The sequence below is a fragment of the Megalobrama amblycephala genome, linkage group LG3 (genome assembly GCF_018812025.1).
Source record: "Megalobrama amblycephala isolate DHTTF-2021 linkage group LG3, ASM1881202v1, whole genome shotgun sequence".
Lineage (NCBI taxonomy): Eukaryota > Metazoa > Chordata > Actinopteri > Cypriniformes > Xenocyprididae > Megalobrama > Megalobrama amblycephala.
The window spans coordinates 53,325,377-53,575,766 of record NC_063046.1 but is presented as its reverse complement, the minus strand read 5'-3'; the positions used below and the strand labels follow the sequence as shown (position 1 = coordinate 53,575,766).

General features: G+C 37.0%; 5 protein-coding genes and 1 long non-coding RNA gene across 6 annotated transcripts; 1 reads left to right on the top strand and 5 right to left on the bottom strand.

Moving 5' to 3' along the window:
• Positions 1–24,067: 24,067 nt before the first annotated feature.
• crispld2 (cysteine-rich secretory protein LCCL domain containing 2) lies at positions 24,068–43,395 on the bottom strand. Its single transcript, XM_048186068.1, has 15 exons — positions 43,248–43,395; positions 40,474–40,820; positions 36,604–36,722; positions 35,902–36,034; positions 33,561–33,676; positions 33,091–33,191; positions 32,174–32,341; positions 31,917–31,977; positions 31,760–31,826; positions 31,538–31,668; positions 31,370–31,413; positions 30,550–30,622; positions 30,367–30,442; positions 27,156–27,286; positions 24,068–25,846 (listed from the first exon to the last, which is right to left on the bottom strand). Exons 2-15 carry the CDS (start codon positions 40,726–40,728, stop codon positions 25,795–25,797), a joined length of 1,527 nt encoding a protein of 508 aa, XP_048042025.1. The 5' UTR covers positions 40,729–40,820; positions 43,248–43,395; the 3' UTR covers positions 24,068–25,794.
• A 14,866-nt stretch (positions 43,396–58,261) lies between these two features.
• On the bottom strand, positions 58,262–99,952 carry usp10 (ubiquitin specific peptidase 10). Its single transcript, XM_048186067.1, is given in 17 exon segments — positions 58,262–60,221; positions 63,530–63,595; positions 64,283–64,427; positions 66,034–66,199; positions 68,558–68,735; positions 68,873–68,972; positions 70,179–70,282; positions 70,443–70,501; positions 71,374–71,483; positions 71,596–71,687; positions 78,378–79,366; positions 79,368–79,543; positions 79,546–79,574; positions 81,990–82,049; positions 82,419–82,464; positions 83,176–83,244; positions 99,650–99,952. Coding segments are annotated over 17 exon segments (2,598 nt in total). The 5' UTR covers positions 99,671–99,952; the 3' UTR covers positions 58,262–60,033.
• On the bottom strand, positions 87,945–93,956 carry LOC125265696. Its single transcript, XR_007184334.1, has 3 exons — positions 93,713–93,956; positions 93,345–93,572; positions 87,945–89,827 (listed from the first exon to the last, which is right to left on the bottom strand). It is a non-coding gene; the product is annotated as an uncharacterized LOC125265696 (long non-coding RNA).
• Positions 99,953–110,256: 10,304 nt separating the features above from the next.
• Positions 110,257–114,815, top strand: marveld3 (MARVEL domain containing 3). Its single transcript, XM_048186066.1, is given in 5 exon segments — positions 110,257–110,411; positions 111,175–111,404; positions 111,524–111,624; positions 113,495–114,012; positions 114,014–114,815. Coding segments are annotated over 4 exon segments (936 nt in total). The 5' UTR covers positions 110,257–110,411; positions 111,175–111,177; the 3' UTR covers positions 114,104–114,815.
• A 132-nt stretch (positions 114,816–114,947) lies between these two features.
• phlpp2 (PH domain and leucine rich repeat protein phosphatase 2) lies at positions 114,948–208,288 on the bottom strand. The gene is given in 20 exon segments (XM_048186065.1): positions 114,948–122,426; positions 122,554–122,785; positions 123,059–123,253; positions 125,137–125,250; positions 125,389–125,519; positions 127,716–127,878; positions 127,983–128,183; positions 130,834–130,989; positions 132,619–132,714; positions 136,251–136,311; positions 136,400–136,478; positions 136,480–136,603; positions 138,863–139,093; positions 142,119–142,265; positions 148,097–148,251; positions 155,129–155,254; positions 158,494–158,684; positions 186,924–187,057; positions 200,361–200,638; positions 207,595–208,288. Coding segments are annotated over 20 exon segments (4,272 nt in total). The 5' UTR covers positions 207,781–208,288; the 3' UTR covers positions 114,948–121,154.
• Positions 208,289–215,379: 7,091 nt separating this feature from the next.
• On the bottom strand, positions 215,380–237,322 carry ap1g1 (adaptor related protein complex 1 subunit gamma 1). The gene is given in 23 exon segments (XM_048186064.1): positions 215,380–220,068; positions 221,230–221,328; positions 223,906–224,066; positions 224,147–224,248; positions 225,228–225,354; positions 227,076–227,217; positions 227,337–227,441; positions 227,557–227,681; positions 227,769–227,858; positions 228,770–228,892; positions 229,889–229,943; positions 230,406–230,546; positions 230,633–230,746; positions 230,968–231,023; positions 231,116–231,214; positions 231,304–231,384; positions 233,688–233,783; positions 234,777–234,853; positions 235,663–235,759; positions 235,860–236,001; positions 236,899–237,023; positions 237,120–237,199; positions 237,202–237,322. Coding segments are annotated over 23 exon segments (2,457 nt in total). The 5' UTR covers positions 237,320–237,322; the 3' UTR covers positions 215,380–219,966.
• Positions 237,323–250,390: the final 13,068 nt, after the last annotated feature.

Genomic DNA, 250,390 nt, shown 5'->3' with positions numbered 1-250,390 from the left:
TCTGTCAATATGGGGTGCTGTGTGTACATTAATGAAGAAAAAATAATAATTTTAACAAATGGCTGCAATATAACAAAGAGTGAAAAATTTAAGGGGGTCTGAATACTTTCCGTACCCACAGTATAAGCATATAATGTAGCCTAGGTCTAAAGAGGCATTTCAGGCCTATACAAAAAAAAAGAAAAAAAAAAAGTGGGTTGCAGTAGGCAAAAGGTTGAGAAACCCTGTTCTAGTATATATTCTCCCTATGTCTTTCAGTTATTTGTCCGATCTTGTCAATACGTGTTATTGAGTTTAAGTTTCCTGTTATTCCTCGTCTTCTGAGCTTCATCTATACGTAACATGACAAATACGTCAATGTTGTACATTTTTGTGTAAAAATGTAAGTAAATGTAAAAATACACAGATACAGTATTCTCATGAGATCACGTTGTAGCAAAAATAGATAAATAATGATTGAGCCCAAATGTATTGAACTAAGGAACCAAATTAGTGCTAATTACTAATGCTGTTTACTCTGATGTGTTTGCAGATTAATGGTGCATTCAGTAGATTTTTAGCAAGCGTTAGCAACTTGGGCTGTGGTACCGCCAATACTGTCCTTGCATGCATAGTCGTTTTTGTGACTTCGTATGAATGGAAATCATTTTGACAAGATTGTTGTCTGTACAAAAAAAAAACACAAATGACAAGATTTTTAGTGCATTGTCCATTTTTTGTCCATTTTTAGTGCATTGTTGTTGTGTAAACATACCCTAAGACAACACATCATAATTAGTATACTTCTTTAAGGCACAAATAAAGATTATCAAAATATAATGATTTAAACTGTGCTCTAAAGTAACCCACATCATATTTAAAATGTTTTTTATGGTATATTATGAGAACAATCTTCATCTCATGTCAGTAAACACCATTCAGATGATTCTTCACAAAAACAGTTAATTTCTTGCGTAAAACTTTTTAAATTGGCACCAAACTACTGAATGCACCTTTGAATTGGTGATAAAAACCAGACAAAGCAGATTCATTAAAGCTTGTGTTTAAGACCTTCGGGTTTAAACAAAGCCCATTTTCTATTTGCAGTCTTTATAATAAAACGTAGAACAGCACAGAACAACAGTTTGCTAAGCCAGCGATTAGTCATAAAAACAGCGTCTGACATCTTGATGTACTTTAGGCTTCTCAGTAGTGTTTCAACAGTCAAGTCTTAATAGAACGCAGGGCTTTGTATAATAATGAATCTATTGTTAACCGAATATGGTTATGACATATGAATCAGAGAGTGAAAGTCTGTGTGATTAACTTATGCATAATGACTTTCAAGTGGTGGTCACAGTTTATCATCTTAATTAAATCCCTTGTCATGCCATTCCTTTAATGTACATCACACGTCATTATCAGTTCTTGTAGACACAAGTGGCTTTATCTAATTATATAGGTGCGATATGCTTAGGCCTACTTTATTTTTTGCCTTCCATCCAGACTATGAATCACAATCTTAAAAATAAAGATCCTTTATTGGCATCTGTAGTCCTAAGAATCTTTAAAGGGATGAAAAAGGTATGCAAAGTTACAAAGCACAAAGTCACTCCAAAGGGAGTTATTCTCTATATCAGTAAACACTGTTTCTTAACTCCCTGAAATGCCTTGACTCTACTCGAGTTTTCTTCCAGGAAAAAACATGTCACAATATTCCTCAATTAAATAATTCCTGCCCAAGGCATAGCAAAAGAAAGAGGCGAGGCCTGATTGAATTGCGTTAGTAGTGTGTTTAAACTTATGGTTCTGGTAAGGGGGCATAACATTTCCCAAACGCTCAAAGCGGTAGACCAAACACAACACACTCGTCCAGCTAACTAATCAGAGGATACTGCACTTTTCGGAAGGAGGGGCTTCACAGAGATCAGAACTTTTTGTGCAATGAAAAGGTGCTGTGAATATTAAAGTTTCTTCAATCACTAATGCCAATAAAGAACCTTTATTTTTATGAGTGTAATGGATTAAGTGCTTTATAAATCTTTAGATTATAAAATATTCTTCACACTAAGGTTGCTTTCACAGCTGAGCTTTTGTTTTGGAACCTGGTGCGTTTTCTCCCTTGGTTCGGTTCATTTAGGCATATGTGAACACAGCAATCGCTCTCTGATCCGCACCAAAGAGTATAGAACCCAAGAGGCGACACTCTGATACTTTTTGGGTAACAGCTACTAGATGGCGCTCTGGTGGCGCAGCCGCCATTATGGGGTGAAAATACTAACTGGACCATAGAATCCTTCACATCTTACGCACCCAAAATCTGCGAATTTCACTGCCAAATCAGAAGCGCAATAGAACAGTTTTTTAAATTGTCACCAGTAAATTGTATGGCTCCTACAGTAAATGTTGTATTGTCTCATATATGTTTTATTTTACCAGTTGTTGAATCCAACCATTCAACCATCTGAGGAAGCATAGTTAGCCTACTGTATTGAGTATTTCCATTTTATGCAACTTTACACATTTATTCATAGTAAATTAATAATTAATAAATTTAAGATCATCATGTTTGCAGCGAACAATATATTTCAGACCTAGTGGAGTAATAGTAATAATATCTAGGTCTGAATTGAAATAGGCTATATTGTACATTTTAATGAATCACGCCTCAAACATAATGATCTTATAATACATGATGCAATGCTGTGTCCGTTATCACATAATTCACACATTTGGACACTTTTGCTTTAACGGACATTAGACAACACTGCAAAATCAAGCTGTTATATTCATATATTTATTGTCCAACATTCCCAATTTTTCTGATGCATGTCCTTAATTTAATTTCATATGTTGGTATTAATTCAGTGTTTATAATGCTAATACTTGAACTTCAAAGAATTTTAACCCAAACTGACTGGGTTTCTAGAGAGCAGAAAAAAGTGGAAGACTTAAACACAAAGTCTGTAAAATAAACTGTTAAAAGGATTTGATGATCACTAGTGATAGTATTTTATTCTGTGTTGTCATCATTCAGGTTGGATTTCAGCTTTAATGTATGTTTTTTTTTTTTTTTTTTTTTTTTTTTTTTACAAAGCAGCTGATATTGCCGTAGAAACTAGTGGACTGACGACTCGCTTTCACCCCAAAATGCGGCAGGGCGGCTGCTGGGTGCCGGTGTTGCAATGGAACGTTCTATTGAGTTAGTGTATATTCTTTGTCCGCACCAAAACAATCACTCTGAGATCACCTGAATGAGGTGGTCTCGGCCCGATTGCAAACGATCTCTGGGGCGGTTCACCTGAGATCTGACCCAACGGACCAATGAACCAAACGGTATCATAATTCATGACGGGAAATGTGTTACATAGTGTTAATTTCGTCACCTATTTTTAATTTAGTCTTAGTCTTAGTCTTGTGCCAAATGTCCTTGTTAGTTTTAGTCATTCACTTTTCACTATTCATCTTTTTTTGTTAGTCAAGTTTTAGTCGACTAAACGTCTCGTCATTTTAGTCTAGTTTTAGTCAAAAGAAAACTCAAGGTATCTTAGTCAAGTCTTAGTCGACTAAAAGTCTTTTAATTTTAATTTTAGTCTAGTTTTAGTCAAAAAATTGTAGTCTTTTTTTTTTTTTAAATAACACATTATTACTGAGATTATTACTGATAAACATTTCAGTAAAAAAAAAGTGTTTCACATATCTCAAACATTGGTTAAATGTCATAATTACCTGACAAAATACACTTGTTGAAAGATTTTTGTTGATGTTAAACATGTCTGGTTTTCAATTTTTGATTTAGGAGACACACACAAATGATTAACCTGTTCTGAAGAGTATTTTATTTTAACCAACACAATTCAAAAGCTAGCATGTCGTCGTCGCTCGTCACTCGTGTTCGCTTTGGGTGTTGTGTGTTCAGCAGTTTCGTGTTGCAGCCACAGGCGTATGAGACCTGTAAAGCCTCGTTTACACTGCACGCGTGTGCGGCTCGTTACAGCTACGACGTGGCTACCGGAGCTGATACACAGCAACTCTAGTCAATGCTTGTGTTTACACCAGCCGCGCTAGCCTGGTAATACCAGACTCTGCTACTTCACTTTGCTTCGTAGACAGAGTCTGGAATGGCGTAATAGAGAAGTGTTTTCGCTCTCGCTAGGGGACGCTTGTCTGAAGTTTAAAATCATTGGTTACCCGTAAGCCAATCAGATACGTTTAGTTATGACGTATGTTATCCGCCTGTACAGCCGCATTGAAGCACAGACATCATGCATCGAACTCAAATCTATGATTGAACTTCCACTGTAAACCTGTTGTAAACACATGATGATGTGAGCGAAATACCAGAGTGAACATGGCTGTAAACGACTTTTGCAGATTATGCGAAGTTAATGCATCCCGAAGTTTGCATCCCGTGTCTCGTTTCCCATTTCCGCGGTCGTTTCAGTTTTCGATTTCTCTAACCTACAATGTAAAACTCGGCGCTTAGCATCTACGTCACGGCTCTCAGCCCGCCCTCTGTTCGTTGATTGGCCCGGCTGTTTCCAGACCGGTGGCAAACACAAAGCTCTGACGCTGTATCAGACTGAGTACAGAAGCGAAATGAAATTGAGCGGAAGTAGGAAGTCTGACGTAGTCAGGCTACAGCCGCGCCGCGGTGCGTTTGAGAAGCGTCCCAGAAGCAGCTCGACGCGCCGCTTCGCTAAAGATAGGCACCTTGCCTCCAAGACGCAAAGCTCAAATACAAAACAAAGTCAAAATAATCACCCTGTGTAAACTCCCGCTCATATTTTACATCACTAGAAACTGACGACAAGAGATTCGAAGTTGAAAAACTTGAAATTTCTTTGTTTGAGTTGACATCGCGCAGAGGACGGAACAACACCTTGCCGGAGCCGCACACGCATGCAGTGTAAACAAGGCTTCAACGAGGCTTAACTTGAGCAACAGCGTGAAGCCGCGAACTCGTTCTGAATATTTTAAAGGCGTAACCGCTGATGAAAAAGCAGAGACGATTGTAGACGAAAATGAAGAGAGATTTTATCTTAGTTTTTATTTTATACAAAACATTTTCGTCTCGTCTTTTTTCGTCAACAATAATGCATGTTAATTTAGTCTTAGTCAGCATTTTTGGACAGTGGTGCAGTCTTGTCATCGTCTCGTCTTAGTCATGAAAAAAAAGGTCGTTGACGAACATATTTCGTCTCGTCTCGTCTGACGAAATTAACACTAGTGTTATATAAAATGTAGCAGTGTTTGAGTGAGCACATTATGCCGAGTTCAGACTGCACGATTTTAGCCCCGATTTTGGCTCGCCGACAGGTTTTGAGAAATCGCTGACAAATGCCCGAGATCACAGGCAAATCGGTGCTCGTTCACGCGAGTGACAATCACGCAGTGTGAATGAGCAAAGACGCGATCTGAGAGAATCGCCGACGAGTCGCCGACGCCTGTGAGATATTTGGCATGCTAAATATCTGGACCTGTCGGCGATTCAAAATCCTGCTGTGTGAAAAGTGTTCTGACTGAAAACTACATCGGCGATGACTGACAGCCAATGAGAGAGCAAGATACAGAGCAGCGGGGAGTTCGGGGAGGAGTTATAGACCACAACATCAGCAAGCATGGCTTCATTCACATAAACATTACAATTCTATCAAATGGAAACAAAACACAAACATTTGCTTGACCATCCGCAACAGCAGCACATTGAAAAGTTATGTATTTACCTCCAACTCTCGTTGCAGAACACACAATCACAGTCTCCCCAACCATTTCCTCCTCCATATTCTTCTTTTCTTTTTCTTGTTTTCGCTGCAAATCAGCGCACAGGCAACTCGTATTGCAAGCTTCTTGCGGGCTACCGTTTTTAATAATAATAATAATAACTCCGGTCCTGCACGCCTGATATCGCATTGTTTCCTTGTCACATCTCGCGTGTGTTTGGTTGTGAAACGTAGTTTGCGTGCCAGACAGAGTTGTCGGCGATTCTTCCTATTGTAAAGTCATGCAGTGTGAAACCCTCTGTCGCCGATCCATCGTGCAGTTTGAACACAGCAGCGACTGAATGCTGGCCAAGGTAGTCATGCAGTGTGAAAAGAACAGTGACCCGACTACTTTGAAAATCGTGCAGTCTGAACTCAGCTTTAGTTACTACAGTTGAAAACCAAAGAGCGCCTCTTCATTTTAAAATGTTGTGTAATCGCGCTTGCCCTTGCGAGAAAGTTGTCCCGACGAAACATTGATTCCCGCCATGCTGCATTATAACATTAAAGGTCCCGTTCTTCATGATCCCATGTTTCAAACTTTAGTTAGTGTGTAATGTTGTTGTTAGAGTATAAATAAAATCTGTAAAATGTTAAAGCTCAAAGTTCAATGCCAAGCGAGATATTTTATTTAACAGAAGTCGCCTACATCGAACGGCCAGTTTGGACTACATCCCTCTACTTCCTTCTTTAATGACGTCACTAAAACAGTTTTTTGACTAACCTCCGCCCACAGGAATACACAAGAGTTGCGTTTGTAGAGTGTGTTTGTCGCCATGTCGTCGAAACGCTGTTATTTTCATCCCGCAGTCCAATCACCGGGTCTGATTCCGGCTCAAATTGGAAAGGTAAAATTAAAGACATGTTTATAATAACACTGAGCGCGTGCATCTCCACGTTATGGTAAGAGGCGTGACCTTTCCGGGCAAGTTGCGCCAGAGCCATATAGAGAGATATACCGTGTGTCTCAATCAGCTCCCTAGTTCAGTAGTCAGGGCACTGATCAGGGAATCAGCCACATTCACTTGCATGATATACTGATTCACGACCTAGGGAACTAGGGAGCTGATTGAGACGCAGGGATAGAGTCTCTCTATGGCTCTGAGTTGCGCTAAACTGCTGTCGAATCACAACACAGGAACCGCTGGCACAATCAGAACTCGTTACGTATTTCTGAAGGAGGAACTTCATAGAACAAGGAAGTCATCAGCCCGTTTTTATGACAGTGGAAACAGCGGTATACAGATAAGTAAATTATGTGAAAAATACGGTGTTTTTTTACACGCGAAACATGAACACATGTTGTATTGCACACTATAAACACAATCAAAGCTTCAAAAAACCACGAAAAACAGGACCTTTAATATTGCAGTGTTGCCGTTTTCCCAAGGAGTTGGGATACTGTTGTTGCAGGGTTGGTTTTCATGTGCGAGCCCAAATAACATGATATTTACCCCCTGGAATGCGAATTTTACCAGAGGAACCCCTTCAAAAATGCGAATTATACCCCCCAGAACACGATTTTTACTGGGGGACCCCTGCTGAAACATGATTGGGCTAGTTTTGAGTAGTACTTGGGCTGGTTTTATTGTGAAAACCTGGCAACCCTGATATAGTGTTTGCATGCATCTTGATACAGTTAGCCTAGGCTGCTAGACAGTGCTGGGAGATCCAGAGAGAGTGCACTTAAATTTACCGCAGTATTTATACAAATGTAGTATTTAATTATTTACCAGCTGGAATGGACTCAATTTACCAGGTGGAGTTTTTATGTTTGTCTCGGTAAGTCTTTTCAGAAAGAAAAAAATTGTTCTTTTAAGAACTGTTTGCTGAAAGGTTCTTTGGTGTACCCGAAATGGTTCTTCTGTGACATCACTGCGAAAAACCCTTTTAGAGCAGTGTTTTTGTACAACGAAACTGGCAATACAGGCATTATAGCACGTAACTCCAAATTTCACACTGTGTGGGCAACTATCACAGCCTCCTCAGAATGCCTCGAGTTGTCATTGTCAACGCTGTTTTACAGGAAAACCTCTTTGGACTTCCCTTTCGACTATGTTTATGGATGGCTCCCTGAATTAGTAGAATGTCTTTCTGCTGATGTTTGTCCAAAGGAAATCTAGGATCTGGGGCACTATAAATTACAAAAACAGAGCAGGGTTATTTAGGGCATATGGGCAGCTGTGTTTGATTTGACAGGGCCAGAATGTGTGTCCAGCCTTGTCTTTATTGTCTGGCCAGATCATTCACAATACCAATATTTGCATGGCATGAATCTCTCTTATAATGAATGATGGAGCATCCAATGCCAAATCCATGTGGCTTTCTCCCAAGCTTATTGTACAATTCGGACACTATCAGTGAAGAAAATCTGATGATGAAAAAACTCCCTGCAACCTCCAGCTCACCCTGAACCGCACACTCACACATGGAGCCTGGCTCTTGAGGCTGAGATGTGATTGAAAATAAGGAGCAAACGGGCAAGCCTTGGCAGTCCTTGTACTTTGGCTTGAATTGAGGCCTTTAGTGCACCTGATTACATACAGAGCGACCCCAGAGGGAGAAATGTGCACAAGAAATGAGGCCGCAGGCAGGAGAGTATTTTTCCACTCATCTGATATAACCGTGTCTGCTCGATTCTGAAAGACCACTTACACATTTATAATATTAAGCAATAACATTACATAATGTAGAATAATCCAGTAAAATACAGAAGCTTTTCTCTCTCAAATAGTATTCGCTGAGTACATAAATCCCGTCATTTCTTTTCCTTGTCACATTTGTATTGCTGCCTCTGGCCAGCAGTTCCTTTGCTTGGTGCATGCTTGTTTTAGAGCTCAAACAGAATTGAATTGTAAGCCAGTTTGGAAGGGTTACATTTTATATGTATTTTAGTACAGAATTACCTGTTATATATATAAATAATCTAACCTAACCTAATGCAGTTGATTACTATGTAACTGCATTAAGATGTGATTAGTTTTCATTATTTTGACATTATTCAGAACTGAAAAAAAATCTGATTTGTCTTCATATTTTTTAAGTCTTATTTAACTTTAATATTAACAATCTTAGTAAATGTTCTAAAATTGTTGCTCATTGTTATGTAAGTCTTAACTGACAATACACCAATGAGCCAAAACACTATGACATAACATGTTGTTGGTCCGCCACGTGCTGCCAAAATAGCGCTGACCCGCAGAGGCATGGACTCCACAGGACCCCTTAAGGTGGTATCTGGCACCAAGATATTAGCACCAGATCCTTCAAGTCCTGTATGTTGCGAAGTGGAGCCACTGTGTATTGAACTTGTTTGTCCAGCACATCACACAAATGCTCAATTGGATTGAGATCTGGGGAATTTGGTGGAACGGCAACACCTTGAACTCTTCATCATGTTCCTCAAACCATTCCTGAACAATGTGTTCAGTGTGGCAGGGTGCATTATCCTACTGAAAGAGGCCATTTCCACCAGGATACATCATTGTTATGAAGGGGTGTACCCGGTCTGCAACAATGTTTAGGTAAGGTGGCACGTGTCAAATTTACATCCACATGAATGGCCAGACCCAGTGTTTCCCACCAGAACATTGCCCAGAGCATCACACTCCCTTCACCGGCTTGTCGTCATCCCACAGTGCATCCTGGTTTCATCACTTCACCTGGTAAACGGCGCACACGTACACAGCCGTCCATGTGATGCAAAAGTGAACAGGACTCATCGGACCAGGCGACCTTCTTCCACTGCTCCAAGGTCCAGATCCAAGTGCTCACTTGCCCATTGTAGGCGTTTTGACACACTCCTACCATTTCCATCATTCAGTGGGCAGGGGTCATCACTCTGATTGGTCTGCGGCTACACAGCCCCATACGCAGCAGTGTGTGATGCATTATGTGTTATGACACACTCCTACAATTTCTATCATTCAAATTTTGTGACTTGTGCCACAGCAGACCTTCTGTTGGCTCAGACCATACAGAATAGCCTTCATTGTCCTCGTACATCGATGAGCCTTGGCTCCGTAACAGAGACAGAAGATGGCGCCAGATGTGTTTAAGAAACGAGAGTCTGTGGTGTGTGATCTGAAAGTAGCGCCAGTTCAGTTACCCGGATTTATATATGAAATTATTAACCAATAAGAATCAAGTATTTCAGAGAAGAACATATAGTTCTACCAGAAAGACTCGGGAGGCAAAATAACATAATGATGAAATTTATTATCAACCAGAAAGCTATACAATAAGATAAAGTTCTTTGGCGTAGGCCCTGTCCGTAGCACGCATCCGAAGGGTTGTAGGCTCAGCATATCCTGCCCGAAATAAAGGCAGGGGCGTAGCCAACCCCCCATAGGGTTATGGACAGGGACCATCCTGGTGGTGGTGGGGAGGATGGAGGTGGAGATTGGCGTCAGCATCTGCGAACTCAGATAAGTGTAAATACCGATGCTTTATACCTGAGTGTTCGATAATGATTGGTTAGATCTGATCTAATGAATGACGTAACATTAGAGTCTTCCCTGCAGAACTTACGCTAGAGCTTTCATTTCTTGAAACTACTGTAATCACAAAATGAATCATGATTAACTCATTTAATATATAAACACTCCTGGTTACTGTTAATAAAAAGTTTTGAAACAAACAACAACAGCAGAAACACAAGAGCAAATACCTTACATCATTATAGATTGATTTCAAATATTGTGTTGTACAGTGGTGGGTCTTCAAGACATAAAAGTTGAGAACCACTTGTTTAGAGGAAGAAAAGCTCCAGTGTATCCTTGTAGTTAAAGCTCAATTTGTATGTTTCTATCTAAAGTGCAGGTAATGGAAAGGAACCAATTTGTACTTTATAAATACCCAGCGCCTACCTGAGTTTTGTAACTTCATGCACCTGAGTAGGTTGTACTCAAGGTTCAGAAAAATACTTGCTGTTGTTGAGCAAGAAGAAAAATCTCAGCACATTCTGAGACTAAACAAGAGTGACATCATCTGTCATCTAGCACAGCAGATCTGTGTGTAGCTGTCAATCTGAGTACAGAAGCTGTCAACCGATGATCGCCGAATGCTACAACTCACAGCAGCCTACATTCATTTATGTCTTCAATACGCCGTGGTGTATATATAAGCCAGTAGCTAAAGTGACTATGAGTCACAGAGTGGGGCTTTCAGTAGCAATATGCTAGCCATGTGGTTCATTGTGTTTCATTTAGCTATTGCAAATGTTTGGCAGCATTTATTGAAGAATGATTTTGATTTAAAAGTGGAAGAACACATCTTGTCTCTCCAAAAGTGAGTTTCTCCCTTAGAGAAAACTGTTTAAAACAGAACCTTGCCAGATGAGTCTGTACACACTGTTGTGAAACCCAAGGTCCCAAAGTTTTGTGTACAGGAACTGGCTGTACAGTATGTATAATATGTACAATATGTGAAAAGTATTTTACGTCTCTATTGAAAAAAAAACAGCATATGCTGGTAAGGTATGTTTTGAAGCATGGCAGCTGGTTTGAGCTGGTTTATGCTGGTCCTTTGTTGGTCCTGAGCTGGTTTAAACTGGTCCTGAGCTAGAGCTAGTTGCTTAGGATCAGCACTTGACCAGCTTAAAGCCAGCTCATGACCAGCTAAGGACCGTCTAAGGACCAACTTAAACCAGCTCAAACCAGCTGCCATTCTTCAAAACTTACCTAACCAGCATATGCTGCTTTTTTCAGCAGGGGTGTACTTGTGAAAAGTATCTCTTTTGCTTTTGTCAGACCACGCAATACAGTTTTTAAATCCAAACATTCAAAATGCCATTGAAAATGTGTAGGAGAAATTTACTCAAAGACATTTAAATTATAAACAAAACTGAAGCTCAGTACAACAGTAAGAGTGACAACAGTAAGAGTATCAGGATGCTATAAAATGCTCTGTACAAGAGCCAGGAAAGAGGCAGGATTCTTCAGAGTAACAGCCTCTCTTAAGAGGACCAGGGGAGATAACCATGACTTAACTGTTGTGGAAAAACAAGGCAGTCTGGAGAAACATGTGTAAATCAAAATAACTAGGTGATACAGGGAAAAAATGTTTCCATTTACTGTAGGCAGGGCCATCGTTAGTGGGACGAAAGGTGGTGATGTTTCAAGGGGCCCCTGGGCTCAGGGCCCTGTGATTTCAACCGAGGGGGCCTCCCCCCGGAAACGCAATTTCTACCAAGGGGGAAACCACCCACCCCCTTGCAGAACATTTTGTTGCCCAGCTTGGGTTCATTTTCATCAAAATGAATGTCAACACATAAATAGTGCTGCAAAACTAGAATAGAATAGAATAGAATAGAATAGAATAGAATAGAATAGAATAGAATAGAATAGAAGCTTTTTTTGGTCAAAAAGCAACAATATGTGATATGACACTCATAGACTGACTCATAATGTAGATGGCAGCATCCAATATTTACATTTTGGGTCACAAATACCAAAGAAAACTCAGAGAAAAGTGACATCTATTGGAATGGATGCTGTGTCTGAACGAGTTAGAGAGACGTGAGGGATGTCAGACTTCTGGAGAACTGTTTCTCTGTGAGTGGCTTCTTTTGCAGCTGAAAATGCTAGTTCCAAGAACGGGGGTTTTGGCTGGAGCTGCTGCCCCCTCCTCTTCTCAGCATACGTCAGTGGCCAGCCTCAATGACACGCTGCCCATGTCAGACTGGTGTTTTTCCTCCTGGGAAATAAAAATATGAATCAACAAAGTTGGGGCACTTGAACTCTTTAAAGAGTCAGACCCTGCGACGACCAACATGCGCACACAGACGTCACAACAAACCAACTATATAGTTAACTTATAGTTCAGTGGAACAACAAACAGCTCAAGTTTTACCTCTTATAGTCATCTCTTTCTTGTAGTTTTCTAACTATATGCTGTTGAACAAATAAATGCCATTCACATCCTACATGGTTAGAAAAAGTAAATTACAGCTTAAGGGAATATAAAACCCTTTGAGTGAATTTGATTAAAAACATTCCACATATGGAGCTGAGTTGAAATGACATCGGGAGACAACTTCTTGTTATAGTCTTGTAAAAGCGGAGACATTTTAGTCTCACTTGGGGGAAAGCAAAGTGGAAACAAACGGGTATCATGTCCTGGGCTTGTCTTTGTTCCTTAATGCCAGAACAGAAAGCCTAGAGAGACTGAGCCTCTTGTGGTGCGAGTAAACTCTTGTCCTTTCAGTCTGGGAGAGAAACCTTTCCCAGAACCTTTCCGATCAGACTCAGAGGACACTGTATTACGCATGTTGTACAACTCAACTGTACACTGCAAGCTTATCAAAAATATAAAAGGGACTCATTACCTAAAAAAACTGACTGGCATTTCTGTTGGCTAGATCGGCCACCCTACAAAGACTACGTCACAACTGAACAGTCAGTGATATGAGAAAGTTTTCCCTATGGTTTTGATTATGACGATCATAATCATTCTTGGAATACAGTCCCTCTGATGATAAGAGGGTATTTCCAATGAGTCACATATCGACGTGTACATAGAAGTGTTGTTGTAATGTCATAAATTAAGGGTGAGAAATATTACATAGTAGACATATTGTGGTTTCTGTGTCTGGGTTATGTATTAGTCAAGTGTCCTATCACTTTTTTAATTAAGAAAATGTTTTTTTATTTTTTTATTTGCTGTGATAATGAGAGGTTTAATCCTTGGGAGGCTATGAAATAGGTAAATACTATAATTGTTGTTAGCTGCCAGCTGCCAGCTGCCAGCTGCTTGTGTTTTGTATATCCTATACCTGACATGACTTAGGGTAAGGTAAATACTGTAAATACTACAAAGACTTAAATAATCATATTCAAAATATGGTGGCAAACATGTGCCTTGACATTTCAATAAACACTCCAAAAAAAGACTCAAGTTTAAAGCATCAGTGCAAGTGTGCAATCAATCAACCAACCAATCAACCATCCGACCAACCAAACAATCAATTAATGAACCAATCAACCAACCAACCAACCAATCAACCTATCAATCAATCGATAAATCAATCAATCAATCAATTGACCAACCAACAGACCAAACAAACAAACAACCAATCAACCAACCAATCAATCAACCAACCAACCAACCAACCAATCCACCAATCAACCAACCAACCAATCAATCAATCAATCATTGAACCAATTGACCAAACAATCAATAAATCAATCAATCAGTTGATCAATCAATCAATTGACCAACCAACCAATCAATCAATCAAACAAACCAATCAATAAATCAAGCAACCATTTAATCAATCAATTAATCAACCAATAAACCAACCAATCAGCAAACCAATTGACCAACCATCAATCAATCATCAAACCAATCGACCAATCAATCAATCAATCAATCAATCAATAAACTGACCAATCAACCAGTCAATCAATCGATCAATCAATCAGTAAATGAATGAATCGATCAATTACTATGATTTAACAATAAAAATAAAATAATAAAAATAATGTTTATCCCTTTATTTCATGAATTATTTTAACAAAAAGTAGTATTTTGAAAGTACAAAATGTATTGTGGAAAAATGCTTCCAAGCTCAAAGTTCAGAGAAAGAAGAAGCTGTTAAAATGTGCACTGGTGATTTTCCCACCAGTTTTTTTTTTTTTTTTTTTTTACTTTAAATTTATATTTATGTGTCAATTGTGTTAAAATGTTTAATGTTCGTGCAAAGATTTTTATGAAGACAGTTATTTGGTATAATTACATGGTACTGTATAATGCATAGGATTTTAAAAAATAAATTTAGTGGTGTTTGATGCTAATAATACCATTTTAGAAAATGTCGTTTTAGAAAATGTATCTTTTATGAGATTAGTAGTATTGCAGCAAATGAGACATTTGGCTCAAACCATGCATAAACGTAACAAAACACAAAGTTAAAATGTGCCCTGTTGTTACTGAGAAGCATCTCCATCAAACAGTTCAGTGTTAACCCATCACAAGATCTTTCTGCAGAGTCATTCTGAGTTATGCAATATCCATTAAATGAAATTTGTAAGGATGTGATGTTCTCTGGAAGGACATTTATATGGTTTTCTCTGTTTGAACTTTAATGGATGTACTTCATTTTATACACTGACAGCAACATTCCTACAAACGCTGCAGTGGGCCTGAAAAGAGGCCATGCACTGGAACGAAGAGGTGGTATCATAACTGTTTAGGGCCCATCCTGCAGACGCCAACATAATCTTCTGAGAATCTCATGAGCATATGGTGGCAATAAAAGACTTGACATCCATCAAACAGCACCTCAGAATAAGCCACCACACCATCAATGGTCCAAAACATTGCTGAGATTCAGCTTGTTGTTTTAAAAATCTCAGCAGTACTGTGGGACTCTGTGCATTAGCAATGTGGTAAAATGCTATGCAGGAATAGAAATCATAAACTATAACATATGTCGTGTCTTCCCACCACGGAAGTGTGTCATTTTGGGAAAAATGAGTCCATTAAACGGTAAACCAAAAAACAGCCTTGTGGAATTGGGCGTGAACCATGATTTGACTCATACTCCATATTCATCAGTCTTTGCATGATAAACAGTAAATTCAGCATTAAATTCAACATCAAATGCATTTATTTACACATGAGGAATTTGATATCACCATATTTCTACACCACAATTATCTTAATAGATACATTCTTAATTATCTTTTGATATTATACATCTGAGAATAGGGAAAAGAAACATTTTGTGCATTTAATAGTTAATCTGAAGACAATATTTGCATAGTTTGGGGAAATTAACATGAAATGAGTTAAAAACATAACTGTTGTGTTCATTAAAGTGTCATTAAAGCTATTACAATAGGTTTACATCCATCCAAGATAAAAAAAAAAAAATTAAAAAAACACTTTAATTTTCTCATAATACACATCGCAGCATTACTTCTTTTCTCACAGTGTCTGAAATGGTTTGATAAAGGATTCAGTCTCTCTAAACCCCTTCTTTCTGAAAGCCTACTCTACTCTGCTCTAGTCAGATGGCCCAGTCTGTTATGATTGGTCGATCGCTTACAGCACATGTCGGAAACGAAACACCCATTACAGTATCTGAATTTCGGCTCTAGAGGCTTCCTCAGCACTTGTATACACAGTGTAACAATGGCGTCTGTTTTCCCATATCAATTCGAGCCTGAGTCCTCACTCTCTTGAAGTGCATGCAAAGTGTCATTGCTTTTGTAGCTCAGAAAACAGCATTTTCTCGACATGTTGACAACACGAACCAAACTCTTCCAGGCCTCAGTTACAACTGCAGTGTTTGTGGGAGGGTCAAAGTAAACGTTGTTTGCGAGCAGCCAATGAAGACCATAGGCTGGCATTATGCAAATCTGTTATAAACCTATGTATGTTTGAGCAGGAAGTAAGACTAAAATACTGACAACTCATTTCAGGCCATTCAGAATCGCTTCTTTCTTTTGGGAGACAATAACTCCATTTATCGTGATGTGCTCTTTGAAACTTTGCAGACCTTTTACATTCACAAACAGCCATATTACACACTACATGAAAGGTAAGATATTAAAAAATAATAATGGGGCACTTTAAGAGGTCTGGTCTACTTGCCCACAAAATGCAGACATGTTTATATACTGATTATGTAATGTATCTAAGATATGTGGGCACATTTTAACAGTGTGAACAAATATGTGTATATTAGTGATGGTGTTCCCAGATCTCAGGTGATTTACTGCAGCTGTTCTACACCCCAGACACACACCATTTCCTTTACTTCTGTTATTTGAGGGCCCTTTGTGTCTCTAAGGCCCCTCACCTTTGACCGCTGGTATAGCATGATCCTTAAACAGATGTCGGTATGACATGCAGGAAGACAAGGATGTACCTTAACCTTACTGTACTTTAGAAATGGCATCTGGATATCATGATGGTTCAAAGGCTAATGTTAATGACCACCAGGCCTGAGTAGTTTTTCTGCATCTTCTTTTGGGGGGAAAATCAGTGGAATTCTGTGGTAAAATGTGTTGAGATGAAGGTACCACACATTTCCCTGTGGAAATCTGCAAGGCAGAGACAAAGAACTGTGTATGACATTAAAACATTTTATAATATTTCCTGAGGTGCACTTATTTTACATTTTACATAAAATTTTACATCAAAAAATGCAGTTTTCCTTATCAAGAATTAGCCTGTGGTTCACTGTTTTTTCTAGGCTTGATTGTGTTTATGGGGCGCAGTTTAACATGTTTTAATGCTTCGTTTAAAAAAAAAAAAAGCCATATTTTTCATTTTTCTACGCTGCTGTCTCCATTGTCATTTGAACAGCCGGTTTGACTTCCTGGTTCTATGATACCACTCCCTTCGAAATACGCAATGGGCTCAGACTGGTTAGCTGGCCCAGTGTATTGTGATTCGCTGAAGCATCTAGCGCACATCATACGGAAAGGCCACGCTTCTTACCATTAAGAGCAATAGTTGCATGCTTTCAGTGGAAATGTAAATAATGGCATCAATATTGCCGTATCAATTTGAGCCCGAATCAGACCCAGCTAGCAGTACTGAAGAGGGTCAAGCAGAATCTCTGCAAGCACGGCTTTTAAAGGACGTTTCTGAATGGTAAGTATTTCCTTTTGTACTTGCGTCAAAGTGTTTAGATATGCTGTCACTTGTAAATGTTACTGCTGTTTATGTTAGCTGTCAATATACGGTTTTATCCTGATTAAAGCTTTACTGTAGCTGAATACATGACTGAGTAGTAGAACAACTGTTTGTCTATGAACATAGAAGATTTGATGGTGTTTGTTGGCGTTTGTTGGAGAAGTATGCACTAGAATTTAGCTAACTGGCTAGCGAAGCCAAACCGCATTGGTCTTTGTTTACGTCCTTGATGCAACCAAAAAATAGCAACAGAACTATACATTTAAAAGACATGTACAAACAATAAAACATACTTACAGGTTAGGGCCCATTAACAGCAGCTTCTGCTTTTAAAGTGGGAACTGCTTCATCTTTCAGTAATAGCCTTTGTGCAAATCCAGTATTGAACTCCTGTAGATTCTGGAAGCTGTCTTCCACGCTGCATCCAATGTAGACAATATCACTGATTATAATGGGTTCTATTATCTTCCATAATGCCATAATGCCGACATAGCCTTGCCCAATTTGTTGTGTGTTCCCGGGGGCAGGGTTTATGTCAATTGCAGGGTTTATGATGTCACCAACCCGGGAAGAATCTCATTGTAGTTCAAACTGGTCATAATTGTAGGCATTAAACTGCCATAACTTTAAAAGACAATATCTCAGATTGCATTGAACTTTCAGCGCTGTAACTTTGCAGGTACTATTTATGTTCATTAAACACTAACTAAAGTTAAAAAAGTTAAAGTCTACCAAAAAAGTGGTAGACTTTAATGTAAATGCCCATTGCTATGATTGGGTAACATCTTTGCATGTGAAAAAAGTGTTAAATGTTGAACTCTTTTGAAAACATTTAAGTTTTTACTATTACAGCCAAGATTAACTAATCGTGAAAACTGCTGATTAGCCTATAGCATTATATTTTGATCCACTCCCATTGCATAAATGTAGGGGTGTAATGATTCCACTCCCTCCGAAATACGCAATGGGCTCAGACTGGTTAGCTGGCCCAGTGTATTGTGATTCGCTGAAGCATCTAGTATGGAATCGTACGGAAACGCCACCCTCCTTACCATTAAGAGCAATAGTTGCATGCTTTCAGTGGAAATGTAAATAATGGCATCAATATTGCAGTATTGCAATATTACAGATAGCAGTAATGAAGAGGGTCAAGCAAAAAAATGGGAGTGCAAAAAAAGCACTCCCATTGCATAAATGCAGAGGTGTAATGATTCACTCGTTTTCTTGATGCATTGATTACAATTGCATTGCAACTATAGTGTTATGGTCTCAATGTATATATCAGTGTTCATTGTCAGGCTGATTTTTTTACTTTCTTTATATAGACCTTGAGGGAACTAAATTTATCAGGTAATATTTGGATTAGTTTACTAACTCAGTGTTCCCACGGTCATGGAAAACCTGGAAATAAATAAAATCTTTTGGTAGCACTTTATTTTGTTCCCTATGTACATACTATGTATTTATTATAGTAATTACAATTAGAAGCTAAAGTTCATAAACAAACTTTGATGTTGGCTTGAGAAAGCCTTATTGGGCAGCCTGAGTCAAAAGAGCCAAAGCACATGTCTGTTCAGTGTTCTGGAGCTGGCCCCGCCACAATAAATAAATGAATAAATAATTTCTTGTAATAACTGAGTACTAACCATGAACCTACCCCTAAACCTAACCTTTTCCCATGTAGTTACCTTATATTATCAGTACTTTTTAAGTAAGTACATGCAAGTGCACGTACTGTAAAATAAAGTTCAACCAATCTTTTTTTTTTTTTAAAGAATGGAATATGGAATATTTTCCTTGGTGTGCTCAGCTCTAAAATATTTTATCAGCACATTGTATTTTTTTGTTATAGTCCAAGTAGCCTGTATGTAATTATATTTACTTTCAAGTTACTTGGTGCAATAAACAGTACACTGTAAAAAAAATCCCAGTAAAATTTACGGTAAAAAACCGACAGCTGTGGTTGCCAGAACTTTACCGTAAAAAATACAGTAGCAACGTAAAAAAAAATCTGTTAAATTTATGGTAAAATAACGTATTTCATTAACTGATATAATGTTAATTTACCAACCTAATAAATACTAATATCTGTTTTGTACTTTTATAATACACTGACAGTCACCAAACACAGTGGTGATAAGAGTCACATGAATCAAAGTTGATCACAAGCACCTTTTCCACAAGCTGAGGAGGACAATACTAATAAGGTGCACACAGTGTCATTCACACACACACTAAACACCATCGTGGTAACATGCATGAAATTTTAAAAATGCAATAAACATTAATTTAACAACATTAGATGTAACATAAAACCCTAATGTACATAACTGATTAGAAAAAAATGAGAAAAACTAAGAAGAAACAGAGTTATTTCAACGAAAATATATCAAATGTGAAGTGTCACGCAGGGAATTGTGGGAATGTCAATGTACGGTTTTTCACTGTAAATTTTACAATGAATTGTTATTTTTCACTTCCAAAAACTGTGAATTTAATGGTATTTTACCGTAAAATTACATTAAATGTACCGTTAGATCTATTACAGTTATTCACCGTATATAGTACGGAAACTTTCTGTAAACCAATTGACAGTTTTTCACCGCAGCATTTTTACAGTCTTTTACTGTTAAAATCACGGTCATTTTTTGTCCTTTTCTTTTTCTTACCTATGACACTTAAGGAAAAGCATTTACATAATCCTATGAATGCACTTTTAAAAATCAGAATTAATCAAAATCGAATTGAAATGAATCAAATTGAATCAGATTGAATCCAATCAATCTGAATTTTCAAAAATCACTCCTGAATCGAATTTAAAAACCTATGATTCATTCATTGTGCAGTGTAGACAGCATCAAATACTTGATTTCTTGTGCCTTTCTGAATAGCGTATTCAGCTTCAAGCACTAATGTCATCCCACATGCATAGCCTAATTTTTACTAGGAAGAATGATTCAGAAAGGAGGAAAGATTCTCCACAAACACTCCTCCATTTCTCCAGCATCACCAGACCTTCTCCCCTCCTTTTCCTCCTTCTCCAGAGTTCATTGTGTTCATAGAACTCATCATTTCTGTTCTGTTCTACTTAATTCTTGCGTCCTCCTCCATGACAGTCCTGGTCTATCTCACTTCTGCCAAATCATCAATCCATCATATAATCAGTTCTGAAATTTACACAGACTAAAACAAAGACCAGACTTCTGGGATAAATGAAAATGGAAAACATAGTACTGCAGTTCCCCTCATAGTTTTGAAAGTGTGCATTGGCTTTGCTCATCTAATTTTCCCTTTCCAAGAATCCTCACAAATACCAATGCAAATCCTGCAATAACTCAATCTCTCTTGCACGAGAACAACAAACTTCCCTGGAGCTTTTGGGCTGTATATTCTCTTCATGTCAAATGTCTATCCTGAAATTAGTAACCCTGTGATCTTATAGTTACTGCAGCTAAAATGTTAGAAGTTGGTTTTGTTCGATGATTCAGTCTGCCGTTTATACAGAAGATTGCTGACTGCCGCCTTTGGCTAGATTGTTTCCATTATGCACAGCAGTGGGTTTATAACCAAAACATGTGAATTAATGTCTCTGAGTCATCCCAAATGACATTTTCCAGTGCTGAAGTGTCAAAAACTCAAGTCACAAACTCAATCAAACAATCATATAAGTAGGGCATTGCAGCTGCAGTAAAACATTTGGAAAAATAAAGTGGGACTTTAATATATAATTTGATAATCTAACATAATCTCATGACCCTATAAGTTTGCATTCACCATTAAAGATGATGTGCATCACATGAATCACCGTTTTTGCATTTTTCCATTATTTTTGTAGAAACAATACATTTCAGCTACATATCAAAATCTGTCCCGTTTCAAATGACACGCTACCCCGGACCCGACTCATATAATCACCAAATGTAATGCCCTAGATATGTCTTCCGGCCTTAAAACACATGTTGATGAGGAAGCACAAGCAACTGTGAAATGCCAGGGTAAGAGCAGCTCTCTTTAATCACAGCTGAAAGATTTATATGTTGACTAAAGTGAAACATTTATATTCAGCTGACGGATTTCAGACACCGATATGACATGTAATCATTAAAGTCATTCAAAACTACAATACATACCCCTTAATCCACAAGACATTGAAATGCTGTTTGACATTACAGTAGATCAGCCCTGTAGACTCTGGCAGAGCTTCACTGGGTGTTATAGGACAAAGCTTTCCCGTTAATGTCTTCCAGTGTATTAAATCCTCGCACATAAAATCATCACCACAGCAGATACAAGGCTTCTACCTCCAACCCATGTTCTTGTGCTTCTCGGATATGTTCAGGAAAGTATCTTACTGTTTAAACAGCCAGTACTTAACTTTCCACAACAGCTGTTCAATAAACACAGGTCTGAAGTGTCAGCAAGTTTAAAACATTCAGAGATGCCATTATGGTAAACCTGGCAAATTCCTTCTTGATTCCATCATGAGGAAGACCAGATTAAAGAGCTGAACAGAAGTGCAGGATACAAACATATTCAACATCATGTCGTAACTAATGAAAATCCCGTGTACCATAAATGCTTCAGTACATTCAGCAGTAAACTTATCTGTATTTCAAAAACAATAGAAGTATTATAAAATTACATTTAAAGATATACTTAAAGAGCTACTTAAGATATACTTAAGTCCTACTGTATGTTTAGGTTAAGTAATTTTACTTTAATGGTAATTAATAGGTCCTTTTCATTGCCATTGAAGTGAAATAACTGAACATAAATATACAAGCTTGATAAAAATGCTTATTTTAGGATATAATTTTAGATGCCACTTAGAGGCTTTTGCATCTGAAGTCTTCATGTAGTTAATAATAGTACTCAGTACTTATTTGAGTAATTACAATGTAACAACGGCATTGTAAAATAAAGTGTAACCTTATATTTAGATCGTGGCATGAAAGGTTGCAGTGATGAACATTGTAGCCGATCACAGTCTCAAATTTCTGCGAACACAAACTCAATTTCTGCACACTAACAAATGCTTTCATCATAACTAATAGTGCAAACACGGTGTAACTAAGAGATTCGTTGAATAAAACACGAGTTTTAGCACGAGTCCAGAACTTGCGCTGTTTGATTAACAGCTCCAGCGATTGTAAAGGGAGCGTTCTTTGATCACTTTCTATATACAGTTGTTTAAATAACAGATCATTTTCATCAAGAGAAACAACAAACCAGTGGCTAAACAGTCAACTTCACAATTTATTGACATCTGAACATCTGACTGTACATGAATCATTACATATCAGATCAGGCATTAGAATGAACTCAGTTACTTACATGTTGTTGCATTACTGTCGAGTCCATAACGTAAAAGTCTGTTTGCAAAGTCTGCGCCAAAATGTGATTGATTTACCAAAGAATCCACAGTGAAATGTACCAAATGCAAATAAATAAAGCTCAACTGAGACATTCACATCGTTGAAAATAAATAACTATAATCCCAGCATTAGGATCCTTTGAAAGGTAATGTTAATTTTAGTCCTGTATCACTCTTCTCTTATCATCTCACTAACACATCTCGCATCTAACGTTGCAATGATGACGCAGGTGTTGATTTCTTATGCGGAGGCGGCGTTTCATCTATCTATGACATAGATAAGCACATTCCAGGACGATTCGTTCACTGGGCCAATAAAAGCCTTTACTGGATTAACAAGGGAGTTTTCGGTTCTGAAACTTACAGGATATTCTTATAGCACGATAAAGCTCAAAGAATAATTGATTTCTCAATTCATGACCCCACGCTGAAGTGTCCTTCTTTTTCATAATGGTATGCATGATTATATGTTAAGTTGCCGTTTAATACATTAAGCAACGTTTTTGCCTGCTGTGACTCTATCATCACACATCCTGATTTTGCAGTTAGACATATTTTGTTGATCCTGGAACAACATTCCTGTCTGAAAATTTTATCCTAACCCTAGCTCAACCCCTAAACTTAACCCTACCCATAACTTATCCTTAAAATCAGATGGAAATGATAGGTGAATAAAACTGATGTAGAAGGACCTAAGCCTAAACTTGACATTAACTGTAAACTTGTTCCTCTAATCTGATTGGTTGATTGGAATGTTGTTTCAAGGTCAATAAAGATGTTGCTCCAGGAACATGTTGTACTTGGTGAAATCAGAAGAGACCTGCACTGGGCCAGAGTGTGACATAAAACATGCATCACAATGTGCTTAGACAACCCGTTTTATAAACCGTTCAGTAAGAATGTGCTCTGGCAAAGAACCTAACAGCCATTCTCACTGAGAACTGTTTGTCTCAGATTTTGGACAGGGCTCGTTTAGTGTATCTCTCTCTTCCAACAAAGCACTTGCTTTCAGGTATTCGTATCAAGAATTTGTTTTATAATGTCATGCATCCACTGATGACCCTGACTGAAGTATAAATCATTTATATCGAAATATCGGCGATCTCTATACACCCACTGTTCTTTGTACACTAAAAAAGAGACAGCGTGAAGTGTCAATGGTGTGTGAAGAGTTGACCAGTGCTTGTGTGGTCTAGGGGAGTTTTTGCTATGATTCTCAACATATCCTGTTTATTGGACAGTATGAAAAAAAAGTTCAGTGACCTAAATACATTTTTTTCTGAAGTGAAAGACAGACACCATCTTAGTATCATAGATTTTTATAACCTTATTTTCAATTTGTGCAAAAAACAATTATCTTCTGGCTTTAAAAAGAAACCGAGGACATACACTTTCATCCTTTACAATACTGACTTGAAAACAAAGCACAAATATGAATATTTACACAAACCATTTTTAAAGACTGTACAAACATCATACCCAAATATATTGCTCCACTGAGGTAACCAATTCAAGAAAGTGAAAAAAATAAGAAAATAAAAGTAGATGAAAAGTAAAAAGCAGCAAAACGGAAGCCTTCAAAGGGATTATTGTGCTCCACGGTCCTTATTCCATATAAGATCATCTATATTTAGTCGAAATCCTGAACTCTGAACCCTATCCAACTAAGAAATATGCATTGAGATAAGACGTCTCTTTCCTCTTAGAGGCATGGCTTTACATGCTTTCAGCGTAAGTACCTTTTTATTATGTTGCAGTATAAAAGTGGTTTAAACAAATCAATGTTCAGCCTCCACTGTGCACTTGGGTTCCTTTCCGTACGAAATAAAAAATTAAAAGTTAAACTTCTGATGAAATTGCTTTTGGCAGCGATGTCGGACTCTGGTTTGTATATAGCATTTAACCAAACGGGTTACACATTGACAGACATTTGATTCTCAAGCGAGCACATCATAAATATTTGGTTCTGTTCCACAGAATTTGCAGTTCTGAGCAGGGGTTGAAGGAGGCATAATAATAAAAAACAAAAACGAACGTGCCATAATGAAAGATGAGCCTAAACATGCACTCAGTGACGCTGAATTCTCCTAGGACTGCACATTGTTTCAATGTTTTTGCACCTTTACCATAATGACTGAGTAGTGTTGACTCTGGACGGCTCACACACATTATGAAGGGAAGGTCTCTTTTGCTTGGAGGTCTGCCTCCTTTTCTTTCCCATTTCTCTGCATAGCATCCGTTTGCCCAATCCGGGTCCAACAGATCCCCACTACTCTACTGTACACGCTTAACTACTATTGCTATAGAGCGCAACAGTCGGGTTACGGAAGTAAAGATCCTATTCGTTGTCTTCACAGGGAAATTGATTTTAACAATAAGCCTTTGGGTTAGACGTACCATGATCTTTTATATTTGTAATGTTGTGATTCATCTTGGAAATGGTTGCTTTGGTTTATGACTAAGAATTTTTTCCCCTAAGGATAAATTGAATATGAAAAATAATTCTCGAAGCAAATCCGCAAAAAACGTGGGTGGTGACTGTTGCACTCTATTCCTGCTCTGGCTTCCAAAAAAAAGAAGAAAGATTTGAAATCCAGCAAAAAAAAAAAAAAAAAAATAGAAACAGACAACAAGACTGACAAATCATTAAAAAAAAACTGTACAGATTAAATACAGTGTAATCAATATGAATTTTGTATGGAAATTAGAGATTTTACATGTAATCAAAACTAATAGAATATAATCCAAAAAATAAACAGACTTGTTTGATTAAAAACAACAACGATTAAAACCAGCATCGCTGTTCAAATACCATTTCAACCGCACTGCATTTTGTTATGAGCTGCATGTGTGGTCAAAATATTATTCACAATTGTATATAAAACCTTTGGAAGCCCATCGATTGACCTAGCAGTAAGTTGGAGAAGACTTTGGTCTTCTTTAAATGTCTCTTTCCTCCAAAAGTCAGAAAAAGATGGAAGGGGTTGCAAGAGCAGATTCAGAGACCTTTTGTGTCCCGACAGTGGCGACTCACTCTCTAACAGCGAAGACACGGAATGAACCTCCTTCTGTGTTGGTTTTACTGCAAGACAGAGATTGAAAAAAAAAAAAAATTAACAAACTATTTAAAAAACACACACAATACTTGTCACTTTATGAGCAGGCCCTTGTGAAACATTAAGTGTAAACTGAATGGACACTTACTTTCATGTTAATTGCTATTAAATGAAAAGTGTAGCTTAAGTTTATATTACTGTCAATGCAGTTAGTTGAACTTTAGAGGGCTTTTTTGATCCCTGAATGTAGGACTTAAGTAGATCTTTATATGTAAACCCATAGTTAATTCTATTATCTCGCAATTTAGTCGCAATTTAGTACAATTAAAAATCTTTACTTTAAATGTAATGTCTAATAACACTATACTAAATGTCTAATCAACATTATTAAAACTTAAGTGACCTTTTATATCATTAATATTATTTGCAAGTACAGATTTGAAGTACACTACAAGTGCGCATTCAATGAAATTAAGCACACTTATTTTTCACAAAGGAGGACAGTCGGAAAGGAAATGATAGGGATTCAGCTTTGGGTTGGTTCGGTCTGATTATCTCCTTAACTCTTGTAGCTGTTCAGTTCAAGAGTGTCAATGCCCTCTAATCGACTACAATGCTAGCTCTGGAAACCATGACATTAACACCGGCTCAGTGCTTGTCTCGTGCTGTGCTTCCATTCAGTTTTCTTCCAGAGGCCATTATTGACTACTGTTCTTGGCCTGGCCTTGCCATTTTCATTTATTCATAAATGGATTAGCCTTCAGGTGCTGGTGTATTGGACATGTTGCTTCGTTGGCATCAAATGTGCTGTAATTATCCTTGACCGGGACCACTGAGTCAGACACCAACAACTTTTCCATCCAATGGTAATATGGAGAGCATGTGAATACTTCCCTGTTAATAAAGTTCTCACGACTGGCTGCCCCCCATTTCCCCTAGATTGCATCATATGAATAGCATGCGGTGAGGAGAAAATCTATCCAAGCTGTCAGTGAATGGCTTTACTATGCTCAGTCTATAGGCCGGTCAAGGCCGGCAACAGTTTAAGAGGCGAGGATCGATTCCTTCGATGATGGTGTTTGATTCAGGTGTTAGATTTCATTACACTGGAGCCAATTCTGTCGATTTAAGCACTTTGCGCGCAGCACTGGAGAATAAGCGAAGAGCCCCTGTGTGGTCCATCCTCGATGAGAAACCACACCATTACTCTTCAACCACTAACGTGCCACAGGCAGATTTGGCCCATCTTGGCGTTTTGACCGCTGAATTGAGTTACTGAGAGAAAGCAAAGGGAGAAAACGAGAGCAGAGGTGAAGAAAGATACAGGACGTGTACCTTTCAGACTGGATGCCATTCTTCATGGTCCCGGTGTAACTTTTCCTCTTATCCAGAGCCAGGAGGTCCACGTATCCCCCGTCAGCTTTGATCAGTCCAGCGTGGATAGCTGCTCGGCAGATACTGGAGCCCTGGACATGAAGAAAACAAAAGAGTATTCTTTTAGTCGGCATGCTTTCCAGTGCCATTCTCTCATAGAGAGGCTTCATAAGTAGCTCCGTTGACCTTCATGCTGGAAGGTTGATATCATGCTTCCTCAAAGCATACACTTCACATGTTATATACTGTATAGTACCAGTCAAAGTTTTTTTAATGTTTTTGAAAGACCAACAATACCCTCTTTCACACAGCAATCCAAGTAAATTACCGTAAAATTACCAGAATGACTACACAAATACGCTGTTCACACAAGCAACGGTGTTCTGGCTTTTTACCGTTAACTCTTTCGCCACCACTGATGGAAATTTCCGTCAATTGTGAGAAAACGCTTTCCCACCACTGACGGAAATTTCTGGCTTTCCATGTTTCTACCGTTATACGGTAGGGGGTGCTATTACGCATCTTCTGAAAGAGTACAGAATCTCCGGATCAAAACACAGGCGAAGAAGAAGCAGAAACAAGTGATAGCATACGTGAGCAGACGCATATGTAAAATAACACGATCATCAATATTAAACAGCATATAAATCAAATGTTACTGAATGAAATGTCGACCCAGGATGAACTATAGGACTGTGCGAGCTTTTGGGGTGTTGATGGACTTGAGCTACTCCATCTATGTTTTGATTATCATTCTGAATCCGATCCAGATGTAGTCTTAGCTTTTTGCTCAAAATTGCTTTTTTTATGAAACTTGCCCATATTCATGTGTAAAGGAATGCATGAAACTAGAATAAAAGTGTTTATTTATTTATTTGTTTATTTTATATTTATACAACAAAATATTCTGGAGGCCATGATACTTTTGTGAATATTGTCAAAAATCCTGGCGGTGGCTGGCAACTTTTTTCAGAAACGCTGATGGGGAAAGAGTCTTTAAACGCCGCACCGTTGTCTTCAATTGCCCGCATGAGGAGAAGTGTTTCAATTTAATAAAATTTTTGTGACAGCCATAAGGGGATGATCAAACAGAACGCATTTTTGCTCTTAAAAACACGAGGCATACATAATAGTATCCAACTGCAGAGACGGCACAACGGTCAAAGATGTCCATCTAGCTCATATTATTTACATAGAAAAACTATTAAAAAGCAGCAGAGCTTACTGTTAACAGTAATCATGTCATCTCCACAAGAACTTTATGATAGGCCCAAAGCAGACTTCTTACATCAGCATGTTCTGACTTTGTGCATACTCAAGTAATCTTCATTCTTTGTTCACACACAGTATCATACTGGTAATTTACTGGTAATGTTACAACTTCCCTTACTGGTAAATTGCCAGAACCAATTTATCAGTATTTTTGAGAAGGTCCTGTTCACCAGTGTTGGGGAAAGTTACATTACTTTTGCATTACATTACTTTTGCGTTACTTTTTCTCATCTGGGCTATTTGTTTGTTTTTATAACAATAAAAAAGTTCTCTGCACTTACTCCTGATTTCTCTTAACATGGAGACAGAGCAGGTGTCAGTCAATAAATGGGAAAACAAAGTAACTTGCAAGTAACTCAGATATTTAAAGTAATGTGTTACTTTACTAGTTACTTTAAAAAAGTAATCTGATTACATAACTCACGTTACTTGCAATGCGTTACCCCCAACACTGCTGTTCACACATGATCTCTTACCAGTAATTTGAAGCTAAAATCAGAGTCTGTGCCCATCATACACTACGCAACTTTTGTTAAATCCGTCAACACAAATTGCCAAGATTGCTCTTACTTTCGCTAATAATCTCAATACGTCTGTAAATCAAAGCAAAAAACTGGACCAGAGTTGTAAGTATGAGCAACAGTAATAGTGATACTTGCCATAACACTATGCAACTATGTTTTCCACGGTTAATTCCACAGTCCTTGAGATGTAAACAGTCTAAAAGGAGCCTAGACAAATGACATCACTTCGATGTCTACAGTACGCATAACTGCAAGGCCAGAGCTCAAGAGCTCCAGAAAAGGCAAGTTGGCCAGACGCCTGGCAGCTTCAGTGTGTGCATGAACTCTCTGGAACTTCATGTACCTACAGTTTTTATTCTTTTAACCTGGAAAGGAGGTTCAATTCTGTCTGCTTCTGCTTACCAAACAAATCAGTATGACCCTCACTTGCAGGCCCACACGTCACCCCGGCCTAAATTAATGAATAAGCACAGCTCTGGTTGGTATTATCTTATAATACTCATCCAATTGCTCATGCACTACAAGTGAGTATAAGTGCACTTTAAATCAAAGGCTACCTTTACAAATGACCAAGTCCAAACCACTGTATAATGAAGGTTAATTAGTGCTTGCTGGAGAGCATGCTCTGATCTGAGGCCAGCTCTACAGACACTCAGCTTTTACAGAGGAATGTGGCCGCAACAAGCCAAAAAGGCCAAAAGGCAACAAGTTCATTCGAGTTCACACACCACTGAACAGCCAGGCCATTCCACACTAGGTCTCTTCTCCAGTGAGAAAAAGACACTTGAGAGAAGCTAATTATCCTGATCGCAGAGAATCTTAAGTTTTAGTAATAAATTGTTGATGCCTGACCATTGAATTTTCATTAATATATTATCTGCAAGTACAATTTAAAAAAAAAAAAACTTTGAAGTTTTTTAAGTTTACTACAAGTGCACATTCAAAACAATTAAGCTTTTTCACAGGGGCTATCAAACGAATTTGTGCCATAATGTTGTGCCATAATGAGTTAATAAAGAACCTACAGGATAAACTTACACTGTCTAAGCTGTTCCCTAAACAGTTAAGTGGTCCATAAGGCCAAGACCTGACCTCAGGCATGCATGAGTCAGTGTAAGAGAGCTGCTCTCCAGCTCCACTCACACAGCTGCTGCTCTGTGGTCAGTCTACACTCTGGGAGAGAAATTAGTGGCGACAATGGCCACCTCCACCAACAACTCCCTTAAGACTCACACAGACAATTCCCGTGGTCGACCCTCACCACAAGAGTAGCACGCTCACTTTAGCACTCATAAGTGCTTGACTACGAATGCCTGTTCACCCTCATTTCCCATCTCTCAGCCCTGTAATGCTCGCGGACAGGAGCAGGTACTCACATCAGCGTAGATGTTGCTGCCGACCACTGGAGCCCAATACGAAGGTTCGTTTATGCAGTTAGCTGGGCAGAACACTCTGATGAGATAGAGGTGAAACTGGTAAGGTGCATTAGAAAGTACTTCCAGATGACCTATTATAGAGTGGAATCTATGTGGTGAGTGTTACAATACTTTGAACTGTACCTTGGACAATGAGAGGTGGACGTCTTGAAGGGACAAATCTCTGCCACTGTTGTGTAGCAGTCTATTGTTTGCTCTAAAAAGGGAAAAACAAAACATTATTGGTCATCCAGACCTACTGTCAAAGATAACAAAATGTTATTATTAAAATAATATTAATATATTATTTACAATATATTCGGTATGTTATAAATATAAAAATACATTAATATAATATAGTAATAATACTATTAATATTTAATTAATAAATAGGCTGATTGCACTCTCGAAAAATATGAGATCAATAAGAATATTTGCATTCACATAATAATACACTTTAGCATGCTTTTTTTTTTTTAAAAAAGAATACTTTTAGCAGAAATAAATATAAAACTTAAGTGTGAACTTAATGTAATGTTTACTGACACTTAATGGCATGTTAATTGCAATTAAATGAAAATGTATTATTGTTTAAATTTATATTAAATGCACTTAGTTGAACTTAAAGAGTGTTTTTGACCTTTATATGGAATTTCAGAATTACTTCTATTGTCTTCTATTACTTCTATTAAAGTGTACTGCTGACAAGCATTTACGGTAAACTAAAATATACTTTAATGTCATTTCTATTGAAATTTGTATGTCATGTATTTAAATATATTAGTAATTAATTAGTAAGTAATTTTGTAGTGATGCGCTTTAGTACGTTTAAAATGTAACTTGAAATGCAATATACAGTAACACACAACTTCTGATTGCATGCTGAAACAATTATAAGGCCAATAGATGAGAATATTTGCATTTACATGAGAATTATTAAGATAAAAACAGCAAAAATACTCACCTTCCACTTTTGACACCATAAATGCATTGCCAGGCTTGTATTTACTACAACAATAACACAAAAAAACCAAACACAGAACACAGATTAGATTGAATAACTATCAATGTGGAAAGTTAATTGTGGACAAACTTAATTAAAATGACTATATCATCATAACATTCAGACTACCTGAATGACTCGACACCATTCTTGGTTGCCTTTACAAAGAACGGGAAGCTGTCTTTTCTTGTGATGTCAACAAGGCCTCCATTGTTGTCAATTATTCCATAGTGGATAGCAGCACGGCAAATACTTGATTGCTACAATAACAGGGGAAAAAAATTGAATTAATAAATAAATCTAACATCATCTAATTAAACAGGACTGTGGAAATCTCAAAGAAGCACTTACAACATCATAGTACAGCGTTCCCCACACTTTCCCCTTCTTATTTAGGCAGTTGGCTGGGCAGTTGAACCTATGAAAGAAAAAAAAGATCACCAGTAAATTTTCTGAACTTATCATCTATTAAAATCTTCAAAGCAGCATCTACTTCATTCAGACTGACCTATTGCAGGTTGCTCCTTTACATTTGTCCCTCATTTTTGTCTCACATTTAATATTTTGGGCTGAAAGGCAAAAGAAAAAAACAGTAGAAATTTAAAACATATTTTAACATGAATACTTTAAATAAATGTACATTATTACTGTTATAATATTTTAATAGTTTTAAAATATAAATGCTAAAAATGTATAAATGATTAGCATTAATTATTTAATAATTATTCAGTTGTTGTTGTTTCAAGTAATATTATTCACACTAACCTAGATAGGTTGTGCTTGTAGTCTTGGGCAAGGAAGGTTTGGCATTTGCAGGTTTCTTAGGGGAGTAGGGCTTGGACTGAGGCTTAGTTGGAGTAGTTTGAGGCTGTACAGGCTCCTGAGGCTTCTCCACCTCATTCATATCTGGAGACTCATGACGTTCAGGGTCTCCTAAAAACAAAAAACTCAGAAATTAGATTTCAACTAGAGATGCACCGATATAGACTATACAGGGAACCTTCTCATTTGGTTGAAACACAGATTGGGTGATTACATGAGACATGATACAGATTTCGGCAAGTTGTACTGTATCTTTCAGCATACCTTCAAATGATCACTCATGTTTTTCAAGATACAACTTGTATTAAAGTGGAAGAAGACTTGCGCTCCGCACTGCCACTTGAACTGAGGCGCTGATCTGTCGCGTAACATTTAAGAGCATCAAATTTATTGTTTTAATTTTGTGATGAAATGGACAGAGAAGAGAAACAGAAGAAAGATGAGACTTTGTTTTCTTATCAGATGTAACAAAGCACTAAGCTCTTTGCAATTATTTGAAGACGTGCTACAAATAATGTTTGGTCTATGGAAAAACCTTGAACCTGGCAACCCTGGCTTGAACTACGCGTATTTCATAAGGTCAAATAGAGCCTTCTTTTCGGTAGCTATTTTTAACTGTTAAAGCATTATTGTCGCTTTAACTTGCCCTAAATTTAACACAAGAGATATTTTCCTCACACATAGTACGAGTTGCAGTCTAACACATTTTTCTGCATTCTTTTGACTGGATTGGCAAGTCATATTCATCCCTCATCGGCTGTTTTTAAACACTGGATAGTGAAAATAGCAGCTTTTATCGTCCGATACCGATTATTGGCCGATACAGTGGTGCATCTTCTAATTTCTCTATCAGTCCTCACCTTTGTAACAGAGGTTGTTTCTGCAGCCTCCTCCGTAGCTTGGTGGACACTGGGAGCAGGGGCGGCCATGTTGGTACGGGGCTTCCCCAATCCAGTTTCCCCTAAAAGAGGGCACAGGTTCAGCATGAGTTTGGAAATTACTGCAAAATCTGCACATTTGACTGAGCATTCAAAGCACATTATCACACACTCTCATGGATCTCAGGACTGATTTAGGAAAATAATCCCCAGCTGCCAAATTAAATCATTAGCTTGGAAAAGAATAGCATATTCTGTCAATGTTTTCCTTTCCTAAAATCCTTCATTTACTTTTCCATTTTTCCTAAGGATGAAACTTTGTTTTTAGCCTCTATGTTTTGAAGGATGGAATCTTTGCTTTAAAAAAGTTTTGTTCCATAGGATAATCATCAGGAATAGTAATTAGCCATCTGCTGTTAAGTGAATAAACATAGCACAGTTACTGGTCTTACTTTGGTGAGTAGTTGCAGACGAGATAGACAGCGTTCTCCCAGACCTCTCCCCACACGTTCATACTTGGACACGTGTGTACAGCACAGCCAACACGATTGGTTGTGGCCCAGACCAGCTGCAAACAAAGAAAAATACATTATTTTTAGTGGCGTTTGCTAATGTGTTTGCTCATACTCAGGGTTAGGGGTTTGTTCATAAATATTGAACTTTTACATTTAATTTGATGACCTCAAATCATCACTTATTATGCACTCAGTACTTATCTTTAAAAATACCTGCATGTAATTACATCTGTAATTAATTTTTGTAGTAATTAAAGTAAAAGGGGTAGTTGAGCCTACCCCTGCCCATTAACCCACCCTTAAACCTACCTATACCACCAAACTGGTCCCTAACCTTACCGATATCCCACCTCAATAGCAGCAAATGTGTTTTGCAATACAACAAGAACACAATAAGTACATTGTACCTAACAATTATTATTATTATTGATGTGATTACATAGTAGGTAAAGACATCTAATATAAATGGGGCCAACATTTTTTTTCTTTTAGCATGCACGAAAGATGCAGATCTCTTTGCTGTTGTTGAAAGTATAAAAAAGACATCCATATCAGCTCCCCCCGGAGGAGGAAGTGTTCCCCAGCAGGAAGTGTTCTCCACAACAACAGTAGATTGATGGGGCCATAGGGGCCGTGAATAGAGACTGCCCTCTTTCATTCTGCCCTGAAGCGCGGAAGGAGAGCACCTCAAGTGTGACCGGGCCAGTTTCCTGAAAAACGTGTGTGATCCTTCCCTTCATCCACTCTTATCCACACAAACAAAGTAATGCCTGCGTGCAGCCCATTGAGTTGTGGTCAAGGCCCTCACTGATTCACTTAAACACAATAGGGTTCACCGGGTTCAGCCCTGCAGCACGAGCCAAACCATTTGGCTGTGAAATGAAAGAGAAGTGCTTACTCAGGCCTTTTTTCGTACATACAGTTAAACCATAGTGGGTTTGCATCCAGCCCCATAGAGGGAACACGTCTCAATACTCCCTTGAGGATGCACTTCCTGTGCAGAGGCAAAAAAAGAGGCCACAGGCAGTGTCGGCCATGGGATAATGATACAGCAAACTAATCAGTCTCAAAAAACACAAACTCAGGTTTATCCCTGATGGATTGTTTGGCACAGAGAAGATTGTGGGGCCCTCGCACAGCATGTGAGAGAGGAGCAGAAAACAAGGAGAATTGCTGCATGGATTTGGCGTGGTTCCCTTACGACTTTGCATCTTCAAAAGTATTCGGGTCAAAGAGGAAAATGATTCAGGAGTAAAGCAACTCTTTCCAGATGCTTGTGACCTGCTTTTAGAGGGCCAGCGAGCTGCGAGAATGTGGGACAAACTCATCCCAGTGATAAAGTAAAGTCTGAGACATGATGCCATTTCCCAACCCTTCTCTCTTTCTTGTTTTTTTTTTTTTTTTTTTTTCTTCTTCTTTTTTTCTGTTTGTCTCACTCAGACTTTGGTTTGTCTTGCTTTTCTACTTTTCTTTCTTTGTGCATTGCATCTGGCATGTTCAATATGTTTCGACAGTATCAACACTTTTTCAAATACTACCAATTTTAAAAATTGAGAAAAGGAGCTGTTAGTTTAGAATGAAACAGAATGAGTGCTGCAGCAAACCACTAGTTACTTATAAATACCTACAGAGAATGTAAATATTATTTGGACACTAAAAGGGGTAATTCATCAAAAAAAGTACAATACTTTAAAAAGTACAATAAGAAATCGTAAAAGTATTCAATATAAATTAAGCGGTTTAATCTAAGTCATCTGAAGAGATGCAATCACTTCATATGATGAACAGATTTAATTCACATGTAAGCAATGGTCAACGTACATAGAGCATCAGAATCTCATACAAAGCATGAGAACAAATCTCAATGGACTGTCAATAGATGGACACATTTTAATGAAAGGTATTGTAGCACAAAAAAACGAATTACCAATTGGTTTGATATTTTGTGATGCAAAGACATTCACATATTTTTAGGACTAGCTTAGGTGTCCAAAAACATTTTGGGGCCATTATATATTACATGTGTGTTGCATGTTCTGTGGGAGGTTATTGAACACCAGTGGTCAAGGCTGCACTCCATATGTTGCCTTTAAAGGCACTTCTATTTTAATGCAGGTCACACATGCTACTTATTAAACACCGCCGGTGAGGAGAAAATCCAGGCTGGCATGTGCACACCTTCGCACGCAAGTTTTAAAATTATAAACAAGGTCATGTTGTTTAGTCTCACTGGGATAATTGTTTGCAAACTGTTAGTAAACTGATCTTTCTCACTCACTTGTGTGTAGTGGGTGCACATGGGTCCAGAGCAGCGCTCAGGGCACCACGGGTTACACTCATGCTGGTAAGGGTAGGTGTAATCCTTCACCTCATCGTACCAGGCCTGCACATGGTAGGCAGGAGAACGGTACCTATCAGGAAAGAGACACAATTATTTAATATGATTATGAGTTTCTTTGTATAACTCTTTACACAAAGCAACTTACTGTAAAGCACATTCACAGTAAATGTTTTGCAGCATGAGTCAAATCCATGACATTTACATTCAGATTTCCTACATCAATGCATTTCCATGACTTTCTCAAGTTCATTATTAATAGATAAGGATTAAAAAATAATACAAAATTCATAGAGATCACTCAGGAGGATTTAAATTTCTATGTTAGACCATGGATGTAATAAGGAAAGTGAAAGTCTTAAGGCGCTTTGGATAAATACATAAAAGTACATGTTAAATAAGACAAAAATCAAACAAAAGTCAAAAATACAACAAAAAATGTCCCCAGATTTGAATGAACAACTTTGCTTGCCTTCAGTTAAAAAAAAAAATATCTAGAGATTTTTTCAGGCCTGAAATCACAGCCTGAAATCACAGTTTTAAAACTGTAATATTCTAATATATCCATGATTTCTGTGACTGTGGACATTGTTGTACAGGAACAGACTAATATGGTCTTTGTAAATATGTGTGTACTCATACCTTCCCCAGTGCACTGCAAGGTTCTGCCCAATGGACATCAGTAGGTCTTGAGGCCCATGTTCCCACTGGCATTGTTCCGCCCAATGGGTTGCTGACTTCTCCAGTTCATCGTCCCAAACCTGGTCATACACACACAAGCTAAATCAAACTCCTAGCAGAACACACCAGATTTATAATTCTCATTTATTTACACTGAGACTTTATCAAAATGAGTTTTATTCCCAGATAATTCCCTTTGCCTTTCTCTCACTCTTCATCTTCACTATAGGACTGGGAATCAGGCCCAATACAACTAAAATATTGGCTACATGCACGCACATCAGAGCTTGGCTCACATCCATTGTAAATCCCCAGCAATCATGGTTAAATGAGACAAATTTCCCTAGCTTATTTCTCCACCTGTAGGGAGAGAGGACTCACTTCACTCCAAAGAACAGGGTTCTTCACCTCTGAGGAACTCTCAGTAAATTTCCAACTGCATGATGGGTACAAACAGTCACACATTCTGTAACCTCAGTTCTGAAGGTGCTGTTTGGGACTAAGCCACATTTCTGAAACCCTTACTTGTTCGCTGAGGCCTGGCAGCGGTTCTGAAACCCCTGCTTGTGGTAGACTCCTGTCTTTCTCAAAGGCATCAACCCAACTACATTAACCATAAGGCTTTGCTCTTTGTATCTTTCCCTCAAAAAACTCACTACATCAACATTACATTTACTTTCAATGTACCATACGCAAAGGTACACAGGGAACAGAAATAAAGCAAGGCTGTGCTCTCAGTAGGTCCCCAGTGCACCTAGAATTAAAGTCTTTCCTACAAAAAAGTTTTTAAAACTCAATTTCCCACAATGCCTTGCAATGGCCTACAATTTTATGCTGCCTTCATGTGCTATTGGAATTATCGTAAATACGAGTTTCCTAGTTAAAAATTGGGCATGAACGGCCTCTCAAGTCGTATTTACCACTGGGAAGCTCAGGGATAATTTTGATTCCCAAGTTTCTGATTTGGACGGGCCATAACCTTGGTGAACGATTGCTGTTTTGACTGTTATTCTTTATTCGTTTTTCCCACAACAGCTACATCGCCTTGTCTTGTCGTTAAAGTAGCACATATTTAATATATGAATAATCATTTGAAGTACATTGTATGTTTTATACACAGCAAAAATAGCATGTATTTGACCGAAATTCCAGAATCGTCTGCAAGTTCGCTATTAAAATAGAGTGGTGAATCTTTATATGGTTGTCAATGAATGGGACGCTAAATATCATTTTGGCTTTAATAAGATTTTCCAAATAAATGAGCAAGAATAAACCTGGTGTCTTCCACGATTCTTGTTCTTTCTGACAACAAAGCACTTGAATGCGACAAGCTAGTAATCACAACTTTAGAACCGGGAAGTAGGAAATTTCCGATAGTATGTGAAGACAGAGTAAGGCCTTCAAACTGAGTCAGTAATTGTCAGTATACAGCTAATGTAAAGATAATGACTCACCTTTGCAATTTGCAATCTTTTGGGTGAACTATAACTTCTGAAAAAGAAGTGCACTTAAATGTATTGAATGTGCACTTGTAACCTACTTAATATCTTAAAAGTGTATTTAAAAAACTATATACTTGTAGATAATTTAATATTAAATTAAAGGTTGCTTAAGTGTACTTATAGTATATTTTCTTGACTATGCTTAACACACTTAAATACATTAAACATGACTTAAATACATACAAGAAGAGCACTTTGTAATAATGTCAAATTAATACATTCAAGTAAATGACATTCAAATATATTTTAGTTTACCATAAATTCCTGTCAGTACATTTAGAAGTACACTTTAACCATATTTCAAAGACAATATAAGTAATTATGAAATTGCATTTAATGCTGTACTTAAGTGGGTCAAAAAACACTCTTAAGTTCAACTAACTGCATTTAATATAAATTAAAAATATAATACATTTTCAAAACATGACAATGTCCAAAACATTACATTCAGTTCGCTAGTAAGTATATTATTTCCGCAATATGTACTCTTTTTAACTTCTTTTTTGCAAGAGAATCCCTTTAACACATGCAATTCGAAGGCAGCAAACAGTACCTGTCATTTCTGTCACATGACTGAAGCCTCATATCTGGTCCAGTAATGTCACTAATCTTTGGCATTGTTTCTACCTGTGTCATGACTCCTGTGTCAGCAGGCAGCTAAGCTGCAGCACAATTGTCTCCACAGTAAAAAGGCACCTCACCACGCTGGCTGCTCTGCCTCCCAGTGAGTTCATGTTTTCCAAACAAGATTACACTTGTAAAATCAATGTCTCTTCCCATGAAGCCTGTATTTGGCACCTACACAAACCTAAAAATATTTACTGCACCAGAAAAAAAAAAAAAGATGAAAAGATGACTGATGCTAACACAATATGCAATTAGTATAAATCTGGGTCATTAATGCAGAACCGAGTGTTGGTTTTGTACAGCTCTCAACATGTGTGGTCGACATAAAAAATGCCTTTGCTGCAGACTAAACTCATAGCATCTCCATTCTAAAACCAAGTGAACCACGTCTTGCTGTCTACATTAACAGTTACATTCTAAAGCAGCATACTAACTGAAATAGAACCTCATAAGTGACTCATTTGATACACCCTTCACAGGCATAGACAGCAAACTAGACAAACTAATAGGATCTAATGTTAGCATGTTGCTAAGCTAACCCTACTGAAAAATCCAGCATTGCTGGTCACCAGCATAAAGTGTGTTTTGCATGCTGAAACCAGCATGAGATGCCGGTTACTGGTTTGCTGGTCACCAGCATGGGAAGCAGCTACACCAGCTCAATTTTGCTTGAGAATAGCATGAACCATAAACCAGCCTGGACCAACATGGAATTCATGCTGGTTTATGCTGGATTTTTCAGCAGGGAACAGAGTATTAAAAGTGCGCTTAATTGTGCTTTTAAAAAGCGTGCTAAAGTGTACTTCATTTTCACAAGTTAATACATAGCACACAAATAAATGTTGGGTAAAGTAACACATTTTTAAATAGACTGAACTATTTTTATCATTCCTTTTTATTAATGAAAGAATATCACGTAATCATCTGCCATCATGGGTAAAAATGTTCACCTTGTCACAATCTGAGTTTGTATTCCCAGTGTCTCTTTAGCCAAAATAAGGTACTTAGATGTCAGCATAATGTTATTGCCTACCTTTTGAAACAATCTTACACACTTATGATGGCTTAAAGGGATAATTCACCCAAAAATGATAATTCAGTCATTTTCAGAAATTTTAAATTTCTCGCTCTCATGTCATTCCAAACCCGTAAGACTTTTGTTTATCCTTGGAACACAAATGAAGATCTTTTTAATTAAATCTGGGAGCTTTCTGTCCCTCCATTGACAGCCTACGAAAATACCACTTTCAAGCCCCAGAAAGGTCGTAATGACATCATTAAAGTAATCCATGTGATTCCAATGGTTTAACCTCAATTTTACGAAGCAATGCGGATGCTTTGTTTGCACCAAAACAAACAACATACAAAAAATCATCTCCCGTGTGTGTTAGTTGCATAGGTTGTCAATGAAGGGACAGAAAGCTCTCAGATTTCATCAAAAATATCTTAATTTGTGTTCCGAAGATGAACAAAAGTCTTACCAGTTTGGAAAGACATGAGGGTGAATAATAAATGACAAGAATTTTCATTTTTGGGTGAACTAACCCTTTAAAATGCTTTCTAGATAAGCAACTCCCAAGGTTTTGGAAGAGAACCTTCTGAGTTTTCAGATTATTTTAGTGTCTCTGTACAGACCCTGGATATTACATTAAATAAAGTTGGATGTGAGTGTAAAATGACTTGAACTATGTTCCTTTCTCACCATGTACTCCATGTTGGAGGCAGTTGGGTACACCTCTCCTCTCAGCTTGTTGTGGAGTTGCAGGATCTCCTCCCTGTCCGTCCACCTGATGGCTCTGCGAGTGCGTAAAGGCGCATCAGCTTTTGTGCTGTTGAGCTCCAGCTCATCCTGGTAGCGTTGCATTAACTGCCTCAGCTCCAGGGAGTCGGGAAGGAAGAGGGAAGCAGACAAACTGGCTCCCAGGAATAGCAGGGCAATGGAAACAAGCCTGTTCATGGCAGCGACGAGAGCAGCGTTGATGCTTTCAGAGTCGGACTACAGTAGGCTGCCTTGTGTGAGCGTGTCTTCAGTGCTCTGTTCTGAAAAATCTGGAAGGAAATATGGTTTCCATGAGGATAAGTGTTGGGAAAGTTGTTGGAGAAAACGATGGATAGTAAACACATGTCCATGTGTTTACTAAAAAGAGGAATAAGTGCTTCAAAGAGGAATTTGCAAAACTGGTTTCATTAGTCACTCTTATTGCATCCTGACTAAACATACACCACAAACAGATGAATCCAATAACAACAACAATTATAGTGAAAAATCTGAGAGTTGCTATTCTGGAACTGCATAAGATTTATGCATCCATGTTGTACAGTAACTGCTCCTTTGTTTAAACTCTGCTTGTCTATTAGTTAAACAAAAACATGTACAGGTTACATTTCACCCCAGAATCAGTAAATAAGTAATTTTGCATAAAGCAAGCACAATTTTAAGACAAATAAGATTCACTGTGATATTACTTTTATGACAGCTGAACACATTCACCCCAAATTCGTATTACCATAATGTATTCATTTTTCTCGGTGGTGAATTTCTTTACTGTCAGCCCAATAATGTTAACTATATCACTATTAAAATTAAAAAAAATATTGACATTTTTATTTTAATCAGCATAAATTGAACTGGTGATTATTATCTTTACTGTAATATCTAAAAAATAAAAATGTCATGAGGTTACGGTAAAAATATTGAAATATTTTATTTATTTAAATCAGCATGAATTAAATTGGTGATCATCTTTACTGTAATACCTAAAAATGTATCTGTATCACTATATTACAGTAAAAATGTTGAAATGCAATGTTTTAAAAGTGTGATTCTCTTTACTCTAATTCCAAATAATGTTTAAAAAAAATATAAAAAATTAAAATAAAAAAGGTAAAAAATATTAAAAATTACTGAAATAATGTTTTTATCTTCATAAAATCTTCATACAAGTACAACAAATACTATGACTATAATGTATAAATACTTAATTTAGATATTAATAATAAATAATATAAATAATATTAATTATAAAATAAAAATACATAATATTAATTAATAGTATTAATATTTTTGTAATTAAAGTAATATGAATTGTGCTTGTTTGTCATAAAAATTCAAATAATGTAAAAATGAAAAACATCTCAATGGTCTTAAAAGAGGCAATTCCTTGTTTGTTTCATGGGTATTTATTATGAAATTTGCCATCTATCCTCACTAGAGCAGATGAAATGGCCCACACTGATCCACATCAAATGAATAGTTTGTGCTCCAATTAGAAGAATGTATATTGTTTGTCATAGTAAGTTCGCCTCAGCTTGGACAAGCCAAAGCCCTCATCATTACAGTGAAATCTATCAAAGCCCCTCATAACAAAAACCCATTGTACTCTTCCATACTACTCAAAAGATCAAACTACTAAGCCTGATCTCCTTCGATTAGATTTGTTAGTTTGATGGACCAGCAGGTCTGTTTGATCTCTGCATGTTCAGAATCCATCCATATGCTGAATTTTGTTTGTCAAACTCATTAATATCCTGAGGTGACAGTGGGACAAAGGATAATTCATTAGCAATAAGGAGAGAGCGGAATAAATCCACAATCAGCAGCTGTTTCATTCACACATTTATCAAAGCAGACTCTTTTCTGTCCTAGACTGACTTTCTCTGGGAATGGAATTGTCCAGGATTAGACAGCGACTGGAGGAGGTGAGAGAATGAGAGTGAAGAGCAAGTGAATTTGGGATATTTAGTGGGGGAAGGAGATGGAAGAGAAAAGTGGCCACCTCCAGACACATCTAAATGCAGATGAGCCAAACACGTGAAACGTCAAGCCCCAGAATTGTCATGCTTATCAGGATCTATAGAACAATCCAAATCCCTCTCATGGCTCCCTAATTTACTTCTCACACTCTCTCTCTCTCTGCAGAGCCTTGACATCCAACGCCAAGTCTGAGTAAACACAGGCACTGCTTCAGTTCCAGCTGCCCCTCTCTTTCTTTCTTTAGTTCACATTCAGTGCCGTCTCATCCCTCTCCTGAATTTTATACTACCATGACAGACAGAGCAGCCAGGAAAATTCCAACCGCTCACCTGGTCCACGTAAGCATGAGCCAAAACATTGGCAGGTGGTCCATCTGCACTTTAAGGCAAAATGCTTTTTGGTTTGTGCACATTGTGCTTTGCACAAACAGTAAAGTTTAAAATGACAAGAGATAGTTATGACAGTCGAACTACATGTACATTTTCCAGTTTGACAATGAGCATGGTCAAGTTCATCACCTGAGCTCTCAAATCTACATGCTGATATTAAACACTGACTATCAATGATTCATTGCCAAAAAAGGAGAGAAAGCTCCTCTCTTGATACTGAACTTTAATGGACTAAATGCATCAAAATGCAATGAATCAAGAATGTCTATGTGAAAAACCTAACTTTCTTGGTAAACTATCTTCTATACAAAAAAAGCCAGAAACACAGTTTACCTAGTCTGAATCTTCTCCACGAGCAATTCCAGAGGTTGCTGTAGCTCAGTGTCTTGCGGCTGGAGTATTTTCCTTGAAAGTCAAACAAGTGTGAGTAGTTGAGGCCGTTTGGCAGCTGTGGACTGGGACTGACTCTGTGGAAGCAGCTCAGAGCCTTTTATAGAGAAGGAGAGGCGCGTGAAGTAGAGGAGGGGGAGGCTGAAGAAGGCTGTGTTCTTGGCTAAACTCCGGTGCTCTGACGAACGATGTCAAGATGAAAGACGCAAAGAACGTAAATCATCTTAAACCACCTCCAGAGGCGCATCCAGAGGATTACTCAACAGCACACGACAGCAGGATGTTTGTCGATGAGTTATTTTGTAAGATGTCATTAGGTCTGTCAATACATTAAGGGTTATAAGACACTTCTTGTATAATAATATATATGGAGAGCGGGGCTAGTTATAACACATTTTGCTTCAGCTTTTAAATTATACATAAAAAAATGATGTATGATAATCTGCGGTTATTTTAAATCCCCGGAGAAGGACAAGGAGATGGTGAAGGGATGGTGATAGGAGGACGAAAACCTGGCGGCGATGATGGTATATGACCGCTGACGAAGACCCAGCGCATGGCAGTGACGACAGCTCACCGTGGAGTCAATGAAGTTTCAGCAATGACCAGAACTAGAGTCCCAGAGGACTGAGGTGGAGCCAGAGGCAAGGAGGAACCTGCTTTTAGCCTTAGGGGTGGAGCGACTGAGCACAGCGGAAGGCTCGTGAGTCCGTGCGAAAGTAGAGTGACGACTGACCGAGGTGGAGCCACTAGGACGAGGGAACCCGGTGGAGAGGAAAGGTCAAGGGTCTCTGGTGTAGACGAGGGTGGGAGGAGCCAAGGCGGAGCCAACAGGTAGAGTGAAGGGATCAGAGGCTGGGAGCGGAGCCATATGATCCTCTCGCTTGGGCAAGGCTGGTGATTGCTGAAGCCTCAAGCCTGAGGCTTCACGTTGCTGCAAGGCGTTCCCAGAGAAAGCGAAGGGCTGCAGGCATCCAGCTGAGGTTAAGCTTGATGGGATCAATGACAGTAATTCAAAGTAGTTCAAACAGGTCAACACAACAAACAGATAGTTCAGGGTGGGATAGGGCGAGAGGCAGTACCTCTGTTTCCAAATCCATTAGCCAGTCAATAGTGTCCAATTCCACCAGTATTCTCTCTGCCACTGATGTCGCTGGCTCACACCCCTGGTCAGACTCACTCTGGGGCTTCAGGGCTCCGGTCGGCACTGTCCCTTCCTCTTCAGACTCTGGCTCACTCGGTGGGCAGTCGCTCTCCATCAGCGGGGGGTTCTAGCGAAGTCTCCGCGGTCGAGGTTGGTAGTGGGCTGGCTGTGTCCTGGATTGGGGACAGACGCTCTCCAGAAACCTCATGATGGCCTCCCTCCAGTCAAGTCCTGAGGTGTCTGGGAGGTCTACAGGGTGGTAGTTGGCCCTGATCCAGAGCAGCGATTTGAAGGTCTCGTTGTTGTAGAGGCAGGTGACGGTAAGACAACAGAATTGTTCTGTGAAGTTTAAAAGGTTGTGGCTACTCTGGGCCAGTGCTTAAAAAACTTTTTTTTTTTTTTTTCTTTTTAAAGTGCCAACTCCAATAGTGTATATAATATACATTTTGGTAAAACCTGAGTTCCTCTTTTGAGGAAAAGGAATACAATTGTGGACAGAAATATGTACTAAAGATGTTTTACCAATTTGTAGAAGTAAAACAACCAAACAGTTTGTTTAAAGGTGACATTTCCAAATTTTTATAATATCAGGGGTTATATAAAGAGCCCCACACATGACATGCGTGAAAAAAAAAAATCATATGCACGATTTACTAAATCTAAATGGTTCAGGCTGATAGGTCCTTAAAGGGATAGTTCACCCAAAAATTAAAATTCTGTCATCGTTTACTCGCCCTCAAGTAGTTCCAAAAATGTATGAATTTCTTTGTTCTGCTGAACATAAAGGAAGATATTTAGAAGAATGTCAGTAAACAGATCTCAAATTCATACAGGTTTGGAACTACTTGAGAGTGAGTAAATGATGACAATTTACATTTTTGGGTGAACTATCCCTTTAACTAAATCTGCTTGCAATCACATCATTCTCTATAGGGCCAGCTGATTGGTTCGTGTTGTATCAGTAGCCAATGAGCTCACTGCTCAACCTTCAAATACTGTCATCATTTGCTGTAGCAGTTGCAGCATGCTTTCAAAAAGCCTCCACCTTTCCCAGTTCCACCTGTATAGATCTGCGACAGATAATTTATGTGTGCCAACTTACACAGCAGCAGCATGTCTTACTTGCTTACAGCAGCATGTCCATATTTGCTCTGCAGCAACAGCAGCAATAACCAACAGCAGCAGCAGATCTATTCTCCCAAGACCAAACATATCAAAATTGTCATATCCATTACCATGCCAAACACTGCGAGAGTTGTCAGAACTTTACTAATTCCTTCTGGACAAATAATTGAGCCATTGAATGCATGAACCATTACTGACTAATAAATTACAGTGTGGCTAATGATGAAAACAAACCTGTGCCGTTGCTCTTATTGGGTCTTTAGAAATTGTGCATAAGGGAAAAAAACAGAGTATGTGATTTCACATGATCAGACAATAGCGTTTCATATTTTATATGTTATATAACTTAAGAGATAGTGGGGCAACAGATCACAATGTTTCATTCTGCTATTACATGTTACAGATCTGTCATTATATTTGCAACTCATTCTGCAACAATCCCCTAAAGCAACAATTGTGCATTAAAGACTGTTCACTGGCTCTTCAACATCTATATTCTTGACTTTACTTGTAAAAACTTGCTCTAGTTTGACATAAACATGTCAATAAAGGATATGATTGTGAAATGATAGTACTCTGAAATGCTTTTGTAACAGAAGTCGACTACAAAATAGATGTGGCTATAAGCAAAGAAACAGGGTGTGTTTGAAAAAGCTGAGTCAGATGGATTTGCTTGATGTGTTCCCACCACCAAATATTTCACATCCTCGAATCAGGCGATATAGGGTTTAGATATTTGGCACAAGGGTGTGCAACTTTGGATCATATAAACCAGAATAGGATTAGTAACTGGCTGACAGCTTCTAAATCCAAAGCATCATGTTGTTTGAAGAAATTTTAACCCTACTGTATCATATTTGATGCATAACTTTTTAAGGCCTCCAAACTATCAGCATGATCAAAACTTTTCTGAAAAAACCTGTTGTACACAATCTACCTTCTATCATCAGATTGATAGTTTATACTTTTTAGCAAGGAAAAAAGGCCTTTTAGTATCATTCTAAAACTGTCCACCTTCAAGTTGTAGTTCAGGTGTCTTTTAGATGTGAAATCTTTACTGGTTTTTATAAAGTAAACATAAAAATAACTTTTTATTGTTAGTAATATTTCAAGAGGAACACTTATGAACTTAGGTTTAATTGATTATCCACACTTTTTTTTTTTTTTTTTTTTTAAGAAAAAAAAAAAAGCCTGATGTAACAAATGATACATCAGGCTTTTGAGGAATGTTTATTTGTTCGTCTCTCATTATATTACACTGCATTAAATGTTTTCAAACTACAGAACTTTTAAATATCATCTTACTAAGACATATTATTGGGAAATATCGAGTGACAATCGATATTTATATGCATTTTAGCAAGTAATCAGATATATTGTTATAAAGATTGATTTACATTACAAGCTATCAGAACTTCATCTTAATTTTTGGACATAAAATATCAGTAACTGCACCAAATTGCATATTTTTGTTCAGTTTTTCCCCCCCTCCATATTCTCACTATATCATACTTAAAGAGCCACCATACCCTAATGTATCAAATATGATATTATTATGATATTCACATTTCCCTTTTTTGTCTAAATGTTCAATTAAAAATGTGTCAGACTTTACAGGGTTAAGATGTTCTTTTCATGTAGTTGCCATAATAAAAATATAATATACAAGAAGTGTTGATGAATTGGTATAATAAAATGGAAAGCATTTTACTGACATTGACATACTTGCATAGCGAAAGAACCTCATATCAGTACAGCAGAGTCAATAACTGCATTTGGTCCATCAATGTCTTGTTAATATGAAACGTTAGGTCTGGCTCTAAGCACCAGTGATTGGTATAGTAATGCTGACCTAGCAGCCGCATACTACCTTTTTCCAAACCAGACTCATTCTCTACTTTGTGTATCCAAATTACTTTTTCTTTTATGAGAAAACTGAGCTGTGACACTCTGAAGTCCAAGCACAACAGTCTCGGAGCACAGTGGTGAGAGAGGAAGCCATAATCTCAGGTTTATATAGCAGAGTTTGAGGCTGAGCCATTGACCTATTAAAGATGATGTTTTTAATGAGGGGGGAAATACGGGGACCAGCGCATCCCTATTTGCGTCACCAGAGAAACCTTCAGTAAAAGTCGACCGTTCAAACACATTGACTGTTATTTTTTGGCACTCAAATGGCAAAGGCTGTCCTTGGTGGTTCCTTTTCATTGTGTTTGTACTGGCTCCTTTGGATCAAGCTGTGATTCATGGACAGCCACACATGGCAGCATCACAATTGTGCATATAAAGATGTTTTATTGGCTTTCAGGAGCATAAAAACAATAACTGCGTATGATTGGTTTCAATTACATCGACGTTTATTCAGCAGTTTATATATTCAGGCAGGATTTCAACGGCTCTCCTTGTGAACGTGGTTGAGAATTAGGGTACATGTACACAACAACGATGTACTAAAAACCTTTCCTTCGCATTTTTCGTAAACACAACAATGTCAAAACGATCCCCGTTCACACGGATCAGCAAAAATAATTAAAAATGCTGTATCATGCTGCCAGGCCAGTAGATGGCGATGGCGATGTCACTTTAAAGAAAAATCTGTGTTTTTGTAGTTTACTTGGAGACAATAACAGTATTGTTTTCAAAAACTTGGAAATAGTTTTCAAAAGTTAACTTTTTCAGGTCCCCAAAATGCTGTTGTCATGTAAATGAATGGCCAAATCACATAATTTTTAAGATTTTAGTTGAAAACTGTGTTGTGTAAATGGCCCCTTAGTTTGAATTAGGACCATGGCTGCTTTTAGAATAGCATGCTAGCATACTCTTACCTTTTATTTCTGCATTGCATTATACTGTATAGCATATATATGACGCATGTACAGAATAATGTATATGTATGCAATTTTTTTATGCATAGAATAGTTGCATGACCTAATACATTTGGCAGATTACTAGCACATTACAGTACTTTTCTGAGATTAACATACAATGTAGCATATTACTGCTTGAAACATTTTAAGATGATTTTTTAATTTTGTTATAACATGCCTTGTGGAAAAAGAACTTTAGCATACATCACATCAAAATAAGTATACTTCTTTAGAGCTTTAAATGTACTTCCTGTGTAAGTGTACTTACTTTAAAACTTTAAAGTAAAATGACATTATTATAAAGTGCACTTCTTATAGTGTACTTAAAGGGATAGTTCACCCAAAAATGAAAATTTGATGTTTATCTGCTTACCCCCAGCGCATCCAAGGTGTAGGTGACTTTGTTTCTTCAGTAGAACACAAATGATGATTTTTAACTTGTGCAAGAAACCAAACAGTATTTATATCATTTTTTACCTTCTAATACACCACTATGTCCAACTCGGTCCAACTGCATTCATCACTCGATTCATCACTCGATTCGTTTGGTCTGATCGCGCTCTGACAGCGGCAGTGATGTCTCGCGCATATACTTCAAAGAGAGCGAGACATCACTGCCGCTGTCAGAGCGCGATCAGACCTTACTAAGGAGTGCTGCACGCGGTTGGACATACTGGTGTATTAGAGTTAAAAAATGATATAAATACTGTTCGGTTTATCGCACAAACCGATCGTTTCGTGTCTTAGGACATCAATGTGTCGTCACGAGCCGCAGGGTTTAATTTGGACTTGTCTATGCAAGTTTTATTTACTCTTATAGTAGAAGTTCCCATCCACTAGCATTATTTGACTGACAGACGGCAGCGGTTGGAGTTGAACAAAGTCACCTACAGCTTGGATGCCCTGGGGGTAAGCAGATAAACATCAAATTTTCATTTTTGGGTGAACTATCCCTTTAAAGGTACAATATGTAAGAATTCTGTCCGCTAGAGGTCACTAGAGGCCTATTCAAAACAAAGGTGTAGCTTGATGACGCCAAGTTTGAGCGCGGGATCTTGGGACATGTGGTCTTCACCTCAATGGACGGTGCAAAAGAAAAGGGATAGGACTCGGGAAGGAATCATGTTCATGGATGTGATTATTAACGTTACTGTAGTATGAAGCAGAGCAGGGGCGAGTGTTGTGGAGCTGAACGAGGCCGCTGGAGCGATTGAGCAACACACGCCTCACAAGCAGCGGGACTTTTATTATGACACAGTCGCCGGCGCCGCTTCCGCTTTTCCGGTCATGAGTATGAGGTAACGCAGCTGTGTGTGTATCATATTAGAGACATTTGAGAGTGTTGAAAATGATGTTATAACATTACTCTGTGTGTTCACTCGGTGGCTGCTGTGAGACACTGTTGCACGCTGCAGTAAGATGATTTTAGAATATCATTAAATGCTGGATGGATTGATAAATAGCATGCAATTAATTTTAAAACGTATTGTATGATGGAGAAATTTCTGTATTACTGTTACTAAAAATAAAGTTGCATCTGATTATGCTATGTTAGCTACTTGACAAAATAGTGTTTTTCTCTGAGGCATGGTGAAGCATGGTACTCGAAAAAAAATCAAGAAAATTGATTTAAACAATAAGACTAAACGTGTTGAGCTATATAACAACAATTAGTTTTCTTTCTATAAACGTAACCAAACAGTTGTTCCCTTGTCTATTAAAACGTGTAATATATTAAAGCGTCTTTGGTGTTTCCATGGTTTTTACAAAATAAAACCGGAAACCGAGGGTAACGCGGATATTCACAGGCGACTCCTCACCTCATACGTCCCGGAGCCTTGGTTAAAATTGCAATTTTCTCACGATTTACAAATAGTTGGAAACATTTGGGATATTGTAAGTACTCAAGTGAACAAAATATATAACACTGGCCTAGTGGTTTTTGGATATTTCACTGCAAAAATATTACATATTGCACCTTCAAGTGTGTTAAATAATCATTTAAGTATACTCTCTATACACTTTAAGTGACCTTTCATTTCATGAATTATAAGTAGTTTTTTTTTAAAGTTTTTTTTTTTTAATTCAATATTAAGTGCTTATTTCAGTAGGCAGTATGTTAGCAGTTAATTCTGAACATATTTCCACTCTAGAGTATTTATTTTCTCATGTAACCACTAGAGGGAGCTAACCTTGATTTCCACACAAGACCTTAGTTTATTTGCAGGTCATGGTGACTTAAAATCCTCCTTTGAATGTCCCATGTTGACTCAGTTCTTAAGACCAATAATCCTTAATCCATATCTGCACACAAACACTAAACAGAAAAACTGCATTATAAACATCCTCAGTCAGTTGTGCTGCAGGGCTGCATTTTATCATGCAATCAGTGATGGTCTGAACGCCAGTGTTTCCTCCTGCAAAGATCATGGATTGCAACCGTGACCTTGACTGAGTGAAGCTTAAATCCAGATGGTGACCGGGAGTGTATGGAGGTCACACTTACCTCAGCCTTGTGGTTGTTTATTATATATCAGTTGTTTATTTGGTGAGAGCTGCAGATCCTCTAGGCATTGCCTTACAATGTTTATTAGCTTCCCTTAGGGATCTAGCGGTGCTGTTTGGAGACTCTCTCAGCAATGAGTGAGTGAACCTGCATGATGTGAGAACACATGGAGACAGATAAACAAGACCTAGGCACCTATGAGGGCAGGGAATACCAAAATAGGAAGAACTACTACAGATGCATAGCACTAGTGTGTCTAAACCTTTTTGACTTCAAAGCCACCACCAACTACTAAGAAATATCTTGATTGTTAGTTGTTTTAGCATATTTTAATGCTTGTTTTGTCTTATTTTAAATAATTTTAAGTTATCTTGAGGCCCTCCAAGTAGAAAACCACTGCACTAGATAGCAAAGTGGATAAAACAGAGAAGGAATGGGTGGCTATAACCAAGGGCTGCCACATTGATCACATGGTCTGGCTGGTTGCCTTGTCCAGTTAACCCCTGTTGGGTAGATGCAATAACTACACCATTTTCATGTACACACAAAATTTACCATGTATTCTTTTAAAATATTTTTTTGCAAGCAACAAATAATATGAAATATTTCATTCTGTTTTAATAAATCTTTATCTCTGGCTGCTGATTTTTTCAGGGCTCTTAAAGGGATAGTCCAGCCCAAAATGGTCACTATACAGTTAAAAAAATACAAATGGAAGTCAATGGGAACCGAAACTGTTTATCATCAACATTCTTCAAAACATTTTTTATGATCAGCAGAAGAAAAGCATACAGGTTTGGAATGACATGAGGGTGAGTAAATTACATTTTATTTTGGGTGAACTATGGCTTTAAAAGCATGAAATTGGCTTCCTTTTTTTCCCCCCTATGCTGTCTTTGATGATCAGGTGATTGGCTCAGCAAAATCTGTATCTGGAACTTGTAATTAACTACAACCATTAAAAAATTTAACCATTAATTAATTGAAATAAAGCTGAAATAAAATATAATTATTAGGTGAAAAACTAAGTGCTGCTAAAATAACTTGAACTGAAATATACATATATGGGTCACTGACAAGGTTTTTAAAAGTGTAATTAATTTTGACAATTAATTTTGAAGTTTTATTCTTAACAATAAGATTATGTGGTTTTTATAATCAATTAACACTACTTTTGTCACTTTTTTTACAAGATGGACAAAATTTCTCACCAAAATTTTGGTTTTACCGAATGACACTTTTGGTTATACCAAATGACGATATTTTCAAACGATGCTAACAGGCTGATATCTAGCTAGCTAGCTTGCTAACAAGCTAGCAAAAGGACAATCAAAAATGTTATATTTAATACAATTTTTTTTAAATATTACAACATTTTCCATGTTTAATAGTGGTTGTACCGAATGACCTGATGTTTCGTGACATGAGCAAGTGAAAACATGAATTTTTCAAATAGTTAAAAGAGTTAGTTACTTTGCTTTATGACCATGTGATCCTTTGCAGGCATCTGAATGATGTCACATGATAATGACCGCATGACTTCATCCAAAATGGTCCCTTTATATTGGTTGCTCCAAATGACATTAATGAAATTCATTTTTCTAGACATTCTTTCTCATAAAGCAATGACTTCTACACAATTTTAATACAATTTTGTACTCTTGATATATGATGTTATAAAATCCTGCTAGAATAAAAAATACATACATTTATTACATTAAGATATTTTAATCACAAATAAAATGGCTGTATTGGCCTTTGGACAGTTAAACCAAATGAACTTTTGACACTTCAAAATACCTTTATATGTAGCAAAATATAATTAAAGCCTTTTGGATTCAATAAAAGAGATCTAGTTGTACTACCTTACATACTTTAGATGTCATATATTTGTTTTTTTTTTAATTATTATAAAGGCCTTTGACTCAAATATATATAAAAATTCAAATGAAAACTGAAACATAAAACTAAAAGCTAATTGAAAATATTAATAAATACTATAATAGTTCATAAATAAGAAAATAACTGCATGAAACAAAATCCTCTCAGTATTACATTAATGACGTCCTGGCTCCAGATTTTCAAATCTCTCAGGTTTCATTGAAAATGTATTCATTTTGTATTTTGAAAATGAATGAAATTCTTATGGGTTTGGAACGATATGAGGGCGAGTAAACGATGACAGAATTTTCATTTTTAGGTAAATTATTTCTTTCAAGAGATTCTTCTTATGATCGCCTAGGAAAAAAGTAATTCATTCTTAGGCATTTCTCAATGCTCAGCAATAACTTGACCATGAAGAAAGAATGGCGTTTCCAGTGAAACAGTACATCAAATACATGATGTTCATTTCAAACTGGCGTCCTAACGCCTACTACCGGAGCGCTGTGCCAGGATCCACACTGTAACATGGCCATTAGAAACAATTTGTCTGTTTTGAATATGCTGTTCTCCTTGGGCTGAGGCACATGTTTAAGATTCCTGCGCACTCCAGACTCAATGCCTGCAGTTTGTTTGAGTGAGCCGGAGTCGGTGCCAACCCTGAATGGGGAGAGAGGGAACTGCTCCATGTCAAATGCTAATTATGGGATGGTCAGCAGCACCAAGACAATTTATTGATGTAAGAACATGTAAAAGATCTTTCCTCTTTACTAAACATAATTGCTTTAAGGTCTATTCAAGCTGCCAAGACAATCATGAATACTACATTATAAGAGCCAACAATCAGAGCTCAATGTATAACTGTGATGGTGAGTATTCAAGTTACAAATCTGCAACAGATTTCAAGTCCCCAATGAAATCAAAATCAGTTTAGTGGCTTTTAGTCCATGTGTTAGCTTGGAGCTAATTTATATACATATATATTTTTTTAACCATCCAAAACTAAATATCCCTCCCTCTGACATCACTTGCCACAGTCAAGTAATAGTTTGTGGAAGAATCATAATTCACACCTGTAATAGTGGTTTATAAAGAAAAGCTGCCCTCTTCCTCTTCAGTAAGGATTGCTAGATTGAAATGCTAGGCATTTAAAAAAGACATTTCTGGTGAAAACTGGATATGCATTCACAGACCCAAAAAGTATTTAGACACTAAATAGCATACATATATATTGGGGTCAGTAAGATATTTTTTTGCATTAAACTAAATGAAGACATTAACAATATAACAAAAGGTTTCTTTCAAATAAATTCTCTCCAAAATCTAACTTTTTCATCTATTCATCAAAGGATCTTGAAAATTTTTGTATCAGTTTTCACAAAAATATGAAGCAGCACAACTGTTTTTAACATATATAAAGAAAATGTTTCTTGAGCAGCAAATCAGCATATTAGAATGATATCTGAAGGATCAGGTGACAATGTATATAATGATTCTGGAAATTCAGCTTTACCATCAATTACATTTTAAAATATATTTATATAGAAAACTTATTTTAAATTGTTTTAATATTACTGTTTTTACTGTATATTTGATCAAATAAATGGAGCCTTGGTGAGCAAAAAAAAAAAAAAAAAAAAAAATAAGCCAAGTCTTCCATTAACTTTTTTTTTTTCCAACTCAAATTTTGAAGTGTTTGCATATAAAATGTATAATTAATATATATTATTATTATTATAATTATTATAATAATAATAATACAGGAGTAGATAGAAATCAGCTATTATTAAGATGTTTGTCATAATTGTGTATGAGCCATATCAGCCCCCATATCGAATCTTTAATATATTAAAGCCCAAAGTATACTTCACTTTTTACCCATACGCGAGAGTCAGAGTAGTGCGCGACACAAATTCACATCAGAAGAGTATACGAACGGCGGATTTTTGTAACCTCCTTTAGGACCCCGAGTGATCCCATTGGTTCAACAGACTTTTAATGCATAGTATTTTTGTGCCCCATTATAATTCCTGCAAAATCATGTTATGATTTATATGGTTTGAAATGCGTTATAATGATCATTAATGTCTTTTAAACTGCATGGTTCATAGGTTGTGAAATCAAACATTTCTCATTCTTACTGCATACATCTACCCAATTAGCCTGCTAGCCTAGCTTATGTTATAAAAGGTTTTTTGCTTCCAATATCTGTTTCCAGTTTGGCATAGGCATTCATTTTATATTTTCAAGCATGTTGTCTGTGCACTTAAAGGGTTAGTTCACCCAAAAATGAAAATGTCATTAATTACTCACCCTCATGTTGTTTACACCCATAAGACCTTCGTTCATCTTCAGAACACAAATTAAGGTATTTTTTGATGAAATCCGATGGCTCAGTGAGGCCTGCATTGCCAGCAATGGTACTTCCTTTCTCAAGATCCACAAAGGTACTAAAAACATATTTCAATCAGTTCATGTGATTACAGTGGTTCTACCTTATTATAAAGCGACGAGAATATTTTTTTGTGTGCCAAAAAAACAAAATAACGACTTCAACAATATCTAGTGATGGCCGATTTCAAAACACTGCTTCAGAGCGTTACGAATCTTGTGTCGAATCAGTGATTTGGATCGCGTATCAAACAGCCAAACTGCTGAAATCGCATGACTTTAGATGTTAAAAGTCTTTTTTTTTTGGTGCACAAAAAAAGTATTCTCGTCGCGTTATATTATTAAGGTAGAACCACTGAACTCACATGAACCGATTTAAATATGTTTTTAGTACCTTTATGGATCTTGCGAGGTGACGGTGACATTGCTGGCAATGCATGCCTCACTGAGCCATCGGATTTCATCAAAAATATCTTAATTTGTGTTCCGAAGATGAACAGGTCTTACGGCATGAGGGTGAGTAATTAATGACATTATTTTCATTTTTGGGTGAACTAACCCTTTAAATGTAACATTAACAATCGTTAAATTATAATTATCACGATAACTTTTGATCAGGCATTACCACCTGGGTCCTAAAGGAGACCCGATTCCTGGGGGAACGCAATCAAATACCACATTTGATCGCATGTTTGGGAGCAACAACCAAACCTGTGTGGACAACTATGGAGGGAAAGCTCTTTCAGCCTCCAAAATGATGAGACAGCCTTTACAAGACAAACAGTGAGGCCACGTAACCCAGAAACTGCACACTGGACGCACAGGCAGCCAACTGAGCCACAAGAGCATGCAGAACGGTCAGACTGAGAACATAACTATGGCAGAAATGTTGAACAACACACAAAGAAAAGAAATTTTGAAATTCAACCTACTTTGGTTAGTTTACAATGCATGCTAAGGAGGAATAGCAAGGATCGGTTTCTCTTTATTTCATGTTTGCTTGTGGTTACGCTGCACATTCCTCAAGAGAGGGGGTAACGTGGTGGAAAAGACTGTTGTTTGAACAGCCCCTTTTGAAAGGCTTCAGACTTATCTGCTATAGAAATAAAGCTTTGCCACAATTTATTTTTTATTTGAACAGTTGACAAAAAAGGTAGAAGGCTGAAGGTCAAGGATGAGACAGCATATAGTTTGAATTTAGCTCAATTTGCCAACGCATCAAGATCTCAGCAGACACAAGGGTTAGGAAGCACAAACTGAAAAGACAAACATCATCTCAACTATACACGACTTTCCCTGACTGACATACTGAAGAGAAAGAAACTGTCTCAAGGGTTGAACTTATACATGAAAGCAGATTTCCACCTTGAAACAGACAAGAGAAACAAACAAGACACGATGAGTGCATCAGATGTGACCAAATAGGCGTCAACACATTTAAACCAGCAACACCGTGCCTACACCGGAAGAGACAGCGTGAGGCTGTCCACACAGGATGCGACAAAGCGATCGCCGCAAATCCATTTGTTCCTCGTGTCAAAAGTTGCACAAGCGCGTGAAGTACATCAGAAATGGAACAGAGCATCAGTTTTAGAGCGGTCTCGATTCAGTCCAATTTTTTTTTAAATCCTGTGGCTGTGATTCCATTAAATAAACGTGTTGAGGGTGAAGCGTGAAACTTTTTTCATGAGTTTCTTCCATCGCAGAGCTGCTCCGTTCACAGAAGCCTTGCACAAACTCGGTCACTAGGCAGTTGGTGCCCTCAGTAGGCATTTGTTACAACACACAATGCATTTTATATTTTTATTACCACAAAGAAAAAAAAAAAAATCTAATTACTCGATTAACAAAATAACTTAATGACAGCCCTAAATCAGTTTACTCTCTGTATTTGTTGCGTTGCTTCGTGCCGCATCCAGTGTAGACAGCATCACTGATTACAATGGATTCTATTTACTTTCGTCTTGTCACTCACATCTGGTGTAGACACGGTGTCAGGAACAGTGGTGAGTTTTTCAAAAGCTCCTCCTGATGATGAGTCAGCATGTCAACTGAAATCAGGTCAAGTTCTTGAATGGCGCACATGAAGACATCCAAGTTGGGGGAAAAAAATACTTAAATTGTACATTTTATCTTCTAGCAATCATGAGAGGCAACAGAGTCTGTTTATACAAGTTCAGTATCCTTTGGTTTTTCACGGGGGATGCGTTCCTTGTGTCCTTCTGTAGATTCGAATAAACCAAATTCGAGAAGTTCAAAAGGGCACACAGTAAAACATGACTTGGCAACTGTAATCACGCAGTTGAAAAACACCGACCGCTTATGTACACCATTGAATCCAAATGACTGTAAATGAAATGACAAAAGACTGGGATTACATGGATTTGAAGGAAGATTCTGACCGCTGGGATAAAATAAGCTTATTCAGATGGATGTGAAATTCATGCTCTGCATTAGAGTGGAAAGATGAGTTCACACCAGCCTAACCTGTGGTCAGAGGCAGGACTGTGTGAAGAGCTCAGCTCAAAGGATCTGTTCCTGGAAGCGACGTGTTCACTTTCAACAATCACCAACAAAGTGCATTTGTGAGGGGCTGCAATGCACCTGATCACTTGTGTAAAAAGTTTGGATATACCAAGTGCTAAGCCTAAACATTCCCGGAAAGGGTTTTTTTTTTTTTTTTTTTTAATTATTTTTTGGGGTAACTAGAGGTACACTCAGTAACAGAGTAATGAACAGGCTCACAGAATGTGTGCAGAGTTTTCAAACACTCATCATTCAAACCACTTATTTAACAATTTAGCTCATTTGATGATTCTTTCAGCTACCAACAAATTTGTAGTAGTCTCAGCTCCGTTTAACATCAGATATCACTGCAAAATGCAGTGCAGAAAAATGCAAAAAGTCTGCATATCCTGTTTGGGACTAAGCAAGCAGAGCAATTGTACTGTTGAGTTATTAAACATGTAGATGCTCATGTCAGTGGTACTTCTATTGTGTGGGAAAAAAAAGCAAAAAAAAAAAAAGTCCAAATGAAATAAGGTCGAGCATAGTACTTGTATAACTTTATTCATTGTTGTGCTTTAACCTTGGGTCATTTCCTTTCAAAATATCAATTTAAATGGAACAGAAATTGTATGCAAATGGGGAATGAAGAAAAAAAAAAAAACAACAACTCAAAATTCAACTAAATACAATCAGGTATAATATTGATGATGCAAGGTGTCTGAAACAGACGCAAACATGATTTGTTGTTTGTGCGCATCTGCGGTTGCTCTTTAGGCAACACAGCTAATTAACTGCAGTAAGAGACATTTCTCGCTACCCATTCTGAGATGATATCCTCAGAACTGCACACGGAGCCTCAACATGCACATCACAGGCTGACTGCTCGGAGCGGGCTAACGTACAGAATGAGATGCAAACCAGATGTATCTCAACTGCTCCCTCTCAAACTTGGCAGGAGTGGCTCAGTACTTGCTGCTCTACTGACATCAAAAGGCAGTCAGTGGACAGTGGATACACTTTATTCATATGATACAGGAAAAGATCAAACAGAACCAATTAAGGATGGCGAGAGGGGACAAAAAGTCAATGTTCATGATGGAGTCGCGGACATCATTGGTCCATCATCTCGCCAGCATGAACGTGTGAAAGTACACAGAAAGCCTAAAGAACAAGCGCAATCCTCCCCGGGGAGCTGATCAAGGTGACCGTCGCCAAGATTTTAATTTTTTGCGGTTTTTTTTAATACTTTTAAAACTTAAATATCTCCAAGAAATGTGCAAACGATGCACATCCGCATTTTAAATCGACCAGTTTTATATTTTAACGTGCACAAAGCTTTTGTAATCATTTATATTCTAAAGCGCATTAAAATTGTAAGATAGTCATTCTAATCCTACACCCAAAAAAAAAAAAAAACAAACAAAAAAAAAACACACTGAAGGTCAAACAAAGCCAATTTTAGTTTTTTTTTTTTTTTTTTTCTCCTTTCTTGTTTTGCTTTTTACCAATTCAGCACACTGCAGCACCCTCTCGGCTATCTTTTTTCCCCATGACTCGAGTGTAATCTGAAGCATCAGGATTGAGAGAGAAATGGGGGAGAGAAGAGGTTGTTGTGGTGGAGGAGTTGTTGAGTGTCTTGCTTGTCGACAAACTCCTACATTGAGATCTACACAAATTTTGGTAACTTGCTGGTGTTGGGCCACTTTGATGCTCTAGTCAAGAATTTAACAGGCTCCACTTAACTGCTGCAAATTAGGCCGACAACTCTCCTTGCTAAAAGGCAAAACACTTCATATTTTTTCTATGCCATTTAAAAAAGATTAAACAAAAACAAAAAGAAAGAAAAAGAACGATTTTCTCCAGCAGTCCATCAGCCTCAACTGGTTTGAGTTCTTTCAGCGGGGATCCACTCTGGCCAGACAACATGAGGCTGTGAACAGAAGCAGTGATTCAGGTCTGTCTCTCCGAACTGGAGCGTTCTGCAGTGCTAACATTTCTCCCCTCAACTTCTCCAGACCCGAGCAAGGCCGTGTGCGGAGGGGGAAAACACTATTACAGGAAAGTCTTTAGATACATCTCATGTCTTTTCCTCTTCCAAAAAAGAAAGAAAGAAAAAGTTGGAAAAGCTGGCTCTCTGGAATAGCAGGGTTAAGGAAGGGAGGACAATCGTGAAGTTGGGCAGTGTTCCTGTCTAGACACGTGGTGTGTGTGTGTGTGTGTGTGATTGTATGCGTGTCTGCATGTAAACGTGTGTTTGAATGTACGTGTGTGTGTGTGTGTGTGTTTGGGTTCGTAGGAGTATGGTTTCTACAGCAGGTCCACACGACGGTAGTACAGCAGGTAGGCGGTGCGCTCTGCAGTCTGCTTCACCACCTGATGCTGATTGATGATCTTCACTGCTTGGTCATCAATGCGCAGCCAGCCGTTCAGACCAATGTGGAAGACATCTGTAGTGTAGTGGCCACCTGTGGCACTGTTCCCATGGTGATAGACGACTGCAGGAAGATACAAAGGATTTAGCATGTACAACATTTATTTCCAAGGCTTGACATGAACTTTGTTCACCAGCCACTTTGGCTAGTGGTTTTCCAAAGTTACTAGCAACTCTGCATTTTCACTGGCCACAATTTTGACAATACCATGGGGAAAAACTGCCATAAAGATATTTTTAATATCTCATAATTTGGCAGCAGGTATATTAGAACAAACAAATTTAAAGCTTTTTAAGACCTTTTTAAGACTTAAGAAATAAAAATTAATACCGTATATTAGGGCTGTGCAATATTGACAAAAAACAACTTATCCTCGATATTATCAAAAAGTTTGTTGATAACAATAACATTTTTATTAAGGGACAATATTTGCCACCTTTCATTTCCAGGGCATTTTTACCTATATACGGGCATTTTTTCTAAACTTATTAGATGTAAGCATCAACTTTTGTGTCAAATTCTTACATTCAAATTAAAATCAATTGGAATAATAACAGTATAGGGCTGTTACTAATCAAATGAAATCATTATCAACAAAATCCATTTTTGCTGAGGTGACAGAAGCGGCATCAGAAGTAGCATTAATATATTTACACTGCATTGACAATTAGTCTACATAAATTTAATTAAATATTTAAATATGAAATTTCTAATTTTAACTTTTTAATTAAAATGTACTTTCAATATGAAACTAAAACTGCCAGTAGGGGGCAGCAAGTCACTGTCTTAACGAGCGAGTCATTCGTTCAACCAATTTGTTCAAATGGCTGATTCACTCAGGAACGAAGCAAGTGACGGTCTTTATTGAATGGGTTATTGAATCATTAATTAAACTGATTTGTTCAAAAAACAGATTCAGTCTGTAAAAAAAAAAAAAAAGCTGTCTGATGCAAGTGCTATTCTGCTGGGGTTTCATTTTGAAATTCTCATTGGCGAAAAAAAAAGAACAAACAATACTGACAATATTGTATCTAATAAAATGTAACTGTTAACTTGTTTATTTAACTGTCGTATAAAATAAATATCACATTTCAATCATGCTTATATTTGGGGAAAACGGCACTCTTGCTCATGTGATATTGTAATACAACTACAAGAATGAACTTACAACTGAACTGACATTTACCAATTTTCTTCTGCTTCTCATAACAGTTTTATGTTCACTAAAAGCATTAACTGACTGTGTTTACGCGAATACTCGCCAAGACCAGCATTTTGATATTTGACTGCATTTGACTGTATAAGCACAATAGCAGCGAAAAAACGTAATACTGAGAGGCGGCTTTAAATGCACAGACTTTGGGTGCGAGCACAAAATGCGTGAGAAAGAGAAAAATTATGTGCAATACACGCCAAAATTCAAGACCTGTAACACAAATTTGCCAAATCAATACAAGTAACTTTTAGCACATGTGTGGCTAAATGATGGGGAAACCTTGACGAATGAAATGACCACTTGTTTATTACACAACCCCTGCATGTTATTAAAGGATTTGATGGGTTCTTGAGAGACATTTTTACATAAATATGTAACTACAAGCACCTGGAGTGCATGTTAACAAAACACGCTTCACAGGCCAAAATACTGTAAACAACCTTTAGACAGATTTAGGCTCTTTATAAACTTCTACATCGAAAGTATAAACTAACACAACTAAACAACATCATGGTATCAGTGGCCCTCTAACATCCATCGCATAGGGAAAACGGCACAATACAGTCTTGATAGGACACGTGCACTTTCTTATTGCAGTCAAGGTTTGGCTGCCAGTAAAGTTTACCGTAAGGATAGGTGAAATATCTTGTGTGCTATATCACAGGCAATTAAATGAAAAGTTGAGAGACAATGTCTCTATTTTCCACCCATACCAGATGTTCAAACATGGGGAGAATAGTCAAAAAAAGAGGCTTAAGGGAAATGTATTGATATAGCAACTGTTGCTAGGGGTTGCTGGACAGGCTACTTCTTGACAAGCAGGGAGCCATTTTTTCCCTTCAGAAAAGAAAATAAACGCCGAAAGCAAATCACTCTTGGAGATGCGGAAAAAGGTGAAAATCTCCCGTAAAGGAAGGCCATGTGTGTTTAAACAGGTCAGTGAGTCATGTGTGGTGGCAGAGTCAAAAAAGACAAGGCCTAACTGGTCGGCATTAGGAAGGTGCTAGAAGGATGGAGGTGTACGTCTTGACAGCTTGCTGGAAGCCATAATAAAAGTTTTGCGCAAAGGCCTGTCATGTAATCTCATATAAACAGGATTAGTATCAAACTGTGGAAAGGGTCCAAATGACAAATCACTGGCAAGGAAATGCTACACCACGCTGTATCCACCTTATTCTGCAATGTCGAAGTAAGCTATTTTCTGTGAGTGTGTGATTTCCAATTCATTAGCCCCTACAGCTAAATAACCAGAAACACAAAGTGAAGTTAACAGTAAATCTTTTTACGCAACAAACCAATGCGTTTATCGTTATAACAATTAGGGGTGTAACGAAATGATACGTGATGTAGAACTAGTTTTATCCAAGGCTCAGCTTACTGTACTTGATAAGGTATAATTCAACCAAAAATGTAAATTAATCGTGATTAGAAAAACTGTGATTGATTGCCCTGATCATCTAAAGCGCATGCGCTGGTGGAACAGCACTCCTCAAAGTGAAAGCGCAAACATTAAAAAAAAAAAAATCACCATAATCGCAATTAGTTTTAGGAGTATGAATATTCAAAATGTTTTAGATGGTTTATTCTTATATGTATAGTGCATTAATAGCAGGAGAGGTGGAACATAGCGAGTACCAGGAGAGTTTTGTGGGTCCTGATAATAATAAAATTATATTTTAATAATAAATAACCTCTCAATTTTGGCTAAAAATATCACACTAGTATCGTATCGTATCGTGAGTTCAGTATCGCGATTTGCATCAAATCGTGGCATGAGTGTATTGTTACACACCTAATGACAATACATTAAAATAATATGGTAAGAAACACCAGGTTGCAATAAGCAGCATAACAAGAGGTTTTGTACAGCCAAAAATAACTGGAAGTGGAAGACTCCGGAAGCCAGACACATTCAATTTATAAATGGCTGTGCCTGCTTTTACATAAAAAAATAAGGTGGATGGTCACAGAGACTGCCTAGAATATATTAATCAAAGCAGAGTCATAATGTGTAGTCGTAGTAGTATCAAAGTAAGTAGTAGTAAATTCTATCAAAATAACAATCAAATAATAATGTAACAATTGTGAAAAGCCTACATCCCGTTGTCTGCTTATTGGTTAATTATATAATAAAGGAATAAAAATCAAAACATACCTGCAAAGAGCCTGTAGGTTCTTTGGCCTTTAAAAGTCTTGCCCCGCACCCCCGGTGACAAGAGATCTGAAAACCATGAAACATTTTAATATACAGCAGCATAACTTACAGATGGCCAAGTTCAACTATTAAGATGTTCCATTTGCTAGTTCTGAGAACAAGCATAAAAAAGAAACACTCAGTGAATGTAGAATGCCTAATAAATTGAATCCAGATTTGAATAGTGTCCAGATAGACTAACATTCAGACTGATAATTTAGTGACTGACATGTAGCCTACTTTCATAAGCAGGAAACCATTCACAATAGAGAAGTCTTTATGCTACTCCCTCATTAGTGCTCTTGTTTATTTTGGTCAGGCTCATATTTAGTGGGGGGCCTGGTCTCTTTGTTGGGAGCAGAATTGAGAGCACATGCAAAGTATTGCTCAAACAATTTCTCACTCTCACACTATTTTCACAGTAATTACCTACCTACTTGGAACAATACATTAAAATAGAGGTTTGTGAAGTGAAACGAAACTGAGGGAAAGACTGGGCCTGCATAGTGCATGTGCACAAAAGAAATACGAGCTGCTCTAAACGAACAAAGACCATATCAGATGGGCATGCCACAGTTAGCCTATAACATGCTTTGTTTAACAATTTACTTTTGCACTTGATAGATAGATAGAAATCATGCAATCCACAACAAACTGACTACTGAGTGCTTCAGTGGAGGAAAAATTAAAAAAAAAAAAAAATGAAATAAGCACCTTTACTGATCTCCAGATCAACAGGGTAATCAATATTCTTGATCAGTTTTTGACATCCACCGGTCTTCTCAAACACAAATCTTTTGAGGTGAAGCACCAGCACTGGAGGAAGCTCTTCAAGAGTCACTCTCCGGCTGATCTCAATCTAAAAGCAGAAAAAGACAGAGGGAATGAAATCAGAATTCAACATCAAGAAAATCAGAATCAAATTTAAAGCATGTAACCTTGGATGTTTAAATGCTTTCTCCGATCCCTTCAAAATAAGATTAGCAATTTGTACACTGTAAAAAATATTTGTAAATTTAACAAGAAATACTGTAAAAATGCTATGGTAAAAACATGTTAATTTATTAACGGCAAATTCCCTTACTATGTATGGTGAAAAACTAATATCTAACAGGAAATTAAGTAATTTTCCAGTAAAATACTGGAATAAATTTACACCAAAAAAAAAAAGAAAAAAGAAAAAGTAAACCGATATTCCCACAATTCCTGTGTGAGAATTTATATTTGATGTAGGTTATAGTGTTGTCACAATACTGGAATTTCTAACTTCGATACGATACCTTGAAAAGTATCGACATTTGATACCATTTGATACCACGGGGGGTATACAGTATATACAGTATATACTGTATACTGTAATAGATATTTTAATATTTCTTTTTTTGTCCATCCATTGAAAGTCTAGGCAATCAAAATTTTCTTCTAAAGAGATCACTTTGTATGATAAAGCTTTTTTCATATATAAACGATCAATTACCATTACAAATATTTCACACATTTTTACAATTGGGAAATATACAAATTGTTTGGTACAACAATACAAATAAAATAGACTGCTTTATTATTTTTTTTCATGTAGGTCTAATAATATTCAGAAAAGAAGTTGAATAAAGAAACAAAGTAATCAAATTTAAAATAACATTGGATAATCTTCATTGTAAAAATTAAATACAGATTAATCAATTAAAGTTACACAAGTTAATCAGTCAAGAGCAGTAAGCACGCGGAAGCTGGCACTGTGTTCACTATGTCAACTGCATGTGACAGCTCAAGTTGTTGAATAAAGTCGTTATTTTTGTTTTGTTTTTGTGCACAAAAATCATTCTCGTCGCTTCATAACTTTAAGGTTGAACCACTGTAGTCACGTTGACTATTTTAATGATGTCTTTAATACCTTTCTGGACCTCAAAAGCTGCAATGACATTGATGCCTACGTGTGGATCAGAAACCCTCGGATTTCATCAAAAACATCTTAATGCACGTTCCGAAGATGAACGAAGGTCTTACGGGTTTGGGACGACATGAGGGTGAGTAATGATAGAAACTTTGAGATGATAGAACATTTTTTGATGAACTAAAGATGGATTTTTTGGTAATTTAAACAACAATCTATCATGGGAACGTTTGCAAATTTACATCACTAATTTGATGGTATTTTGTTTACATTTTATTCTTGGTAATCATCATCATCAATAATGTACATTTGAGTTTTATTACATCTTATGATTTTAAATTAATGTTTATTACATTATTATAGTGTCACATGAGAAACTGCACATCAGAATTGAGGGACAGACAAAGATCCAACACATGCAGACAACTACAGATTTGTTTACACCTGGTATTAAAATCCATCTCCGTTAAGACACAGCAGCAGTAAAGGGCAACATCGTTACACATACACCCTAATGAATAACTAACATTGACATGTCTGTAGGAAGATGTTTACAGTTAATGATTCACACCTCCTGCTTGCTCTTAGTGGTGTAGCCCTGAACGGACTCCCGTGCCACCAGTACCTCCAGGGCCTCCTGGACTGTGCGTATCTTCTCTGATTGGATGTCCAACTGCAGCGTGAAGAAGGGCTGCAAGGTGGCCGACTCTTTTGAGCTCTGCTGGTATACCACAGACCTAAAAAAAAAAAAGGTTTTAGAAAAGTGGGGAGTGTGACCAATTTTAGAGGTAATAAGTAAATCATTTACTCTGTTACAAGGAAAAAAATAAAAGATCAAAAAAAAAAAAAAAATTTAAGAAATTTTAAAATCACATTGTCTAGGGCAATTATAAATAGGGCTACTATAAATCTGAAAGCCCCAAACTGTATGTTTCTCAAAAGGAAAGCAAAAGAAGGGCTTAGCTACGCAATTAAATTCTCCATCAGGCTACCAAAGATGCCATAGCCAAACCATAGCCCCAAACTAAGAAAAGAGGCTTCATCTAATCCTTGACGCCCCCACAGGTTCATGCGTCTGCGTTTCTGCAGCCACCAAAATTAGCTGGGCTGCGGTGGTGAGCCACAAGGCATGTTATTCTGCAGTGAATTGTTGTTTGTAATGGCTGTAGCCACACAGCTTGGAGCATCATCAGGACAGCAGGATGGGCTGAAGATAACACCAAACTTACCAAGCACTTGTGTCATACCACAATGAGCAGTGTGAGCCAATGAAAAGGCCAAACCTGGTGCCATGGCTTTACTTTTCCACAAGTTTATTTTTCTTGCAGAAGTGCTGCATATCTGTCCACCTCTGTGGTTTAATGGGTCACAGAGGTCAGGTGTCTCACACAGAAACTGTTAAGGCACTGATATACCAAATCAAAGTTTGTTCATTTGAAGAGTTTGAAACAGCTTGTCAAAGTACACTTTCCAGAAAAGTTTGCTCTGGCTGGTAAACACCTTTAAACTACATAAGTAGGTGTGCTTTGGGACTCAGCCAGCTTTGGAGAGGAACTCTTCTCTGGTTTAATTTCTTCTGTTCAGTTTGTCAAGATCAGACTCGAGGTAAAAACATGAACGGACTGAAGATCTGCGTTATAACAGAAATTGAAGCTGTAATTCTAATCAAAAGCAACACTGACATTTTTTTCTTTTACGTTTAATACTATAAAGCTGCTTGCATTTAAAGGGATAGTTCACCCAAAATGAAAATTATCCCATGACTTACCCTCAAGCCATCCTAGGTATATGACCATCTTCTTTCAGACGAACACAGATATATTTAAAAATATCCTGGCTCTACCAAGCTTTATAAATGTAGTGAACGTTTTAACCCAAAAAATGCATCTATCCATCATTAATATTATCCATATGGCTCCAGGGGGTTAATAAAGGGCTTCTGAAACGAAGTGATGTGTTTTTGTAGAAAAATATCCATATTTAAAACAATAAATTAAAAAAACTAGCTTCTGCCAGACGGCTGTATGCATACTGTGCAAGTCGACTTGTGCTAAATGAGCAACCCCTAATGCGATGTATGACGGAGGATGTAGGAGCTATCGTAAGCTTAGACGCCTCTCGCGGTTCAAACAAACAGGGCTGTGCAACAAACTGAAGCTCCTCTTCTCTTATTATCAAAATCCTCCAACATTTCTCTTTAAAATGTCTCATTTTAGATATCTAATTCGTGACCAGTTTTTTGTTTTGCTCTATCCTCTGAGCTTTCGCATTTGTCATTACATCGTGCATTGGGTCAGAGGTTACTCTTCCCCCACAAATCGATGAATACGGCCATCTACCTGAAGCTAGTTATTACAGTTAATAAACTTTTAAATAGATATTTTTCTTAAAAAAAAAACAACCAAACAAAAAAACCCGCATGGATTATATTTATGATGGATGGATGCATTTTGTTTGGGCATCAAAACAGGCTTTCACTACCATTATAAAACTTGGTAGAGCAAGGATATTTTAAATATATCTCCGATTGTGTTCGTCTGAACGAAGATAGCCATATACACCTCAGATGGCTTGAGGGTGAGTAAAACATGGGATAATTTTCATTTTTGGGTGAACTATAAAGTGCTACATAAATAAACGTGACGTGACCGAATTGCACAAAATGTGCAAACATATCCACACTGCTATGATTGGATGCTTTCTTAACTGTTGTTTTCCCACCAGTCATTTTTGTTGTGGGTTTATTTTGAGATGAAAGCACACAGCACATATTGATATAAATGACGCACCCAGCATCATGGGCAGCGCCGGGATGTTCGATGAACTTCTTTTTACCCCTAAGCGAAGAACAAAAAAAACAAAAAAAACAAAAACAAAAAAAAAAAACTTTGTCATGAGTATATCAGGGCCTTTATGAGGGCAATGACTCTACAGCAGTGGTTCTCAACACTTTTCAGGTCAGGTCCCAACTTTTAAGTAATGTAGAACAGTACATACGAGTTTTTACACTGGGGATACACAGAGGACCAGCCTGAGAATCACTGCTCTACAGTATCTAGTAGTAGTCGATATGGAAACATGCATTCAAAGCCCACCTGATGTGGCCACCGAATATGTCGGTGATAGGTGTGCGGATGAAATCTGCCTGCCGGGTGATGGAGGTTTTGTTTCTGGGTCCGACCTGTTCCCACTCATCATCACTGCCTTCTTCCTTCTCAGCAGGGTCTTCCTCCACACCAGGCTGAGACTCAGGCCCATTTGGTGTGGGGGCTTCTACTCAGAGACAGAAACAGACATCTAGTTAACATGAAGCAATCAGAAACAATAGAGAAATAAATCAAGAGGGGGCAGGACACCAGCCTAGGGACAATTTCTCTCGCAAACACTGCAGAAATCAGAAAAGAACATACTTTCTTCTTGTGGAGAGATAAGTTTCTTCAGTGCCAGCATTTCCTCATGCAGTCCGTTTAAAATAAAACCAAGGTACTCCTCCGCATCCTCTTGGCGACCCTGAGAGAAAGACCGGGAGATCATTAATACATGACAGACTTTCATCCACCACACCTCACGCTACATTCTTTTAATGGGTTTCAAACCAAAAGCAGTTACCAGTCAGACAATGACTAAGCGTTTGAATGAAGGTACTACTTCCGGATATACTGGCATCCAAGGCACCATAATGTCTAATGAGATGGTCAAATTATAATAACTGCAATGCTTATTTCTCAGTTAAACTGGAACAAGAATGCATTCTCTGATATTTTAATCAACTGCCGAAATTATCCGCTTTTAAAAATAAAGGTACAAAAGGTTCTTTATAGTGGAAAACAGTTATTCAGATTAAAAATGGTTCTTTTAAGAACTGTTTACAGTAAGGCTGCTGTGTGTCCACCAAAGTGTTTTTTTTTTTTTTTCCAGAGGCTAGAATATTTTTCCAATTGTTTTCAACGGCAGGAGCATAAGGCGCTCATCGACTATTTCACGCTGAAGCACTGAACACTTGGCTTTTTTTTTTTACAAGTCGCTGAGAGTTCAAGAATGTTCAACTTTGGGTAAAATGCAGTGCTCATTACTGTCACTTTTTACCCAATCACAGTGGAGGAAGGGCAGCACAAACACAACAACAACCAACCACCACATTCTACAGTCTAAGGTTCTTTGGGGAACCCAAAATGGCTCTTCATTGCTGTTAAAACACCCTTCTGGAACCTTAATTTTTTAAGAGCGTAGGCAACAAGGGATGTGCCCATCCTTAGTATACTGCCTGCTAAGCCAGCATTGTTCAGACACGTCGTTCTTCCACATCCGGAAGACTGTGTATCCACAGATTCAGCTCATTAATGGCTGAAGAATGCCATAACTGAGGGCTTTATCTTTCTGCTTTGATCTGTTCATTAGAGGTTCCTGACACACTCCTTCCTCAATGTTAGTGAATGTGCAGACAAATACAAACAGCGATGGAACAGGAAGGTCCTGTCCTCAGGTGTGCCAAGTACGGGTGTCTTTATGAAACTAAGTGACTAATGAATTGTTGGCAGCAATTACAACCAACCTTTACATAAACTAGATTTATAATTGTAGTCGTTTTCCTATCAGATAAGTGAGACTTTCAAAACGTGTACCACTGGGGGCCCTCCAAAAACAGTGTTGGGGCCTTATCAAGTCCCATTATACAACAGGCTTTATTGTAAACCATCCAGTCTTCATGCTGCTTACCTTCTCAGAAAGGCTTGATTTGATGAGGGTGAGGAGTTTATAGATGTAGGTGGGCTCAAAAGGAACACCTACTCTAAGGTCTTTCATTATCTTCTCTCCTGCAGCTACAAGAGAAGCAGAGGATATATATATATATATATATATATATATATATATATATATATATATATATATATATATATATATATATATATATAAACACGTGAAAAAAAAAAAAAGGGAATGTAAAGACGCTATCCTTCATTAACTCTGGACAGACATTACCTTGCTGTTTAGCCTTGGAGGGGACAGGCATATTGCTGAACTCATTCACAAGCCGAACACTACAAGACAAAAGACTATGGTCAATGAAATGAAACAGCCTACCATTGCCCGTAAACAGACTAATTCTTTGGAAAGCAGGATCCCTTTAACTTCAAAGGCCACACTCCAAATGTTTAAAGAAATTTATTAATGTGGCAAACAGAAAATACCCCAAAAAAAGTGAAGTTGGTCCAAAAATTTCACATTAAAACAATTGAATTTAGCAAAAAATTATATTTATGCACTTGTGTTTTGCTTGTTGATTGATTAAAATCAACCAGAATTTTTAGCTATGGTCAAGTCTGAACATTTCATATGAGTTTCCATCCAGTTTTGATGGTTTAATTTGGTTTGATTTGATTAATCCAAAAGATATTATCATTCATTTATTATGAACGATAAGTCTGGCATCAGTGCTCAAACAGATGCTTCCCATTATATAACATGAGTTAAAAACAAAACACTAAAAGCCTGTAATGCTCTATCATTCTGGAGATTGGATGAGCCAAGTTTGAAACCGTTGTATGCAGAGTAGACTATAGTTTTCTGTTTGGCATCTTGACCAGTTGACAATTCTATTGGCATACAGTATAGTCACACCACCCATTCCTGCTTCTTATTAACATGGTCAGAAAAGTTGTTTGTGATTATTGTAGATGCAGTTGCCATGATGATAACATCAGAGGGCCACAAAAACATGGCTCAAGGGCCGCATGTGGTCCACGTTCTGAGTAGTTTCATATTAAGATTGATCACATTATTGCCCCTTAAGCAGATAAAGACTTAGAACAGATGACAAGTTATGACATTCCACATCCTGTTCATAAAAACACACTGTAATAACAAAATTGATATAGTAATATTAAAGAAAAAAAAAAAGCCTGAAACTTACAAGTTATCCATCATGGGTGTGGATGTGCAGGCTCTCTGAGTCTCACTGAAAAGGGGAATAGACTTCATCAGATGATACATGGGGGGACACGCAATCAGGGCCTGCAGGGTCTAAATCTAAGAGTCAAGTGAGAATAAACAAATAGGACAAGAAAGGCTTGACCAATGCAGTATTGTTTAAACAGTTCAATAAGACCGGATGAACCGAGGCAAAAAAGGATACAGCATTGATATAGCACCAGTTTCCCTTGTTTATCAGTCCTCTCGGTTGCAAAGACACTGGTTTGTGTATCAACTTCACATTCTCAATTAATTCTGATGGATGGAAAGAAAAATAAATCATGTTTGTGAATGAAACACTAGAGGTGTACAAAACCACATTTTCAGGATTAATAGGCGAGTGGCCTGAACTAGGCAGCCTTCAGAAAGCCCTGTATGATTAGTTCAACGGATTGTTTCATAAGACACATTTACATGACATTTTTCCATTCAAAAACATTTACCTAGAAAGTGTGTAAAGAGACAAATCTAGACAAACAACATAATCACTAGTCTGAAGAATAGAAAACAATGTGATGTTCATCACTTCAACCCTGCTGATGTGACTGATGCACATGAAGCAGACTGTGGCAAAATGAGGAGAATTTTGTACCACGCCTAGGAAGGGAGACTGAAATAATGCTACAGCTCCCATGGTAACGTGGAAATTTGAATTTAGTAATATTTTAATAAGAATTAAAAGTGGCATGCATAGCAGAACTTAAAAAAAAAAAAAAAAAAAAAGCAATCCTTGTGTTTCATTGGGCATTTTCAATGCTGCTGTGTCATGCTGGTGGGGATACTAAAAAACAAAACCTTTGTAACGCATTGTACTATTGTAATGTCACAGTGAAACTGGGTATTTAAAAAAAACAGGTTAAAACAATGTCCCAGAAGCTATTTGGCTACTGAAAAAAAAAAACTGGCCAATATTGGTGACACCAGAGGAAAAGGAAAGAAAACCAGACAGAAGACCAGAAATGTACAAAAGCCCATTTTGATTTCATGCCGATTCTAAACTTATAGTAGCAAAGAAAAAGGAAAAAAAGAAACAGATAGCAATGGTCATGTAAATCTAAATGATGTCCCTTTAAGCTTGTAGTCTTATGTGTCTGGATAGATTTAAAACCAGGCCACATCACACATCACTAACTCAAAACAACAGCTAGTATAGAAATCCAATCTAAGAGCCCAAAACAAATGCATAAATTGCACTGTGTAGATTTACTCTGAAAACAATATATGAGGGCAGCCAATGGTCAGGAAAAGAACTGAGATTCACCTCCACTTATTGGCTGTCCAAGTGTCTTACATCAAGGGAGATTAGAGAGTGACTTAAGGAATGCTGACGGAAAGACACTTGCTGCAGATTTTTTGTTTGCACACGTATGTATGTATAACAAAAAACAGATTCACAAGATCATAAATCCCATCATTAACAGCTTTGAAGAAAAACACATCTGAAATACAGTCATATAAATACCATCAATCAAGCAAGATCCTTCCTGTTATGCAACAGAACATGCATTTACCCAGGAGAAGAGTCTAGAATGTTTGAGTGCCACATATGCCAATTGCTGAGATCAACAGAATGTGTCCAATCATAATACGGCAAGTCGAAAACAATACACCAGGCAGCTGTTTTATAAGAGAGATTTAGAAATGATCACCATTTCTTTTTCTTTTTTTAAGAAAAGGTCTTGCGCAAGATCTCTCATTTGAGGAACAGTAGGGGTAAACCAAGATTTATTGCAGTGGAGAGTCCCAGTGATTGTATGGAAGTAAAATAATGCCATATGTTTTTGAAACAAAAATCATTTTGAATTGCACTACTTGAAAAAAAATATACATTGCATTAACCGTGCTTGTATTTTAATGCATTGTATTTTTAGGGCTTGCATTTTTATGAGCTGAAATTCAACACTGTTGAATCCAAGCTGTGAATATTTCAATTCAAAACAGTTCACACACATTTTCATTGTTAAAAATTCAATAATCCATATTCACCTTTCAGATTTCACTTCCAAAATATTAATTCTGTTTAAAAGATACAACCTATAATATTCAGCAGGCAATTTTCTGTCCGTTTTATTTTGTGTCCACAAATTCAGTGGTTCAAATCTCAACATTTCACATCCGGGAACTGCAGGAAAAGCAGTAGAGTACCGAGCATAATCTCCATCTGCTGTTAGACGACCTCACCTACAGGTGGTGCAAGCGCGTGTTGAAGAGCAGAGCAACAGTTAGAGCAAGTCATTCATTAAAATGGATTTAGATTAACGGAGCAAGCGGTAAGTGCATGTGTGATGATTATCAGGGACAGTATATCAGCTTTTCTGCATATAAAGACACAAAAGTTGTGTTTACATTTAATTCAATGTCTTCACTGTTACTTTCCCTGTGTAGCCTTGTAAGCAGCTTTCTCTACAGTGAACAAGATTATAATGTTATTCCCTGATGCTGATGTACAGTTCAAATGTTAAATCTGAGGTAGGCATATAACTTTCCTTAACTTTACATTGTGGCTGTGCTGCAGTAGTGGGGTTTCCCTCAATACATCATACTCCAGGATTCCCATCTACGGGACATATAGAAAACTTTTAAATTATCTTTAGACTAAATACAATGATATAAAACACCACCAAACTCGCACCTATACTATATAGGCTACGGGCAAGCAGGTTGACTCAGAATATGGACATAATGTGCAAAGTTTGACGCCAAGCGTTTCCTAGTGAAATACTGGCATAAAGTTGGCTTGACATTGGATGGTCCATATTCGCATATTTAGGGACCGTCTCTAAAGTTACATACGACATTGGTGTACACATTTCCTGTGCACAATGATATTGAAGATAATGACTAACAGTCATAAACTGTAATGTGCTCGTGTAGGTGTCAAACATGGTGCGCACCTTTTAGATTTTTTATATTTAATAAAATAAAAAATAAAAACAATTCAAATTTTTTACTACTGCATGAGCTTATATTTATTTTAATATAAACAACCTAAAATTGATGGTATACGGATGATTTTTGATATTTAATAAAATAAACTCAAATCATGTGTAAATATTACTATTTTCCACTACAGCATGAGTTCATATTTATTAACAGTCTAACAGGCCTGTACACACCGGGACGAATATCGCGCGCGATTATTGCTGATGTTTAACGCCTCGTGACTAAACAAAGGGCGCCAATGTGAGTGTGCACACCAACACGAAAAACATGAGGCGTAAAAGCGTCATTAAAAAAAAAAAAAAAAAAAAAAAACGCCTTCGGGTTCGTTTTTTTGGTTTGACGCCACGTGGGGTCATGAAACCCCAAAACACTTTGAGATGTAAACAGATATGTATAGGCTGCACTTCATTGAAAACACTAAAAGGTACTTAAATGTTATTCATAAGTGAAAAATAGTTATTTTTGCATTTTTCAGAGAGATTTCTGTCTCCCGGTTTGAAAAGCTGAGTCGGAGCAACGTCACAAAATCTGACGTAATCGTGTACTTTCGGCCCAAGTATGGGCATGGTTCGAACATGCTGACGTAGACCGTTTCGAGCGAGTCTCGACATATATTCATGACATAAAGCTCATTTAATCCAATCACTGCACTGTAGTGTGCATAAGATTATAATTGCGGTATTATGCATGAGGAAGCATCACTTCTCTCACCTCGGTCTCTTGTCATTCAGAGACATATCGTTGGTGTGCGTTTCCTCAGTGCTACAACACAATGTGTTTTCCTGCGACGCGACCAAGAGCAGAGGTTTGTGTGCATGTGGATTGTTTTGCTGTAATCTACCAGCACAAATGGAAAATATGTTCGCATGAGATCGCATTACAGCAGAGAATTCAAATGTCACAAAACTGCGGCTCATTTTCCTCTGCCTGCTAGCTGAGTTCAAACACGCGAGCCGTAGGCCGTTTCCCTCAGCACAGCAGCACGTGTTGTTTGTATTTTGCTCGCGATGCGATCAGAACTGGAGTTTGAATACGAACACATGAAAAATACGATTGTTATGCGGAGCGTGGGTTTCAGCACGGAGCTTCGCGATGAGTTTAATAACACTAGCCACGTGGCACATAGCTCATACAGAATAAAGTATCCGTGTTTAAAGTTTTTATTTCACACATTCTTCTGTGCCAAACATTAACCAGCACGGTGTAGTTATACACACATATTTCATCAAGTCTTCTTCAAATGAATTAAACTGATAGAGTGTGTAGCCTATCTGAACACGATGACACGATTATTCTAATAGACAAAAGACTGATTTTGAGACCGCAGTGCTCGTAAATGTAATCAAAGTAGCCTATTATTAACCCTATTAAATATTCTTTCACATTTCTCCCTTGTGCTTGGGAGTTTGTTGCCATTTTCTCCATGCTCATATATTAATATTCATCATTCTGTATAATGAGTGTGTTCTCTGTCTGTGCTTCATTGGTTGTTCTCTCCCCTCTTCTCCCCCTCTACACTCCCACTTTTCCAGAGCTTTACACACCCATTTTAACAAAGTTTTTGGAGCTTTGAGGTGTGAACAACCAAGGTAAAACAGGGGGGTTTCATGACCCTTTAAAAACTGGCAGACCAATGAGAGTGGCACTTTTGTTCACGTGCCTGGAGATGCTTGAAGTTACTTGGTGGCGCTCATGCACAAAACGGTCTTGCCGAGCACACGTAGATACAGATGACGAAGAGAAAATAAGTAGACAAGGAAGACCCTTACAAACTATCCCTGCATCTCAAACAGTTCCCTAGCTTCCTAGGTCGTCTATCAGTATACCGTGTAAATGAATGTGGCCAGACTCCCTGATCAGTGCCCTGACTAATGAACTAGGGAGCTGATGAGATGAACACTATGGGTGCTCTGCCAGTTCTTGGCCACACCAATAGATATGTATTTCTGTATTTTTACTGTTTGTTTTTTTCTTTTACATTCAAGAAATATAGTTGAGAATGTCTATTTCATAAACGTTTATTTGCACTACCGTTAAGCACAAGCGCCATATACTGTCAGGGAGTGAATTTGCACGTTCACTCTGCGCATCGTCAGCGAAAATCGCTGGGGTGTGAACAAAAAAACGTCTCTGAAAAACGCTGGTGATAAACGCGTGTGATATTCGTCCCGGTGTGTACAGGCCTTAAAGTTGTGCATCACACCTTCATGCAAACGTTACAGACTTTAATTCATTATCTTCAAATTCTATAGAGCTTTAAATTATGGTATATTTTGTGTATGAGCATACAGTAGGCCAAGTGAAATATGTAACGATATGTAAATATGACTTGACAGTTTATTTTATTCAATATCAAGAATCTAAAAAGGTGTGCATAATTTTTTATCACTATTTAGTCTATAAAGATAAGTTAAGCATTCTATATGTCCTGACGGCAGGGGAATCATACCCCATCATACCACATCATACCGCAAGTATGACATATTGAGGGAAACACCAGTACTATTTTTTTCCAGTAGTGTAATTCAAGATGCTTTTTGTTTCAAAAACATATGGCATTATTTTACTTCCATAGATTGGTTCCAAGGTCAAGAAAACATTGTATAGGTGTGTTGAATGAGCAGTAGCAATTGTAACAAAATCAACACTCGGGTTCTGGACAAGAAACAACACTGCTTTTGTATTTCAGATGGAGACACATTCTGAACATGAATGTTAATATGAAGGGTAAATACAGCACATGGGTGGGCCTTTCCTCAAGACATGTCATGATTAATTTGAGCAAAAAGATGGAGGAAGTGTGGTTTTTAAAAGAATTGTGAGCAAAGAGGCCCTGAAGTGATTAGGACCCACAAAAGGATTTATGAGTGCCACCTGCAGATCAACAAAACAGGCTGCTGCTGCCATCTTGTGGACAGAAACATGAATCACATAGAATTAAAAGGAATTGTTCACCAATAGATAAACTTTATTCCATTATTCACTCAATGTTCCAAACCCACATTCTGTCATTTTCTTCTATGTAATGCAAAAGTCTTCAGAAAATCTTGAGAACAATTATGCAGCTCTCTTCCATACAGCAACAGACATAATGACCGTGTCTGTCCACCACAAAAAAAGACACCTTATCAAATTTGAAAGCAACAGAACAGATGGCAAAATTGTTCAGAAGCTTCATAAGATGTGGAATATTGCACACAAGATAAATGGACCACTGTTATGGTGGTTTTTGGAGCTTGACAGACACGGTCCCAATGAATGGTCCTTGTAGGAAAAAGAACTGCTTGAAGACTCTTCAAAGACAAAATAACAGCACATGGTTTGGTGCTGACTGAATTATTCAGAAATTAAGATACATTTTTAAAACTATTTTAACAGATCAAAATTGAACATTCAAATACTAAAGCTAATATGTCAGTTAACTGATATTTTAGCTTGCTAATAAATGGGAAAAATCTACAGACTGAGGCCTTGACCACGTGAACCAATAACAAACATTTAAAGGGGTAGATAAAAGGGAAGGTATAAAGCGATTTGTTTAGTGCATCAAACAAGTATGGTTGAGATTTTGTTTACCATATTTTATGGGTGATGATCAATAGAAATAAAAAGCCTTAAATTAAATTTGTTCATTCAAATTGATCGAGTCTCTTCAGAAGTCTTGGATTAAAATCACTCGATTCATATGGATTACATTTACATTCTTTATGAATCTTTGAAATCCGCACATTTTGAGTGGAATGGACTTTCATTGGAGTGAAAAATATCTCAGATTTCATTAAATATCCTCATTTGTGTTTCAAAGAATGACCGAAAGTCTTATAGATCTGGAACATGAGGGTGAGTAAACGACAGTTTCCGATTTTGGGTGATCTATCCCTTTAGCCAAGTCAGCAAGCAAGCATTTTCTTAAAAACAGTTGATAGGCATGTTTTGTGCACAAAACAAACATTTTTTACAGTTTGGATTCAAAACCATTAACATTGTCATGTCATATTTTACCTGCCAATTTTGGGGCCACAGGGTCTTCAGACACAGGGACTGGGCCCTCACGGACCTCATTAACTTTTTCAGGTAACTCGGAGGCAGCTGGTGTGAACGCGACAACAGCAGGCGCGCTCTTCACCTCAACATAAGCCTGAGGACCTCCAGGCAGAGGCTTGGAGTTGTGGAAGAGGCTGGCCCAGGATTTTGGGGGGTTGGCCACAGGTGCTGCAGGGGGAACGGGTGAGACTACCGGCTGAACTTCAGAGTCTAAGGACAGAGGGGTAAAAGAGGAAGCGGACTGCACCTCATCTGTTTCAGAAGAGTCTTGGAGTCCCTCTGCGGCTCCGGCAGCCGAGGCAGTCTCCGGCAGCCCGTTAGCCTCCCCTGAGCCCTCAGCCTCCCTATGATCAGTAGTAGCAGGAATTGTGGTTGTGGGGGTGGCCAGAGCAGCAGCAGGGGGAAGAGGAGATGGTGGAGAGGAGCTGTGCCCTCCATTACCCAGAAGTAGTGGGCTCTCTAAAGCTGGGGGTTCTGCATGTTGCTCTGCAGTCCTGGCACCCTGTGCAACCCCACTGCTCTGAGAGGACGAAGATGAAGTAGACAAAGAAGCTGTGCCATTTCTGTCTGACAAAGAGGCAGCTCCGCTCGTCAAGTCCAATGTTGAATTGTCAGGGCTTTCACAAGTCCTCTGATGGGAAAGAGGGGTGGTTTGGGGTGTGAATGTGGTGGATGTTACAGAATCTGGGGGGATGAGCTCAGCCCCAGCTAGCATGTCCCCCATCATGTCCTCTGAACCCAGGAGTGGAGCATTTGGAGAATGTCCGTTAACCAGGCCTGAGGCCCCCACTCCATCTGTGGCCATGCCAGTGCTGTTGGAACCCTCCAGATAGTTGTAGTATCCCGGCGGCCGTTTTTTCTTTTTCTTCCGTTGTCCCAACCCACCCGAAACCCCATCCATGTCTGAACAGGTCTGGTGGACTGAGGTCTCCAGAGTTGCCGCAGCATAGGGAGTTGAAGTCGGCACCATCTGGGATATCAGCGACCGGCGTGGCTGTGGGAAGGGCCTTCTGAGATGGTTGGCAGCCTAAGATGAACTCAGGGGCCTGAGGATTAAGAGTGCTGGAGACTTTGTACAGTGAGTCTTTCACTGCCACAGGCTCAGCATTTATTACCTCATCCACACGCCAAACTCGATATGCTGGTAGTCCTCTCCTGCAGACCAAAACATCTCAGTTAGATTCATGAACATGTAAACAAGCTAAACCAAACTGGCAATTCAATAGTCAACTTCTCATATTCAAGTAAAAAAAAAAAAAAAAAATGCTTTAATAGTTTACAGTCAGAAATCTTATTCTGATCATTTAATAAGCTTTACTGAAAGGGTTAGTTCAACAAAAAAATTTAAATTTATGTCATTAAATACTCACCCTTGTGTCGTTCCAAACCAGTAAGACCTTCATTCATCTTCGGAACACAAGATATTTTTGATAATCAAAAAAAAAAAAAAAATTATTCCCCATAGAAAGCAAAGTAATTACCGTCATTCAAGGTCGAGAAAAGTAATCACTAAAACATCACTAAAATAGTCAATTAAAATAGTCATGACTACAGTGGTTCAACCTTAATGTTATGAAGTGAATACTTTGTCCGCAAAAAAAAAAAAAAAAAAAAACGACTTTATTCAATTTCTTCTATACTCTGTCAGCCTATTACACAGTTGATGCAGTGAAAGCAGTTCAGCGCCTCCATGTTTACGTTCGAACGCCGGATCAGTATTGTATTGCTCACAAAAAGTATTCTCATCGCTTCATAACATTAAGGATGAACCACTGTAGTCACGTTGTCTATTTTAACAATGCCTTTACTACTTTTCTGGAACTTTAATGAAGGTAATTACATTGCTATCTGTGGGGGATAACAAATGAACTTGGAATTCATCAAAAAAAAAAAAAAAAAAAAAAAAAATATATATATATATATATATATATATATATATATATATATATATATATATATATATATATATATATATATATATATATATATATATATATATATATATATATATATATATATATATATATATATCATCTTAATGTGTGTTCCAAAGATGAACAAAGGTCTTACGGGTGTGGAACGACATGAAGGCAAGTAATTGATGACAAAAAAAACTTTTTGGGGGGGTAAACTAACCCTTGAAGGCTAAAAATATGTACAGTGATTTTTTTTTTTTTACAATGCATTGTAGTTATTAAATACAAATAATCAGATTGAAAAGTGGTTGTAGTACTGAACAGTGCAGACTAAGCAGTGAAGGACAGTTTGAAGTGAATGAAAGCAGCGTTAGTGAATGCAATTACTCTAAGGCTGTTTCTCAATTCCAACAACGCAGAGTACAGACTTGCATTCTCGTGGAGTCCAGTCTTGCCAGGCAACCTTGAAAGAACAAACTCGGAAGGACGCGAGGACACAGAATGCATCCTTGTGAGAATTGAGATGTGCTGCGATCTCAGCATTTTGTAAGTGGCGGCTAATGCACAATAAATGCAACATATCACAAACAAATGTCACACCCTATTAAAATACTTCTATCATATTATTATTGACATTTTCATAAAATTTTATATATTTTTTTACCGCATGTATTTATGAAAATGAGTAGCCTGTGTGTTACCTATGCTTTGTCAATGTTAAGATTATTTTTATATGTCAATAAAAACACTAAAGGCTTTCTTCAGGTTATCACTTTCTTCAGGTTTTCAGGTTATCAAATTAAGCAAAACAAACAGACAAATGTTAACCTTCACGAGCCGTCACATAAATGCAAGCTTGTAGCAGGAATCTCATAAGTGAGAACGAGAACTTTAAAGCTTGCAGGCATCAGTATGTCGACTGCCCGCAGCGTCTTCTGGGATTTTTAACGGTTCAATTCTCTCAAGTCTGCATTCGATGCATCCTCGATATCAAGAACACATACGGGTACTTTAATGCATCCTCTGTTCTTGCGTTCTTGAGAATTGGAACTGAACTTTGACGGTTGATGACGACGTAGAGCAAGAACACAAGGACGCAAGATCGCTTAAGAACGCATATTGAGAAACAGCCTAAGACTTTTGAGTTTCAAAATTAGCCAGTAATCAGAAGAAAAAAAAAAAAAATCTCAATGAAACCAGAAGTCATCATGGGAACACAAGTTCCCAAGCAATGGATAAATGAATAGATAAGACCAACATCCTGTGTTAGTATTTCATTTTAGATTTTATTTTAGGACAGAGTGGATGAACTGAAAGGTCCTGAAGGTCCTGAAAGACGGTCCATGAAGTCACAATCTTATGTGATGGGTTTTGAGACACAACTTTCAAAAAGTAATAATAAAAAAATAAAAAAAAAAGTGTCAAAAGCCTCCCATCAACTCCAAGCACTGCAGGTAGATGCATATGCGCCAGAGAGACGCCTGGCACCTAGGCATGCAAAGCTCCAAAGATTAAATGGACAGGCAAGAATAAGTAAGGGTTTAAGGTTGATAAAGGGGAAGGTTTAGAAAGCTGTCAGTGTTTAAGACCTGGGTGTTGAGTTCTGCAACAAAAACAGAAGAGTAAGGCGCTGTGTAGTGGACCGAAAACTCACCGCAAACCTGCCGTCTCAATGATTCCGTTATGTAAGGCACAGCAGGAGTGCAGTAACCTCCTAAATAATTGATACAGATGAGGGTGAAGGTCACAACTACCTGAGAGGGCAATATGATACTGTCTCGGGAAAGATTATTAAGACTACATAGATGGGCACGCAGCCTAAGGAGGTTTATATTCAACTCACTGATGAATGAGGGCCATTCTACCAATTAATGATTATAAGATGGTAAACAGGACAGATGAATATTATGAATTCTGTATTCCATGTGTGAAGGTGTAAGCTATGGTCAATGCATAATACATGAAAACAATTGTGTGTGCTTATGTGGGCGTAATTGTGATCAAGCACCTCGTAATCGGTAACTCATATATTTATTTTTGAATCAGTATTTGTAGAAACATTCAGGTGAGGCTTTGATCTTACCTGAGGAATGGCTGACACAGGAGACTTTATCATTGAAGGGGGGAAGCTGATAAGAAATTTGCATGAGATCACTCAATCACAGACAATAAAAGTACATATACATACAAACAAACAAACCTTTAATCCATAAGCCTAAATTTAAATGCACGTTATCTGAACTAAAAGAGCAAATTTTTTATAACATGTACTTTGGAGTGGAAGGCCGGAGTTTAATCCGCAATTAGAATGGACAGCAAAGGAAGTGCGCTAAATAACAATGACTCGTGCATTTTTTGTACAGAAGAAAAAGAGGGGAAAAGGTAGATGTTGTATGATGGCATAGGCAAGTGAATTTCTGTATTTGAAGTTACACTTCTCATACCCTATGTGCAACAATTTGGAGCAAAATAAAAATTAAAATTGTAAAATTTAATTAAATGTAAAATTTACCATTTCCATTTCTTACACGAATAGTCACATTAAATATTTAAAAGGCTTAAGAAAGATTACACTGAAAGATTAAAAGCACAGTGTTAATGAAAATTCCATTTCAGATGTTGCAAATTGTGAGAACGGATACGTGACTAAAATTACACTGAAATTTGCAATGGAAATTACATCTTGCAAATCATAACATTCAAATTGTAGGAATTAAACCGTTAAACTGGGGTAAAAAAAAAAAAAAAAAAAAAAAAAAAAAAAAAAGGCAAATGCAATAAAGCTTAAAGATTACCTAACATTTCATGTGTGTTTCAGATGTATTCACGTGTGTAATTACCTCAACATAACAGCGGGGAGTCACAAAGAACTGATTGAACTCATCTGGGCTGAACTCCCCAAAGATGTACTGTAAAAATAAATCAAAGAGAAGTGCATAATGTTAGATGACACTTAATGATTGGCAAGTATTGATTTTAACTTCCTGTTAATTGCAAACATCTTTTTCTAGCTTTAAAGGCATCCTTTAACACTGAGGTGGTTTTTTGGCATGAGAATCAGCATCATACTACAAGTCCGTTATTTAAATTCAGGCCACTTATTAAAAGACAATCAAAGCTCTGTGTATGAGGGTAAATGAGGACGTGGCAGCCATCATTACTGCATGATTGCAACATCAGGTTGGGTGAAAGTAAAGAGCAAGTTGGAAACTGATGAGTCATGCAGCATGGCAATATGGCTCCCTCCTGTCCCACTATACAAGGCAAAGCAATGGCAGAGAGAGACCCTTCAAGCACTCACTTTAGCCAATGTGTAACATTCTATGAGTGTGGACAATTAAATATTACTGAATTTTCTTTGTAAATGTTTTTACATTGATAGTTATTTAGTGGTTTGGATTAAAATACTTCGGATGCATTTAAAATGTGATTTACAACAGTATTCAGAGGTTTATGGACAATCATCCAAATCCAACAGCTTCAATTGCATATTAGTCATACAAGCAAAAAAAAAAAAAGATTTCGCAAAAGCAAGTCTTCTCTCCAGATGTGTGATACTGATAGAATAATAGAAGTGATCTCAATATTTATATTTAAAAAAAAAAAAAAAAAAAAAGTACATCTCTCTTCTGTGGAAGTCTCAGAACCCCCAAAAATTTTGTCAATTCATTGCATATGGTCCAAATCTGCCTGCTAACCTATGTATTTCCATACCTCCGTGCACCCTGCTTGCGCAGACATCACAAGCCATCAGTATGTTCCATTATGAGGTAGGGCTGCACAATTCATTTGAAATTAGTGTTGTCAAACGTGTCGGTACTGAAATTTTGAAAATGTGACGATACCAGCATTTTTGTAGTACCGGTAGTACCGAGAATCCGGGTATGTTCGGTACCCACTGATAGGGCTGTGGCAGTATTTCCTTGAATGTGACAAGAGTGAAGCACAAAGCTTTGTTTACAAAAGAAATAATAGGTTAGAAATTAAATGTGACATTGCAGCCATGGAAACATTTTGGTTCATGCCGAATGAGAGAGATACATACATTTAATCTATGTAGGCTATTCTGTTTTGCGAATCGCGTTCTGGTCACCTGATTAGCAGAGAATTTAACAATATCCCATTAGTTATTCCACTAAACATGGAATCTCTGTTTCTTTTCCCAAATCTTCACTCACGCAGGAGATTATAAACATTTCTTTTGTTCGCATTTAGGCCTATTAGGCTATTCGCATTCTTTACTGTGGTAAAGTAGAAAAAACACCGTAGGACAGAAACCTTTTTGCTTGCACCTCAATTTCTATTTAACACAGTTTGTGCTTGTTATTAGACTTTATGAGGCGCGTCAAGTTTATTTGTATATAGCGCGTTTCACACAAGCTGGTGATTTTTACTTTCGTTTTCTCTGACAGCGCAAAATCAATTATAGCCTTTACAACAAGTGTCAGTTGTTTGTAACATCAGGAGATGAAGATATTAAAGAGAAATGGTCTCTTTCCTGCTCGTGTCCCACATCCCTCTCAAAGCGCAGAGCGGTAGGCTATATCAAAGACTATAATAACGAGACTTTGGCTATATGACGCATCTTTGTGTGGAAATAAAAAAATGTTTTTTTAAATAATATTTAACTTTCTTCTTATTATTATTATTATTATTTAGGTTACCATTATTTACTTATATTTCATAGTTTTACAGGCTGTAGTGTGTTGTTTCACTGACGGAATAGCTAAAATAAACACGCACGTCTGTTACCCCTGTTGAAAAAAACCAGCATATGCTGGTAAGGTAGGTTTTGAAGCTGGTATGCTGGTTTGAGCTGGTTCATGCTGGCCCAGGACCAGCTTAGAACCAGCATGGTCCAGTTTTGGAGCAGCATGAACCAGCTCAGGACCAGCATACCAGCTTCAAAACCTACCTTACCAGCATATGCTGGTTTTTTTCAACATAAAATGGATGTTTGAGCATTTATTTATTTGTTTTATATTTCAAAATTTATTTCATTGAGGTAGCCTATATATACACACAAACAATATTTAATGTTTTTAAAATTAGGCTATATAAAATGGTAAAAAAGTTCCAACAGATTTTGCTGTGGTACCGAGAACCATAAAATTTTCATGGTATCGGTACAGACTACTGGAATTTTGGTACCGTGACAACACTATTTGAAATAAAACCAAAATCGCCATTTGGCTTAGTGTGACTATGAAATCACAATGGCTACGATTTTTAATTTAAATACATGTGCAGCGGTTTGCAGTAAATGCAACTGCATCTCCACAAGCACTGAGAGTTTGAGGCACTTATAACATGCATTTGAAAAATCAACATGCCAAAAATCTTCTCAAACTTGTAATGAGAAACGTTTATAAGCCTGTTGTCCAAAAAAACACCATGCATCATTTTAAATCCAAACTAACTTCATAACATCAGTAAGAGTGTTTGAAATAACTTCCTTTTGTGATCCGATGTGGCTTCTTATCACAGAATGAGGTAAACATTTTATAGTATTCTGTAATAAACTGCACTATAAATAGACTTGATTTTGAAAATACCTAAGATGGCTTGAAGAAAACAGATAAACCATATATTTTCGCAGTCGTGTGTTTATTGTCTTCATGTTTGATTAGTCAAAGCATTTCTATATTCTTTTTATTCAGCTACAGATAACTGGATGCCTTTGTCCATAAGGGATTTTCTAAAAATATTACAGTTTTGTTAAAAAAAAAAAAACAATAAATATAATAATAATAATAATAATAATAATAATAATAATAAATATAGCTGCAAGCAGCGATGACAGGCCCAAGCCCGGTGGCTTCAGGGCAACTGTGCACGGCGGGCAATGGGCATTTAAAAGTTAAACATAAAAGGTCTGTGTCAAATTCACACCATATTTACTGCAGCAGCTGGTGCCCATATGATCAAAATCAAACAGCCAAACCCATGAGATCATTAAAATGCAGATGAATTTCATGTCATAGAATGTCTTAAGTCAATTTCAAATGAGTGCAGAATACCATCCTAATCTGCCATGTTTGCATTTTTCTCCAGAACTACCTACTGTTATTTGCGCAAACTCAACAGTACTATGAGAAATCTAATCCAGTGTAATGTGAATGTCTGTGATTGCCGATGTTGTATTACCCTAACACTTCTCCATGTGTTTTTTGACCTCCTTGAGCTGTCTGCACAATAATCTTATGCACCAAAATCATGCTTTCATTTAATTTCAGTATGGCTAGTATTTGATGTAAAAATAGAAATAATATAAAATTAATAAATAAGTGTCAAATCATGGAACTTGCAAAGATGATTTAAATATCTGTCTTGGGTAAAAGTAAGGTATGAGTCTAGATTTTTCTGCTCACTTATACAAGTTTGTTATAAACTGAAACTTTTATAAAATCATGTGAAATTTATGTAAATATGGGTTTTGAATAGTGGTTAAACAGATCGTTGTTGATCCATGATACGTACGGACCAAGCCCCACGGTTCGGCACGCATGTGATTCGTGGATCAATTGCAAGTTTAACCGCAATAGAGTGAAAGGTTATCATTTGCACGCGTTTTGTCTGGCTAGTTTACACATTAAATAGATATAAAACCATTCCAGTGCTAGAGGAGGCAAAAAGGTTTAAATTCGGTATCGCACACCACGCGGTTATCGGTGTGCACAGACGCACATACATACAAGGCTCGCACTCACACAGAGAGAGAGGCGCGTTTCAGATAGCTCACGAACTCCAAATTGATTTCTCTTTCGCATCCTAAATGCACTTGGATGGACACACATGCATTATATCAGTCAAAATACCCCTCTCATCAAGTATTCTCGTCATCACATTCGGTTATGTCTTAAGTGAACAAGGTGAGAAATCGAATGTGTAACTATCGGATGTGTAAGTGTATGGAGTCTTACTCTTAAATTTACAGCAACCTATACATACCTGCTGTTGTCTGTCATGTAAATCAAACAACAAGATCATTTTAAACAACAAAATAACATCTAAATTGTGGCAGCAAGTAGTCTTTGATAAATGTTTAAATATACCTGCACATAGAGTATAAAATAAAAAAAGAAATTATTTCTCTATCTAAACTAATGCTCTATTGCTTGATTTATCCAACCATGTGGATCCATCCAAACAACGAAAAATGGCCAACGTTTTTGGATCCCATTCAAGGGGGCGCTGTCGAGCCCCCCTGCCACGCCCAGGTACCAGCCTCTGCCCTGCCCTGATGGCCGCAGATTCCAGTGTGTGGAAAGTTTCAAGAGTTTTTGAGCTTGTTAAGGCCCCCAAAGAGCTCCAGAAGGTTGGGGGGAAAGAAAAAAAAAATCCTTGGGGGATCAATAGAGCCCTGCACCTTGGGCCCTAATAATAATAATAATAATAATTAGGGCTGCACGATATATCACGCGCATTTCGTCAGTAAAGCCGGTTCCCTGATTACCGCTAAATCGCCATCACCTGCTTTCAAATGGAGCAGCATTTAATAGACAGAGCTGTAGATCACTGAAAAGCCACGCAATATCGCGTTCATATCGCAGGCAATTCATCAGCGATATCGCCTTCGATTTATTTCACCTAAGCAGGTGATGGCGATTTAGCGGTAATCAGGGAACCGGCTTTACTGACGAAATGCGCGTGACAATCTCATGCGATATATCGTGCAGCCCTAATAATAATAATACACATTTAGGTCAATCACAGTCCTCACAAAAACTAAGACTTAACATGTCTCCTCCTCATAGCAGACCATTTTAAGCCTGGCAGAAACTGCTTGAAAATGTATTGAAATTGTTACAAAAGTGATGTTTTAATAACGGGAGCATTTATCCTTTCCTAGGAGGAACAAAAAAGGAATCTAGATAAATTAGACACATAAGCAATCATTCTTCCCTATCACCAAGTAAATATGACAGATATAAACCTGCCACAATTGATTAATAGGGCTGGGTTAAAAATGATCAATTTCTCCATTTTAATGAAGAACCAATATTAATCTTTCAGTCCATGCGGTTTTCAGCTGATGAACGAACAAAACTTTGTAACGTACCTCCCATCCAATAAGTCACAATAAGCATTGTGCTGTTACTTCTGATATGAAACAGTCTCAGCTTTCTTACAATGAAATTCAAAAAATAAATACAGTTTTGGCGCTCTTTAATGTTGCACGACAGATTACTGTAGCGCCTCGGTTAAAGGGAAGCATCTCTCTGATCATCTCTTCCTCTTTACTACTAGTTATAGCACAAAATAACGATGAATGAACATCTGAAGGCATGTTGTAAGATACAGTACAACTTACTGAAAACCATATCATGTCACATGTAACTGCTCAATCTGTTTCAACCATTGAAAGTAGTCAATAAAACTGCTTGTAAACAAATGTCACAATTTTGTTTACCTCAGAAAAGCCATTTAACGACCATAAACTCGTTAGTCAGCTAGAAAACTTAACTCTAGAAGATCATTTTGCTAACTATATGTACTATATTGCATATTCATGCAATATAGTACATAGCCTACAAATCAGATCATTTTAAACAGAAATTGAAAGCTTATGAATCTTTTTTTGATTTCAAATCACGTTTTTCCATTCAAATAAGGGATATTATATTGTGGTTATATTATATTATAAATACCTAATATAAATAGTAATTATCACAGCATTTAAGAAAAAACATATAGGGATATTTTTATTATAATCTTTATTATAGAATTCCAAGTAAAAAAAAAAAAAAACCTTACACTGTGACAGGAACAAACAAGAATAAAACTTAATTACAAATATTTATGACAATTAATTGTCAGTACAAAATTCATAATCGTGATAGGCTTACAGAGATTTTTCTTCAAAATTTGTTAGCACTTTGTATTTATGGTATTGTTAGAAATCACCCAACATAAAATGGAAATGTAAAAGCTAAATATTGAATAAAATCTGCTGATTGTTGCATTAAATCATCCGAATATTGATTGATTGCGCTAAAAAAAAAATGAGTACATTATAGACTTCAATATCAATTTTCAAACAGGCATGATTTATTCTGATTATTCTGCTGAGTTAATTTTTGCAGCTTAATCGCTTACATAACGCCAACAGTTTGCTTCTAAATTTTTAATGAATTAATTTCAACTAAATTAAAATGAAACTGAATAAAGGAAAATTAATGGATAGTTTAATGGATTCCTTAAAACATTAGTTAAATCCAATATGAAGGACACGTGCAATGGTGTCAAGAGTACCAGGGCGAAAAGATCGAGGAAAAGCATGTCCTCTACTTGGGTCCTTCACAGAAACAACTGAGCATGTGTGATCTAAAACATGTAGAAAACCATAACACGTGCTGTTGCTGATTTTCCTTATTTTTATTTCTTTCAGATGTAGGACATTTTCACTCGCAGGTATCATGTCGTCAACTTGTCACCACTGCAACCGCTTGCGCATCCAAATTGTAAGCGCTTCTTGTGTATTCAAAGAACCTGTACACAAGAGATGCAGCAAGATCTTAAGAAAAGCTTGTCACATACCAGCAACTATACATTTAAAAATATTCTATTCGTTAGGATATTGATGCCAGAACTGTTTCCATCACTAAGTTTCATTAATGAATGTTCCCCTAGGGCTGGGCGATATGGACGGACAAAAAAAAAAAAAAAAAAAAAAAAAAAAAGGCACTTACATTTTCCTATAGTTTTAACAAAAATACCACAGCAAAAAGAAATGGACTAACTAATATAAATTTCAAGTTAAAGACAAGTAAACAGTAACAAAATAAAAACAAATGATCAATAGCACAAATAAATACAAATTCAGGTACAGAAATTGTAATAAATTCTAAAACAACAGCATAGTTATCTATTGAGAAAAAAAAAAAAAGATTAATCCTTAAAGTTAAAAAATAAAAAAAAAAGTTTAGTCAAGATTGGTGAGGGAATGTTTTTCTTTTGTTGCTTTTATGAACATTAATGACACAGACTGTAGCAGGTTTATAAGGCTGACAATTTGATGTGTATTTGTGTGGCTCCCTGTGCACGCACTTTTTACCAAATTGAGTCCTTTTTCGTGAGGTCTTGTGCTTAAACGGTTTGAAATCACATTAAAATGCACACACAGGAATTGTAATAAGTCACACACAGGAATAAGTGGAAATGAAATTACTACAAGTACAGGGTTTTTCCTGGCTCAAAATTAGGCGGAGGTGGTAAAATTCTGATCAAGGCAGAAGGAAGGGGGGAAAAAAAAAAAAAAAAAAAACTTTTACAAGCAATTATTTTAGGTATTTTAAAAGGGGGGTATCACACAGTTTCTGCCAATCTCATGTTAATCTTGAGTACCTATGGAGTAATAGTGCATCCTTCATATCTCCAAAAAGTCTTTAGTTTAATCATATTTATAAAAGATACATATGCTGTACCGAGTATTTCCGAAAACAGCCGAACGCCTGAAGGCGTTACGTGTGATCGCAGATAGTGTGACGAGCTGTCACAAGCACACGCAGCTTTTGTGTAGCAATCGTCTGCAAGCTATCAATGGTCAGCTAAACAACTGTATTTAAACACACAATACACAATCACGTTATACATGGATAACTTTTGAATCACTATAATGAATATAGCGTATGAATGATGAATAATGAATTTACGAATTCACTATGTTCGTGTTGTTTACATAATATGCACCTAGGTGCCTATCAGTTTCTATGGTTATTTTAATAACAAATATCGAGAGCGCATCAATGTAATGCGTGAGCACGAATCTCTCAGCTCCACTGAACACTGGGTTCTTTGGGAAGCAAGTTATCTTTCCCTCACAACCAAAAACACACTTCTTTGGTGACATTGTTGATTTTGTGAAGTCCTGTGACCTGTGCAGCGCTGCCGATGACTTCCGTAAACCCGAACGTGCGTTGATGGGCGTGCTCTTATTATATTGGTATAATTTCTGTTGAGCTTAAGTATATTTTTAGTTAAAGCTGTTAAGTTAAGCAATATCTCATGGGTTTTCCTTTGTGTTTTATATAATGACCACTAGAAGGTGCTCTAGGCATATGCTTTCCTTGATTGGTTTTCCATGGATAGAAATACGTTCAGTAAAAGAATGACGCACATTCCTTGCCTTTTACTAAATGAGAGTTCCGTGTCTTTATTAAAACCAACACATTAATGATTTATCTCTCATCCACCCGTGACCCACCTGCAATTACTTGGATTGTTATTCTGTATTACTTGGCCAAACCCGGCGGATTATCTGATGCGGATGTAAACGCGATCCTCGCATCACTTTCGTGCTCTCTCACAGACTGTATTTGACAGCGTCGACAAGCACTAGTTTCTGCTCCTCAGTGCACGTGATCTTCATGTTTTGTGCAGCTACTAACATTACTGTTTGTATGAGTGTTCGTGTCAATGCAGCTGCATGAGCACGGTAGCTCGATATAATAATACATATCTGATCATCTAAATCGCTTGAATGTCTAAACTGGCAAACCTTAAACATACAACTGACAAAGTTTAGTGAAGACGCAAGGCTCACCGCTCGCACGCTTTCTCTGTGTTGACTCTGCGTTCACCTGCGTGTTGACTGGACGGGGCGGCGTCATGTGGCTACACACGCGGTATTATGTTAAGTGGGAAGTATTAACAGGATTAATAAAACAAAATAACCGACATGGGAATTTGGTAAAAATAAAACGGAATGAGAAAAAAAAAATTTAAAGTTGTGTTAAACTTTTAATAAATTGTTGGTAAATTGTACAAGTTTCATGATTTAAATTAATTAGCAAGCTTACAAACCTTTAACCGTCTTGTGTTTACGTGTCTTACTGGTCGGTCCGATAATGGTCAGACCATCCTGTAGATAACCTGCTTCCTCTGTGAAGGCTATAATTACCTTAATCCTACAAACACTAACAGTTTTACTAAAAGACTCTTGCGCTTAGTTAAGACTATCACTACACTGACTCTATTAACCAAATATAAAATTATATATGCGTGTGTGTGTGGTTCCAAAACGCTATAAATCCATTTTGATTAATTTGAGTAAAAATTTTTTTCTTTACCAAGAAATTGGCAAGATGAAAACCACTATTTTCTGTTTCAAACTTTCACATAGCATATTTTGGTTATAAAAACGTTAATTTAAATATAGATTTTGATTTTCAAAGGTTTATTATAAAAACTGATTATTTTTTCCCCAAAATGCAATAAATCCATGACACTTTTTTTTTTTTTTTTTCAAAATGCAATTAAACCATCAATATAAAAGTTATTTTTTCATACTGAAAAAACTCTAAGTTGATTCACATATATGACAGCCTCTGAAATTTGTCAATACTAATCTTATGAACAGGCATTTGACTAAAAATACATTTAGTCATCGCTCCCAAAATGAATTCAACAAAATATCTTGTTAATGTTATAAATTAATTATGTATTTAATTATATACAATACTGATTTTGGTGGAAACTAATTTTTTTTTTTTTTTTTTTAAATGGCGTTTTGGAACCATAATATATATATATATATATATATATATATATATATATATATATATATATATATATATATATATATATATATATATATATATATATATATATATATATACACACACATATATTATATGTGTGTGTGTGTGATATATATATATATACACACACACACACACACACACACACACACATACATACACATATATATATTTTTTTTTTGTGTATACACGTATATATATCGGACACTTTCAGTTCTCTTGAAGACCTGCATGAACAGGACTTTTCTGGGGTTTTTTAAATATATATATATATATAAAAACCAGAAAAGTCCTGTTCATGCAGGTCTTCAAGAGAACTGAAAGTGTCAGATGAAAATCCAAACAAGGCTCTGCAAAAGTGCACATAATACCCCTTCTCACATTCACAACTAGCTGCATGAAAAGGGAGAGCAAGAAAAAAAAGAAACTGCAGTTCAAGCACATGTAACTGTTTGCAAATCACCGACCTACACTGCTGAAACGGCACCACAAGGGACAAACAGCAAGCAGTAATCCAATGGCCTCTGGATGGCGAGTACATCACAACAGAAAGAATGTGTCTTTGCCCATTTTCCACAGGCGTGCCGCACGTACCACACTAAGCTCCCCATCGCTGTTCATTTGGACTGGGGATTACCACAAATTAGCCATCTGCATTATTTCAACATGCTCTGGTGATAACACACGCCACACTTCTGTGAATGAGAAAGAGCCACGGGTGACACTCACGCTACAGAAATTGAGGAAGTATTAAATTCATCATGAAGTCAAAATTGACAATTCTTATTTATGGTATAGTGCAGTACGCATTAAATGATTTATTCACACACATTACTTTTTTTAATTCATGTGCGCTCCTAATATTTATTCAAAAACATGAACTTCCACTCCCCCTCGCAACATCTCTTCTCTGATGACGTGTTCCGGCACAAGAGCAGGAAAACAATCCCTCTCCTCCAGCAATCTGTCACTCAAATGAGATCGCAGTAATTAGCAAACGACAACAATCCAATCAATACTTGTATTTTACTCGGATGGATATACAACAACAACAACAACAACAACAACAACAACAACAACAACAACAACAACAACAACAACAACAACAACAACAACAACAACAACAACAACAACAACAACAACAACAACAACAACAACAACAACAACAACAACAACAACAACAACAACAACAACAACAACAACAACAACAACAACAACAACAACAACAACAACAACAACAACAACAACAACAACAACAACAACAACAACAACAACAACAACAACAACATTCACAGGGGGAAAAAAAGATGATCACAACTTCTGTTTCATGCTGACTTTAACATGAAAAATATGTTGCTTAATTGAAGTATAGTTTTAAAAATTGTTTAAATGTCCTTATCTATCAATACGTTAAAGTGATATTTATTATCATATTTATGAAGACTAAGCGCTGCAGAATGTGCACTGTGGTTTTATGTAAAATGTGTCAAACAAACCCCCACAGATAAGGACCAGCCAGACAAGTCACTGGATTTTCTGGTTTCAGTCCTGCCTTAAACGCATATCTAGTTCTAACGTCACCATAAACGACCATTGCCACATTCAAATGCTTTTTGACACAGCCTCTCTCAGCATGCTGAGGCGAGACCTTTATATTGCTCAGACCAGCAATATAATGAGAATGTCAATGCAAATCAAATTGGCTTTACAACCAATTACTGATTCACCATATTTACATATTTTATAATGCTTCTTTACAGCAATAAATCTTCAACAATTCAAAACTAACATCAGAACCTTTATATTTTCAGCAGGAGATTATCAAAGATTTACTTTTGTGCTACTAGCCACAAGTCCACCCATGCCATTTCAAATGGGGTGCCATCATCCCAGCTCACTGAACTTCTAAAGCAGATGTCATCATACTTGGAGAGTGCCCATCCAGCTGCCTGCATTATTTCGTTTCATATATAACAGGCTACAACTGAGGGATATCCTCTAAACTTGGCAAATCATAAACCCATAATTTCAATACATGCAACTTCCATTTCAGGCACTTCTTTCATTCCAGGAATAGTCTTCATCAAATCCTCCTCACATATTCAATTCAACACAGCCCAAACCTTATTAACAGTGTTTTGCATAGTCTGTCACAGAACATTAACAGACACATTGGCTCACCAAGCTTTGTAATGGCTGAAAGTGTGTCCAATGCCAAGGGAATCCGAGGGTACCAAGCAGCATGCATGTCAAACATGGACTTGAGTAAGTCAGAAACTATTGTTTACGTGATGTTGGATTCCAACAAGGCTGTAAATTTATTTTAATCACGGTTAAGTCAACTTCTGTTTGACATTTGTGTATACAGACATAGCAGTTACAGTTAGTCAACATAAACCAGTCTGGCTAAAAATACTGCAGTGGTGCATATTAGTGGTCAACCGTTTTTTTTTTATGGCTGATGGCGAGATCTCAGAGTAGGGTGGCTGATGGGTGATATACAGCCGATATACCTCATACTATTTAATTTAAAGATGGTAATCAACATGCTGCAATGAAGTTTTTTTTTTTTTTTTTTACATATTTACTAAATAATAAATAAATGAGCCAATTTCAAAAAAAAAAAAAAAAAAAATATATATATATATATATACATACATACATATACATACACACACAGGTGCGCACATAACTTTTTTGGTCTGGTTCTCAAGGGAGCACCTGGAGATGGTGCTTGGTACTCACACTTTACGTGACACACTTATCCTGAAAGCTGTCCTCATCACTTTCCTCCTGACTGCTCTCCTCACTATCTTCTTTTCTCTCGAACATGGTAGATGGTGATGATTTTTTTTTTTTTTTTTTTTTTAAACTAACATTAATGACAGACAACAGCAAGAATATTAGGCTGCTGTCATTTTAAGAAGGAGAAAAATAGATGCTATAATAACTTGTATGCTACTGTTTGTATGAGTGTTCGTGCCACAATGCAGCTGCACGAGTATGGTAGTTCAATATAATGCACATCGCTGACAAAGTTTACTTAGTGCCGCGAGCGGTGAGCCTTGCTCCTCGTCTCTGCGTGTTGACTCGGCTTTCACCTGCGTGTTGACTGGACGGGGCGGAGTCACGTGGCTAAGAGTTTGGTTTCAAAACAGCTCCAAAAATTTAGTTCCCACCAAAATTAGTATTGTATCTGGTCGGTATTGAAAAGTCCATTTTTAAATTTTACGCAAAATGTGATATTCGCAGTGTTATTCTGTCATGTTCTCTCCCTCTCTTTCAACCAATCACAGCGCACCACTCCACGAATTTTAAACAGTAACGGCAGCACTTTGAATACACCCCGAAATCCTAGTTTCCTTACTTTGTACTTCGTGATCAACAAACCAAAAAAAATTAATAATTTTGACAGCATTGATGAACCTGTGGTGGTTTCTGCGGTGGGGAAGAAACATAAGCCATCGAAATCGAATTATTTACGTGAGGAGATTAAGAAGATGAGGCACTCGGGAGGCGGAAAAATGCCGGCTGTTGCTTGTTCTCACATGACAGCATCAAACTTCTATCACAGTCCCCAAAACTGAATCATGAACCAAGCGGTGGCGCTTTTTAATCAGTAATGACAAACGGAGACAATTCATTTATAGCATTAACAAGATGACCCATTGCATTCATTTTGGGAGTGATGACTGACTGAATGTATTTTTAGTCCAGTGCCTGTATATAAGATTAGTAGGCTATTGACCAAGTTCAGAGGTGGTCATCATATGTGGATCAACTTTGTTGTGCATTTTCAACAGTTTTATTATGAAAAATAACTTTATATTGATGCAATGAATTGCATTTTGAAAGAAAGAAGAAAAAAAAAAACGGTCATGGATTTATTGCATTTTGGGGAAAAATCTGTTTTTATAATAAATCTTTGAAAATCAAAATCTGTATTTGAATTTCATTTTCCTGAATAAAGAAGACTATGTAACGCTAAATTTTTCAAACAGCACACATTGCATTTTAATTTGACATAGCAGCAAATCATGCCCCGATCCACTTTGCATGGACAAACTGACATGTAGAGTACAGATATATTATTATACAGGCTACAAATAAACATTTCAGAGGATCTAATCGCTGGATTGGATTCACTAAAGTGAGGTTCAAGGAAATAAATATTTATTAGATATTCAATGACAAATTATATAAATATGTATTTGCTGAATGTCCACAGTATAAGATCATTCCGTGTCAAATCAACCAAATTTCAGAAACTTCCTCTGCTCATTTTTTTTTTTTTTTTTTTTTTCCCCCCAGGTGAAATAAATATAAATAGTGATGAAAACCAAAATATTAAATATCATGGATGAATATTTATTGAGTAATCCAAGTTTTTGTAGAGGGGGTCAAAATGGAGTCAAATTACAGGGGGGTAATGACTTTAGAAAGATGGCAGCATCATTTTATTTTTACTCAGAGATTGGTAGGTCTGTTAGTAAAATCTGTTGACTTTAGCAATCTTTGTTGCATTTTATGCCAATGGTGAAAAATGAAAAAATAATAATAATGCTGAAACTAGAAATGTATCTTGTTTCCCTCTAACAAAACAGATGATAGAACATTCCTGTCTTGAGTACCATAAATATTCTTTTTCCCAAGTTTGCGTGCCTGTAACTCAAGAAGTATTAAAGCCTATCATAACATGATTTTACATTCTGCTTCTTAGCAAACTTTTCATGTGGTATGTTAATCTCAACAAATATTCATCCATGACATTTAGGCCTGGTTTCACAGACAGGGCTTTGATTAAGCCAGGATTAGGCCAATTAGGGCATTTAAGTAGCTTTTATAAACCTACCATAGAAAAAAAAACATTACTGGTGTGCATCTTGAGACAAAACAATGACATATTTTAAGATGTGTCAGTGCAAGTTTCTTTCAGCTCAAACATGCATTTTAGTCTGGGACTAGGCTTAAGCCTCGTCTGTAAAACCAGGGATTAATATTTAGTCTTTCACCAGAAAAATATTAACAAATTTAAAAATTTGAGCCAAAGACCTCTAATTGAGTTGACAAGGAATGATCCTATAGAAAATGGGAACATGACATCAGCAACGCAACGCATTCTGGGACTTTAGGACACAGACACTACAGTAGAGACTGAGTAGTAGTGGAGGTAGACATTCAAATGTATATACAGTTAAAAACACATTAGAATGGTGAATGCTTGCTGTGTTATGAACTGCCATAGCCGCTCTCATGACCGGCGTGGAAACCATCTCAAATGAAGAGCAATTTTTCAGTTTACCAGCTTGGAAACAACACAATGGTGAATGTGAAAGTGATAATAAACAACTTGACCAAAATGTTAGTAATATAGTATTAATACTCTATAATTCATACGTAAATTAATGAAGATGAAGAATGGGAGGTCTGACATCTGCACTGCCAAAACAAAAGTCCAGGTGCTGTCAAAATAAGAGTATTTTCTGCTATAATGACAAGAACAATTGCCAAAAATCAACCTTGGTGATATATCGGTTGACCTCTAGTGAATATTCATTGCTAAAGAGAACTCTGCTATTAACTTACTAGCTGTAACAGAATAATGACATGTGAATAAAAAAAATCTTTAATTACACAGAGTTGTGAAAAAAGCACTTCAGAAATGCCATAACCATATCCTTCATGTTTACATGAATACTGGCTAACTAACACTTTGACAGGACCTCGTGCTTTATGCATCTAGATTGTCTATTACAACGCAAGCATCTTCCATTTATCAGAAATACCCATAACTTGACATATTTACATATTTCAACCATATGGCAACCCATTACAATGTAGCGCTACAAGCTAACCAACTTTATGAAAGTGGCAAACTTGAAGATCGCACATGATTATATAGATAAGACAGCCCGATCCAGAACATTAAACACATTTGGGATGCATTTCATTGTACAAGACTTGACATTAAGGGCAGCACAGTTGAGACATGTCGTTCAGCATGTGGCTAACAGTTGAGCTACAATGATGTAGCATCTACATCGTGCCTCGTTTAAAGTTCGCCGACTTCAAACCCTGTCTGAAGCCACTGGGAATACAGTATAATATTGACGAACTGTCATCGAAAATGTAATGGAGGACATGTGCTCAATAAACAAGCGAAAAACTCGAACGCAAGAGTTTGAATGAGGTTGAAGACAGGAAGCGATACCGCCCCCAATCAACAGGCCTGTCTTACTACATTAGCCACACGACACGACTCTATTTCAACTTGCTTCAACTAAAGACACATCGTGGAAACAATTCGTACTCTCTTACTATATTCGGTGGAGTGTGGCAGACGTTTAGCACCCGACAGAAATGTCGCCAGAAACGCGGTATGTTCACAATAAGGGAAAACGTTCGCCTGCTAATGACCGTTATTAACTGAGCACGCGCGCGTGGCCAGGCCGCTGCAGCAGCGCGAGCGGGTGGGCCACGCACAAACTCATGGCCGAAAATCTCACATTCACGCAAAGCCACGCACGGCCCTCATGACAGCCGAATGTCGCTCGTAAAGCGTGCTTGTAAAGCTCGCCTGAGCGCGAGCTAGCTGACGGAAAGTGAGTGGCTTTCAATAAGCGCGTGAGGCCTGCAACCATGCTGCTGATTCAATGAGCTCGCGCGCGCACACCTCGCACTCCGACAGAAAGTACAGCGCAGGACAAAACACCCACTCTGAACGATTTTATGATCTGAAATGTAACAAAAAGAGGCAGAACTGTATTCCTACCTGGTTACTGTGTGAAGCCATGCTCCCGGTGAGATTTCTCCACAATCACAAGATGAATGTTCTCTCGGGGGAAAGGGGGTAAGGTGAGTTTGTAGTACTTGGTATTACCAATAAACACCTACTGTGACATGGTTTCCATTTTGCTATGGTTTGTCATACAGTGGTTTTACTCAGGTTCAGTGCCACTACTCCAGCATATCACGCCGTTTCCCCCACCGTCGCCGCCATCTTTATCTCGCGCCTGTGTGCTGCTGCCAGTGGCTAGCTCGCGCGCGCACCCTTCTCAACGAGCTCGTGAGCGTGCGTTGACGTCCTGCCGGGAGGGTGGGCGCGCCAAAATGACGTGCAAATTCAAACCTGCACTAGGTTACTGCTGTAAGCATAGCTGGAATTTTGTTAGATTTATTGGAAAAATATAATTTGTTATAATGTTGTTATTTTATCCCCTGCATTTAATCTTTATGTATTAATATAGATTTATATTAATATAGTGTTTTTTGTTTTATATATATATATATATATATATATATATATATATATATATATATATATATATGTGTGTGTGTGTGTGCTATGTTAAGTCTAAGCCCCTCTTAACACTGATGCTTTGAATGTAAATTGTATGCCATTTTGTTTTGTAAATTTGTAATACTTTTGTTAATATTTCAATAAAAAATACTGCTGTAAGCATAAGATGGTAAAAAGGTTTTTTGATTAATACCTTACTTTTGTTAACAAAAAATGTTATTCACAAATGTATATATTTTTTAAATCAACCCCCCTGTTTACAGTATTTAAGAATTATTTGAGACAATACCTAAAAACTTGTCAAAAACAAAAAAGCTGGAATTTTGTTAAATTTATTGGAAAAATATAATTTGTTATAATGTTTTATTTATCCCCTGTAGTTATTCTTTATTTATTAATATAGATGGATTAAAAATTGAAGTGTTGTGTGTATATATACAGTACAGTCCAAAAGTTTGGAACCACTAAGATTTTTAATGTTTTTAAAAGAAGTTTCGTCTGCTCACCAAGGCTACATTTATTTAATTAAAAATACAGTAAAAACAGTAATATTGTGAAATATTATTACAATTTAAAATAACTGTTTTCTATTTGAATATATTTGACAAAGTAATTTATTCCTGTGATGCAAAGCTGAATTTTCAGCATCGTTACTCCAGTCTTCAGTGTCACATGATCCTTCAAAAATCATTCTAATATGCTGATCTGCTGCTCAAGAAACATTTAATGTGTACAATTGTACAAAATATTTGTGTACAATATTTTTTTTTCAGGATTATTTGATGAATAGAAAGTTCAAAAGAACAGTGTTTATCTGAAATCTAATCTTTTGTAACATTATAAATGTCTTTACTGCCACTTTTGATTGATTTAATGCATCCTTGCTGAATAAAAGTATTCATTTCTTTAATTTCTTTTCAAAAAAATAAAAATAAAAATTCTTACTGACCCCAAACTTTTGAACGGTAGTGTATAATGCTACAGAAGCTTTGTATTTCAGATAAATGCTGTTCTTTTGAACTTTCTATTCATCAAGAAATCCTGAAAAAAAAAAAAAAGTACACAACTGTTTTCAACATTGAAAATAATCAGAAATGTTTATTGAGCAGCAGATCAGCATATTAGAATGATTTCTGAAGGATCATGTGACACTGAAGACTGGAGTAACGATGCTGAAAATTCAGCTTTGCATCACAGGAATAAATTACTTTGTCAAATATATTTAAATAGTACACAGTTATTTTAAATTGTAATAATATTTCACAATATTACTGTTTTTTACTGTATTTTTAATTAAATAAATGTAGCCTTGGTGAGCAGACGAAACTTCTTTTAAAAACATTAAAAATCTTAGTGGTTCCAAACTTTTGGACTGTACTGTATATATATATATATATATATATATATATATATATATATATATATATATATATATATATATATATATATATATATATATATATATATCCTATGTTAAGTCTAAGCCTCTCTTAACACTGATGCTTTGTACTACTGCTGTAAGCATAAGATGGTAAAAAAAGGTTTTTTGATTAATACCTTACTTTTGTTAGCAAAAAAAAAATGTATTAACAAATGTAGATTTTTTTAAATCACCCCCCTGTTTACAGTATTTAAGAATTATTTTTCTTAAAAACCTTGTCAAAAACAAAAAATAAAAAAGCTGGAATTTTGTTAGATTTATTGGAAAAATATAATTTGTTATAATGTTTTATTTATCCCTTGTACTTAATCTTTATTTATTAATATAGATGGATTAAAATGGAAGTGTTGTTTTTTTTGTTGTTTTTTATATCCTATGTTAAGTCTAAGCCCCTTTTAACATTGATGCTTTTGAATGTAAATTGTATGCCATTTTGTTTTGTAAATTTGTAATATTTTTGTTAATATTTCAATTAAAAAAAGTGTTGAATGAAAAAAAAATACTGCTGTAAGCATTTTTTTATTAAATATGGGAACTATGAAGAAAAAGGTCACATCGTTTTTTTATTCAACAACATTATTTGTTGGCTAAGCATTTTAACCCCTCCCCCTTTGTAGTCATTATGAACTATTTGGTAGAATATCTAAAAGTCTAAAAAATATATATAGCCTAATAAAAAAAAGCTAGGATTATAAATGATAAATATAATTTATTATAATATTTTGTTAAAGAGATAGTTCACCCAAAAAAGAAAAGTTGATGTTTATCTGCTTACCCCCAAGGCATCCAAGATGTAGGTGACTTTGTTTCTTCAGTAGAACACAAATGATGATTTTTAACTCCAACCGTTGCCGTCTGTCAGTTCGTATAATGCGTGTCAATAGCAACATAATCTATAAATCAAAAAACATGCACAGACAAATCCAAATTAAACTCTGCGGCTCATGACGGCACATTGATGTCCTAAGACACGAAACGATCAGTTTGTGCAAGAAACCGAACAGTATTTATATCATTTTTTACCTCTAATACACCACTATGTCCAACTGCGTTCAGCACTCGGTTAGTGAGGTCTGATCGCGCTCTGACAACTGAAGTGATCTCTCGCGCTTATACTTCAATGAGTGCGAGACATCACTTCCATTGTCAGAGCACGTTCAGACCTCACTAACCGGATGTTGAACGCAGTTCCTTGTCTTAGGACATCAATGTGCCATCATGAGCCGCAGGGTTTAATTTGGATTTGTCTATGCATGTTTTTTTACCCTTATAAATTGTTACCATTGACATGCATTATACAACTGACAGACCATTTTAAAAATCATTTAAAAGAGTCAATCAGTTAAAAATCATCATTTGTGTTCTACTGAAGAAACAAAGTCACCTACATCTTGGATGCCCTTAGCAGATAAACATCAAATTTTCATTTTAGGGTGAACTATCCCTTTAATAAGCCTGTTATATTCTAATGTGTTCGTTGGCTGTTTTTGTGTTTAGAAGGTTATTATTTATTCTTTTGAGTCTATGCAGATATTTTCTTGTTTCTTATGTATTTATTTTTTTCTTTTTAATTTCTTTTTGTGTCTAAGCCCTTGTTATATAAGTTGTAAATTAAATGGCATCTTGTTTTAATTTTTTTGTTTTCTTATGAATAAAAATGCAATACAAACTACAGTAAAGTGCATAAATAAATACATTGTAAAGCTAACAAATGTTTAAAGTCTTAAAGTTTTTTTATTATTTAAAGAGTCTTTACTGTCAATACCCAAGCTGGTTTCAGCATATGAGTTACTGAGAATGGAGCTGTTCAGTTTGTAATCCTGAAATCTTGGTTGTTTTTGACTTCATGAATAAAATAAGATCTGTGGTTAATATGTTGCTAACAATGTTCTACATCAGGACTACATCCAAAAGGATGTAATTTTGCATGTATGAGAAATTGGACAACAGGTGTAGTTCTTATGCAACTTGTTAGCAAATAATGTTTTAAATACCACAGCAGCTTCAAAACTCAAGGTATATAATTTATCTTATCTTTTAAGGTCTTTCAAAGGGGACCTATAAAATTCACTTTTACACATTTGAGCATAAATGTGTGTTGGCAGTGTGTTCACAACCACCCCATAATGGTAAAAAATCCACCCATTATTTTAATCCCCATAAATCATAAGTAGTGTCTCGGAATAAGCCGTTTGCAGATTGTAGCTTTTGTGACATCACAAATGCTTAAGCCCCACCCACGACTGCTGACGGACTCTGCCCTATTAGCATAGACCCCGCCCTGAGTGTGCTGTACACAGTCTGCCATGTTTATCTCCTCGCCAGATCATTTAGCAGCAGCATTAAAGTAAGACATTCATTCTTATTAATATTCAATCAACAGCAGTGAGTGATTTTCTGTTTTTCTTTTGTTGTTTGGTTCATATTAACAGCATATACAGCAGTAGGTACTGTATATTACGCTGCTTTCACTTTAATACACAGATCTAATATACACATGCAAATTCTTGACTTGACGTAACCTTGTTTGGAGTTTAAGCACAAGACGTGAAAGTTAACTTAGTTTAATACTCACAGGACGCACCGTCTGACATCCAGCTTTCTGTGCGCGTGCTTCAGATGTGTGCGCTCAGAAAACCATATATCAGAAGTTTAAACTGTTAAGGCTTTAAAATGCATACAAATAATTAACTTTCATGATGACGAAGAACTTCAGTGTCTGTGACCACAATACAGATAATAATCAAAAGCAAACAGATGTTTTAGTTTTTGACAGAGTATCCGAGGCACGAGCTGTGCAGGCTCTTCTGGGAAGCGGGGTGGGGAGCAGGAACTCATTTGCATTTAAAGAAACACAAAAACAGCATGTTTTCCCTTTCACTTAAAAATGGGCATTTACAACATGGTATAATAAATTATCTGGTGTATTTTCAGCTGAAACTTGTAAAAATGGGCATAATAGGTTCCCTTTAAAGCAACGTTAATAACCACAGACCTTATTGAGCATGTATTTTCATCCACCGGGCCTGGCATGTTAGCAATACATAGTGACGTAATTTTGTGATGATGTAAACGAATCTGACATCTCATCACTATTTGTTTAACTTTTTCTTTTTTTATTAATGCCAAGAGCATAATAATGCCAGGCATGTAAGAAAGAAAATTAAATTACATATCACAAAAATACATATTAAAAAATTAGGAAAATAACATAAAGATGACACAGTGAGATTTTTAAGGGCTTTGGAGTTGTCCAGGTAGGATTTAAGTTCCTTACAGAAAATAAAAAATAGGCCTAGCACCATTTGTTCAACTCATAAATTATACAACACAAATCTTTCAGGTTGGCTAACAAATGAGGTCATGACTGAACAGCTCTGTTGGTTATCAGAAAAAGATGTGCTTGCACTCTTCTTTGAAGATAAAGCTAAAGATATAATAATACATAATAAATCGTTTTGTTGTATTATCATATTGTGCGCAGAACTGTTGGGTGTTTTAAAATGGTAAGGATTCACTGATCTATAATGGAGATCAACATATGGATTCAATTTTGGATGTTATTGTATTTAAACTTCACCCTGACTACATGCAGGATGCAGACAGACATAGACATAATGTCTATGCAGACAGACCCTTCTCTGGCAATGGCTTAAGCCACGCCCGTTTATGAAATCCAGCTTACTATGAGCTCAAGCTCCTCCTACTTGGAGGTCTCCAGGCTGCAGCCATACTTGGAAATCTTAGTAGCTGACTTGCTGTGTGCGCGTTTGCATACAAACCTCACAAAACTGATTTCAGACTTCTGAGGAAGCATAACACTTTAATGACCAACTATTTAATTTCTACAATAGTATTTTCTTGCTAGAGATGACAAAAGAAGTGGTCAAAAACATACATTTACACACAAATTGTCCACCAACTGCAACTTTCATACACCATCTTTATTTTTTAGCTCAACTGTCACAGAATGGAAGGCACAGGATTGTGGGATATTAAAGGTAGGCAGTGAAGGATACATCTTTGCTGCCTTCAAAAATCAGATGAAGGTATCTCAGGAGACAAGAAGTGAAGCTAACATTGGATTTGGACGTGCCTTGATACCTCCCGACCTCGAAATGCACCCTCCGAAGGCAACATTTTTATTTTATTTTTATTAACCAGAGAAATATACAATAAAGAAATGTACATATAGTTGAATAAGTTTACACACACCTAGAATCTGCAAAATATTAATTATTTTAACAAAATAAGAGGGATCATATAAAATGCATGTTATTTTTTATTTAGTATTGTCCTAAATTAACTATTTCACATAACAGATGTTTACATAAAGTCTACAAGACAAAACAAATATATAGCTGAATTGATATAAATGACCCTGTTCAAAAGTTTACATACCCTTGATTCTCAGTACTGTGTGGTTATCTGGATCATCCACGACTGTTTGTCTGTTTTGTGATGGTTGTTCATGAGTCTCTTGTTTGTCCTGAGCAGTTAAACTGCCCAATATTCTTCAGAAAAATCTTCCAGGTCCCGAAAATTCTTCAGATTTCCAGCATATTTTGCATATTTGAACCCTTTCCAACAATGACTGCATGATTTTGAAATCGATTTTTTTTTCGCACTGAGGACAACTTAAGGTCTCAAACACAACTATTACAAAAGCTGCAAACATTCACTGATGCTCCAGAAGGAAACATGATGCATTAGGAGTCAGGGGTGAAAATTTTTGAACAGGATGAACGGTCTGGAAATTTTTCTTATTTTGTTTAAAATCATTTTTTTTTCATATAGTAATGCCTTTAGGAAGCTACAGAAGATACTTTCATGTTTCCCAGAAGACAAATTAATACAATTTACCTTGATCTTAAAATTGAAAAGTTTACACCCCCCGACTCTACAATCAGATTCTACAAGGTGTGCAAACTTATGACTTCAACTATATGAATACGCAAAAATCATGCCAGAGCATACAAACCATTGATTCATCAATCAAAAAACTGTATATTCATTAAAAATATTTATTTATTTATAAAACATTTATTTATAATGTTCTGGTGCAGTGGTCCTCAGACTCCTGAAGAAAGTTAAGAAAATTTGGCTTGGATCCTGACCATTTCTTCTTGTGTATATGAAATTTTCCCCAAATAATAAAAAAGTTGTATAATAAAAGGCAAAATATTATTATTATTTTCAGTGGCATAATATATACATATATCAAAAATATTTAAAGCTGCAGTCCGCGATTTTTCCTCTTTGTCGCCATCTCTTGTTTAAAACCTGCAATTGCAGTCATATGCGGAACAGTTATCTGTACGTGGGTTGTGCATCGGCACAGTTGGTCAGCGCGGATGAATCTAATGCTTGCTGTCATTCACTGCACCGGTGTGGATACTGTACTTCAGAATCACAGATTCAACGTCTTGAAAGTATGACCAATATAAGAATTTTCACTGGAAAATATCATCTGAACAAGTAAGTAACATGTCTGCCACTTTTGTTCTGACCAACTGAGGAAAAAAGCATTAGGCCTACAATAAATCACGCTGCCAATGATGATTAAAGGTGCCCTAGATTCAAAAATTGAATTTACCTCGGCATAGTTAAATAACAAGAGTTCAGTACATGGAAAAGACATACAGTGAGTCTCAAACCCCATTGTTTCCTCCTTCTTATATAAATCTCATTTGTTTAAACGACCTCCGAAGAACAGGCGAATCTCAACATAACACCGACTGTTACGTAACAGTCGGGGTGTACGCCCCCAATATTTGCATAATGCAAGCCCATGTTCAAGGGATTACACAAGCCAGTATTAACGTCTGGAGCTGCACACAGCCGAATCATCAGACTAGGTAAGCAAGAACAACAGCGAAAAATGGCAGATGGAGCAATAATAACTGACATAATCCATGATAGCATGATATTTTTACTGATATTTGTAAATTGTCTTTCTAAATGTTTCGTTAGCATGTTGCTAATGTACTGTTAAATGAGGTTAAAGTTACCATCGTTTCTTACTGTATTCACGGAGACAAGAGCCGTCGCTATTTTCATTTTTTAAACACTTGCAGTCTGTATAATGCATAAACACAACTTCATTCTTTTATAAATCTCTCCAACAGTGTAGCATTAGCCGTTAGCCAAGGAGGACAGCCTCAAATTCACTCAGAATAAAACTTTAACATCCAAATAAATACTTTACTCACATAATTCGAAGCATGCATGCAGCATGCATGACGAACATCTTGTAAAGATCCATTTGAGGGTTATATTAGCTGTGTGAACTTTGTAAATGCGCTGTAATATAGTCGACAGCTGGTGTGGCAGGGAGCACGCGATTTAAGGGGGCGGCGCCGAGTGTAAATCAGTGCATTGTTAATGATGCCCCCAAAATAGGCAGTTAAAAAAATTTATTTAAAAAAATCTATGGGGTATTTTGAGCTGAAACTTCACAGACACATTCAGGAGACACCTTAGACTTATATTACATCTTGTGAAAAAGCATTCTTGGGCACCTTTAAATCTAACGATCGCTTAGCTCTGATCACGCCAAACCGTGCAAATTATTATTACTGTTATATTGTTCTCAAATTGTTAATGTTAACAACATCAGCATTGCGTGACTGTGTATTTAGTGTGTATTAGCCTTACCTGTAGATTTCAATTTCTTTAGCCACTCCACAGTCCAAAGTCTTTTGCTTTTTGACTACGGGTGAATCTCCAGTTGTCACTGATGATTGTAATTTGGATCTTTCTGGGTTACAATCCGCCATCAAAATGATAAGTTTAATTATTTCAGCTGCTGTTTGAAAAGGCTATAAATGATCCGCTACAAGCAGCGTCCTCACGTGATAAAACTGACTAGCCCAAACGGGACTCCTTCCTTTCTGTTTACGGACGTGACGTAATGACGCACAGAGGAACTGCTGCATGCTTGAATTTCCCGCGGAAATCCGCCATGTCACTCTTATTATAAAACATTATTACAAGCTTACCGTTGTGAATCGAGACAAGAAAATTAGATAGTTTTGAACACTGGCTGGTTATGTACTTGCTCAAAAATTGATTTTGGATCATTTTTAACCAAAAAAAGTTGCAGACTGCAGCTTTAATTTAAATATAACATTTGTTTTCTAATGGAATTTTCCACATTCACTCAAAAAATCTTTTTGTTTATACAATTACAAAGCATATGGATAATAGATTCTTTTTCTATTGAACAAAAATCACATAAATAATCAATAAACCTCTCTTACACTTTAAACTGGATATATACCATTTAAAATTTTAAATATAAGAAGGCAGCATTTTTAAAGGGTTAGTTCACCCAAAAATGAAAATTCTGTCATTTATTACTCACCCTCATGCTGTTACAGACCTGTAATTGAGATTTTTTTTTTTTTTTTTTAAATCCGATGGCTCCGTGAGGCCTGCATAGGGAGCATTGACATTTCCTCTCTCAAGATCCATAAAGGTACTAAAAACATATTTAAATCAGTTCATGTGAGTACAGCAGTTCAATATTAAAATTATAAAGCGACGAGAATATTTTTGGTGTGCCAAAAAAACAAACTTGTTTGATAACTACTTGTATAGTGATGGCCGATTTCAAAACACTGCTTCAGGAAGCTTCGTAGCGTTATGAATCAGTGGCTGTGTCCAAAAACTGGAAAATGCTGCCTTCTGAGGACACATTTCAAGGAAGTAAGGCATCAAGGCACGTCCGAATCCAATGTTAGCTTCACTTCCTGTCTCATGAGATACCTTCCTCAGATCGATTTTTGAAAGAAGCATGGATGTATCCTTAGCTGCCTTTGATATCCCACAATCCTGTTCTTTCCATTCTGTGACAGTTGAGCTAGAAAAATAAAGATGGCGTCCGAAAGTTGCGTTTGCTGCTCGGTTTGTGTATAAATGTACAATTTTGACCAACATATTTCAATTTTGATATCATTTCTATCGAGAAATTACTACTGTAATAATTAAATATTTGTTTAGTTCTCACCAAAGCTCGCACTATATTGCTGTAGATCATTAAACTGTTACGCTGCCTCAGAAGTCTGTCCGAAATCAGTTTCGTGAGGTGCCTTCATGCACAAACGCTGCCGTACAAGTCATTCTCTTATAAGACAGCGAGGCAGCAAGACAGCTACCTAGGTTTTCGGACGCAGCCAGAGTGTCGAATCCGCAGTTCGGAGCACCAAAGTCATGTGATTTCAGCAGTTTGACACGCGATCCGAATCATGATTCGCTAGGCTGATTCATTATGCTCCGAATCTTCCTGAAGCAGTGTTTTGAAATCGGCCATCACTATATAAGTAGTTATTTATATCTAGGTTTTTTTTGGCGCACCAAAAATATTCTCGTCGCTTTATAATATTAATATTGAACCACTGTACTCACATGAACTGATTTAAATATGTTTTTAGTACATTAATGGATCTTGAGAGAGGAAATGTCATTTCTGGCTATGCAGGCCTCACTGAGCCATCGGATTTCAACAGAAATATCTTAATTTGTGTTCCGAAGATTAACGAAGGTCTTGCGGGTGTAAAACGGCACGAAGGTGAGTAATAAATGACAGAATTTTCATTTTTGGGTGAACGAACCTTTAAGCTTTCGGCCGCAGCCACTGTGTGGCATGAGGTCATGACGCATGTGTATCTGTGAGGCGGAGTCAGTCAGAGTCAGACAGGTTTCACAGGTGTGCAGCTCCGCAACAATAACACCAGAGAACTGAACGAAACTCAGACAAATCACTGCCTATTTCGTTTATTTTGGTAAAAGGTAGGCTCCAGATTGATTAATTGTTTTAATACTGAGTTACATGTCGTTTTACGTTTACTTGTACGGCTTATTTTGGTGATTTGATTCAGGAAATGATACCTTCTTGTATACGGAGTGACTAGATAAACTTTTAAACGTTTACTTTACTTTATAAATGAATTATGATTAAACTGAGAAATATTTTTAGTTCAGAGATTGAATAAATGTTTAAAACCACAACCAGTTCAATCACATCAGTTAACTGATACCGTAACTCCGATGTCTTGTGTGTTGGTTTCATTATCCGGGGACTTTATAGCTTCTCACGTGAACTTGCATCAAGTTTGAAACACATGAAATTGGTTAAATACAGGTTACTTATCTCCTCTGTTAACAGGGAACGTTCAAAGTAACTTTCACTAATGTTTTGTAAAAGTTATGTAAATGATGTTGAACAACGTGATTGGAATATCTTTATGAGGTGTTTGTTTGATGAACTATCTCATAATGTTAAGAGAAAACGTATATTTTTAGAACATCCATATGATTTGTACTTGAATGTTAATGTTAATCTTGGAATATTACAAATAAATGTTCAAAGAATGTTATATTGTGAGTAAAAATAACTAAGGTTATGAGAATGTTCTAGCATTTTCATAACCTTTTAAATAATGTTTCAATCATGACAAGAAAACTGGACACTTTAACGTTTTTTTTTTAAAAAAACATTGCAAATCACTGTTTCCACAACGTTTATAAAACATAATGGGTTCTCGTTTCTTAGGCAATGGCAGAATCAAACCGGCATCATCACACAAGGGACAAAGACTACTCTAGTCGAGACAGGAGAGATGAAGGGGGACGTGAACACAGACAGGACAGGAGATCCAGAGAGGACAGAAGAACACCTGATGAAGACGACCGATCACGAAGCCACCGAGAGAAACAGAGATATGCTGACACTCAGAGGGACCCCCGTGTGTACGAAGCCACACGTTATCATAGTCAGGGAGTGTAAGGAATGATTTTGATGTGCTCTTTCTTATCTACAAAAATATTTATGTTCTGAAACATGCAAAAATATGCATGCGTTCTGTGACTTTCTGCCCTGATTGTTTTACTATATTTTACAGGCCCAGTTACACCGAGACTTCATATTCATACTATGATGACAGTCAACCACATAATCATAAAGGGGCACTTTACAACCTAAAATACATTACAACAAGCAGAGGTAAACTAATTTTGTGATTATGCTGGAGAAACTACTTCGAAACTGTCTTGCTAACCTACCTAATAATTAATATTTCAAAACTTCTGATGCAAAAGCCTCTGAGTGCCATCTGAAATTTTCTTATCGAATGAGCATTTTTATCAAGCTTGTATGTTTAGGTTCAGTAATTTCATTTTAATAGTAATTAATAGGTCCTTTTCATTGCCATTAAAGTGAAATAACTGAACATAAACATACAAGCTTGACAAAAATGGCCATTTTAGAAGAAAATTCAGATGGTACTCAGAGGCTTTTGCATCTGAAGTCTTCATATATATATAAACATATAAACACAAGTCTAAACATATATAATATGAAATGACTATGTTAGTAGTTTCACTACTTTCAGTGGTTTTGCACTGAAATGAAAGACATTTGTATGTTTTTATATACACTACCATTGAGTGTCAAGATTTTAATGTTTTTGAAAGAATTATGCTCAACAAGGCAGCATTAATTTGATCAAAAATACAGTAAAAACAGTAATATTGTTAAATATTATTACAATTTAAAGGGATAGTTCACCCAAAAATGAAAATTTGATGTTTATTTGCTTACCCCCAGGGCATCCAAGATGTAGGTGACTTTGTTTCTTCAGTAGAACACAAATGATGATTTTTATCTCCAACCGTTGCATTTTGTCAGCCGAATAATGCATGTCAATGGGAACTCCATCTATAAGAGTAAAAAAAAAAACACGACAGACAAATCCAAATTAAACCCTGTGGCTCTTGACGACACATTGATGTCCTAAGACACAAAACGATTGGTTTGTGTGAGAAACCGAACAGTATTTATATCATTTTTTACCTCTAATACACCACTATGTCCAACTTCCCTGCGCATCCGGTTAGTGAGGTCTGAATGTGCTCTGACAACTGAAGCGATGTCTCGCACTCATTGAAGCAAAGCGCGAGACATCAGTTCCGTCAGCAGAGCGCGTTTTTTGACTTCACTAACCGGATGGTGAATGGAGTTGGACATAGTGGCATTTTAGAGGTAAAAAATGATATAAATACTGTTCAGTTTCTCGCACAAACTGATCGTTTCGTGTCTTAGGACATCAATGTGTCATCACAAGCCGCAGGGTTTAATTTTATCACTGTCGTGTTTTTTTGACTCTCATAGATGGAGTTCCCATTGACACGCATTATACGACTGACAGGCGGCAACGGTTGGCAGTTAAAAATCATCATTTGTGTTCTACTGAAGAAACAAAGTCACCTACATCTTGGATGCGCTGGGAGTAAGCAGATGAACATCAAATTTTAATTTTTGGGTGAACTATCCCTTTAAAGGTTGTTTTCTATTTGAATATTTTGTAAATTGCAATTTATTCCTGTGATGGAAAGCTTAATTTTTAGCATCATTACTCCAGTCTTCAGTGTCACATGATCCTTCAGAAATCATTCCAGTATGATAATTTGCTACTAAAGAAACATTTCTTATTATTATCAATGTTGAAAACAGTGAAAATACTTTTGTGGAAATCGTGATCATTTTTTCAGGATTCTTTGATTAACTTAGCATTTATTTTAAATAAGTCTTTTGTAACATTATAAACAGTAATTTGTGCTACTTGTTTGAAAAACTGATATTTTGTAAATTTAAAAGTAGTGTTACTTGAAAAGTAATCTGATTACATTACTCACATTACTTGTAATGTTACCCCCAACACTGATTATAAAATGTCTTTTATGTCATATTAGATGAATTTAATGCATCATTGTTGAGAAAAAAAAAACTATTAATTTCTTTTTTTTAAAAACATTCTGACCCCAAACAGTGTTTATGAAATATATTTTAATGTGCATATGTTCATGTCCTGTAGGCATCTGTCAGGCCATGGAATTCTTTTTAAGCTTGTTGATTATCATCTGTGCTGGAGTGAACCACAGTAACTCGGGTCGGTATCGGGATATCGCCAGCTTAGGCGGTCTGTACCAGTACTATTATGGAGGAGCCAACGCATTCACTGGAGCAGAGGCACAGAAGGTCCAGCAGCTCGACGACCAGTTCTACCAGCTCAAACTGCCCCCTTACGTCTATAGCATGGCATGCGGCGGGGCATTGATGCTTTATGTTTGTGCCCTGCTGGCCCTCGGAGTGTTTCGCATGCCCTACCGCTTCCCCCCTCTGCTGCTGGCTGAAGCCCTGCTGGATGCGCTCATAGGTCTTGGTTTTATTCCTGCTCTCGCTTTCTACTTCATAAAGCTGCAGGAGATCTACAACAACCCCATCTGTAAAGAGAGGGAAGCGATGTACAGCAGCAAAGGTCACAGAGGATTTGAGTGCAATCTCAATGGGGCAGACATAGCAGGAGGGTTGTTTGGTGTTTCTGGGGATTATTATTTTCCCCATAAGTGCAGTGTTGGCCATCAAAGCCTTCATAAGAGTGCGGAAGATGAAGCAGAGGCCGGCAGTAGACAACAACCTCTGAGTGTTCATGTTATTTCATGTATGTGGCAAGCACAGGAGATCTTACTTGCAACCATGTAAATGCGTTAGTTAGTATTTTTACAATGTCAGAAGGATATATATTTTTCAATTTTTCATTTTTTCAAAGTTTATTACAAGGGACTTTTGTATGGAAGCTCGTTTCCGCCATGAAAAAAAAAAAAAGGTAATTGCGACTTTTCTCAATTCTTTTTTTCTCAATTGTTATAAACTCACAATTGCAAGTTATAAAGTCAGAATTGCGAGTTATAAAGTCAATTACTTGATATAGTCAGAATTATGAGTTATAAAGTCAATTTCTTGATATAAAGTCAGAATTGCATGATATAAAGTCACAATTGAGAGTTAAAAAGTCAGAATTGTGTGATATAAAGTCACAATTGGGAATTGTCACAATTCTGACTAAGACACAATTGCGAGTTTATATCTCAATTCTGTGAAAAAAAAAAAGTATTGTGAGATAAAGTCACAATTTTTTCATATTTTTTTTATTTAGTGGCAGAAACAAGCATCCATACTTTTGCACATTTTTATACTTTTATAAAAATACTTTTGGATGTAATTTACTTAAAGCCTTCATATTTAATGCATTAATTAGGCCTTGTAATGCACTTATGACCTCATGATATAATACTTATGTATTCATTGAACACACCTTTAGAAAGTATAATGCATTAAACATGACAAACAACCAATTTCAGATGCAACAAGGAATCTGCTAATATTATGCATTTTAACTTTGCTTTCAATTATTTTTTATATGCATTATAATGTACATTACGAATACCTTTAATGCATTATACAAAGGCTTAATGTAAAATGTTACCATACTTTTTTCATCAATTACAAAAAAAAAACTATATTAACAAAATGAAGTACTGCATATTCATGAGTTAATTATGTCTATATTTCCTTTGGTGCCAATGGCTCACAGTTTGTAATTCACCATATTAAGCTGAATCATTTGTTTTTCTTCTCTTTATATGTGCATCTATTATACAGACTATATTTAAAGTATTTTGAGACAAATATGCAAATACATCTGATAAAGAACTGTTGTGAGATCAAAGACGCATGTTTCACAGTAAAAATCTTTATTGCTACTTGGCTGAAAAGTTAATTAAAAATACAGCTTTCTGCTCAAAACTAAGCATAGCAGCATCTGAAATGAAACGATGAACCAGAACCCACTCAAAAATCCCAAGAAGTACAGTCCTAGCTGACAGACGGCAAAAGTGCTCGCATTTAGTCCTTTTACTGAACTCAAATGATCTCCTAAACTAAAAACAATTAAATAATTTAACACAATGAAAATATTCAGCAGTGTACTGCATGCTAAAATAGAAACTTAAAAATATAATATACATTATGCTTCAGATATTAAAACAATTTCTTATAAACAAAAGTTAATATTTTATACAAATAATCACATGATAATATATTCTTTATATTATATATTTATATTCATTTATATAGGGCATGCTTCTCACATTAAATACATGAATAATTAGTATCTTCAACGATAGTACCTTGATGGGTGACGGTTTACCATAGAACCCTTAAATCCTAGATTCTGCACTGGAGGACCTATAAATTTGCATGAAACAATGAAGTACAAAAATAAACCTCAGCTTCTTGGCATTGAGAGGAAATATTAAAGCATCTCTTTAAAACAAAATGTACATAAATGATGACAAGATCAAGCTTTGGTCACATGTCAAACAACAGGAACTTCATCTTAACCCTCGTCTGTCCAGAACGAACCATGATTATGTGCAAAAATGTCAATGAATACGCCAGATAAATATGCGTTTTTGCGTTCGAATGAAAATATTATCTCTGTCAGGGTGAAACCACAATCACACGTTTCATGCACCAACAGCAACTCTCACACTGCACAAATGTACAAACGGACTTGAGGCGAATGCTTTCTTTGTTAAAGATACAGAGGATGAAGCATGTTTCGGATAACCTCACCGGAGGTCGAGTCAAAACTTAGAAAAGCAGAAACATACTGTATTGTTAAATTAGGCCAAGAATTAGGTGAAGACATTTCTGCCAAATGGAAGTGTTTTCAACACTCCCCCGTCTGTCATTGGTCAGACAAACAGATAGCCCCACCCCCGAGCTCACGCCATTGGTTGAGACCTATTTCCGTGTCAAGCACAAAGCACACGCAGATAAAAATCCGGAATGTTTACACTTTTTGTGGGAATCGACCTATAAATGGCTTGCTTACAATTGAGCTGTGACGATAGGAATTATTTTAACCTAAAAAAAGACAACAAAAAAAAAGTTTTAATATCCAAAATTGCTTGTGATTATATCATAGTTTTATCTTCTAAATCAGTGTTGTGTTGTAACATGTTCATTTTGTTCTGCATAAGTGTTCCCACAAGAGTTATAAAATGAGAGAAACTTATAGAAAATTCAATAATGTGCTGAATCTGATACAAAAAAGAAGCTTTCTCTAACTTTTATGTTCAGTTTGAATATAAACATGATTGAGATCATTTTCTAGTGCAATGCCCAACTAAGACACCACTAACACACTGGCATACAAATCATCCTAATCACATTTAAAAAAAAGAAATATATATTTCATGCTCCATGATAGAATATTAGAATCCCCAAATGTCCTATAAAGTTAAAATATAATAATAATAAAAAATTCTAATATGTAATTGAAGCGGGGATGTTCTGTGCTTTGTGTTCTTCCTGTAAAGGAACAGTTCACCCTACAATGGAAATTCTGCTGTAATTTGCCTCATGTTGTTCCAAACCTGTATGATGTTCTTTCTTCTGTTGAACATAGGTAGCCAAAACTGTTTGGTTACCAACATTCTTCAAAAAATGTTGATTACAGAATTTTCATTTTTGGATGAACTATCCCTTTAAGAATCACCTCTGTCCTTCCATTTAACGGATGAATATAAACTTTATGGCTATTTGAATATAACGCATAGGAAAACTGCATTTGGCTAACATCTTCAAAAACGTTTGCTCAGTTTCACCACAACATGTTTTGGCCAGGAGATCACAGAGCACACATGTTTAATGGATCTAAGGGTACGTTTACACGACAACAATGCACTAAAACGGAAAAGTTTTTCCTTTGCTTTCTGTTTCTCGCGTACAGTCAACAACGTTGTCAAAACGATCCCCGTTCACACGGCTCTGTGAAAACATTTAAACGTGCAATGTGTAATATTTAGGGGGATCTATTGACAGAAATGCAGTATAATATGTTTTCAGCGGTGTATAAAGACCTTACATAATGAACTGTTATGTATTTATTATCTTAGAACGAGCCATTTCTATCTACATACACCGTGGGTCCCCCCTCCATGTCAAGTCGTCATTTTGCACCGGCAATGTTTCTACAGTAACCCTAAATGGATAAACTGCTCTACAAAGCGCGTTTCGTCACTATGTCCGTTGGTGTTTTTAGAGGCAGCTTGCATTGTCACTATGTTAAATACGCACAAAGTAGTAGTAGTCCTGTGGTTATTAGAAGCAGAGACCGTTCTTTGTTAGAAGTAAGAAGAAAGCTCATTGCTTGACTGCTACTCTGCCTTCTCAGACAACAACATATTTGTCTTTGTGTCGGACACCGTAGCTTCTCTAAAGTGCTTTGAAAGGGAGGGGTGAGCACGGTCCTGAGCCGTTGGTTGCATTTCGCAACCTCACTGCTAGATGCCGCAAAAATTTACACACTGCACCTTTAAAAACGCTGTATTTAGTAGATGTCACTTTGTAAAGAAACACGTAATACGCACGCACATGATGTCAAAAGTTTGCGTTTTCAGGCCCCCAAAACATCGTTGTCGTGTAAATAAACGGCCAAAAGGTTTTTCATTTTTAGTTCAAAACGGTGTCGTGTAAACGGCCACTAAAATACAACATTTGTCCATGTGGCAAAGCAACTAGCTTGTTGCCTAAACTGAAGAAACTATTCCACAACAGCGCGCTCCACTTGACACCCGCAGACTGATTTTCCCAGGCCCGTTCTTAATAATTTCATATTAATAATCTAATTGGTATTATTTTAGCATACATCATTTTTACTATGATGCAGATATGCATCATGTTGTAGGGCTATAGAAGGTCTAAGGTGCTCTCAAAAGCAGCATGATTTGCTGTATCCATGACATTTGTTTGAAAAATGACTTTCCATTTCAGTTCCATAGCTAATAACAGAGTTAGACTACATCTTGCTAGCAAAGCAAGCCGTCAGATGCTTGAACTCTGCTTCTTAGCAAAGTATGAATCAGCATGTTGTGCCTCAATAACCACATCTCTACTCTCAACCAAACATAAGAAATTACATATTTTAGGGGTTATAACAGGAAACAAATACCTACTTTCTAAAAGAGGCCATAAATCACAGCCTAATGTTGATTTATATGCATTTCAACAAATAGCTAAAATGCAATTCTTAAATATGTCTATGTATATAGATTCTCTGAGCTACGTACAAAGTGCTTATACAGTGTAAAACCCTTTTAATTTATATGATTGTACAACAATACTTGATGCACTTAAGCATACAGCTCTAAATGATTTAGGGATTGGTCTAGGGATCAATTTCCAGTAAAATGTACTTCACATTTTTGTGTGCAAAAAATGGGAATCAGAATATAAACACTAAATAAAAGTGTGAGGCAAAACTACCTTTAAGACCATGACAGAAAAAAACCCTATGAGTCATGCAGGGCTGCTGCATCCATGCCACTGGCTTCAGCTCTCAGTAGCACCCGAGGGACGGCTGAAATTCTCAAAATAACTCACCTACCTTCAAATACCACTACTACATATCTTTTGGCACAAGAGCTACAGTTTTAGATCTGTAGGCAATTATAATTAACACCACAGATGACTCTCTAATGCTTGCAGAAAAGTTAATGGCAGTAAAAGTTCGATTCAAAATGTTCCTGGATGTTAAATACTGGGATCCAGATTAGTTACATGGCAGCCTTTTCTCACACATATAGCAAACACAAATCGGTATGCAAGTTTGGCACAAAGAGCATTTACCAGCTGACCATGAAGAATATTAATTAAAAAAAGAAAAACACTCAAAATGTCCGCCGCAATGGATATAATTCACAGAATGAATCTTTTGAATCTTGAGATGAAATGGCTTAAACAATATCTGAGCATACAAGTGTACTTAAGCTCATTTTCAAGTTGAATGTTTCATGGATGATCTACAAATTCAAGTACTGAATTTTTTAATATGCCAATGCTGACACTTTTTTTTAATGAGATGTGATTTCTACATTTGAAGTACATCAAAGTTTCAGTGTCGATAGGGAATGTTGTTTCCCCTGCACATCTGTGTAAAGACAGTTTCTAACGAATTGTGAGAGTGCACCTAATAAATTATTAATAATTTAATACAACTGATGCTCTAAAATTGGCAAAAGAAAAAGTGGGCTTCAGAGAACATCACTAAATTTAATATCTAACAATTAACAGTGGGCTTTGCACTTGATTTTCCCTCATTTTAATTCCCCAATTCTTTATTATTAAAAAAAATATATATATTGAAAATGTAATAATGAATTGCGAAAAAATAACTTGCAGGGAAAACACTGAAAAAAACGTTGTTTCCAATGAACACCACTAGATGTCTCCTCAAGCCATGGGAACAGTGTTTTACTGCACAGAATTACTTGATACTGTGATTGTGGCAATTACAAACTCAAGTAACCCAATATGCAATAATACTTCTTTTTCCTCTTGTCCCCCTATTAAAATAAAACAAAACTTTCTTTATACGTACCATGCATGGCTAAAATAAAGCACACACGCAGCACAATACATGATATCATATGCCCTGTACCTCTCATACAAAAAAAAAAAAAAAAATGTGTCAGCTGTTCACTTTTTTCCTTGATAATGAGAAAATATCCCAAACTCACTCAGATCAACAGCAAAACCACACTACTACAAAGACCCAATGACATATTCATGGCTTGAGGCTTTGTAGTATGAGCTCTGTCATGTAGTCATGGCACACTCGAAACTTCAAGTACTCTAAACAACCCGAGACAGCTCAAGTTATGATTTCAGACAGGGTTGTGAGGTCTTTCTGCTCCCCAATTGACCTTAGCCATAAAGGTGTGGCAATGCTTCCACTGAGTATTGGATGTACTAAGAAATAGAGGTTCTCACTCTGACCTCCATCACTAGGCTGAGTCCCTCTCCAGGTAGATCTGTAAGGGCTTGAATGTTACGTTGGGTTCATTGTACTCTTCTATTGTGCAGAGTGTTCCAGAGACCCCCATGGCTTTGTCTGGGAGATCCCGTATGCATACAAGTGAGGAGATCAGGGGAGGTGGCGAAAGCTCTGGTCTTTTTCAACAATACATCTTTCCACAACAACTACTCTTTTCCATGAAATGGAGTGGGATGTTTCCAGCAGGTCAGATGGGGAAGAGATCCTTTTGACCCTCTGAAATATTCCTCACAGACTTCAAAGGTGCAGATTACTGACTAGTTGCCACTATAGGAAGGTAGGAGAACAAAACTGCACGTACACCAGAACAGTAAAGGCTCTCAGAACCTCAACCATCTTCAAGAGGCACTTTTCTCAACTTTTGGTCTCAGTTTAGCTGATAGTATCTTTCCGCCAGAAGGCAAATGTGATCATTGAGCCTACTTAAGCCTGTGACCTTTGATATAAAGGGCGAATGTCGAAATGAACTCGCGCATGGTGATGAATGAGGTACTCCAGCTCCATGCTGTGGTTTTTGGTCAGGAATAGCCCATGTATTTCCTCAATCAAAGACCTCAATCTTCGTGATTTCATCGGTCCTGACATTTGCACTCATTTCCACCCTTCCGGTTACACATCTCTGAGGTGGCTATGCCACCGCCGATCAGCCATAAGAATGCACATGCAGGGACCCACACGTGATGACGGCGCTAAATAAGAACTGGAATATCTCGAAGGCAGGAAGTGCGTGCTAGCCTCTTTGATGTGGCGCTATGATGCGGAGATGCTCCAATGGTGCCGCTTGCACCTACTATAGAGCTGTGTCATAGACATCCTGTTGCAGGACGGTGGTGGGGTGGAGACCGGGGACGGTGGGGTGAGGATGGTCCCAGTTGGGGTCTCTCGCCGAGGGTGGTGTTGAAGGAGGCGGTGGCCCGGGAACCACGGGGCTCTGGCCTCTCAACTGCTCCCGCACATCCTGCTCCAGACTAGGTGGTATAATCAACTGGTCTTCCGGGTCTTGCTGGGCTGGTGCGGCAAAATATCCGGATTTCTTTTTGGGGGCCTCGAGTGCTACTTCAATGATGTTGTGGCTATCCTCCAGAGCCACTACCGAGCCATTAGAGAGCTTCTTTCCGAAGAGGCTGGAGGTGGAAGGAGACTTCTTCAGATCTGAGATCTCTCGCCCACATACAGCCAGTAGGCAGCCGTTGGTGGCAGAAACCACAACACTGTTTTGCCGACGCATTTTGCTGTTGGGAAAGTCAGAGCCCCTCAAATCATGGCGACCGTCCAGGTCCTTGGGACTTTCAGGTGGTCCAGAGCGTAGCTGAAAAGCACAGCAGTGAATGTCCACCTCGACCTCTAGCTTACTCCCGTTTGAGATGACACCTTCTAAAGGAGCCTCATCGTCGCTGTCGAGCCCGTTGTCTGACTGGTTGCTGGAGAAGGTGGCACTGGAAGGTTGTCGCTGGAACAGAGCCGGGTGCGCCCCTGGTCCCAGGCTCACCAGTGGCCCCATGTTACACAAGGTAGCAGCAGGATGTAGACTACAGCGACGCTCCGGACGAGCTGTTGGTCCCGAAGAGGGGTGCTCGTCCGAGGCTGTGGATCCAGCCTCGCTGCCCACTTCTGAGGCTGACATCTCGCTGTTAAACTCAGAGGCAATGCCGCTGCTAGATGATGGTGTGGCTGGGTCACCAGGGGAGACGGAGATTGGTAAAGGTGTCGGGGCAGGTGGTCCTCGTGCTTCTGCGGTCAAGAGAGGAGGCTCGCAAGTACAGCTGTCTTCTCCGATATGCAAAGCCACCACTACTGCTCCAACATTATCCCGGCACCCATAGCTCTGTGCCAGCGTGCAGAGCTTTTTGGCAGCAGCGCGGGGGTCTCTGACAGCTAGCACTGTGCTTACTGCCTCCTGGTACGAAACCTTCTGGAAGAGTGCTTTGTTTCCTAGGATCAGAAACTCATCCTGGGAACACAGAGGCTCTGTGTGCACCCAGGGTTTGGGAAGCACCCAAGGAAACAGGTAGGAACAGCCAAGTAACCGTGAGCAGCATGTCACCCCACTCACCTTGTTATCCTGCAGCACAAAAGAGCCAAATGATTAAAGACACAGAAAAGCTTTTACTTCTCACTTATGGACATATTGACGTCATGAAGCATCAGCCAGTTGACTTAACGGGTATGAACTGAGAAAGAGTCAATACCTCAGTGATAATAGCTTTAGCCAGTTTGACACGCTCCATCTCCTCAGCGCTCTGTTCTAGGCTGAAAACTTTCGAGAGGGCAAGAGGTTGCCCATCACGACACAGGACAGCCTGGCAGGTGCCTACGTTGGCCACAGTGAGGCTAAAGTAGCTGCCAGGCTCGGAGGACTCATGATGGATGTAACAGAGCAGAGCCGAGGCACCTAGCTTCTGGCCTGCCATGCCAAGTTTCCTGCAAAAATGCACAACAGCAACAAGAGAAATGCATTTATTATTAATATAGGTAAAAAAAAAGTCTAAGGCTCTTTGTGAATTACGGTGAAACAAAAATATTTGAATGCAACATGTCACAACTGACCAAAATTCATACAATTCTTATTAAATGACAAGCTATCAAGTGTTACCAATTATTGTACAAGCAAGGTTTAAGCATACAAAATTTATGAATAAAGAAAAGAAAGCTTAATCAAATCATGCTTAATCAAAACGTTTGTGCAAAACACACCTATGAGAGGTAAGGAAAGTGTTGCACATGTATACACTATCCACACTGGAGTGCTGTATCTCCTCTGCCAATACATCTCCCATGGTGCACTGCAGTAACCTGGAAACTTCTTCATTACGGTCGCCATCAAAAATCCCATAAGCAGCCTCTGGACTGTCCCCGAAGCGATCCACAGCCAGCACAGACACACACAACCTGAACCCAGGTAAAACACAAGATTTCAATTGAAGAAATGGTCTTCATGAAAACAACACCCAACCAAAATGTTGTACAATATCACATTACAATACATTTCAATGAATGGTAACGGATATACCTATATAGGTACATACACAAACTCACTCTCACTGACAAACACACAAAAGTGGCCCCCCTTGGTGGATATAGAGTACAGAGGATGCGATATTTGAAACTGACTCCTTTGAAACTGGAGGTAATGCCCTTCGCAGGGGGAGCCATGCACACTGAGGTCACATTAAACATGTAGAAACAAGACCTTTAAGCCTATGGGAAGCATTCTGCATTTAAACCAGCCCCCCTGCTGCGTCTTGCCCCTGGAAACTGCGAAATTTACTGCGAAAACCAACGCTATGATTATTCTGAGAATGCCAGCGGTTTTATGCCATCCAAGTATTTCTTTGTTCGTAAATTGGTTGTCTCAGAGCCAGATTTTTGATCGGCAAAATACCTGGGGCCAGATTCATAAAAATCTTCTTAAGCCCAGGATAAACTGCACGATTTTAGCAATCCTATAAGATCATTACAAATCACACGGTGCGACATGGATCTATTAAACTTGGGTATGACATGCATGTAGTAGACTGTACGATAATGACACCTGTTGACTCGTAGGCTACGATGCAAGTTTCTATAGAAGAATAAAACGTCATCAGCATGCGCATGTGCTGGTAAACAAAAAGACCATGTTGAATCACACTTTGACAGTTGTAGTTTTTTTTTATGTGTGCTGAAAAAAAGGAAGCAGTGAAAGAAGAAGGGGAAAGATCTTGAGGTAAGCAGTTTTAAGTTTTAGCGCCATGTCACGTTGATTATATGTTGCATTTTTATTGGCTGGTCAGTAGACGTAGCAGCAAACACAGTGTGCATTGGCTATCTTTGGTCGCAAGATCGGGAAAACCTCTTTGAACCTCTCTTACTGTGCGACATAGGACCACCGATTAAGAGCCACGATCACAGAAATTACCACGATTGTTTCACAATGGCAATCTTTTGTCTGGGACAGCCGGAAATCATGCAGTGTGTCCTGGGCTTTAAAGGGATAGTTCGCCCAAAAATGAAAATTCTGTCATCATTTACTCAAGTTGTTCCAAACCTGTATGAGCTTCTTTCTTCTGCTGAACACAAAAGAAGGTATTTTGAAGAATGTTGGTAACCAAACAGTTGGGCCCCATTGACTTCTATAGTATTTTTCAATCGGGTCCAGTAACTGTTTGGTTACCGACATTCTTCAAAATGTCTTCTTTTGTGTTCAGCAGAAGAAAGAAATTCATATATGCGCCAAGAAATGCCCATTTGGATAGGAAGGGTCTGTGTGAATGGCACATAAAACAACCAAACTATTTTTTTGTTTTGTTTTGACGTGAAATTTAGGATCGGGTTAATAAGAATTTTTGGTAACACTTTATTTTAGGGTCTTTTAACCAGTTGCTTATTAGCATGCATATTACTAGAATATTGACTATTTATTAGTATTTATTAAGCATGCCTTATTCTGCATGACTGTATTCTATTCTAAATCCTACCCAATACATAAACTTAACAACTACCTTACTAACTATTAATAAGCAGTAAATTAGGAGTTTATTTAGGGAAAAGTCTGAGTTAATAGTTTATATGTGTTCTCTATACTAAAGTGTTACCACATTTTTTATTAGACCGCAATGAACAAAAAAATAGTTTGCGCCTTCAGATCCTGAAGTTTCACTGCAGCCAATATATTCTCAATATATAATAGAGAATTGTTATTCTGGGCCTTCCTTTAACCAAACAAACCAACATTGACAAACACACTCATTCTTTCCAAATCTTTGACTCTCATGTCTCCAAATGTTGCTCACTTGTTCCTTTGACCACACATCTCAGCATAACCATGATCCCACAGGGTGGACGTGCCCTGTGCATCTCCTGCTGTCACGGCTGGCTTCTGGTCCAGCTTCAGTGTACTTATGTGACTGGAAGAGAGAAAGACACAGAGAGATAAAGACAAAAAGAAATTAACCACCTGGGTGTGAGTATATCAGCTGCATAATTAGTGTAGACAGGTCTGTGTTGCATCCCACGGAGAGGACTGCCGTTTAGTAGCACCTCACCTGAAGAGGTTGAGCGTTTTATGCTCTAACATGAGGCTACTGTTGCCGGTCAGGTCCAGCTCTTGCAGTGTGGAAGGCAGAGAGTCCGGCAACAGGATTTCCGTCTGCTCGTTACAGCTCACATCTACCAGCTACACAAAGAGCAGACAAGATACAGCATACTTCATGTGAAACACTGAACATAAAATAATGTGTGTAACAAACAACCGCCCACATCAAACAACATTTTGTTGGATTTGGGAGCAAAAACAATTTAATTTTGCCAGACTTTAAGGGATAGTTCATCCAAAAATGAAAATGATCCCATGATTTACTCACCCTCAAGCCGTATATGACTATTTTCTTTCCGCCAAACACAAATGGAGTTACATTAAATAATATCCTGGCTCTTCCAAGCTTTATAATGGTAGTGAATTGGGGGCGCCCTAAAAAGCCCTTTTTGAAGCCCAAAAAAATAAGTCCTTCCATCATAAAAAATAATCCATACGGCTCCAGGGGGTTAATAAAGGCCTTCTGAAGCAAAGCCATGGGTTTTTGTAAGAAAGTAAATCAATGGATCATTTTCATTTTTGGGTGAACTATCCCTTTAGCTAAATCTTTTTATAGTGCCATTTTCACAATTATATATTATAAATATTGAAATAATATAAGTATAAATCAACATAAATATTAAAATCAAAATAATGCATATAAACCATATAAAATAGAAACATTAAATCTAAACATGAACAATCTAAATCAATTTAGATAAATTTAGGTATAGAAGTTCTGTGAAGCATCACTAATTTTAATGTTCTCACCATTTATATTTAGATTTAGCATTTAAATGTAAAAATTCAGCTTTGCCATAATAAGAATAAATTACATTTTATATTAAATATATAAATAAAAATACAATACACTGTGTGTACACATCAATCTTAATACCTACTATTAATATTGTTTTTAATCATTTATAAGTGATATATAATTGTTCATGAAGGCTGGAAATGAAAAAATGCCTTATATTCAGGTGTGCAGAATTATTAGGCAGGTTTTCTTTTACAGGCAAAATGAGCCAAAAAAGAGATTTAACTCAGACTGAAAAGTCAAAAATTATTAAATGCTCATGAGAAGGACGCAATACTAATGCATTACTAGAAATTGCAAAGGTAAAGCATGACCAAGGGACAGCAAAATGCTCATTGGGTCAGCGGGGTCATACAAAAACAGGTGGAAAAGAAAAGACATGTTAACTGCAAAATAATTAAGAATTAAGGTGAAGAATTAAGTGTGAAACCATCAGGAACCCTTTAGTCTCCAGCGCCACCATTTTCCAGAACTGCAACCTACCTGGAGTCTCCAGAAGTGCAAGGTGTCAGGATCTCAGAGACTTAGGTTAGCTAAAGAAACCTAAAAAATGACCCGCTCTTAATAAGAATCACAAGCTGAAGTGTTATAAAATACATGAAGACTGTTTTTTATAGGCCTTATAGACAGACAGCTTGAGAGTGACTCCTGAAGGACCAGCACCACATCCTCTTTACCACTGTTTGAAGAATTCATCTTCCAAAATCTGGCAGTTTTTGATAATTAATAATTTTTGACTTTTCAGTCTGAGTTAAATCTCTTTTTTGGCTCATTTTGCCTGTAAAAGAAAACCTGCCTAATAATTCTGCACACCTGAATATAAGGCATTTTTCATTTCCAGCCTTCATGAACAATTATATATCACTTATAAATAATTAAAAACAATATTAATAGTAGTTATTAAGATTGATGTGGATTGGAATTGGTAAAATGTGCTTGGAAAAAAAATATGATGAGAAAATCAACTTGCCTAATAATTCTGCACACAGTGTAGAAAACAGTTCTTTCACATTGTAATAATATTTCACAATATTACTGATTTTTGTTTTATTAAATAAATGCAGCATTTTGTATTATTATTAAATTGGTGAGCATAAGAGACTTCTTTCAAAAACATTAAAAAATCTTAATTATTCCAAACTTTTGGCCAGTAGTGTATGTACATTTTACATGTCTATATAAGACATGCATTTAAAACATGGATTTGATTTTTTTTTTTTTTTTTTATCTATACAGTTTTATTCAAACATTTATTAAACCATAAATATTCTCTATGAACATTGATGATATCTATTAAATTTTGTAACCTAAATTGCTATAATTGTCTACCCATACATTTAAAATTGCATCTTTTTTCTACTTTCTGTGTGTTACTGCCACCTGATGATGACTCTGTGGTTGACCCTTAAGATCCTTACAATATTTATGGCCAGGCTTTCATGCCCTGGTCATCATATATCACCCAAACGCACACCAACCTTGATCTCGGGGAGGTTGAGGACCTCTGGGAACACGCTGATATGGTTGGAGTGGGCGATGAGGGTGTGCAGTCTCTTGCAGCTGGACACAGTGGAGGGGATCGTTTTCAGCTTGTTCCCACTCAGATTTAACTCCTCCAGTACTTCCAGTTTACTGAGTTTGCTGAAAACACAATAAAGGTGATTTATACAGATATAATCAGTGCTCGTTCCTGAATGATGTAGATGGAAGTATACTAGTTCAAGGTGTCAGTGAAGTATAGGTACCTAGCAGGGAAGGACAGCAGTTGGTTATAAGCCATATGCAAGACCCGCAGGTTCTGATGCCCCACCAGTAGAGCAGCGCAGTTCTCATTCAGGTTGTTTCCGGTGAGATAGAGCTCCTGCAGGGTGCTGAGGCTCTCCTCCGATTGGCTGCTCGGCGGGATTGTCTCCAGTGCATTGGCAGACACGTTCAGATACTTTAAACTAGTAGACGACAAGACAAAGGAAAAGCAATTTGGTGAATATTGTTTTTCTTTTCTTTTCATTTAAACAGCAATGTTTATAAAACAAAAATCCTCTTGGATACAACCAAAGCCTCAGAGCTGCAGTACATCTTTCAGCATTAGAGATGCTTAATGGATGACAAGTAAATTAACATACAGGAAATGGAAGAGCTGCGGGCTGTTCTGGCTCATATTACTGTGTCTCACTGAGCCGTATCCTCCTTTACGCATCCATGAGAGTCTTTGTAGAAGCATGTCAGGTCCTCTATGCACAGCACATGCACTTACGTACAGTGTTGGACTCGTTATTAGATTTAATTTATTACTCATTACTCCTTTCAAAAGTAATATTATTACATTATGTTTTATTTCTTGCCGAAAGTAATTCACTACACTACTAGTTATATTACTTTTCCATTACAGCCCACAGAAATGGTTATAGCGTATTTTCTCCTCAAAATTCTGACTTTGCATGCGCGTCTCTATGAATGTTAGGGCATATTTAAAATTATTTATTTAAATATGAAACATATCTGTCAATGCATATTTAAAACTTTACAAACTATAAATCACTGGCTTCCGCTAACGGCCTAAGGGTGACCTCTGACCTGACATATGACGTATGACGTAGGCGTAGCGTAAGCTTAGGTGAGAATAGACACCTTTCATGAAAACCCTCTCGTAAACACGTGTACAGCCATTGTCGGAAGCCAGCGATTAAAGTTTTAAATATGCATATTTTTCTTACAAAAACCCCTTGCTTCGCTTCAGAAGACATTTATTAACCCACTGGAGTCATATGGATTACTTTTATGATGGATGGATGCACTTTTTGAAGCTTCAAAAACTCTTGTAATACTCAATAACATTACAAAGCAGGGAAGAGCCAGGATATTATATAAAGTTTAATTTTTTAATGTTGTTTATATGTCTATGTAGTGTTTTTAATACGCTTTAAGACAAACCATGTGTAAATTCATAAGACAGCATATTCCTGAGTATTTCATGTTTAAAACTGCAGTAAACCAAAGACAGTCAAAAACCTGCGGTTTGAAATCTCTGGTGTTTGTGACGTCACAGACTACCTTGTAACCAATCACAACAACGTGCCGGCAGGCTTTAGAATATTATTAACTAGTTATCCCAGGTTATCCCGGTATATTTTCTGTTGATATGAAAAATTGTGTAGATTTAGCAATATAGCAGGTGTATGATGTATATTATGGTGTTATGATGAACTATTTGCCTTTCTCTACTGACGTTGTTCAAAGCGTCGTTGTTCAAAGAAGTCAGCTGTCTGACTCTGAGATATATTTATTATTAGCTGTTTGATAACGTAGTCAAGCAAAAGGCTAATAATTTTAATCGTTATGTGTCCAACAGAACCATCGCAAGGGCTGTGCCAAGTGTGCGAGCGCATATCACGGCAAATTAAAGTGACAGCTGATTTGAAGTAAAGCCAATAAAGCTCATGTTTTTGACCTTCAAAATATTTTAATACTATAAAACATAGCTAAAACAATATTGCTCTGAGCGTGTGACCAAAATTCGTGTGCATATGTCAGTTAGTGTGGCATCACACTTCAAGTTTCGGGAAAAGCTTTATTCAGGTTTTTTTATTTAACACTATGAAGTTAAATAAGCATATATAGCATATTTTTCAATACATAAGCATATATAGCAATATATATGCATATATAAGCAATATATAAGCATATATTGCTCATCACTACAGCAACAGTAGACTCTTTGAGCTGGTGTGAGTGAATGGAGGCGGGGCTAATTTGCATATTCATTGATCCGAGAATATTAAATTAGGCAAGGGTGTAGAGTTATATTCAAACAATTTTAAGGCATGAAGATTTTTTTTTTTTTTTTTCACTCGAAGAAATGTTTAAATATGTCATTTTAGTGATCAAAGATGCGTTTTAAGTGATACAATAATTGACTACAGATGGACTTTAATATAACTCTGATTGTGTTCGGCTGAAAGAAGATTGTCATATACACCTAGGATGGCTTGAGGGTGAGTAAATCATGGGGTTATTTTAATTTTTGTGTGCACTATTCCTTTAATTAAATTTTTTCATGAGTCTGATGAATACTGCTCTGATTAAATTATAAATTACATAATCTGATATCTAATTAAAAAGATTTTGCCCAATTAAATAACTAATGTATTTGGATACTTTTTGTTTGTAGCTTGTAGTTACAAGCTAAAGTAGCTTCCGCAACTCTGAGTATCTGTAATATGTTCCAGTCAATGTATATATATATATATATATATATATATATATATATATATATATATATATATATATATATATATATATATATATATATATATATATATAGTGATTATCATTTCCAAAGAGCAATTTCCAGAGAATTTTCTTGTTTGATAAGTTCCTGTAAAAGGCTAGGAGGTCTAGTGAAGGGCTCAAGCAGCAGGGCTAAAGGTCAACAGAGCAGAGAGAGACGCAGCTGCAGCTTGCACTGCACCTGTCACATGAAGAAATTGCAAGAAAAAGAGGAAAAACACTAGGAAAATGGAGGGAGAGAGAGAGAGAGAAAGCACAGCCTGGAGAGTAAGAGGAACAGAGAGAGTTCAGAAGGAGGGAGTGACCTACTTTAAGGCCTTGTAGAAGAAGCACTCTGGCAGTTCTCGCAACTTGTTGTGCTGCAGGTCGAGTGTTTCCAGTGGGATGTGGTCAAGCAGGTCAGCCAGTCTCTCCAACCTATTGTTGCCAGCCAGCAGTTTACGCAGACTCATACTGCTAAGAAGTCTGACAGGAAAGAACGAAGATGAGAGACATCAAAAGAAAATACACTGTCTGACACTATAAACATATTCAGAATGAGGGAAGAATCTCAAAAGCAAAAAAGGTTATTTTGTCCAATAATTAACATTCTAACATTATTTATTCATCATCATTTAATTCCAAACCCATTTGATTTTTTTTTTCTTTTTCTGGAAAATAAGAAAAGGGAGTTTTTGTTTTTAAAACAAACAAAGCACCATAAAAGTAGTCCATAACTTACAACTACTTTAGGGCTGTGGAGGAATCAATTTGTGATTTTTCTGATAAAAAAATGTGAGTGAGATGTAAAATGCAATTTTTATAAATAAATAAAACAAGGTTACTGGAGGTTTGCTGTGCTTGTTTGCAGGGCTGCAGAATTTGTCCAAAACTTTTGTGATTATATATTAATATGACTATAAAATAATAATAATAATAATAATAATAAAATATTACTACATTAAAATATTAAACAAAATATTACTATCGTAATAATTTAGTGTAAAATAAAAAAGAAAAATGATATAATAATTTTACTTTACAAAAAAAAAACTGTAAAGTTACAAAATTAATATAGCTTATATCTTAATTTCTTCATTTTCAAACGTTAAACCATCAAGCTTTTATTTCAGCGAAACACCAGATGGAGCTTTTAAATCTTCTCTTGACAATAAATGTTTGATTTGCATGTAAAAAGAACACAATGCCTTGCTTCATTTGAGAATCGCACTAAGCCTCATCACAGTTTTGGTTTCATTTCAATTAATCATGCAGCCCTAATATATACATACAAATAAGTCTTCTGTAGCCAAACAAGTTTTCCATGAAGAATAGACACAAATTCAAGTAGTTATTCACTTAAATATAATTTACACCTTATATAACATATAATTTGACCAGGTTTGACATTAGGTTCTTGTATATTTTGTAACCAAAAACTGGCATGGTAGATTGACTTGACGACTTTGCAATGAAGGATGATATTCGAGAGCTGCAACTGAAGATTTTCAGTAAACATGTTTTTGATATCATCGCTTTTTGGAGCTTGACAAGTATAATTTAAGTAAAAGATAACCACAATGCAAGTTTGAAACGATATGTGGCTGAGTACATAATGACAGAATTCTCCTTTATAATGAACTTTTCCTTTAAAATACCAACACAGCATTTTCATGCGAGGCAAAGATTGCAACACTCACAGTCTCAAATGGGACACAAACTTCAAGCCGCATATTATCTCATTTGTGCACGGCTTTTAGCTCTTTCAGATGCAAATGACTGAATGTTAATGTGGAATTAGCTGGAAATGGTGCTTTCATCTGCTTGGCGTTTACATCACTTTGCTTTGAGACAGCAGAGTGGCCTCATCAAGCGTCTGCTGATGAACGCTGTCCCATTTCTATTCAGTTCCACCGTCTGGCCAGACAGTCGCTTTAACCGACATCATTCAAATCAAACGGGCAATTTTTGTTGAATAAATAAGTACAAAATGCTGACATTAAGATTCTGAAATGGGGGAGCAGCAAGACAGTTTCTTTTTAGAGGGAAGGTGCAAATGCAGTTTATGAGGGTCTGAACACACACATACATACACACACACACAAATGCGCACACCTGGCTGGGATCTCAGACAGCAGATTATGGGAGACGTCCAGCACCTCAATCTTCCTGCTGTCACACACCCAGTCTGGCAGGTATTCCAGGAGATTCCTGCAGGAGGGAAGTGAATTAACTCCAGGCTAATTACATGAGAGCATTAGCATTGTACAAGAGTGTGCGGAGTAAAGGACATGACTGCTGTGCATTGAGCCTCTTGTAAATGAGCTGATGAACATTTGGTCACATTTGCATTACAATATTCATGTACAAACACAGAGCAGTGTTAATTTAGTATTATTTACCTTACCTGAATTTTTTTTTTACTGTTTTATGTTATGTTTTAGTAATTTTGTCATGCACTTCTGTCATTTTACTTGTTTATATTTCAATGTAACTATTTTGGTTTGAAGTAATTTTAGTACTTTTTTTAATAATTTTTTTCTGTAATATTTATATTCCATTTTATTTCAGCTTTATTTCAAATAACAAAAATGATTTTTGGTAGCACTTTATTTTAGTGTCCTTGTTACATGTTACATGTTACATGTACCTATTTTAAGTAATAACCAGTGTTGGGGAAAGTTACTTTTAAAAGGAATGCATTACAATATTGCGTTAATCCCTAAAAAAGTAACTAATTGCATTACTTAGTTACTTTTTATGGAAAGTAATGTGTTGCGATACTTTTGCTTCACTTTTACTCACCTGGGCTGGGCATGCTTGTTTATTTTTTATTAACAAAAAAATGAAAGTTCTATTTTTGGCAATTTCAAGGCCCTTTCCCCACCAAAAGTGAAATGACTCAAGAGAAGAAAGTTCAACACCCTTACTTCATTATTAAAAAAAAAACAACAAAAAAAAACACAAAAACACAAATGAGATGTTAAACCCAAGTCATTTTTTCTTAGTATGGTTGAATTAGATCATCGAAAGTCAACAGCAAAGAAATTAGTTCATAAAGTTATATTTAATACATAAATGATGTATTATTTAAAATTGTAATTATTAAAAGGTTTGCATTTTGAGGAATACTGATTCTGTTTTTGTGCAAGTTTGTGGAGTGGGTGCTGGAAAACAACAGACCAGCAAACACCATCTGCACAGCGGGGATCATTTCCAGCCCCACTCTGAACCCAGAGCCCAGCTAACCATCACCCCACAGCACGGATACAACACCAGAGCCCACTGAAGATGGAGGGATTAAGCCTGCCACGATGCACGAGCCAGACCAGACATCGCCCCGGAGCCCAAGCCCTACTGTAAGTCTGACCAGGTGTGTGAGCCGGCAACATTGTCCGTCATCATGAGGCAGCTAGTGGAGTACGAGGGAATGGAGGAAGACCCTGTCCACACACCCACCACTGAGGTTGAGCTGATGCTGACCTCTGCAATATTTTGGTTTCACAGACAGGGCTTAATCTAAGCCAGAATTAGGCCTTAGTTCAATTAGGGCATTTAAGTATCTTTTTATAAATATGCCCTAGAAATCTTGAGAGACAAAACAATGACACTGACATATTTTAAGATATTTCAGTGCAAGTTCCTTTCAGTTCAGAAATCTCAAACATGCATTTTAGTCTTGGACAAGCTCAGGGGTAGGCAAGTTCGGTCCTAGAGAGCCGCTGTCCTGCTGAGTTTAGCTCCAACCTTAATCAAACACGCCTGAACAAGCTAATCAAGCTCTTCAGGATTACTAAGGCTATAGGCAGCTGAAGGTTTTTTTTCAGGGTTGGAGCTAAACTCTGCAGGACAGCGGCTCTCTAGGACCGAACTTGCCTACCCCTGGACTAGCTTAAGCCTTGTCTGTGAAACCAGGGGTTTATGACTTAGAAGAGGAGGCTTACCTTAATCTCCCGTCCCCGGTAGTCCCGTCCAGCACAAAGTCTCCTGTGTTTCCGCTGGTTCCGTCCAGTTCAGTCTCCTGCGTCCCCGCTGGTTCCACCCAGACCGGTGTCTCCTGATTCTCCACAGTTCCTGCCCAGCCTCCCTCTCCTGCCTCTTCTTCCAAAGTTAGCCAGACCGTTGGCCCCACCTCTGCTCGTTCCCTTCAGCCCCTCATCTTCTCCTCTAACGGCACTATACTGTGTGGATTTGCCTCGGGTCTTCGGGTCTCCAGCTTCGCCCAGGCAAGTGGATCCTCCGGCTTTTGCCTCCAGCCGCTGATCCCGTCACTCCACCTTGGTCTGTCGACCTGTTGGCTTCGATTGGCTCCTCCCTCCCTCGGCTCCACCAGATGCCATCATCCTTGAGGCTCCACTGGGCTTCCTCATCCTTCCGGCTCCACCTTGGTCAGACATCACCCTGCCTGTGCTACAGACTTTCAAGCTGTCCACTGCGCTCCGTCTCTCCACCCCTTCAGCTTCATCTGGCTCCGCTTTCCCTCCGGCTCCACCTCCATCCTCGGTCTCACCGGCTCCGCCTCAGTCCTCAGGCACCCTGGCTTTGCCTCCAGGACCATCGGTGTCATCGTCAACCAAGTTTCCACCATGGCTCTTCCCTCCCCGACTCCACCGTGGGCCATCGTCCTGGCTGGCTCATCTTGCTCCTGGCTCCACCCAGGTCTCTCCTGCCATCAGTGCCACAGGGTTACTGCCTTTCGCCTGCTCCACGTCCCTCTCCAGAGCCCCCACCCTGCCTCCTCAGTTGGACTGTTATGGCGCGAGGATGCACCTTCCCTGAGGGGGGCGTACTGTAAGGTGTATGTTCTGTTTTATTATCATGGTGTTTTGGTTTCCCTGTTTGCCTGTGTTCCCTAGTTTGTTCCCTTGGTTACATATGTTCACCTGTCAATCATTATGTCTCCCCATGTATTTAATCCCTTAGTTTCCTCAGTCCTTGGTTCGATGTGGTCAATGTTTAGTGGTTGTGTTTACTATAATCTCCAACAATATCCTGTGTTTTAGTTTGTGAATTAGAATAAAGATTATTTTGTATACTCCGTCGTGCATGTCTCTACAGCACCCACGTCTGGCATAACTTGCATTATTTATTTGAAAAATTAACTCGGATATTTTGTTGTGAATTTAAAGTAATGCGATACATTACCAGTTACTTGAAAAAAGTAATCTGATTACGCAACTCACGTTACTTGTAATGCGTTACCTCCAACACTGGTAATAACAGGAAGTTACGCATAACTACATGCAACTAACCCTAAACCAAACCCTAATCATAAATCTAACCCTATAGTAAGTGCATGTTGTTCATTAATATTACTCAGTACTTAAATGTATAATTACACTGTTAAAATAAAGTGTAACTCAATTTTTAATAGATTTAGTTTACCATAACAACATTAGTACAGAGATTTACTTCTAAACAACAAGTGAATAAATAACATATAATTAGTTTACAGAGATATTTGTGATTACACATTATTATTACTGGTACTATTGCTCATTTTGTAAAAATGCTGTGTGTCATGTATTTAATTACAATTAACATTTATTAACTAGCCGAAACCATAAACAAAAAGACATTTTTTGGTTACTTGTGAAATGTCACTGGTCCAAAATGTTGTTGCTAAGTTTGTGCAGCATTTTTCGCTTTTAGTCTGGACAGAAAAAATTACTTGTTGATGGAAACTGTCGCAACTGATTAGGATACGGTATGTACAGAATGAATATGTCAATTCATCATATGCTTGCCTTGATAGGTCCATATGTGTCAGTTGGTTGGGAACAGGGTAGATGTTCACTGTGGTTAGACCTATGAAAAATAATATAGCAATTATGAAAATAATAAAATGAAAACGTCTGTAAATTTTTTGGCATCAAATATTTCTATTTGTACTCACGGTTGTTATTGGCGTGGAGTGTGCGCAGAGTGAAGCCGCTAAGCGTGAGGGATCCCAGCTGGTTTCGCTGACACTGCAGCGTTCTCCAGACTGCAGGCCGCGCTCAGGTCTACAGAGGTCAACCGGTTGTCTCTCAGGTCTAGCTGGGTGAGATGTTTTACAGGCTCCAGAGTTTCACTTTTAACACAGCGGAGGCCGTTTAACCTACACACAAAAGACAGGCCGTATATCAGCTGCAAAGAATCCAAACAGCAAAAAGAAGTGAAGAATCTAAACAGCAAAAATATGTTGGTGAACAAATAAAAACAGAGAAAAGAGTAGAGCTCCAAGACAATGAAAATTGAGAAAATTTCCTTATCTTATAATAAATAGTTACATTTTATGCTCAGAAAATATGTTTGTACTGTATATTTTACTTGTGCAACCCAAAAAAAGAGAAGAGCTACACTGCATATGCAATAACACAAATAATTGAAATATTATTTAATGTTATTATAATATGATTCAATTTCGAAATATTGAATTGAATTATAATAAATACTGTTGCAGTAAATCGGTCAGTTGGAATGGCACACGTAAATGAACTAGTTAAAAAAAATGAGTCACTGATTCATTTGAGTCATGAAGATAAAGTGAGAGCTTTCATAAAAATCAGTCTTTTTAGACATCAGAAACACAGAATAAGGGTAATTCCAACACGACAGATAAGCAGCAAGTGTGTATAGACACTTGCTAGATATAATTTACAATACATTCCCAAACAATAAAGGTTGCAAATGTGTATATACATACATACATACACATGGTACATTATAAATAAGCAAATGCACTACATATTCTTCAAGATATTGCATATACAAATACATATGGCATTGACACTTGGGTGACATTCTGTCGGGGTCTGTAAATGCAGATCAGAACAGAAAAAGACCCAGAAATGACCTTTACAGTGGTTCATCTACGTTCCCCTGCTTCTCCTGCCATCTGTTGAAACAGAACTTAACCGAACGGCTTCCCGTTACGAGAGACGCCACAGTTCGCTAATGACTATCACAGCCAAATGATAAGGGCATTAAACCTTTCTGTTTCTCGCAGCCCCCCATGAATTCAAATTCCCACTCACATCTGCTGTTTGCACACATTCTGCCCGTGAGATCGGTGAATATGTGAGGAATCTGAGTGGTGACTCGTGTCAAGAGCAATGGGATAATCCAGCAGAAAAGCTCGTTCAGGTGACAGACGCCTCCCTCTTTCCCTCAGCCTCAGCCAGGGAGTGTTTCAGACCCCGCGTGAGTTCCCACCACAGCTCAGCTCTGCATTAAGAGCCTGGCTGGATTTCTAATCCACAGCAGGTGCAGTCAGGACCCTGAAAATCCTCAAACCTCAGTCTGTTTCACTCATTCTCTCTCTCTCTCAGGTGAGTCACAGACTGTGAGCTGTGATCGAAACCACAGGCTGTTTAAAAATGACTTTATGAGAAGAGCAATCGTGACTCTGTTAGGGACAGGGCAGTCTAAACCTCAGACAGTCAGTCCACAGACCGCCCACAGTCCGTTTACAAACCGTCTGATGCATATTGCACTCAAAAATAGCAAACGCTGACCAAAATCAACATTTCCAACCTGATTGGCTGCTTTTATGAAACTGGAAGTACACAGATTATGATTTATTTTATGATGATAAGTTATGTTTACAAGGTTTGATACAATAACGCTTTTGTAGATAAAATAAGGTAAAATAAATCACTGAATTCATATATATATATATATATATATATATATATATATATATATATATATATATATATATATATATATATATATATATATATATATATATATATAAAAAAATATACTTTCTTACCCCAAACTTTTGAACAGTAGTGTAATAGCAGGTAAACTAGAAATCTCTGGCCAGAATCAGTTTCTAACAGATAGAAATTCTGTTTATAAATACACATTTTCCATAATTTATCAGTGTTTTTTTTTTTTGTACAAATGTTATCAGAGAATGCCAGGTCATTATTTATTTATTTATATTTTTTTGCACCAATGTATTATTGTGCTATGATATAAAAACAGCAAACTGTGTCTGGACGCTTTACATGTCAGACAGATGGTCTCATCCTTTCAAAATGGGCATTTTTTGCCAGAATAATCTACAAAGAGGACCAGATTTTAATGCCGTAGTCTGGCTGCATGAGACTAGCGACAGGGCCACCTGCGAGAACAAATAGAGTTGTGCTGCTGTCAGCTCTGTGATTTACTGATAGGTGATCTTATTACATTACTATTGTATATTGATCCTGCATTATGCATAAAGTCTGCGCTGAGAGTAATATCATACAGACAGGTGACAGACAGAAGAGAGAGAGAAAGGAGGAACAGAAGGAGCCCGACAGCATGACGCACAAAGATAGATAGATGGAGAGAGAGAAAGAGGAAGATGTTTGTAATAGCTCACCGTAAATCAATACTCTTAATGTGACTCATTCGTAGCAGGCAGCACAGATCCAGAGTCTCCACCCTGTTCCCAGCCATCGCCAGCTTGTCCAGGGCACAGAGCCGCTCCACCACGCTGGGGATCTGGGGAAAATCGTTGAAGGAAAGTCCCAAGCTGCAGAGCTGCACGAGGCTGCCCAGCTCCTCTGGAAGAGAATCCAAGCGATTCCCATCCAAACACAGTGTCTGTAAGCTAAAGAGATAATGGTCTATGAATTCACAGCCAAACGGACTCGCTTTTAAGATATGGGAAATGATAAAGCGATTACTATCAGTGTTGGGGAAAGTTACTTTTAAAAGTAGTGCATTACAATATTGCATTACTCCCTAAAAAAAAGTAACTAATTGTGCTACTTAGTTACTTTTTATGAAAAACATTACTTTTGCGTTTCTTTTTCTAACCTGGGCTGGGCTTACTTGTTTGTTTTTTAATAACGGAAGGAAATGCATATTTACGCCTGTACAGTAGGATACAGGAGAAGGAAATTCAACACTCTTATTTCTAAATCTAATCTTAAGTCATTTTTGCTTATTAGTATGGTTGAATGAGATCACTGAAGGTCAGCAGCAAAGACAGTGGTTAATAAAGTGAGATTAAATACATAAAGTATATTTGTGTAATTTAATATAGTTAATTATTACATGTTTGCATAAAATTCTGAGATTGCATTTCACTGTTTTTATTCATTTTGAGGAATACTGAATGTTTTTGTGCAAGTAAGATGAGTAAGTGCATGTTAACATTTAGTCTAGAACTACAATAACCATCATGTTCACACAGCGTACACAACACCTCTGACCTTTATTTCTCTCAACATGAGGACAGGAGAGCTGTCAGTCAATAAATGTGAAAAAGTAACTTGCATTACTTTGAAAAAGTAAAGTGTTACTTTACCTGTTACATGAAAAAGCAATCTGATTACATAACTTGTGAAGAGTAAGCCCCAATACTGGTTACTATGATATTATAGAAGCTGGTTTCCACATTTTTGTCAATACTGTTATTTGTTAATATTTACAGCTCTGGGGGAGGGAGGGGGGTATTTTAATAGTAAACAGCCTATTAGTAAATAAAGATTTACAAAAATCAACAACTTATTTTTATAACATAGATGTCTTGGTTTTACCATCTTTTTAATTGTTTTATCCTTGCCCCAGATCCTAACCTTTTTTCCAAATAGGTTTGGCCATGTTATGCTTACAGTTATGCTATGACTATATTTCTTATGTAAACCATTTTTTATTAACTGTAAAATGCATACATGTTTTCATTTATAAATGCAATTACTGGTATTTATTGAATACTGCTGTCTTTTTTAGTCATATTTCTACTTTGCATCATACCTAAAAACATTTCACCCTTAACCAGAATGCATTATATACACCGATCAGGCATAATATTATGACCACCTTCCTAATATTGCGTTGGCCCCACTTTTGCTGCCAAAAGAAGCCCTGACCTGTTAAGGCATGGACTCCACTAGACTCCTGAAGGTGTGCTGTGGTATCTGCACCAAGATGTTAGCAGCAGATCCTTTAAGTCCTGTAAGTTGCGAGGCGGAGCCTCCATGGATCGGACTTGTTTGTTTAGCAAATCCCACAGATGCTCGATTGGATTGAGATCTGGGGAATTTGGAAGCCAAGTCAACACCTCAAACTCGTTGTTGTGCTCCTCAAACCATTCCTGAACCATTTTTGCTTTGTGGCAGGAGCATTATCCTGCTGAAAGATGCCACAGCCACCAGGGAATACCGTTTCCATGAAAGGGTGTACATGGTCTGCAACAATGCTTAGGTAGGTGCTACGTGTCAAAGTAACATCCACATGGATGGCAGGACCCAAGGTTTCCCAGCAGAACATTGCCCAAAGCACCACACTGCCTCCGCTGGCTTGCCTTCTTCCCATAGTGCATCCTGGTGCCATGTGTTCCCCAGGTAACCGATTCATCAGACCAGGCCACCTTCTTCCACTGCTCCGTGGTCCAGTTCTGATGCTCACGTGCCCACTGTTGGCTCTTTCGGCGGTGGACAGGGGTCAGCATGGGCACCCTGACTGGTCTGCGGCTATGTAGCCCCATACGCAACAAACTGTGATGCACTGTGTATTCTGACACCTTTCCATCAGAACCAGCATTAACTTCTTGAGCAATTTGAGCTACACTAGATCGTCTGTTGGATTGAACCACACGGGCCAGCCTTCACTCCCCACGTGCATCAATGAGCCTTGGCCGCCCATGACCCTGTCGTCGGTTCACCACTGTAGCAGGCAGCACAGATCCAGAGTCTCCACCCTGTTCCCAGTCACTTTGACCACTTGGAGCACTTTTGATAGATACTGACCACTGCAGACCGGGAACACCCCACAAGAGCTGCAGTTTCGGAGATGCTGTGACCCAGTCATCTAGCCATCACAATTTGGTTCTTGTCAAACTCACTCAAATCCTTACGCTTGCCTATTTTTGAATGTTTCTTTAATAAATGAACATATATGAATGTTAATATAATATATATAGGGTATATATTAAAGCAACATTCTATGAGAGGCCATGCATTCAATATAATATAATATAATATAATATAATATAATATAATATAATATAATATAATATAATATCCTGATGCTGATCATTTTCAGGACACAAATATTGACAGATATGGTCAGCACTATCCAGTAAGATTCCACTGCAGGCCTCCTACATGCTCAAAGCATCTCATATAAGCTGAGCAGAGAGCAGTAAAACTAGGCTGATTTTTATGCTTGATTTAATCTGGTGGCGTAATATGCACGGCTGAACTTCATGCATTTTACTGGCTCATTTAGGGAAAAAAAAAAAAAAAAGAACTTCGCATGACAGGCTCTTTGGTACCACACTGACTGTAATTGCAGGAGCAGCGGTGCTATAAAGCACTGAATATTTTAAACACAATCATGCAAATCAAAGGATTATTTAGATTATTACCCATAATCACGCTTCATTATGTTGTGCGATGTTTTTCAAATGACCTACAAGGCACATTTGTGCACTTACAAAAGGTTGAGCTGATTACAAATAGAGAGGACCATTCTGGCAACAACAAAAAGGACAAGCACATATTTTCTCTTTTAGATCAGCTACAAAAACAGCAACAAACCGTATTATTTGCTGGTTAAAATCTACCCAAAAGAGCGGGCGCAGATGGTGTGTTGTGCACAGTAGAGTCGTGTAATTGTGCGCTGACCTCTGGAGGTTGTCGACGCGGGCCGGGATGGCGCAGAGGCCGTTGCAGGACAGATAGAGCTCCGTCAGTGTCAGGATCTCGCACACCGACTCCGGGAATACGCCCAGCCCATTGTGAGAAAGGTTTAAGCTCTTCAGCTGGGCAAATCTGCGGAAATATTCAGTGCTCTTAATGGACAAGGTTATTTCCTGATGATATGACTCTATCATGAGACATGAGAAACACTTATGCATAATGGACTTACAACAAATACATTTAGAGGGCAAGCAAGTCTTTAGTAGAAAAGGCCTGCATAACTGTTTCTCTAAATATATAAGGCCAGCAATTCTGAAAAATCATCATGGTAGCCATACAGCCAACACAAACATACAAGATCTCAATAAGTATATTCTTCGCAAAATTATTCATTTAATAATAGTTAATTCATTTGAATAAATATCTATATGAATTGTTAATTTATTTATTTATAATGCGGTATTGAGCTGAAACTAAGGTTCCCATGGTACATTTCTGTAAAGGAGACAAATTAATTAAAGAGACATGCAATGGAGACGTCCGACAGTTTTGATCCTAATGTAGACAATATCTCTGCTGGGAGACAAAATTAGGTATTCATCTTTTGTAGTCTTTTAGTAGTCATCTTTATTATCCCATGGGGAGACTTTCAGTGAATTTTGTGGGCATGACAAGACAAAAGGACAAGAAAAATCATCAAACATCAAACACCTTCTATAAATATTAAAAATAAATAAGTAATCTGCCATATAAATTTATCTCTGCATTATTATATGTTCAAGTCATACAAGGTACAATATATACACTCCCATTCAAAAGTTTAGATTCAGTTAGAAATTAATCATTTTATTCAGCAAGGACACTTACAAAAGATTTCTTATTTCAAATATATGCTGTTCTTTTGAACTTTATCAAAGAATACTAAAGAAAAAGCACATCACAATTTCCTCAAATATATTAAGCAGCATAATGTTTCTCGAGCAGCAAATCAGCATATAGACTGATTTCTGAAGGATCATGTGACACTGAAGACTGGAGTAAAGATGCTGAAAATTCAGCTTTGCATCAGGAATAAGTTACATTTTAAAATATATCTAATAGAAAACAGCTATTTTAAATTGTAATAATGTTTCACAATATTACTGTTTTTACTGTATTTTTTATCAAATAAATGCAGCCTTGGTGCACTGTAAAAAATGACCGTGATTTTAACAGTAAAAGACTGTAAAAATGCTGCGGTGAAAAACTGTTAATTGGTTTACAGAAAGTTCCCGTACTATATACGGTGAATAACTGTAATAGATCTAACAGTACATTTAATGTAATTTTACGGTAAAATACCGTTAAATTCACAGTTTTTGGAAGTGAAAATAACAATTAATTGTAAAATTTACAGTGAAAAACCATAAATTGACATTCCCACAATTCCCTGCGTGACACTTCACATTGTTTCTTCTTAGTTTTTCTCATTTTTTTCTAATCAGTTATGTACATTAGGGTTTTATGTTACACCTAATGTTGTTAAATTAATGTTTGTTGCATTTTTAAAATGTCATGTGTTACCATGATGGTGTTTAGTGTATGTGTGAATGACACTGTGTGCACCTTGCATATGTTAGTGTTGTCCTTCTCAGCTTGTGGGAAATCTGCTTGTGATGAACTTTGATTCATCATGTGACTCTTATCACCACTGTGTTTGGTGATTGTCAGTGTATTATAAAGGTGCAAAACAGATATTAGTACTTCATTAGGTTGGTAAATTAACATTAATATCAGTTAATGAAATATGTTATTTTACCGTAAATTTAACAGATTTTTTTTTTTACATTGCTACCGTATTTTTTACGGTAAAGTTCTGGCAAACACAGCTGCTGTTTTTTTACCGTAAATTTTACTGGGATTTTTTTTACAGTCTGAGCACAAGAAACTGCTTTCAAAAACATAAAATCTTACAAACCCTTTTTTATTATCAATGTTGAAAACAGTTGTGCTGCTTAATAATTTTGTGGAAAATGTGATTCATTTCTCAGGAATCTTTGAAGAATAGAAAGTTGAAAAGAACAGCATTTAATTGAAATTGAACTAGAAATCTTTTTATAACATTATAAATGTCTTTGTCACTTTTGATCAATTCAATGTGTCTTTGCTGAAAAAAAGTATTAATTTCTCTCTTCAAAAAAACAAAAACCAAAAAAAACAACAACTCCAAACTTTTCAATGGTAATGTACATCTTCCAGGCAAAAACTGTAAGCCTGATCTCATAAAATATCCACTCGCTCATTGTTTTATTGGTGGGTTTTTTGTGTGTGTGTGTGTGTGTGTGTTATTGCTGCTGTAAAAGCTTAATTTCCCTTTGGGGATTAATAAAGTAGTATCGTATTGTATCGTTTCAAACTAAATGACATCATTGCATGCTCATCCTGGTCTCTCCTGCCCAATTTCCCACACTCCTGTTTCCGGTAACTGGCTCAATGGCCTTTGTATCCTTGTTACCACAGGCAAATGACGATGTCAGACGGGGCTCTTCATGGACGAATGACTGCCAAAGAGCGCTCATCCAGCCCAGAGCAACCGCCTGACATGACAAACACCCCTGAGCGAGGCATCTTGCAGCGACACAAAAATATCTATAGCATGAAACCTTAATATCAGAGGCTGCAGCTATATGTGGTCTGATGTGCTAAGAGTGAGCCTGGCATGAATGATGTGGATGGGAGGGAAAGCAATGACACAGCCGTGGAGGTGGCAGCCTGACTCAGAACATATGCTGAGCTCTCGCCTCTCTCTGTCTCTCTCTCTCATACACACACACACACACACACATCACCCCACCACCACCACCATCATCCTACGCATCCTGCACCACCCACCACACACAGTTACTAAATATATGTCACAGCTGAGATGAACAGAGAGAGAGAGAGGGATGGAGGGGGGAGCTAGAGGGAGAAAAGACCAGAAAGGAGAGGCATAATGGAGCAAGCATGTGTGAAAGCTCTCTCAAGTAGTAACATGGCAGAGATGCTTCTTTCATGAGGCAATATTTCACCCCAAAATCAACACCAAAAATAAGACGTTTAGCCCTATAAGGCCTACTGTACCATATTTGATACACAAATTTTCTAAGGCCTCTAAATTATCAACATGATCAAAACCTGTTGTATCATAAAACCATAAGCTTTTAAATACCATCTTAAAGGATTAGTTCACTTTCAAATTAAAATTTCCTGATAATTTACTCACCCCCATGTCATCCAAGATGTTCATTTCCTTCTTTCTTCAGTCGAAAAGAAATTAAGGTTTTTGAAGAAAACATTCCAGGATTATTCTCCTTATAGTGGACTTCAATGGAGCCTCCAAATGGTTGAAGGTCAAAATTACTCAATTACAAAGTTTCAGTGCAGCTTCAAATCGTTCTACACGATCCCAGATGAGGAATGAGGGTCTTATCTAGAGAAACCATCACTCATTTTCAGAAAATGAGTAAATAAATAATAAATAAATAAATAAATAAATAAATAATATTATATAATTTATTTATTTATTTATTTTTTTAGAAAATGAGTGATGGTTTCTCTAGATAAGACCCTCATTCCTCATCTGGGATCGTGTAGAACGATTTGAAGCTGCACTGAAACTGTAATTTTGACCTTCAACTGTTTGGAGGCCATTGAAGTCCACTATATGAAGAATAATCCTGGAATGTTTTCATCAAAAACCTTAATTTCTTTGTGTCATTAATTTCTTTCATTGTGTCGGCTGTGTCATTGCTTTATACTATATATGTTTTAACCATAAATGCTCATCTTGAACTAGCTCTCTTCTTCTTCTCTATTTGAATTCCGGCACTGTAGACACTGCTAAGTGTATTACTGCCCTCCACAGGTCAAAGTTCTGAACTAAATTGTTATATACTTGCACTAGTATATTGTATATGACAATTTAGTTCAAATTTTGACCTGTGGAGGGCAGTAATACACTTAGCAGCGTCTACACTGCTGGAATTCTAATAGAGAAGAAGAAGAAGAAGAGAGCTAGTTCAAGATAAGCATTTATGGTTAAAACGTATAAAATTTGTATTTATATTTTTTAGAAAATGAGCGATGGTTTCTCTAGATAAGACCCTTATTCCTCGTCTGGTATAGTTTAAAGCCCTTTGAAGCTGCACTGAAACTAATTTTGACTTTCAACCGTCTGGAGGCCATTGAAGTCCACTATATGGAGAATAATCCTGGAATGTTTTCATCAAAAATCTTAATTTCTTTTCGACTGAAGAAAGAAAGACAAACATCCTGGATGACATGGGGGTGAGTAAATTATCAGGAAATTTTTATTTGAAAGTGAACTAATCCTTTAAGACATTGACAACTGATATTTATAAGCATTTTATGTCAGTAGTCTGTTATACGGTTATAAAATCTAAATTTACACTACAAAATTTCATCTTGTTTTTTTTGGCCATATAAATGCCTCCACCAAAACTGCACTAAATCGCATATTTTTGCTCAGTTTGGGTGTCTACATAAACCTGAAGTACACATATGCACCTTTCTTTTAATATGTTGTCTAAAGGTTTGATAAGCTATAAAAAAAAATAAAAAAATATACTTAAAGATATGGGGGGGGGGGGGGGGTCTTTTTTCTTTTTTTTTAAAGGGACCTATAACGCCCCTTTTACAAGATGTAATATTAGTCTCTGGTGTCCCCAGAATGTGTGAAGTTTCAGCTCAAAATACCCCACAGATCATTTATTGTAGTTTGTCAAATTTGCCCCTATTTGGGTGTGAGCAAAAACATGCCGTTTTTCTGTGTGTCTCTTTAAATGCAAATGAGCTGCTGCTCCCGTTACACTTTCCAGAAGAGGGCGGAGCTTTAACAGCTCACGCTTCGGTTGCTCAACAACAACAAAGCTGGAGAATCTCACGCAGATAAAATGATGATTGTCAGTACCGGTGTTCAGCCTTACATTGTTCAAACCGGAGTCGACACTGATGGAGAGACTCAGGAAGAAGTTACAACTTTTAGAATGAAACTGGACGTTTCTGAACGGTTAGTGGATAAATTTATGTAGTTGCTGTGGAGTTGATTGAACTCGTCGACTAGCATGTGCCGTCATGTTAATCTTTTGTGCAAATCTAGAGTAGAATTGACCCTCGTTTGTGAAGCAGTTCAGCGTAAAATGACGGCATGGTAATAACACAATACTACAACAACTCTTCCTTTTCTCTAAAGCAGACCAACATGTCCTCACCCCCTTTGTTGCGTGTTCTCGGGGGCGGGGTTTATGTAAATTTTGGGGTTTTGTTGTCACCAACCCGGGAAGAAGCTCGTTGTAGTCCTTAAAAAGCGATTTCTGTAAAAGAAAATATCTCCCTTTGCATTGAACTTTGAGCGTCGTAAAAACGTAAGTCTTATTTTTTTAATTCTCTTGATTTTGGGGTGAAATATGACCAGAACATTTCTTTGGCATACAGAAATATACGTGGCCCATTTACTGCCGTGTCTGCTGTGTCTAATGGCCCGTCTAATGATAACCATACCGATTTAAACACCACTAATCATAGTTGATGATTAACGTGCGATAGCATCATCCCTCCTGTAAGTTCCCATTTAGTGATGCTCTTATTGCTCGTGTTTGCACAGAAGCGGCTGTCATTGACATAAGTGCATGTACAGAATAAATAGCTCTTCTCTGTGTGCATGGCAGCGCAGCGAGAGACCGCATCCCAACGGAAACAACAGACGAAATTTATGCACAAGTTTGTGATTATGTAAAGAGCATTCAAGAAAGGTTTTTTTCTGAAGTACATCTAGCAGGAAAACAGGAATTATAGCTCTGCTTTTCTGTCAACAATCTACATACAGCAGCCAAACCATTGTGGAACCTCAATGAACACAGTAAGAGACTCTAGTAATCATAAAAACTGTAAAGAGCATCTAAAGCTGAATCGTGTAAATTCACCTGTTGAAGTTGCTGAGTCCTCCAGGGCCGTCCAGCCTCATGAAGTTGTGGCGTAGGTTGAGGTGAGTGACGTCCTGGCAGTAGAAGAGATACTCGGGAACTTCCTCCAGACTGTAGCAGGATAAATCCACCAGACTTATAGTCTGAGACACCACCTACATGATATTGTGAAAATGCACACCTCATCAACATGATCACTATTCTGCTGCAGCCTATAAAATGCATATGATGTTATAATGGTAATATCAAAATAAGGTTAGGCATGACATAAAGCCTAACCATAGGAATATCAATGTATTAGCCTTTGGCTAGAATGGTTCATTGCTTGAATTGCTTTCTCAACTATGAACTCCATATTCTCACTATATCATATTATATGAGCCATAAAGTCCTGATGTATCAAATATAATACTCAAAAAAATAGATACATACAAACTTCAAATCCTGTATGTTGCGAGGTGGAACCACCTGTGGACTGAACTTGTTGGTTCAGCACATCTCACAGATGCTCAACTGGATTGAGATCTGGGGAATTTAGAGGCCAGGCAAAACCTTGAACTCTTCATCATGTTCCTCAAACCATTCCTAAACTTTGGGCCTCATTCATAAAACATGAGCTGAACAAATTTGTGTAAATCATTTGTAAAGCCATTCTGACGTAAATTTTCACAAGTTTGTTTGCCCAATCTCATTTTTTGAGAGATGAAAACTGTTCAACTTTGGGTAAAACGCAGCTCTCGTGACTGTCACTTTTTACCCAGCCTTCCAATCACAGTGGAGGAGGGGCGGGACAAATACAACACCAACCAATCATCCTAATTGTACAACAAGCTGAACATCAATGGAGAAGTTAAAGGATTAGTTCACTTTGAAATGAAAAGTTAGCTCAAGCTTTACACACCCTCAAGCCATCCTAGGTGTATATGACTTTCTTATTTCTGATGAACACAATCGCAGAAATATTAATAAACATCCTGACACATCCGAGCTTTATAATGGCAGTGATAGGGATCAATGAATATGAGCTGAAGAAAGTGCATCCATCCACATCAATCCATCATAAACATGTGCTCCACACGGCTCCAGGGGAGGCCTTCTGAGGCAAAGCGATGCATTTGTGTAAAAAATAAATAAATCCATATTTAACAAGTTATGAAGTAAAATATCTAGTTTCCGCCAGACCTCCTTCCATATTCGTTAAGAAGAAAGTGTAAACTGGCGTCACGTCACGTGTTTAAATATGGATATTTTTTTTTACACAAACACATCGCTTCACTTCAGAAGGCCTTTATTAATCCCCCGGAGCACATATTTATGATGGATGGATGGATGTGGATGGAGACACTTTCTTCAGCTCATACTCATTGAACCCTATCACTGCCATTATAAAGCTCGGATGCACCTAGGATGGCTTGAAGGTGAGTAAAGCTTGAGCTAATTTTTATTTGAAAGTGAACTAATCTTTTAATATTGCTGGTTACTACATTTTTATATTCAGTAATATTCTCCAAAATGAGATACTAGTAACACATTATTGCAGTGGATATTCCAAATCAGGGCAACCAAAGCTCCTCAGCTGGAAATGCTGTGCCTCCAAAGCGCTCTCTAGCGCCCCCAGCTCATTGTTTTCAGAAGAGCACCAGGCATTTTTTCAGCTGGCTAAAAGCACTTTGATGGACTCACGTTAATTGAATATTTATTGTTAGCCACATGGTCTATTAGTCTCTTTTGCATTTATGCAAAATACTGGAGCCAATCATGAGAAGGGAGTCCAGCAAGATTCCTGAGCGTTTGTGAACATGTAATTTGCATAGCTGTAATTCATAGGCGGGGATTACGCCAATTGTGAATGAGCGCGAAAGCACGCCCTAATTACGAATGATGATAATAATTTTTGCCCTAATAATGAATGGAATTCATTAACATACACGTTTAACTATAAAACCCTGATGTTTATGAAGCGTTTCTGAATCCGAAGGACAGTTTTTGTCTGTTTTATGCACAAATTACTCCGAATTTACTCATATATTTACCAAAGTTTGAGGGCATGAATGATGTCCAATGTGTGCAGTGTTGAAGGGTGCATTATCCTGCTTAACGAGGCCACGTTCACCAGGGAACACCATTGTCGTCAAGGGGTTAACCTGGTCTGCAACAATGGGCCAAATTTAGGTAGGTGGCATGTGTCAAATTTACACCCACATGAATGGCTGGACCCAGTGTTTCCCAGAACAACACTGCCCAGAGCAATCACACTCCCTCCAACGGCTTGCCGTCATCCACAGTGCATCCTGGTGCCATCACTTCCCCAGGTAAACAGCGCAACACCTACACAGCTGTCCATGAGAGAACAAAAATCTGCTCAAGGTCTAGTTCCGATGCTGTATTGTAGGTGCTTTCGACGGTATTGTAATAAGCACTGTGATTGGTCTTCGGCTTCGCAGCCCCATACGAGGCAGGGTGTGATGCACTGTGTGTTGTGACACATTCCTCCTGTTTCCATCATTAAAATTTTGTGTGACACAGCAGACCTTCTATTGGTTCAGACCAGACATTGTCCTAGTGCATCAATGAGCCAACACCCTGGTCACTCCTCAGACCACAAGTTTTGCCGTTTCAGAGATACTCTGACCCAGTTTCCGTGCAAAAATAATAGGGGCTTTTGCACTGAATAGTTCTAGGAACTCAGTTATAGGAACTAGCCAGTAGGATAGTTCCCCGGGAACTAATTTCTCCCCCGGGCCATGTTCCTGGTTGCATTCGCACCGGGAATAGGAACTATGAAGCAGCCGACAGCGGCGTCTTTAAGCATGGCATTTACAAACGCTAAAAAATGGTGGATGGAGGATACCGAGATCGGAGCTGTGTTTGTTGTGTGTCGAGGGATTTGAGATAACAGAGATGAAATGTAAAATCTCCTATAGCCCTATTCGGACGGGACTAGTTTTCCAAATGACGTTTGAGTACCAATTCTTATCAACCTACGTCTGTGATTTTATGTACGGATTTGGACGGGACTAACATCTCCGTGTTTATTACCGAGGTAGGAGTGTCTGTGTTTTACATGTGGGCATTTCAGAAGATCACGTGTTCAGAATGCGTGGATTGCGTATGGTCATATGAACTAAACATACATTTATCATCATGATTTAATAGAACTGGGTTCTTATAATAAACCCACTGGAATAAAAAGTTAACTTATATAATTTACACGTTATGTAATTAAGTGCAGAAATGAAAGTACTCTTACCTGAAACTGATATTACAGTAGCCAGTCTTAACAGTTTACGTGATTTGGCTCTTCTTGTTGATTTATTTTTTTTATTTCTTCGCAGTGTACCAAACACATCTACATCCATTATCGGTGCGCAAAAAGCAGAAACTGGAATACCTGCGCGATAGCGAGAGATTGTACGGTAGTTCACGTTGACCAAAACACACAAGAAAAAGCGTTTTGGAAAAAACATTTTCGGAAATCACAGACATTCGCATTCGGACGGGATTAGATTTCTCTGAGGACCGCCGAGTTTGACTAAAAACAGTAGGTAATTTGCTCTGAAATTTTTACAGAGGTCGTGTGAGAAAAAGACAGACATGGCAGATTCGGACGGGATTAAAATCTCAAAGTATGTCTGTGAAACAGAAATTTCTCTAACGTCCCCCTGTGAAACTAGTCCCGTCCGAATAGGGCTTATGACAACTTTCAGTATTACATATCATTGAGGCAGAGAAAAGAACAACCCTGCAGACAACAGGTAAATGTCGTTATCACTGTTTTCCATGTTCATGAAGTAAATATGTTTACACAGCTTTTTAAAATGCCGGGTGCCGGTGTTTGACATGCGTTTGACCAATCAACGTACATTTACATCACTGATAGTCCCTATAGTGCTGGTTTAGACACTACTCTGAAGTAGGAGCTAATGTAGTTCCCCCAAAAAGGAGTTTCTAGAACTAAAATCGTTCCTGCGGTGCGAACACGGCAAAATCCGGGAACTTCAGCCAATAGTTCTAGGAACTATGAAAAGGTTCCTCCGATGCGAAAGCCCCTAATTTGGCCCTTGTAAAAGTCGCCAAGATCTTTATTCCTGCCCATTTCTCCTGCATCCAACACATTGATTACAAGAACTGATTGTTTGCTTACCATCTAATCTACCCAGATCTTAATACGTGGCCTTGTTAAGAGATGATCAACAATATTCGCTTCACCTGTGACTGTTTAATGTTTTAATATAATATATACTAAAACATATACATATATTGTCTAAAGGTTCAATAAACTGTTCCTATAAAAAAAATAAAAAAATCTGACTTTTACTTCATATGTCAGGCTTTTTTTTTTTTTTTTTCCAGCAAGAAATACATTAACTGTAGGCTGCTCACAGTCACCAATCTATATAGCAATTAATATATAACTCGTTTTACCATCTACGTTAAAGTGTGGATTATTCAATCAGATTTTAAAGCTGCAAAGACAATCCTCGAGAATGGCTGAAGAGCTCAGCGGTGACATCATTCAGACACTGCAGCATGAGCCAAACTCAGATCAGTGAAATGAAGCACACTGTCATTACATCACTGGAACAAAATCTGAGTGCGCTGGTTAATTCACATGGATGGAGTCTGTGGGACGGACTAATGCTAAGGGTCAATGATGTCATGCTCATATTTTTGTCTACAGCTATTAATTCATTTGAAAACATATTAATAAAATGCAATTCATACAGACATTTAGAATACAGGTATTCTATGATGAACATATATTCAATTTCTAAACTAAAATTAGTTGTCGGGCATTTAGTCATTTAATCAAAAGAAAAAAGGTAAGAGACTCAATAAGAGGCTGAAAAAGACAGTAGTTTGGAATAATCTTTTTTTAATTATTATTATTATTTCTGAGAAAATACGTCAGTCTTTTCCCTCCTCACAACTTGACATTATAACACGCAATTGCAAGTTTAAATCTCAAAATTTTGACTTTATAACTCGCAATTGTTTATTTCTCACAGTTCTAAATTTTAAAACTCGCAATTCTGACTTTATAACTCGCAATTGTGTTTATTTCTCATGGTTCTGAATTCATAACTTGCAATTCTGACTTTATAACTCGCAATTGTGTTTATTTCTCACAGTTCTGAATTTTAAAACTCGCAATTCTGACTTTATAACTCGCAATTGTGTTTATTTCTCATAGTTCTGAATTCATAACTTGCAATTCTGACTTTATAACTCGCAATTCTGACTTTATAACTCGCAATTGTGTTTATTTCTCATAGTTCTGAATTCATAACTTGCAATTCTGACTTTATAACTCGCAATTCTGACTTTATAACTCGCAATTGTGTTTATTTCTCATAGTTCTGAATTCATAACTTGCAATTCTGATTTTATAACTCGCAATTCTGACTTTATAACTCGCAATTGTGTTTATTTCTCATAGTTCTGAATTCATAACTTGCAATTCTGACTTTATAACTCGCAATTCTGACTTTATAACTCGCAATTGTGTTTATTTCTCATAGTTCTGAATTCATAACTTGCAATTCTGACTTTATAACACGCAATTGCGAGTTTAAATCTCACAATTCTGACTTTATAACTCATAATTGTTTATTTCTCACAGTTCTAAATTTTAAAACTTGCAATTCTGACTTTATATCACGCAATTCTGACTTTATATCACGCAATTCTGACTTTATAACTCGCAATTCTGACTTTATATCACGCAATTCTGACTTTATAACTCGCAATTCTGACTTTATATCATACAATTCTGACTTTATAACTCGCAATTCTGACTTTATAACTCACAATTGTGTTTATTTCTCACAGTTCTGAATTTATAACTTGCAATTCTGACTTTAAATCACACAATTGCAAAAAAAAAAGAAAAAAAAGTCAGAATTGTGAGATTAAAAAAGTCGCAATTACCTTTTTATTTTTTATTTCATGTGGAAACAAGCTTCCATAGAAAATTTCGTGATATCTGTAAAAAATATTTTTACTTTTGGAAATGTATTCAAGGTAAAGAAAATTGTGGTTGTTATTGCTGTTTTACTTAACAGTCACACCACTTGACATTTTCAAAGTTATTAAACCATAACTTTTGTTGTTATTTTTTTTAAAGGTTTGCACATGATTTTTAAAAATGCCACTGACCCCTAGATGTCTGACTTGGTTAAGTGTTATTTAAGTATTATTTATTTACTATTATTTGAATTAGCTTTTTATATATTTCTATTTAGCTTTTATTTATTTATTTTTTTAATAATTTAAAAATTATAAAAAACTTCAACTTAATATCAGTTAGTTGCCAAGTCAACATTTTCCATCTAATATTTATATTTTATTTCAGCTTTACTTCAATTGATGAAAATAATTGGTAGGAGTTTTAGTTTTAGTGGACAATGATTTGGACTTGATTGAAAGGCTCTTTTATTACTGAGCAAGTCAGACCCCAAAGCACAGCGGCTGTAGCAATGCACATTAAGCAGACACACACACACACACAAATGCTCTGTTTCTCATCTATCATGCCACCTCAAACAGCCCTTTACCTCAGGATCACCCTCGCACACAATTGTTCAGAACGCGTTTTGCATTATTCAGGAAGTTTCTGGTGTAGGAGAGTTAGCTGTGCTCTCCAGAGATGGTCAGACCTCATTAGACTCCAGAGACACAACCAGAGTTTGGAATGCCAATTAATTAGGTGATTAAGACAAATGAGGACTAACAGTGCGCAGAGAAGCCCAACAAAATAGAAACACAAAACAAACATACAAGTCCAGGACAATAAATGTGTGTGTTTAAAACACAAGTGAAAACACAGACAGCTGTTTCAGCAAAGCTGTTCACTGCAGGCGGCGGTTACGGTGTGTCCCTCCGTACTCAAAACACAAACATGTGCAATCTGTGAGGGTTTTTTATTGGAAAAGTGACGGAAGAGAAAACTCTGATCCGCCGTTGAATCACTGTGGGTTTCCTAATGAAATCTTAATGCATGTCTAGATTAGATAAAGCACATTCACTCACTTTAGAAGCCTGCCGATGCCAGCGCTGGTAGTCGGCCAGCGTGTCAAAGTTAACGTAGTAGGTCTGGGCCTGCGGACCAGCGGAGCTGAACATCAGACAGTGTTGCCTCCTCTTCACCTCTTCCACCTGAGCCAAGAAAGGAGCATGTCAACTCTGTTGGTAATGAAGACACTATATGCTTTGAAAAAAACACATGAACCTTGGCTAAAGTTTAACCAAATATGGTTAAATCCAGCAGTTAGTTCAACCTAAATATTTATTGTCACTGATATTACGGAAATAATACACTTTAAAAGAATATACTTAAGAGTGAACTGAACGTAATGCTTTTGGACATTTAATTTCATGTTAATTGCAATTAAATGAAAATGTATCATAGTTTAAATTTACATTAAGCTAGATCGATATTAGTCATGGTTAAACATGGTACTCATGGTAAATCAAGAAAACAAGATTTAAACAAACTTAGTCTTGAGCTATATAACATGATTAGTTTTCTGTCGATGAATGTATTCAAGCATTTGCTCACCTGTCTAATAAAAAACATAACATATTAAAGCATCTTTGGTGTTTCCATGGTTTCTACAAAATAAAAAATATAGAGAAATCGAAGGTAACGCATGGACACGGTCCATGTCCTGGTTAATATTGCTCTGGATTTAAACATTCTTGGAAACATCTGGGATAATGTAAATACACAAGTCAACAAAATACATAAGATTGTAATCCAAAAAATCCATTTTAATTAAAAAATCTTACATATTGTGCCTTTAAGAATGTATCTTTAAGCATATATTTATTTAATTTTATAATTACTTCTATTGTCTTTTAAATATGCTTAAAGTGTACTTAAGAATGAACTGACAAGCATTTATGGTAAACTAAAATATACTTTGTCATTTCTATTGAAAAAAAAACATTTTTAAATAATGTTCTCTGAGGTCCACTTATAATGTTATCAAGATTTTTTACATTCTAATTTAGGACTAATAAGCTATTTTCTATCCTGTTTTCACTCAGTTTTGATGGGCGTGCCGCATTCAAGACATGGAAGTAAAATAGTAAAATATACTTTAATGTCATTTCTTGTATGGCACATATATGAATATGTATGTAATGATGAAGTTGCAATTTAGTAAATTAGTAAACTTTAAATGTAATTATCGAACAACAAACAGGTCAAATTATAATTAGTACTTTACATGTGCTTTAATATGTTAATTAACACATCAAAATAAGTGTACTTCTTTAAGCATGACAAGTGATTATTAAAACAATGATTTAAAATGTACTTTAAAGTAAAACTTTTAATTTGGCATTATTGCAAAGTGCACTTTTTAAAAGTGTACTTGATTGTGTTAAGAAACAGTCATGAATGCATACTCTCTTTGAGTGCACTTAAGTGGCCTTTTGTTTCATTAATACTATATTATCAAGTCCAGCTCTTTTAAAAAATATTAATTTAAGATTTGAAGTACACTACAAATGCACATTCAGTACAATAAGCACACTTCTTTTGCACAAGAATAACACCAGTTTTCCTTCCAAAAGATGATTATGAAATTCACAACAACAGTAACAAACATTAATTTTGACTGAAGAATTCATGCAAGTGAATAACAAAAACACATTTCTGCTTTTAAACCCTCTGGGCAGCCCGACTGCTAGATGTCCACTTGAAGTGTATTACTGTAAATGAAACTGAAATGGCTGCAAGCTGAAAGTATTGTCTGTGGTAATCGACAGTATGCCACACATACTGTCCATATGCATGATGCTGAAAACCCAGAATGTTCCTTTAAAGTCACAGTGAAATGGACAATTCTTGTTTTTATGGAGTATTGCAGTGTTTATTATAAACGATTTATACGTGTACATTGTTTTTTTTTTTTAAATTCTCCCACCCTACATTTTTACTTGTTGGAGAAGCCATTTCACTCAGATATACATCACAACAGGGAAGAAAAGACTATTGCAACTTTTGTTTCACACCGACTTTAAAGGGGTCATGAATTGAGAAATATAATTTGATATATAAGAGGTCATCGTACTATAAGTATATCCTGTAAGTTTCAGAACTGAAAACTCCCTTGTTAGTCCAATAAAAGCTTTTATTGACACCAGGCCAGGCGAGCAGCTGATCCTGGAATGGGCCTGTCTATGTCATAGATAGGTGAAACGCCTCCTCCGCAGAAGAAATCAACACCTACTTCATCACTGCAAGGTTAGTGAGATGGCGAGGAGAGAAGAGCAATACAGGACTAAAAATAGCTTTACCTTTCAAAGGATCCTAATGCTAGGAATATGGTTATCTATTTTTCAACAATGTGAATGTCTCAGTTGAGCTTTATTTCTTTGCATTCTTTACATTTCACTGTGGATTCTTTGGTAAATCAATCGCATTTCGGCGCAAATAGACTTTTACGATATGGACTCGACAGTAATACAACAACAACAACAACATGTAAGTAACTGAGTTCATTCTAATGCCTGATCTGATATGTAATGATTCATGTACAGTCAGATGTTCTTTGTCTATGTGTCAGTAAATCAAATAGTCAACTTTACATTGTTTCTCTTAGTAGGATGAAAATAATCTGCTATTTAAATGGTGATTACATTATATAAAGAAGCGATCAAAGAACGTTCCCTTTACAATCGATGGAGCTGTCAATCAAACAGCTCGAGATTATCAGTGACTACGTTCTGGACTCGCGGCAAAACTCCCATTTTATTCAACAAATCTCTTAGTTACATCGTGTTTGCACTGTTAGTGACGATGAAAGCATTCATTAGTGTTGCAATGACGAGATCACTGCTTTCATGCGCTCAACACCATGTCTGTGATCGGCTACAATGTTCATCACTGCAACCTTTCGTGCCACGATCTAAATGTAATGCTATAATCAACACTTTTCATGATTAGTTAACCTTGAGAGATGTAATAGTAAAATGTGCTAAAAGTTTTCGATCGAGTAATACTATTCATAATATTCTATTTCATATGCAAAGATGTTAGCCAATCACAGCAGTGGGCGTTTACACTCAAGTCTCACAGCAGACACACCCCTTAAAACAGAGCATTCAAATAAGGGAAGGAAAAATGCCTTTTATTTCTAAATTATGACCATTTTTGATGTAAAAAGCATACTAAAATTATAAGTGCACCCCGGGAAACATTCTAAAAGAATAAAACAATGCAGTTCATGACCCCTTTAATAAAGGATTGAGAGAAAGGTCTGATTGGCATGTGTCTCTCTCCCATCCTCATCCTCATTCATTCACAGCTGTGTTGATGCATCTGCTCTCTGTTATCTGTTCTCGGAGCCTGTGGTGTGTGTGTGTGGGTGTCTGTGAACCCCTACCTTCCCCCCGACCAGGGGTAGGATGTGCATCTTGCCGGTCAGGCTGTCCTTGACAGAGGCCACGATAAGACAGGTCCCACACAGGATGACCTGCCGCTCGGCCCATTTATGAAGCTGTGTCTTTCCCTTCCTGACGCTGAACACGCCCTTCAGAAGAGTCCGCTCCTGCTGGTCTGCATTCACCGGTTTCTCTGTGTCACACACACACACACACACACACACACACATAACAATCAACCCACTGCCACTCACAGTACAGATATCATTTATCAAACTAAACAGGTATATTTTCCCATGCAGAAGTCGATTTCACAATGCAAATGTGTTCTGTATGGTTGTCAGCATGTTTCTGGCAACATTAATAATAAGTAAAAGGTCAAATTATCTGATATTTTAAGGGTCACAGTCAAGAGTGTCACAGGGGCGTATGATACCATTTCCTGATCCTGTTTTTTCTGCATGTTCGGCTGCATTTAAAGGGTTAGTTTACCCAAAAATTCTGTCATAAATTAATAAAATTTTGAAAATCCATAAGACTTGCATTCATCTTCAGAACACAAATTAAGATATTTTTAATAAAATCTGAGCGATTTCAGTCCCTCCATAGACAGCTAGGCAACTACCACTTTGCCGCTTCAAAAAGTTCATAAAGAGATTGTAAAACTAATTCATATGAATTGAGCAGTTTAGTCCAAACACAATCGCTTTATATGATGAACAGATTGAATTTAGCCTTTTATTCACATATAATCATCAACTCACATCAGTTGTGGTAAACGGAAGCTCAAGAATGTTTGACTGACATGCGAGAACCAATGAGGTTCATTCTCGCGTGTTACGCGACACGTTTGAGCTTTGTTCTTGCACATCAAGTAGGCTCGCTTGTGCTTTTGTTCATGTTCACTGATTGATGTTTAAATGTGAAGGAAAGCCTAAATTCAATTGTAGAATTGTAGCCAATTACAAACATATTTGTTGAGCATATGAACGCAACGGCCAATTAGAGGTGCTAGTCAGTAAGGGGACGTTTACACGACACCGTTTTCAACTAAAATGGAAGACTTTTTATGCGTTTTGGCCATTCATTTACATGACAACAGCATTATGGGGGCCTGAAAATGCAAGTTTTTGTAAACAATACCGTTATCGTCTCCATGTAAACTACAAAAACACGTATTTGTGAAAATGGTGATGTCATGCGCATGCGTATTATCTGTTCAGTCAATAGGCACGCAGTATTTCTTTACAAAGTGACATCGCCACCTACTGGCCTGGCATGCAGAACTTTTTAAATCGCCAGCCTTAGTGATTATAAAGGGAGGCTCTTCTCTTGCTTTCTGTTTATTACCCATTCACAATCTAAATACAAGTTTAGTTTTCATGCTGCAACATTTCTGGATTGACAACTGTATTTAAATGCGTGTTTGAATCGGAAACTGTGATGATTGCAGTGGGCGAGACAAAAATGGGACAACATTTTTTAAAGCACTTAATTTAACAGTTTTTGCTCTGGTATCGAAATCGGTACCAAGAATCATGAAATTTTCCTGGTATTGGTACCGGAATTTACAGACCCTAGTCTGAAGTAATTTTGCACATGACAGAGCTTCCTAAGGAGCAACTGTCTGTACATCACACACATCAGACACACACGTGCACACAGATTCATGTGCTAACGAAGTCCATATGTAGTGTGAAGTGCGACCTCGCTGTGGGACGTGGAATAAGGGTGAATAGGGCTGGCGGTAAACCATGTCACATGTATTAGTCAGCTCATAGCGATATACACGTACACACATACACACCCTTCGTGGGCAGCTGCGAGTATGGAGTAGAAACAGAAAGTAATATCTTGCATGCAGATGGGCCATCAGATGGCTCAATCATTAACCAGTATAACTTGTAAATGTAGAACAACTCGATGGTGCTAGAGCATTAAAAAACAAGACATTTTGCAATAGTTACGTAATTGTTGTTAACCAAATGGCATTATATCTAAAATCGAGTGGAAACTTCACAACGTCTTTTAATTCAGTGCTGAGTGACTTAACATCAATAGCACAATCTCATTCATCTAATATTCTGTATGTTAAAATATTGTCTCCTATCCCAGCTTAATATGCCATTAGACCAGCTCTAAGTAAACTATGAGGAGGTTGACCTCCTAAAGAGTGTCAACACTGTGACACTGTGATGCTTTCAAAACATTGTTCTGTTTGTTTGATTTGCCTGACATATCGACTTCTGACTCAAGCGCTAGCGTGAGTTTGGCTGGGAATGCCAGTAATAAGCTGTTTAGAGGAACTAGCCATGCTCAATGATTACTGTGCACATTGTGCAGTACATACTGTGTACTTCCTACTATCTTTTGTTAAGAAAAATTGTATGTGACAGTATTACACAAGCATTTCAAAGAGTAGCATTGTCACGTGAACTCATTACGTTGCATGTATAATCATCTCAGAAATAGAGTGCAACAGTGCCCGCCCACTTTTTCAGCGGTGTTGGTTCTGGAAGTATTTTTTTTTTCATTCATTTCTCCCATAGGGATTTCAAAACAGTCTTCGTTAAAGAATTATAAGCCATGAACCAAGCCATCTGGCTACAAGGTGAATCATAACATTACAAACTGATATGAAGCAAAAAATTATTTGAAAATCTGACAAAATTAGGTAGGTACAAGACTGTGTACTTATCAACTTTAGTGGAAGAAAGAACTACAAACACTTGCCAAAAAAGATTTTCAGTAGATTTAGTTAACTAAAAAAATAATTTGTTTGAGCAATTAATTTGAAGAGCTGGCCCTCATTTGCCTGTGAGTCAGACAACACTACTTGCATTGTTTGTCTGTTTTTGTTTTGCATTTAGTTTGTTTTTGTCTGCAGCCTGCAAGGACAACTTGAAGTGATACCTTGGTCTTGGCAATATTTTGTGGTACACAGAGAAAGACAGCAGCATAATATGGTAGAAACCCACATGAATAAACAAAGAAATTGCACAGAAATGCTTTAGAAATACAATTCATAAGACTGTGCTCCAGATGCTCCAGTTAGCCTGATGAATGCGTCAGGCTTTTGTCGCTTTAAACTTGCTTTGCTCCATCTAATTACATAACATACTCCTCTTCGACTCCTCTGAAGGGCACATCAAACACGGCTCAGCATTGAGCCATACTCTCAGGTTAATTGCTGGTCAGACTAGCACAAAGGGCAGACCACAACTCTTCTTCCCTTACATCCTTCTATAACCTATGACTTTACTAAGGCAGTGTGAGCCGGGATGTGCTAATACAGAAAGAGTGTCTCAAGAGAGTCGGCAGTCGCTGATGGCTTTTTGTTGGAACTCTTGTGAGACGAGGGTCAGCGGATCAGACTCAGTGAGGGGATATGCTGTCTGGAAAGCTGCTGAGGAACAACAGACAGAGCTGACAGTCTGAGTGAGGCAGGACTGGCCATCAGATCACTGACAGCTCCAGGGCCATGGAGGGGTATTTCTGTTTGGGCATGAGAGGCCAAATCCAGAACGAGAAAATGGTGTATATCATATCATATTATATTATATTATATTATATTATATATATATATATATATATATATATATATATATACACACACACTTGCGTGTACTGTGTATTTTTTATTATGTACATATAAAGACACATGTATGTATATATTTAACAAATATAATTAAATTATATATAAATTAATATAAATTAATATAAAGACATATAAATACACGTAAATATTTCTTAAACATATACATGTACAGTATTAGTGTGTATTTATATATACAAAATAAATATACGCAGTACACATATATTATGTAAAACTTTTCTTTTGGATGCGATTAATCGTTTATATATTAATCGTATATACATTATCTGTTTATTAAAATATATTATCTGTATATTAAAAACCTGTTAATTGGTTAACGGTAAGTTCCCTTGGTGGAAAACTGTAATACATCTAATTTTAAAGTAAAATACTGTTCAATGTACAGTTTTCGGAAGAGAAAGTCAAGTCAAGTATAACTTACAGTGAAAAACCGTAAATTGACTTTCCAGAATTCTCTGTGTAACAGCTCACATTTGATGGTTTTTCATTAACAACTATGTTTCTTAGTTTTTTTCTTATCACTTATGTACATTAGGGTTTTGTGTTATGTTATTAAATGACTGTTGCATTTTAGTTATTGTCATGATGGTATTTTGTATTTGTGTGCAGTCTACAGGTGCTGGTCCTATAATTAAAATATCATCAAAAAGTTGATTTCACTAATTCCATTCAAAAAGTGAAACTTGTATATTATATTCATTCATTACACACAGACTGATATATTTCAAATGTTTATTTCTTTTAATTTTGATGATTATAACTGACAACTAAGGAAAATCCCAAATTCAGTATTTCAGAAAATTAGAATATTGTGAAAAGGTTCAATATTGAAGACACCTGGCACTCTAATCAGCTAATTAACTCAAAACACCTGCAAAGGCCTTTAAATGGTCTCTCAGTTTAGTTCTGTAGGCTACACAATCATGGGGAAGACTGCTGACTTGACAGTTGTCCAAAAGACGACCATTGACACCTTGCACAAGGAGGGCAAGACACAAAAGGTCATTGCAAAAGAGGCTGGCTGTTCACAGAGCTCTGTGTCCAAGCACAGTAATAGAGAGGCGAAGGGAAGGAAAAGATGTGGTAGAAAAAAAAAAAGTGTACAAGCAATAGGGATAACCGCACCCTGGAGAGGACTGTGAAACAAAACCCATTCAAAAATGTGGGGGAGATTCACAAAGAGTGGACTGCAGCTGAAGTCAGTGCTTCAAGAACCACTACGCACAGACGTATGCAAGACATGGGTTTCAGCTGTCGCATTCCTTGTGTCAAGCCACTCTTGAACAACAGACAGCGTCAAAAGCGTCTCGCCTGGGCTAAAGACAAAAAGGACTGGACTGCTGCTGAGTGGTCCAAAGTTATGTTCTCTGATGAAAGTAAATTTTGCATTTCCTTTGGAAATCAGGGTCCCAGAGTCTGGAGGAAGAGAGGAGAGGCACACAATCCACGTTGCTTGAGGTCCAGTGTAAAGTTTCCACAGTCAGTGATGGTTTGGGGTATCATGTCATCTGCTGGTGTTGGTCCACTGTGTTTTCTGAGGTCCAAGGTCAACGCAGCCGTATACCAGGAAGTTTTAGAGCACTTCATGCTTCCTGCTGCTGACCAACTTTATGGAGATGTAGATTTCATTTTCCAACAGGACTTGGCACCTGCACACCTTGCCAAAGCTACCAGTACCTGGTTTAAGGACCATGGTATCCCTGTTCTTAATTTGCCAGCAAACTCGCCTGACCTTAACCCCACAGAAAATCTATGTCATAGAAAATCTAGGTGTCTTCAATATTGAACCTTTTCACAATATTCTAATTTTCTGAGATACTAAATTTGGGATTTTCCTTAGTTGTCAGTTATAATCATCAAAATTAAAATAAATAAACATTTGAAATATATCAGTCTGTGTGTAATGAATGAATAGAATATACAAGTTTCAGTTTTTGAATGGAATTAGTGAAATAAATCAACTTTTTTAAGATATTCTAATTATATGACCAGCACCTGTATATATTAGTATTTTCCTCAGCTTATGGAAAAGCTACTTGTGATGAACTTTGATTCATCATGTGGCTTTCTGTGTTTTTAATGTGGTTGCCAGTATATTGTAAAAACAATCATGTAAAAAACAAATTTTAGCAATCTGGTGTATTAATATTTTTTTCAGTTAATGAAATACAAATTTTACTCTTTTACTGAGTTTACTTTAAATGTCCCTACTATATTTTATACAATTAAAGGTGCAGCAAGTGATTTCTAAGAAACGCTGTTGAAAGTGGATTAGACCGAGCACCAAAACAGACTTGTAGCCAATCAGCAGTAAGGGGCGTGTCCACTAATTAGGGGGAGGTGCCTGTGTTGCATAGAGTGTTCATGAGTGTTTGTGAATTTATATAAAATGTAATCTTTAACAAATTTCAAAATGAATATCCATTTTTCATACTGCATATTACAATTCTGTGATGCAAAATTCACTCATAGCATTTATAATGACTGATTTTAGTTTTTTAGTTTCATTTAAAATTAATTCAGACAAAATAGTTTAATAATTTTAATATGGCCAATTATCAGTTATTGCTGATAAAGAAAATTATAGTTTGCTATTGGATCAGCCATAATTTTAATAATCACTACTTCCCTATTTAAAGTAGCTTATTAAAAAAAAATACTGAAAAAAAAGCATGTAGATAAAAACATATATGCTATTTTTTGTATTTATATTTTTAGTGAAAAAATGGCCTTATTTTACACTAGATTTTGACTGTATTTTCCATCTTGCTTTAGACATTTTAAATCTACTTGGCAACATGGCTGTCAACATTACGATTCCTTTAAGAACACCTGTATGCCATTTCAAAGCAAATACATAAATAAACAGATAATACATTTAATCAAAAGCCTAAAAAAAATAAGGCCAAATAACTTCCAAACTGCTCTCACATGCACAGACACATAGACACGTGCAATGACACTAAATCTACATTAACAAACCCATTTCCATCCAACATCTAAGAAAAGTAAATGCCTGCCTAGTCAGCAGACATCTAACCGCACATCTCTGCTCATTCTGCTGGATGACCACTTCTATGAGTCATGGGAATCAGTGACACGAGAGCTAATCACACACCAATGCCAAAGTGCTGACGCCAAATGAAACACAACCACAAAACACACACCACACAAACTAACCAATAACCTTCAGGCCAGCCTGGCCCGTGGGAGAAGACACTGGGATGGTTCCAGGATGACCAACACAAGATCCAGCCCCAAAGAGAAACAGAGCAAACTCACAATGAATAAATTCAGCAAAAGAGTCACTGCTGAAACTGCTCACTTCAAATACATCTGTATTAAGAGAAAAGACCGTTGATTGTGGCTGGGATGAATCAGGACTTTAAAATGCCCCTATTATGCTTTTTCCAATATTACCTGTCATGCAGTGTGTAATATAGATGTTTGTGAATGTAAAAGGTCTGCAAAGTTTTTATAGATCAAAGTTTTATAGATCAAAGTGCACGAGGCTCGAGGAAAGGAGTGGTTTAGAGAGAATGAATCTTCAAATGAACGGTTTCAGACACTGTGAGAAATGAGGTAATGTGGAATGTATATGATAAGAAAATTAAAGTGTTTTTTTTACCTTGGATGCATGTAAACCTATTGTAGGAGACCTCTAAAACAAAATAGGAACCTTTAATATAGCATAATAGAGGCAACTCAAGCTTTCAAATGACTGCAAGAAACAAAATAAAAGGCAGCTTACTCTTTCTATGGTAAATCTCTGTAAACCTGTGAACATATCAAGGGTTCAAACCAAAAATCACAGAAATAGAAATTTAACATTAAGAGTTATTTATTTTATTTATTTTTTTGCATTGTGAAAATTGCTGTTATGGTTAACTAAAACTATTAAAAATTTTGTTTAATGTCCCCCTGTAGTCAATAATTTTAACCCATTAAAACTCACCAAAATTACATATTTAAACGTTTTTTCATTTGAAATAAATGCTTAATGCCTTAAAATAGCTTGAATGTAACTCTACACCATTGCCTCATTTAATATACATGGATCTATGAATATGATAATTAGCCCCGCCTCCATTCACTAGCACGAGCTCACACGAGATCCACTCGGTCAACTTACTGTGGTAAATGCTGCACAATGGTATCGTTTTTTACAACACAGGACACATAAGTTAACTGTAATTAATATGACTAGCGTTTTGCTTGACTACATTATCAAACAGCTAATAATGTGTTGCTAATTTTACACAAACCATGTTCACATTCACAAGTCACACAGCTGCCTCTAACAATCAGTATCCTTAAAAACGCTTTGAACAACTCAGAACGTCAGTGGAGAAAAACATACAGTATATATATATATATATATATATATATATATATATATATATATATATATATATATATATATATATATATATATATATATATATCAGTGCTTCCCACACATAGACTTTACTTGGGCGGGCCGCCCACGTATAATAACGGCCGCCAAAGTATATTTGAAGACACATTTTTGCTTTTATTATTTTTATCCTCTTATACTTTTATATCCGCGCAAGATAATGAAACCATCCGCGATCGATAAACTAGTCGTTTCATACCTGCTCGTTACGTGTGCGTCACAACTGTTTACTCCCACTAGCGCTGCATTTTGCAAAGTCACTAGGGGCGCTGTTGCGCGTTCTACAGCGCTTCAGGCTGCTTCAAAGTGATTCTCAATCAATGAAAAGCGCAGATTTATGCCAAGCGATTGCTAATGAACTCAAGTTGATGAATTATTACAAAGTCTACTTCATGGCCTTTATATGAAATGTTTTATACGATTGTAAGAATCTGAAGGATCAGCCTGCAATAGTACACACATTTCAAAATAAGAGTCCCGGTGTATTTCGGGTTTGTTTATAATTAATAATAACACGCTAAGTTTTTTCTTTTTCTTTTGGGCATTATTGGTATTTTGGTTACACAATAAATTGTATTTAATTTGATTTCCAATTATTGTAGTCTCCCCCACGGGAAGAAAAGACTAAGAACATTATTTGACATATATATTATTCATGATATAAATTTTACTAGTAAAATCTGTATCCCATTCACTGAGAGAGACACTATATGACAGCAAGGAGAACATAGGAAAAGGTGAACCATTTAAATGCTGTAATTTTGCATAATTTACAATGCATAATAATGCATAATATTAGTATGTAATTAAATGTAATATGCTATGTAATTTAAATTAATTTCAATAAATAAAAATACTGTTAAAAATCACACATTATTTGTTTGTCACATGTAGTAGACGATTTTTGTGCCGTGGGTAAAAGGAGGATTTTTTGCCCGGCTACCACCGCAAGTATATTTCAAACCTGTGGGAAGCACTGTATATATATATATTAGTTTTATGGTGCTAAATTTTATACACTTTCTACCTTATTTTAATTATTCTCAGGTTAGGTAAAGTAAGTCGAATCTGACCTAATTCATAAGTATTTGAAATCTTATACTTACAAAATAGGTCTCAGAAGACTTCTCCGTGGTCTGTTCAGCTCAGTTTAGAAATCAGAGACTTTTTGGCAGGCGAGCTTCTTAGTTATAAGTAATATAGTTTTATTAATTACAGGTTAACTAGTTTACATACAAAGTAATAAATACATAAAAAAACAAAAGTAAAATAAAATAACAATAAAACTTAGTTTACAGGTGTTTGTCTGCTAACAGCAAGGCATCTTCCACCGGAGAGGCCGTTCTCAAGAATCAGCGTCTGCCGTTATTTCCATTCCTTAGTCTTTTATAGACGACTCAAAACACTGAGGTCAAGACCTATAAAAGATCCCCTCATAATTCATCAGTCCTTTACAGTCAATTGGTCAAATCCGAAATCTTGAGCTGACATAAGCCCTGGAAAGCACCTCAGGATTTTCTTATATAAAGCCCTTCGCTTCTTTGTTTCTCGTTTTTTGGGCCCTCCTCCTTTGCCATCTCCTGCTCCTCGTCTGCAAGACATCATTCAAGGGTAATACCAACTTTTCTATCTAATGCATGTTTTTTCCTCTCTATTCTACTAGCATGCTTTAATAAATGCTTTACAACACCAGTTGTCTTTCATTCCATAAACCAAACATCTATTTTCCTCCAAGTTATCTTCAACATTTTTTTATATGAAAAGCTATCACTTGTTTTCCTATAAACCAATTTTTCTATTTAAACAATTATTATTCTCATCAATCACTTATCTCAATAAATGTTTTTCCAATAAATGTTTTGCAATTGTTTTTTCTTCTTTTTAAACTATTAGTATTCTTATAAATTAGAAAAGGTACATCTAGCACAGAAGTTGCATTTTCTAATGAAGCAGAAGCAGGGTGTGGCTGATAACAACAATACACACACACACACACACACACACACACACACACACACACACATTCCTTTGTTTGCCTGAAAAATGACCTGAATCATAAGATTCGTAGTAAATTTGTAATGGCTAAAACAAGTCATTTCAAAACAGAATACCAAATCAAACATTTTGTCAGCAAGTGTTTCTTTACTAGAAACTAAAGATGGGTGAAGATGGACGCCATATGATCGCATTGCCTTCATTCAACCGGAAGTATTAGTAAATCACATGACCCACGCCATACGAGTGAGTAACTGTACAATCATCAAACACAGATGAGTCTATTCTAGCATGCTAAATCCCAGTGATCACAGCTGTCTGACATCATTGCGAGTGATCTGGAAAAAAACGGAAAGAGACTGCAACTGTACAACCCACAAGACCACAGATATGAAATAGACTTTCCTCCTGAATCTCCACTAATAGAACAACACTGTGACTGAGTGTTAATGCACTGAGATACATTAGAGGCCAACAAGATATGCTTTCGATGTGGTAAACAAGCCAGCGCTCAATTACATGGAGGAATCCTCCGTAATTGCAGGAGAACAGCCTGTCTGAGAGCAGATGAAAGCCTTCAGTTGTGGAAGCAGTATGGAGGACGCCTAAATGTCCTCCAATCAGGCCTTGGAAGCGAGTCTTCAGCACTAAAGTGGCTGCCAAACAGCAGAGATGTGGCTCGCCCACACTGGAAAAGCCCCCAGTAAAGCGATTCATCCTAGTCTCTGGCCTTCATGCCTCCAGCTGATATTACACTTGATGATGCTGTTACTAGTCCTGCCATGGGAGAAAGAGTGACAGAGACTCATGAAACCCTTCATTTTAGCACGGTCAGTAAAAGAAGGAGGTCTGAAACACCCGGCCAAGTGTAAATGCATCTGGTTGTTCGGGCCACATTCGCAAACTTCAGTCCTCCCAAATGGAAAACTTCAGCAGATAGAGTCCCAAAGAAAAAAAAAAAGAAAAACATGTATGTGCTTGAAATACACATAAAATTTCCATTTACAACAAATTATTAGCATTAATGTGAAGCATAAATGAATCAGTCATTCATAAATGTTGTAGTATTAAAGGGATAGTTTACCCAAAAATGAAAATTATCCCATGATTTAGGTGTTTATGACTATCTTCTTTCAGACTAACACAATCGAAGTTATATTAAATCATATCCTGGCTCTTCCAAGCTTTATCATGGTAGTGAATTGCGCTCGATATTTTGAAGCCCAAAAAAGTGCATGATGGTGAAAAAGAAGATAGAAGAAAAAGAAGATGGTGCCCAAAGTTGAATCATCCATCCATACATTTTTCAAAGCGCTAGTCCAATGTGACTACAGCTTAATAGCATACAGGTATAAATTTATTTTTAATTTATTATTAATTGTTTAATTAATGTTTATTAGGGGTGTAATGGTACACATTGCAACCTCGTATCCTAACCAAGTTCTGCGTTTTGTTACTTTCGATAAGAAACAAAGTGTCATCCTTCAAATCCTGTTCGAATTTAAGTAAAACAAATTTCTATGTAGATTCAGAAGGCAAAAACTGCCTTATGTGCAGCTAACATGTCTGCATACAATTTGTTATTGGGTGTTGATTATTATTTCTAAAAATAAATAGCAATTGAATTTAGGCTAATAGAGTATCTCAGGGATGACTATAATAGAGCATCTCAGGCCCATCGACTGTTTGGTTAGCCATTTTCCGACATTCTTCAAAATATCTTCCTTTGTGTTTAGCAGAAGAAAGAAATTCATACAGATTTGAAACAACTTGAGGGTAAGTAAATGATGACAATTTTCAACTATCCCTTTAGGGATTATAACCCAATGTGGATCTGACACATCTACGTCACATTGTCTTAATGATTTCAAACCCATAAAAATAGTCTAAAGTAGTCTAAAAAAAAAAGGTCTAAAATAAAATCGACTAAAATAACATATTAAGAAAGAATAAAATGAAAAATAATGCGTGCTACACTGTAAACCCTAATGCTCAAAATACTTAATTGGTTTGAGTAGGACAAACTTAAATTGAACAAATTAGTTCAGTTAAATTAACTTAGTATTTAGAGCTTTCGTTTTCTTTTGAGTTCACAGCACTGACAAATTTCATAACTGAACTGTTATATTGTTTTGAGTTGTATGAACTAATTTCTTTTAATTTAGATGAACTTAAGTTTAACTGAAACTGGGCTGGGATTTCTTTTTTTCCCAGCATGCTTTGCCCATGGCACTCGAAAGGGAGAGTAAATGCTAAAATTAAGTGTTATATAAATGTTTTTGTGCAAGATTAATGGTAAGGGAGATTTAGTAGTAATTGATGTTTTGTTATGCTAATTTAGAAGAGTTTCTGTTAATGTGGGTTTTTGGAGAGTTACAATCATGGTGACAAGTGGTGCATGTGGCTTGGTTTGAAAGCAGGTAAGTTACATGTTTTAAGCTGTGGTACTCATTCAGTAAGTGCTATACCATGCTGTTGTTAACATGTTAGAAAATTAGCAAGTTGGCATTTTCTGAGTTTTCTTATTAGAGTTTACAGTGAAGTAAATAACTCATTTGATTTGCAAGAACTCAAAATGAAAAAGTTAATTAACTAAATATTTAATGTTAATTGCTATAAAATTGTATGAGTTAGCTAACTCAGTACTTTAAGTTGAGCAATTAACATGCATGCATACTACACACTCATAACTTAATAGTTCTGCTTACTTAAAATTGGGAACATCATAACTCAAAAAAATGATGTAACTGATTACCTCAAATATTTTGAGTTAGCCCAACTTATTTGGGTTTACAGTGTATTATTGTCTTCCATTATGTGTAACATGACCATATCATTTGAGATCAGGGGACAAATGCAACTCCTACTTTCAAAAAATTATTATTTGCAACTAATACTTCCGATTGGCTGGAAAAGCACCTGTCTCATGAATATTACTGAGAGTTCCTGCTGACACATATGTGTTGAAATCTACTGTGAATACATCACATTGATTTAGAACCCATAAAACATAGTCTTAAATAACACAAAATAAGATAAAAAATAAAATAGAAAATCACATACCCCTTAAAATGTGCTACTATTGACTTCCATTTTGTACAACACGACCATATGTATCATCTCAAAAAAATTAGCTTTTGTGCTTTATGAGCCTTTAAAGAAGCAAATGATCCTTTAAATCACATTCTCTTTACAAAATTCTGACAAAAACATTTTATTTCTTCATTGAGGTTCAGCATGGACTAGCTTCAAAGAGCTTGGCCTCCATCAAAGAACAAAGTCTCAAAATGATCTGACTCCTGCAGAGTTCAGAAATAACATCCCCCGTATAGACCAAAGATGAATAGGTCCGCTTGTTTAAACGATATAACGTAGCATAGATTAAGCCTGCTCGCAGGGGGGACCAGTAGGGGCGGAAATACAGGTTTACTCAGGGCTCAGCTAGGAACAGCATGAAGCCCCACTAATAACAAACATATAACAAAAGTGATGGACTTTGACTGTGAGAAATCTGTTAGTGGCATTTTTATCAGAAGTCTTTATGTAAGAGGAAAATGAATACTGACCCTATTTAACCCTCTAGTGCTGTTTACAACTTTTAGAATGCATCTGGATAAAGTTTCTGAATGTGGATAAAAATTTTACATTTAGGTTTTTTAGAATTTTTTACTTCATCGTAATGGTATGAAACTTGGTAAAGCACTTCCTATGTGAAAAAATAAATTAATAAAAAATCATGGACATGATTCGAAAAGTTTAAATGGTCCTGAAAAAAAGGTCACATTTGTATTTTTTGCAGTCAAAAATGACCGAATTGGAAGCAAATTTCATCTAGTGGAAACGTTTGGTACTGCGCCTGAACAAAATCTTACCGAAAGCTCATTTTTCGAGATATCAACCTCAAATTTGGAACACAACTTGTTTTATATGTATGGCTTTGATTTTCTCACAGTTTTAAAGTAAAACATGTTTTGGAAAATATATATTTCATATTTCAATATAGTATTACCGGCGCTGTTCACGTGAGCAGCACGACGCATGCGTGTGATGCTGACGCAGGAGCTGGCCAATAATGAGTCGGCGTTCGGACGTAAATATGGAAGCGTTGAACTGCGTTCACCACGTTAACTGCATAGGAGACTGACAGGGTAGAGAAGAAATTGTTGAATAAAGTCATTATTTTTGTTTTGTTTTTGCGCACATCAAGTATTCTCGTCACTTCATAACATTAAGGTTGAACCATTGTAGTCAAGTTGACTATTTTAACAATGTTTTGGATTTCATCAAAAATATCTTAATTTGTGTTCCGAAGATGAACAAAGGTCTTGCAGGTTTGGAACAACATGAGGGTGAACAATTAATGACAGAAATTTCATTTTTGGGTGAACTAACCCTTTAAAATGTGAAGATTCAAAGTAAACCCATCAAGAGTAAAGCTCTAGACTGTACAGCTACTCTCCTGAGGGAACTCAAAACACCATGACCACTCTAGTTAGGAATAAAGGGACACATCTATGTCTTTTTTTTTCTTTTCTATGAGTTATACAGCTTTTTTATGCCATTGCGCCATGCATGCAGCTGAAATTCGACAAATACTAGTAGTGGCCATAGACATATGCATATCATAAATGTCACACGTTAAAAATACACATGCTGACACTAGTAGTTATTGGTGTTACTTCCTATTTCCTGCAAGCACATTCAAATGAACATATTAGTTCACTACAAAAGACTGATCTCAATAACAAAGACAGAACAGAGACATTTAACACATTATTAACAAGCTACACATTTGTTGCCAAATGGGTTATATGTCCTCTCCGATTTGTCTCAATTCACTTACCAGATCACAGATTCAACAATAAACAAAAAGTTCCATAAAGCACCTTAATACTATCATAATAGGTTTTTGAACATACAGTAAATATGTAAAACATCATGTAAACATGAATATAGTAATTCAGATTCCTTACCAGGGAAAAAATAAATAAATAAAAATAATAATATTAATAATGACACAGAAATAAACAGCTTATCATTTTCAATTACTTTAAATTTTCATCAAATAGTAAACTAAATGCAGAGGAAGCAACTTGAGTGAAAAAAAAAATTATCGTTAACCAAAACTATCTATGAACTATTGTTTTAGTTAATTGAAGTAACGCTGAAATAATATATACATTTTAGATGAAAAACTTAAACTTAAAAATCTAGTATGTGTCACATTTCAGCTGCATGTATGGTGTAATGGCATTAATAGCTGGATAACTCATAGAAAGACAAAAAAAAAAAAAAAAAAGTGGCCCATTATTCATAACTACAACAGTCATGGGAAAATGAAATAAACTATAAACATTAGATGAAAAACTTAAACTTAAAAAAATGAAACTTGGCAACAAACTGAAATAAGTTTAAGTACTAAAATTACTAAAACTAAAACTGAAATAAATATTTTAAAAATAAATTAAAGAATAAATGAAAGCTAAACATTTTTAAAAGAAGCAAAAACTAATAAATATGGCAAAAGCACATAAAATTCCTGAAATGTAAGCTAAAATTAAAATGAAAACTGAAAATATAATAAAATGTAATTCAAATATGAATAAATATTATAGTAGTATATGCATGATACTATAATAGCACTGTTTTTCACCACACATTTATTGATTATTTTAGTTTAAAAGTGAATTACTGTAATAATAGCCACTTTAATACTACAATTAATGAAAATGCTCAATGATATATCTTTATATCCAAGTACTATAGTATTTTGTTGTGATATCATCACTGCGCCACAGAACTACTGAAGGAAAAGAATCAGAACATTCCCAGTATGTGGATGTGTTGATAGTATTTGTGTTGACTTGAATATAATAAGCCTTGAGTTCCTGTTGCCTTACCAAAGGTTTCAAATTCCTAACCAGCTCTCTCGATTCACAGATCATACCTTTGAAAGACTGTTTCAGTTTTTATTCAGCTGAACATTTTCTATATTAAATATCAGTATTTTTAGCCATAGTCTGTAAACGTCTGCATGTGGTGGTCTCAGCCCACGATTCTCTGTCTACTTCCTGAGCATTACCCCTGAAAAGTTAAGGCTCCTCACAGATCAATACCTCATTAGTGACTAAATCCAGCACCACAGATGATTTATTTTTGTAAAGCCACAGCAACAGCCAGCAGATCCCATATCAAGAGGAAATTTGGTGCAAAACAAGTAGAGCTGCACGATTAATCGTTAAAAGATGGCAATCTCGATTCAAACACCCACGCGATCTCATTCCTAAATGTCAGCCATTCGGCTCTGTCTATTAAAAGTACGATCACAGTGAACATTCAAATCTGTGTTGGTGCTGTCGCTGACCCAGAGAGGGCAGTTGTTATGTAGACTAATAGGTATGAAACAGCTTCACAAACAGTCTTTTCAACAACACAATATCGTTATTTCTGTGTTACAATAATTCTATTGATAACAGAAGTACTGGAGTAAAAGATTACAGTTCAGATGTCTATGGTAGCGATCAAAAGTAACTTGATGCTTCAAATGAGGATTGTATCAATTAGATTGTTACGCCAGTAGGTGGCGACAAGTGACTTTTAAAAAATGTGTTTGTCATTGAATCATTCGTTGAAGAGATTAATTTAAAAATGCTGAGTCATTAATTCAAACCAAATTTAAAGGGGACCCAATTATGCCCTTTTTCACAATGTAATATACGTCTCTGGTGTTTCCAGAGCATGTCTGTGAAGTTTCAGTTCAAAATACCCCACAGATCATTTATTATAGCTTGTCAAATTTGCCCCTCTATGGGTGTGAGCAAAAACACGCCAATTTTGTGTGTGTCCCTTTAAATGCAAATGAGCTGCTGCTCCCAGCCCACTTTCCAAAAGAGGGCGGAGCTTTAACAGCTAGCGCTTCGGTTGCTCAACAACAACAAAGCTGGAGAATCTCACACAGCCAAAAGTCAATAATGGTGTTCAGCCTTACATTGTTCAAACCGGAGTCGACACTGGTGGAGAGACTCAGGAAGAACTTACAACTTTTAGAATGAAACTGGCTGTTTCTGAATGGTTAGTGGATAAATTTATGTAGTTGCTGTGGAGTTGATTCAACTCATTGACTAGCATGTGCCGTCATGTTAATCTTTTGTGCAAATCCAGCGTTGAATTGACCCTCGTTTGTGAAGCAGTACGGCATAAAATGACGGCATGACAACAACACTCTACTACAACAACTCTTCCTCTTCTCTAAAAGCAGCGCAACATGGACTCACCCCCTTTGTTGCGTGTTCTCAGGGGCGGGGTTTATGTAAATTTTGGGGTTAGTGATGTCACCAACCCAGGAAGAAGCTCATTGTAGTTCCTACCAGCCGTTTGTTGTAGTCCTTAATAAGCGATTTCTGTAAAAGAAAATATCTCCCTTTGCATTAAACTTTGAGCGTCGTAACTTTGCAGATGTTGTTCAAACAGCAACATTACACACTAACTAAAAGTTAAAAAGTGAAATCATAAGGATCACTTAAAAAAAACCCTATATTATTATATCAACATTTTGTCAGAACCTGTATTAAATGACATGTTACTTTGTTTAGTTGTCTATTCAGAATCATGGGAGAAATCTATTTTAAACCAAAAAAAAATCATGATTCTCAATTTATCCAGAACTGTGCAGCTCTAAAAAAGAAACACCCAACCCCACCACACAGGACAAGTCCAGAACTCTGTCCAGGTCTCAGGGTCTGTTTTTGCCTTGCAGCGTCTCTTGAGTCAGCGTTTATGTTCACTCCCTCAGATTGTTCCATGACCACAGCAGGATTTTTTTAAAAGAGGGAGAGGACTGAGGAAACTGGTTAATGTGTTTACAGAAAAAATATATATACTGTAATCAAACACTCAATAAATGAGCTCTTCAGAAGAGTTTTAACAACATCTGTGCACAAGAATACAATATTTTTTTTTATAATTTTTGAAAAATCTTTGTGTTCTGATCAATGAAAGAATACTGAAACTTTGTAAACCCAAAACAGTAACAACTTATCAACTCTCTGATATCTTGTATATCTTCCTGATATACACATGTCTTCATTTGCAGGCCAGTGATGCATCTTTCATATTCAGCAAAGTGGCTATCCAGTCACACTGACATACAGTAATAAGAAAGAAGTAGTACAGATGCTAGTATCTAATGAGCAAGGGCTGGGTATTGGTACAGATTTCACAATTTGATTTAATTCTGATTCCCAAGCTCTCAATTCGATTCTGATCTTGATTTGATTCGATCCAATACTGATTCAATTAGAAATATTTCAGTTACACTCTTTTACATGTTTATAAATGAACGTTCCAAGAGGGGATTTACGTAGTGATGCCATAGAAGAACCATTTTTGGTTTCCCAAAAAAACCTTTCATTAAAAGAACCATTTTTGTCTTGAAGAACATTTTAATAATCTTAAAGGGATAGTTCACTCAAAAATGAAAATTTTGCCATTACTTGCTCAACCTCAATTTGTTTCAAACCTGTATGAGTTTCTTTCTTCTGTTGAACACAAAAGAAGATATTTTGATGAATGTTGGTAACCAGACAGTCGACAGAACCCATTGACTTCCATAGTATTTTTTTCCTACTATGGAAGTCAATGGGTGCCGTCGACTGTCAGCATAGACTAAAAGATCGATCTTGGGATTTAAAAAAAAAAAAAAAAAAAAAAAAAAAAAAAGATTGATAGGTTTGTTAAAATGAAGATTGATTAAAATCATTTCAACACTCATGGCAGTTCATAACTATTTTATGTTTTGGCAAATTGGTGGCTAATTTGCACAAACTCGTAAAATCTTACGTTTTACAATCTGTGTACTCACCACTGACATTTAAGACCTTCATGCTTACTTTTTTTCCCCATAAAAATAGTACTTTTCGAAACAAATCACACTGTATGGATTCATACGAAATGGCCACCTCGTTAAAAAAAAATATATGAGTGTTTGCTTGTAACTCTTCACAACTCTTCAACACTTTTTAAACTATTACCTGGTTTCACAGACAAGGCTTACGCTAGTCCAGGACTAAAATGCATGTTTGAGCTGTTTAAACTGAAAGCAACTTACACTGACATATCTTAAAATATGTCAGAATCATTGTTTTGTCTCAGGATGCACAAAAGTAAGGCACGTAAAAAATAAAAATAAAAAAAAAAACTACTTAAATATCCGGATTTAACTTAGGCCTACTCCTGGCTTAAAAGGGTTAGTTCACCCAAAAATACAAATTCTCTCATCATTTACTCAGCCTCATGTTGTTCAGAACCCCCAAGACTTATCAAAGTCATTCCTACGCCCCAGGACGCTTTGCGCAAATTATGGGCATAACTTCTGTTAAGCTGTAAACAATTAGTCTTGCTCTATGTACGCAATAATACGTTTTTTTTAAACTGGGTACAATGAGATGACATTATTCTACTCACCCTTCAACCAACAAACATTAAAAGGACATTTAAAAGTGTAAAAGCATCAACAAGGTTCTTTCAACAGACCATGAAAAAGTGTGATTCTTTCCATAGCAATAACGGATGGATTAAATATAACTGTAGTGATATATATATCTGTATTATGCAATATGTTGCCTTAAAGGTGCCGTAGGACGTTATTTTAAAAGATATACTATAAGTCTAAGGTGTCCCCTGAATGTGTCTGAGAAGTTTCAGCTCAAAATACCCCATAGATTTTTTTTAATTAATTTTTTTAACTGCCTATTTTGGGGCATCATTAACTATGAGCCGATTTAGGCTGCGGCCCCTTTAAATGCTCGCGCTCCCCGCCCATGGAGCTTGCGCTTGCCTTGAACAGCATAAACAAAGTTCACACAGCTAATATAACCCTCAAAATGGATCTTTACAAAGTGTTCGTCATGCCACATGTCTAATCGCGTAAGTATGGTATTTATTTGGATGCTTACATTTTATTCTGAATGAGTTTGATAGTGCTCCGTAGCTAAAGCTAACATTACACACTGTTGGAGAGATTTATAAAGAATGAAGTTGTGTTTATGAATTATACAGACTGCAAGTGTTTAAAATGAAAATAGCGACGGCTCTTGTCTCCGTGAATACAGTAAGAAACAATGGTAACTTTAACCACATTTAACAGTACATTAGCAACATGCTAACGAAACATTTAGAAAGACAATTTACAAATATCACTAAAAATATCATGTTATCATGGATCATGTCAGTTATTATTGCTCCATCTGCCATTTTTCGCTATTGTCCTTGCTTGCTTACCTAGTCTGATGATTCAGCTGTGCACAGATCCAGACATTAATACTGGCTGCCCTTATATAATGCTGTGAACATGAGCTGGCATATGCAAATATTGGGGGCGTACATATTAATGATCCCGACTGTTACGTAACAGTCAGTGTTATGTTGAGATTCGCCTGTTCTTTGGAGGTCTTTTAAACAAATGAGATTTATATAAGAAGGAGGAAACAATGGAGTTTGAGACTCACTGTATGTCATTTCCATGTACTGAACTCTTGTTATTCAACTATGCCAAGGTAAATTCAATTTTTGATTCGATGGCACCTTTAATTAAAAATGTTCATGAACTTCAGTATTGCGTGATACTATTTCAAAGTGATTTGTCATTTTTACAGATAATAAATTGTATTTACCTGTGAAAACAAACCTGGAAAGAGACTTGAGGAGAAAAAAAACGAGAGATTCTTCATGCGATTCCAGTGAATTATTAATGGGATTTATCGTAAATTATATCAGGAAAACAGAGCACAAATGTGCAGTATGTTGTCCTTTTTCATACCATTACAGCGGAATGCAAAGGGAAAAAAGAAAATAATCACGAGGAAAAGAATGCAGCGACTGAAAAGAGCTCTTGCGATATTCTTGTTATAAAATATCATGTTAAAATACCAAGTGATATTCTCATGATGACTGAATATAAAACATGAAAGAAAAATTGACAGCTCATTCAGTAAAACTGGCGGATAAGCTTTATTTTATATGATTTGAAATGATTCGTTTCAGTTTTTTTTAAATGGAAGTTTTTGAAACCGGAAGTGCCATCCATAATTCAAAACACAGTATGCTCATCAGGAATAAGGTGGATAAAATAACACAAGACTCGTATTGGTTTGAATGGGAGAAAGCGAAATGCACAATATGGCAGAATAAGTCCCGCCTTCTAAATAAGAGCCAATCACCGATTGGTAAAGTCATCGCGTCACTGCAGCGGCCGTTAGAAAGCTATGGTTCCCATAGAAACAGTCAGACGCGTGCCTCCGAAATGAGATACAAGAGACAACATCTCTTTATCAACTTTTTCAAGCCTCAAAGTGTTAGTTGTGTAGCTGTCCATGGATGGAAAGAAATCGCTCAGATTTCATAAAAAAAAAAAAATATCTTCATTTGCGTTCCTGAAGATGAGCAAAAGTCTTATGGGTTTGGAACGATATAAGGGTGAGTAAATGATGACAGAATATTTGGGTGAACTAACCCATTAATCTAAGCCCTGTCTTTATTGTCATAGTTATTGTCTTTAGTGTGAACGGGCCTTTACTCAGATCACGAGTGGCTGAGCTGGCTTTGACTCTGGATGGGTATTTTTCCCACAAGTTAACAAAACGAGCGGCTAAATCTCACAGGGTCTGGCCAGCATCTAAGCCAACCGCCTGAACTCACTGTGAGGACAGTAATCTCTCTCTCTTTCTCTCTTCCTTGATCTATCTAGGAGAGCTTCTTAAACAGAGTCCAAAAGTCCAGCAGCCACTCAAGTACTGCGGTTTCCTCCAACTGGCCAATAAACACCTTTCCTGAAATGAGATATTCCTGAGATACCACTTTTAAATTTGACATCATCTAAGACATTTTACAACATCATAGATAGGATTTGACACGATCAGGACTGGAAGGGTTTACAGCTAAGAGCTGATATTAACTTGTGTATCATTTCTCGCCAATAATTAGTCTTGTAGCACTTTCTTATTGCACAGTGGTCCAATATGACAATGATTTAAGAATACAGACAAGTTTACAAGCACACGCTCACTCACCCTCCCAATTAACACACTAAATATGAATGCATATAATAACACATCACTATTTTCTTTTAAAAGAATAATCAAATCTATCTTGTGTATTAGTGAAAATCACAATGGATCACATGATACATTACCGCAATACATACATGATTATTACCGCAATACTCTGTTGATATTTTACTGCAAGGATTCCGATTTTTAGCAGCTGCACTGTACCTTGAACCATCTTCTGCGAACAATTACACAACGATACACCTTACAAAGATAAAGACACAGTGTTCACCATGATACAGTACAGGAGATGAACTCACCACAAACATAAAACGCTCATCTGTTGCAAACATATGAACATCTACAAACTAACAAATATTTTATGTTTCCGCCAAAACAAAGATAAAATGTGGTCATACATGTGCATACATGAACATGTGGATCTAAATATCTAACTAATGAACTGTGAACAGTGAACTTTCCTGAGCTAAATGCAATGTTAAGTGGCAATGTTCACAAGCTGTTTTATTGACGTCTTTCCACAGTTGAAACACTGATTGAGTGATTACATGAGACATGATATGGTAAGTTGTACAACATACCTTGTGATGTTCATGCATGTTTTTTTATGCTTTAACTTGGATTAAAGTGAAAGAAAAGAGTTGCTACAGCAATGTCACGTCACCTCATTTAAGAGCGTCAAAACGCCATTTATTGTTTGAATTTTGTGATAAATATGGACAGAATTTGAAAGCTGAGACTTTGTTTCTTATTAGAAATAACAAAGAACAAAACACTGTTATTGGATAAGAGACGCGCTACAAGTAATGTTTGCTGTAGGGAAAAACTGATTCACAGGGTCAAATGGAGCCTGCTTGAACATTACTATTTTTTTAATTGTTAATGCATTATTGTCACATTAATTTCAACAGCCCTGAATTCAACACAAGAGAGATTTTCTTCACACACTGTATGATTTTTTTCTTCCCCCTTTTGATTGACAGGACATAATCAGCCCTGATCATCTGCTGTTTTTAAATAATCGTCCGATAGTGAAAATAATTGCTTTTATCGGATGATACCGATTATTGGCCGTAACATCGTATGCGTCCCTACTTTATTTAAATTTAAATTTGCAATTAGCTGAACTTTAAAGAGATTTTTGACCCAGTTAAGTAGTACATCTTTATATGTAATTTCATAATTGTTTCCATTGTCTTAGAAATATGGTTAAAGCGTACTGCTGGATGCACTGACAAGTAGTCATGGTAAAAATATAAATATACTTTAAAAAATATATACTAAAATATACTTTAATGTAATTTCTATTGAAACTTATAAGTAGTGTATATACACATTTGTAATGATGAAGTTGCAATTTAGTACATTTAAAATCTATTAAAAGTAATGTTGAATAACACTTTTTAAAAATGTACTTAAATGTGTTAAACAGTCATGAAAGTGTATGCTCTTTAAGTATACTTAAGTGGCCTTTCATATTAATATTATATCATATTATCTGCTATATTATATTATATTATATTATATTATATTATCTGCTATATTATATTATATTATATTATCTTGGGTATTTTTAAATTTACCTTTAAGATTTGAAGTACACTACAAGTGCACATTCAATACAATTAAACACAAAGGATATCATATCCAAGTAATTTTTTTAAAGACATTAAACATTGCTGTAAGAGTTCTACATGTTATATCATGGAGGCCACCATGTTAAGATCACATAACCAGTGTCTGTCATTCCCTGATCTTTGTAAGTTTGTTTTTGAAATATTTTAGTTAATTTCATGATGCTTTAGCTATCAATAACACTGCAATACTCTTAGCTCTATTTATTTACCACATTTTACCATGTTCAAAATCTAACCTGGACCAGATTTTCAACCAAAAAAATTCATCTGTGCCTGATCATGGATAACAATAATAGGGTCTGTGAATTATGGAGCTCTAAATATTATATTAAATAATAATAATAATATTTCTGAATGAGACACAATGAGAGTGAAACATTCAGCACCTGCAGTTGTGCTAACATTGTTATTATCACAAATAGAGGCTCATTTATTGTCACCTGAGAACAAAAGCATCCATTGCATCATCTGCCCTATTTCAAAAGCAGAGCAATTTGTTACACCTATGAAACTGTAAAGCCTTGCGATGTAAAATAAACACAAGTAAAAATCAATAGTTGGCATCAGTAGATCAATGCAACATTGTGATAAAGTACTATTACCAAGCTTTGTGATATTGATTGTCTACCTCACCTTTGAGATGTAGGGAAGGGTGTTTGGAGGGTTTAGGACAGTGAACACACAGCACTCTATTCCGCTAGTCTCACCTGTCCCCCGAGTCACAGTGTACAAATGAGGAGGATGCAGGTCGTCCATTCAGTCTCCGTGGCTATATATCAGGACTGTACCTCATCGCTACGGCCGTGACAGGACCTGAGGATGAGAAATGGTATGTCTCCGTTCCCCTGCGGCCCTGACAGATGGGCATTTACTCACTGCCCCAGACCAAGGGGAGCCGTGGGTTACTCAGGCTCAGAGAGAGTCTGCGCCTAACAGCCACTGCTTGACTACACTCAGGAAGGACGGTATGGAGGACGCATCCATATGCAAGGGATTTTCACTTTAATAAAGCTTTCCATTATGTAATTATGCACCATTATTATTACTGCTCATGCTTAAGGTTAGGGATGTGAACCAAAGTTATATGTATTTAAAGCAAGAATATAGTTGTTTAGACCTCAGATATGCGATTTATATGTAAACACAGCGTCTGTTTGAAAATTTGTTTAATTTGTTTAAATTTGTTTGATAGTGTTTAAACATGTGGTATAAACCAGAGTAAAGAGACCAGAGCTAATAGATTTGGCTTAAGGGCTATATTAAGTTTTATAACTTTATATTTACATTGAAATTAAATCCTGTACTAATTAGAGTGCTGCTTTTGTACGTTTGACTGAACTGTTTGCTTGTGTTTATTTCCCGTTTTATTTCATATACTGTTATAATGGCTATTGTTGTTACTTTAAATTTAATTGTTCAATAAATAATATCTTAAATACAAACGCGATTCCAAAAATGTTGGGACACTGTACAAATTGTGACTAAAAAAGAATGAAATAATTTACAAATCTCATAAACTTATATTTTATTCACAATAGAATATAGATAACATATCAAATGTTGAAAGTCAAATTTTGAAATGTTATGCCAAATATTGGCTCATTTTGGATTTCATGAGAGCTACACATTCCAAAAAAGTTGGGACAGGTAGCAATAAGAGGCCGGAAAAGTTAAATGTACATATAAGGAACAGCTGGAGGACCAATTTGCAACTTGATTGGGTATAAAAAGAGCCTCTCAGAGTGGCAGTGTCTCTCAGAAGTCAAGATGGGCAGAGGATCACCAATTCCCCCAATGCTGCTGCGAAAAATAGTGGAGCAATATCAGAAAGGAGTTTCTCAGAGAAAAATTGCAAAGAGTTTAAAGTTATCATCATCTGCAGTGCATAATATCATCCAAAGATTCAGAGAATCTGGAACAATCTCTGTGCGTAAGGGTCAAGGCCGGAAAACCATACTGGATGCCTGTGATCTTCGGTCTCTTAGACGGCACTGCATCACATACAGGAATGCTACTGTAATGGAAATCACAACATGGGCTCAGGAATACTTCCAGAAAACATTGTCGGTGAACATAATCCACCGTGCCATTCGGCGTTGCCGGCTAAAACTCTATAGGTCAAAAAAGAAGCCATATCTAAACATGATCCAGAAGCGCAGGCATTTTCTCTGGGCCAAGGCTCATTTAAAATGGACTCTGGCAAAGTGGAAAACTGTTCTGTGGTCAGACGAATCAAAATTTGAAGTTCTTTTTGGAAAAATGGGACGCCATGTCATCCGGACTAAAGAGAACAAGGACAACCCAAGTTGTTATCAGCGCTCAGTTCAGAAGCCTGCATCTCTGATGGTATGGGGTTGCATGAGTGTGTGTGGCATGGGCAGCTTACACATCTGGAAAGGCACCATCAATGCTGAAAGGTATATCCAAGTTCTAGATATGCTCCCATCCAGACGTCGTCTCTTTCAGGGAAGACCTTGCATTTTCCAACATGACAATGCCAGACCACAAACTGCATCAATTACAACATCATGGCTGCGTAGAAGAAGGATCCGGGTACTGAAATGGCCAGCCTGCAGTCCAGATCTTTCACCCATAGAAAACATTTGGCGCATCATAAAGAAGAAGATGTGACAAAGAAGACCTAAGACAGTTGAGCAACTAGAAGCCTGTATTAGACAAGAATGGGACAACATTCCTATTCCTAAACTTGAGCAAACTTGTCTCCTCAGTCCCTAGACGTTTGCAGACGTTTGTGTTAATGCCATGAAATTTAAAATCAACTTATTTTTCCCTTAAAATGATACATTTTCTCAGTTTAAACATTTGATATGTCATCTATGTTGTATTCTGAATAAAATATTGAAATTTGAAACTTCCACATTATTGCATTCTGTTTTTATTCACAATTTGTACAGTGTCCCAACTTTTTTGGAATCGGGTTTGTAAATAACATGCCGTTTTTTTTGGTACTGAGAGTCAGTGATTTCGACTTCCGTGAAAGTTAAATGAATACGCCATTAGATGGCAGCAAAGTCAGTCAGATGCAGAGACTTTTATATTGAAAAGGACTGAAACAAGGAAACAAGGATGTTGTTTTTACTTTAAACAACATCTGACGATACGCAAATGACAAATGCATTGACTAGCGCTGTCATGGGAATGCCTTAAATGTTAAAAGGACAAAGACAAAGATAACGCTTTCCTCAGCGGACATTTAAACTGATTTTGTGATTATGAATATAAGATTGACCTGAAGAATATCAGCTAGATGCAGGTAATACACTCACTCTCTCATAATACTCTACATATTACAATGAGTTTCAATGAAGAAATTCAACGTTCCTTCTTTACTAGTTCTAAAGTGACATTTTATAATTAATAACTGCTAAACTGTCAACTTGAGATTTGATTCTGTGGCAGAAGGAAGTAGTTCCACACAAAAAAGGGTTTTAAAGACACTCTGTTGTTGTTATTTATTTACAAACTCGTGCCATCAAACTGTTGTATAAATGCAACATCACACTCGTAGCCGTGCAATCAGCATGCTGTGATTGCCTGCGGCCTCATGCCTACGGCCGAATCACAAGCGTGCTGATATACAGCCATATCGCACAGCTACGAGTGTGATATTTCTCATATAAAAAAATACTAGTTCAGTGTTATTTTAATAATGCTGTAATATTTACAGTTTTCATTTTAATTGTATTCTCTTCTCTGATGACATGTTTACTGGTGCGAGGGCGGGGCAACCTGTCACTCACATGAGATCGACCAATAGCAAACCACAACCATACAATCAATTCCCCATGGACAAAATCAAGTCCCACCCTACATTTTTTTAATTGTTCAAGAAGCCATTTCACTCAGATATACGTCACATTAGAAAAGAAAAGACCATCTCAACTACTACATGGTAATACGAGTGATACACAGTGATATAGATATAGTGATATAGATACACAGTCTTGTACAGTATCATACAGTATTGTAGACATCCTTATACACCACTGACCAGAAAAATAATGGTAAACTGCTACAATAGTTTTGTAATTGTATTCATTTGTCACCCAGGTTTTCATTCTTGACAGAGATTGCCAGTAGTCTGATAGTATTACCATGGCTATCTGGACTGTTTTGGACATGCCATGGTGTGTGTTCCTATCATTTAATACCAAAGCTACTGCATTGTGGTACTACCACAGTACTTTATTTATAAGAACTGGAAGGAGGAAAAACACATTTTGCTGACGCGTTTTTTCAATCTGGCTCTGCACTCTCAAACAACCAATCACATCATCAGAAAGAGGCTTGTACATGATACCGGATACCGGAACAAAAGCATAATTGGCATCCTTTGAGTGACTGAAGAGAAAGAACTAGAATCAGACACAATCCCTTCAACACTGATGTTAACACACACTGATGCCTGATATGAGAAAAAAAGCCCATTATTCATTCCAAAGCGAGAATAAGGAAAAGGGTTGTATACGAAAACACTGATTTGCACCTTTACAGTTGCATTCGCATTGAGAACGGCAGGCACAATCTCTCTCATGCGGATACGAAACAACACAACGGCTCTGGTGGACTCAAAGAGTTTGCTCTGTAAAGCCAGCAAATTGTTCACAGAGCTCTGGGATTTTGGCCCGGTCAATAGAGCTAGCAGTGCCAGCGTTCAGGCTGAAGCTGGCCCACAACTCACCACTGTAGAAGCGGATCATGCAGCTGAGGTCCGAGTTGGCGGCTTCCTGCTGGACACGGAGCGGGTCTTCGTAGCCCATAGCAGTCAGGTAGTCGTAGACCATCTGAAGAGGACGCTCGGAGGGGTCCAGCCTCCTGCAAATAGGAGGAGACGGTAGTCAGAAAAGAGAACAAACTGAAATACAGTATTCTAAAACTAGGGGTGTAACAGCACACAAAACGGACGGTTCGTTACGTTGCTCCGTTTTTGAAGTCAGGTTCGGTACAGCAGGGGGAGAAAACTAAACAAAATGGCTTTTTAAAAAATAAATAAATAAATAAATAAACAGTTGTTTACTGAACAAATTGTGTCTCTTTTTTAACAAAGTTTCTTAAGGATAAAAAAATTATCTCTGCTAATGCTGTAAACTGTACAGGGAGCCATTACTTGCACATTATTATAATATTATAGGTTTAGAGCCCAAACTATTAGCCTAAATTCAGTTGCTATTTATTTCTAGATATAATAATAATCAATCAAATAACAAATTGTATGCAAACTTGTAAACTGCACATAAGGCAGTTTTTGCTAAATTTTTTATAAAATTATGTTTTTACTCCAATTTGTTGTTGAAATATAATCATTTACATAGTGGCTGTCATTTTCATGACAGATTTATTTAAACGTACATTAAATAACCAAGATAACACTAACAAGTAAAATATAATGAATATATAGGCTAACGTTAATACAGTGCATAGATTTAGCGAAACAGTATATTTCTTTGGCAAACTAGCTGTGAACTCTTCTGAGGTAAATGCTATGTGACACAATGTTTACAAGCTGATTTATGATGCCTTTCCACTGTTGAAATGCCGATTGAGTGATTACACGAGATATGATACATTTCAGTAAGTTGTACTACATCTTTCAACATACCTTCAGATGTTTATTCTGTAACTGGTATTAAAAAGGAAGAGATGGTCGCGTTCTCTTGAAATGAGGCGTCAAAACGGCATTTTTTGTCTGAATTTTGTGAAAAAATGGACAGAATTTGAAAGATTAACGTCAGCTGCTGTAATAATCTAGCCTGACGTGGTCATACTCAATTCTAGTTCGAATATGAGTCTGATACTGCTCCATTGGGCTTTGATTATGGGGGCGTATTTCAACCGATCCAGGAAAGACCGCAATTGGATAGACCTACAACCAATCAGAGCTACAGAGTAAGTGACGTATGTTGAGCGACGCATAGTTGTCAACAGAACTCTTCTTAGCGACCATCGGGGCCAGCTGATAAATCAAACTTTTGCCGAATCCCGTAGGAAGGACGGCAAAGACATCTTTCCCATCGACAAATGCCTTGATCGCGGTCCTCTGTTCCTTTTTTTAAATTAATGCGCTGTCGATATCTTCTATAACGGACGCGATGGCGGAATCTACACATCTCAGTTCTTCAACAGCCATCATTGTTGTAAACTAATTGACCTTTCGCAAAGACCCGCCCCCCTTAGTTATTGTTGCATTGTCCGACAAGCCGTGGCGCTGTCACGCCACACAGAGTGGAAAATACATCGCGGAGCAAAGAGGAAACTGACAACACATCGACAGACGAGACAGAGCAGGTTTCTTATGATATTAAACAAAGTCCCAGCTTTCAAACTGTGTAGTTATTAAAAAATTCAAACAATAAAAACCGTTTTGTGGCTCTTTAATGGGTTGTGACCATGGTCGTGACAGATTGCTGTAGCGCCTCAGCTCAAGAGGCTCGTGAACCGATCATCTCTTCCTACTAGTCCATTTATAGCATTAAATAAACATGAATGAACATGAGAATGAATGTTGTTTCAAACGCGGAAAGACATCAATATGCACAATTTTTCAAGTTTAACTCCACCGAGGTTAATCTTCTAACTCCTGACTGCTTTGTCGGACAAAATGGCGGATGCGGCGTTCTGATTGGTTAGATCGCTTGTCAATCAAACTCCCCAAGCGCTCTTTGATGACGTGGCTGATTACGTTTCTGGTGATAATCTGTCAATCATCGCCCTGACAATGTGATTGGTCCGAACAGTTTCTGTTCGGGCATAATTACTCCTCTACGGATCGAGTCCAGACCGAACTCCCCGACCTCAAAATGTTGTGGGCGGGGCTAAGTTCGGCTGGCATCCAGGCTAGTAATAATCCTCTGATACATGCAAGTGAAAAATCGCTACGCGGCATAAATGATAATATATTAGGCAGTATCTCAGTTTTCTTCCATTCAAAAAGTTGCATTGTATATGACGCAAGCGTGCTTCAGCCGGGAATGTTAAGTGCAAGTGTGAGTACAGGCCAGCGGGGGAGTGGGGAGGGGGGACAATCGCGCTCGGGCTGGGTTCAAAGTAACTGTGCCTAGTGTGAGTACACCCTTTGATTCTTATCGAAAGTAACAAAAGCCGCAGCTTATTGCGATTATTGGTGGTTAATGGTGGTTAGGATACAACTAAGCGCAAGATTTAAAGGGGCCGCAGCCTGAATCAGTGCATAGTTAATGATGCCCCAAAATAGGCAGTTAAAAAAATTTATTAAAAAAAATCTATGGTGTATTTTGAGCTGAAACTTCACAGACACATTCAGGGGACACCTTAGACTTATATTACATCTTATAAAAAGTGGTTTTTATAAGGGCACCTTTAAATTGCAATAATATTTCACAATATTACTGGGGGGGTTTTCTGTATTTTTGAACACATAAATTCAGCCTTGGTAAGCATAAGAGACTTCTTTCAAAAACATTAACAAATCTTACTGACCCCAAACTTTTGTACAGTAGTGTAGTCATGCATGAATAAAAATTATTCTCAACTGTTACTTTCTTCTTATTTTTAAACTTTAAAAAAAAAATGCAATTAGATTTGTTGCCCAAATTGTTCAGTACTAGCCAATAATAATTTTTTACAACAATTGTACACAACCAAAAAGTCATTGATATTTTCAGTCCAATTTTCCTGGAAGAGAAAGTGTGATTTTAAATGAAAAAAAAAAAAAAAAAAAAAAAAAGTAGAATTGCATATAGATGGCCTTAAAGCCACAAAACCCCATTTTTAATGAGGTTTCCATTAAGTTATTCACCACAAATATGGACAGACTGGTGCACATTATATGTAAAAGGTTTCACAGGCATTATATAACGTTTATGACACAATATTCAGTAAGTAGTAAGCAAGTACTGAACATCTAAAAAGTTACAAAAGTGCAAATTCCATGTGGGCCAACACACAGCCCTGTGCAAGTATCCTAGCTCTTAACAAGTGAGATAACAAACAGGTGTTTCGATTTAAGATCAGACTCTGTACTAACATCCTCCAGCAGTGACTCTCCCTCAGAGTTGGGTGTTTTCCCAGCACGGCAGACAGATAATATATCCCAATCCAGAGGGATCACGTCTAGTCCAACTCAATATCTCAACATTCATTAAAGCGCTGAAGTGAAAGAACACTGAGCTCATGGCGTCTGACAATATTCCCTTTAAACAAAGCAAATAATCAGTCTGCCCATCGGACTTGATGATCTGTTCGTGATGTGACGGCATCCTGCTTTTTATTAAAACTGTCCGGCCTCATATTCATCCACCTTCCGCCTTTCTCTCCCTGATTAAATCATTATCTCATTCCACAGCTCTAATCCTGTTCAATTAACTGGTTTTACTTTACAATAAGATCCCATTATTTAACATTATGGTATGTTTACACGACAATGACGTACTAAAAATGAAAAAGTTTTTCCTTTGAGTTTTTGAAGTTTCACGTACAGACGACGACGTTGTCAAAATGATCCCCGTTCACACGGATCCGCAAAAACAACTAAAAATGAACTGTATTATTCATGCCAGGCCAGTAGTTGGCGATGTCACTTTGTAAAGAAACACTATGCACCTATAGAATGAACACGTAATATGTCACCGTTTTCGCAAATTTGCGTTTTTGTAGTTTACACGGAAATGATAGCGGTATCTTTTTCAAAAAGTTGCACTTTGAAACCCGTTTTTTTAAAGTTTGCATTTTCAGGCCCCCAAAGCGCCATTTTCCTGTAAACGAATGGCCAAAATGGATTAAAAAAAAATTGTCCATCTTTAGCTGAAAATGGTGTTGAGTAAACGTCCCCTTAGTTAATGCATTAACTAACATTAACTAACAAGGAACAATACAATCGTAATGGTATTTATTCATCTTTGTTAAAGTTAATAAAGAAAAATACAACTGTTCATTCATGGAACTGCTCATGGAACTTTTTGGTATTAATAATGTATTAGTAAAAGTTTAAATCAACATTTACTAGGGACAACATTTACTGACAATATATATCATTACCGTGGTATAAAATGTCTATGGTTGGAGATTTTGCTATATCATGCATATCGCGCTATGTAAACATATAGCATTACTGACACTTCAGAGTAATGAAAAGCATTAATGAGAATATAAAGAGTGGGTCATGCTTGATGTTAAAGAGTTATATATATCCTGAAAAGGAGCTCTGTGAGGTGCTTGTGCCGAGTGGCACACTGCCAAAGTGCACACACAGAAAGCTGCCTCTCTCAGAAGGCAATCGCGAATTTGGGACATGCTCGATGTTAAAAAGTGTTAGTAATCATGATAAGCAGTGAAAAAGAACTCAATGAAGTGCACGTGCTGACTGACACAGAAAGCCGTGTCTCTCTCTCAGCATGCGATCACAAATTAAGTTCTTGAATGGTCGAATACACATGCAATTATGTCAAAATGCCCATTGTGTGAAGTATTCATGTTTATATTCACAGCCGGTTATGTCTCAAGTGAAAGTAAACAGCTGGGTGTAAACAGGATGTGTATCAGAATGGGTATGGAGTTTGCTCTTAAAGTGACGGCAGCCTAATATACCTGCTGCTCTGTGTTATTAATGTGAATCAAACAAAAGAGAAAATAACTTACTGCTCTTGACTGAATCATTTTTTTTATTTTTTAAAGTGTTACCAACTTTTTTTAGCTTTAATAAGAATACATTTATATTTAATTCATACAGTAAAGACTATGCAATATTTTATTTTTACATTTGATTATTATATTTCTGTACTAATTCCAACTATGCTAAATCAACCTATTGCATCTGAAAAAGTTAATTTCTTTAATTTCTTATTTTTGTTATATTGTATTTGTCCTATTGTTTGTAATTTGCTTCTTTTTTCTTAATTTTAATAACAGAAATGAGATAAAATAACTATATTGTGATATATATCATTATTGTGAAATAAGAATCGCCCACCCCTAACATTTACTAAGATTAATACATGATTTAAAAGTATTTTTTATTGTTTTTTTATTTTACAGTGAAATGGTAATTTCTTATTTTGTTTAATATTTATTTTACCGGTAGTAAAAACAGCAATAACCAAATATAAAAAAAATTATTATTATTATTTTAGTCATGTTGATATATATTCATAAAACTTTTGGCCAAATCATGCAGCCCTACAAAAAAGTACAGTGAAACTGGAGCTTAAAAAAAAAAAAAAATAAATATCAGAAATATACAATTAGACTTTTTCCATAAATCGTTCAGTCCTAGCCAATAAAGTTTTGTACACAACCAATAAGTCATCAATACTTTTTGGTCAATTTTCCTGGAAGAGAAAGTGTGATTTTAAATCAAATAAAAAAAAAATTAAAAAAAGTAGAATTGCATGTAGATAACCTTAAAGCCACAAAACCCCATTTTTGATGAGGTTTCCAATAACGATAATTCACTGTCCAGCCTCATAATCGCCATAACTGCACAGCGCCACCACCTTTCTCTCCCTGATTAAATCGTCATCTCATTCCACCGTTCTAATCCAGTTAACAGCTCCTCGTGGCTCCGAAGCAGATAAACCAGCGAACTCTGCAAACCCGTGACCCATAGCCTGGCACTACCAGAATGCAGCTGCTCCGACCCACATGCTTGCCTACAGACCTGTCAGATGTCCTCGTGTTAAAGCAGAGCAGGGGTCCGTCGGCGGCCTCCGCACCTTCACGGCACAGGCCCAATTCAGCTTTTGCTCTTTGCTTTTAGAGGCAGAGTACAGCTGACAAGGACACTTTAGGGATTTAATGCTTTCTTGCTGCTTACCTGAAGTGAAATAAATAGTAGACCTGAGAAAGCGCACACACACACACACACACACACACACACACACACACACACACACACACACATCAGCAGATGTCCCTGCGAGCTGCCCTAATGTGCAGCCTCCTCACAGCTAATTCAGCTTAGCTGCCTGGCTTTACCTCGGCTCAGGGCTGGACTGCTTCCTGCGAAATAATGTGATTTCAGCCATCTCAGCCGAAGCCCAGTCATTCCCAGAAGGGCAGAGAGAGGGGAAAGCATGACTTGCTTCTCTCTCTTTGTCAAGCGCACCTTAAAAACCACCACAGAAACTACAGACGACAGACACTAGAAACACTCGGAAGGAAGCACAAACGTGCCTCAAGAGTACAGGGAGTGTTGCAAATGACTGCATATTCCATGTTTTGCTGTTATGTTGCTAAGCTGCTATTGCAAATGTTCATAATTTAGAGTTAAAGGTGCAGTAAGCGATTTCTGAGAAACGCTGTTGAAAGTGGATCGGACCGATCACCAAAACACACTTGTAGCCAATCAGCAGTAAGGGGCGTATACACTCATGATGGGGGAGGTGCCTGTGCCGCATAGCATGTTAGTGAATATGGGGGCGGAGCTATCAAGATAGGGGCGTGTTTGTTTTGGTGATTTCAAATATCAACAGCTTTTCTCAGGATTACTCTTCATATAGTGGACTTCAAATGGCCTCCAAATGGTTGAAGGTCAAAATTACAGTTTCAGTGCAGCTTCAAAGGGCTTTAAACGATACCAGATGAGGAATAAGGGTCTTATCTAGCGAAACGATCTGTCATTTTCTAATTTTTTAAAATAAATATGCTTTATATAAACATATGACCACCTTCCAAGTGGTTCCGCCAAAACCGCATCTTCGTATTCTTCAAAAAGCTTACGCTGTATGTCCTACACCTTCCCTATTCAACTTACGGAACGAACGTGGCGCCAGGTCCGTTTTTTTCCGTAAGTAGAATAGGATCGTTTCGCTAGATAAGACTCTTATTCCTCGTCTGGTATCATTTATGAAGAATTATCCTGGAATGTTTTCATCAAAAACCTTAATTTCTTTTCGACTGAAGAAAGAAAGACATGAACATCCTTGATGACATGGGGGTGAGTAAATTATCAGGAAATTTTAATTTAAAAGTGAACTAATCCTTTAAGGCCCATTCATACCAAGGGCGATAACTATAACAATAATGATAAAGATATATTTCTAAAATATTTTCAATATAAAAGAATAGCAGAGTCCACACCACAACAGAAAAACAATATGGAATCACTTTCAGAACGTTTTTTTTTTTTTTTTCTCCAGCTGACATACAGTGTGTGCAGAATTATTAGGCAAGTTGATTTTCTGATCATATTTTTTTCCCAAGCACATTTTACCAATTCCAATCCACATCAATCTTAATAACTACTATTAATATTGTTTTTAATCCTTTATAAGTGATATATAATTGTTCATGAAGGCTGGAAATGAAAAATGCCTTATATTTAGGTGTGCAGAATTATTAGGCAGGTTTTCTTTTACAGGCAAAATGAGCCAAAAAAGAGATTTAACTCAGACTGAAAAGTCAAAAATTATTAAATACTCATGAGAAGGACGCAATACTAATGCAATATTAGAAATTGCAAAGTTAAAGCATGACCAAGGGACAGCAAAATGCTCATTGGGTCAGCGGGGTCAGACAAAAACAGGTGGAAAGAAAAGACACATGTTAACTGCAAAATAATTAAGAATTAAGGTGAAGAATTAAGTGTGAAACCATCAGGAACCCTTTAGTCTCCAGCGCCACCATTTTCCAGAACTGCAACCTACCTGGAGTCTCCAGAAGTGCAAGGTGTTAGGATCTCAGAGACTTAGGTTAGCTAAAGAAACCTAAAAAATGACCCGCTCTTAATAAGAATCACAAGCTGAAGTGTTATAAAGTACATGAAGACTGGGTTTTATAGGCCTTATAAACAGACAGCTTGAGAGTGACTCCTGAAGGACCAGCACCACATCCTCTTGTACCACTGTTTGAAGAATTTATCCAGAATCTGGCAGTAAGGTGTTTGAGTTCACTTTTAGTCCATCTCTTATCCTGAAATGTCTGTCTTGCAGAGATGGACTAAAAATGATCTTCCAAAACTTACTGCCAGATTTTGGAAGATGAATTCTTCAAACAGTGGTACAAGAGGTTGTGGTGCTGGTCCTTCAGGAGTCACTCTCAAGCTGTCTGTTTATAAGGCCTATAAAAACCCAGTCTTCATGTATTTTATAACACTTCAGCTTGTGATTCTTATCAAGTGCGGGTCATTTTTTAGGATTCTTTAGCTAACCTAAGTCTCTGAGATCCTGACACCTTGCACTTCTGGAGACTCCAGGTAGGTTGCAGTTCTGGAAAATGGTGGCGCTGGAGACTAAAGGGTTCCTGATGGTTTCACACTTAATTCTTAATTATTTTGCAGTTAACATGTGTCTTTTCTTTTCCATCTGTTTCTGTCTGACCCCGCTGACCCAATGAGCATTTTGCTGTCCCTTGGTCATGCTTTAACTTTGCAATTTCTAGTATTGCATTAGTATTGCGTCCTTCTCATGAGTATTTAATAATTTTTGACTTTTCAGTCTGAGTTAAATCTCTTTTTTGGCTCATTTTGCCTGTAAAAGAAAACCTGCCTAATAATTCTGCACACCTGAATATAAGGCATTTTTCATTTCCAGCCTTCATGAACAATTATATATCACTTATAAAGGATTAAAAACAATATTAATAGTAGTTATTAAGATTGATGTGGATTGGAATTGGTAAAATGTGCTTGGAAAAAAAAATATGATCAGAAAATCAACTTGCCTAATAATTCTGTACACAGTGTAGAAGCTATTTTGAAAAATGTCTTCTGTTGTCCATAAGGGAAGTCAATGGCCACCAAAACTGTTTGGTTACCAAAATTCTTCAATATATCTTCACTCGTATTGTGCAAAAGAAAGAAAGTAAATGTCAGAATTTACATTAAATATGTCTGCTATTTCCAGGAACGGGAAACTACTTTTAAATGACTCAAGTCAATCACTCAACAACCAGATTTTTGAACCAGAACCATTGACACGGTGAGTGCAATTTTCTTTGCTTACAATTTTCTTTGTTGATGTATTTAAAATTGAAGCCAATAGCCTTTACTTTACCTCAGCAAAAACATTTGCTGACTTGCTAATTGCTCTTGGTTTTGAGGAGAGATCGTTTATATTCATGAGGATAGTTTTTTGGAATTTGAAAAAAATATATATATACATCTGCATACAAGATCCTCATTTAAAATGCATATATCTGCAAAATGTTAATTTTGTGAACTTTCAGGGTACATTAGCATATCCACCTCATGTTTCAATGTGGAAGTAAGCTATTTTCTGTGAATGTGATATGACTGAATCATAACCTGCTATAGGTAAAAAAAAAAAACTACAAGACTAACAAAGTGCAGTAAAACTATCTGAACAAAAACAAGTATGTTTTTAAGTTAAAATGATAATTAATCAAATAATTTAAAGGGGCTACATGTAGAATTCAAAAAACCTTGTTATTTCTGACACTGGTGGCCGTTAAGTGAACTGCAACCAGCAACTTATTGCTCGTGCTCGCACTGGTGCACACGAAACGTGATTCAATGCCCCGATATATTCACAGCGAAGTTATTTTTCGTTCTTCAAGTTGCAGCACCAGCTCTGCAATTCACCAGCATCATGCTGACAGACGAGGTAATTATAATCAAACTATCATAACAGTGTAATTTTAAAGTATATTTTAAACTATAGACTTTATAGAACAGGCTATGTGAGACTAATCTGAATGAAACGCTTTTCTTTGCATGACACATTGCCAGTACAGTACAGAATAGCTCTTTCGGCATTACCCTGAACATTGAATAAGCATTCATTTCAAGTGTCATAGAAGGGAAGAGAGGCTCTCAGGAGAGCGTGACCGTCGCATCCTAGACCTCAGATGACCTCAGAAGCTAACAGACATGAACTAAAAACCACAAAACTCATTGATCCACTCAATGATTTTGTGTCAGATTTCCAATAATGAGCTCACAAGGCTACTTTACTAATAAATTAATAAATGGACATGAAATATTGATTATTTGAGTTGAAATTATTTTAATATGTGAGATGAAAGATAATATTACCACAGCTAAGTAGGAAATCAATTGCCAATGACAATAGTCAATTATACATTTTTGTGGTCACTATGTGAAAATATTTGAGCACAGAAAGTGGCAGCTGACCAATAAGAATCAAGTTTCCCAGAGTGTAATAAATATTTTTAACAGGAGAGTTCTTCCCTACAATTATTTAATTCATCTACTGTATAATATTTTTTTTAGGATGCACCAAAATTTCAGCTACCGAACGTTTTCGGCCGAAACGGATATTTTCGGTTTCACGTAATCCGTTACTACCCAGCTCTGTGCACCGATCATCCCATCTCCTCTTTACAACTAGTTACAGTACGAAATAAGCATGAATGAACATCACAAGGTATGTTGAAAGACACAGTTCAACTTACTGAAATGAATCCTGTCTCGTTTCAACCAGGGAAAGACGTCAATAAAACAGCCTGTAGGCTATAAATATTACATGTTCCTCAAGAAAGCTATAATGTTCATAAACTCTTTAGTTAGCAAGAAAAAAAATAACTCTAGAGAAGAGCATTTTTCTACTGTATAACATATTCATTATATTTTACTTAATCTGTCAGTGATGTCTTCATTATTTAATGTATGCTTGAATAAATCTGTCATGAAAACAAGTTATTACAGTTTACTGTTCTTTAAATGTTAAGATTTGACCAACAAGCTGGAGTAGAAACGATTCTGTTAGGCTATTAAAAAGTTAAAATAAAAACGGGTTTATGTGCAATTTAAATGTTTGTAAAACTCAGTTTTAGCTATTTGAGTGTTAATTGTTATTTAAGTTAGATTAATTATTTGATTATTAATTTATTATTTATTTTCGGTTTTCGGCCTAATCGCATCTTGAATATTCGGTTTTGGCCCAGAATTTCCATTTCAGTGCATCCCTAATATTTTTACTGTTACTATTCCATAAACACAGAGATGAGTCAGGCTTCAAAAATAAACCTTCAGGCATAAAAAGGCATAAAAAGAAAGTAAAACACCGTGCTGGACTTTCTATTTATGTCTCTTGTGAATCAATGTAAAAAATACTCAGTTTTTAAAAACTGACAGAACACATCCTTCAAAACAAAACACTGAACATCAAATGTCACAGATCTTCCTCTTCCTGTCAAGTATGTTGTGATCTTGTTATTGTAGTAGTTGCCCTGTTGATATTTTCACATGGGCTCAATAGAATTTGTTTTTAAAATGTTTATTTTTAATCAAACACTTTTGAGTTAAAATGAAATCTATAAAATTAAATTTTAATACGTTTCCTTTACAAAAACAAAAAACTACAACAAGTGACTTATTAGGTTTTTTTACTCTGAAATGATCCAGCTATGACTTTAGGTGGAAAACGATGGAATAAGGTCATTTGTTTATCATTTTTAATTATAATTTCTATAATTCTAAAACGAATCATTCTCACAATTTCAACAAACCTCATCATCTGTGTTAGTCAGCTAGATCTATTCACAACAATATTTAAATCGTCACTGAAAACCTAATGTTTAAGTCTGCAATGCGTGGTACAAAAACAAATATTTATGGACAATGAACATAACCTTGTGAGAAGTACAATTTAGTATACTTTTAAAAAGAGCACTTATTAAGGGTATAATATACTTTAATGAATTAAATGTTTGTGGAATCTTAATTGTTGATTTCAATTAAATGAAAATGTATTATAGTTTAAATTTATATTAAATTTAAAGTAGGATTTAAGTACATATTTATATGTAATTAGATAATTATTTGTATTGTCTTAGAAATATTGTTAAAGTTTACTGCTGAATATACATTTATAGTGAAATAAAAATATATTTGAATATCATTTTTTCTATTAGAACTTGTATGTCATGTATTTAAATATTAGTAATTACATATTTGTAATGCTGAAGTTGCAATTTAGTACATTTAAAAAATATTAACTTTAAATGTAATATTGAATAACAATTATATTCAAGTACTTTACTTTACATGTGCTTTAATATGGTAGTCAACACATCAAAATAAGTTTAACGGCAAAAGATTATGAAAACATACTGATTTAAAATGTAACATTTTTAATTTGACATTATTGCTAATTATAATTTTATTATTTGACAATTTAATTGTACTTAAATCTCTTTAAATACACTTAAATGGCCTTTTATTTAATTAATATTATATTATCTGCAAGTATAGGTTTTTTAAAAATACACTTTAAAGATTTGAAGTACACTACAAGTTCAATACAATTAAGCACACTTGTTTTTCACAGCGGTACAGGCCTGTTCACACCAAGAACTTCACACCAAGAACTAATGATAATGATAAAGATATAGCTCTAAAAATTCTTCTAAATGGCACAGATATCGTTGGAATCACTTTCAGAATGATTTTTTCCAGCTGATGAAAAACATTGACAGCCAAATCAAAGAGCTTGAGCATTTAAAGCAGCAGATGAAAAAACTGCAGCGCGCTTAGAATAAACAATGACATTGACACTAAGACGGTTATCTCTCTTGGTGTGAACGAGCCTTAAAGGGATAGTTCACCTAAAAATCATTTACTCACCCTCATGTTGTTCCAAACCTGTATGAGTTTCTTTCTTCTATTGAACACAAAAGATATTTTGAAGAATGTTGGTAACCAGACAATTGACTGCAACCATTGACTTCCATAGTATTTTTTTTTCCTACTATAGAAGTCAATGGGTGCCGTCGACTGTCTGGTTACCAACATTCTTCAAAATATCAACAGAAGAAAGAAACTCATACAGGATTGGAACAACTTGAGGGCGAGTAAATAATGACAACATTTTTGGGTGAACTATCCCTTTAAGACTCTAGCTCTCTCACACCCAGGCCATCATCCTTATTGTTGAATCCTGAGATAAGACAAACACGTTCATGATGACGTTATTTTGGAGGATCATTAACATTTATAATATCAAGAGGTGCAAATGAATGACTAATCACACAACTTATCCAGTCATTTGTAAACAATGAGCATGTGATATTCACATTGTCATTTCTGATAAACAGCCTGAACTGTGTGTGTCTGGCCCGACTGTTCCACAGCGTGAGTCTGATAAGGATCATTATCGAGACAAGACCTCGTCTAGCCAGAAAATTACAGCTCGGGGAGCTGCGAGCATCACCGTGTCTGCATTACCTGATTAAGTCTCCGTGCAGCTGAAGGTAGAGACCCTGTACGTCTCTCTGAGCGCAGAGCTCCTCAGCGGTGGTGTTGGTGGAGCAGAGCACCAGCTTCAGGTCTGGCTGCGGGGTGGTGGAGGTCTGGGGGCCCGACGGTGGAGGCTGAGGCTCCGAGGCCCCGTAGAGACACACGCAGCCTCGCTGAGCGTCGCCCTTCAACCAGTCCCGCTCGCGAGAGCCGAACCGCGTCTTCCGGGTCACGCAGCCTCGACTGCCATTTCTCTTCATGTTACGCTGAGGAAAAGAGTCTAGATTAGATGCTGCTTGTGTTTGTGAAATTATGCCCTTCTAGAAATAAGGCCAAATAAAGTGTTTTAGAGCCCAAATCAGTCATAGGAAATCATGCCTTGGTAACCACAAGTTGGTGGCTGTCGGGACTCCACCCTGTAACACAGAGCCTGTTTGAGAGACATCAGGTTTTGTTTTCAGTTGCAGAGAATTACTACAGCCCAAATATTTACCCAGGGCACAAACGCCCTGGAGAGATGTGCGAGTCGAGACCATTTCGGAGACGCCGTGTCATTAGTCTGCCTGGTGAAATCATTTTGTGATGATGCTCTGCCCTGCTTAATTAAGTGACCACTGGCATCAGCAGCACAGGGTGTGCAAAACAACATTGAACCTTTTATTGTGAGGACAAAACAAAACAATATCAAAACGCTGAATTCTTCTTTTGTGTTCCACAGAAGAAAGAAAGTCATACAGGTTTGAAACAGTAGGTTAAATAATAATAATAATAATAATATATGATGTAATATATAATAATAATAAATTATTTTAATTATTAATATTATTATTATTACTAATATTACTATTATTATTATAATTATTATTGTTGAACAGTAATAATAAATTATGAATTTGTATTGATTTATTTGTAATGATTATAAATAATAATAATAATAGTTATACATTGTTTTGTTTATTTTATTGATTTATTTGTGATGATTATTATAATACTTTATAATACAATTGTAATAATAATAATAATAATAATAATACAATAAATTAATAATAAATCAATAAATATAAACAAACAAAAATATTTATTTAAAGGGTTAGTTCACCCAAAAATGAAAATAATGTCATTAATTACTCACCCTCATGCCGTTCCACACCCTGTAAGACCTTCGTTAATCTTCAGAATGCAAATTAAGATATTTTTGTTGAAATCCGATGGCTCAGTGAGGCCTGTATAGCCAGCAATGACATTTCCTCTCTCAAGATCCATTAATGTATTAAAAACATATTTAAATCAGTTCATGTGAGTACAGTGGTTCAATATTAATATTATAAATTGAAGAGAATATTTTTGGTGTGCCAAAAAAATAAAATAACGACTTATTTTGTGATGGCCGATTTCAAAACACTGCTTCAGGAAGATTCGGAGCGTTATGAATCAGCGTATCAAATCATGAATCATGAATCATGACTCACGGAGCCATCGGATTTCATCAAAAATATCTCAATTTGCATTCCGAAGATGAACGAAGGTCTTACAGGTGTGGAACGGCATGAGGGCGAGTAATGAATGACAGAACTTTCATTTTTGGGTGAACTAACCCTTTAATAATAATAATAATTTAAAAAAAAAAATCACATTTATTGTATAATCCATCTGGTGCAATCAATTTTAGAACAATAGTTCTGTCTATAGATCATTAGATCATCAATGACTCATCATAATTTCTAACTTTTCACATGTTCTACCAAATAGGCAGCTGTTATGACATATTTCTACATTTTATGCTCCTTTTGTGTATTTTTGTTTACCCATATAAATATTTTTGGAATAGTATCTATCAACTAAAGGTCATTGCTAAATCACCTCTAATTTCGGATCAGATTTTACCAATTTCTCATGCATAAAGTCTTTTATGTACTGTATATGTTGACTCTACTTATTACTCTGCATTGCTCAATCAAGTAATGCAGTAATAATAATGAGCATAAAGATATCTGATCTAATCTAAAGATCATAGCTGACTCACAGTCATATTTCAAATCAAATGTGTCACTGTTATTATATCCCTAGCATCTGCATAGGTTCACTGTACTTATGTCATTATTGATTATTAGATCATTATGTATATCACATGACATATTTGACATTTTGTTAATAATGACAAATGAGAACATCATTGGATCCTAATGCTGTGAATAATAAAAATGTATTTTTCAAATAGATAAGAGTAACTAGATAAGTTGGCATGACTAGAAGAATGCAGTGGTCTAATAATAGGTAAAAAAGCATTGTAAACTCAACAAGGTAACTCTGCTTATGCAGTTAGAGGAGGAGGAAGCAACTAACATCTTATTTTAGTTATGATTATCTATTACAATGCCTGAATATAATGACTGGTATATTTCCTGTAGGCATAATATGTGAGGTGTGTTGTGAAGATAATGGCAAAGGCATTGTCACGTAACACACAGAGGTGGCGTTCACACAGCACACGTTCTTGCATTCATAAACAGCTGAAGTGCAATGGAACATAACACAAGGGTTTCAAGATATGGCAAGCTGTTTTAATATTTATTTAATTAAAATAACTGTCTATTGTATGTTTTAGTACTTATTTTTATTACTAACCGATTACTAACCGTTAACCCGCAAGATTATGTTAAATTAGAATTAAGTTAAATTAAAATAGGTAAGTGTCTCTAATTAAAAACAACAAAATTTGTTTTCCAGGGGTTTAGCTTTACATGTGCAAATAGCACAATAAACAACAGAATATGAGGATTCACATCATGCATACCCCAATATATTATATATATATATATATATATATATATATATATATATATATATATATATATATATATATATATATATATATATATATATATATACACACATCAATGAAAAAACTAGAAAAATCTATATTTTTAACAACACTACATTGCACTTAGTTTGTTTCAGGTGTCTTTTTAAAAAGACCACACCTTACCACACATTACCACATGCCAAATGTGGGTAGATCTCAGCAGCAGCGTGTAACGCAATTTTATATAGAATTTTATATAGCCTATAATATATACATTTTTTCAATTGTAGTCTTTTTAAAAAGACACCTGAAACAAACTAAGTGCAATGTAGTGTTGTCAAAAATATAGATTTTTTGCTACATTGATACTGAAATATTTATTTTTAGTCACTTTTTTAGTCACGTGATAGTAGGGCTGTCCCCAACTAAAGATTTTTCCAATTGGTTAGTAGTCGTTCATTTAAGCCATTAGTTGACTAATCGCACGTTTATAATAATTTAATTACTTAAATATAGGGCGGAATATATGACTCAAGCACACACATAAAGCACACTGGCAAAAGTAATAAGTATGAATGTGTTGGAAAAAATAGTATGAAGACATTTTAATTGTTTATTTATTAATAAACTAGTGTTTTCTGAGTCAGTGTCGGCTGCAAAGATGAAGTTGACGATGCTGACTCGTCATCTCCACAGATGTAATCATGTGGATTACAATCAGAGAGTACTTGTTTTCGATTTGAATTTGTTTAAAAGTAGATATTTCAAGCATTCAATAGATATATTTCTCATGTCTGTGTCTGTGAGGCAAGTAGCCTATACGCTGAGTTTCAGTTCATTTATGTGATGCGCTGCTGTTCAGGGAGACCAAGACGGCAGAAAGTGCATCCTGTTTGTTTTCTTTATTTTACAAAACCACAACGTTTTGTTGTTATTGTAAGTATACACAAATAAAAGTTTGGAATGACTTATTACTCTTATCTGTATGACAAAAAAATTTGAGTATTTTAAGTTAACAAAATTCAAGTGATCGCGCCGGCACCTCCATGTCATGCAGTAAGCATGCTAATACTTCAGCTTCCACACTTTACACAAACACTTGAATATGCGACTAATAATAGCGCACATTTATCTAGATTAACGTTAGAGTGAGCGGCCATGTAAAGTTGTTACTTACATGTTGGCAAAATAAGACAAGCCATATTTGAGGTCGATGGATGATAGGCGAATGTTTGGATTTCATGCCCGAAGTTAACGATCAGTCCCTCATGGACTTTGCCACTTCCTGTGGAGTTTTTTTCTTCTGCAACTAAAGTCCTGGGTATACTTCGTTTTTTACACAGTCGAACGTACAGCCTTGCAAAGTATACTTCATTTGACTCATAAGTGTACACAGGCGTTCGACGCATGCACAGTTCTGAGCAATCTCTCACCATGAGTTACAACCCATGTAAATATATTTGTATTCTTTAATGCTAGAGTTGTACAAATGACGGTACTTTCTAACCTCTTCGCACAATCTTTTGTCTATATAGGCCTCGCTGTAGCTTGCATGTGTTCCAGTCTGTTCTGTTTATGCAGGTTTTCTTCGACTACCTGGTGAATTGACGCCCCCAGGGCATGGTTGCCACCTTGTGGATAAACTAATAACTGCAAAAAAAATTAAATGCACATATGCAAACTGCGTGTGCAAAGTACGCGCGATTACAAAACTCGAAATTCGAAAATTACGAAATTCGTGTCACGCGCATTGTACGCTGACCCTCGCGTATGCATAAAAAGTGAAGTATACTTTGGGCTTTACCAACTACTAAAATCTTGTTCGACTAAGCCTCTTCTAGTCGACTATTAGGGGGCAGCCCTACTTTTCAGCTTTTCCTTTTAAGAGTTAAACAATTTTAAAAGGCTTACTTAATGTGTTAAGAAACAAAGTCATGAAAGTGTACTCTATTTAAAGGGTTAGTTCACCCAAAAATGAAAATTCTGTCATTACTCACCCTCATGTCGTTCCAAACCCATAAGACTTTTGTTCTTCTTCGGAGCGCAAATAAAGATCTTTTTGATGAAATCTGAGAGTTTTCTGTGCCTCCATAGGCAGCCTTTGCAACTGAAACTGACGCTTCAAAAAGTTCATAAAGACATCATAAAACTAATCCATATCAACTGAGTGGTTTAGTCCAAATTTTCTGAAGAGACTCGATCACTTTTTATGATGAACAGATTTAATTTAGTCTTTTACACGCATATAAACATTGATCAGCGAACATATGTTGACGTGAATATAAGCCTAAATTAAATCTGTTCATCATAAAAGGCTATCGAGTCCGAAAATTTGGACTAAACCACTCAATACATATGGATTCGTTTTACGATCTCTTTATTAACTTTTTGAAGTCAAATTTTCAGTTGCTAAGGAGGGACAGAACTCTCTTCGATTTCATCAAAAAGATCTTCATTTGTGATCCGAAGATGAACGAAAGTCTTACGGATGTGGAACAACATGTAATTAATGACAGAATTTTCATTTTTGGATGAACTAACCCTTTAAGAACACTTAAGTGGTCTTTTATTTAATTAATATTACATTATCTGCAATTACCGTTCATATTTAAGTACACTACAAGTGCACATTCAATACATTTACGCACACTTCTTTCTAAAAAAAAGGCAGTAGGGTACAACGGGGCTAAAGGCGCCGCAGGGCAAAAGGCGCCATTGATTTTATTTTCCTCTAAACCACTAGAAACTTGCCGCAGCACTTTCTTAAATATCCACTTTTCAAGACGCACATGCAAATTTGTCTGATCTTTGACGCGATCGCGGACAGCAACGCAGAGTTGATTCTGAGGTAGTTTGTTCTAATATTTGATGTTTTTTAAAATGTTGCTGATTTAAGTAGCAAATAAGAAGCCATTAAATTAATGTTTGTATTTTCAGACAAAGGTCTTCTTAATGATTTTCAGTTTTGTTCAAGGTAATTCAAGCAACAGTTTTTCAATAACGGGTGAATATGTAAAAGTATGGTATTTGGGGTCAAAAGGCACAATTATTAACATGATAATAAATGGTTGGCTAACTTTTCCATTTCTAAACATGACATGGTTAGATTCACATAGCAAATATTATATATCAAATTGGGTATTCATCTTAGAGATAATCACCATATTTATGAAACAATCATATTTTAAAATATATCAATCATATCATAATAACATAATTTATTGTTACTACTGTAAATCTATATTAAATTGGCTATTATGGGATCTCCTTCAATGCTTTCAGAATCTTTCCTTTTTAAAATAATTTTGTTTCTGTATTTTTAAAATCTATTTTTATATTTTATATATAAAAAATATATTACATAGGCCTATTTTAATGACAGTATGTTTACTCAACAAAAATGAATTCTTTTATTTATCAAAATAAACAGAAAATAGTACAAACTTTGTTAAAGTCATTCTTTTGAACAAGTATTAACGGAGTCATTAATAAAAACATATTATTTTAGCTAAAGTATTTGTATGAATACTGTGTGCCTTTTACCCCGTGTGTGAGGTAAAAGGCCCCCTCACCACCTCATACATTTATAAGATTTTTTAAACAAAATTAACCACTTTTATTTGTTTTTCCACACAAAAATATATATTTTTCCTGCAATCATATACTTTGAGAGTAGTGAAAAGCAAAATTTTTCTTAAGGTGTGCCTTTAGCCCCGTTGTACCCTACTGACAAAAGGCTAGAAACGCCCCTGGCCACTGGTTTGAATCAACAAAATCTTTACTGTATGAAATCACTGAAGCAGTCAGAGCGGTGTCAGATACAGTTTTAAGGAATACATGTTAAAACAGCTTGCCATACTCAATACGCGTTTTTAAAAGTAGAACTAGACTACTTTTCATTTGACATTTGTCAACGCTGGCCAGGGCGCGAGTCGCCGAAAAACAGCGAGATGCAATGCAAAGCCCAAAGATGTACATCTGACGCAGGTGTATATAGACTGAAATAGCAATTACAAAAAGCGCCCTGTGAGAACGCCCCCTAACAGGTTACAGGCGTTACACCTAAACTATTCTGATGATAAAGCCAATAAAACATCAAGTGAGAACAATCTCGAGATGGCATTACTAATCCAGACCATCTATTACCACAGGCTGTCCCACAAAACCTAGTGAACCGCCTACATAGACAGCAATATTGGGAATCACAGGCGCGTTCGCAGCCCGCTCAGCTCAAAGACGCGGAACGCGCCTATGATGCCCAAATCTGCTGTCTAGGCAGGGAGCGCACTAGATTTTGAGACAAGGCGGCGTGTGAAAGTGTTATACAGATAATTGCTGATGCAGTTCACGGATTCACGCGTACTTTGGCCCTGTCGCTTAACAGCAACACTGCGACCTAAACGGAACTGGATCTGGTACCTTTAAAACGCGTATTCCTGTTCCTGCTCGGGCTGTCGGTGCGGTGGCTCGGTCAGATGCCGCTTCATGCAGCACCGGGTTCAGCGCTGCTCCGCTGCCCGCCCGGCCATCCTCCACATCAGCTGCATTTCTACGCTCCGTGTCGGCACTCTGGAGCGACCGCGCTGTGCTTTTCTCGTCCTTCATTTCGCCTACATTTGACGTCTTTCAGCACAGAAATCCAGATGTAGAAAAGCAACTGGCGAGTGATAAATTCCAGTACAGGAGGCGGTAGAAAAAGCCCATCCTGATTTGATGAGACGCCATAGTGGGACTGAAGCTCACGGCTGTCAAATAAACCCAATCAATAAACATGAGGGGGCGGCGCTACTTATTATTCATAGACACCTCCCATTCCTGTACTTCCGTACTCAATTATTCATGAGGATAAACTGGTGATTTGGAATGGATCGTGTTAAAGGGGTCGATTTGCCACAGTTTATTATCAGTCACATTTCATTCAGAATTCAATTACTGAGCCAGAAGAGGAGGAGAAAAAAACGATGTTTGTGCTTTAGTTAATCAATACCAGTTCCTATTGTAAGAGTTTCTGATACACATAAAAATTACACTTCCTTCATCAGGTCTGTGAATCTAGCGAGATTTGGAGTCATACACTCTTATCGAGAATCATTGAACTCTGCCACCCATACTGGAATGATTATCTCTTCTTGTGCAATGTGTTTTGTGCAAGTTAAACTTTAAACTGAACATACATTTTGTTGCACGCTATAAATCACAGTCATATTGAGGTACATTTTTACGTAAACTCTGTGATGGTCACCCATATGAGGAAGAAATGAGGACTGGACGCTTACCAAGAGTTTGATAATATATTACATAAAACTGGGTTATGGAAATTTATGGCTGTTTCTTCAACTGTAAGCACTTTAATGTTCTCAGGATTGGCATCTTAAAAATAACACTTTCTTTTTTTCTTTTTTTAAATGAAGGTCACATTAAACCTGTCAGAATTTTTATTGTGTGTAGATTTTGTCTGACCTTTTTCCTAGACCCTGACTTTTAATCTTAAAATATTAAAACCCACAAAGAGATTTAGACTTTTATCAGCTGTCTCTCATTTGTATATTTACACAACCACAACCAACAATTTTGGCACTGATTATATTTTATCAGTACCTGGAGAGATTGAGGTGACATAATGGCTGCGTCCGAAAACTGGAAAATGCTGCCTTCTGAGGACACATTTCAAGGTAGTAAGGCATCAAGGCATGTCCGAATCCAATGTTAGCTTCACTTCCTGTCTCATGAGATGCCTTCATCTGATCGATTTTTTAAGGAAGCACAGATGTATCCTTAGCTGCCTTTGATATCCCACAATCCTGTGCTTTCCATTCTGTGACAGCTGAGCTAGAAAAATAAAGATGGCGTCCGAAAGTTGCGTTTGCTGCTCAGTTTGTGTATAAATGTACGATTTTGACCAACATATTTCAGTTTTGATATCATTTCTATCGAGAAATTAGCTACTACTGTAATAATTAAATATTTGTTTAGTTCTCACCAAAGCTCGGGCTATATTGCTGTAGATCATTAAACTGTTACGCTGCCTCAGAAGTCTGTCCGAAATCAGTTTCGTGAGGTGCCTTCATGCACAAACACTGCCGTACAAGTCATTATCTTATAAGGCAGCAAGGCAGCAAGACAGCTTCCTAGGTTTTCGGATGCAGCCAATGTGTGAAAGAAACCATGTCAAATCAAGGTAAATGTGAGCAGAACTTTTTTTTCTTGTGCGTAATTTTCAATCAAGCTGTGATTTTGTCCACATGTTGGACATTTGTGGACAAACTTAGTTGTTAGTTGAAGAAACACTTTTAAATTACATGTTTAAGGCCTGGTTTCACAGACAGGGCTTAGATTAAGCCAGGATTAGAGTTTAGTTCAACTAGGATATTTAAGTAGCTTTTATAAACGTGCCTTAGAAAAATCATTACTGGTGTGCATCTTTAGTTGGCATATGACATATTTTAAGAAATTTCAGTCGAAGTTGCTTTCAGTTAAAACAGCTCAAACATGCATTTTAGTCTGTGAAACCCAGTGTTTCTGTAACTTAAAGTACAAATGCTGGGATGGATATAGACAATTATTATATAATTATAGGGATGTCCCGATCATGTTTTTTTGCCCTCGAGTTCGAGTCCGAGTCTTTTGATTTTGAGTATCTACCGATACCGAGTCCCGATCCGATACTTCTATAATACATAAAAAAGAATAAAGAAGAGCGAAAAAACAGATCCACAAACAGTGCTTTTCAGGTTTTTCAGGTATCTAACAGTAATCAAATAGAAATCAAATATAAAATATCACTGCATATTATCTTTACTGTATAAAATAAATAATGATTAATCATTACTGAAGTTACAAAAACTATTCAGTCAAGAGCAGTGAGTGATTTCTTTGTTATTTGTTGTTTGATTTAACATTAAAAACAGGCAGTAGGAATAGTTTTTTTTCCCTTTAAGACATGCACGATCCAATACTGTTACACATGCGCTGTCTTTCTCGACTAATATACGTTCATTTAAGACATAACCGACTATGTTTGCTAGGATACTCGCCAAGACGGGCATGTTGACATAATTTTTGTATGAATTTGTCTGCTGAAGCGCAAGACTTGAAAGAGAAGTCAGTATTTGCGCGCTGACTGAAATAAGCGTGTGCGCGCTTTGGATAAGCGCACACAAATCTTCTCACAGCGCGTGAGAGTTCTCTTTCGCGTCTTGTTCTTGAAGGTTTAAATCAGCAAGGCTTAAATGAGTTTAGTTTAAACACAGATAGCAACGTGTGCTGTTCAGGTCTCACCTGCCTCGCGCGTATCAACACCCGTGTGATGACGGCGTAAATGACTGGACATTAGAGCATACGGCACTCGCAGTTAACAGTTTACAAAGAGTGACTGTTTTGTCCACGCTTTCTGATTATCGTTGTTGTAACGTTTTGCGCATCCATCGACTGAAACATACATTATCTGAACTCTGTCTGTTTTCCACGTTGCTATTTTAAACAAACCATATTAACCAATAGATGCGTCGTCATTCGAGATGGACCGCGGTGCAAGTGCGTACCGAACCGTAAGTGGAGAACCGTACGTTTCGATTTTTTTTACAGAGAACCGTTGCACCCCTAATACATATATATCCGAGTCCTGATCGGGAGGTAACGTCCGATTCCGATCGAGTCTGAAACCACGTGATCGGGCCCGATTTCCGATCATGTGATCGGATCTGGACATCCCTATATAATTACTATATAAATTACTAATTACTATATAAAATTACTGATTTTTGAGATAAGGGACAAAACATATCCTACACTCAAAGCCCTCTTTATGTTAAAAATAAATAAATTCATCAAAATAAAAATACCTAAAAAGTTACATCTAAAGGGAATCTGGATACTCAGGACATTCATTGCTTTTTTATATATATATATATATATATAATTTTGTTAGTATTATTTAAACACATGCTCTATACTTGGAAAATACCTCAGCATGTGGTCACAATGTAAAATTGCCAAACAAAGTGTTTAAAAATGCAACAAATTAAAAAATATATATTTAAATTGAAAGCATCTGTAATATAAACAATACAAAAAGTAAATCTTGAATTATATTTTCCATTAAAAATGCCTACCAAAGTTGTGTCCTTACTTTGCATCAACTCCTTCAGGATTTTTTTTCCTGAATAAATCAGGCAGTGTCATGGTCATCTTTAACTCTGAGGAGCACTTACTATTTCCTGCTCATTGTTGATCTCACAGTAGGACAGATAGTCCTGGAAGTTTTATGTATTTTTTTATATTTTATACAAACAATGTTGAAGTCTCTGCGGTCACAACTTTAACATGTCAATTCCATCATTTTATTAAGGCAGCTACAACTGAGAAAGAAAACAAAATTGGTCCTCTGTACAACACGTGGTTAAGGTGGGGGAAAAAAATCAATTTTGTCAACTCCGTCAGATGTCAACTCCGTCAGGTTTTTTGTCTGATGGTTGACAAGTGCTCTTAAAAAAGTCTATAATGTGATTTAATGGGGTTTTCTTCTTGTTTTTTTGTTTTATTTCGTTTTTTTGCATATGGGGAATTCTTCTAATGTTGTTTCATGATATATTTTACATATAGTGTAAACCGTGTATTTGGCCCAAGCTAGACCATTGTCAACTCTGTCAATATTTGTCAAATCCGTCAGCATTTGTCAACTTTGTCAGCATTAGTCAACTCCATCAGTATTTGTCAACTTTGTCAGCATTTGTCAACTCCGTCAGAATTTGTCAAATCCGTCAGCATTTGTCAACAGTCATTATTTGTCAACTCTTTCAGTATTTGTCAACTCCTTAAGCATTTGTGAACTCTGTCAGTATGTTAACACCATCAATATGTTAATTTGTCACTCCGTCCATCACTCCGTCATATTTGTCAACTCCGTCAGCATTTGTCAACTCCGTCAGTATTTGGCAACTCCGTCAGCATTTGTCAACTCCGTCAGTATGTCACCTCTGTCAGTATTTGGCAACTCCGTCAGTATTTGGCAACTCCATCAGCATTTGTCAACACCGTCAGCATTTGTCAACTCCATCAGTATATCACCTCTGTCAGTATTTGTCAGCTCCGTCAGCATTTGTCAACACTGTCAGCATTTGTCAACTCCGTCAGTATTTGGCAACTCCGTCAGCATTTGTCAACTCCATCAGTATGTCACCTCTGTCAGTATTTGTCAAATCCGTCAGCATTTGTCAACTTTGTCAGCATTAGTCAACTCCATCAGTATTTGTCAACTTTGTCAGCATTAGTCAACTCCATCAGTATTTGTCAACTTTGTCAGCATTTGTCAACTTTGTCAGCATTAGTCAACTCCATCAGTATTTGTCAACTTTGTCAGCATTTGTCAACTCCGTCAGAATTTGTCAAATCCGTTAGCATTTGTCAACTCTTTCAGTATTTGTCAACTCCTTAAGCATTTGTGAACTCTGTCAGTATGTTAACACCATCAATATTTGTCAACTCCGTCAGCATTTGTCAACTCCGTCAGCATTTGTCAACTCCGTCAGTATTTGGCAACTCCGTCAGTATGTCACCTCTGTCAGTATTTGTCAACTCCGTCAGTATGTCACCTCTGTCAGTATTTGTCAACTCCGTCAGTATTTGGCAAATCCGTCAGCATTTGTCAACTCCGTCAGTATGTCACCTCTGTCAGTATTTGTCAACTCCGTCAGTATTTGGCAACTCCGTCAGCATTTGTCAACTCCGTCAGCATTTGTCAACTCCGTCAGTATTTGGCAACTCCGTCAGTATGTCACCTCTGTCAGTATTTGTCAACTCCGTCAGTATGTCACCTCTGTCAGTATTTGGCAACTCCATCAGTATATCACCTCTGTCAGTATTTGTCAGCTCCGTCAGCATTTGTCAACACTGTCAGCATTAGTCAACTCCATCAGTATTTGTCAACTTTGTCAGCATTTGTCAACTCCGTCAGAATTTGTCAAATCCGTCAGCATTTGTCAACTCTTTCAGTATTTGTCAACTCCTTAAGCATTTGTGAACTCTGTCAGTATGTTAACACCATCAATATTTGTCAACTCCGTCAGCATTTGTCAACTCCGTCAGTATTTGGCAACTCCGTCAGCATTTGGCAACTCCGTCAGTATGTCACCTCTGTCAGTATTTGTCAACTCCGTCAGCATTTGTCAACTCCGTCAGAATTTGTCAAATCCGTCAGCATTTGTCAACTCTTTCAGTATTTGTCAACTCCTTAAGCATTTGTGAACTCTGTCAGTATGTTAACACCATCAATATTTGTCAACTCCGTCAGCATTTGTCAACTCCGTCAGTATTTGGCAACTCCGTCAGCATTTGGCAACTCCGTCAGTATGTCACCTCTGTCAGTATTTGTCAACTCCGTCAGCATTTGTCAACTCCGTCAGTATTTGGCAACTCCGTCAGCATTTGTCAACTCCGTCAGTATGTCACCTCTGTCAGTATTTGTCAACTCCGTCAGTATGTCAACACTGTCAGCATTTGTCAACTCCGTCAGTATGTCACCTCTGTCAGTATTTGTCAACTCCGTCAGCATTTGTCACACCGTCACATTTGTCAAAACTGTCAGTATTTGTCAACTCCGTCAGTATGTCACCTCTGTCAGTATTTGTCAACTCCGTCAGCATTTGTCAACTCCGTCAGCATTTGTCAACACCGTCAGCATTTGTCAAAACTGTCAGTATTTAACACCGTTAGGTGAAGGTTTTTGTTTTTGTTGATTTTGAAAGAGACGTCTTATTCTTTTTTTTCAGTTCATTGTGTTAAAATATTAAAACATCAACTGAACTACATGATATCATGTCTGATTTACCTAAGAACATTGGTTATATATGTTTAATATTAAAAAGGAGGAATTTAGGAACTGGATTGTTCATAACCCTAACCCAAGAATTTTTTTTAGAAAATTATTTTTTTTCCTTAGCTCCTTTACCGAACATCATTATAATATAATTGAGGACTTTACACTGTTGTTGGATGGATCAAATTAAAATATCATTCTTTTTAAATTAGTCTGACGGAGTTGACACAAATTAAGTTCTGAAGTGAATAAATGTACATTTTTAGAAAAAAAACATCAGAAAAACCTGTTCCCTTACATGGTTCATTAGCTGAGATCTTTGTCTACAAACATATCAGTTTAAAAAATAATTTTTTATTAAATAATAAAAACTAACTTCTTAAACATGTTTTGTCCCTTATCTCAAGAATCGGTGATATATATAAACATTTTTGCAATCGTGATAAAACATTTTCTGATGTCATCCCATCAAATAAAGGCTTCCAATCCATGAGGTGTTAAAGGTAATTTTATCAACCGTTACATTCTGTTTAAGGTTTAAATAAATACTTATTAAAGTATCAGGCTTTATTGACATTTTCATCAGACCCTAGATATAAAACATGAATAAACGCAATAAATTTTCACATGCTAAAACCCTAATTGGTGTACATTATGCAGATCTTGCCCTTTGCTTATTCAATTTTGCTTTATTGTAATTGAATGACCCGAATGATAAGCAAAATTACTATTTAACAATAACCTTTCGGAAAAACGCATGCTTAAACTCTTAAAATATAAAGCTTCGTTATTGGTATATACAGTTCTATGAATCATGAACACCTAACTTTCCCATTACACAAAAGGTTATTTTTATTGGAAAAAAGGTTCTTTAGATTTTTAAAATGTTCTTCACACCGAGAGGAAGGGGAAGAAAAAAAAAAACACTTTTTTTGGAGAACCAAAAATGGTTCTCCAATGGCATCGCTGTGAACCCCCTTTTTAATTTGGCTTAAAAAGTTTAAGTAATTTCTGCCTGATGGGTTTTGATTGGATTGGAGGACATTTTAAAAGAATTTGAATGGGAAATAACAGGTTGATTTTTAATTCACTATTAATTTAACACAGCACTGCTGTCCGTTCAACAAAATATTAGAGGGTTAAGATGAAAAACAATAGAATATGAAAGGTTATTGTATAATTCAGTCTACATTTCATAGGAACATAAGGAATAACTGTTTTGCCTTGGCTTCCATGACATGTACTACTGCAGTTTCAAAGTTTAACACAAGAGGGTGACAGGAGACTACCATTTCCAAGCTCAAACTAGATAATTCAGAATGGTGCTTCACAGATTGTTACAAATGGAAAAAAAAAAATAATAATTTATATCCAAAACACAACAACAGACATCAAGTTTGACTGTTTTATTATTTCTTTTGATCATTTTCTCCAACCCAAAGACAATAATACACAGCATAAGTCTAAAATATCCCATGTCATTTTCATCCATCATCACAAATTCTTTTCAGTCCAACACTCATTCCTCGAGGACATGGGACTGCGATTCAGTTCAGCATGTCAGACTCATTGGGGTCATCCGGCCCTCCTGCACAAGTTCAGATGTGGTTGAATAGCAAGTGTAAAATATCTGAGAAGGGGGCACATGAATAGATACACTTCAAAAACAACCGATACCTTTACAGATTACAAAGGGATTCTGATGGAGAAGGCAATCATCCAAGCATGTGATACAGTGTCCACCTGGTCAAACAATTACACCCAAACAAATGATGCTCAATTCCCCCTGACGGACCACTTCCTGCACAAGAAAATCTGCTTCCCGATGAAGATTAATGAGAATCAACAGTATATTTCCAAATATACAAAGGTCTGTGCATGTATCGCAAGATATAGTGAACAGTGGTGACTTAAGAATTTCGAACTTAGCTTGCATTACCTCAGGAAGTTTACATAAAGAGTAGAAATGACAATATTTACATTGCTTTTTTCACATGCGGCTGAAAAAAAAATAAATAATCATTGTTTGGTGTTGGGAATCTTGCTGAGAGTTCATGGATGGTTATTTCGCCCTCTTCAACACACTATCATCTTTGCCTGACAAAGTAGTGTAAGAAAGCAGCATGAGTGAAAAAGCCATACTTTGAAACTTTTCTTGCGCAGTGCAATTTCATAGCCATTTAGTATTGTTATGCACCTCACGACTGCAGGCCGCCGTTTAATGTACCACCCCCACATTAAGTTCACTCAAGAGTCATGGAAACAATCAAGGACAAGGCCATGATTTCACACCAGGGCATTTTATCTGAAGTCGTGCCTCAACTCCATGTGCTTTAAAAAGACTGGGAATATTGGTCAGATGTGAGTTTAAAACACATGGAAATAACGAAAGATGTGTTTTTTTGTTGTTGTTGTTGTTGAGAAAACAGTAACTATAAACTTTGGATTTAAGCTTACCTCAACATATCAGTGTTACTATAAAGAGGTCTGAAGGTAGATCACGTTATTCAAAACCTGTATGACTTTCTTCTGTGGAATACAAGAAGCCTAAAGGGTTAGTTCACCCAAAAATGAAAATTCTGTCATTAATTACTCACCGTCGTTTTGTTACAAACCCGTAAGAATTTAGTTCATCTTCGGAAGACAAATAAAGATCTTTTTGATTAAATCTGAGTGATTTCTGTCCCTCCATAGACAGCTACGTAACTACCACTTTGGTGCTTCAAAAAAGTTATAAAGAGATAGTAAATCTAATCCATATGAATTGAGTGGCTTAGTCCAAATTTTCTGAAGAGACTCGATCATTTTATATGAAGAACTTAGGCTTTTATTCACGTAAACATTCATCAACGCGCACATTAGTTCTGGTAAACAGAAGCTCAAGCATGTTTGCTTGACGTGCCAGAACCAATGAGGTTCATTCTCGTGTGCTACGCAGCATGTCTGAGCTTCCGCAAGAACCAATGGAGTTCATTAATGCGCATCAAGCAGGTTCAGTTGAGCTTCTGTTTATGTTCGCTGATCAATGTTAATATGTGAATAAAAGCCTAAATTAAATCTGCTCATCATAAAAAGCAATCGTGAATCTTCAGAAAATTTGGATTTAACTGCTCAGTTCATATGGATTAGCTTTAGAATCGCTTTATGAACTTTTTGAAGCCTCAAAGTTTTAGTTATGTAGCTGTCAATGAAGGTACAGAAAGATCAAAAAGATCTTCATTTGTGTTCTGATGAATGAAAGTCTTATGGGTTTGGAACGAACGAGGGTGAGTAATTAATGACAGAATTTCAAAATCATTTTTGGATGAAGTAACCCTTTAAGAATTTGAAAAATGTCTCCATACAATGAAAATCAATGGGGTCCAATCTCGTTTTTGACTCCAGTTTGACTCTTTAAAATATCTTTTTATATTACCCAGAAGAAAGTAATATGGGTTTGGAACAATATGAGGGTGAACAAATAATGATGATCTCTCTCTTTTGGGTGAATTACCCCTTTAAAATCGCATCATTATGTCTGAGTAACTGGGAAGAACATGAGAAAAATCAGCTCCAGGCCACCATATCGAGAGAAGTTACACCTGTGTCTGTATGCAGTATTTCATTCTTTCAGTAGTACATGACTGCGATACACATCTACTAAAAACAAATGCGAACTCGAGATCATGTGCACATTACACCCCCCTAACTGAACGTCATAGGTCTTCAAATGGGATTTTTATTTGATTTGATCTTTTTTATGCGTTTTACAATTATATACAATATACAGGCAGCACATAGTACATTTTCTTTCCAATGAACAATCAATCAAACAGGTAAGTTGTTAAATTAGACTATTTTCTGAGGGAGAGCTTCAAACATTATACACTGTGCAGTACTGACAGGAAGTCTTAGAAAATGGGATCTTAAAAAGGGATGAAAAGAACAAGCTGATGCATCTTAAAAGCCCTCAGTATGTACAGAAAAAGCCAAGAAATCCAAAGAATCGCAACAAAAGACAGACAAAGAAGCTAATTAGAATGAAGTCGTTTTTCTCCATATACATAACATTGCTAAAAAATATTTCCCAAGCCCAAAAGAACACCTCTTGATTTGGTCACCAGACTTCAGTGTGGCATAGCGAATGTAATCACGCAAAGTGAAGAAGATAAAAACGAAGAGCAGCGAGAGATGACGCGAGGATGCGGACGCTAAGGGTTTCCACCGAGAGCATTTCAATGACTTGATGAAACAGTAAGTACTCTTCCAAGTTGACAAAGACAAAAAAAGAAGAAGACAATGTGAGGTATATTCAGGTTAATGTTGCGAACCACCTTTGGAAGCTGCAAGAAGAGACAGCCTGCACACAAACTAACACACGTTGACAGTTCGCACTTGATATTTGACTTAAGACGCCCTCTGAATCAGAACTCGAATGAAATGACAGCAAAACAAAAAAGTCCTCTACTCTTCAGACATCACGCTCTTGCTCTTCCTGTAACGAGAACCGCTCGTCTCGCAGACGTCTGAGGGTTTTCTTTTAACCGTTTATGACAAAGGCACATTGCTTCAAATCAGGCAATAATTCTGTACTTCAAATCACTGCAGAAAGTCAAACAAAACAAAAGTTCATTCAGTGCATATAACTACATTCATGAAGGCCTTATATTCATAGTCTATATTTACAGCATCTATGCTGACCATAACCTTTATTATACATCGCCGGGCCTCTATTTGTGTTAATTTACTGAAAAAAAAAAATCAATTTGAATTTTAAGATCACGCTGTCCAACTACATTTTTAATAGGATTCAATCCTTAAGGATTGTGCTAAAATCAAACTTTTTTTTTAGTGTAGGCTATTTTCAATCTATATAAATGTATTTCAATATTTAAAAAAACAATACAAGAACACACCATCTGTGATGAGTAGAGGCAAACAAAATAACTATAATATGCCAAATTAAGGATTTTGGGGAAACGATTCCAGCTTCGATGATGCAAAACTACTGGGTGATGTAATGCATACAGACAGTGACAAGCAACACTCACAAACTCCCATCTTCTCATCCACAAAGTTCACCTCAAATGGAGATGCTCCAGTTTCATTGTCAATGACAAAAGCTGTCCTGCTTCAAAAGAATAAATCACGAATCAAGGTATGAGCTGTATGAACTTGCCTATTTGTGATGATTCATGTGATGAAGGTCAAGCACTTAAACAGATCTGTTAGTGTGCGCATTACTGCTGGCAGATAATGTGCCGAACGATTCCGTGTGAAATACGGTGTAGCCACAACATAGCTTGTATCCGGAGCATTCATCTGGTATACTTTATTATAGGACATTAGATCAACCTTACACGAAAATTAAGAAATGCCATGTACAATGAACGATAATTTAAGGCGCCATCACAACCCATTTTCCTCTTGATTCTGAAATGCTTAAGGTGCAAATGTTCAGACTTTGCAATTCATTCAGTATGCTTTTTTTTTTTTTTTCCTCTTAAAATAAACCAAACCCATTAACAAGATTAAAAACATGGAAAAAAAAAAAAAAAAATCAAACAAAGTAGACAAATCAAACAAGCAGCTCCTTTGTATAGTGGCCACGAGTGATGTTTTCCCCATGTACGGGCCCTGGGCGGCCGGAGTGTGGGAGTGCAGAGGATAAGTGAGAGTGCACAACGTTAAGTGCAAGTGTGAGTATGGACATTCTGCACTAACCCCGAAGCAGAGAGAAAAACAGACGGGCAAAAAAACAAATGAAAAGATATGTATTCAGATATTTGTGATTTTTCTTCATTGTCGCTGAAATCGTCATCATCATTAGTCTTCATACCATCAACTCTTGACTGTGTCAGGAAGATTCCACTGCTTCCCATGCAACCCCAGGGCAGCGATCTGTGGTGATGTCACGGGGGATCATTTGGGAATGGGGAGGGGACATCTTTCCCATAGTTCCCTTGCTGGGGGTCTTTAAGATTGAGAAGGGTAGCAAATCACTGCCAGGACTGAGGCGGGAAATTGTTGACCTCGGCCAGGTCTTGTACAGGAGAACCTTTGTGAGTGTATGTCAGCTTGATCCGCATTCGCAACTGTTGCTGAAACAAAAGAGGAAGTCAGGCACATGCGGAAGCAGATGCGTGCAATTCTATAAATCATAAATATCAGTCACAGAGATGTGTTTCTCTATAAAAAAAAATAAAAAAAATCCTTAATTGCTGTAAAAGACAGGTTGGAACCATTACTGCTGAGAAACTAGGGCTGCGTGATTTTGGGTGTGGGGGGGAATCTATTTAATTTTTCTGATAAAAATTGCTATGCGATTAAAAAAAAAAAAAAAAAAAAAAAAAAAAAAAAAAAAAAAACATCCATGTTAGCTGAGCTTGTTCGTAGGGCTACACAATTTGGCCAGAATTTGTGATTATATGTCAATTTTAATATATAATAATAATCATAGCCTAATAATAATAATGTTTATAATCAAGTATTTCACAGTACTAATATTTCTTCATTCACACAGTCCATATACCTAATTAAATCGTTGTGCATGTCGTTATTTTGTCTTTATTTTGATTAATCATGCAGCCCTGTGAAAAACTTTGACTTTATCAAAACTAGCATAATCAGCTTCTGATTGTTTTCACACATTTGATTTCACACTCTAAAAACCTCACTAGCTGATTTTTCAGTAGTAACCTTCATTTACATTGTTGCTGGACAATCAGATCAGTTAAACCTTTTCTCTGTAAATGCAAAACCACATGTGCTGTTGTGGAGGTTGTGTAGCAAAGTGTTTTTCTAGACTTGTGACACAGCCTAGAAAGGGCAATTACACATTCACAGGGTGAAGTCACTCCATGAATTGAGCCCTAACTCAATTTTAAATTGTTTGCACAGTGCTCCTAATCTTATTTAGCCAACTCATGACATGGAATCTGAGAGAAATTACTAATCAAGGGTGAGATTTTAGGAAAAACAAGTGCTAGGTGTGATATTCTTGACCTGAGCTGATTTGAGTCGGCTAGTGAGACGCCACCTTACACTTAAACCAAAGTCACTGAGAAGTGGCATTTCCTTCTATTCTTAAACCAAGATAAATAATGGCTGCCACAGGGATTTTTAAAGCAAACTTTCAACTTCAGAGTTAGTTTATTCAGCTTTACTCAGCTTCAGAAGTCTGATATCAGGGTTTGAGCTGTTTCAGGAGAAATGGACAGAGAGCTACTGCAAAAGGAAGCAAAAGGTTCACAATGTTTTACCTTTTGTGGGTTGAGAACCCTGATGACCTGCGTGACACTTCCCTGGTTGAGTGCAGGAACTACATTACTGCTGGGGGACAGAAGCTGCAGCTGGAATGTCTAAAAACACAAACAAACATTTAAGTATTTAGCTGGAGCAAAAGTTACCAAATGACTGTTTGCTTGCACAAGTATATTCCAATTGTAACAGGAATTTGGTCATATTCTGACTGTGAATCCATAAATTAAAAGCATTAACCTGACTGCAGGGCATCTGTAGAGTTTTTAAAATCAAATTCAAGACCTTTTTTAAGACCTGCACAAACAATAAATACTGTATAACCAGGGCCGCCCTTAGGGCAGTGCAACTTGTGCGAACGCGAACAGACCGAGCGGGGACACGATCGTGAATGGCCCTCGCTTCTGCTACCTCGCACTGGGCCCTGCCCCATGCTTGGGTCGGCCCTATGTATAACCATTCAGAACAAATCCAAACAATCTCAAAAGGGCTTTTCACACTGCGCTTAAGCCGGTGTCATTCTAAATCCTCCTTTTAACCCCGGATAAAGGAAAGTTTCACACTTTTATTTTAGAAGAAGGGTTAGCACCACTTTTTACCCAGCATTAAGAAAACCTGAGTGAATAATCCATTAAAGATATTTAAAGGCGCAGTATGTCTTTTTTCAAAAACCGCCACTGAAAATGTAAATAAACACCTAAACAAAAGATTGTGAATATTTGTTAGATGTTTGTTCTGTGTGCGCTGAAATAAATATTGTTTCGTACACAGTCCTGGCTGGGTAAATAAGGGGGGAAAAAAAGCGGATCGGCAGTAGGGGGCGTATACACTCACGATGGGGAGGAGAGAGTGTGAGCGAGTGGGACATTTGTAGAAAGACTGTAGAAAGACAGATGGCTGAAGCATTACCAAAGTGGAAAAAGTCAGAGGAATATAATTGGAAGAAGAAGGGTTACAATCAGACATGACAGATGCTGGAGAGAGCAGAATGGCCTAAAAACAGAAGCTGAGGTTCCTTTGTTTCTGCTTGATACACAAGCAATATTGTTTTTTTTTTGCTATGTTCCCAGAACCAAGATATGATGTTGAATCACAGCTGAATTATCCTTGCATTTCCTCGATTTCAAATATCAACAGTGTTTCTTACTGCACCTTTTAGACTTTATGACCTTAAATTTGATCAAACTGAATTTTAGACCAAGTACAAATGAGAATCCTTAATTGTCAAATATGATTAGGCATATATGCTGGCTTCTAGAAAGCCAAATAAAGACAGCTGGGATATTCTATGTAAGCACTTAATTCTGAATATCCACTGTAAAAATATTCGTTATATATTAGGGGTGTGATAAGACGGGTAGCTCACGAGACGAGACGAGACTCAAGATTGAGTTCATGAGAACGAGACGAGACAAGATTTTACACACTATTTTTAAGAAATCCTCAATGGCGAAATACATGACTAGAAAAAAATATTCTGCAGGTGCATTTGAAATGTTTTAACTAATCTTGTAATGAATGTCATTTCAGTTCTACTTTCTGAGTATGAATTATCATATGCAGTAAAAGACAACAATACTCAAGGACTATAAAAGGTTTTGCCACTAACTCAACTGACTGACTTCTCTTCTGTATGATTTCAGGCTCTTCAGATCTTACTGTACATGATTTATGAGCTTCTACAACCTTTGACCTCCTAACTGAACTCCTCTCCACAAACTGATCATAGAAATAAAAAGAGTATAAATAAAAACGGTAACACTTTACAATAAGGTCTCATTTATTAACATTAATGTATTAACCAACATCAACTAACAATGAGCAATATATTTGCTACAGTATTTATTAATCTTTATGTTAGTTAATAAAAATAGTCATTCATTGTTAGTTCATTATAGTTCACAGTGCACTAACTAATGTTAACAAATGAAACCTTATTGTTTGTGCTTAAGATTAAGAGAAAACTGTTATTCATTTTTATGGTAACACTTTACAATAAGTTTAACCATAAATCGCTCTATCTCAATATTCAAAGTGCAAATAAGACCAAATTTTTCTTTGATACAGAGCTAAGAGATGGTTACAACCAATGTTGTAATATAGAGTACACTGATCGCATGTACTCTGTAAATATGGAGCGGCAGCGACCGCTATCCAACTGAATTAAATGTTTTTTATTTAAATACAAAGCAAAAGGACAGTGGAGGCGTAATGTAAATGTAGCGGTGGCATATTCTTTCCTAATCAACCTAACCACTCTGTCATGGCAACATCACAAGACTACTTTTCTAGACGAGAAATCTCATCACATTTTAGTCTCGCGAGATCTCGTCACACCCCTATTTTTTATATATATATATATATATATATATATATATATATATATATATATATATATAAAGTGTAAACAGGCAACAGTGTTCATTCTTAAGTATATCCAAAAGAGAAAAGAACATGCATGTCTAAGTTCAGAATATACTGATAGAACATATTCATACTCCAATAGATGTGGAGTGTGTAATCAAAAAGTGTTAATATAGACCTTAATCAGAAAAGATGTGTATGTAAATGTGATCGGTGAAGAGAAAAAATTAAAATATCATTGAATTTTGAATAATTAGCTGGGTTAACCAACTAGGGTTCTCCATAAACAGTAGAACTAGAGGGGGAAAAAAAACCTTTGGTACTGCAGCCTGGAACACAAAGTCTGTCATGTCAGCCTCGGTGGAGTTGGTGGCGTGGATGGTGATAACTGCAATATTGGGATTGGGGTTGGACCTCTCAAATGTGAACTCAATTTTCAGACCATTTTTGTTGTACGCCGTCATTGGCGGAATGCCTGCAAGAGAGAAACAGATATGATAATTGCATTGCCCTATTTTTCATTAATCATTATGATGAAATGTAATGCAAGCTCACCCGCTGCAATGTCATTGAAGAGGGGCTGTGAAGTAAGACCATCCAAAAGGAAAGGGGGCTGGGACATGGGCACAGAGGGAGCAGGGGTGGGGGTTGGACCACCTAAGGAGTGAGAAGGAACACATAGGTGTGAGTAGGGTTTCACCCAAAAATAAAAATTATTGGTGAAAATGTAATTCGGGTTTGGACTGAATTGAGGATAAATAAATTACTAGGGCAGGTACAAAAAACAAAAACCTGTCAACTAAACTACACAGGGAACCATGTCAATTGGTAAATTACAATAATATTAAAGGTTAAAATTAAAAACTGATTTGTATAAACATTTAAATTGCACATAAGGCAGTTTTTATAATAGTTTTATAATAACTTATTATATAATTGTTTCAATTCCAATTAATGTTTTTGAAATACAGTATAAACATTTAAAAAGTGGCTGTAAAAATATTTCATGAAAGATTTATTCAAAGAAACATTAAATATTGAAGAACAGGTTAAATAAAATATAATGAATATGTAATACAGTGCATATATTTAGCAAAATACTCCTCTCTACAGTTTCTGTTTTTCTGCAGCTGAAACACTGAGCGATTATATGAGGCTTGATACATTTCACTGTATCACGTTGCACTGTATTTTCAATATACCTTCTGATGTTCATTCATGTTTATTTCATGCTATAACTAGTAGTAGAGTGGAAGACATGACCGGTTCACTTTATTGTTTGAATTTCATAGTAAAATTCTCAGCTCACAAATTCTGTCAATTAGTTTCATATTAAAAGTAACAAAACACAAAGCTTATTGTGCTTTACTGGATGTGAGGCATGCTAAAAATTAACTTTAGTGATTTTTTTTTTTTTCTTCACACAACTGAAAACGATCAATGCTTGGAATTTAAGAATTGACATCAGTTCATTAAAATGAGAATATAGCCCTATAAATAATTTTCGTTTTTGGGTGAACTACTACTTTAAGGACTAATGACAACACTGTAAAGTCAGTGCTCTAAACATGGAGACACAGGAATGGCAGGATGTGAATTTGGTACAAAACAGCAGAAGTGCAGAGAGCAGGCTGACCTGTCAGAGAAAGGTCTCCAAGCAGATCCAGCAGTTCTCCTCCAGCTGAAGCAGGCTTTGTGGGAACAGTTGTTTGGATAACAGGTACCACATCATTACCTCCGAGTAGATCTAATAAATCATTTGCCTGTAAAACAGGAAACAGACTATTAGCTTAAATATTTCACAATGGCTAAATATCCCTCTTTATCTGCTCAACCATACCAGAGAGAATTTTTATTACTCTACTGCAGAGGTTCTCAATCCAGTCCTACAGGCTCCACCGCACCACACATTTTGGACCTCTCCCTTATCTAGTACACCCGATTCATCTCTCATAAGATAAAGCACTCAATTAACTAAACTGCCACTTTGTTTGAACTGCCAAACTGCTGCTGCTTCTGGGAAAGCTTTCCACAATATTGAGCATTTGTGTGATTTTTTGTTCATTCATCCAGTAGAGCATTTGTGAGGTCAGGCACTGATGTTGGACAAGAAGGCCTGGCTCTCAATCGCTATTCCAGTTCATCCCAAAAGTGTTCAACTGTGTGGGGCGGTCAAGTCCTTCCACACCAAACTCATTCATGTCTTTATGGACCTTGCACAGTGAGGCTGGAATAGAAAAGGGCCTTCCCCAAACTGTTACAACAAAGTTGAAAGCATAGCATTGTACAAAATGTCTTGGTATGCTAAAGCATTAATGTTTCCCTTCACTGGAAGTAAGGAGCCTATACAGCTCTATACCATTATCCCTTCTCCAGCAAGCTTTACAGTTGGCACAACTGTAACGTTCTCCCGGCATCCACCAAACCCAGACTCACCCATCAAGCGTGATTCGTCACTCCACCAAACATGTTTCAACTGCTCCAGAGTCCAGTGGCTGTGCGCTTTACACCACTCCATCCAACGCTTAACTATGTGATGTGAGGCTTGCACGCAGCTGTTGGCCATGGAAACCCATTCCATGAAGCTCCCGCCACACAGTTTTCGTGCTGATATTAATGCCGGTGGACGTTTGGAATTCTTCGGCTATGGAATCAGCAGAGCGTTGGTGACTTTTACACACCATGCTCCTCGGCACTCAGTGACCCCAATCTGTGATTTTACGTGGTCTTCCACTTTGTGGCCAAGTTGCTGCTATTCCTAAACACTACAACTTCAATTCAACACTTCAACTTTCCAATAATACCACTTACAGTTGACCGTGGAATCTAGCAGGGATGAAATTTCACAAACTGACTTATTGCAAAGGGCGCATCCTATCACAGTACCTCTCTTGAATTTACTGAGCTCTTCAAACAACCCATGTTTTTCACAAATGTTTGCATGTTACAACCCTTTGTTTTGCATTTCTATCTTTCTCTCTTTTGATTAAGAAGTGTTTGTGTCCAGGGATGGTGCGGATTGGTTCCTGCATGGTAATGATAATGATTAGTACAGTTGAATCCAGGCACATCTTAAAAGCCCTGATGTCACTTTCTTTGGGAGGGAACATTGTGTTGTTGTCAGCCTTTTGACCCATAACATACTAACCACAACAAAAATAATTTACTCAGCTATTGTTCAGGAAGTAGAATTTAACCATGAAGAACAACGTTCTTGATTCCTACGATGCTTACATTTGAGTTGCCCCGCTCACAGCGCTCTCCCTTTTTTTTTCTAATCTGACAACCCCTCATCTCCCATGGCATAATGAAATAGCCAAGAAATTATGCGTCATGTATACTGGGCTTTAAGTATCTACTCATTTCACACACTGTTTTTGCATGTGTATGAAGGAACTACACATTCAGAGTACGCTGTCAGATTATTGAGATGCCTAAAATGTGCATTGGGTTAGATTGAGAAACCTTGCTCTAGAACACTCACCTGACTAGTTGGTTGAGTAATGTTGGGCAGATGTTTTGTGTCCAGTATGGTTGATTCCGTTTCCCCATTGGTCTGCACAATGTCTGCTGGGCCGTTAGAGGCTGTTTTCTCCATGATAGGCATTCGCTCTAGTAATGCAGGTCTTCATGGGAAAGAGAAAGAGAAAGGGTAAGGACAACAAACTAGAGCTAGGAGTGAACCATCAAGTACAAAAAGTGAATGGCTGTTGAAATTGAGAGAAACACGAGTCCTGTCTTTTACCTCATGTGATCGTATTTTTTGAAAAGTGCGTTATATTCCACAGCTCTCTGCTGCAGCTCCACGTCTATGCTGCTGCCATATATCGACACCACTTTTTTGATTCGACTGCAGGGGAAATGAAAATAAATGGAAGATCAGCCCCTCATCCGTTTGGGGACACAAACTCATTTCAAGAAAATATATCCTTGTATCAAAAGTGACTCTGAACAGTTATGCTTACTTCACACTGCTGAAACGGGTGGACAGCTTCATGATAGCAGTAAGGGAATAACCTCTCGTTACAGGGGTGGACAAGTTGGAAACTAGGAGACCTTCTAAAACATCCAGAACCTCATCCTCAGTAACCTGTGAGATGAAATAAGAATGATACAATTGTTCTGCCTTTAAAATAACTGTGCATGTGTAGTTTGAAGGGCCCACGGAGGCATTTACCTGAATAGGTTCCTCTTCCTCACACTGGCCTGAGACCAAAAGGTCTCCATACTCTCCTATACACCAGGATGCCACCTGTACTAGAGGTTGCTATAAGAAGGAAAGTTTGAGTTAGTTCACACTGACATAATTCTGTTATTTAATCATCCAAAACCGCAAGACACAAAAAAAAGTTCACACTGATTTTTACCAACACAGATCCACATATGTACAGCTGGCTAATGAGAGGTTTGTAAACCCAGTCTGTATAAAAGGCGTTTATTGTGTTTGAACTAGTTGAGGATGGCAGTGCTCAAAGAGCAAGCAAGTGCTCTCAGGTGAGAGTGTGTCTTTACAGAGCATCATATTTTTGCTGAGATTGACTTAAGGCTGTAAAAGAAAGGCTGTGCAGAAAGCCATTATATAAAGATGGTTTGGGCATGTTTTATGAATATGACTAACCTCTGGCACATTGTTGCTCATTTAAAATACTCAATTCATTAACATTAGAACGAGGTTAAGAACAAATTCATGTGTGTGTGCACATTGAGAAATCTTTTTTTCCAAAGAAGTTCTCCTGAGCGAACAAACAAAAAAATGTCCACGGAAGTATTAGTGAATGAAACAAAGTCTAAATGGGTTCTGATGCTTTCAAGCTTAAAAAAGAAAAAAGGTATATATTTCACTCTGTTGCTCACACAAAGTTACTGTATGACTTCAGAAGATTGTAGGCACACAAGTTGCATAAACATTTTTTAATAGTTCTCTGTCATTTTGAAGCTCAGCCTCTCTCACCATGTACATTTATACAGCGATTGGAAAAGGGCCACATGAACATTTTTGGTCAAAAATCTCCTTTTGCATTTGAGAGAAGCCAAATCAGCTAAACGGGTTTGGAACAACATGAGAATTTTCATTTTTGGCTGATTTATTCCTGTAAGCAACTAACAGATGACAAGCTTTGCACTATGGAATTACCAGTTTAAAGTCTAGTGAAGAGCAAACAGTGTTAAGATGATTACCTGAGAGATGTCATCCAGGAGGGCTTTGTAGAGTCTCTGTACAGTGTAGGCATGCATCTCTACACTATTTGTAATGAGCTGAATGAGGTTGGGCACAGAGTCATCCCGGACGTAACTCCCTGCCTATAAAAGCAGAAACAAATTGGTACATCAGAAGAGTACCTTAATCTACTTTGCCACCAAAAGGGAGCCATTTCATGCATTTCCACCTCTGAAAACGTGGTTCTGGGCCTAAACAAATGGCCCTGATTTTGAACCAGGAAATGGTAACTTCAGGCCAGAGTGCAGGATAATTTCTATAACAAATAACTGCAACTCGATCAGGAAAGACTACTGCAAAACTAGACTGAATTAAATTATTTTTGATGTTAAAATGTCCTCAAAACTCATAAGATATTGTGTGTTTACTTGTAGGTAGGTTATGTCATCATTTGCCTCAAGTTAGTGAAAATGCAAACCGATTCTGAAAAGAGGTCTGCAGATTCCCCTGCCATGCATTGGCTTCAGCATGAGTGTCAACATTTTGGTGGAACAATGGTATTACAAGACACCCAAGTCAAAAACACATTAACAAGGGTAAGATTAAGAAAATCTGTTGTCAGCAATAACAGGATTATTCTTTACAGTCTACAGTCAATATAATTAAGTGTTCAACAGCACTGTTAAAAAACATTGTCTATTTCACAACATACTTTAAAGTCGGCATTAAATGAAAATTCACCCTATTTTCTAAATGCAAGTTAAGTAAATAACTTTAAAATAAAGTTAATTAAATCTTTTTATGTTAATTGCAATCAAAATGTATGAGTTGGCTAACTCATTTCAAGATAGGAGCAATTAACATGCATGAGTACTACAAACTCTAGTAACTTCTCTCTGGTGATGCATGCAAGACTTCTCCAATCATTTAGCCTTCTTAAACCCCAACCTTACCCACATCTCAAAATCCAATCAACAAACGAAGCATAGAACCAAGTCTCCATAATTGTTTTAATAGTCTATTTCACTTGGATGTACATCATAATAATGGAAAAAAAAGGTCTCTCTGATCTAGTTTAATGATAAGAGGAAATTCAACCAGACTATAGTGTAAAAAAAAAATGAGAGTGAGATATTTACCGTTGTCAAAACCCTCATAATGGTGTCTATGTGCCATCTTTTGGAGGGTGCATACCTGCAACAAACAAGTGTTAGTTATATCTGCAAGCCAGTAGACTATAGCTCACAGACTAAAATACTAAACCAAGTCACTAAAGCAAAAAGCATACGTAAAACCATTTAAACACTCCTAACCAAACTCCTTTTAGTGCTGTCAGATAGAAAAGTGTCAACAGAGTCAGCTTCTGCCGATGGATCACTCATTTTATCATCACACAGTCACGAGTCACTTGAACAACTCTGCAAAACCTCTTTGTTTTTCAAGGGCTTGCTTATTCAATTTGATCGGATCCACTTAACTAGGCTTTTACAATATTTAAAATCCTCTAACAACAGTCTGCAGACTTTTAAAAGGGCTAGTAGGACGTGCAACATCCAGAGACTGTGAATCTAGTCTCTCAAAATGGAAATTGTTGCCGCTTCCTCTCAAATGGTTTCTGCCTAACGTGATTTACGTTTTCACAACAAACAGCCTTACTTCTCAGCAGCCAGGAAGATCCCTGATGCGCAGTCTGCTTTGAAATCAGGGTCACAGGAGTCCAGGAAATACAGAAGCTCTTTCATCATGCCCCGGATGTTGTTGCCGTTGACCAGGGCAAAGCTCAGCTCCATTGCACGCCTGTGAAAGGACAAGTGTAAGCAGCAGGTCTCATCCTCTTATGCCATAACTGATATAAAAATCCATACAGCCTGCACATAAGCTACCTTTTAATGGATACATCAAGGTCTTTCAAGCAGTCCACAATAGTGCTTCGATGTCTCTGCACAGCATTGTGGTCTGTCTGCACAGTCTTCAGTAGAGATGTCAATGCCACATATCTGATCAGGGAGAGCAACAATGTCAAAGCCCTGTCATTTGGACAATCAAGTCTAGTGTGGACAGCACATGAAATGAGCTATTTCAGTCCACACTAAAGCTGTTGTCAGAGACAATGAGATCATCAATGTAACACTCAGTCGATGGATCACTCAAAATCTTCATCATGGAACAGCAATTTCTGAATGACACACTTGGGTCAAAAGTCAAAGACAAAACATACCTGATGTTTTTGTCATTGTTGAGAAGAAAACGTCCCAGAATGTTAATTGCTAAAACCTGTAAGAAGATAAACAAAAGAAATTAATCATTTTTTGCAGACACCCTTTGAATATTAGATTTGGTCAATCAACTTTCTGAGGATCACTCACCCTTAGTCCACTCTCTGATTTGATGTCCATAATAGTAAGAACAGTTTCGTAGAGGATAGCATTGCCTACATTTTTACTCGTCTCTGTGTTCGTTGCAACCTATTAAAAAAAATATTTGATGGGAAATCTTTAGAAGGTATAAAGGTAAAGGTATGTGGTTCTAAAATGGATCTAATCATACTGCTTACCTGTGCAAGAATGTCATTCATAGCTTCACTAGAATCATCATCACCCTTTCCCAGAATTCTCAATAGCCTCAATATCCGCACCTTAAAAATAAAGAGACACAAAGTGGCCCAGAGGAGCTCATCAGATTGCTTTAGTGTTTAAAGAACAGGCATCACCTCATATGGGAAAAATGGATTGCAAACTTAAAAGGGATAGTTTACCCAAAAATAATCCCATGATTTACTCACCCTCAAGCCATCCTAGGTGTACATGACTATCTTCTTTCAGATAAACACAATCGGAGATATTTAAAAATATCCTGGCTCTTCCAAGCTTTATAATGGTATTGAATGGGGTGGTGGATGGATTCCCCAAAATGCATCCATCCATCATAAATATAATCCATACGGGGTTAACTTCAGGTGGTTCATAAAAGCCTTCTGAAGTTAAGCAATGGGTTTTTAGAAGAAAAATATCCATATTTAATGGTCCCGTTCTTCGTGGTTTTTTGAAGCATTGATTGTGTTTATAGTGTGCAATATAACATGTGTTCATGTTTCGCGTGTAAAAAAACCACAGTATTTTTCACATAATTTACTTATCTGTATACCGCTGTTTCCACGGTCATAAAACGGGCTGATGACTTCCTTGTTCTATGAAGTCCCTCCTTCAAAAATACGTAACGAGTTCTGATTGTGCCAGCGGTTCCTGTGTTGTGATTCGACAGCAGCTCTATGGCTCTGAGCGCACCTTACCATACGTCTCTTACCATAACGTGGAGATGCATGCGCTCATTGTTTTACATGTGGATTATAATTTTCGGGAACCGAGTTAAACATAAATTGTAACCATTGATCTCTAAGTACAGCGTCCCTGGGAAGGCCAAACAAAGGTGATTGGACTGCGGGATGAAAATAACAGCGTTTCGACGACATGGCGACAAACACACTCTACAAACGCAACTCTTGCTCTTCTCCGTGGGAGCGCAACAAGACCACGCCCCCTTTTTTTGTGTATTCCTGTGGGCGGAGGTTAGTCAAAAAACTGTTTTAGTGACGTCATTAAAGAAGGAAGTAGAGGGATGTAGTTCAAACTGGCCGTTCGATGTAGGCGACTTCTGTTAAATAAAATATCTTGCTTGGCATTGAACTTTGAGCTTTAAAATTTTACAGATTTTATTTATACTCTAACAACAACATTACACACCAACTAAAGTTTGAAACATGGGATCACGAAGAACGGGACCTTTAAAACTTGATGATCTAAAATAACTAGCTTCCGCCAGACGACCGTACGTATACTGCGCAAGTCGGCCTGCGCCAAATGAGTTAGCCCTGAAGCGATGTATGACGCAGGATGTAGGAGTAGAGTAAGCTTAGACGCCTCTCACGATTTAAACAAATATGGCTGGGCAACAAACTAAAGCTCCTCTTCTCTTATATCGAAATCCTCTGACGTTTCTATTTAAAATGGCTCATTTTAGACTTCCAATTCATGACCGGTGTTTTGTTTTGCTCTATCCTCTGAGCTTCCGCATCAATCATTGCGTGGGGTCAGAGGTTACACATCTGCCACAAATCGATGCGTACGGTCATCTGCAGGAAGCTAGTTATTACGGTTAAAAACATTTTTAAATATGGATATTTTTCTTACAAAAACCCATCACTTCGCTTTATTAACCCCCTGGAGCCGCAAGGATGGATGCATTTATTTGGGGCTTCAAAACACACCCCCTGTTCACTACCATTATACAGCTTGGTAGAGCCAGGATTTTTTTAATATAACTACGATTGTGTTTGTCTGAAATTAGATTATCATACACACCAAGGATGGCTTGAGGGTGAGCAAATCATGGGCTAATTTTCATTTTTGGGTGAACGATCCCTTTAAGGACCACTCTAAAAATCAATTTTGTCCATCTGACCAAACAAATGACATGAGACATTACAGAATGTAATTCACATCGATGGCAACATTAAAGGTGCTGTAAGAGATTTTTTTTATTTTTTTTTTATGGAATAGCACTCAGGAAATATCCTTATTAGATGACGGATATCACTGAAACACATGTCTCTGTGACTACCTTAGGTTATGTAAATGGGTTCATCTAATCAAAAACAAAACTTATAGGCACTTTCTACCTGTCAATCACTCTGCATGTTCATAGATCAGTGCATATAAGGGAAGCAGGAAGTTGAGTGCATGTTGAAATTAATCATTCAAGTGCCATTCTCAGCTTCACAAGCAAAGTGTTTGTCATGGGAGTGCGCAATTTCCTCTAAACTGTCTTTGTAGGGCTGGGTTTTCGAACAAGGGGGCGTGTCAAATTTGTTCCAGAACAGCTGACATCACTTATGGCACTTTTAAAATGTGGCTACATAGACAGGAGATGATGTGTCTATACCTGCAGGAAAGGGTCACTGATGCCAGATACGTCATGTTCAGGGGAGTAGCCTGACATGATCAGGTTCTTCAGGATTCGTACAAGTTGTGGAACCAGCTAGAAAAACCAATGGGAGAAAAAAAGGAAGGAGTATGAGCGAGGTCACAGCAGGGTCACTGAGATTTTAAAATAGGACAGCACATAAAAAGGGTCAGTAAGTGTCAATACAAGTAGGCACCCTGAGTTGATCATCTTCCAATAGATTGGTTTCACTATACATTTAATTAAGATGTTTAAGACATGGATATCATGTCAGTGTTTTTTGTCATTTTTTGGCACTTTTTCCTCTGTTTATTAAAATAATCCTCATTAATTTGGGAAATGTCTTCATTTCATATGTGCCTCGCTATAACGTACATATTGGAAAAACCACAACCCAATAGTGACCGTATGAAAGAGAACCATTAAAATTAATCTAAAAGGTAAACGCAGGACAAGTGAAAATGTATATGAGGTCTACATAATCCTGTATAAAAACAAAAGAAAAACACTTAAATGACAACAATTGCAAAATAAACAGTACATCAAAACCAAAAATTGGACTACATCTACAGTGACCATGAGGATGAGACTCTTTTGTTTTCTTTAAGAGCATGCACCAGCTATGAAACCAGAATGTCCTCTTACCTTTTCATTCTAACACAATGCAGGAATTGTAACAAAGACAAATGACAGAAAAAATATGAAGTAGATGTTAGGGGGGAATTGGAAAAAAGAGTCACTTTCAGAGAAGAGCTTAACATAATGCTACAGTTATGAGCATGAGAGGTGGGCGTGCTGGCACAGTAGATCAGGCTGGGGGTGGGAAGAGTAAGCAGATATACAGAGAGGAAGAACCCGTATTCATCTCCCAGTGAGATAAACACACCTGCAGCTAAATCCAGGACAAGCATCCAGATTTCAGTAAAAGGACTACAGTCTCATTTCAGTAGTCATGTCAACGCTATCAGCAACAAATAAGAGTGTTTTTGTCTCAGAGTGGCTGATGTGGTGCATAAACAGGTTTAGAGGTGACTGTTGAAGGTCAAGGCATGAACGCTTGCTACGTACCTTCCTGAAGTGAGAGAGCATGTCAGGACTTCGCTCACACATTTCAGTGAGCAGAACAACAGATGTGTGGAGAACTCCTGCAGAAAACACAGAACAATACATTGATACAATACAATACAATACATTCTTATTCTACAGATTTCATTAGATGAGCAACCCAAATTGGTTCATTTTCATGATAAAAATGAGCAACAAACTGACATTCTGCTGTTGTTTAATGTAAAAGAATGACTTAAATCTGAATGTATAAACACAAGATATTAAAATTGACTGGATTCTTCACAAGAAGAAAATAAAGAGAAAGTTTGCCATTTCTGAACTGGGGACTGACAGTAATTTTACATGAGGGTGTCAACTTAGGAGTGATACAATAAAATACAATAAAATAAAATACTGTTGTAATTTTGTTTGATTCTGTTCATTGTGGACGATGGTGGAGTTGGCTTTGGAATGTTAGAGATGGACAAGTAATAAAAAATGATCTTGAGGACAGGTGAAATAGCTAAATACTAAACTAAAAACTAAAACTAAATAAATTGATAAGATAACCATTTAAACAATATTTAATGTAAGTTTTGCGTCAAACATTTTAATTTTAACAAAAATCCTGCCAGAAATGGCAATTTTTCCATTATACTAGTTGGCAGCTTCCACTCAAATCAACATTCGCTACATTATTACATGCGTAATATCACATTTAAATAAAACGGACTAATGTGTTTTAAATCTTTAAAGCTGTCAGTTTAATTCAACATGCATTAACGTATCCAATATGTTTTAGGCATATATGATGAAAATGCACTGCTTAGTAGGGATGATCCATTTGTTTATTCATTATTCTACGTTCATGAGACCTATGGGAAAGGTTAAAGAGCACAGCTCTCACCATGATTTTTCTCGCTGAGCAGGTTTTTTGTTGCTGGCAGGAACATCTCCATCAGCTCTGGGACTTTGCGGATGACGTGAACCGCACACAGTGCTGCCTGAGGGCAAAGAGCTCATGTCAAAACTGTTCACACATTCAGAGCTCAACATCCAACTGGACATGAAGTCCACGTTCAGCTGTGAAGGAGTGTGAAATACCTTTTTCCTCAGATAGGAGTTTGACGTTTTGAGGAGTTTCTCCACTTCTCCAGCTAAGTCACGGCACATTTCAGATGAGCCCATGCAGCCCAGGGTGCACAAGGCCAGTCCCTGCACATACTGTGTACTGTGGTTCAAGTCACTGCAGAGAGAACATTAGATGTCGAGGACTCGGGGAAATGTATACAATCATTTAAGTTAGATTGGCCATTCAAAAATAAAAAACTCCTCAAATAAATGCACCTGTCAATAGTTAGGACAGCAAAATAATTAATTTTAAAATGAAGGGAAAACACTTCTCATATCTTGATGCCAAATGCTACGCATCCAATCAAATGATATTTTGGTGGAAATTCATCTGGTAAGAAATGACAGCATCTAAGCAACCAAGGTCATTAATTTTAAATGAGATTATATAGGCAAGGCAACGCAACATGAGACAAAAACTATTCAAGGTTTTTTTTCCCCTGTAGTTCAAACAATGGAGCATGGTGCTAGCAACGCCAAGGTCATAGGTTTAATTTCCAGGCATTGCATATAATGATCAAAAAGTATACCTTGAATGCAATGCAAGTCGCTCTGGATAAAAGCAAAATGCATAAAACATGGGTTGTGCTGCTAACTACCATATGTTTTGTGCAGGGAATTATTGGCTGCTGAGAGCATGAAACTAACAAATTCAAGAAATGTTTTGAAACCAAAATTGTAAATTGTTCATATTCAGCCACAGTTTTGGCATCACGTTGGGTTGCCACTTGATGTTCAATGTAAAATCTGAGTTCTGAAGAAAGAGATTATGATAATAACTTAGGGCTCTGGTTTGGATTTTTTTTAGAACTGAAGATGTGAAATAAGCTGTTTGAGGGATACTAAATGGAAAAGAAAGAGACGCCATTTAAAATGTCATCAAACTCAGGAAGCAGCTTCCAATCATCCTGCACTTTACACCTACAATGGTCACATTAAACTCCCACCAATCACACAGCCAGTTGTGATTGATGGAAGTGTTGAGACAAAATGAGATCCTCTGCTCACTCACTTCTTGATGCAGTTTGTCATCAAGAGATGGACGTCCTGCCTCTCATCCAGGAGCAGCATGGCTCCCAGGTATCCTATCCGTTTGTCTGTGAACTTTTGTGATGCAATCAGCTTCAGGCACTCCAGCTGAAAATGAGATTTTGCCCATCAAACACTGCAAAATTCTGTCTGGTTAAAGATTCCAATGATGACCCTGTAATTTCTGAAACACTGTTTTCTCACCTGGCCAAAGTGTGCTGGGTAGCCCAACATGTGCATATAAAGCAGCTTAGCCACATTTCTACAGCGGTATGTGTTGTCTCTTCTCTAAAGGATGACCTAATGGCAGCACACTCTTTCTGGATCATCTCTCGCTCCTCCGCCTGGGTTCGAGCCGTCCGGATTGTCCGGATCAGCTCCCGCAGTCTGATCGGAGCTGGCATCCTCTGTAATGAAAGCACAATGTCAGCCAGTGGAATGTCACAGTAGCTCCACAAAGACAAATGAAGATTTATACCATTTCTCATTTGCCAGAGATCTAGCCAGAGATGACATGACATCTAAGGATCATAAGATTTTGACAGCATGCAACACAATTTCACACTAAACAACTCACTGAAAAGTTTAAATCCCCTTTAAGCCCTGAAGGCATTTGAGTTGTTTTTTTCTGAATGACATACACAAAAGTAAAGACTCATAACTCCAAAACTATAGCAAGCAGAGTCAAAAGGTAAGTATTGTTTAATAGAAAAAAATTCATTATATTTGGACATTCTCATGTGGAGAAATTGCTGATAAAAAGACAATATAAAATGTTTCTTAAGTCGTGTTAATTATTGTTAATTGTTTTTGTTAATAATTTTACATATCTTTCTTATTTGACATGCAATAACTCAGGAAACAAGGTAGGAGGAAAATTTTTTTGGTGAAGCTCCTCTACATGTGAGATGCATCTAGCTCAAATTTTGTGGTGATAGCATTGAAGTAATCAAAAGTTACAGCATTTGGAACATTTTTGTTTAGCCCTTGACACCCCCCTAATGGGCACTTTTAAAATTGTTCCTCCATGAGGAATATCTCCTCATCCATGCAAGGGATTGTGTTTATTTTGGACTACTTCAATCTTTAGCATCCGTTTTCTATGATCTTTGCATGTTACATGAAGCTATAAGTGGAAATGCCATGTGAAAGATCGATAGCTACACGTGCGCCTGTGGAGTTTTATGTGCCGTAACTCTGTGAGGAATATCTTGTGATCAACGGACTAAACAGTTGATTTTGGACTCATTTTAATCGTGAGAATCTGCTGTAAATAATGTTGATTTTCCACGATTGGAGCATGTTTCATGAAGTTACGAGCAAAAATGTGACAAATGCCTTATCCATATATTATTCACATATGGGTCTTGCGGGGCTTCACGTACAAAAACTCTAGTCAAAGAGTATTTTTGTATTCTACTCCGTGAGATCTTTCAAATGAAATATGACACATCTGAGCTGTATGATGTTTTTGACATATTACGGTACATAGTACAAAAAAAAAAAAAAAAAAGTATTTCATAAATTATGAAAACATTTTTTTATTTATCAGCAAATAACTCAGCACTACATGGAGGAGTAAATCAAATTGGCTAGATACATTATAAAGTTCAGACTCTAAGCTTTTAAATGACACCTATTTTGTGTTGATCAAGACGTAGTTTTGAAAAATGATTATTATTCTTTTCATAGCCAGTTGGCGCCCACAGGGGGTATACTCATTTTAGAGGGACTACTCAGCACTCGTTATGAGTTGCATAATAATCTATTATTGTGTTATTCAATTCCGTGGTTGCTTAGTAATTTGATTAAGATTTTTTTTCACATCGGCACACTTCGGGTTTAAGAGGTTAAACCATCTATACTTATTCAGACCGACATTTTTTGGCGATTGTGTTGCAACATAGACAGTTTTTTTTTCCATCTCACCACAAATGCTTTGTTTTTAAAATGTTACAACACAACTGTAAAATGCATCTAGAGATTTGGTTTCAATCCTTTTAGTTAGTCTTATATAAATTCCCCCCAAGAAACACATCCAAATGGGGTCAGGTGAATCTGAGCTGTTAGTTGACTAGTCATTACAGGGCAGGCAACGCACTAGTTCATTTTTAAAATATATACTTTTGTACATCCCAATTTAATAATAATTAAAAAAAAAATTAAAAAAAACATGACTTTCTGACTTTTCAGACATCAAGCTTTATATATTTTCTCTTACATAACTCATGCTTTTCTCATGATATTAACAAATTAGCTTTAATAGATTTTTTAAGAGTCCACGATAGCAACCGGTTGTCTAAATGAAGCGTTTCCATGATAACGATGTAAATGAGGAAATGGCTCCTGCACTGCAAGATGAATTAAGCACAACACCCTAGAGCGCACTCTTGATCAGACATTCTGCAGAGCTCTAAGAATCCCAAAAGACGCAGAGCATCTCATAATTGACTAGCACATGTGGTGATCTTTTCTATAGGGACAGTCAGTCTGGAAAAGGCAGACATCACAGTATGACCATAATCAGCTCCATCGGCCAATGTGACAAGCAGGTGGAATCACCTGTGAAATTCCATTCCTTCAAACAGAATCAGGTTTCAATCCACTGGAGGCTGATTAAATATTAAAAGTGAGCAAATACAAAGTGGTAAGATTACATGACTGCCTACTTATGCCCAGCTGCAGGAGCCTATTTCTATAGCATTCAACATTAATCCAGCTCTAACACAAACATCTGGAGCAAACAAAAATGAAAGAGGAAAGGTGATGTTATGCAATAAGGTTTTGAGATTTTGAAGTAATAAGGTAAATTTGGTTATGAGCAGCATCTTTTGCTTTCCAAAAATTATATCTGACATCTAATCACAAATGAAACTCAAACATATAATAGCATCTCAAATATAGCCAAATAACAATGTGGAAAACTTATATATGGATAGAGAGAGTACAGGAAGTTGAGGTCACATTAACCCCTACCGCATAGGAGAAAACTGATCTTCAGCTCATAAACAGTGAAAATTAGAGAGATATTAGCATGGAAGGAGTGAAATGGGGCTGCTAATAGAAAGAGAAGGCTCATTTATCAAAAACCCTCTCTGGATTGTTGAAGGAAGGTGTCGTAGGATCAGCGGTGAAAGCTTTGTGGCAAAAAGAGCAGTTAAATATATGAACGCGGATCATATAAACAGACCGAACAGGAAATGACTCATGCTGCAGACTGAGGTTGAATGGACATGGCATTACCGTACTTTCCCCCCCACACACCGAGCAGCTCTTCTCAACACAGTGATGGAGTGTATGGATAGTGTGAGGTCACCTTGTAATTAAATGTAAGTTGCAAAAGTAAGTAATCAATGGCACCAGAAAGACAGAGCACTACAAGTGGTTTACTGCTCTGATAACGCACATTAATCACACCAGGAGATCCATCTCACACACACACACACACGCATACAGAGCCAAGACACAACACACAGTTAATATTCCTCCCTTCCTCCATGCAGAGATGAGAGCTGCTTTTGGCCCTCCATCACAGAGAAACCCCACACTTTAAATCTGTTAGCATGCAGCACCTAATTAAGCTGCTCGAGCCAGAGAGGAACTACAGTAATTACTTGCTAAACAAAGACATTCTCAGCATCTCCCCGCAGAAAAACAGAAGTTACGTTCATAAATTGATGGACAGTGCAAAGAAGAGCATTCAATGACAAATACACAATGTCATTGTCCAATTAAGCATGAAGTAATAAAAGCAAAGTGTTATTTCAAGGAATAAAACATGCAGTGGCCTTTATCTCAAGTTCAACACTGATATTTTTGTTCTTATGGTTTTCAAAAGATACATTCAAAGAAAGAAATGTCTACAGGGCTCGCATTTGTGGCCAAAAAAATTAATTTGCGATTGATAGTTTTGCTGAAATCGCCACTGGTGACATTATAAATTTATTATTAAAACTGTTATGATTACAAATTGCATGCCTTTTTACCTGCATGTTCTGTGATGAGTAGTCCATCACATCTTTTGTTGTGTTGACGTAACAAATTTGCAGTGGGAAAAAAAAACGTTTTCTCACTGAGCTAGAGCCCCAAAATACACACGGGGACAGCAAGGATCAGCTTCAGTGCCAGAAATGCATGTCAAACCAAAAAATATTAGGCTCTCTCAAAGCCCTCATCTCTATCAAGCAACAACGCTGAAGGCGTGCCAGCATGAGAGAGAAAACGATGGAGACGTTTCAATGAATGAACATCCAAGTACTGTTAGAGTGCAAGAAGGCAGTGTCTATTTCATGCACACAATGTAGATAAAAATAGGGCTGGGCGATATGGCAAAAAAATAAAATCTCGATTTCTCAGAGCGATTGACCGATTCACGACTTCAATTTCGTTTTTTTTACCCGTTTAACTAGTCACCTTAAAAACTTAACTACAATATGATTTAAGTAACATTCTCTTCATTAACAATCTGGTTAAAAAAAGTTCCATTCCAAGTGCACCACACATGAAGTGATTATCATGGTGTAAATGTAAAACAATGTTGTACAAACTTATCTTAAACACATCCTACTCAGAAATAATATAAAATAAGAAAATGCTAAATATTTCTTAGCCAAAAATAGCAATAAATAACACCAGTAATAGGCTATTATTAACAGAAAACAGCAGCTTTCAGCCTGTCACTATCATGCAAACATGAAATATCAAACAGGTTTACAGGTTTTTGCATTCTATTGTGCTATTTGTCCTATTGTTTTTATGTTTGGCGGACATGTTTAGGTGTTGCACTTGTCTCGTGTCTTTTGCAGCGTCTCACCCATGAAACGGCATTGTAAAAACACAGCCGTCAAGTATATAAAAAATGCTCAACTCGCGTTTAATAACTTTGCCTTTTTCCCCCCATTCCACTGCTTGCATCTCATTTTTATAACGCAATAATGGATTTCTGAATGAACAGCCGCTTAAAAACAGTGATGTGTTCTACGTTCATAGAGCGTCACATGAGATTGGTTAATCAGGCGCACCGGCGCCATCATGAGGTCGGATTTGTCTAATTGAATGCTTGCTAACATTTTTATTCAAAAATCGCGATTTCTTGATTCCAAAAATAATAAAATCGAAGCAAAACAAATTTGAATTAATCGGAAAAAAAAAACAGAAAAAAAAAAAAAACGCTCAGCCCTAACGATTAGCTGAAACATTCTAAGACTGAACTGAACACATATACCGATTGTTTCCCGCGACTGAAGCAGATTTAAATACTTACTCATGGAATTTAAACACCAGCTGTAATCGCAGACTGAACGCAACTGGCTCTGACTGGACGTGTTTGAGTGCGATCAGTCATAAGTATCAATTTACATTCATAATCGGCCTCACAATCGTTAAGTGTGTGCGCGGCTTAAGATAAACTACACCAGATATACATCAGCTGTGTGGACGCGAACTAACCGTTAACAATTCTCGTTATGGATTCTTATTCTCAATATCTTTTAATCTTTGCCGTTTCTGTTACTGCCTGAACTTCACATTTGTAGCGCAGCTATCTTTAATCACAGTAAGATTTGTACTTAAAGGGTTAGTTCACCCAAAAATGAAATTTCAGTCATTAATTACTCATCCTGTTGTCGTTCTAAATCCGTAAGACCTTAAGAACACAAATGAAGATTTTTTTTTAAATAAAAATCCGAGAGGTATATGATTCATCCATAGACAGCAATATAATCAACACTTTCAAGGCCCAGAAAGGTGCTGAAGACATCGTTAAAATAGTCCATGTGACTACAGTGGTTCAACATTAATTTTATGAAGTGACGAGAATACTTTTTGTGCACAAACACAAAACAAAAATAATGACTTTATTCAACAATATCTTCTCTTCTGTGCCATTCTCATACCTCTTTTACATCCAGCGCTTCCAGGCTCTACGTCAGAACGCTGACTCATTATTGGCCGGCTCCTGCATCAGCATCACACGTATGCGTCATGCTGCTCACATGATCAGCTTTGGCCAGCACTGAGCTGGCGTTCAGACGTAAACACGGAAGCCTACAAGGTGCTTACTGTGTCAACTGCGCAAGGATAATGACAAGGAAGAGAAAAGATTGTTGAATAAGTCATTTTTTTGTTTTTGTGCACAAAAAGTATTCTCGTCGCTTCATAAAATTAAGGTTAAACCACTGCAGTCATGTCAACGATGTCTTTAGTAACTTTCTGGACCTTGAAAGTGTTGATTATATTGCGGTCTATAGTTGAGTCACATACCTCTCGGATTTCATCAAAAATATCTTAACGTGTGTTCCGAAGATGAACGAAGGTCTTACGGGTGTGGAACGACATAAGAGTGAGTAATTAATGACAATTTTCATTTTTGGGTGAACTAACCCTTTAATATGTCACACTTAATATGTCACTTTTAATATGCAGTGCTTCCCACAGATTTGAAATATACTTTCAGTGGTAGCCGGGTGGAAAATCCTCCTGTTACCCACGGTACAAAAATGGTCTACTACATGTGACAAACAACAAATAATGTGATTTTTAACAGTATTTTTATTTATTTAAATTAATTTATTACATAGCCTACTATTACATTTAATTACATACTAATTTTATGCATTATTATGCATTGTAAATTATAGCATGCTGTGTCAAATAGTGTCTCTCTCAGTAAATGGGACACAGATTTTACTAGTAAAATTTATATAATGAATACATGTCAAATAAAGTTTAGTCTTTTCGTCCTGGGGGAGAGTACAATAATTTTTTATGAATTAAAAGGAAATCATATTAAATACAATTTATTTTGTAACCAAAATACTAATAATCCCCAGAAAAAAGAGAAAAAAAAACTTAGCGTGTGACTTTTAATTATAAACAAGCCCGAAAAACACTGGGACTCTTATTTTGAAATGCATGTATTATTGTAGGCAGATCCTTCAGATGAGAGGGATAAAATATGCATTCTTAAAAATATACAAATATACTTGGGCGGTCGTTAATATACCTGGGCGGCCCGCCCAAGTAAAGTCTATGGGCCCTATAATACACCCGGCGCAATGCGACGCAAGGCGCAGCGCAAGTGTGTTTGCTAGTTTGCGTCCGGCGCCGTTCGCGTTTTCCCGTTCAGCGCCACGTCCTTAAATTAGTAAATGTATTTGCGCCAGTTAGTGCGGCCATGGGTGTGCTGGTCTAAAAAAGAGGTGTGTTCAGGCGCATTGCTATTTTAAGGAGTTGAAAATAGACTGCGCCATAGACCAACTCAAACCTGGTCTAAAGTCTAAAGTCAATGGCGCAATATTTTTTTGTTAGAGCACGTTGGTAGAAACTGCGACTCTGGGCGCGTCCACAGTGCGCGTTGACTTTGCTTATTACACACAGGGATGCGCATCACACAAACATGCCAAATATTAAAAACAAAAGGATTACAGTGTAAAAGAATATTATTGTGTTATTCCGCCAACAAACTCCGCCATGGCGCGAGCGCATCTCGCTCTTAAAGGGAATGGGAGATAACACTCTGATTGGTTTATTGAACGTTACGCCCATTACTCATTAAGAGAATAGGGACAACCCATTTCAAAAATGCGCCCCGGCGCACGGACCGTTTTTCCGTCATTAAAATAGCAAAAGTGGATTTGGACACGCCCTGAGTGCACCTGCGCTGTGCGCTTTACACGTTGCGTTTAGATTGTTAAAATAGGGCCCTGTGTGTGGGAAGCACTGATATATCACTTTTAATAGGTTTGTTAATTTTAGCAAACAATTAACAAGCGTTCAGCTTGTCAATTCAGCTCCCACTTTAAGTGAATCTTAGTTGACAGGCATGTGTTGGACAGACACAAATGGGTATATTTGTGTAAATTAAGTAAACAGATCCAAAAAGGTTCAGAGCAACTGTTTTAAACTCCGACAAAAAAAAAAAAAAAAAAACACAAAACCAGCTTCTAAGCTTTCACGTTTCACTTCAATAAGCTCCAGCAATAAGTAACTAGCCTCTTGTATTGTGTCAGATGCCTTCACACAGTTTTTGGTCTTCTGCCAGTTTGATGAAAGCCAAGTCTTCTTTCTTTGAGGAAGGGATGCTTCAATTCTAAGTGCCTCTTCAGCTGACTTGGCACTATGTTAGCATTAGCAAACTTCTCTATGCAGATGACACGCAAGCTAAGGGCAATTAGCAGCCCCGGCTTAACTAAAGCTGTAAGCAGGTCTGCTCTAATAACTTCTGGTTGGGGTGGATCTCTGCATGGGCAATTTGCCTATTCTTCACCCAATCAAAATAATGAACTCCATGCATCAAAATGATAAAGTCTACATATACTGAACATTTTAAGTGTCAATCCAATACTATGACAGTTTTAAAGAAAGCCAAAAATTGCAGAGTAATTATTGATACATCATCTGCTTAAATAGTGAAGTAAAACTACACAATTAAGGATGATAAATTGTGTAAGTAAATTTCATTGTACAGGTTTCATACTAACACAAGGCATTAGAGATGTTATACTGTTAATTTAACACATCTAAAGCTAAAGGGTTTTATTAGGCATGACATGCAGTGGATGTTACTATATCATTGATGGAACACTGCATTTAAAGGGATAGTTCACCCAAAAATGAAAATTATCCCATAATTTAACCACCCTCAAGCCATTCTAGGTATATGACAATCTTCTATCAGATGAACTCAATCTGAGATATATTTAAAAATATCCTGGCTCTCCAAAGATTTATAATGGTAGTGAATGAAGGGCGTGAATTTGAAGCCAAAAATAAATGCATCCATCCATCATAAATATAATCCATACGGCTCCAGGGGGTTAATAAAGGCCTTCTGAAGCTCTATCCTGCCTCTTCCACGTTCGTCATCATGTCATGTGTCGGGTCAGAGGTTACTCTTCCGCCACAAATCGATGCGTACGGCCATCTGGCGGAAGCTAGTTATTTTACTTTATAAAGTTTTAAATATGGATATTTTTCTTACAAAAACCCATCACTTTGTTTCAGAAGGCCTTTATTAACCCCCTGGAGCTGTAAGGATTATTTTTCATGATGGATAGATGCATTTATTTTGGGCTTCAAAACACCCCCATTCACTACCATTATAAATCTTTGGAGAGCCAGAATATTTTTTTAAATATATCTCTGATTGTGTTAGTCTGAAAGAAGATAGTCATATACACCTAGGATGGTTTGAGGGTGAGTAAATCATAGGATAATTTTCATTTTTGAGTGAACTAACACTTTAACAATCAGAAGTCAGGACAGGAACTACCCCATTATCTAACACAGGTAGTGATTTGACAGCCAAAAATAAAATGGTCATGTAATTCTAAACCTGTATAGATGTGGAGCACAGATAGTTGTTTTTTTTTGTTTGTTTTTTTTTTTCTTTCTTCAAAGTATTTATCTCAGTTTGGAACAACATGAGTGTGAGCAATAGGGATGGGCATTTTTGTCAATTTTTCAGGTCAAGTACTGATAGGTCTCAAGAATTTGTACTCTGGGGATGGGGCGTGTTCAAAAATATGACTAGAAAAATATCATTACTAGATTATCAATAATGCATCAAAGTTTTTAAAAAAAGAAACATCTAAAAGGAATAGCTGCATGAGGCGAAGCTGAAGAATGAATGAACACCAGCAACCTGAAGCCCCTTCTATATGAGATCCTATAAGAGCTTCATCAGATATCCTGGATACACAGCATAAATGTAACATTACAACTTGTATCTGCATAAAAGTTACGTACTAGCCAGACAGAGAGTGTTACTCTCGTTGTGAATGCGCTCACTTCAGCACACTGAAGCATGGGCAACAAAAGCACAAACACAACATTCTACAGTGTTCTCAGTATAATCTTATGTATATGGCAGATTGGGGCACTTAACTGTATTTTCATCTATTTTATCAAGTGAACTTGACCGTGCTTGTCTGAATGTGTAACTCTCATTATGGATGCACTTTTCCCCCGTAACAACAACGCTGAAACATGGGCAACTAAAGCACAAAGAATTTACAATATTACATTACAATAGTGTTCATTATAATATTATGATTAGTATTGCACATCTTGAACTGAACTATATTTCATATTTCATAATTTATCCAATATGTTAAATTCCAAGCATCACTGCATGCTTTCAAACCCATAGTTTCACTTTATTTCACCCATCTGGATGGTTTGATGTCCTAACTAGAGTTGTCAAAGGTACCGACTTTGGCACCAATTGGTACTGAAATTTTATAAATGTGAAGCTTTGAGCACTGTTGAGCAGATTCGTAAACACCTCTGATTGGCCGTCGTTTTCTTGCGCTCATCAGATATGTCTGTGATTGGATTCAATGATCAACGCACGGGAGGGTTTGAAATCACACGGAAGCATTTGAATTTGAAAGCAGGAGTGTTTGGAAGGAGCCGTCTATCAGCAGACTGCTCCGCGATAGATGCCTGCTTTCAAACGCTCCCATGTGTATCTGTGTATGCGCTTGGTGAAGAGCATCATTGATGACTATTTACAACATGTTTGAAGCATTGATCATTGAAGCCAATGACAGACATATCCAATGAGCGCGCGAACACAGTGGCCAATCAGAGGTGTTTACACATCCGCTCAACGCGCAAAGCGCGTCACATTTTTAAAATGTCAGTACCGTCTCGGTACTGAAGCTGGTACATTTGACAACTCTAGTCCTAACACTAAGCAATCAGACCCAAAATGCCGTAATAACCAATCAGAAAAAAAGAAAATCTTTTTTAAAGTCACGGCGATCATCGTTTTCAGGATCGATCATTGTTTTTATGACAGACTAATCAAGTACTTGTGCATATCCCTAGTAAGTAAATGACAGAATTTTCCATTTTGGCTGAAGTCAGACTTTAAAGCTATGTAGTAGAATACTGCTTCAGTAAGAGATGCCAGAACTAGAGTTACTCAGGAAAGCACACTGCTTTGTACACTGAACAGCACATAAGGACATAAGTGGGACTCAAAATTTGCCTGGTGTTGCATAGAACTATGATGGAATAAACATCAAAAGATTTGGCTGCCTTTTCCCTCCCAAGCCCTTTTCTGACCCTGTACATAGTTTGCACAGTGAAGATGAAAGTCAGTCCTACTCCTAGACATAATGCTGTTCAGGCGGCTCATTCAAGGGAACAAGTGCAAGAAAACAAGAAAGTGCTTCCTGTTCCTAGCACAGCTCCTGCCACTGAGCTACACTGGTTTCACAATGTAATGGCAGTCTGTGTTCGAGAGAGAAATGCATGATGTGTTTTCCTCATTCAATGAGCTGGCACACAAACACACGCTGAATCACTGCCGTTTATATGCCTTAATGCTACAGCAAATCCTCATCTTCATCACGACAGCTAGTGATTCAGCATCCAGTATTTGTGCCTTCAGTACTGCCATAACCTTTAAAGATGAATGAAAGAGGAACTCCCCTTTACAGGGAATAAGAAAGCATGACTAGTACACACACCTAGCCACTAAATCATGTGATGTCTTATGATCCACCTTGACAGCGAGAGGAAGTATGTCATTCAGCTGAACGGTTCGAAATAATGCAGGACTGCTTTAAGCACACACTCTTTGTACAGGGTAATCGCTTATAGTTTGTTATAGTAGACCTCACTGTTTAGAAGACAAACCTGGTACAATAGAGTGCCTAAGGTGACCCTAGGTGGGGTAGCATTATAGTTCAAGAGCAGAATACTTTCTCCATGGTCAGCTTTACGTGACCTGACGTCCCATTCCTGGGATAATAAGAGCATTGTTCCACTGTGGGTCTCTGCAAACTTGGGGAGACTCTGGTAAATGGGTGATGCAAGGAGATCCATTCAGCTTTGAAGGGACAGTTTAAGAGTTTTCTGATACAATCTGTCTCTAGAATTCAATCTATTTAGCTAAATAACACCAGAATTGGCCAAAAACCACAAAAGCAGCTGTAGTCCAGCACTTGTTAGAATAATATTTTACCATATGTCCTAATTTGGGACAGTAACATGATAATCCATTAACTAAAGGTATATGTAGCTATATGCTAATATTGTGCCAGATTATGATAATGGAAACATGAACATTTTTATTAATCATTTAAACCATACGCCTAAGAGAGCTGAATTCAGGTAACAAGACAAAATATAACGATCTCGGTTTCAACAAATAGCTAGGTTTAATCTCACACCTGCCTCCAGAGAGTCACGTCTGATCACATGGAAGCTGCATGCTTAGCAACCAGGAGAAAAGCAAAAAAAAAAAAAGGCACAACCCCCCTCAAGGAGATGACCTGGAGAACAAGTTTCAATGACGAGTGCTGTAAACTAATCAGAAACTGTCTCACCAAATCAGTTCTGAGAACAAGATATATGGCAAGCAGTGATACACAGAATTGATTTTTTTTTTTTTTTTTACTAGAACAAAAATTAAAGTTTATTTCACAAAAATAAAGCTTCAGTCATTCAATTTTTGGTAACTGAACTCAGTATGTTGTTCAGGGTGTTGCATTTTCAGGTGATAAACCAGTGGTATTAAAGTTCTTCTGTAACAAGCAGTCTCGATATTTCAGCATCACTTTAGGTCACGGTGAAGTACGTCCACACTGCTGACATGTTTACATGAAATCCACATGATGTGCACAAAATAGACATTGACAGAGTCAAAATGTGTCAAAGGAGATGCACTAAATGTTTAAGACAATGATTTCAGCCCGCCAAAACTATTTTGGCTGCAACAAAACAACAACAAAAATAAATTATACATATTTTCGGTTGCAGAAATTTCAGTGCCTCACTAGTTACTAGCAATTAAGTAGTGAAGAATAACCAGATGAACTGAACTGATGCTAGTTACTGGTACTAATGTCTAATAAATAATTGCACATGAAATTGAAAAAGATAGTCACTATTGTATTATTTTGTAGTTATAAAAGTACTAGTAGCGTCAATACTATTGGCTCGTTTACACCAAGCGGTACGGTTCAGTTCAGTACAGTACGATTCGGGACGGTAAACTCTGATCCGGCCTTGTGTTTTCACCGCCAACAGTACCCTTACTTGATAGGCTTGGTGTATGCTGGAAAGTAGCGATCGACATCATTCTCGTGTGAAGAATAAAGTGACAGTAAACAACAATGGAGGACATACAGCAGCTTTGTTTGAGCAAAGGCTGAAGGCTGCAAGGAAAAAATACAAGCGAATAATACATTGTGTCAACGGAATGTCGTCATTCCCCTAGTAGCACGCGCAAGTGACGATTCTCTGTCAACCAATCAACGTTCTTCAGTGAGTGTAGCTCCACCCTTTTGGTATCAGTACTATTGATACTATGTACAGCAACAGAAGGGTTTTGGAAGCGCAAACATGCTGCATAACCAATGAGGTTCATTCTCATGTGTAGCAGGTTCGGTTGAGCTTCTTCTTTTGTTCGTGGATTAATGTTTGCATGCGAGTAAAATTTAAATCTGTTCATCATAACA

Coding starts and splice junctions, on each gene's coding strand:
- crispld2 (XM_048186068.1), bottom strand. CDS start 40,728: ATGAACAGGCTTGTTTCCATTGCCCTGCTATTCCTGGGAGCCAGTTTG. Junction 33,192..33,560: donor GTCTGCAACTACTCACCAAA/GTAAGACCAGTA, acceptor GCCCTCTTTTAG/GGGAAACTGGATTGGGGAAG. Junction 30,623..31,369: donor TATGGTGTCAAAAGTGGAAG/GTGAGTATTTTT, acceptor TTCCCTTTTTAG/AGCAAACAATAGACTGCTAC.